This window comes from Scatophagus argus, chromosome 11 (genome assembly GCF_020382885.2).
Source record: "Scatophagus argus isolate fScaArg1 chromosome 11, fScaArg1.pri, whole genome shotgun sequence".
NCBI lineage: Eukaryota > Metazoa > Chordata > Actinopteri > Scatophagidae > Scatophagus > Scatophagus argus.
In genome coordinates this window covers 20,311,423-20,599,780 of record NC_058503.1, presented here as the reverse complement: position 1 = coordinate 20,599,780, position 288,358 = coordinate 20,311,423, and the positions used below count along the sequence as shown (strand labels likewise).

At 41.2% G+C, this 288,358-nt stretch overlaps 6 protein-coding genes and 2 long non-coding RNA genes across 21 annotated transcripts; 5 read left to right on the top strand and 3 right to left on the bottom strand.

The window, feature by feature from the left end:
- The first annotated feature begins 53,992 nt into the window (after positions 1-53,992).
- LOC124067190 (insulin-like growth factor-binding protein 5) lies at positions 53,993-67,045 on the top strand. Its single transcript, XM_046404333.1, has 4 exons — positions 53,993-54,711; positions 62,819-63,027; positions 63,240-63,359; positions 63,699-67,045. The coding sequence occupies exons 1-4, from the start codon at positions 54,378-54,380 to the stop codon at positions 63,831-63,833; spliced, it is 798 nt and encodes a 265-aa protein (XP_046260289.1). The 5' UTR covers positions 53,993-54,377; the 3' UTR covers positions 63,834-67,045.
- A 4,783-nt stretch (positions 67,046-71,828) lies between these two features.
- igfbp2b (insulin-like growth factor binding protein 2b) lies at positions 71,829-87,876 on the bottom strand. Of its 2 annotated transcripts, none has more exons than XM_046404689.1 (4): positions 87,440-87,875; positions 79,299-79,450; positions 76,345-76,485; positions 71,829-73,514 (listed from the first exon to the last, which is right to left on the bottom strand). In XM_046404689.1, the coding sequence occupies exons 1-4, from the start codon at positions 87,792-87,794 to the stop codon at positions 73,356-73,358; spliced, it is 807 nt and encodes a 268-aa protein (XP_046260645.1). In that variant the 5' UTR covers positions 87,795-87,875; the 3' UTR covers positions 71,829-73,355. The 2 variants fall into 2 exon arrangements, with proteins under 2 accessions (XP_046260645.1, XP_046260646.1); XM_046404690.1 differs by lacking the exon at positions 71,829-73,514 and adding an exon at positions 74,497-74,647 and having other exon boundaries at positions 87,440-87,876.
- A 944-nt stretch (positions 87,877-88,820) lies between these two features.
- Positions 88,821-90,179, top strand: LOC124067220. The gene is made up of 3 exons (XR_006844704.1): positions 88,821-88,899; positions 89,671-89,728; positions 90,000-90,179. It is a non-coding gene; the product is annotated as an uncharacterized LOC124067220 (long non-coding RNA).
- A 200-nt stretch (positions 90,180-90,379) lies between these two features.
- Positions 90,380-91,829, top strand: LOC124066967. Its single transcript, XR_006844674.1, has 3 exons — positions 90,380-90,491; positions 90,616-90,708; positions 91,322-91,829. It is a non-coding gene; the product is annotated as an uncharacterized LOC124066967 (long non-coding RNA).
- Positions 91,830-94,732: 2,903 nt separating this feature from the next.
- LOC124066965 (receptor activity-modifying protein 1-like) lies at positions 94,733-101,001 on the top strand. 5 transcript variants are annotated; one of them, XR_006844673.1, is made up of 6 exons: positions 96,743-97,132; positions 97,543-97,599; positions 98,029-98,074; positions 98,334-98,472; positions 100,141-100,481; positions 100,660-101,001. XR_006844673.1 is itself a non-coding variant. In XM_046403894.1 (5 exons), the coding sequence occupies exons 2-5, from the start codon at positions 97,567-97,569 to the stop codon at positions 100,397-100,399; spliced, it is 477 nt and encodes a 158-aa protein (XP_046259850.1). In that variant the 5' UTR covers positions 96,743-97,132; positions 97,543-97,566; the 3' UTR covers positions 100,400-101,001. The 5 variants fall into 5 exon arrangements, 4 of the variants coding, with proteins under 4 accessions (XP_046259852.1, XP_046259850.1, XP_046259853.1 ...); XM_046403894.1 differs by having other exon boundaries at positions 100,141-101,001; XM_046403896.1 differs by lacking the exons at positions 96,743-97,132; positions 97,543-97,599 and adding an exon at positions 94,733-94,791 and having other exon boundaries at positions 100,141-101,001.
- Positions 101,002-105,292: 4,291 nt separating this feature from the next.
- On the bottom strand, positions 105,293-150,878 carry slc4a3 (solute carrier family 4 member 3). 3 transcript variants are annotated; one of them, XM_046403891.1, is made up of 24 exons: positions 150,789-150,878; positions 149,080-149,270; positions 138,567-138,972; positions 131,382-131,556; positions 130,066-130,316; positions 129,673-129,875; positions 128,069-128,295; positions 120,808-120,953; positions 120,025-120,205; positions 119,686-119,821; positions 115,783-115,966; positions 114,871-114,976; positions 113,491-113,675; positions 112,704-112,923; positions 111,718-111,933; positions 111,482-111,630; positions 111,161-111,355; positions 110,702-110,890; positions 110,190-110,279; positions 109,929-110,095; positions 109,554-109,807; positions 108,422-108,591; positions 107,352-107,525; positions 105,293-106,243 (listed from the first exon to the last, which is right to left on the bottom strand). In XM_046403891.1, exons 3-24 carry the CDS (start codon positions 138,618-138,620, stop codon positions 106,166-106,168), a joined length of 3,750 nt encoding a protein of 1,249 aa, XP_046259847.1. In that variant the 5' UTR covers positions 138,621-138,972; positions 149,080-149,270; positions 150,789-150,878; the 3' UTR covers positions 105,293-106,165. The 3 variants fall into 3 exon arrangements, with proteins under 3 accessions (XP_046259847.1, XP_046259848.1, XP_046259849.1); XM_046403892.1 differs by having other exon boundaries at positions 149,080-149,246; positions 150,789-150,872; XM_046403893.1 differs by lacking the exons at positions 131,382-131,556; positions 138,567-138,972; positions 149,080-149,270; positions 150,789-150,878 and having other exon boundaries at positions 129,673-129,870; positions 130,066-130,259.
- A 19,122-nt stretch (positions 150,879-170,000) lies between these two features.
- Positions 170,001-208,159, top strand: col5a2a (collagen, type V, alpha 2a). 2 transcript variants are annotated; one of them, XM_046405005.1, is made up of 54 exons: positions 170,001-170,272; positions 189,677-189,910; positions 190,401-190,420; positions 190,523-190,555; positions 190,663-190,695; positions 190,955-191,008; positions 191,796-191,888; positions 192,108-192,179; positions 193,570-193,614; positions 193,749-193,802; positions 193,979-194,032; positions 194,502-194,555; positions 194,684-194,737; positions 194,909-194,962; positions 195,099-195,143; positions 195,385-195,438; positions 195,781-195,825; positions 196,043-196,096; positions 196,238-196,336; positions 196,532-196,576; positions 196,666-196,764; positions 196,862-196,915; positions 197,069-197,176; positions 197,583-197,636; positions 197,844-197,942; positions 198,048-198,101; positions 198,210-198,308; positions 198,406-198,459; positions 198,753-198,806; positions 198,895-198,948; positions 199,117-199,170; positions 199,324-199,368; positions 199,451-199,549; positions 199,764-199,871; positions 200,209-200,262; positions 200,470-200,523; positions 200,795-200,848; positions 200,953-201,006; positions 201,113-201,220; positions 201,487-201,540; positions 201,726-201,779; positions 202,180-202,341; positions 202,745-202,852; positions 203,009-203,116; positions 203,211-203,264; positions 203,348-203,455; positions 203,712-203,765; positions 203,936-204,043; positions 204,252-204,305; positions 204,433-204,540; positions 204,774-205,083; positions 205,445-205,626; positions 205,894-206,136; positions 207,213-208,159. In XM_046405005.1, the coding sequence occupies exons 1-54, from the start codon at positions 170,182-170,184 to the stop codon at positions 207,357-207,359; spliced, it is 4,500 nt and encodes a 1,499-aa protein (XP_046260961.1). In that variant the 5' UTR covers positions 170,001-170,181; the 3' UTR covers positions 207,360-208,159. The 2 variants fall into 2 exon arrangements, with proteins under 2 accessions (XP_046260961.1, XP_046260962.1); XM_046405006.1 differs by lacking the exons at positions 203,712-203,765; positions 203,936-204,043 and having other exon boundaries at positions 203,348-203,411; positions 204,253-204,305.
- A 1,407-nt stretch (positions 208,160-209,566) lies between these two features.
- LOC124067572 (PTB domain-containing engulfment adapter protein 1) lies at positions 209,567-270,257 on the bottom strand. 6 transcript variants are annotated; one of them, XM_046405010.1, is made up of 14 exons: positions 269,986-270,257; positions 245,819-245,904; positions 244,841-244,903; positions 230,465-230,545; positions 220,826-220,887; positions 218,214-218,285; positions 215,798-215,896; positions 215,478-215,615; positions 215,187-215,303; positions 214,512-214,598; positions 213,292-213,522; positions 212,971-213,109; positions 212,682-212,776; positions 209,567-210,387 (listed from the first exon to the last, which is right to left on the bottom strand). In XM_046405010.1, exons 4-14 carry the CDS (start codon positions 230,490-230,492, stop codon positions 210,316-210,318), a joined length of 1,140 nt encoding a protein of 379 aa, XP_046260966.1. In that variant the 5' UTR covers positions 230,493-230,545; positions 244,841-244,903; positions 245,819-245,904; positions 269,986-270,257; the 3' UTR covers positions 209,567-210,315. The 6 variants fall into 6 exon arrangements, with proteins under 6 accessions (XP_046260966.1, XP_046260965.1, XP_046260967.1 ...); XM_046405009.1 differs by lacking the exon at positions 244,841-244,903 and having other exon boundaries at positions 269,986-270,253; XM_046405008.1 differs by lacking the exons at positions 244,841-244,903; positions 245,819-245,904; positions 269,986-270,257 and adding exons at positions 210,770-210,840; positions 234,867-235,439 and having other exon boundaries at positions 210,248-210,387.
- Positions 270,258-288,358: the final 18,101 nt, after the last annotated feature.

Here is a 288,358-nt window from a genome sequence, read left to right as displayed (position 1 = left end):
GAGCTGAAGATTTTGACAGATTAAAAAAAATAAAACAAAAACAAAAAAACAGGCTCTGTGCTGTCTGCACACTGACACCATCTCCTATTTAAGCTAGAGGCTTTGTCATGTGGCCCCTGCTTGTTCTGGTTTATTTTTCTGGAACTGACATTGGAGTCTTGGAAGCTGCTAAGATCCAATGTGCATGTCCCCACCTGTCTCGTGTAAGAGCAAACGCATGTTAGCAGTGCAACTTCATTCCACTTTAGGCGATCACCATTTTCATATCACTGACACTTAACACATTAATGAGATGTTGGAAGCAATTGAGAGATGTGGATGACTGCATGGGTGTTACGCCTCCCCCTAAATCCCTGATGTGGTGCTTGGCGGAGGGTTGAGACAGCGCCTGTCACGTCATTTTGAAAGTCTCCATGTTAGCGGGTGGTCCACAGAGTGTGTATGGGTCAACAAAGATCTGGACTGTCATCTCTCTGCTCACGCTGACATTAACTCTCAAAGACTCAGCTGGACTTTGCTGAGTTTTTTATTTTTTTACACTGAAAAGCCTGAATGCCCAGACTTAAAATGAGCTAACTGTGAAATGACATCTCTGTCGTCCAAATGTAAGCGAGTTCAATATTCACGAGATATTTTTTTTATTTTACTTACTCGTGAAGCATGAAGATCAAGAAGCCACTTTATTTACAGTAGAAAGAGACATTAAAAGACAGACAGACAAAGTGACATAATCACTTAATGAGTCCTGGACGGACTGAATAACTTTCTGACTCCTGAGATCCGAACCAGCACTGAAAGACTGGTGTTCTGGCCAGATGTTGCAAAGGTGTAAATGTATCTGTCTATCCACATGCAATAGTTACTGCTTCCAACTGTAACTACGTCAGTAAGAAGTCTGTGACACTCACAGGGTCTTTCCCTTGTGATATTTACGGTTAAAGTTGCAGAATAGTCCCACAAATGTGAGTCATTGTTTTCCCTGCCTTGTTAAAGCAGCTCCAGCGATTTCAACACTTCTGATCGTACAGAAGCAGATGTAGCGTTTATCTGAACCCAGATCAGTGCAGCCACTGAATGATTGCCTGGGGTGAGAAAGCACTGACTTGTTTGCCTGAGGGAATGGTGTGAATAAGAGCTTCGGAAGACAATAAAACCTTTGTCTCACTTGTAGTTTATAAATATGCTTCATGTACTTGTTAACATAATTGTTATGCATGTAACTGAAGTGCATAAGCTGTTAGTGTGCATATACAGTATGTTGTTAAGTGTTGAGAAATGAAAATGTCTTAACTCTCATTTGCATTTGATATGAGACACTTGAAATGATAAAGTGGCCTGAGAGACGAGACTGGAAATGTGTGGGTGAAGGATTGCTTCACAATATTACGTTAAAAGGCTCAATAAAAAGTACTTCTGGACATGAAGGCTGAGCTTTTCATTAAAAGAGCTGAGAAAGAAACTTCAGCTTGGTATCCTAAAGCGGGAGAGGGTTGCTGTTATCTGTCAGGTTGGCACTCCAGCGCAGACAGCACATATCTCCATATCAGCTGTGGCAGCGTTTGTTTTGGATAGTCTCCGTATTAAATAGGCATGTCCAGCAGCCAACTTCTCTCGACAATTAGTGACATGTAAGAATTTTCTTTGGCACCACGTCAGCTGCTTTGTTTTTGTAGACTCGGAAGAGAAAGCAGACAGATTTTTTTTTTTTTCAGTCCACCCCCGAAAAAGATAGGATGGTGTGATAACAGTGTATGAAGCAGAACAAAGTTTTACCCATTGTGTGAGCTAATCCTTACACCAGCACAGTTGCTCTGTCTCACTGCTACATCAGTCGTAACTCAACACACCCAATAAAAAAACGGCTCTGCTAATGTTTAAAGGCGCTGTCTGGAGACAATGGTAATATAATACCAGCAGTAACATGGATGCTGGCATTGCTGGCAGTGGTGCCAGTGCGGATAAACTGTCTCATAACCACTGGGAAGAGTCATTCAACTCAAGGACTGGCAAAAGGATGTTGCTTTTGACCATAGGGCGGAGGGTGGAAACCATGCAGGAATTTAAGTCAGTAAACTGGCAAGCTGTACAGTGGTATACTATTTAATGGCAGTACCCCTGAGGAATCCAAGGGTGATGGTCAAGTAAAGAATGCAGAGGTTGTGCCAAGGAGCCTCGGTGGCGGCGAGGTTTCCACGCCGCAAAGCTCGCCAGGCATGTACACAGATATGCCTCTTGGGGGTGAGCGTGACCTCTTATCCTTTTGCTTCATCATATATTAAATGGACATCTGAAGTCCATGTCCATCACAAGGTTCTGTTAACATGATTATTATGATAACACCAGCAGGGCAACACAATCACAACGTGCATCTAAGACTTTCACATAATATTACATGCACACACAGCCGCCGTGCAAATGTTTTCATGTTTTCTTTTTGTTGTTTTTTTTGTGTTTGTTTTTTTTCCCCAGTGTGATGGAAATGACTAGGTTACCCTGAAATGACACAGTTTTATTCCAACAGGGGACTTTCCCCTTAAAGCAGCAATAACCAACATTTTTCAATAAAAATCTATGAGATGAGTGAACACAAACATGTGGATAGGGTCACGTGTGTCGAACCTACAGAGAATTCTCATCTGAATCTGCAGCTTCATGGAGCTTTTTAGTGTTTTCAGCTTATTTTTTCACTCTGACGTCACTGTTTTAGTTCACTGTCATCGCTGTGAGCAGCTGCTTTCAGTGAAAAGGCTCTGAAAACTTGCTCAGCACCAAACAGCAGACAGGCAGTTAGCAACTAGCTGGTTAACAAAGAGGACCATTTAGGTGCTAAAGAGCCAGACGTGTCTATCAGAAGTTGGTAGGGACCAAAACCAGAGCTAAAAGAGAGCAAATATCAGACTTGTGTTCAGCAGGTGACCAAAAACTGAACTCCAAATGAAAAGTAATGTTTTCTATAACTGTTGGTGATAAGTTTGTGAAGTTGATGTTGCTGTATCTCCAGTTTTAATGCACTTTGGTGGGGATCATTGGATTATTTCCTGAGGTTCTGTGGTGTGATTGTAAAAAAAACGATATGAAACAACAAAGGTACTCTGAATTTCTGCCTCTTGTTCTGTTCTTGTTCTGATCTGAGATTTTTGCTCTGTGCTTTAGTTGCTACGGAAATTCAGCCGCACACAGCTCTGTCAGCTGATTTCAGAGTCTTGTTCTTGGGTGTTCAGTTGTAACGTGAGGGTGATGTGATGAACTCAGTACTACACCTGTTGCATCCTGCATTGATTTAGCAGTGATGTAAAGCAGTGATGAAAGTATTCAGATACACTCCTACTGTAAATATTTTGCCACATAGCTGCACTGTAAGATGCCATTCCAAAATGAAAAATAACTGAAAGAAGATACAAAAATTTTATACAATTACATTGCGCTAATGTTTAGCATTACAAGGTTAGACTTGCTTTTGGTGAAAGTCTTGTACAAGAGGAGGAATGCTAAAAGTCTAAGTTTCCCACAGATGAAATTTTGGTGAAAATTCCCAGGAAAAATTGGGAATTTCCCATTTCCCAGTAGCTGTGTCATGCCAAATTCTTCTTTCCAATATGCATAGGCTGCTGAGATCACAATAAACCTAAATCTCTACAGTAAGCAGACTTTAAAAGATATTCGAAGAGAGTGCGGGTGGTCTGTTGGTCCTGTCATCCTTTATTTTCTGATTTTGATCTCACTTGGACTTGAGTCATACAGAACAGAAATAATATGGAGTCATACAGAACAGGAATAATATGGCTTTTCTGTCATCCTGTCTCCACAGAGACCTATTGAAAAAATACGTCACAGGATGGGCTGAGCGAGTGTATCCAAACACACCTCCGCCAACACAGGACATCCCTGGGTGAGTCTTATCAAAATAAAGTCAAATGATGAGTTGTTCTGTCACATGTTTAAATGCTGAATGATATCATTGTTTCTTAAAGCCACAGTATTGATAGGAACGTTTTGGGATCCTGCTGGTTTCACTTTTTAACCCTGCGATGGCCAAATGATAGGAATTAATACAAAAGTGTTTGCTCACTTTCTGCGTATAGAAATTAAAGCATACTGTAGCTAATGCGCATATTCTTCCATTTTTCAAAATAGGAGAAAACGTTTTATAAACATGTTTGTGACACCAGTGCACAACACAAACTCTACACAACCTTAGCAAAGCAGCAACAGCAACAAGCTACGAGCCTCATGCTGGGAGATGCAGGGTCAGCTTCTGTTGTCAGCCCGGTTTTACCCATCGGACTTTTTTGTAGTCAAAAGTAATGTCAAAGTATTTTCAGAGAAGTGATTTACAGAGTAGATCTGTATACTATAAAACCAAAGCAGGGCTGTTTAGTTTCAGTGGAAGCTCACTGACACTGATTCCTACTACACACACTCGACAGCTCCTGTTTTATGTTTGTCCTGCACTACAGAAACGGTCGAGCGAGTGTTGATTGTGAATGTCTTTCTGTCATGGATTCAGATGTAGTTATAAACGACCAGAACTCTCTGTCCTCATGTGATATGAGTTAGGACACAGGGAAGCGCACACACATAGAAACCAAATGAGTAGAGAAGTCAAATAAAACCCCATGGATACATGTGGGATTGAATTTCTGTTTGATTTCATCCCTTGTGGCAAGACACAATCTGCTCTTTACTGCTTGTAATATAACAGCAGAAATGCTTATAGCAGAGATGCAGATCATATCTTGAAGTTACCATTTTGTTTTGGCACTCATCTCGCTCCCTCTAACACTGTGGCCTTAACTCACAGTTGCAAAATGCCATATTGCATTACTAAACATCCCCAAAAGGCATAATTACAAGATAATTATATTGCATTACATCAAGACCAACCCTGTGTGTAATTGAAGTCGCACCAGAAAACGAACAGCTAAACAAGCTTTCCAATCCTTATCACAACAATAATCCTCTAATTAGATTTACTGAAACCCAATTCGCTGAGGTATTTTCTTTTCATCTGTTACAGTGGTGCACAACCTTTATGTGCCCCTCACCCTTCCAACCCCTGCTAACACACACACACACACATAGACACACGCCTATCGTGCACATGTGGGCGACTCCTGCACCTCAGTCCTCAAGGTTAGAGTAACAAACTTTTGGTAATGAAAACATCCCGTCCGCACAATCACTTCCTGCTCCTGTCCTATGACTAAATTAACTGGAGATTTGCCTTTGTGATTTCAGCAGTTTCCCAGTGTGGGTGGCAAAAGGACACCCCTATCAACATTATGCTCAGTTTCCTTCACTAAAGAAAACTCTTAAATCTTCTGTGGGCCAAATGTGCAGTTTCTGGTTTTACTTTTTAAATATAAAAATGAAGCAGAACAAGAAAGTAACTGAATCTCAGCTTAACTAGGATTTCTACTGTGGGCTACTTGTGAGAAACTGAGCATGAAAATACACGATGAAACCCAATCCCCTTTAGATACAGATGGTGTGACTAACCACAGGAATCAGACCACTAGATTCTCATCCAAACAGAATGTTTTTGATTTTTAGTGTAGGGAAAAATCTCAGATATATTATGTTCTCTTGTTAACTGAGGCTAACCCACTGTAAAAGAGAGCCTTTTGTACTTGGAAATTAGTATCTCTCTTCCAGGATGAACCAATATAAGATAGATGTCATATGTACAAAGTAGATAGGAGTAACAATAGCAAAATTACATTAATGAGAAAAAGAATGACAATATTAATTTAATTTTAGCTCAAAGTGGCAGTGCTTGGTGTGCTGGGAATAAGACTGGGCTCTTTTATCTTGTGATGCTTGAGTGAAAGACGCAAGTAGCCTGATCTTTGATGGTAAGCAAGGCAATAAGAAGAGAGAGCAGTATCAACCTCATCTAATAATATAATTGTTAAAGATTTGTTGTATTTGTATTCCCACTTTGCAATATTGATGCTGGTGATGTATTTTTGCAATGTTTAAAGCCCTGGAATAGCATATGAGGGCTTTTTATTTTGCAAGAGTTATCTTCATTTCACTTTGTTGCAAGACCAGAGGTGACTGTGAGAGCTGGAAACAAACTGCTGTTACTGACAGACAAGAGGTGAGGAGTGTGGGAGGGTGGAAGAGTGGAAGAGTTTGACTTGTGGGAGGAACAACAACTCAAACAGAGGAAGACACTATTGGAGAGGCCGAGACAGTTAAGGGAAATGATGGGTGAATGGGGATGGTAGAAGAAGAAAGGGTTTGGACTGGGAACACCAGCTTCCCTTCGGATCCCGAGTTTGGCCGCTTCTCTTGAGATGACTTCACATAACGCACCTGAATACACAGATTTACACACAAGCCTGGCTGGAGCTTCTGAGCCGGAATATTCCAAACTGCCTACTGACATCACAACAGCTGGTGTGAATTTAGCAGAACTCAGCCTCAGGCCGCCTCTTAGTAAACCCCCCCCCCCCCCCCCAGCCGCCCCCTTACATTCACACACACACACACACACACACACACACACACACCAACTCCCAGTATGGGTTCCACCTCTCTCTCACACTCTTTTTCACTTTTTTTTGACCCTCGAAAGTTGAGCCGATTAGAACGGCTTCCAGCAGCTTAGTGTAGAGGCTGATCTACTGTCATCTACTTGATGTGAGAAAAGATGTGATTTCATCCCAGTAGTGTCAGCCACACTCTCCACTGTCTAAAGGCAAAAGGTTGTGTATTAAATCTACAACTTTTTGCTGCTCTCATGCAGCTGAAACAAAATGGGCTCTAATTTGTCAACTAATAATGGAGCTGAATTCCACATTTTGTGTCTCCTATGACGTTTCCTTGATTTTTTAAGTGCTTGCACTCATCACAACTAAAAATTCAAAGCCTTTTCTGTTTTCCTAGTGTGTTATACAGCATCCTTCACTTATCACTACTTGGGCATATAAAATACTGAAATCATTCACTAAAAAATATTGGCTGGGCACATGAGCCTCGTTTATAAACAAACTTTATTTTCCCTCCCTCTGTCAGACATTTTCCACTGCAGGGATGGATGGTTATAATGAGAGTTCCAGCGTCCAGCTATTTTTAAGGTTGGAGACAGGCTGTTATTGCGCTGGAGGTAGCAAGGCCTTTGGGGTGGTGGATTATTCCACAGACCTGCACTCCAGACTTTATGGGTCTGAAAATAACTGTCCTACCTAGCCCTCTCAATGCTCCCATGGGTAATCACAAAGTGCAGCCATCCATAAATGAATGTGGTATCTGCTTAAACTGTCATCTCACCAATTTAGGTGAACCCAAGTTCAAGTATCTACGTCAAGAACTGGGAAAACAGATCAGATGTCTAAAAGCCTCATCATTCTCTAAGAATCTCCGAACTGGATTTGTTCATTCATGTCTCACTAATATGTGCTTACAACAGAAACAAGATGTCAAGCATCAGTTTTCCAAGTGTGCCCCATGTGGCTCTTGACCCAAGTTCACCAGGAATCTTCTTCCATGTTCTTCTTCTATCAGGTAGTGCACATATTCACAGCAGGGTAGAAGTTTTTCTTACTTCCCAGCTGTTCATGCAGAGAGGGCCTGAGGGGGATGAGAGAGATGCAAAAGTCCTGTCTACAAGATGTGCCTGCCTCTGAGTACCTGCCATCATGTAGGCTGAATGCAAACATCCACCCTCTGGACTTGCAATCTGAGACCTTGCAGAATTCGTAAATTGATGTGTTCATCACCATCATGTCTGCCATCAAGCCTGCAATGCTGCAAAATTAACTGACTATATATGCTGCTGATGGACAGGCCTAAAGTAGTTGTTTTACACATTCATAATAAGTTCATTTGAGTTTTCTTTCTTTCTTTCTTTTTTTTTTTTTTGGGTGGACAATTAGTGGGTAGTTATCCCAAGCTGACCAAGCTTACCCCAAGCTGACTCTCTGGAAGTCTGCAGAAGGTCTGCCCCTTGGATGGGATGAAATATGTATTTAGGCAGCACTCAAGTAGTCACAGACTGCATGGGTTGGGTTGTGCAGATATTTGGGTTCAGTCAAATTATGCATACTTTCACTACTTTACAAATAAAGGGCTCTACAAGACAAGTGCTTTAAGTAGGATGGAGATAAAACCTTGGTGCATGCATGGGCAGCACCACTCGACCTGTTGTATAATGTTTTATGTGATTCAGGATTAAGTCTTCAGGGTTTTATCTGCTTGGGCTTGAAGAGACAGCCTGTGTTTAAACCTGGAGATGTTTAAATTAAAAGATGTGATGTATCAAAAAGATGGCATTGAGTTGCATTAGTGGAGCATGAACACGACTCCTGGCAGAGATACAGCGTAGGTTTTGCTTTTGAGGTAAGTGTCAAATTTCATTCATTGATAGTACTGATAACGTTGAAATTTATCATACATGACATGGCTGTACTGTGCTTCATATTCCCCGTTTACATTCTTTCATTCACTTTATGATACCAGCAAGTGGAGACGTCTTTGCTAGTTCATCCATTTTGTTCTGCTTATCTGTGGTCGGGTCACGATGTCAGCAGGCAGGGTATTCCAGACATTACTCCCCCTGAAATGTTTCCAGCTGCTTTTAGGGGATCCCAAGGCATTCCCAGGCCAGATGAGATATGTAATTCCTCTAGTGGGTTCTGCATCTACCTTGGGGTCTCCTCCCTGTTGGACGTCCATGGAAAACCTACAAAATGAGGCTGCCAGGAGGTATCATAATCAGAGGCATGAACCACCTCAGCTGGCTCCTTTCAAGCTCCTTCTTTGAGCTCCCTCCAGATGGCCGAGCTCCTCACTCTATTTCTAAAGCTGAGCCCAGCCACCCTACGGATCACATGTATCCATAGTCTTATTCTTTTGGTCACCATCCAGAACTCAGTACCATAGGTGATTGTTGGAACTTAGACTGGCTGGTAGATCAAAGCTTCGCCTTGAGGCTCAGCTTCCTCTTTATCACAAAGATCTCATCCAACACCTGCGTTACTGCTGATGGTGCACTAAATGCACAGTGCATCAGTCAAATGGAAGGAATGGTTTACAAGAGGGCAAAAATAACAGTTAATAGTTAAGTGCATCTGAGTAAGGTAAGCTACGTGAAACACTTGAAAAGGCATTTTATTAAGTACTAAAACCATCTGCCTAATGTGCATTGCTCTCAACTGAGGTGTCAGCTAAAAACTGAAAGTTTGATATAAAGTACATAAATCAGAATGAGCGCTTCAGTAAGGCTGCTAAAGTTTACGACCTCAACAGTCTCTAACAGGCATTGTCAGAACATTCAAAAAGGATGATGGGAGAACATGAAACCAGCAAGGCTGATACAGTCCCTTTGAAATCTGCCCAGCTGCCTTGTTGTGCCGATGGCCATCAGACAGAGTGCAGCCCAGGTCTTGCTTCTGTGTTCCCTTGCAGGAAATAACACCTGCTGTTTCTCATTTTAGATGTCATTCACTTGCAAGATTGAGAGCGAAAGCCACCCCATTATTTCAGCTCATTTTGGGATTGCCTTGGGAGTTTGACCCCAAGTCGCTTAGGTTTAGATTGTTTGGGCCTTTTGTTCGACTGCAGAAAAAGCTTGTCTGGATGCTACTGCAATTTATCTATGACTTAATTTAAACAACTGAGAATATCAGTCAGAGTAATACAATGCTACAGAAGGTTAAAGGTCATGACCTCTGTTTAAAGTTATTTAAGAGGCTTAGAAAGATTTTTAATTTTTTTTCTTTTTTGCATAATCAAAAAACAAAATAAGGACAAAATGTTAAAAGTGAAAGTAGTAGCAGACTGAAAAAAAAATCTCTTCATCCTATGGTTCTTAAGTTTGTTTAAAATCATCATATAAACAACAAAATGGTACATTTACATGTCCTGCTTATTACCTTGAAATGTAATCAACAGCCTGCATTTTCTGTCAGCCATGATGGGAAAGAGATTCCCCCAGTTTGTATACGGAAATGGAAATTTAAACAAACAGTAATTGACTAAAGGCCCATTGGATGTGTTTAACAAAGTTACTTTCAGTGATATTTTCCACCTGCAATCAGCACTGAGTTAGGTGTACAGTACAGTGCTGTACGTACTAGACTTCCATAATAGAGATTCAATTTTATACCTTTTTTGCATGCCGTTTGTTGATTTCAAAAGAGTTAGCATGACACATTTTATCAAAACTTTCCATAAAATTACAAAGGCTGTGGTATGTTAATTTTCTGCTTGCATTTGAAACAGTGCGTGGTACAAATGATGTGGTTTCCAAATGTAGTGTAGGCAGTCTATAATGTTTGACATTTTAAAATAAACAATCAGTCATTAACCAAAAAGAATTTCCTTGCTAATTGTCAAGTTGACATGAGTTACATGCAAACATATGTGCAACAGATCTGCTCTTGTCCCACTTGGGCAGGAAGCTGGAGGAAATTTGATGAGCAGAGGAGAGGGAGGTGCTTACATCACTGGAAAATGAGCTGTGCGAAGCCGTTTAACACTTTCATAATTTCATAAACAGACAAGATAATCCTTTACAGCACAAGGTAATCAGGTCACAAACCAAGCGCACAGTGCATCGTTGAGCAAAAGGAATGTCAGACAAACACAGGTGGTTTCCATTCCAACTTTCCAGCTGAGGAGAATTATTTCTGTCCTTTTAGCAGTGAAACAGATGAAGACACAAATGAATCTGAGATCATAACATACAATTCAATTGAAGAGTTGAGACAATTTCATGTGTAGTTTTTGGATATGTGATGGCATTTGCAGTCACCTGCTATGGTTTGAAGTTTTCATATGAAAGTATGATTCAGTGTTCTAATTAGCAATGCAGAAGGGTTTTTTACAATCTGCCTGGCATTGGAAGTGTTTAAAATATATTGAGCAGGACACACAAGGTCTCTCGATTAAAATGGGAAACAAAACAATGGAGCTCTGAAACAGGAGATAGCTTTGCTTACTGGTTGCTATGGAAGCAGAGGAAGTAGCCTGAGCTAAGCCGAACGCCCCGGTGGCACGAACACAAGTGAAGGAGCCATTGGCCGTTTGTGTTGATAATTGGTTAGCTAATCACAACAAGCTATCAATCTGGCACTGCAATATGTATTTCCTTTTCCACAGTGCATTTTCAAGGGTCGCTGCGTGCCGCGTGCGTAGCCCGTGAATTGCTTTTGCAGAAGCTGAAATATCCTGACAACAACCTGGCTCCTTCCTCTTAAAACATAAAATGAACAAATCTCCAAAGAGTCACATAGCAATTGGTTTGACTTTTCTCTGGCAGATGAACACATCGGAATGAGGAGGTGGAACACTGGTTGATTAAAGCCATATCCAGCGCTTTAGAAGTGATGAAGCCAACAGCTGGGCGATAATATATTGGAAATGAGTCCTTGTGATGAACCTGACTTCAAAGTATATATACTATTTCCTTAAATATCCATCTGATGAAAATTTTAAAGACACTACACATAAAACCACGAGTGTGGATCTAACTAAATTGTTCCCAGTGTGCTCCTTCACAAAGTACTGACATGAAATTTAAATTGCAAAGCGAAGGATTTTTTTTTTGTAACTTTATTTTGACTCCCACACTTTAAACTGCATTTCTGTGGAACAGTCACATACTTTCTGTCTTTTTCTTCTTCTCTTTCTTCCTGTTTGGCTTTAGGATTGTTTGTTCGCTTTTATTTTTCGAGCTCTGATATCTCTTATTGTTCATTATTAATTTTTTAAAATTTATTTCATTTTATTTATTCATTCATTTTTTTCTCAGTTTATGTTATACCCGTCCCCAAACTTGTAGCACAAGCTTCTAATGGAAGAGTAGTATACACTAGAAGAATGTAAGAACCAAATGCTCATAAACTGCTCAAAAATCAGAATCATAAAAACACTTTGTTTAGTGGGGAAAGTTGATGGAAAATGCACCGAAATGCACAATTAATACACCAAACATGACACTTAAATGCCTACTGAAGTTTTGGCTTCACTGAGGAGATTAAAACCTGCCAGCAACATTTTAAATTCAGTATGTAATCAGCAGTCAGTGTCAGTCTACTGCTTTCAACAGTACATTAGTCCAGAGTTGTAACAGACACACGAGATAATCACTTGTCTTGTTTTGAAATTCAGAGGCCTTGGTCAATTTGCCGTGCCCCTCGTAAATATACTTATCAAGGGCCCTCATAGCCACCAGGAAATGGAACATATAAATCAGCTTCGTCTTTAGAGAAGTTTTGCTTCATGGCCAGAATGGATAAGAGCTTTGATTACAATCATTAACTCTTTCAGTGACCATATGGCCCTTTGAATATTCTGATAGGACAGGCTTTTACAAAGGAAAACCTATATATGCAATAAAGGCACATGCCAGTTCATTAAAATGTTGTTTACTTATCAGTCTTTGTAAGCAAACAAACAAACGAATAAATAAAGAGTGAGACAAGCACAAGTTGGGACTTAACTTAATTTAATGAGAATGAAAATAAATATCAGTTTCATAAATAGACCTAATTAGGAGCATCTCTTGCTAAATCAGTAAAATCTCTTGTAATACTCCCCAGCTAGATTACTGCAGCTGGCAGCGTCTCATGGCATTTTAGTTACACAAACCTCTGTTCCTGCTTCAACTTAATTAGAGGGAGTCAGAATTTTCTGATTAAAACAAAGCCTTAGCCAGGATTGTCTGTCTTACATCATGAAAGTAATACTCAGCAGAGCGGTCTTTGGAGGGATTTGTGTGGATTTAAAAGTATGAAATCTAAACTCAGTTTCACATCTTTGGCAAGACATGGATAATTAGTATGAGTTTCTTTATCTTACGTTACGTCTACAGTGAATACACTGACCTGTTCCCATTCTAATCAAGTGGCGTCAACCATAAGCTGTGCTATTAAGAGGCTAGGGGCAACTTAGCTTACCAAAATTATCACTAAAAAAAGTCGCTGTTATGGCACAATGAAGTGAAATACTTGGTAGGATAGTTAGGAAAATGGACAGCAACAGAACAAGGACCACAGAGGACCACAGAGGTTGAGCTACCTGTGCAGGTGAGCACTCAAGCAGATAAATAACATGGGTTGTCCTTCTGCCATGGGGACGAGGATAATGTTGATGGTCCTGTTCTTGCTGGAGTATCTTAAATGTGCTTTCAGTTAACAGACGCATGTGCTTATAGTGGAACGAAGGTTAAGCACAATGGCTGTAATATGCAGCGAGTATGGTTAAGCACAGAAGAAGAAGAACCAAAAGCAAACGGACATTGTTGATGACTTGGTGGTTCACAGGATGATGGTCACTCCTGTGACCTAATATTGCTTGTCGCACCAACCACAACTTCCTGTCCATAGTTTCCTTTATTCTTGGTCATTTGCTTAACGATCTGAATTTTGTCCTCTTCTGTTTTATTGTAGTGAAGCTGTACAAAGGAAGACGTTTCATTCAAAACACAATGTCGACGCTACTATACAACTACTGGAAATGACTCGGATTTAGGTTCATGCACTGAAATAATTTCTGTTGAATGTATGAGCTGGGAACATTTGCTTTCATTTCTACTACCTCTTACACACACACACACACACACAACACAAACTACATTTAATTTGCATGCCATAATGGTTGCATTGCAGCTGGTACCACATTAGCATTTTACCATCATGCGAAAACACAGACATCCTTTCAGCCACACTGACAGCAAGAAATACCTCAAACTGAATGCAGCCAAGTGAGACTAATACAGGAACACAATAGCGCACCATCAACAGTAACAACTTTATAAACGGCAGAGTTGTGATTGGCTGCACTAAACAGTAAACTGTGTTCCCCTATTTCATCATCAGAAATCCCCCGCTGAGCATGGCAACAACATGTTCCATTAAGAAAAACAAAACAAGTCAAAATAAAAGAAGACAAAAAACAAACCCACAAAAACAGTCATTTTTTGGATGGGTTCCCAAAAACTGTTATCAGGCTCCCAGTTTTCACACACTTAAGCCCCAGCCAGCCAGGCCCCGTCACTCGCCATCTTGTCCTGAGTGCTGAGAGGCCCGTGCTTCTGGTTTCCAAAATAAGTCATCAACAGGAGCCTCTCTGTGGGACGAGACAAAAGGAGGCTGATAGGAGCCCAGAGCTCTCACATTATGGCTCCAAAACAGCTGAAGACAACCGAAACAGGCTGAAACTCTGCTGGACTATAGCATTTGAATAGGGATATTGGACTCTTAAAGCGCTTCGAACCATGAAAAAGCCTTTAAATGCTCAGCATCAGGCCAAAACAAGTACAGTACATTTTGTTCCCAAAAATTCACCCATCCCCCCCCAACAACATGCATGCACATCCTCCTGCTACTCATGTCACTGGATGTGAGGTAAACTGGTATTACTGGTACACCCAATCTGAGGTCATTCGTTTATCCATTTATTGTCTGCTTTGTGTGGCTTTCTTTTCCCCAAACACCTGATTTTATAAGTAAAGCTTGTAGCAGCAAATAGTTTAGCGTGCTTTTTGACCTGCAACATATGTAACTTATTTATACCATCAATAGTTCAAAAAGGTCACAGTGTTCAGTTATATGTTGCAATCCCCACTCATCTTACAGTGTTCATCACTGTGATAAACCGTACAACGTGACTACATGACTCATCTGATATCTGATATTCACTGAAGATGAGTAGGTGATGTGCTTAATCTTCTACTTTTAGCTTTCCTGTCACCGGGGGGGTGCAGGAACACATTAGGTTTGAAATTCTTCTCATCATGTGGGGTATCAAACTACACAAAATGGACCAACATGGTCAACACTGAAATTTCAGATACCGGGACAAACCAATTCATGGTTGTAACACATCCACTATTTCAGCGTTTTTAGAGGATCATGGTCATCATCATCATCATCATCACTGATCTTTCTTAATTCCAGCTCATATGGAATCCTTGGTCCAATCCCTTTCATATTGTTTGAAAGAGAACATAGATCAGCCATGGTGAAGATGAATATTTTTGTTCTTACATCAAAAGCATTAACTGATTCTGGGGCATAAGGGCACCATGACTTCTGGTGACAGACAAAATGCAGCTTCGTTATACCAGGCTGCATTAACAATGATTTTACTGTAGCACTACTGTCATTTGTGAAGGCATAGTTTGAGAGCTCCAGCCCTCAATTCTGTGAATAATATACACAAGATCTGAGGCAAGCATGACCAGATGGTTCCCATAGAAAAGCTCAGGGAAGGCATACATTTGCCAAACCATCCAGAAAGCATCACTGACATCTTTTCTCGTTTACCCTTTTGCAGCTTGTTGTCACTCATGTTTCTCATTGTTGCCCCTTTACCCACTGGAAGTGTGATTCTTTCCCCCCCCCCGGCCTCAAGGGGAGGAGATGAGCTCCTTGTGGCTTGGTGTACCACAATGAAGCAAAGAACACAGCAACTACAACTACAGAACTTGCTTGACAAGTAACATAAAGGTGAGATTTGTGCTTTACAGTAAGCGTTTTCAAACAATACTTTTCAGTTTTACAACAGAAAAGACTTTGAGGATGAAGACTAATTGGTAGGTTTGGTAAATATACATCAGACTAGCTTCCTCACCTTAAATAAAGACAAGCTCTATGTTCAAATAGTCTTTTTTGCTTTGCATGGTTCCTAACTGAGTGAGTGAACCTGAAACATCTAAGTGGCTGCCATGATAACAGCTGGTTGAATTTGCTAAATGCTAAGGAAAGGTACTTCAGTGCTTCCTTTATGTCCCTTAACCTAGGACCTGGGTTAGGAAACAGTACATTAGGAAACAGCAAAGGATGTAATTTTTCTATGGGGAACTGTAACTGACTGTTTCTCACGCAGAGGATGAGACTGTTATAGAGTTATTGTAACTGGTGCATTAGATTGTAGAGCAATAAATTCAGCAGCTGATAAGTGAAACTGAAAAGCCTGTAATGACATTTAAACCTCAGACCAGAAATGGCTTGATGAGCCCTTTTGGGAGAATAATTACATTACTTCCACTGTCAGTGCATTTAGTTTGGCAGCTGAAAGCAACAACGCTTGGAAACAAGCAAAGAGAAAGGTCACGATTAGCAGAGTAGAGGCACCTGAAAGAAGAAGAAGAAGGGAGATGCATTCAGATAGAAATGGATGAATGGGATAGTGTGTAGAGTGTGGAAAGAGATGAGGAGGAATGACAAAAACTGAAGAAATCTCAGCACGTCTTCTTGAAGAGAAAGAGCAGCCTCTCTCACCGAGCGCCTATTTGCTCTTGTACAAATCACTGCTAGGCCCGGCAGGCCCAGAGGGGAAAGCACTTTTCTTCACCTCATCTTGAGGCCTTGGAATCCCATTCCACTTTTCCAGATGGCCTCAGCAGCAGCAGCAGTCTGAGCTGGTCCTGCTTCCGTTGACCCGCCCCGTTATCCCATCTGTCCAACCCAAGCAACCCAGTCACAACTGGCTGCAACTGTTTAGGACTGGGAACTTAATCCCAGTCCCTCGCTGGAGACCAATTTGTAAGGTGGTTTGATGGAAATCCCTACCCCCATCTCGGGCCCTGGTTCTCTTGTACCCACCAAATAGCCTAATTGATTTATGGTTAACCACAAAGGGTTGGGGGGGGGGGTGTCATTTTCTCACATCTCTGTCAGTCTGAATGTTGATATAAAGTACATACATTGTAACATAGCCATACCTCTGGCACACGTATTCATGACAGGCAGATATGGCACTCACAATTGAGCACAATGCACAATTCACAGGAAAAACAATCGCATGCAAAGTCATCTTAACAGCATGCACAGGCTCTTTGTACACACAGTTTTATGTTCCAGACAAAGTTGAGATACTTAATTCTGTACAGTCAGTCCATTTGCTGTCTGTGGCAAATAAACATGGCCTCCGTATAGTTTCTCTAAAATTTAATTTCCATCTGAGAAAGCCTGTACTGCTCTCGGTTGGCTGATTTCTGGGCCCATTTGCTACTTTTTGATTTGGTCACATGCGTTAGGGGAAAAATCAATTCTTATACCTGTTATTAGGCATCGGATTTTATCTTCAGGAGTATTTTCATGATCTCACAGATGTCTGCTTTGATAAAATGGTTGCCTGGGGTGAAATCAAAGTTGAACATTTCCACAGACTGTGCCACAACGCTCTGCTATTCTTAGCTGGAACTTAGGTTAAGTCTGCTGTTCGAGTCATGGCAACGGTCGGTGTAGCCTGTGGAAATACTGGATTTAAACAGTGATTTTGCAAACCTCTTTTATCTTTCCAGACAGATGGGAGACACCTTTGAGATCACAAAGCCCTATCAACTGTTTGACTTTTCACCCAAGTTTTGTTTAGGAAACTCTGCGTCACAGATTTAAGACACTGATTCCAGACTTTACTGAAGACCAAACTTAACCCAAACTCCAGGGTTACTGTTTTTTTGTGTGTTTTTGGTGATATGCACCATAGCTAATTTAAAAATGACCTTCATTTTAAGACCAATGCTTTTCTTTGAGATGCCAGGTCTCGACAAATGTGATAATTACCTAAATGACACAGTACACAAGGCGAGTAGTGTGTCACAAATGCTTAATTGAGACATCCCCACTCTGTATGCAGGGATATTTGAGACTATTTATTGAGGCCTTTGGGGCTCTAGAAGCCCTCTCAGTTTCCACCAGCTGAAAAGGACTTTCCAGCGAGATAGGAGCAGGCTGGAAAGCACAGCCAAGTAAGAGCCAGGTTTTGGACTCCAGGCCAAAAATTTCCCCAGCTGCTTCCACCAAGCGATATGCAGACCCAGGTGTTCAGATGAGATTTGAAACCCAAGCCCAGCAATTTAACTGTTCCACAGGCCCCAGTCCCATATCTTCCCTCAGTTTACCCCTGCACAATGCTCCTTACCCCATATCTTTTTTCCTCTGGCTTACCCAGATAAAGCTGTGATTTAATGGCATACAATAGTTACTTATGTCAATACAGTGTGCACTTTCTTTATTTCTTCACATTCATGCACATACATTGTTATCGTGTATGATATAGTATATAGGGGCTATATCAGGCTTTATCATATAATTGGCTTAATGTTACACTACTTATCTCTTCCATTGGTCCTTCCTGTTTAAACAAAGGAAACAGTGATGAAGGTCATGATGATGATGAGGTGTAAATTGTCGAATTAATGAAGTCCATTTCGCTGCCTCAGTTTCAGGGTCCCAGTGTCGTGCATGTTGGCTCACTGTCACAGCTTACTAGGATACTTGAGTGGAATGGAGCCAATAGTAATGTTACGAGTAACACCTGTATTTTTCCTGTCATGTCAAGTGAGAATGTCTTCTGTCAAGAAGTTCTGCTGACTCAAGAGAATCTGGAGAAAATTTCAATGGGCCATTATCCTGTAATTGCCACCTTTCAAATCAGTTATATACAATATAATAATATATTATATACAAAGAACATATTGTGTTCCATGACAGCCAATCATTCATAAAAAATTGTTACCCCAGTGTGAATGCCCAAAGCTCTTGTGGTATTGTATTAAGGGATACATCTGAGTGTGTGTGTGAAGCTCCACACATGTTCTTGGTGCTACAGTTGTCTCTGTGTGGCAAAAGAAGTCTTAAGAAAGCCAGAGAGCAGAACGTCAGAGGACCACGCTGACACCCGGCTGAGAGACCACAGATGTCTGGTGTTCATCGCCATCACGAGTTTGACACCATACACAACGTTTTAACCCTACAACTTTTTTTTTTGCAATGAGTAAAGCTATACCCTGTGGTAAAATACCCAGCCATATAACAATGTCAAATGTCAAAGTCTACTCATGTAACTCCCTCCAAAATCAAAGCAAAAGTAAGTATTGTGCTGAAACAACATTAAATGTAGCCCTTATCACATTCACTACTTTGTCAATGAGACAAGATGTACATGTGACCACTTAATTAAATTCAATAGGAAATTAATTAATTAACTTTGGGACATCTCAAAATTAAAATACAGCTGCTAGCCAACAGTTAACACTGTGTCTAACTGATTCATTCAAAGGAAAACATTAATTAATTTATATTGACAAATTAATATAATACGCTTCACCTAGAATTAGTTGCATGTCATGTGTCATGGGGAGATTTAGGTTAATGAGAAAAGTTCACACAAAGTCCAGCCTCCCTGATTCCATCTTCAGCTTATAACACAAAGACAGGCAGAGTCCACATGCAGTTGCAGGGAAGAAAGACGAGGTGACAGGTTCAAAAGTTCAGGCACTGCTTTGGACTCACTTTGCATGCCACTACCATTCGGCACACTCTGATACTTTGGAAATGTCAGGGGGAACCTCGTTTACTGTTCTGTATTAAGCTCTGGGTGGCGAGAATCTCCACAGGGGAATACCAAAATAAGAGGAGAGGAGGGGCAGTTGGGGGGTGGCCTGTTGTGGAAAAAAAAGGCCTGTCCTCTCCACATCCTCCTTGATGAATTTGTAAAACAGATCCATGATGTCTCACTGAAGACAAGCTGTGGCATGGCCCCCTTTTCAGAGGTGCTAATCTCTGAATGGTTGTTATCGTCACATGAGATACCATGAAATCAATTCCTTCACCTGTGACCTCTGAATGCTATGGGATATTTAAGTGTTGCAACAGGAAGATAAATAAAACGTGAAATTCTCAGAGCAGAGAGGATCCCTCTTCACAATGCTGTGTACTAAAAATAGTTTTAATGTTCACCTTTGTCTGACAAATGTCAAAGAATCTCACAGAAAATCCTCGATAAAGTCGTGCAGTTCACTGATATTTCTGAATCAGGTTAGTAAACAGACCTGCTTTGGAAGAATCTGCTATGTTTCCTTCTGTTCAGTGGGACTTTTGACACTGCTTTTATCTAAAATGCACTTGAGCAATTTAGTATGGCACTAGTGTAAATGTGATGTGCCTTTTTCACAAAATCATATATAAAATCAGTACAGCAGAGGCTAAGATGTCCTTACTTTTTAATCCATGTTGTGTAAGAAGACAGGATCTTATGTTTCAGTTTGCAAACATTTGCAGTCCTAACAGACATTACACAACTGTTTTCGCTGGCTTCATAGCACCATCTGACTTTGACATGTGCATTAAATGCAAATGCAATGCATGTCCAGTGACATGCACGTAAAATGCAGAACCTTTCAACACTTTGTCCTTCCTCAGTATCCAGACTGCATGTCTCAAGTCAATGCAGTCACACATGAGGGAAGATGTGTGATTTAATCCAGGTGTGGACGTGTGAGAACATCTGCATTTGTCTTAGTGTAGCTTTGTGTAAGTCTCTGTGTGGTAGAGAGTTAAGAGAAAACAGCGTGAGGAAGACAAGGTAAGAGACCGGCCTGAGGTTTCCATTTCTGTGTACCTCTTAGCACGGCCAGGCCTTGCCACGTCATGGAGCCGTTGCCGTGTGGACAGTCAGGATCCTTGGCCGGTCTCTGGCCTCCTGACAGTCTGTCTCCATGCCTGCAGTGGCTCCCTGCCCACCAGTTCACTTTTAATTATCTCTAAAGTCAAATCCACTACGAGGAAGTCCAGGAGCACAGTATCAAAACCTTCTGGAGGGTTTTATCCCTTAACCCTCTTCTTCTTCACCTTGAATGAGTCTCACAAAGCTGTCTTCACAACATCCTGCTTTGCTAAAAGTTCAGGATTATGGGACTGTTTTGTATCACATTTTATAAGGTGTGCCTTTCCATCAAGTTTCCATTTTTCAGGCTGCAGAAGAAGACTGTCTCAGCTCCCTCAGGTTGGACGGTTATGTGGCTTTTAAAATAAGAATGTTGGAGTAAAACTTATTTAGATTTATGATGTGATATGTAATTTGACATTTTTACCACAGCGCTACTGTCAGGGAGCCACGGTCATTAGGCAACAAATTCAGTTCAGTCAGTCAGGCTTGTGACACTCCTTAATATCTGTCTACTATCAAACTACGTCAAACAGAAAACTCCATCTGTTGTGTTTTATGTACTCGTGCAAGTTCCAACTTTGTAGAATCTGTAGGTGATTAAAAACATGTCAAGCAAACGAGTCCGACTTGGAGTAAAGTTACGCAGACGCAGCCACACAGGAGAACTGATCTTTACGTGTTTTTGTTTGCCTGTGGCTTCAATTTAGGTGACAGGATACATTTTTAGTAAGGGATTAATTCAACGAAGAAGACATGTCTCTTATGCCGTTTTGATGTAGGGGGACAGGCACAATGTTTTGCTAGTTCTGTTGAAACACTCACGGAACGCAAATAAAGGAAATTAATTGGAGTAAATCCAAAAGACCTCCATTAACGCCTGTTGAGTCATTGATTCTTTGCTGAGCCATTAAGAAATATTTATTTCCACTCACGCCTAGACACACAAGCATGCACAAAAGCACACACACACACACACACACACACACACACACACACACACACACACACACACACACACACACACACACACACACACATTAGCCCAATGATAAAACTAAAAGCAAGCCTTAACATGCAGCAGGGAAAAACAATTTGAAAACCAACAACAGGAGACAAAGAAGCAAAACATTAATAGCCTCCAGAGCAGGTTCTTTTTTTATTGTTAGTACACGCCTACCATTTGAGAGGGAAACACATTATTAATAACTCCTCATATTGTTTTGTTGACAGCAAAGTGCCCTGAGAAACGAATACTATTTTAAGTGCTTTGGTGTGCGGTCAGAGGGCCAATAGGACTGCATGTGTCATATGCTGAAATCAAGCAGCTGCAAAATTACAGTAGCTTGCCCTCACCGCAACCAACTGGAGCTGTGCAATTAATCAGAGGTTAACCCCACAACCCCACAAAACTTGTGCATAATCTCTAATTTACGTACCTTCTCTCTCTACATGCACAAACAGACACACAAAAACAGATTGAGACACGGAGACTTGCAGTACTTCCAAAAACAGAATGTGGGTAAACATGTCCTATAAGTAGAAGTCGTATGTTCTATAAGTGGATGTACGTGCATCAGGAGCAACTGATAAAAACATTTTGGAGTATGTCATGCAGAAAAGAATAACTTTAGGGAAGGGAGAAGTTGTTTTCATACAAGCTTACATTAGATGTTTACTAAAGAATACTTGGGAAAGAGCTCCCAGTCCAGCAATACCTTTTCAAGTGAGGTGCAGAATTATAAAGCATCTTCTCCCTGTTTTGAGTTTGTGCATGTAGGTTTCCTCCTCAGACTCCCCACACTCACATCACACCATTAATCATTCCCAAAAGCTTTATCTTGGTCTCACCTTCCTGTATTCTTAGCCCTCTCACTCTAAGGCAGGAAACTGAAGGACAATACCCCATCACTGCATGCAATGCCTCTTAAATATTAACGTGTCAAAGGTGCTGGGTGGACAGGGTTAAGCAACTGTGATTGCTGAGGGCCAGGGTCGAAAGGTGAACTGGCTGTTCATAAGATAAGGTGATTTAATGGTCCACATGGGGACTGTTACACACATCCAGCATTTGGTACAACGTGCAGAGGTAGCATGTCTTTCATGTAGCAAGCCAGAAAGTGAAGTGTAGAGGTTGGCGTGGTGAATGGGCATTCTGCACGTCCAACTAACATGCAGAAACTCATGGCAGAACTGTTATTTAAAAGTTTCTTTTTCCTGACTCGGTCTGAGCCACTTTTGTTTATTGTTGAGTTTCATTTCAGCGCCTTGGGAATAAAACTCAACAATAAACTTTCTCCAGAATTGCGCACCCCACCTTTAGCCAATGCACACTGGAAGATCTGTGCGAACTTTCACTACACGTTGGGTCAGTTTAGCATACTAAGGCTGAGGCTGATGAGAATAGATTTATTATTTAGATTTTCAGGCATTTGGTCATGAAAAGCACAAAAGTTGTACGTGATGATGGTATTAATAAGAAGTGAAGTGAGAGGTGAAAAGGCCGAGAAAGAGAACTCAAGTGAAGTTGTTGTAGTATCAGTTATTAGCACAGTTACAAATGGTGTGGGGATTTTAAAAGAGGTTTTTTGGAACAGAGCCTGGAAGTTGAGGTTTCACTTTCTCTCTATTAACGTCCATGAATGTTCAAATCCTTTTTATGCATCCAGCAACTGTAGAGAGATTCAGTCTGCATGAAAGATGTGCTCCAACTGATTAATTGATATTGCCATATGTGGAGCCACACTGTCGGGTGTACAGGACCCACCTTTCTATTTAAATTAAACTATCAGACATGTCTGTCCCTGATCTTGGTCTTTTCACAATGATGTAGTGCATTGCTTATGGAAGATAAGATGAATGCACTGTGACCTATATTGTTAAAACAAACTGTGAGTGAGGTGGCTCTGTGGTATGGCTCTGTTTGTATGCATGGAATGCAGTCTTTACTTGTCCTTGGACATACCCTTGTTTGAGTCAGGGATTCCTAAAGCAGTTCATTTCAGTTCATCCTGTGGGGAAGAAAATCTTAATCTCCCTTTTTTTCAAGTTGGTTTCGGTGATGGCCCTTGTTGGTTTCATTCTATTGCAAAGGAAGGAAGAGGGGAAGATCCTTCAACATCCTGGTCATGGATTAGGTTCTTAGGGGATGACATCATTTTCTGGGGCTTTGCCCTGCTATGTAGCATTGTGCTGTCCTTGGAGAAGGGGAAGTTCTGGCAAAGATGCACGCTGTCCACAGACAATATCAGTCTGGAACAGAGAATGCCAACTCTCACATTTTCCTTTAGGCCCACAGCACAGGGGAACTGGCCAGCAGGTTGCAGAAGCAAATTAATTCACTTACCCCAGATGACTTTTTCTCTGAAACTAAAGGAATTTCCTCATGCTTTAATAATGAAGATCATCATTCATGGTGGTGACAACTTGGATGTACCTGGATTTCTGATTTTCTAGAGGATTAGTTTTAACAAGAGACTTGCATTCAAAGACTTTTGAGATGATACTCAAAGTTGAACTGAAGGATAGTTGGGACAAGCCCAAACTAAAACAGGTATTCATGCTTTTGTGACATATGCAAGCCCAAAAAATGAGTCAGACTATGTGGAATTTGGTCATTGATATCATCCCATAAAATTCAGTGTCCTACTTTACATTCACACAAATGCATAATTTTGCTGTTGGCCACTTAACAGCCAAGAGACACAGAGACTTCTGGGAGCTCATGGATATTACCAGAGGAAGAGCAAAAACAGGCAATTGCAGGATTAGTCTTAAGCCGTCACTGAAATCCAGTTGTGCAAAGCTTTGTGTTTCACTGCTAGTGTAGCAAGAAGTAGCTAATGAGATAACGCTCCCTTGTGAAATGAACTTTCAACCTGCAGATGGTACTGAGTCAAGAGTATCTCAGAGAGTTTGAGATGACATCATTTCAGACTTTCATCACACTGTGTGCTGCCACCAAGCTATGGGTGTACAAAGGAATTTTGTCTTGAAATATTTGCTTTATTAAAGAGAAATGAAGAAATGTGTTTAATCTGCTACCTTAAAATTTGAGGCATTTGATATTCAAGTCTTTTTCACTTACTGATGCAAATGCAGTATGTAATCTAGTCACAAAGTAAGTGCTAAATAGAGGAATGAGCAGCCATAAATCATAATTCTTTATCTCCATTGTAAAATTATTCTTGTTCACATGATACAGATGCAAGCAGTGTCTTTTGACCTAAACACGAAGGTAAAATGTATGTTTTACATGAACAGACAGTACGGGAAGATGACATCAGTACCCAGGCCTGCACCTCAGACGGCTTCAAAAATACATCAAATGAGGTTTCTTATCAGGTTTCACAGTTCTAATCAAATCATTTGGTGTTTTGTGGGCGTTTTGCACTACAGGGAACAGTAGCATGCTTGCACAGCTGATGTAATTGTTGACACTGTGGTCACTGCAGATAATCTTAGGATTCATGAAGATTATCAGTAATTCACCATAAAAATCTTATTTAGCTAAGGGAAAAAAGAACAAATCTTAGTCTGAGTGTTGATCACATTTGAGTTGACTGTTGTTGCATGCAGGTAAATAATCCTTGTGGTGAGTAAAAAAGGCAGATCTCTTTAGCCAAAATGCACTCTCTGAGCCCCTCGGTTGTTGTCTGATGATGATTTAGCTTTTTTTTTTCGTGTTTTTTAACATTTATCCGCATTCATATGCAAATATCTGTTTAAAGAGATTCGTCATCTCTCAACTCCAAGTCCATCTGTTCTTGCATCTGAGTTTGATAATCAGACTGTAAATAACGATTGGTCCACGGAAGAGGAAGCCTTGGCCCGGATATCCTTTATCCGGATATCCACTGGCTGCACCAGAAGTCTTGAAACATTGGCTGCTGTCTCTGGAAGTTAAACATCATCAAATGATCACTGATGAGTTCAAGGAAGAGCTTGTAGATCAACATTTGGAGTTCAGAGTTTTATTATTATTCTTTCACAGTCATAAATAAGAAACTCTGCAGTGAGCTGCAAGACGAGACAGGGATGTAGAAAAATGTTGAAAGAAAGAGCATACTGAACAAGGTGATAAAATGGGGTTGGTCACCTGTTGTGTATGCATTTCTCATCAACAGGACTTGAAGGCACAGGTGAAGTCTGAGGTGAACTGCTGTGCCTTCAGCCTTGTTCGCTTGTTGCATTGTTTCGCTGTCGTAATCAGTCTGTTTCTGTTGCTATGTGCAGGCTGCTCTGTTGCTGCTTGAGCTGTGTTGTGGCTCCTTGAACATCCAAGACTTGACGTTTGGCTCATAAACTGCAGCCATGACCTAAATTCACATGAATCTTAATTATATTTCTTTGCTATTTGTTGCTTATTTGATTGGATGTCAGCTTAATGTCCAAAACCTGATAATTCTATTCAGTATTATGCAGATCTCAGTGAAAAGGCGGCACAATTCCTAACAGTAATTGTAACTATTCTTGAATACCGCAAATGTTAAAAGAATGAGGATGTAAAGCACTGTTAATTAAAAATCGATTTGCTATCAAAATTCAAAAGTTGGATGTAGGATATCTAATTAAAGTGGAACTTGCATGCTGAGAAGTGCAATAGGGCAAAATTCAGTGGAGGCAAGTCAGAACTCAATACTTGTGGTTGAAACATCTGCATTTGTTTGCATACGGCTGCTATTTATAACCATTTATTTGATATGCTCCAGTATATTTAAGGATTTATATTTGGTCAATCCTGGATTAATCTCTGTTGTGGAAAACACATTGTGGCTCTGAACCTGATCCAAACAAGGGAGGGGAATTCTGGAATTGTAATTGCATGTACGCTGTGCCTGACCAAACACATAAGAACTCACATAAATTCAAAATTGAAGTCTAACACATGGCAGATGATGAACTTCGCTTCCAAATCTAACTTCATTAACAAATGATCATAATGTTTAATTCCAGGCAGGAACAGGACGACTTGACTTCCTGACTGTTGCTGGAAAGCGGCTCTTGGGCTGGAAAGCAGCCCTCGAGACTCATACGTAACAGGTTCAAGTTGAGACCGCAGAGTGGTAGGGCGGGGGAAGGGAAGACCAAGATTTGAGGTTGAGGAGAGAAGTGTGCATGTGCATCTATGTTTGGTTTACGAGTGTGAGACTCAGAAAAGAGATGTGTGTCTGCATGTGTGCGCATGTTGGTGTGTGTGTGTGTGAGAGAGAGATGGAGATAGAGGCAGCAGACAGCATTCACTGAGGCACAAGAGGTCACAGATGTGAGCAGAGAAAGTGCACATTCAGCTTTTCCCATGGAGGGGGACGAGTGGTTAGACAGTTGGAGAGTTAGGAGATGCAGGTGGTGCAGCTGAACGTGCTGGTAAGCAGCAAACCTGACAAGTCTAATCAGGTCTTATCTGGCGCTGCTACAATTTCATGGCTGTTTGAACCAAGTGGGCCATGTTCCTCAGATCTTTGGTGGAGGATTTTATCAGGCATCTTGAAGCTATGTGGAGAAAAAAGTGTTCTTTGGGATGATGGTAGTGTGTGTGTGTGTGTGTGTGTGTGTGTGTGTGTGAGAGAGAGAGAGAGAGAGAGAGAAAGATATCATTTCTACAATGATGATTCAAGCCCTTTTGAGTGCAGAGCAGTACTTTAAATGAAGCCTAAACATCAGGAACAAAGCTGACAATCTGGTGACACTGTGTGATAAAGTGGCCATAATAAGACATAACATGTAAAGCATGTGATGTGAAATGACATAGAGCACATATTTTTTAAAATTTACTGGTTATTCTATGAGTTAGTTTGAAAATTAAAAAAAAAAAGTAAGCATAAAATCACGATGATTACTCTGACCAACTTACAGGGCCACCAGAAAACACTAGATGATGCATCAGAGGGTAAGGAAGGAAGCTGTCCCTCCTGCATTTCATAGCTACAGCTGTTACTTTTAGTCTAGATCATGTGTTTAACTTCGTCAGGCATGTCTAAATTTTACTTTGCTCTTCATTTGTAAAATACGCTGCTCTGCTGCCAGTAGACTTTTCCCTGCAAACACAGCCTCTTTTATGTGAACGCGTGTCATTGCTTCATTGGGAAAACCTGGGTTAACTTACCGAGTTGATAACCGCCTTCGTATGACCGCTCTGCAAGCTCAGTGAAGTCAGATAAACGATAAACGTATCCTGCTTATGTTGAACTTGCTTTGTAGTACACCTAACAAGTGAACTCCAACTCTGTAACACCAGTAGGAAACCCCTTAAAGACCACCGATGAAGTAACAATCTGACCTGTCTCAACCTTTTCCAAGAAGGACGAAGGACGTGCACGTAGCCCAGTATGTAATTCTGTTATATTTGTTTTTTCAAACCAATTTTAACATCCAAATGACGATTTCTTGGAACAACTTATGTCTGCCCACAGGCAAGGTCTGATTTCTGGTGTAGTACAGTCACCAAGGGGTCATAGCAAAACCCAAGCAACCATCTGCATTGTGTGTTTAAGTAGTACTCGAAAGACGTGAACGATGTGTTCTGCATGTTGGCTTTTTTTTTTTTAAACTTGATTTGACCACTCTGGATTATTGTTGAGGTTTGCATGGTCATTTCTCAAGCAGAGCGTCCACATAAACTGACCCAAACAACATGAACTGGTTGACTTCAACTGTTCAAGGGCCTTTTGTTTTGTCAGACAAACCACATTCATATCTGGAGGTCAGCTCAATAAATATTACACACATTGATATACTCCCTGAACTTCAACAAACCAGACAGGGAATTAATTGTCTGCTTGTGCAACACCAGTCTGGCAATAAAGTATTGTGCGTCTCTGCTGAGTGCGTAAGTGAGTGCATAAGTCCTGTCCTCATGTGTTTGCACTAAAATTTCATGACCTTGCATTCCCCGTGTAATTTTCTGACAACCTTCTGACATCCTCGATAAAAAGTTCATGCAGGAATGCATGTGACCTCCTAGGCCTATTTTCATTGCTGCCTGCTCCAAGTGGGACCCATAACCACACCCAAATCTATACTGCTGTAAATACTACGTTCCTGAAAACCAAGTGGAACAGAAGTAGAAATAAAAGGTTTGTCTCTTGCACAGCACTGGACTCCTTCTTTGGAAAATATGTGAGCAATCTAGCAATATTTCATGACATGTAGAGTAATGATGTGCACAGGACGTAGCTGAGAGCTCACAAGAGGATCATAGAGAAGGTGTGCTGTGTTCTTGGCAAAATTCACATTTGAAAAACAAATGCCTCTCTCCCGGTGCATATTCTGCCAAAGAAAGGTAACATCACAAATCAGGCTTTGAAGAAGAACACTCACTCACTCAACATCACAAAAATCTCGGTTCAAGTATGCAAACTCATAATGCAAAGCGGATTTTTTTGGTCATGAAAAATAAAACATGTGCACAAGTGATATAACAAAGACAGAAATAATTGAACTTTTGTACAGCTTGAATATTTCATATCTGTGGGTATTGAGCATTTCAACATGCTGTGTGGCTACAGATACTGATCCCCCAGGAGCGGTGCCCGGCTGTGGAGCAGTCAGATTATGTGGCGCCATCTTTTAACAGAGTGTCCACACATAAGTGCAACCATGGGTGTTGTACTCATTGGCATTGAGAGCGTCTTCTGCCTACATACATAACTACCCATGTGCAAACACAAAGCTTGTCGGTGTTGCTTTTATTTTACTTTCTTTCAGTGGCTGTTCATTTTTCCTATCCACCTACCTCTGAACTTTGAGCAATTTGATGATATATTTAAAGAGAGAGCTCCATTTCCTTACTGAGCTCATGACTCTTAACTAATTAGCCAACAAAAATATCTGTTATGGGAGAGAAACATGATATAATGCACTGTGTTGGAGGTCTCCCTTCAAGAAAAGCTTGTGTGATCTTTACTTTTTCAAACTTCCAACAACCAGCACTGTTTATGATGGTGACATCATTAAAAAACAAGCTAACGGAAGTAACTTATTAATCCCAGCAAAACCTCATGATATTCCAAAAAGGATAGGACAGAGTTTATGAGGCAACGAAGGAAGGGCTGAAAAGCCTGTTAAAATGGGACTCTTCCAGATAAGTAATTGCTGCTGATTTTGCCAAAGACATAACATCATAAAAACAGCATCCATTTAAAACTGGCTTGGCACACACGCACTACCTCTCTAATGTGAACAATATGAGAAAGTCAAATCTGTGTTTTCCAGCACTTTAATACGTACACCAGGTGGTCTCTGGAGTAAGAATAATAAATAGAAGGGGGCAGTGTGTTTGACACACAAAGGTTGTGAAATCACACTCAGTGCAAGAGCAGACTTGCTCTTCTTCATCATTCAGCATAAATCAAAATATAGCAGTGTCTGAAGACCAATCATGCATTGACTAATTTTATTATGAAAATATTACACATATCAGGATGATGAAGGTTTTTGTTGAGGTTTGATTAGGCATTGTGTCGGTCATATGACTAGACGGCGCAGGTCCAGGATTCAGCACATTTGACAATACTGACAATACTGGCACAAGCAGAGTGCATACAACAGAGTTTCAAATCTCTGATTACAACCTGCATGGAAAAAAGTCAACATATGACTTCTTTTCCATACTTTTTAACAGATGAGTTGGACAAGTAAATCGAAATCACTCTCTGTACACAAGTGTGTAATTACTAAAAAAATTTACACTGTAGATTTAAACACATGTTACAGTTTTTTCACACCAGAATTTTTCGAGCTGTTGTGGACACTCCTACTCCCACAGCTCCAGACCTCTTGGGTCACACTAAGTTTCAGTTTCATAGTGAAAAAATTAGTTTATAGTCACTGGATTAATTGTAACTTCTTTGGGAGTGTGTCCTACAGCATACAGTACAGCATCAGCTGACATGATAGCAACCTTCAGGTGTTGGTTTCATGAGGTGATCTTGTACCAAAATCTAGTTTTAGAGTCAATATTATTTCACTTGATATTGTGTGTAATGTAGGGATATTTGGAGCTCTTTACCGCCCTGTGGAGCATAGCAGGTTAATACGGCCTTACTTAAATAGTCACAATTTGTACAATACAATACAAACAAACAAATCTCACTTCCCAATCTGACAAATTATACTACTCACACATTTTTATTTTCTTTTGCTCCTGCCAGTCTTAGTAGCTGGAGATTGAATACCAGTTCTTGCCTTTGGACAACATTGTAACATAGCATTTAGAGTCAATACAAATAGATGCATTAAGTCATTTGGATCATTCTGAACCTCAAACTGTGGGATGAAAAGTGTCATATGCTTGGCCTGAAGAACAGATTATATTATTTGTCTCTATCTCAATCTTTGGAATCCAGTCTGTTTGCTGCACTTAACAAGATGGATAAAATTGGGTTTTAGGAGTTTAAATTAGTACTGTGACTGTGAGCAGACATCTCCTTACAATAATAATTATTCTTGCAGCTGGTCACAGAGGCATCACAGTAATGACGCTGCTAAGACGTTTCTGCACCAAACGTCTGCTGGAACACAGACACAGTTGTGCCTCCAGCAGAAAGATGATATGCTTAATGAGGCAATACATTACTGCTATAGTTCATACGAAGAGGAATCTTTATTTGGTTTCAGGGAGATTGGAAGAGATTAACTGATTTATTTTGATTTACTCATTTTTCATGGGACATAGTTTTTACTGCTGCCAATATTCTGTCAGTTGCTTTCTTCGTGTTCTGTCACATTCAGTGGTCCTTCCTGAAGGATCCAATGATGGATGGGAGCGACCAGCAGAAACGGATGAAATGCCTCATGTTGCAGTCTGTTTCTAGTAAAAGTTTTATGAGCGTGTCCTCTCCCTCATTGATGTCATGTCAGCTGACTCAACACACAACAAAACGGCAATCCATCATGTGACACCTATGGAAGGAAGTGGCCTGGTGTCCGAACTTGACAAGTCAACACATAAGCAAAAATGGGGAAAAATCACCGTGGCAGTTGTTGCTACGCAGATTAAATTTTACGACTGGTGTGGGAGTTGTTGTTTGGGTTCTTTAATTTTAGGAAAAACAAGCAAAGCATAGAAAGAAACACAATAAACTGAGTCACGTCTGTATTCTGCTACATGAACATTTCAGCGAAAAAGAAAATCTAAGATGAAAGTTGATGATGAAAATAAAATGCTTGTCGCAGTTAAAAAAAAAAACATTTTGAAAATGATCTACATTTGTGAGGGACCACTCCTTTAATACAAGGTCGTTGAATAAAGGGCCACCTTTGATCCGTGTTCAGCTTTTGTTAGTGGCGATTATAAAGTAGTGGTGGCTTTTCCCTGGTTGGTTTGTGCCAGACAAGAATGCCTCATTGGAGGGATTCAAGGAACGTTTCCTGCTTTTCTCAAGCTGGCAAAGTTCAAAAGCTTCTCATGTGTGTCTAAGTCTCATTCCAAATGAGTGGGAAGCTTTATATTAACACAGACGGGTGGATCAGAAGGCCTACGCAGCCATGCTCTCACTACACAGCAATTCAGACTTGTGTAAGAAGACATCAGTGTTTGACTGAAGTCTAAGGGGCGAAAAGCCTTAAGTGTCCAGTGAGTCTTAACTTGGTCCCAAGTTACCAGCGGTCAATGACATGCAGAATATTTGATTTTGTTGCTCCCCTGCTGCCCCTGAGCTTTTTGTCCTCCAGCTCCTCCCTTGCTGAGAGCTTGTTAATTCTCGCAGACTGGTTCCACATTGCCACACCATCAGTTTAACACAAAAACAGTAAGGCATTGTTCGGTCTTAGGGACATTTTGGATGTCTGTGTGTGGGCTAGTTAGCTAACTCAGGCTGGTACACTCTCTTTTTAACAACATTTACAAATTATCAGCAACTATTTACAACCAGGCTTCACTGTGTTCATTAGTCTTTTGTACTTTCTAAAGAAAAGCAATGCGATGACGTGGCTTTAATGGCCAAACTGTAGCCATGGCGTTTGCCAGGTGCTTGGTCGGGCTTTGTTGCCACATTGTGGTTGACATAAGTGTCAAACAATAGCTCTTTTTGAGTCACATCCCCAGAACTGTAAACCTATGAATCACTGTGGCTTCTTTTTTTTTTTTTTTTTTTGGTTCCTCAAGGCGTTGTTTGGGTTCAAAGAATTCGGGCCTTGGCAGCTCATTTTTTTAACAAAAGCTGATGCTTTGGATAAGGTCTGCATTACCATTTGTCCTCATCACAATGCTACCTCCCAGCGTACACACGAACCCTCGTCATTTCTTGACAATGGGAATCTTGTCTCCACCTGTTTATCTTTGCTCCATCACTTGATTTGCTCTCAGTCTGGTATGCACAATGTGTCGTTGTGCATACAGCAAGCCAGGCAATCAAGACGCAGTTTCTTGTGGATGCCAAGACTAATTCACATTCAAAGGTGTCAGCTGTAAATCTTATTTGCTGCTTGTTATTTTAATGACACATGGCTGTGCCTTTTTGGCTTCTTTTCAGGGACTTGCAGCATATGTAAGCAGCCTACTATTAAATGATGCATTGTTCAAGCTTCTTTATAGCCTACATATAAATTATCCAAACTGAAGGCATTTCAAATTGCTATATCCACTGTATAGACAAAAATACTGGGACACATCTCTATACTATTGAACTCAGGAGTGCCAGGAGTGCCATGGGCTGTTCAGGGGTTGGACATTTTGGACAATGCTATGCTTCCAACTTTGTGGCAACGGTTTGGGGAAGGCGCTTTTCTATTCCTGCATGACTGTGCCCCAGTGTCCAGTGCTAAAGACATCAGTGTCTGACCTCACAATTGCTCAATAATTCCCACAGAAACACTCCAACATGTTGTAGAAAGCCCAGAAGAGTGGAAGCTGTTAGAGCTGCAAAGCTGTCTGTATTTAGAATGTATTGTCATTAAAGTCCCAAAAACAAACGTCCCATTGGTGTAATAATGAGGTGTCTCAATACTTTTGCCTGTAGTGTATGTTTTGTGCGTTTTTGCTCAACTGGAGTTGCATCTTCCACTCTTGACACCATCACAGACTTCAGAGAAACCAACAGGACATCATGCAAGTCTTGCATGTGTATCCAAACCATGATATAACTTATTTTCTGTACCACAGAGCTCCATTATTGTTGAAACATCCAAAATGCAATTGCATATTTGTGATCTGGGTTACAGTAATTTACTTGAGGCTGAATGCAACAAAGTGGGTCACACCATTACAGATGACTACACAGGAGCTGCACTGCAGGCTGAGTGGGATAGCGGTAAACCTAAAAGTCTACAAAACTGGCTTGTGATCAAATGTTTGCCGCAGAGAACACCCAAAGCCGTGATCAAAGTGAACTGGAGCAGGGCTGCAGCAGGATGCTGTGGCAGAAAAGTTGGCACTTGAGACCCATGATGTGGTCTGGAATCACAATAAGCAAAATGTAGGAAGCTGTTTATATATTTCTCAAGTACCAAACACACAGTGATTCTCCTCCAGTCCTCTCATAAATTTTCATATTTATGCTTGGACGCACTGGGCTCTGCACAAGGTCAACGGCAGACCTAAGCAGACAATGTAACTATTTCAAGTGCCTGCAAGCATTTGAAAAGTAATAGCTAAGATTAAATGCTTTGACTAGTCCTTTTCAATTTATTGCCAAGATTTATTCATCTAATAGTTGATTTTTTATGATCGCCGCACTGTGAACTAAAACACATTTGATAAATTCCAAAAGCAAAACGATGGGACTTGGCCATATTTCTATCCCCAAGGGGGAAGATGTGAGAATGTCCATCTTGACTTCAGGGAGACACAACATGGTTTCTCGCCTGCTTCATTGGGATGTAGGTGCATGCTCTCCGAAAACAATACCGAGGAGCAGTCAATTTCATTTAGCATGCTGAAGGGGAATTTTCTTCTGAGCTCTGGTGAGTATGTTTCAGAGAATGTTGTAGTATATCCACTCACTGTTTCCATTACTAGTTCAGATGACTAACGTTGGCTTAAGGGTGTCGGTGTCGTCATCTGCTTGGCAGCTACAAAGACAGGGCCTTATCTCCACGCTACTTTGCATCCATGCCGTCCAAATAGCCATTCCTGTCTGTCAACATCTTTCTGTTTTTCACTCTTTCACGATGTTTTCATGTTTGTCTCCCTTTCCCCATCTTCTATAATGTCTGTGCTCGTCATCGTACCCACAGGGAGTATCAGGCTTCTAACCTCATTGAGGTGTAACTTCTCCGCCAGTAGGAAACAAAAGTGTCAGACTCGTAAACAAAAGAGCCATTAGCAGAGCTGTTGTTGTAAAGTTAGCAAGCTCTCAGTCGACGACGCTGTTTTCTCTGCATTCCCACAACTTGCAGTCCAAAAATTGTCACCATCCTCAGAAGTTTTAACTTTGATTTAGAAATCATTCACCTGTCTCTTACATGTTATTGTTAAAGCAAATGTGAACATAATGGTCTGCAACCCCAACTTTTGCAGACCTTCAGATAGCATTGAGCTTGTTTAAACAAATATCTTAAATAAATCTGCTGCATTTTTATTCCCCAACAAATTGAGTATTTGATGCTATTTTGTCCCTAAAAACTACCATGCCTGACTGAGCCTTAAAAAAACATAAAACAATACATTTCACCTTTTAAACCTGCTTTTAGGTCTTTGTGCAAACCAGTTCAATGCTCAAGGACGAGCTTCTCAGACAGGGAAGTTGCAAAATAATTCAAGTGGTTTTAGCTTTGAGTTATCTACACAAGGTTTGGTCTTTCTGTGGGATTTGTTGACAATAACATAAATCGAGAATAGCACCAGTCTTACCGCTTAAGGTTAGCGTAGCAGCACGGCGATGGCCCATGATGTATGTGTGGTGTGTCTGTGTCAGCACAATGTGTCCCTGAACAGCTGGTTTTCAAAGGTTAAACAAAACAAAAAACTATTTAGGGAACTAAGGGTACTTTAGAATTCTCCCCTCTGGACTCCCATTGGTTGTGTGCGTCCCATGTTTCTTAGGCCTTTTCCCCTTCCTGTTTGTGAGAACGACTTGACCACTAATTTGTTAATTAGACTAAAAATAATCAGTTGTTTCAGTAAAAAAATTATCTCTTTGACCCTGAATGCGAAACTAAAAGACTTATGGAAGTGACTTACTGTTTATTTTCCTATATGGAAAATTTATTTTAACTTACTTTTAATAACTTTAAATGCATGGCTGCTTTGATCAAAAACAAGAATAAAAATATTCAACACAGGCTCAGGATACTGAAATATATCCATGCCTGGATGACCGTTTTCTTACCTATTTGAATTATCCATACATTTGGTAATTAATTTTAAAATTAAAAGAAAATGTTAATGAATCTGCCCATGTGTCTGTCAGTCATTATATGAAAACAAAATTGTAATGAGGAAAAGAAACAGAAAATCTTTGCAGCGTTGAGTTCCCCTTGTCTGAATACAGTGTGTATCATGTTCTCTCCTTTTGTGGCATGATTGTGACATTTAGCTCCATACAATGAAAGATGGGTTTGCACAGACACATTTGCTCTCAAGATGCAGAAACACAATACTGGAATGTCTGACCTGCTGAAAGGAACAAGAGACAGAAAATGTACCAAGGTATTGGATTTAGCTGTGCACCCACTGGCTTGTCTGGTTCAACAAATGAAACGTGTCAGTAAAAGTGATCCTCCGTTTGGGGTGTGTTTGTTCATGTATAACAGCAGCTGGCATCTCGGTGAAACTACAGTGTGATGGAGAGCAATGAAACCCTGATATGGAAAAAGGGAGAGGGTCTGTGACATCATGCTTTACCTTTTCATGCTAAAACTACATGAGCATTATCAGATTGAGATTGCCATCCACCCCCAGCTGCTCCCTTTCACACTGGCCTCCACATCCCCTTTACTATCAACTTCACTGCCATCAACCATCCCATTCCTTCCCTTAACTGAGAAGCAAAGAAGCGGAAAGGGCCAATGTTTTCAGCGACGTGTTGGCTTATCGTCATGGCTCTATCACTTCATCCCAACAACAAGCCGAAAAGACTGTATCCAGAGCATGTTTTAGCCTGTTCTTCACATTTTACTCGAAATGAGAGAATTCATGTCAACTGTCGTTCAACTGTCTGACCAGTCGTGGAAAAGTATGACTCCTCGTTGTTATTTGTTTTCATTTGTCCAAAGCCCCTATTATTTACAGCTGAGCCCCCATTACCAAGCACAGACAACACAAAAAGTTGTGTTTTCCAGCCATTTTCTCCTTAAATAACCTCTTTGTATATTATATAGTTTGCCATTTCACACTGAATTGCAGCTCGTTGAGTGTGCAGGATCAGGCAGTTTTCCAGGTGACTAAAGCAGGTGGGATTAAATTTGGCACTTCCACTTCTGAGGCTACGGTCCTTACTTGATTAGGAACAGACTCCTGCTCAAACTGAGGGAGTTCTCTGGGTCTGTGTGGACCCTGTACTGGACTGTCGTAATGCGGAGAGAACCAAGCATGAAGGCAAAGCGTTTGATTGCCTGTTTGATATACAGTACAGTCCAACCCTCATCTATGGTTGTGAGCTTTGGTAGTGAATGAAAGAATGAGATTACAGCTAGTGGTGCAAGCAGGTGAAATGTGCATCCTTTGCAGGATGTTACCCACAGTGAGAGGAGGAAGAGGAGCTTGAATTTAGAGAAGGGTCGTGTAGCAGAACTGTCGCTCCTTTGCACTGAACACAGCCAGTTGAGTTGGTTCATATTTCTAATTAAGAGGCCACTGTGATGCTTCTCTGTGGAAATATTTCAGGCATGTTCAACTATAAGGAGACCCTGGGGTAGGCCCTGAACATGCTAGAGGGATTGTCCATCTGGTCTAGGAACACCTTGGGCTCCTTGGGAGTAGAGGCTGTAGGAAGTAGCTGCAGCGAGGAGAGCTGATGCTGCTTTTTTCAGCTTACTACCATTGCAGCTCAAGAGCAGATGAGCAGCAGAAAATAGACTGATTTATGGATGGAACAATAGATGGTACAACAAGATTACAGGACAGCAAGTTGATAAATGACAGCACAGTATGTAGATTCTGCTGCCAGGGGTCTCTCCACAAAAGATAAACAAAAGACGTAAGTAGTGTGGGATCATGGGAGTTGTTGAAGTTTTGAACAAGATGGCTTGAATCATTATTTCATCCAGTTTTTAACATTCTGTCAACCACTGCTAAAGAAAGAAAAAGCTTAAAGGAAAACATTGCTGAGCTAAGTGAGATCATTAGTGTCTGCTTGGAATTCACAGTTTAGGACAATCAAAGACTGATTAAGGTGATGAGAAGATCATTAATAATTCTCTCCCAGCAATAAATGTTTATTGCATATTGGCTTTTTGGAGTATGACTTGCTGTTGATCTTGAATAAGATGCAGATATTTCAGATCACATCAGATGTGCTGAAAGTTGTTGGGGACTCAAGCCACATGTGCAGAAATAAGGGAACAACAGAGGAATTTTGTAAAAGGGGAGGACCTCATGAGGATAATAGCAGTGAGGTAAATGGATAACACACGCCCCTCTTTAATAACCTCTGGTGAGGTCTGTTAAAAGGCCTTTAACCTCCAGATGCAGCATTGCAACTGCTCAGTGTTAAGAGTTTGTGCACTGCAGTTTTACTGCAAGACTCCCAGGTGTGAATGCATGTAATTGTATCAATGTGAATAAAGCAGGATGTTGCTGGAAAGCACAGCAGTTCATTATTAAAAAAAAAAAAAAAACAACAACAAATTTAATCAGTAGAATTTGGATCAGTCTCATAAAACTTTTCCTGCACGCATCACATCATCCAAAAATGATGCAGTAAGAATGTGGTCTGCATCCAGACAACCATGAAGGTTTTGGTTACTGTGAAAAGGGAAAGAGAAATAAACTACACACTCCTCCCTCCATGTGCAATTATTGCTGATCGAATTCAACCCTAGCGAGATGGAAAACCGATCAAATTATTCATAAGGGAATCTCTGCGTCATCACAGCTTGACTCCCCTCCTCGCAGTTCTATCAGTATGGTTAATCAGACTAGCGTCATTGTGTCACAACCTGTGAGTACCTGTGCATCGTTTTACTCTGCGAAACTCCTGACACATGGAACATCCTATAGACACCCATAAGAAAAACAGTTCAACATGCTTAGCAGGCAAGCAGTACTGATATTAGCTCACATTACGAATCGACAGTCTCACACATGCAAACAAATTTTAACTGCTCCCTTTCATTGTTTTTTCAACATAGCTGTTTCTAGCAGAAAAAAGGTTCTTTATGAAATGAACTTTGTCTGAACTGTTTATTTATAATAAGTCTGAGTTGTTTAACTTGTTGGTCCAGTATTACATTGTTCAATGTTTCTTTCACTGAACTGTTAAAAAAAGACTTAATGAAAGTGATGGAAACACCAAGCAGTAGGATGGTTATGAAGTTTGACAAGAAACTCACTCTCTTAAAATCATTCGTGACATTTCATTAGGCTCCATGTAGCTTGATTTGCCATGGTCTCGAATGCATGGAACGAGAAAGTAAAACTGGTTGAAGATTTTCTTGTTATTCATATCATAACTGCTGAGAAGAAATACATATATTCTTATTTTTCATGCCCTTTGAATCAGCGAGCCGGCCAAGTCCCCATCCATCACTGGATCAATTTAAAAAGAAGGAATCTTCCCTAAAGAAGCCAGCAGCCACAAAAATATGACTGTTTGAGGAATACTAAAAACACAACAAAGTAACTTTGCAGAAAAGGGCTGTTTTATCTTGACTGACGAAGGCGGAGAGAAGTCAGCGTGTCAGCACTTTTTGTTAGAGTGGCTCATCACATCTTGTTGTGGCTTGCCAACACTGCAGCGCCTGAGGTGCTCTGAGCCTGTCACGAGAGGAGCAGATAGTGGCTCACATGTGTAACTGGATCTGCATGGCACAGAGTCTGCAAGCGCTGCTGCTGCTGCTGCTGCTGGGTGAAAACATGCATCTGCAACAGCATGCTTGTCAAGAAAAGTTTAAACAGGTTCAGCAGATCAGCTGGAAGCACAACACACCATGAAAACGACCCTTACCTGATTGTGATAAATGTGTAATTAATTTTAGCATTAACAAGTGTATACATGGTGACAGCAAGTGTGAATGGAATAATGTGATAAGTCTCTGTATTTATGTAAGCATAGTGTGTACTGTCGAAACATCTGGTTCATGTCAAAGAAAAAACAGTAAAGCTTGATTTGTTCACTTTCAGAATTGGTTTACAGATTGCACTGAATGTCATTTCTTGAAATGAAACCCTCACTCTTCTCAAAAAACAAATGTAGAAACTTTATGCCACTTTGCTGCTGTGTATCTTCCGGCCCTCCGTTTCCCAAAGCAGCGGTTTAACGGTGTGTTCCAGCGGTCCTCACTGACTCATAAAGTTAGGAAAACATCGTATGACAAAGTTTAGCACGTGTTCGCGACGAGGTGGTCATCGGTCACTGGTAAATACATCACATTACCCAGACTGGTGAAAATACCACTGCAGGAGATTAATAAGGTATGACAGACCGGTAGCAGGGGTCTGGATATGCTATTAAACAAATAAATGCTACAGACATTAACCTGAAACATTGACAGTTGTCTGTCAAACTCTGGTACCACAGAACTTGTCTTAGGTTTCCACTGATATTTAAAGTCAAGATGGAATAAAAATATGTGTTTTTAACCCTTTTAGATCGCATCCCCAGTTATATTGTGCAACCTTTTATTAATACATGGCAACAAAATACAAAAAATCCGTTTTAGGACTGACAAGTTTCAACCAATAATATCTTGACATCCACCCATGAATCTTCAGCTTTTACCAGCGCAGAGCTGAAGTTCCTTAGTTAGCTAGCTAACAACAGCACAGTACGTCATCATGTCCTCGGGTGTCACCTCAAAGCTTGTTCATGTTCCTTCATCATCCTCCAACCCCTGCAGTTCGGGGGATTAGGACGTAATGAAGGTACTGCAGGAGACGAGTATTCCTCTACGACTGAATGGAGGCTAGCATCCAACTCTGAATCAGTGTAATCCATGTTTCGGTCAGAAATGTCACAATACAGAAACCAGATGCTCAAGCTGCAGTCACACTTATTTAGTTTACAAGAGCCTCCTGAATCCATCATCAGGCTCTGTCTTCCTGGCTCAGGATGATAAACGTGTCTCATCAGAGGTGTCCTGTGGAATTTTCTTGCAAACACACAACGTATATTTTCACATTCAATATTATTCACCATTTTTAAATCATTCTGCAGTCACAAAAAAGGACAATTCATGCCAATGTACACAAATCCTATCAACTAAATTAGGATCAATGTACATTTGTTTCTTCAGTGAGAATTTACCACATCGGGACTGTGTGTGTAAATCACAATAAACCGCAGTGTGTGTGTGTGTGTGTGTGTTCTTTTTGGATACTTTGGAGACCCGCACAATACTGTGTAGTCAGATCAATTCCTTGTTGGTTTTGGTTTCCTCGTGAGGTTCATTGACAATAAAAGTGTCAACAGTCTTACAGTTCAGTTCTCACAGTTCTTCATGTAAATGTGCTCCATGAGCAAAGCTCGTCTTGCTTTCCTTTCAATACAATATCAGTTGGTATTCTACATGAAAAGGGAAAATAGATTCCATATTTTCAGTAAATGACAACAGCCATCATGTGATATATTGTGCTAAGACGAAATTAAAGCCTTTACTTCTCAGTCAGAATCATGAACAGATGGAAAAGTACAAGAAACGTCAATAGTTGAACAAAACTGATTAGCTGGCAACCCAACCACACACACAGAGACACTTAGCTTTCTGTAGTTAGTCAGCAGGTTAAAGCCTTCACAGTTCTCACAAACTTTATGGAAAACAAATAAAATACTGTGTAGAATTCTTAAAATATAAAAATGATGTTGACCTCCATGTGGCTGTGCACAAGCGCTAATGAGCTCAAACATCTTTGTTTATCTGTCTTGTACTGGATCTTTTTCAAATCATAAAAGCACATAAAATGTGTTGTTATAGCAACATCAGTTAGTATTACAAAATAGTGAGAAATTTGATAGAATCTTTCACTTTCAAAGTGGTTTTCAAAGTTGGATTTTGAAAAAATAGCATTTAAACAGATTTCTGAACATCTTGCTCCTTGAAATCTTCTGGCTTTTTGTCAGCTCTCTAAAGCAAACGCTAAAAGTTTCTGATACAGCAGCACCTACACTCGACTCCTTGCCTCGCTGCTGATCTATGGTCTGCTCCAGACCACAGAAACAGATGTTCTACAGGTTGCCCCGCTCTGAATGGGACCTATTGTTGGGGATTAAAACGGAGCAAGTGTCCACACCAGGTCGAGGGTTGGGTTAGGCAAAAGGCACCAGCTTCCACAAGTCTTGACCTTTTAAATGAGTGCAATGTGATACAATGCATGGGTCAGCAGTCACATGCTGAAAGCAGGCCCACATGTTGACAAAGACCCCCTGACCCCAACCGCCCCTACACAGCCCCTGGCCCAGCCATGACGTGTGGCGACTGTGACTCTGCTGCGATAACAGCCCCCTGAGGCTTCTGGGTAATTAGGGGACCCGATCATACAAGCTCGAGGCCTGACCTAAGATGAGGATTGTAAGGAGTCTAATTTAGGCTACTTGTCTGTCTTTGATTTTGATTTACAACGAACATAAGCATGCTTTAGTTTTACTTTAAGTAATGAGGGAGACTAAATACTTTACCAGCTTTAAGCACCGGTCGATATCTCATTTCATTGCTGTAATTTGACAACCAATGAGTGCAAGGAGCGACTTAGCTCTATAACTGCTGTTTTGCAAACAAAGAAACATGTGGATTTGTGCATCATTTCAAACAGGACCTGGTCTGGTTTCACAGCATACCTAATAATTTTTCACAAAAGACATCTATTTGGCTTCCACCATACTGAACTTGCTGTAATGTTTGAATTATGAATTACTCATTATTTGAGAACTGGCCAGTCGCAGTATGGTTGTGTGGTTGGGAGTACAAAACCTCCATTTTCATGTGCATCTATTAAAGTGGAATGATATTTACCACTAATTGAGGACTCCAGGATGACATTCGATAAATGTTTGGTGTCTTGTGACAAATCTATTGCGTTTGTCTTAAGCTGAAGAAGAGCAGATGTACTGCGGAGAGTCCAAAATAGCCCCACCACACTGGAGGCTTTTCTGACTTAATAATGTCAACACCAGAGCCCTCACAAAACCAGATGGAGCCACTTTATTTGTTGGACTGATTGCACCTACTCAAGTTTATCTCCAGCCGCTCACATGGCGGAGAGAGCAGGGAAGGGAGAGATGTCTGGTCCAGTCAAACTCTGGAATTTATGAAGTGCCTTTAAAGCCGTGGCAACCCCGGTTCTGTGTAACAAAGCACATAAGAGCACGATAACAACATCAGAGAACACAGCATAAATTAGAACAAATGAGGCCACTTTCACTCGCTTTTTCTCTGCGGAGTGGAAACACGTGGAAGAATGACCGAAAGGAATATCAGGGAGGGGCTGGCATGTTTCACCATGAGTGCAATTTGTGCCGTACATTTCATATTGTAAAACTGTGTTATCATAAATTACACCTTGTTTCTCTGAAGCAGTGGTGAAAAGTGAACATTTGAGGTATTTAGTTTTGGATGTTTCCCATTTCGTGCTTCTTTACACTTATTCTCCTCGACAGTTACTTTTCACATTAATATCGCACTTTTAAAAAAACATAGAAGCTTAAAAACTCCTTGCAAAAGAGCACTGTCTACTTACAGCCTCATTGTGTCTCAAACGTCTATGAGTTGGTAGTACTTCCACGAGGGAGACATTTTTCTTTTTTCCTCTTCTCATCAATCATCTCACAAACCCTCAGCTTTATCTGCTGACCCATTCAAAGGGCCGTCCCCTCAACTGGTCTAAACTAGGGGACCGTATACAAAGTAAACGAGCTCAGTCTTTACATTGTAGTAGTTTGGGAGAATTTTCCTCCCAGGAGACCAGAGTTTGAGTACCATGTGTGACCAAATGTCAAAACTGACTTGTCTTTAACTTGCATAACATTAATTAAGGATGGGACTGAACATTTTGTCTCTTCTTATTTTAACCCAAAGCAATATCTCAAAATCTAAACAAGTAGTTTGGGGCCTAAACCAAACCAAACCAAACTGCAATAGTTTCACAACGTTAACACTGCATATTTATTATTGATAACTTGCATAGATGCTAACCTGATGCTAGAGGGGTCAGTACAGCGTGACAGTATGAAACTAAGGCTGATGGCGCAAGCTGCTGTATTTGATGAGTTGGGAGTGAGGATATATTGGGTTTTTTTGCTGAAGTAAAGGTTTGGAGTATTTCCTCCACCTCTGCTCAGAATCAGAAACAAGTGTGTATCTCTCACACATTTTGACAGATCTGAGAAATGTGGCCCTCTGAGAGCAACTAACAACTTTTTTTTTCTTTTTTTTATCAGCACTGTTTTCTGTCAAAAGTAAAGATCAATCCAAGCTGACCCAGGTAAAGACCATGGATATACTCAAAACAGCTGTAAAGTGAGACAGGGATATTGTAGGCAGATTGGGACTCATGACAGAAAAGACAGCACTGGATGTAGGACGGTCCGGAGAAGGACTTTGGTTGCTACTGGTAGGGCCAACCTGTCATTTAGCAAACTAGAGGAGCTGTATGCACCAATAATTTTATTTATTTATTATCATGTCAAATACTGTATGTGTTTTATATTGTTTTTTGGGTTTTTTTTTTAACTTAGAGAAAAAAATGGGCAGATATGATTGAGCCACAAACAACCAAACAGCAAAGTCCTGATTGACACAGCTCCAAACCAACAAAACCATATCCAATTAACAACTGAAAATAAACTAAAAAACAGATGCTGAAAAATTACTTGTTATGGGACTCTGAAGTCACACTGTCTGTAGCCCCGAGACAATCATGACAAACAGAAACTCTGCCATGTAACCATGAGTTATTGCTGTAATCATCATCACATGGTCTCCCCAACATTTTTTGCACTCCCCTTTACATTTCAAGGTAATCTGTGCTGCTGCCGCAAAAAGTTTGTATTTGAAAACTGACAGTCGTGACAGTTAGGCTAAGTCTTGCCAAACTGGCAGGAGTCAAGGTTTGGGGAAAGAACATTGTCTTGGTTTAATTCAGTAGAAAACAACTAATTCAAACCACAGACAGGAGTCTGGCTGCGAATCCTGGTCTCTGGTGTCAAAGTTTGATGCTTTGTACAATCGCCGTCACAACATATTTGGGAAAAACAATTTAGTAAAACAAAAAGGTAATTTTGTTGGTGTGTGGAACGCTGTTGGACTTGACCAGGACACCGTCACTCTGCACTTCAGGCCAAGGCAAAATAGAACATATTTACTGAGGGGCCACTCATTTACTCCTCTGCGGTAAACCTGTTAAAGAATATGAGTGTCTGCTTGTATGAGATGGAACAGTACCGGCTCAGTGGGATCCCAACCTCCTGATTATCAGTCCACGTCCAAAACCAAAGAAATACTGCGCCTCACTCTTGGGTATGGTAAACCTAAACTATTATCATTCCACTTGGCCTCAGCATCACCATCAATAATGACAAAGAAAGGCCCGTGAGCCAAAGAAAATTCAGTTTGAATATTAGGAAAGACATGTATTGTCAGTCAAAATCAGTAAGCTTTTTTCCATGGAACAACCGTATTGGGTGTATCCTATGCAAACACCATCTGCTTTATCTGTATCATTTATCTGTGCTTTATTTTATGTCAGATGTTTTGTTAATAAAGAAAAGCAACATAGGGCAGAAAGAAAAACTGAACGGAGCAGAAGAGGCCATCTCAAAAGTCAGCAATCAGAAGTATAACCACAGACCCCGAACTCTCCAATGTGATATCACTGAAGTTTATTTTGCTGGCTTTCAACAACATCTTTAAATGTGTCATATTACCGCAGTGTGGCTTCAAACTCAGCAACTTCATCATGCCTTTATTACTGCGTGAGGAAGAGGATGTTTGCTCATGCAGATGAACTCCGTGCAATTTGAAAAACATGACCATAATTTAAGTTTAAATCATTCAAAAATGAACTAAAGTTGCCATGAGAATTTGAAGAAACAACCGACTGACTTTATTTCAAAGGCGTCTCTGTAAGGTGTTGCAGGGATATCTACTGCAGTTAAAGCATGTTAACCAGCTAACTGTCTTTTCTCGTAATTCCATTTTGTACCACTAGAGGTGATGTACCACGAGTGCGATGGAGCCACTGTTAATCTCTGTCCTGTGCCTTGTACCGTATCCCTGGCCTCTGCTGGTCTCTTAGGCTGCGTCCAGTCCCAGTCTAGTGTCAAGCTGTATTCACTGGGAGACTGTCAATAAGCTGTGCTCTGGTGACTCCACTGTAACCCAAGGTTGTCGTCCAGGCACAATCCAATCAACTGAGCTAACCGTAAAGAGCTAACAGCCAAAGATTGCTACAGCAAACAGTATAGTGAGTCACAGCTGGCAGTTGATGAGGTGATATGCTACCCCCTATATTTTTGCAGCTGACTTAAAATTCTGTTCATATTTTACAAGTTGCTCCTTTAAGAAGCAGGATTCAGTGGATTGTTTTTGCCTGTACAAGCACAGTGGTTGGATCTGCTTACAAAGAATCAAAATCACAGCCAATCCCATCACACTAACATAATATATCTCCCTCTTCCTCTTTCTCGCTTTCTGTCATCACTGGCTTTCTGCTGTCACTTTTATAGCACGCATCTGGCTATTTTGCACCCTCATTTTGACTCCCAAAGCCAAAAGAAGGCTCACTGTTCCCTCCTGGAATTATGTGTTTACGTCGTATTTATTGACAATATCTTACTGAGACCGAGAGAAAAAACAAGAAATGCAAAATTTCATTCTTCCTTACACAAATAATAAACCACTTCCAGGTATTTGGTTCCAACACACGTCGAAAGTCTCCCCCTTTTTTCTTTTCTTTTTTTTTTTTAAACAGTGTCGCTCTATGCTGCCAGAGGCTTCCTTGTAAGCTGGTTTTGAAAATGAATGCCTTTATGTTTTGGTTTGGACCCACTGAATAATTTACTATGTAATTACATACTCTGCAAAAGCCTCTGTGTCCACTCGGGCCCATTTGGGATTCTCTGTAGCATTGCAGTCACAACCAGAGCCTTGACCAAATCAAAACTCAAACCCACTCTCTAATCAAAAAACTGGAAGACTCACATCCAGAGGCAAAGTTTTATGTCTGCAGTTTGCTAAATACCCTCACACCAACAATTGGGTTGTAATTTCAGATTTGCAGCTTAGCCAACCTTTTTTTTTATTTATTTATTTGAGCCACTGCAAAACAGCACTCGGCTGAGACACTGCAGTCTGCGCAGCGCTTTTGCAAAACATGCCCGTCATTACGGTTGGCAGGGATTTGCTGGGAAAATGACAATAAGCTGCAGTAGCGTTATCACTGTGGGTGATGGGGAACACCAGCCAGTTTAGAAGAAACAGGAAAAAACTTCCCTCAACAAGATCTTTCAGATGGATGTGTCTTTGTGTTGTGTTCAAGTATGGCACAAGCTTAAGGTTGTCGAGTCGTCAGTGGTCAACAATGAAACCAAAGTTTCATGCACTCTGTACCCTCTACGTGCCATCTGCACAGATCAGTGGTGAAACACAGCTTGTTTGAATCATACCACCACTGATGCACAAACACGGCAGAAAACTGCTGCTGATTAACACATGTGGTCTGGTGTTTTCTTTTTAATTATAACAGCCTGTTAGATTATCTGAGGTCCACTCACTGAATCACTTGCCTTTAGAAAATTTGCATCTGCAGGTGATTTGCCTGCCTGCTGACTGAGTTATCCACTGTGGATGGCCTGGTGGATCAGTCATGTGATCAAGTAATTAACAGAGAAAAAAAGTTCTGACATTTGGAAAATCATTCAAATGTTCACATGAAACATATGAAATTGATAATAATTATTATGAATGTAATAAAAATAAGATTTTGCCACTGAATGAAGATTTTAATGTGACACATTTTACTGTTGCCTTCATGTCAGGCAGACAAGACAGTCAACATTCAGTAGTAATTGACCCAACCCTCCTGAGCAAAGCTCTGAGCTGCTGTACTGTATGTGCATCCAGCCTGCAGCTCTGTTAAGGTCTGAGCCAAGAACAGTGAATGCTAAAACTCTTAACCAAACTCTTGAATGTTGCACAGCTATTCACTGAAGCTGCTTTGACTGACTATTTGACACTTTGCATGGTTGTGAGCACCCAGAGTTACAGAGGACACAGGACATGACAGCGAAACATTCAGCCCAGTTTTCACCTGCAGAGTTTAGGCATTTGTGACTTCTTACACCTCACTGAGCTGCCGCTGGGTCAATCATTGGGTCAAGTTTGTGTTGCGTAGCCAAACTTTGTTTAAACTCATAGAACATCATTTTCACTTCTTAAGATATCACCTACAGGTACTGTTTAGTGTGGTAAAGTGCAAAACTGTGAGTAAAACAAATGTGCATCTGCTTAAGTTGGTGGACCTGACAACAAAGAACGAGCAGTCTGTGGACATTTGCATGTGGGCAGGAATTAGGCCACATTTACACGCACCTGTTGGCTCTGATTTTTCTGTTGAATCCGTTTGTACAGTCAATCACACAACAGCTCCCATTTCCCATTTTAAATGTGTTCAGGTTGAATGCTAACTTTGCCTTGCTTGGGAATATTTTCTTTTACCCTGTACCATTGACTGTGACTAACATGTTTATATATGTGCATAAATGCAATTTGCTGTTAGCTGTTCTATTAAAATCACTCTGCTACTCAATAGAGTGAACCAGAAGTCACGTCAGGACAGTTTTCATATTTCTTTGTTTAGCTCTGTACTTCTGAAACAATATTTATGAGAATTTTTTGTTTTACTGTGAACATAGCTCCTTTTTTTATTTACTCTATGCTGTCTTGAAAAGTTGCCAGTCGAGAAATTTAGTTTAATTTATAGCTGAGGAATTTTAATGTTGATCTTAGTGTAAGACATTATGGATAAGAGCATGAGCTAAATACCTAACCTGACAAATTGAAGACATTGTTTGGAAGTGTTTAAAGAATACTTGAGGAGTACTTGATGTAAAAATTCAAATATTTGTAAGTATGATTAGTCACTGTGTTATTAGACCCTGTGTGCCGCCTCCAGGCACACACACACACATGCACACATATTCCCATATACACACACATTAAGAAAAAGAAACGTCCTTTGTTGGGTTGATTATATAAAGTGGCCTGTCGCTGACAAGGTGAGGTGCAGTGGTGCCTGGAGAGCTGAGTAATACTCTTAATGTGTGCTTCTTTCACACACACACACACACACACACACACACACACACACGCACACACGTTTTTAAGTGGCCTTACTATATTTCATCCTTGATGTTTATTGTCAAACAGACAATTTAATCTACAATGAGCAGCAGAGTGTCAATGGAAGAAGTGCTGAGATTCTTAAAAGTCATGATACCACACTGTCACCGGTAAAGTCTGCATTAAAAATTCTTCTTAAGTGAAAGTGTGTACGTATTATCAGCAAATTGTTCTTAAAGCATCACAAGTAAAGTAAAGCGCATCTCAATATCACAATATTTGGAGCCACACTTAGTTTATGTCCTATGCTGGAGAAGGTACCACGACAGAAAAGTGTCCTGCGACGCACCACTAAAAGGTGAGAATCAGACGGGATTCAGAAGTGGGTATAAGCGATGTGACGACGTATACCCGCTGTGTGCACTGCACCACTGATTACAAGCCAGAGGAATAAGATATATGGGAAACATGCACAATCAAAACGCAGCATTGGCCATTTCAGTCTAGAGTTTTGGCCAGGCACCAGACCACAAAGTAAAACCATCCCATGGTGCTCGCACATCCCTCGTCTCAGTCTCTCTTTGGCTTTGTGTACCTTTCTGAATGGGCTTTGTTTTGGAAATGCTTTAGGCCAACCATACATTAATAGACTATAAAAAGACTACCACTTGTGTAAGGTTTTACACTTAACAGCCAGCTTATCTTGATCTGCAGAGTTTCCATCACAGCTCTCAGATAAGCCTTCGCACAGTCTCACGTTACAGAATCATGCAGGTCTTGTCATGGTCACATCGCAGCGACTCCATATTAATGGAAACCCGCAGGACACTCATGACCAAGGTTCACCATGCTGTTGACAATGCCTCTATAGCAACACTGTAAACTATAGTGAGCTGCAATCCAAGTGGCAGCACGCTGAATATTTCTCACTATTCAGTGAATTAAAAGCTTTGTGCACGCTTCCAACTGACCAGGAGCGATATGCTGTTTTATAAAAATAAACACATTTGTGAGATGTTTTTGTCCTTTCGGAGGTGAGTTGGGAACGGCTTTCGTTAAGCCAGTGCGCATATGCAGCACAAACCACAACTTTTCTTCCTAGTCATTTACAAAATGAGGTTTTGTCTAGTGATGTGGATTTCAAAACCTTCAAGGCTGATACTGATATGAATGTTTTCATATTGGAGCTGTCATTAGCTCATATTTTGCAAAGATATTCAATACAGTTCATTAAAATTTGACCATAGTAGTGCCCTCAGAAAGTCAATATTTTTATTCTTGACAGCAAATAGACTCTGAAACAGTGTTTATACCATAATTAGATATAACGGTCCAGTGACCTCATACAAATGAAATAATTTTAGGTTCTGTAGCTCCTTGCAGGAGAGAGATCCACTGCTTTCACAACGACTAAAACCAACCTTGTTGGTTATTTCTGGAAATCAAAGCTCTTTGTGAGGTCAGAGTATTGGTCAGATCTCTTTCTTCTTCTTTCCTTTCTCGCTGTCTATCCTGCAAAATTACATTTGCAGATCTTTATGTCTTTCCCACACTTTCGTGCACATTATTGACTTTACAGCGGACTGTTTAATTCCACAGTTTAAATGACAGATTGCAGACTACTAACAGGTTCGTTCCTGGAGCCGTGCTGTCTGGTCTCAACAGATATACACAACAACACCTTTTTGTATGTCCTTGGAAATGGGACTGTTTGTGTGCCCACGAGTGTTTGTGTATCATGCACTCCTCTTGTGTATATGTGGAGTGACGACTTGACAAAGTGGAATGAGAAATATTACAAGCTACACTCTCTAGTGCTTGTTGTTTTCCATCTATGGGAAGAGCAAAGACATAAAACACAAATACACCTGCCCACACACACATATAAATTCAAATGAAAGCTAATTTGAACAAGTAATCTCAATAGTAAACCTATTAGTTTGTCGACATCCTGTTTTTTGGAGCCAGAAATGACCATATTTGGGCAAGAGGGTGGAGCTGGGAGGATATCCTGATAGGAGCTGACTGGGAACCCAAGGTCAATCACAAGGTAGCCGGACCATAGAGAACACCTTGCTTTATCATCTGTTTTACTTTAAATCAGACCATAATAATATGAGCATTGCATTGTGTTGAAGAAGACTTGAAACTAGTGCCTGAAACCATAAACTGATGAGGGAGCTGTTTACTGAGGTCATAAATCAAAGGAGAAGTAGACTCATTTTCTCATAAGCTTAAATACAGTCAGACTTCTTTTTGAAACCAGTCGAGTTGCCCCCTGCTGGCCATTAGAAAGAATGCAGGTTTAAGTCACTTTTGCATCAACCACACTTTTCAGACCCCAAAGTCCTGTCCATATTTCACTCAGCCAGTGAGTACAACTTCTGTGGTGTGAAAACATCCAACACTAGATGGCAGCAAATACATGATTGTCCTTATCATTCAAATGAATCTTGACCTTTACTGACCTCCACTAGCTTCCAGATTTAACGGCAACAGCAGTGCAGAATACCCAACAGAAAGCTTACCATTTTAGAATGAGAGCAGAGCTTTAAGCCTCTGTTTACTGAGATAGTGTGCACTCTTAGACTACAGTTACGCTGTAGAACATGCCGGTTTTTGATTGGAAGAAGTCTGGGAGATTGCCGTGCCAGGTGATGAGCCTTCTGGCATTTAGAAGTAGCTGTCTGTGTTTTAGCACCACCCACAGAAACCATTCAGTCACTAAGAAGGTGCACTTTGGTGCAGTAAAACTATTGTTCCTTTGGGTGGGACAGAGGGAGGAGTGGATGGATTGATGCATGAACTGATCTTTGGGGAACTGAGATTTGCATTGAGCAAAGAACGAGAAGAGAGAAAGGGGAACAAGAACATTGTGTCCCTACTGTGATTATAACATGCATACTTTTGTACATCCTCGACAGGAGCTTGTAGTGGGAACATATTTTCCTTGTAATTTGTCATCATCTCTCTTCATCCATCATCCCATGCCAGGCTGAGATTTGGTGGAAGCATCATTAATCCACCCTGCTTCACTGTCTTAATCCTGTTCATTATCGCTGTTCGGGTTTGGCCAGAGGAACTCAGATTTATGTCTTAGTTTGCTCTTGCTGGGTTCTGCCGCTCCTGTTGGTTTTGGAGGGAACACTGACTCACCACAGTCCCTCGCTGGCTGGTGAGAAATTTAACCATCACAATTCACTCAGAGGCTTTGGGGCTGCTGGATTAATTTCTGACCACCCACTTTTTTTTTTTAGCAGGATTCAGGATTTTCTGTTAAAAGATCTCTGTTCCTTCCGGGTGTTTACTGTTGAATGCAAAAGATGGGAAGTGACAGCATGGATGGATGCATGTAAAAGAAACCAGAGGAAAAACCATGAAAAAAAAAACAAAACAAAAAAAAAACAAAAGTCCAGATATGTAAACAGTGGTTATGGAATACTTCAACATCCTCTGTAAACCACGTTTTATAGAATCATGGCTGAGTTGAAGTAAAGGAAAGACTAAACATGAGCCATATTAATATTATAGCCATATTATATTGTGGTGAAAACAAATCCCATTTATGAGTTTATTCCAAAGAAACTTAGAAATGCTCATGTGAATTCAATTTCACATGAGTGAGATTATGTAATTATCCAGTGAGAACATTTTTAGTCTAACACAAAACTTCAGAAGCTATTTTTTTTTTATTCATAGCAACACTGACTTCAGTACTGTGCTGTGATGTTGCTATAATGTCATATTTATCTATTAGTTAATGTGCTCGTTTCTCTGATCTCTTTAGTATCTGTACAGTGAGCTCCTCTACAGAGCTTATCATTGTTAACAGTGCCTTCTAGTGGTCAACTGGTAAACTAACGTCAGTAAATCTCTGTGGGTCATCAGCCTGCAAATGCAGGGTTAGGTAAAAGAGCCACATTTGGGATATGACTGTGGCCGTTTATCAAGCAGTGAGTGGATGTGGGAAGGACAACCGATACAGCTTCCTGACACTACGGCATTACTTAAGGAAGAAAGATCAGCCCCGAAAGCTGCAGAGATGGAAATAACAGCCCCGGCTGGGCTGATTTAGAGTGCATATGTGGTGCAAACAGAGCACACATTAAACCAACCAGGGATTAGTTTGCATGCAGGTTATAAAATGATAGAGCCCAGTTGCACTTTACTTGGCAGGTCATTGCCTCAAATCTCAGAGTTCATGACATCCATCCCTCCATTTCTCTGTTTCTGTCTTCTCTTCTCTGTGTGTGTGTGTGTGTGTGCATGAGAGAGAGGGACAGAAACACACAAAGATGGTGCATGCTGGTGGATTTTACATTTGTAAGGCAAATGGTGTCCAATGGAAGCAACAGGTGCAGGCTTTAAAGGTGACTTACAGGCTGGAGCAGGCATCCCTGACAGGGCTGTCTTTAAAAAGTTCGGCTGAGAGTACAGAAGCTGTAAAGTGGGGGAAAAAATATTTGGAATCCGTCTTCCTGTTCCGACCTTCATATGATTCAGTGATGAACACGCATGTGGCGGAGAGGACAAACTTTTTTCTGCTCCAAACATGAATGCGCAGCGGCTCCCACACGGTCCTACTTTTCCTGACTAAGGATATTCCATTCAGCTCGTGACAATGAGGCACTTATGACTCAAGTAGGGTGGGGGGGTTACCAATGATTTATTTTTATGGCCACGGAAGAATCATGATGTAAGGAAATGATTTTTCCTTGCGACTTGAATCAAACTTTGAGATGTTTTCAAATCCATGAATCTGACATTCGCACATTATTTTCTCTTCAACAGCTAACTTCGCGCAGTGATCCAGTGAGCTGACACGATTTCAAGACCCCTCTTGAATGAAGTGCTATTTGTGAAGAGCCACAGTGTGTTTCTGTGAATATGCAGGGGAATTATCGCCGCTTAAATAAGCTGGTTTGACAAGTGATGCTGCTGAATATGAGTGTGTGTGTGTGTGTGTGTGTGACATGCGGAAAGCGACACGATCTGAAGCTGCAGATCTACAGGAATGAAACTCTGCTGAAATGTTTTGATGGCGGCTGCGTTGCTCTCTGCCGTTGCCTCTTGCACCTCGGCATCAGTTCAGCCGAAAGAGCGATCCTCCTGCTGCTGAAAAAAAAGAGTGTTTGGCCGCCTGCCAAGCCGTGGAACAAGTGCGCCTCCCTTCCCTGCTGTTTAGCGTATTCATAGTTAGGGGTTTGGGCTCGGCTGTTTTTAAAAAGGCAAGGCAGCTCTCAAGTTGATCAGTCTGCTGAGAAAACTTGTGGTGGAGAAAGTACTGGAGTCCAAACTGAAGGGGAGAGAAGTTAAGATTCTGTGCAAGGAATTGCCTTGCGCTCCTGCAGAGGACAATATCTCGGGAGAAATAGCACATATATTTGAAATTGTTCATTTGAGCTCTTTTGCGCGGTGCACGGCGCAAAGCCTGTAATGAATGTTTTTTAATAGATAGCAACACTCTTGGATAAAGACTGTTGGCTTTAGCTTTAAAAATCGGATTATCTGACTGAGGCATTGTGCTCATTAGACCAGACTACTTTTTCCCCTCATCTTCGCATTTGAGGTTTATGCTATAACTGAAGAGAGCACCAACAATGTTTCTGAGTTTTTGCCTCTTGGTGACATTTATCTTGGGGCTGTCCGGGTGCTTGGGCTCATACGTGCCGTGCGAGCCTTGTGACCAGAAGGCGCTGTCCATGTGCCCTCCGGTCCCGGTCGGCTGCCAGCTGGTCAAGGAGCCGGGCTGCGGCTGCTGCCTAACATGCGCCCTGTCTGAGGGACAGGCGTGCGGCGTTTACACCGGGACGTGCACCCAGGGCCTCCGCTGCCTGCCGAGGAACGGGGAGGAGAAACCCCTGCATGCCCTTCTCCACGGCAGGGGAGTATGCACCAACGAGAAAGGATACAAACCTGCTCACCCACCCATAGGTAAGACGCACATAGGCTGGCTGACTTTATGCATGCTTGGGACCAGGCGATGACTTGAAAATGTGGCTGCAGTTATGAACGCATCCGTGCAAAAGGGACAGCAGGGGCTCCACTCTCCTCTGTGGGTCCGTGTGTGATGGTCCCATGTGGGGATCCACTGTGTGCTGAGGTGATATTGTAATGTCGAGCGGGAACAAACAGAAGACAAACTCTTCCTATCTTTTATGATAAATGGGAGGCCTAAAATAAATCGTATTATTAACCATTTTCCACCTTACTGCCTCCTCGTCCAGGGACCCTGTTGTCCTCACTGAAACACCCGCTTTTACAGTTAAAGCGCAGGAGTAGCCGGCCCCGGTGCGCTCTGACAGACTGTTTGTTTGACAGATGGTTTGAGGTGCCATCTGATTAACTTTTATCCACTGCCTTGATTAAACTGGCTGCAGGAGCTTATTCCTCCTCTCCTCCCAGGTCGCGCTGTGGATTGTCTCCGCATCCGACTGGAATGACAGTGTTGTTTCGCAGTATGAAATCTTCACAGTAGCTGATAACGCGTGTGCGCGGTGCTGGTTCATCTGTTGATCTGGCGGCTCGTCACGCACATGCTGACGATGTGTCCCCGGCTGATTTGATCTCCCGGTGCGGGACAGCGGCTGTCAAGCTGCGGTCCAGCAAGACGGAGGGGTAGCTGACAAAGATCCAGGCAGTCCGCGTTAAGTCAGCGCGATGAGAAGCGTTTCTCCTCAGAATGAAAAACTTGAGGCAACGCGCTCTGTGCACTCGTCTATTTATGTAAGGGATATTAAGAGGGAAATTGTGGGAACCCCTAAAGTGGAGCTTATTTTGCAAATTGCCGCCTGTAGTACCCACCACTGTAACAAGTGTCAGCCAAATCCAGCTATTTCCATCATCATTTCAGGGTTTCAGGTCATTTTTCTCTGTTTTGCGCCTTCCCAATATCATTCTCACCCAGCATGCTGGGTATGAGGAAAAGACACAGTGTGGGCCTATGGATTATATGGGTGAGGTGCCACTCCACAGTTTTCTGATAGATTTAGGTCTGCAGGCTTCCCCTTAGCGTGGTGTTTACAGTTGGATTACCACTAAACCTGCAGTGTGCGTGATAGAGACACGGAGAAAAGAGAGACGGACGTGAACGGCCTTGAACGATTTAAGACATTTCTCGGTGTGGCTGAGAGGTTCACTGTAGCTCAGAGTTTTAGCAGCTTGTCAACAACTAGTTAAGTAGGTGGTAACCACAAAGGTTTTGGCTACAGCCTTCATTCTATAAAATGGGCTACCACTGGGCTCATTTCGGCTGTTGACAGAGTCATTGGGCTGTTTGCACCCAGCCGGCAGCACTCACCTCTCCTCTTAATGATGTTGTTTAAGTGTGGTTTGTCCATGAATGTCATTGTTCCAAAATCTTATGTTGTGCAAAGCATTGATTGCTAACTGAAAAACAAAGTAAACACTGTGTGTGTGTGTGTGTGGTGTGTGTGTGTGTTTGGGCGGGGCTGTGTGGGTGTCTGGGTGTGCATTGTGTGTGATTGTTGTGAGTGATGGCACCTCAGGCAGTTTTGTCTCACTCTGGGTTTAAACACACACACACACACACACACACACTCACTCACTCACACACACACAACCTGTCTTCTTTGTTGGCCCACTGAGGTAATCAGAGCATCTTTTCCAGCCTCTGGCGGTGCATTCATTGCACGAGCACTCAGTCACAAGGCAGTGATTCAGCAGAATGCCTCTGGCTCTCTCTTTCCTCTGAAGCGCCTTCTGTCAAACAGATCTGTGGATGGACACTGGTGAGGTGAGCTTCTGGTTTCCTGTGGTGTGGGGTTGCAGCTGTCTGTGTGCTGCACCAGCTGAGCCAGGCAAACACAAGGAGGAGGAGCTCAAGTGTCCGCGACACTCTGGAGGCCATGAGAGCTGCAGCCTACTAAATATTGACTGGGGCAACCAAACAATGGGAGAGAGGAATCTTTGCTATCCTACAGTCCCCACTCCCCCGCCCCCCTTTTACTGCTCATGTAGGAAAAAGAATCCTGGCCATCACTCTGCGTCAGGGTTCATGTCCCAGCGGTGCATTAATTCACATTTTGCTTCTGCACCATGGTCCCAGGAGTTGTTTGGATTGTAAGGCACAGGAGGTGGTATGTGCTTTGGGGGCACTCAGACTTTGTTAGCCCCCGTACGAGTGAATCAGACCCTGGAAAGCTTGCCAACAGATATGACTTCATAGCAGCAGGCGCCTCGTCCTTCAAGCTTCTGAAAGGACCTTATGTTTTAACAGATTGCTCTTTGCCAAGAAACAAAAGATGATTAGGGAGTGGTTCCAAATCCAGAATACTCACACACACACACACACACACACACACACACACAGAAATACGATTCCTCTTATTAGCATAGCAATAGGAAACCTGGTGCCTTTACTGACAACTTTAATACGTTACATTTGTCTTGGCTCTTTGCATGTGTGTAGATGGCAACGTTATTTCAGCCACAGACATTTTGAATAGTTAGTGGTTTTTCACATGTCACATGTCCTTGTCACTGATATTTACGATCATGGGCAAGTCAAGCGACTGCAGACTTCTGATGCTTAATGTTTGCCAGAGAACTTCACATATGTATGGTCACACTGTAGCCTCCACATTTCTAAGCGCTGTGCAGAGTCACTTGTCATCACATCCTTTTAGAAAGCTACACAGCTTTGAAAAATGACATCTGCTTTTTCCATGTCCACAGCGTCACTGATGCGGCTGGTCATCGGGTCGTAGCAGAGGAAAACTAAAGCAAGCGGTAAAACGTTGATTCTCAGTTGGACTAATGACAACCAGCCACCACACACTGTCTGCAGCGAACGTTGCGTGCTCGTACACACATATCAGGTTAGATATAGCTCGGGTGGTCACGTGTGTTCCCAGCTGCCCGACGGCTTCATGATGGGCTCATGTGAAAGGAAAGACAGCATTTGGCCTTACATCCGTCCCACCTTGAACATCTGAGACAGTGCAGTGAAAGCTTAGCATGCTGCAACTAATCTGTTGCAGGTGCCAGAGAGAATTATTTGAAAGGTCATTTTGCTAAGATATTACATGATGACTTCAAGAAAAAGCATGCGATTCACAGAAAATATGATGCCAAGAACCTGTTTTATTTTTTTAAGATATGAGATTGATATCATTCTGTAGAATTGCTTTTGTCATAGCATTCAGTAGCACAGTGTGATCATGGACAGTCTACAGCACTGGAGCTGTTTCTGGCAAGCACATAACCTCTTTGGCACACTCGCTTGATTTCTCCCTATAAATGTTTACAGTGGTATTTGTACAGCTTATTGGTCACTGACACCTAGCCTGCTGGTGGCAACAGCTGTGAAACAAATCAGCACTCACTGTGGACTTTCCACACCAGCAGCTTGAGACTGAAAAAAAGGCAGGGATGGCCTCATGCTGGCTTTTAAAATGATGTTTACTTCTGACCCGCGTACCGTAATCTCACAGCCAACACCTCGTCACATGCTGATGTGGTGCGAGAAAGGACCAAATTCATCTCATTGTGCACACAGAGGAGTTTGTTTAAATTCACAAGCAGGGCAAAAAGTTGGACTCGTAGCTTTTCTTATAAAACAATAGAAGGTCCAGCGACTTAGCTGCAATGTTGGTGTTGCACAGAACCTTTTATTGTTTCCGGTTTATTGTTCCCTGTCCCGCTAAGGTAACTTGGCCTTAAATGGTGCTTCCTCATAAATATTTCATAATTAATGAAATTGTGTCATTGTTGATTCTTAGTTTTCGATGCAAAAGGAAAAAAAAATCAATATTAACCATTCTTCTGTGTGTATCATGTTACATAAAGGGGCAGTTTGCTCATTCTTAAGTGTTATGCTGCAAACACCGCAAAGAAAAGTGGTGACAAAATTAATGTTGAAGTTAGTTCTTCGCCCGCTGTGATGTTTCTTTTTATGCTGCTTGGGGATCTGCTTTGTACAGTACATCTAGGAGAGCTTCTCTCTCGCCAAAATAGCTCCCTCTGCCACTGGGGAGTTAGAACATCGTCACACCCAGCAATTGTGTTGTGGTGATGGTGACCCAGAAAGAGGTTGCGTCCGTCCATGTGGCTTGTTGAAAACCCAAACCCAGATGTAGGATGAGACCTCAGACCAAAATTAGGAATGTACAGTAGAAGAGACATGCGCCATACTCTGATAATGCACTTCTCACAGGACTTGCTGCAACAGGGATTGGGCATTTATTTGCTGTAAAGTTGCTGTGAAGGAAGCTGTAAACAGGCCACAAAGTTTGCTTACTTACAGTAGCATTTCCCTCTTGGAAATATTTTGCATCCTCTCATAAGTCCTGTTATTGCGATTTATAATCCTTGAATTGTTCTTGTTGCTATTTATACCATGCATTCAGAAAAGCAGGAAACTTTTTGATTGCAATGAACATATTCTGTGTGCACAATACCATGGGAAGAGTTATTTCCTGCATTTTCAGAAGCTGAGAGCCTGAACAGGGTCAAACAACAGAAATTCCATCGAAACAACAGGACATAAGAGTCAAAACATAATTTCTTTACTCTTGGAGGTGGTCAAATAAAATTAAGTCTGTGTTTTCTTCCTGACTAACTGCTTTGAAATGGAACCTTTTCCAGTCATCCGTCTCTCAGTCTTATCATGTAACCGGGCTTTGTGCACTGTTGTCAAGTCATGTGCGAAGGATGCATCCCATTGGATTGGAGTGGATCAGAACTTTCTGAGAATCCAACTGGCTATCCATGCCGTTATGTTTTCTACCAGTGAAACTGACCTTTTCATTTTATCTGCAAATTCTTTTGCACTCTAGCAGTGGTCACTTTGCTACAAGCGTGAAAAGCCTCTGTGACCAACATTCATTTGGTCTCCGGGACCCAACTTTTGTGCTGCTGCACACACATCCTCAGTGAGTTGCACAACTTACTGGTTTGTTCACACCTCCTTTTCTGCTCTAGAAACTGCAGGGTTATCAGGCCGTGGCCTTGCTTTCAAATATTAAGTAGCAGAGGCAGTCTGAGGCTGAAGGATGGTTTACTAACCAGGTGCTTTATATGACACAGGCCCTCAGGCTCATTTATCCCTACATTATCTTGTCCTACCCCCTGTTGAGATTAAACAGCACCTTTATTCACTTCTCGCTTACATCTTGTAAAGATGTAATTTCAGATGCAGTACAGTGACTGACTTAATCAAAGGCAGGACATAACAAATGAGGTTGAATGCTGAGAAATTCAATGAAAGGTGAGAGAATCTATTGTCCGGGCTTCTTTGCTACCTAAATGGTATTTTTATAGTCTTAAAGATCCAGTGGAGAGAAAAATCCAAAGAAAGGGCAGCTTATCTTTCATGCTTGGACTGTTGCCCTCAAGAAACTTGGGATATTCATGAAGCATAATTGTGTGCAGATGTTAATTTTTAAACAGAGAAGTATCAGGTGCACCTCCTTTGGCCACTCTGCTCCTCTCGTCCTAATGAAATCTTTAGCTCGAGCAGAAAGAGAGAGAGAGATAGCAGCACAGCTTTGGGCTCAGCTGAATGGAAGAGCTGCACATGACTTGGCTCAATTGGCTCCCATCCAGCTTCTTGGCAGAGTTTCAGGAGTTAAACACAGACCCTCTAAGCCTCCTTTACAAGCTGGGTACCCTAAGCATGGAAAAACTGAGTTTTTGTGGCTGCCCTGAAGAGCCCACTTCAGAAAAGACGAATTTGGTGATTTTGTGAGTGGAGGGGAAAATAAGCCAGACCCCATTGTCCATACAAAAGATACATCATTTTCAAAATGCAAATAAAAAGCCCTTTCTATCCTGTGTTTCTAGAGAGACATTTTCTCAAAGTGACTGACTTGTAAAGTGAAGATAACTGATGTGCCATGACCCTCCTTAGTCTGGACATTTATGTGGCTCCAATGAGATTACACATGAAACAAGAATGCATGTTGAAAAAAACAGTCCTTATTTTCTACAGCATATTTCTGTGCCAAATATGTGGCATTTTAATCAAACCGCCTGAGAAATGATTGAACTTTACAGCATAAATAAAGAGTTTTTCCAAAGTGTTCACATGCATGGTGTACAGGAATGCTTGTTTGACATATTTATTTATAGCAAGTAATAGCCCCGTAGTCTGAGCAGGGAGACACAAGGACATATCTAAACACAAACCAAGGCCTGCCAAGTCACGAGTTGTGAGATTAATTTCAAAGAGACGGCAGTGCAGCGCAGAAGCCAAAGACCCAATTCTGGTAATCACCCTGCCCCCCCTGCCTCCCCTCCTCTTCCAGAGACTCCAGACACTCATGCTGTGTCAGGCTCTTTGAACATCAGTCTCTAGAAGCTCATGTCCTTGTTACGTCTCAGTGGCTTTCGCTGCAGTGGCTGTGTACTTACACGCCCGTCAGCAAAGTTATGGTGACTTGTTAAATCATGTTTTCCAATGTATTCTCAAGTATGGAAGTTGATTTGCCTTTCAGCAGCAGTTGGGCCGTAGTCGGCGGGCAGCATTCTTTTCTGGTTCAGTGCGTCTGGCCCTCTGCACCATGGCGGGTTTCCTTGTCAGATAAATATAACCAGGGTCATCCACTGGCACCGTCGCTTCGGCCAGTTGGGGCATGGCAAAGTCCCCACAATAACTCTGTACTTATGGTACAGCTAAGCCAAGGGGAGGGCGGGGGGCTGATGGCTTCTTTCTGTGGCCTCAAAGAACCTCTGACTGGGGGTCCAGGCTTAAGAGGCTGAGCCCCAAAGATAGGCGGATGTGGGGGGTTGGGTGATGGCTGGTAGGGGGGTTAGGTAAAGGATAAAGGACCTCAACCTGTGAACATGCCATCAAGAGGGACTTCAAGATCTCCGAGACTACAGTGCCACCTTGGGGAGCTGAACTGGGTCAAAGACAAAGTGCATAAAATGTGACAGAAATGTGCAAGTATTTATACGAGTCCACAGAGCAACTGGATTTTCCTTAGCTTGACATTTGAATCAGTTTTAATGTTGGACTTGTCGCACCAAAGTTACGACACTCAGAGGCCTTAGTCTCTGTCGAAGTTTAGCAGCCCAGATAACGCTTTAGCAAATTTTCCAGGCACAGTGTAGGCAGCCACGCAACATGTGATGCAGTTTCCCCAACTTGTAGAGGTTCACAGGTATGTGCTGCCTGGTAGCTGTGTATCTGTATTTATGTGTAACTTTAAGATCAACTTATGTCACTGGTATGTTAATGACATTAAAAGACAGTGGAGGAGTTTTTGCTTGTAGAATGGATACTTTTCTATAACTGTTATGAGTGGGGAAGACAGGTTGGAGCGTGGGGTTGGAGCGTGGGGTTGGGTGGGAAAAGTTCAAACTGGTGTTTGGTTGTAGGAGTTCATCAGCTGTTGATCAGAGCTCCAGCCACCCCTCCTTTATAAACAAATGGGAAGCAACAGTTGGCGGCACAAACTCTGGGAAAGCACCTGGTATTGTACTTATGTGGGAAAGACTAACAAGCCACAGATCATGTATGTTTTATGCGCATCGCAAATAAAGACACCTGATACTGAATTGTTACCTTTTTATTTTTAGGGTTTATAAAATATTGCAAACATACATCATATCTCTACATTTCAATGACTTGTCACATGATTACAGCTCTATGACTTTTCAGAGACATTTTACATTTTTCAGGAGTTTGAATAATAACATATTGCAGGGCGTAAGTTTTGTCTCCCCTTCCAGCAGGGAGAGTTATTACACAAAGTCTGTTAATGCATGCTAAAAATGTATGCCATTAATGTGTTTTGAGCAGGAGTTGGTGGAGACTAAAACAGAGCTAAAATGACAGCGAATATTTGACTCGCACTGGCTGCAAAGACAGAAACGTGACTCCAAACACAAACATCTTTTAGTTTCCAGCAGATGGCAGGCACAACTTGTCAGCCAGCATGAAAACCTCACATTATCTTTTTTTCTATAATGAATAATCTGCCACACATCGGCAATATCAGTGCACTAATGTGAAACTGCGACTTGGTTTAGAAAAGTGACATTAATTGACCATGTTTTATTTGCTCTGGTTCAGATCGTGAATCTCATGAGGATGCCATAACCACAGAGATTACAGAGGAGCTGCAGCCAGCTAAAGTGCCACTGCTTCCCAAAGACATTGTGAACACTAAAAAAGTCCACGCAATACGCAAGGAGCAGAAGAGGAAGCTCGGCAAGCAGCGCTCCATAGGCTCCCCCATGGACTACTCCCCTCTGCCCATTGACAAGCATGAGCCTGAATTTGTAAGTATTCATTGCTGGCTTAATCCTACATTATTTTTAGATATGTTTGGAATTTAAACATTTCTGACTTTGGTGACTCACGATGCCTGCATCTAAAAGACAGCAACGCAATGACCTAAGTTCTCAATTAAGTCAGGTTGTGACTCAGTTCTTCTGCATGGCCTTCGAACAGCCTCTCAACACAGGATGACCTGTGCTTTATTTGCTCAAAGGGTCCATGCAGGAGAAAACTGGATGGGATCATTCAGGGAATGAAAGACACATCTCGTGTAATGGCTTTGTCTTTGTACCTTCCCAACTGTGACAGAAAAGGATTCTTCAAGCGCAAGCAGGTGAGTTTTTAGGAGACACTTTACACTTTGCATTAACGAAGCCCTTCTGACTTTGCATTGATGTCTTATATTCAGACTTGTTTTCTCTTTTTCACACCATGCCAAGTTTACTGTTGGTCACATCATAATTTGAAAAGGCCACACTTTGGTGGATTCACAATCTGCAAGACTCTTTTGTGTTGAGTTCACCTTTGACATCATTTTTATTTAACTTAAACTTATTTAACCTAAAAATGGCTCCACAAGAAGGAAGAGTAGTTTGCTGATAACCATGAGATGGAGTAGATGATACAAATACGCCTTTTGAATAAACTTAATAAACTCTTTTCTGTCCCGCAGTGCAAGCCATCTCGTGGACGCAAACGGGGCATCTGCTGGTGTGTGGACAAGTATGGAGTTCAGCTTCCTGGCACGGACTACAGCGGAGGGGACATTCAATGCAAAGACCTGGAAAGCAGCAACAACAATGAGTGATAAAGGGGCGGATCACCCTCGACCCCGCACCCCCCACCCCCTAACCACCACGTGACCCAGGGCCCACGCCTCCTCTCTGAATCACACCTGTATGCTCTGCTCTCCGTTCACTTCAAGAGTTTTGTTTTTTCAAATTGAAAACAAAAAACAACAGGCTGATAAAAAAGACACCTGTATATTTTTTTTCTTTTCTGTTGTTGACCAAGCACTCACCTCCGAATGAGGGGAAAACTCCCAGAAGATTTACTCGATCCCTTGACTGTTGCTCATGGGACCCCTTCTATGAGGCAGGTCCACTGGCTGCAGATCCATGAAAATATGTGCACTCAATGGATATATTTTTATAGAAGCTGGGGGTTTCAATGCAACACCTTGTATGATGTAAAATTAACACAAAATCATTGTGAAGAAAAAAAAAGTATCAGGCACATTGATTGAAAACAGATCAGTTTTAGACTGTGGCACATGACACCACTGTGGAACTGATGATTGGCAGTAATTTGGTTTTTTTGTCTGTTTTCCAAAAGAAAAAAAAAAGAAACAATAGATAGGGATATGCTGTAACAGTTGACTCTATCTGGGTATGTGGTTCTGTCAGAGCACTTATGAATAGGGGAACCTGCTAAGATATGTGTAACTTCACAAAATGATGCGTGCATGAATGCGTGTATGTGTACAGTGCAAGCGTGTGGTATGTATCAGAGTGCTTTGGTGTATGATGGAGTGAGCCAATAGCAAAAACAGAATGTCCTTTTTTTCTTCCTCTTTTGTTTGATTTTGTCACATTAAGTTTTGCTAGCGCTTGAAGTGGTCTTGAGACTGGCCTTCTCTATAACTGATGTAATGTCTCGAGACAGCGTCTAGCGTCTGGAAACAAAAGAGTAAGCAGATCGTCACAGATGAACCTATATAAGTGGCTCTTCGACAATGAAGCTAGCCTGATATGCCAACTGTGCCTACTTTAAACAGACACTGCCATGCAGGGCGACACAGAGCTTAGAGAGCGCTGACTCTACCGACGAAATAAAGTGTTTTCAGCTTAAGCGATGGGACTCAAGTTTGACTTTGATCTTTGGAGTTGAGTGCGTAATCAAACTTGCCAGTCAGGCCAGTTGCTCCTCTGATTCAGTTGTGTGAAGTGTAGTTTTGTATGGTTTTGTTTGTGCTGTTTTCTTTGCCTTCAGTGAAGTAAAGACCGCCCACTTTTGAGCCATGTTCTTTTATCAAGTGGTTTCCCCTCAGTACTGCTACTACAGTGTAACCATGGTGTATTACATTACTTTTAAATATAGTTATTGAATGTTGTTTTTTTTTCCTGTAGAAACATAGTATGACAACAATGTAATTGTGCTTGGGAAAAAAAAAAATTTAGCCTGTAAAGAATTTGAATAGGTCCTCGTAGCCTGTCAGGAGAGTGACCCAGAGTCAACTGACGACAGGGCAGTCAAAGAAGCTAAACCTCTGAAACCCTACTGCTCACTTGCCTCCATACAAAGATCATCTATCGACATCTAAAGGGAGCATGATCAAAACAAAAATCTTACAAGGTTATAACAGGGTTGCTTAGTTCTCTCTCTCTCTCTCTCTCTCTCTCTCTTGGTGTGCAAGTCACAGTGCCTTCCTACATGCAAATACATTTAAAAAGTGACATGAAAGTGACACGGGGCTATTTCCTATTGCAAACAGCCCCCTCAGCTGGGCCTGACAATTCATACAATGATCAAGAGGTCTCGGTTTAGTTATTTTTAAGAGAAGAACGGTGAATGGTATGCTCGGTAAATGGCATCAGAAATCCATTTTTAATCTCCGCCTGTACCTCGGGGCAATTCTGGACAAGAATGATGAGTGAGGAGCTGCTGCGTAACTGCAGTTAGTTACAGCTCCCTCCTCTTGTTCTTTGACAACCAATAAGCTACGATTCTTGCTTTTCATGTGAATGCCAATGTATATGATTGCCAGAGAGGGGAAGCCAAAGGATGTTTGGAGGTAAATCAACTATTTCCTTCACTGCAGCAAAAGAGAAACGATATGTGCATCCTAAATGGCTTCCAGTTGTGAATATATTATCAAGGCTCCTTGCCCCACTTCCAACACCAATCCCCCACTACCACTTTTGAAAAAAAGCAGCTTGCACTTATTTCATTTACTTACTATTGATATTGACACACAACGACGTCCTAAGATGTGGTATCATGAAGTTAGTGGAACAAAAAAACAAAAAAACAAAAACAAAACAAAAAACAAACAAAAAAAATAAACAGCCACAAAAGCTAAATGTTGTGTTATCTTGTGCTTACCTTTTAAAGGTGGTGCTTTGAGGTAATATATGTCGACAGGGGCTGTGCAGCCCATGCCTGGGACCTCCAATACAGCAACATCTTTTAGGGAAAGTAGATTGCAAACAGTACGCAGCTAGAGATGTTCTCATGGCCAATAGATGGAGATGAGAGTTGAGATAGAAAGGGGGGAAAAAGAGACGAAGGAGAAAGGAAAGACGAAGAGCGAGCGCCATGGACAGTGGTCACATTAAGGGCCCAGCCACTTCCCCGATATGGGGTCACCAATTGCATGACATTAGATACAGTTAGCAAGACAGTTACCAGGAGACATGGAAATCTGGGGAATGCAATACTGGAACCAGGAGTGTGGAGATGATTTTATACTCATAAGTCAAAAAAAAAACAACAGTATTTTTGACATCTGGGATCATTCACCATCTGGATCAATCAAGTGTGTGAATACTTAAGTGTTCCAAGTTGCAGGACTGCAGGCTTTCTGCTAGTGTGAGCGATGTCCTGTTCCCACACTTGTTTGCGAGTAGTAACTTCCTCAGGTTTCACATCCCCTACTTGGTTTAAACTCATATTCACATTTCATACTTCAGTAGTACAGTAACTACAGTACAGCTTGTTTTCTGAGTACATAACACTTTCTGGATGTAATGAGACAACACAATTGGTTTTCATAATTTGGTGTTCACTAGCTTGTGAAAATAGACCCATCGGTGGCAGGAGGATAGTGGGAAATAAAATGGTCAGTATTTGGAACAACATAAGACGAATTTAAAAAAAAGACAAAAAATCTCAAATTATTAAAGTGAATATCACTGTGTAATATTTATTCAACTTGTAATTTATGTACTCTTTTAACCTTTGTCTTTTTTTTTTGTTATGACAAAGCATTTATTTAAATAAAGTTATGTATTCATTTAAGCACTCTGGTGAGGTTTTCATTTCGCATAAGTAGCCGCTAATTTGGCTCGAAAACTACAGTTTGAAGTGGAATCATCCTGATAAGTAAGCACTGACTAATCTCTGAGGCACGAGCGGATAAACCTCTTAGACATAAGTCTGAGACACTCAGGCTAGCCCACAAGGATCTCAGGCAGCATGCAGGATGTGACTTTATAAAGCCTCGCCCAAGGGCAAGTCACCTGGTTTTCAACACCATAGTCAAAAGAGATTGCACAGGAACAAGGAAGTCATTTAACATGAGTTTGAACTTCAAGGGGGGGATAACATCAAGTGGGACCAGCTTACTATACAAATGACTGGGAAGAAGGGATTTGTAGCCTGGAGGAGCCTTCATGATGTTATGGGAAACCTACCTTTATTACGATTTGAAGGCAGAATGGACTCCCTGGAGACTTGCCAATCCACAAAGATACACACATGCGGCTCAACATAAGTGCATATAAAGACACCAGGTGTGGACAGAAGGTGCAAGGCTAATTCTAATGTGAAGCCGTTCTGAAGTTCACACTCACACAGCCACACATTTGTCCCAGTGCTCCTTATGAGAAACATTATGAAGCGGGATCTGTTGGTCAGGCAAAGATTTAATGCACAAATCAAGGGCAATGATATTAGCAGTTTCTGTGGCATGCACAGACACTCTGATAAGATTAAAATATTAAAACGATCTAAGGATCTGCACACCTCCTCAGAGGGGTGTCTGGTCATTTTTATTTCCTCATGGACTCCAGGACGTGACAGAATGGGATGAAGATTTTTGGGGACCACCAAAATCTTTCCCTGGGGACCTCAAGACTTTGACCAACTCCAGATGTGGGTGACTTGAAGCAGGGCATGAGAGGGTGGAGGGCCCAGCAGTTCCTGTACAGCAAGCAGATCAAGGCAGCCGTGAAGGTTGTTGTGGTGTGTGTGTGTGTGTGTGTGTGTGTGTGTGTGTGTGTGTGTGTGTGCGTGTGCGCGCGTGTGCATGTGCGTGCGTGCATGCATGCATGCATGCATGTAGCGGGGAGGGCACAGACTTTGACTTCAGGGAGGAGGAAACATGTGTAGAAGATTTGATTTGTGAGGCAGTGAACATGACAATTACTATTTGCCTTCAAAGAAACTGACAACTGCACTTAGGACTTCAAAGCGTTTATGCCCCTTTTATTACATAATTAGGCCAACAACATTGGATGGCTACATCTAACATCAACGCACGCACCTCACTCCATTCGAAACCCAGTCGAACTGCTGTGCCAAGCACTTCTGTGCCTCTCAGACCTCTAAGTGCTGCACAAAGGCATTCCTGTGCGTGCATTAATGTGATTAAACAGATGATCAGTGCTATGAAATCACATGCAATCACCCTGGAGATGCTTTCACTTGCTTGGGCTCATATCATTAAATGTGACTTTCAGAAACAATGATGTGGCATTTAAAGACATAAGTGTACAAATGGCATGCAGATGTTTACACTGCATAATTGGGATCTTGGCAAATCACTGCTTGTGCTCTTGTATAATGCTATCTCTTAAAGAGGTAATGGTGGTTCTTTTCATCACCAGGATGGAGATGAAAGGAGATTTGAAAGAATGTACAGCGGTTGGAAGTAAATCACATGACTTAGCGGTGGAATCCTCCAATGCCGGTGGTAGACGACAGCAGACAAGTGTCTGCTAGTTTTCATCCAAGCCCTTTCATCAAAGATGGACTTAGACCCGGAATCCCAAATGGAGGGTTCTTCAGCGTGGATCGGATGTGACTGTGAGAACCACAACTGCATGTTAAGTAAACCAACTTTAAGATTAAGATTTGACATCCTACCAACCATAAAAGGAGCATTTTAAGGCACAGTTATAATGTGACTGCTCCGGCTATGATACGTTTTAGTCTCTCATGCAAGGGAACAGACTGTAGTTCTGTATTTCACCAATGGGCTAGTAAAAAATAACTTAATAACTAAAATAGCTCTGACTGGGCCAGAGACACAAGTGGACAGAGAGGCTGAAAACAAACCCCCAGGTTAAAGCTATTATTTGGAAGAGAATCCAAAGGCAAATGGTAAAATTACAAACCAAATTGTCGTAAGCATCCACCACAGATTACAGACTGACTTCCTGATTCAACTTTGAGCAACCTTTTTTGCCATACTTGTGATGGTTTTTGGCCCATCTGTATTTTTTTATTTTTTTAGTGAGTGCAGTGCGCTCAGAGATCTCCAGCAATCTATCTGGTGAATAAAATGCTATGTAAACTGAGAGAACCGATGGCCAGAGCTGCTACCCAAGCAATAATAAAGTTTTCCCTCTCCGAGATTGAGGTTTTTAGCTTTGAATCTATTTTGAAAATGCCACGGACGTAGGCTGGAAACACATACTGGCTCAAGGATATCAGCTTGTTCAGTATATTCTTCTTTTTGTGCCCTGCTGCATAGTGCAAATATACAAGTATGTCACATCTGTGTAGATTCCCAGCTATGTTGCTCTCTGACAATAAGAGAGCTGAAGTCTTCATCTACCTCTGGGTTTGCTTGTGCTCCACAGGCCTACTTTACACAATAGATTAGCGCCCACGTTTTTTTTTTTCTTTTAAAATCAGTCTTTCGAAAGCTAAAAGATAATACATCCATATTCGAAGATAAATATCTCTACTGTTGCACTTCCTGCTAACATTGGAACACCTTGTCATTTTAACGAAGATAAAACAACAATTATTTTGTTAACATTCAACAAGTACAGCTTCCGTGGATCTTAGACGCAGACCCACCATCAACATATCAAGGGAAGTTGCTGAATGCTAACAAAAGAAATAGTAGCCTGAAAGTAGGGCAGATCTTCGGCTCTCTAGGCCAATACACGCACATGTACTTTTGCACATACACACACAGAGACAATCACGCAAGCACACACATAACCCCCCACCACACACACACACACTCTTATTCCCACTGCTAAACTGCCGTCCTCAGCCCATTGTGCCTGATCTATCAAACTCAAAACAAAAGACACTTGTTTTGATTTGTTTTCAGAAAAGGCCAGCTTCAAACTACCATTTGAAGTGTTGAAGAACCCGAGGACGCCCGGGATCCATGTGTGACACCAAGCCAAGCTGTCAAATTTTGTAAAGCAAGTTCCCTGCCAAATCCCAGCATTAATAAGGCAAAATAAAAAGAAATCAGAAGGACAAAAAACCGAACAAAGCTGTAAAGCTGTAGCTGAAAGAGTGCTTTGGGACAAGCGCTCAGCTAACTGGCACACTGGCACATGTATAAGGTTACAAGGCCAAAGCCAGTCAGGAGTGGTCTCATATGATACACATTTGGCCAGAACTTCAAAGACGTGTTTCTTTACACCCAAGTCTGGAATCATTTTGACCACTAATCAATGGTGACTTTTGTTTGGGGGCTTTTTCAAGTGTTTGCAATATCAGCCATACATAAAATGTACTTAGGGTGTGCAACATATTGAAAGCTTTACATATGTCGTAACTGTTGCATCATTCTAATCAGCCCTCCCTTCTGAATGGGTGAAGTGATCCCCTCCTGGTGCAACTATACAATAAAAGACGGGAAACAAACTCCACAGTCCTTCTGTGCAGCTCAAACTTAAAGGCTTCTTTTTGATAGCCAAACCAAGTGTGTATCTTTGTTCTGTCAGTGTGTCTGCTAAGGTCGCTGCTGTTGTTTCCTTGCAACAAACCTGCATGTGACTACAAAGAAATACTGTCCATGGAAAGACAGAGGGAATCTGGAACTAAGAAGACTTTACATTTGAAACAAATCCACTTGATTTGAGTGACTGCTGAAGTCTTTATGTGTTTTTCTTCACACAACTAAACAGCGTAGTGTTGCTTGGAAGCTCACTGGGATTTATGAGTATGAATGTCAGCATCGCTTTAACTTAACAAGGACCTGTTGACCTGCCAGAAGGTTATGAAACTACTGCTCTCAGTCACAGGCAGCCATTCCAGACACTGTAGCAGCAACAAAAATATGTAACACAACTTTCTGATTATGCTGCTTCTGCTGAATAATCAGTTTACTCTGTGTTTTTACTTAAGTTGGATGGATTACACATACATTTTTGAGAATGTCATCCATCACTCCAAATGATGAGCTCAGCAGTCCAAGGACAGTGACGGGGGATTGCTCATAGCTCATCACATACAGCCTGTAAAAGCGAGACAATACTGTGCAAAGTGAGACTCATTTCCAGAATGGTCCCGTTTTGTCAAGGGCATTCACTGTCATTAATGGCATCCCTTCATCCCTCTGTTAAGGCCTCTCGTCGGTCACCTCTCTTTAGACACAGCAGTCTAAAGACAGCAGCACAAATATGTGTGTGCGTGAATGTGTGTGTGTCCCTGTGTGCACTTGCGTTCTTGGGTCGGTTTATTCATAGACACCTTTACCCACTTAGTATCCCATTTGTCAATGTCAGTCCCCCGTCCTAATCCCTCCTCATGTCAACACTTCATTAGTAACCCCAGCAACACACACACACACACACACACACACACATGCAGAGCTATAGGAATATTGATGCCACACAGCAGCAAAGTGCATTTTTTCTTAGTGACACTTTTTGGAGTTGAAAAGTGTTCATAGGAAAACTGCTGACAAACGACAACAGTTCAAACTGATGGGTGTGGATTCAAAGAAACACTTGGATGGTGCGAGGTTTTCACTTTTAGAGCTGACATGACACTTAATGCCAAGTGTCATAAACAGAACAAACATCAGACTCTTTTTCAGTCACCGTCAGAGCAAAACAGAATTTAATTAATTTACAGCTAACAATGTAGGAAGCAAACTTGGTGCATCTACAGGGAATTTGTACAAGATATAATCGATAATTAGCAGTAAGATGGTGATAAAAATGTTGATTTTGAAGTATTAATTCAGGAAAAGAAGTTGGCACTGAAATGGGTTATAGACTGTGCATACATGTGTTTGATATGTAAAATGATTTCAAGAAGCACCTCAACTCAAATAAAGTTTAAGTATAGAACAGTGGCAGTCCAGCCCCATCATTAGCATAGCATCACATATCATAAAATTACAGAAAATTTTATCTGAAATTGATGCCAGTTTATTTACACGTGATGTGGTATTACAAATTACATTAACAGTTTTTATCTGTTGGTTTATGTAACAGTGGCAGCTCATCGCTCTCATCAGCTTTGCTTCCAGCAGCGGCAGGCAGCTGGTCCAACTGAACAGCTCTGGCACAGCAACTGTATGCTCGCTGCACAGCACCAAACAGCAGACTGGCAGAGTTCAATGAACAAAGCAGGGCATTTAGAACTGAAGAGCCAGATGATTTCTCTCAGGACTTGGTGACGATCTAAAGAGAGCAAATACTGGACTTGTTTTCATCGGAGGGTCAAAAAGACAACTCCAAATGAATGCTAATGTTGCTCCATGCCTGCTGGACTGAGCAGGCGTTGGCTGACGAAGTGGCCACAAGAGGCTTCTCAATTTGTGCCTGCTTGTCCTCCGTCCTCCTTCCTCCTGCCTGTGACAGAAATGCCAGCGTGAAGGATGTCTCAGTTCCTGAAACGCTTCTCGAGGAGCTATGAGCGAGGACGCACAGGTGTGTCGTTAGCTGAAGTCTTTTCAGCACCCATGAGGGGTGACACAACTGAAATACACAAAACATGGCTGGAGTAGAACTTTACAAATATTCCTATTGTATTCACAAGTTATATTGATTATTTAAGATAATCAAATGTGTGATTGAACATTTCACTTTGATGCTACTTATACTACATTATGCCACAATGTGAATTAAATTAAAAGTGAAATAAGAGCTGTCCCAAACACTGACAGACATTCAAAATACAGCAGAAGGCTGTAACAAAACAATGGACAGATGATGCAGCTGTGCCACACGTCGCTTTAAAACGACGGCTTTGAAGCATGGAGGTCTCATTTTGTTAAATCTTTTCTTGACCCCTCTCTCCATGTGTCCACACCATCTCAGGTGGGAGGGACTAAGACGAGGAGCAGAGGCGAGAGGAGGAACCGTGGATGTACAAAGTGGGAAATGAGGGAAATGTGATTCGAACTTCTGCTGCCTCTGAGTGGCCAAACCAATCAGTCACTGCAACTTTAAAGGAGGCTGCCAATATCATATAAAATATATATTTAATTGTAAATTTATAAAATGAAGACAAAGCCTTCAAATACAGACACTTGCTTGCGTGTAGATTGAAAACCTTCATAATGGAAAAATTTTGAATTTTTAGGAAAACTCTGCCCTGCCATAAGGTGTGCTGGGCTGTGCTAGCGAGTCGCTGCTGCAGTGGGCATCACTCTGAGCTCCTCCTGGAACTGGTTACAGTTTGGATCCCCTCTGACTTTAGGAGTCGCTGGAATCTGGACCCCCGTTAAGGGGTTAACGCACCAGCACTCGCCCCGCTGGCCGTGGGTGGACATGTTGCACTGGAGAGAGGGAAGAAAAACACAAACTAGACAAGTTGGAAAACACTGGAAAAGAGAGGGAGGGGTAAAGATGCACAGTGGGAAGTACGGGGTGCGTTAATGAAGCATGGTGTACGGTGGCTTGAGATGTGTGTGTGTGTGTGTGTGTGTGTGTGTGTGTGTGTGTGTGTGTGTGTGTGTGTGTGTGTGCACGCATGTGTACTTGTGGATCAGTGGATTTGGCCATTGGACGAGACTGAGGGCTATGGTCCGGGTGGGACAACACTTACCCAATAACAACCCATCCTCAGGTCATGCCCCCCACTCGCAACTCACAGCTCATCCACAGCTACACGCACACACACACACACAGGCAGCCCCCTGCCCCCCCCCCCCTCCCAACAGCAGAGCCCCCCCCCCCCAACTCAGCTCAGAAATGAGGTCATAATTGAAGTGGACACAGTTTACGCCGAGCACGCGGGGCGGCCGTGGAGGGGACAGCGAAAAGAATGAAGAGCAGGGGGGAAAGAAAAGACTTTCCATTTTCTTCCTCCGATGAGAAAGAACAAAAAAAGTGACAGTTACAGTAATTACCCCGCGACAAGGAGGGACAACTCCAAAAGGGAGCCAAGTGTAGAGGAGGTACAGTGTTCCTCCCTGGGAACCAAGGACTCCAGTCCGAAACAATGCTGTTGTTTGTGACCAGTGATGAAAATTGGCTGAGTGGTTGAGAGCCCTGCTTTAGGAAACTGTGGCACCTATTCAAATCTTCTTTTCTGCTCTACTATTCTCGTACGAAAACACTGGATATGTGACCTTGTTTGTCCTCCTCTGTCTGATTTCTATGGAAGAGCATAATTCAAATTCAAGCCCCCAGTCGGAAGCACAGTTTGACAGTTTAACAAAAGTCTTCCCATGAAGTACGCCAAACAGTTTTATTGCCTTGTAACCTTGAGCTCAGAAGCTGTTGCCTCATTCATGATGACAACATCTCCACGCGCATGTGTGTGTGTGTGTGTGTGTATGTGTTTGTTTGTTTCTGTGTGTGTGTGTAAGAGCAGCATGTTAAGAAGAGGAGGGTGTGTGTGAGGAGAAGATTGTGTGCGTGTGTGTGAGCTTGTAGAACAGACAGGAAATTCAAGGGGGAACTAAAACTGATGTGCATGAGTGTGTGTTAGAGAAGCAGAATAATTTTCAGAATATAAAAGAGGGGAAAAGCATCAAAGAAAAACAGATCAGTTTGCACCAAACTACATGTGACACGTGTTGGCAAAATGATCTTCACTGATCCTATTACTGGACCAGACATCAATATCATGTCAACATTATGATACAAGACAAGCTATTAGCTAGTAAATCTAATTGTGTCAATATATTGATATTTTTATTAATACTGATGACCGCAGAGGCTGCCTGACATGCTGTACCTGGTTTCCATGGAAACTGTGGGATTTTGATTTGCATTTAAAAAAAATACATGTTTGAATGACGCATGATCAACACCGTGCATCTGTAGTCAGGGCAGATGAAGTATAAGCAAGGATTGGCAAAAACAACAGCGCTTTGTTGTTTCTTTGGTGTATTTACGCTAGTCAAGTCAGTTTTATTTATCCGGTGTCAAATAAACAAAAAAATTCCACAAGCCCTAAGAAAAAAAAAATCACGTTTGATTTTTGTTCTCTATTTTAGTACCTGACCCAGTCTGGGAAGTGATATACACAGGACACTGCATGCACACCGTAGCACTTTTTACACAGACTGGATAGCAGATAGCAGAGGATATGAGCGCTCTTTAATTGTAAAAGATAAATGAACAGGCGACATTTTGACCCAAATGGACGTGGCCGATTAGCCATCCAGAAGGCCCTGGGGTTAAACTAAGCTTCTGGAACCCTATTAGTCCCCGTTCTTGCCTTAAAACTAGATTTAAACACAGGGACCTTCTTCAATACAAATACCTCAAGATGTGGTAATAAAGAGTGGAGCTTTTGGCACCCCTGCGGAGTTTGGGATCCTGGAGAAGTTGCCTGGTTTGTGTGCAGGTTTTCATCAGACAAATGACTGAAGGCAAAGCATTTCGGCACAAAACTGTTGACATTTTGTGGACCATGACAGTCCTGTAGCTGCTCATTATGAAAATGCTTGGCATAATGTAAGCGCACTAAACGCTGGTACTGAGGAGGCAGTGGGGATAAATTATGTGAGGTCTGCTCAAACCGGCTTCTGGTCTGGGTTTGTTTCCTGAAGACCACCTTGGTCTCCTGATATTCCCAGTATGGGTTATGATATAAAGTCATTCTTGTAAACCCTTCTTCTTTCAACTCATGTTCCTACGAGACATAAATTGTTTGCTGTTTGCAATATTTTGGATGTTTTTATTTGTTGAAATATTTTCCAGTCTGGTCTGGCTGCACTGCTTACATTTCCTGGATTTTGGGTGATTTTTTTCTTCTTTTATGATCTTGTCTTCCAGTGTGCTTTGTCTGCTGATTCTTACAGCTGCATCTTGTTTGATATTTAAAACATATTTAAATATTTGTTTTAATCATGACATCTACAACAATTTATTCTGAAAGGTTTTACCTAAAATGTGTTGCTGGATTTACTGGAAATTATTTGGTATGTTATGCACCTTTGCCATGTTTAAAATGTGTTCCTGATGAAGCTGTCATGTTCAGTCTAATAAAGGTTGTTCACATGGAGATTAATTAGCGTATGTGTGTCACAGATGGGGTCACTATGAATTCAACCAGCCACAATGTTCTCACTCGGTGAACACAGTGTATGTTAAAGGTAAAACGGTGAGACGTGATGCGACGTTGTGATGCGATGCGTCGCGCCCGTGGCTCACCTGTTTCAGGTTGTACAGTCCATGTCTGTCACAGTTTGGAAATTTGAGCCCGTACAGGTTCTCCAACGGGCCTCTGTTGTCGTCGGAGGTCATTTTTGAGATCTCCTCCAAGACCTTGTCCAGTTCCTGCTGACAGGGGCTCTGAGAGGACAAAGAGGGAGATCATCATTAAGCACCAGTAATAATGATGACAATAACTCTGTGGCACTTATCAAAGCACACATGCAAATACATTTGCAGAAAAAAAAACTAGAAAAAATGATCAGAAGACAAGTTTGGTGCACAGAAATGTGTTCTGTTCAGGAAAATAATGGAGAAATGAAATACCTCTGTTTGTCTTGTAAAAATGTCAGAAACGCACACATTTATGGCTAACATGTTTATGAGGTGCAGTTAGGCAAGCAGAAAGTTCAGCCAATATTATTGATGTGACTCTGGTGGAGTGGAACATGAGTGGCTAGACTGTTTAAGTCAGCAGGTGGCCATGGCCACACACACAGACACACACACACACACACACACACACACACACACACTCACTTTAACATGACACACACACAGTGAGTGTATCGGGCTGCCAGAGGGATCAAAGGGGTCCAGTCTTATGATTAGTTGGCTGAAGATGAGAGGGAAGGGCAGGCGGAGGCACAGTCTGCCACAAACCTTATCAGACATCTGAACATATGGATGAAAAGTACTCTTTTTTCGCTCTCTGGCTCTCGCTTTTGCACTTGCTCTTTCAGTCTTTGACCTCTCTCTCGCTCTTTCTCATGATGAAGACACACATAACCCACACCTGAGGGCCTGTAGATGACCCTCATACCACCGATATGCTGTAGGAGATTTAAGACAGATGAAGAGCAGAACAGAGAAATCCAGATTATAATGAAGTGTGCCCTTTCAGCGCCGCAGGCTTTACCTTGGATTTATCATTTCCAAAAAATTCATAAAATTAATCTTTAAGGTTAAGGTTGTGGGATTGAAGGCCCCCAGGTACAGAAAATGGATGGATGTATGGATGGGTTGATGGGTCAGGGATTCGGGTGTTGTGTTATTAGTGGCTAACTTAGCATCGAGCTGCTAGCCTCAATCAGAGATAAGAAACGCGCAACAAGTCCGCTAAGATCACTTTTTTTCTAACTCCACCCTTTAATTTCTTTTCATTTTTCACGTTTTATTAACTTACACTTTATTAATATGAAAATATTTTCTCTACAATTTGCTTCCCATGCAACTGAAAATGTTTCCGTTTGTCACGTCTTTAAATTTATCAACAAATTTACTATCAAAAAGTTTCTAATGACGCCAAACATGGAGAAAAAAAAAAAACATAAGGGAACATCAAGACAACTGGATTCACCTGAAAACAATAATATGAATGTGACACAAAAGGGACTTTAACTGAGTATATATCAGTGGCATAAAGGTAACAAATCTGACAGCGAAGGATTGATTATGAATTATTTGACCTCATATGACCACCCACAACGAAGTGCGTCCATGCTTGACACCAGCTGTCTGAAGTGCCCCCACTCCTCCCAGCTGCACAACTTCTTTTACGGCATTCTCTCTTTTGTTCCTCCTAATGATCTTGACAGTTGTGTTGTACCCTCCCGCTTATAATTTTTTGTTTTATTTTGTTTTTCGACAGGCCAGTGCGTTAAGTGAGGGAGAAAATGAGCAAATAATCGTTTGGTGAGACACACATGTGCCTCCACATGCGTAGCCCAGGGCCCAAGCTCATTTGCATGAAACAGAAAGAATATCTGTGTTTGTACGCCACCCCATTAAGGGTTTTCCAGGAACCGTCTTTATTCGCGGAGCTGCATCTGAGACTGTGAAACGTTGAGTGAGTGTTAAAGAATAGTGGGCGGTGAGGGATTGTAATCTATAGACTGCTTTAAACTGCCAACACGCATTCCACTGTGCAGAGCAAAACAATATCACTTTTCATTGTGAAGATGCTCATTATGAGCAATTATTGAAGCTGAGACAACTCTGTCTGAATGAAGCTTATGTTGCTTCTAGAATGTTATGCATAATTGGAAATGCATCAGTAAATCCACAGACGTGGTGCTAAAAATCTTCTCAAAGTAGAAAGATAGTTAGTCTAAGACAGTTTAAAAAATTTCAAACATAAGGCTCTGCAGATATGCAAAATGTATCTGTGAGCTGACCATCACAGCACATAAATGTATATTTGCATCGATCATGTTTAGCAGTCAAAAATCTCTTCGTACACGTCACGTTACAAAGACCCCTGCATGTTCCTGCATGGGGTCAAAATATGAAATCTGGTTTTGTGTTGAAGGTTTACGTCACGGTAAGAGTTGAGATTAGGCATATGGCAGTTATGATCAAGTCCACGTGATGTCAGTGACAAGAAGTGTGAGTCTGCACGTGATGTGTGTGTGTGTGTGTACACACGTGCGTGTGTCAGAGTGTAAGAGTGCCCAGAGGAGGGCACTACTGTACCACAGCACACAGCAGCCTGCTGACCTTTAGTCACTGCTTGCTTTTGATAGGCAGACATTTGACTGCCAAAATAAGCTGGGATGCCGCAGTGTGCAGAAATAAACCCCTTTTACTGCAGCTTTTAATTCCAGTTAGGGTTAGGGTCAGGGTGTCAGTTATGGCACAACACAAACAAATACTGGTGTTGTAAATGTATTTATTTTTACGGGAGCAGACCAGTTAATTCCAGGACCCGTAGATCAATGTTGTAAGATACTGCATTTTTAAATAAATGAATTTACCTCCACGTCCGTTGTGGCCTTTTAAATGCTTTGAAAAAAGGCCAACGTGACTGTGAAAAGAACTTTTGATCAAAGAAGTGGAATCCCGCACATTTTAAAACTTTGCTCCACAGCAATTAATACGTTGATTCTTAATACGTTGTAAGGAAATGAGTCCTTGAATTGTCGCTCAACAATAGTAGGGGGTTTAGCTCAGACCTGAGGGGCTCTCTGGGTTCGAGGGTCCTCTAGCTGATTCGTCTTCATCTTGGTTTTGCGTTCGTTCAGGTGATGCTTAATGGCCGACTCCTGCCAAAACCAAGCATCAATGGCAGGTCTTTTGGTGAGTGGATTCTCAGTCCCGTGCACCTCTGGAATCAGACAAGGACAAAAAACCTACTTAGAAATATGCTTAATCTGCAGAATCTGATTCTGGGCCTCCAGAGTCAGAACAAGCTCTGTTGGCCAAGTGTGTGCTCACATACGAGGAATCTGACTTCATTATTTTCATTGCTCTCAATGTACTTAACACAGGAATGAACAAAACAGTTAAGAACAGGGACAACAAAACTGAATATAATATAACACACATATGCACACACACACACACAATCACAAAACTGCCTCACCAGCTCTGCTGCTCACACTTATTCATCTGTCTAATCTTTAATCACAAGCTGCTATTAAAAGCAAATGTTTTTCTAATAACAGACCCTTTTACAAGTCATCTTAATCCTGGAATTAGAAGACAAAGTCATTCTGTGTCCTCCAGGCATCCTGTGTCCCTCATACCTCATGTCACTAATTCTATGCTGGACAGTCAGGCCTTGCTATGGCTGTAATTACTCCGGCGACAGTGTAACAGACCTGCTAAGATCTGTTCTGTAAAATAGCAAAGTGCAACATCCAGTCCACTGATGTTTACAAAGCGGGGATTATGACGCACTTTACACAGGTCTCCTCTGAGCTGCGGGGTCACTGTTAGCGTGTTTCCTGCTGCTTGATATACCACACGAGGTTCGCCATTTGTTCAAGACAGGAAAGACAAAAACACAAACAACAAGCTAATAAGTTAATTCAGAACAGACATTGTATGAACGGCATTCCTTAAAATGAGACCTACTCTGTGCTGCTAATAACTGTGACTGTAAAACACAAATGTTTTGGTTTACCTTGATAAAACACAGTCGTAGTCATCACAGACATAATGACCTGAGACACATTTCAACAGGAAAAATGAGACAAAAGTGGGGACTGAATTAAAGAGCCGAGCTCGACTGCTAGTCACTGGTGGTGAGTCCAGACTCGTGAGAAAGCACCTCTGATGAAGGCTTTTTATGCTGAGTAAGGATTTTTTTTCCCCCTTTTTTTTTTTTGGATACCTAACGTACCTGCCAGAGGCTGTGTGTGTGTGTGTGTGTGTGTGTCTATAATTAGTGCTGTAAAAAGAGAAGTAGGAGTCTGAGGTTGTAAATCACACCTGAGAGGGAAATGCCCCCCCCTCCCCACCTCCCCACCTCCCGTGAATCCTCAGTAGCTCCTACCACATGCTGTGGCACTGCCTGAAATGTTTGTGTGCGTGTTCATGTGTGTCTGTGGCTGTGAATTTCAGTGCATACTCTCTGGCCTTGGATAAAGCACCAAGGGACGTGCCAAAAGGGCGGTATTTGACGCCCTGGGAATGAGAGGGTTCTGTTATCTTGCTCTGGACCGGAGTGATTGATTGTGCTGACGTTGCCATCCCCACAGCTCAAACTCAAGTTCAGAGCAGATTTTAACATCCTTGTATCTTTATGAAGTTCCTAATCCTCCAGCTAGAAAGGCAACATAAGCACATGAGCTTAGAAGTTTGGTCTGAGTTGTGTTAAGATATTCACAGACAGTGGAAAAATATCTCACGTGTAGGGAGAGCTTCTGCAGAACGCATTAAACACGTTCAAGAGAGACTTGCGTTGGCCTCGGCGTTGACCATTTCATTTCAAACGGTGACACTCGGTGGGGCAGGATTGTTAAAAAGCCAACTAAAGGGCGACTATAGGCAGGTAAAAGTATCAAAATCCCAGTTCATATCTGTAGTTGTGTTCAAGAGCTGGTTTTCTGTAGACATGTAGTGTATGGGAATTTATGACAGCACGTTCCAGGGAGGAAAAGAAAACAGCAGGTCTTTAGCCAGCAGCTGTCATCTAAATACTGTGTTGTTGATTCTGTATTCAGTGCCATAGAAACTACCTGTCTCGAACTGTTGGGAGCGTTGGCTTCATATATTGCCTTTAAGCAATGCTTTCACAATTCTCTCATAGCACAGAATGAGTAATGTCTTTCCAGAGTTGCTTAGCGTTAATGTATTTGCTCTGTTATTGTATACCAGTGAAGCTGTGCCTCAAAAACTTCACTGTGCCTCCGCTGCCAAGAAAGTGGCCTTACAGTACTTCAAACCATTGTCAGTGTAAATGGTTCCTCTCAAGGCTCGGCCACTTCAAACACTTTACAGCTGGAAAACGGACAAGAAGAAATTGAATAATGAAGAAGGTTTGCCTGGCCAGAAGTCCTTTTCAAACCTTTTAGGGTTAGCATGTTCTTTCAACTCTGGATGTTGCTGTGCTTCCATGTGGCCATGTGTGTCATCCTAACCAAATCAACTTGCCTTTGTAGTTTAAAGGGAAAACTTTGGTCAATTGGTGCCCCTGCAGACTTTGTCACTTGAAAGACAATAAGTGCGGTCGAAGGTCAAGACGATTTTCACTTTCAAAATGTATGCTTTTCCCATCAACATATTTGCTCAAGGTTGGACAATATGACAAGTCTGTGGCATAGTTAGTATGCTTTGTGGAGAAATGTCTTTTGATGTTGTGTCCCTTGAACACCACAATACGACTGCCTTTGAACAGAAACTAATGACACAATATTTAGATATTCATTCTTGGTTAAAAACCATCAAAACCGCTCTTTTTTTTAAAGCATTCGTACTTTTCACGTCTGTGTCTTCACAACTGCTAACGAAACTTGTCACTGGAGATGACTGAGTGATCGTCAACTCGAGGCCTTTTGTCCAATCTAAATGCAGACAGCGCCCTCTGTTGGAACCAAGTGAAAAATAGTAATAAAGACACGATGTAGTCATTCACCTCGAGATTCATTAACATACTCCCGCCTTTTATTGAATGTTGGCTGCGACTGTTTGATTTCTTTTTGAGGATGTCGAGGCTGGATTGAGATGGTCCATGGTGTGGTTCCAGCTGAGGCGGCCATACTTTGTCCATGTGGGCTACATGCTGAAACAAATTCCCATTGGCTAGCCAGTGAACAAATGTCCATATGCAGTACATTATTCTATGTTTTGTTGCATGTGTTTCCTCATGGATTTTTTTTTTTATTTGGAGTCAGTGATAAATTATTGCTCAAAATGATAACAAACTTGCAACCAATACATATAAATCCTTTTGCACAGCAGTATCTTCTCCTTAAAAATACCCCACAAAGTTCATTGTTCATGCCTTTTGTCAGTGGTGCAAAAAATAATCACATATTTCACTTTAATCTGCACAAATGAATGTATCTAACAACTTTTTAACTTTGAAAGAAATCCCTGTTTTATGTTAAGGACGCCATAATGTAGAAACAGATCCACAGAGAATTATCACCCAGCTCTGCAGCTAATTGTTTTGGTTTTATGGCCCTCAAATTTACTGTTCTGGTTCACTCTCTCCACTCTCATTAACCCTGTTTCCAGGCAGCTGTTTTCAGTGAAACTCTGATAAACCCACATTATGCTATGTGCCCAGGAGAAATAAGCTGGCAGACAACAGTCAAAAGCTGAACGAGGAGACACATATTTTGCATGGATTGGTAGAGAAGAAGAAAAAAAAGCTAACAGGACAGCAAATAAACTGAATAATATTTGGGCTGGTGGCCAGAAGTACATGTCCAAACAAACGCTTTTATTGCTGTGTGCGTGTTGGGATGTGATAATACATTAATACCATAATACAGTACAGCTGTGATCATAAATTCTTGCTCATTAATGTTGTAATCATATTAAGCAACATCAAACTTATCAGCATGAGCTTTTTTTAAGATCAGCACGGGGGTGGGGGGGCTTTCTAGTTATCCCTCAGGGGGGAGTTTTCGAAAAAACTGCAGGCACCAACATGCAGCTCCCACCCCAGGTGATGTCTTATGGCTTCACCTTCTCCTGTGGCTCACACACCTTGTGCAGCACACATCTACATAGAGTAATTAAAGAGCTGAGAGGGCGAGTGAAGGGGAAGGAGCATGTCTCAGCAGCAGCTCACCTGCAGGGCAACAAGGGCAGCCTTGGACCACCGACAACACGAGAAAAGAAAGGAGGAAGACAAAGAAATAGAAAGTGTAGAAAGTACTACACAGGACAGTGGTTTCCTATTGGCTGAAGAAGGGGGTTTGCCTGTGGGTGATTGGTGGCTTGCGTAGTTTAAACAGTAAGAAATACACACATGCCCTTATTATCATATAGTAGTGTGCTGGACTTCTTGGAAGTTAGTCAAGTTCAGGTTAGTCCAATATATTTGTAATTCCTAGATATACTGGGCAGAGTTGTAGATAAGATATGAGAAAAGAGAGAAATACATTCACATAAAGTGCCGCAGTGGTTTTGGAGTGTGCACTTTGCACATTAACACAGCTGCTGTTTCTTTATTCCACAGTGACAGTACATGATCAACATAAATGAAAAATCAAATGAGTAAAGCAAAACTTAGTGAGTGTGTTAGAAAGGTATTTTCAATGTAAATCTGCCTCCCTTCCACAGCAGCAGACATGTCGACATGTCACAGTAGGAAATCACAGGTAATTCATAATGACAAATGAATTCCATTTAGCTGTTTCACTGCCATGGTCCTGGTCTTGTGCATGCTGGCTCAAAAAAGGATAATAAACCCTGAAAAAAGGGTTTATTATTATTATTAAGTTTTGTTATAGGAAGGTCATGTAGGCCTGGCTGGTGGGGATTGCTACTGATATAATGAAAAGACAAAGGCTACGTACTGAACAGACCCTCCCTGCATATATACAACACATGTTGAAATGTTGCTGTTGTAATGCATCCATGTCACTGACAGCTGCTCCACTCCTGCCATGAACTTCATTACCTCGTAAGAGACCACAAATGAATTTCCTTTGTCCCGGATTCAAACGAAGACACTTGTTTTTGATTCGTCTGGAGACTGAAGCTCAAACACACATTCATCACCAGGCTGAATCCTTGGTGGACTGTGACTCGGAGAACATTTCAGAGTCAACTCCCACTGCAAAAACAGTTCAAGTGGAAACACTGAAGATGTTATGCCTTTTCTAATATTACACACTTTTCAGATGCAAAGAATTAAATCCATGGATTTAAAATATTAGTGTTTTGTTTTTCCTTCAACTTTGCAACATGGAAATTTGCAAAAGTCCTTTTGCTGCAAATTGTGGAGGAGTAGGAGGAGCAGAGTGATGCCACGTTAATGACAGTTGCAGAAAAGTAATCGGAGATCAAATGTTCTCACTTCAGGCAAAACTGGAGTGCTTTATTTGAATTCTGGACCATTTATGCAGGCTGTTATGCTGTTTACTTTGATTTACTTAAAGTGAGTGCAAGTGATAAGAATTCCATTTTAACTCAGGATCACACCAAATGACCACAAATAAATGCCTCAAGTCTCTGTTCTCTTTCAAGTGAACAGCAGTGTGGTTATTTAGGATGGAGAATCTCAACCAGCTACAGGAAATAACCTCAAAATGTGTATTTTAGCGGGTGCAAAGGAGACAGATGTTGACATCTGATAGCATGCAGTCTGCATCTCATGCCTGAAAAGCCAAGCATAACACAGTGAACCGCAGTCTGATCTGATGCTCATTTTCAGCTCTGCCTTTGTGTGTTCTAACTGGTTTGAGCACTGATGGTAAATCACAGCGGAGAGAGTGCAGACAAGTCCATCACGCTGAGCTAAAGTTACAGGGTCTGGATATGGGTTTGTTTTTACTACCCTCTCCCAACCAAACCTTAAAGAGTCTTCAAGAATCTTGGACAAAAATGAAAAAAGAAATGACCTCTGCTGAGATTTCTTGTGAGATTGTCTGAAAATAACTCAGTCCAAGAACTTATCAAAGGCATCACTCAGAATGAGTTCACATGTATTTATACTAAAGCTTGGTTGAGAAATCGGGTTGCACCTGTCCCCTACACCACCCTGAAGGGCATCTGCAGTGTGTTTCACTTATGTTTACAGCATGTTAAAGGTCCACAATTCCATCTTCCTCTATTTTCTTTTTCATTTTTAAATGTGTATCGAATCGATTCCCTCAAGTGCTACAAACAGAAGTCTGCATCAAAATAAGACACTCGCAATAGGAGAGCTTTGAAGATATGTGGGTTACAGACATGTTACGGGTTCACTGGAGGGATAGCGCTTGTTTGTGCTCACAGATGTTGGCCTGCCACTGCCTGCTAAACGCATTGCATATGTCAAAATTCATTTTCAGGAATCAAAAGTGACCCTTTGTCCCTAATAACTGCAGTGTTGGGGAGAAAAAGCTTGAGATTTCTCTGTCCCCGCAGGATTTCTGAGTTATTTATTTTGGGTCATTATTGTGACCAAATACGTTTGATGTAGATGTGGTTTTTTAACACAGAAAGAGTCCCGCAGTGAGAATCTTGCTTTGATTCAACTTCTCCATAAAACTCCTTTACTTGAAGCTAGTTATTTTAATATCATCCCCAGGTATGATGACAGGTCAGCACTAGCTGGCTGGGCGATGCTGTCAGAGTATTAATATATTAAACTCCCCTATGAATACTGGAATGGTTTGTATTACATTTCAGTATGCAGAGGATCAGTACTGCAATCCACAAGAATGGTTTACACAGACTCTTTACATGTCACTTCAAGCTGCTATAGACTACCATGATGTATCATGATAGTCTATAAAGAAAGCTCCAGATAGTTTAAGTTTAAACATTAACCAGCAAAAAAAGGGATAAATTCACAAGGATGTATGTAATTTTTACACTGACAGAAAATGTTGTATAGTTAGCTTTTGGAGTAGGCATTTGGTTTACATCATTAACAAGTGCACTGAAAGCAGTAACAATGTCTCATATGGTCAATAAATTGTTTTGTGTCCTACCGAATCTGCTACTTCCTCATCTACTTCTGTAAGACCTCCATTTTGTCTTAATGTTCAGTTAACTGTACGTAACTTCCCATTAAGACAAAGATACTTTCACACAGTGATGTGACTCTGACAGTAAAAGAAGAATTTGGTCTTGGGACAATGGGGAAACACTAAAATTTAACAATGGTTGCCTTTGTTCAAATAAATATGGAAAGAGTGAAAGCAGTCTGTATTCTGTTATTCTGACTAATATAAGAAACTATAATGATACAATTAAAAACGGTTTAATGTAAATAGCATCCATTGAGAGTGAGCCTTTGGTGTGCCTGATTTCAACATTTAATTCACATTACTCAAGATAAATCTTAGGTAATGAAGAACAGCTCTTTTTCATCTGTTTTGCTGCTAAAAATCCATATATTACCCAGCTGAGCTTATCAGCGAGTAGTGATATGTGACACTGCTGATATTCTTTCCAATGTGATGTTAAAACCCCTGGCTGGCATTGCACATACCAATGCAATACCCGTACTTTGTACAAAAGCTCAATAAACTAGTTAGGACACCAGGGAACATGCACACAGACTGAAGCGTACACAGATGATAGATGATGAAACACTGATGATAAACATTGCTAATAGCTACACACTGTCTCTCTGTTGTTGGATAATTCCTGCCAGTGCCAGAGGACTCGCTGACTGAAGCCTCTATAGCAGCACCTTTCTTCTCTTTTTCTTCAGACTGCAACTCCTAACCTCATCATATTCTGAATTGTGATTAAACCTCAATGCTCAAGTGAACTACAGAAAAAGTTCTACAAATGACTGCCATGACCAAAGTTAACTCCCTGTCAGTGGGATCTTATACACTGCTGTAGTTCATATATGACAGTGACAGGTCGAAGGAGAAATAGTTCCTATCAACCGGGAATTATTTAGGCCCTTAGTGGAGACTACTGGGACGCTGCTGAACATAAAATGCACATTTACTGCAAAGAGTTTTGACCCACATTGCTGCTAGTTGTTGCTGCAAACAATGTTGATGAGAGCAGTAAGAGTGACCCAGCAGTAAAGCTGTGGGCTGTGAAACCTAAACAATAAGCAGAAGGGGGCTAAAATGTCAGTAGAGCTGTGGGGGCTGTGGAGTCTCATAAAACTCACACTGAGTGACTCTTTTTGCCTGGTTTTATCCATTGTTAGAATAAACATGCTGCAGCGTTTACTTACCATTTGTAGCCTGGTTGTCCAGGCTTGTGACATCCAGTTCCACTTTTTGTCCACATCGTCCCAAACCCTGGATGAGCTGCTGCAAAGGCAACTCAGCCTCTGTGCTCGGGTAGCACCTCAGGCCACTGGAGCACCTCGGCGTGTAGACCCCACAAAGCTCCCCTTCCTGCCTTGCACACACTGGACAGCAGCCGCAGCCCAGCTCCCTCACTATTTCTGGACATGCTGTGACTTTGGGACACGCAGCTAGACGATCCGCAGTACAACTTGGACATCGGAAAGCCAAATCTCCCAGTAAGATTCCAGGCAAAGCTAAGTATGCAACCAGCAGCCCGTAGGTAAAATATATGACCATTCTTAAGGTTTCCTAGGTTTATTAGTGACTACTAAAAGTCAGAATGACCCTTGGACGATAGCAACATGAACCCAAGGATCCTGAAAGTCAGCTGTGTGTGGGTAAACATTGTGATGCCACTGACAGGGTCCTATCTGCTCTCATATTACCGCCTGACTGTGTGTCAGAAGCAACAGAGAGTACACAAACTGACTGAACATATGGAACTTTAAACAGTGCATAAATAATAAGTTGAAATCCCAAAAGGCCCACAAAGGGTTTAGTACACCCAAATATGCTTCCATCTCCGTCATTGCTGGGCCATCCCAAACTCTCAAAATACCTGACAAACACGAGGATAACATGCCCGGACCAGGAGTCCAGCACAAGGTGACCTTGCTCATTACTGAGCCACCGAGTTTGTCATTTCTGCAACTGTGAACAAGGTCCTTAGCAATTCAGTTTAATAAGGTGTGAGTTGAAACAGTTCTGTTTGTACTTATTGCACAGGGGCAACAACTTAACTATCTTTTGGTACAATTAAATGTGCCTCCATTATTACTCTCACTTACATTCATTATTTGTAATTTACCTTTTTGAAAAGAAACTTTCACACTGTAAATTTTCACTGTTCCTCATTTGCATTTGCACTATTCCTCATTTGCACAATTCTGCAATACTGCTGTAAATATTGTAGCCATCTGGTCCCTGTTCACTGGTTATATCTTTTAATCTGGTTGTTTTTATATTTATATAGTGTTGTTTTTATATTTATAGCATTAGTATTGATGTTATTGGGCTTATACCAGGACCAGGGAAACTAATTTCGTTCCACCTCATGTTTCTACTTGTGTGAAATGACAATAAAGCTCCTTGAATCCTTGAAATGCAAACAATGTCCTCACTTAAGATGAAATTGTGCATTTAACTTAATTCATACTAGTTTTTTAAGTTTACTTTATCTCTGATATGACACAAGTTACAGAGCTGTGCACCCTAGTGCGCATGTCCATTTCCGGTTAGCGAGCATCTACCGATACCGCCAAACTCATTCAAACGCAAGAGGTCAAAGTCGTGCGCCTGGCCCCAGTCCTCTCTCCGAAGGCCGACTCCAACATTGATTTCGGTAAATTTAAAGCTTTTGTTTGTAATCTTGTCAATATAATTTAATGTTTGGAATGAGAGTTGTTCGAAGAAAGCCGACATCTCTGACTTTCCGACTTTCCGTTGGCATGTTAGCTTGTGTGTGTCTGTGCGGGTTCACAGAGCTAACGTTAGCAGCAGTTCAACATGAGCGAATCCGATTAAAAGTGCTCTGACTCTGTCTGGACCGAGCCCCAGTGTAGTGTTCATATTTATCATGTCTCCACCGGTTCCTGTCTGTTAGCTGCTGGACTACGACGAGCTGCTAATTTAGCTGTATGAGTTAGCTTAACAGGCTATGGGCTCCGTGCTTCAGTTCCAGGCAGCAGAACTTATACGTGTGTCAGGGTGCAGTCCTGCTCGTGCTGGGACGTAAACATTAGCTAAGGTCAGTTAAGGTTTGTCGGTCGCAGTTTATAGACACAACATTCAAACTGAGCGCTTCTTCTCGGGCTCAGTACACGTCCGCTGCTCCAGACAGCGGTCATAACTGACCCAGTAGAGAAAGGGAAATGCAGGCCGAGTGAAGCGCTGGAGCAGCGGGCCGATCCACGGCCGTCGCCGGCAACTGGAGCCGCGATGAGCACGGAAGTCGAGCGCTGCCGTCATACTTTTCTACAATATCATGTTATCATAGCAATCACAACCGTACATCACACTCAATAATTTTTACACTTATTTATAACTACAGTATTTTGATGCTGGCGCCTGGCACAGACTAGTGACTTTACCCAGTTTGGTTTATTTCATGCAGGTGGTATGAGACCATAAATAATAAAACCAACAAACCAACACAGAAGAAAGGAGACAAGGTGGGTACTGCTTTCATTTAGACTTCAAAAAATGCAGGTCAGATTAATTAGTGATGCTTATCCTTAAGTAATACATTTTGTCTGAGTAAGGAGGTTTTCATAGGCACTGCTGTCTGTTTTAATACGCTAATCTGGAAACATTGAAACAGTATTGACCAGGTCATCATTTCATCTTGCTTAGATATGAAGGACATGATAATGTGGTAACACGTGACTGTTAAAATTGTACTGATTTAATACTTTTTTTGTTTTGATTTTTTTCTCCATATAGCCTACCTTAGGTGGTGTCTGTGACAGTGAAGTTGGCGGCAGTTGGAAAAGAGGTACACTCGGTCACCAAGACTGTATTGACCACCAGGGCACCAGATAACGGTCTTACCCAGCCAGACCAACTCAGCAGCAGCGGCAGCTTTTCGTCCCACTGCACCTCCTCCATCAGTGCTGCTGGATAAGAAGCTTTCTCAGTAGACCGGACCAAAATCCGACGGTATTGTCACTCTGAGTAATTTTTATTTCATGTTTATTTTTGGGTCTTAGTTTGATTCACCATTGCAAATTTATTACATTAAAAACCTTTGAAAAAAAATGATGATAAATGTGACAAATTTTGGTTTTGTCTTATTGAATATAGACAACTGTTTGGTGCCAGTCGCTCGATCGCCCTCTCACAAGTACATGTTGTTTCAGATTCTTCATCATTCCCACCTTATGGTAGTGTGCTTGCAAACCTCAGCTAGGCCTACAACTGCTACTACAGTAATTAGTAAGTAATTCTTTAGAATTCAACTTTGTAACTTGAGCACACATATCCACTGATTTTTTTTTTTCAAATAAGTTTGCTTTCATATAGTCTTCTGCTTATTCTTTTTTGTCATCTTTTCCATGAGGCCAATGACATCACCACAGCACGCACTGGTGTCCTGCAATGTCTGCTCCTGTACCTTGGAGATAATTCCAGCGAATTCTTCCTCAGCTGCTCAGTAAGTACATTTATGATGACAATGACTGACCATCACACAGTGCACATTTTGGGACATCATCAGACCTCAGGTTTAGCCAATAGTACAGTTCCCAAAAACTGAGGTCAAGTTAGTAATTATAGCCTGTATTCACACTTTGCAAACCAAACATATTTAAGTGAGGTTGTCACAACATTAAACAAGTGACATATTTTTAATCAGTTGGGAGTTACAAATTTGATGCCTCACATGTGATGCTGAAGGAAAGTAATTTTCCATTTAGTCTATGGTGAAAATGTTTCATTTCAATTTCTGCCCGATATAGAATTGCGTTTAGAAGGTTATATCACTAGATTGCAACAACACGTCTATGTTTTACATGATTTTCAATACATTCCTAGTTTGAGCCAAATCTGAGCTTCCCAGATGAAGCTGTGTAGCCTTTTTTATTTTTTTTATTCTTTTTGTTAAGACTTGGTGCTGAAATGCAGCCATTTCTGCCTGCTCATAATCTAAAGAGCTCTCTAAGACAGTATTCCAGAGTGCTTGTTTCTTCTATGTGATGTTGTGCATCATAAGAGTGAACACGCTATAACAACCTTAATTTATTTGTGTTCTTTTATTTTTAATGCAGGATTCAGACTCTGCATGTGACTTCACACAGGTGCGTGTTGATGTTCTTACAATCATGACTGAGGAGACGCCACCTTTGATTAACAGCACTGCAATCATCCTTGAAGGCAACATTGTCACGGATGAGATTCCCACAACCTCTTAAGCACTTTGTCTTCTGTTCGGCTTAATGTGTGCACACCATCTGGATTACCCCAAAGGTATGAAGAACACATTTGACTTCATCCAGAAGATGTTGTTGAACCTCAGACGACATTATATGATGTTTAGTATTAGAGTGTAGTGTGCTTCTGCAACAAATGTTGAATATATCAAAGTTGTTAAAGAGCTGACTTACATTTTGCTGCTTTGAAGGTGTATGTACAAGTACAGTTGTATGTAATAATCCAGTTTTAATTATCAGGTTTAATTCAGATTTTACATTTTTACAGACTAAATGTTGCCAAGTCTGTTTGTTGCTGTGAGACATTCAGAAAAGTGTCCATTGTGAATCCTGGGCCTTGTGTTAGCTTCTACCCAGACCAGTCGACACACCTCATGCTCATTATCACTTTTAAGTCTCACTCATACATCACTTACTGATTTTCACTCATACTCACTGACATACACTTTCTGTCACTCATATGCACGCTCATACACTCAGTCTCTCTCACAAACACATAATATTGAGGGAATAATTTAGAAGGCATAATTTAGCAGGAATCTGAAGCAATCGGCAAGTTACAAGGAAGGATTTGCCTCTAATTGGCGTTAGCATCATTTATTCCTCCTGTTTTCTCTCCTCTGGTCACTGACTGGCCTGGTTCTCTGCTAACAGAAGGGTTTGGGCTGAACAATTAATAGCAACATTAGCAAAAATCGCCATATGGCCAAGTACTATTATTCAAATTACAGTATATGTATTATTATTATTATTATTTTTTGATAGAGGTCAAATTTGGTAAACTCCATTAAAAACTGAGTGTATGTGGTGCTAAAGAGATATTCTGACCTTTTATTCATCTATCTCCCCAACTGTTGAGCCAAACTCGACCTTTGATGATCCAGACAAGTTTACAAATGAACAGCGTGTTGATTATTATTGTTGTTTACAGATACTGGAATAATAAAACATGTTTGTAATGCCGTTTTGTGAATTCTTATTTATAAGTTAGCTAAACTAAGGTATGTTAAGTGCCTTTATTTAAAATTAAGTACTGCTCACTCACTTTGGCACAGTTTATTAAGTTACTGTGACTTATCTTTATTGAGTTTCTGTCAACTTTATTGAAGTGGATTACAATAAGATACCTCAAGTGAAGTATATTACACATTTCAAGTGATGTCCGCTTGTTTTGGCAGAATATATTAAATAAAATAAAGTTAAAGTGACACACTATTTGAGTTGTAACAACTTGATGTGAATTTAACGGTACTGAGATACAGTAAGTTCTTACAACTTTAAAAACAAGTAAAGCTTGCTTAAATATAATAATTTCACACTCAGCTTCCTAAATTTCTTTAAGTAAACTCAACTTGTTAGAATTTACATTGCATAAAAAATGTACTATATAACATGACAAAAAAGAAGAAAAATAAACTGGCCTGTACACATGTGTTCTGTCATATTCCTCTCAGCAAAACACTTAGGCACATGTCCAAGTCGTAGCGTGATGATACTCAAACGTAACTGATTGTAGAAATTATGCATTTTAATTTGATGTTTGTTATTTATGTGAAAAAACAATAGTAATCTAACCCTTTGTCAGTACCGCTGCCTCCACAGCCCCCTCAGCCACAGCCCAGAAGATGCTCCGAGGTCTGTCGGTGGGCCTGGTTGGTTAGGTTTAGGCATGAGGAGTGATGAATGGTTGGGGTTAGGGTGACAATGTCCGAGTAGGCCCATCAGAGGCAGAGCAGGCAGGTCATTCATTCATCATTAAAAAGAAATGTCGAGTGCCTGGGCCAGACTGGGAGCCCGGGGAGAGCTGGGGTTTATACAGCTAGAAGGTGAGCTTTGGACTGGTTCAGGAGGAGGTTTTCAGGTCCAGACAGTAGGAATGTGTGCAGGGAGCAGAAAGGAAACAGAACAGGGCTCACTGAACATCATGTGAGATGGGTCAGCCTTCCATATTGCATTAATTGAACTGCTCCTAGCAACTTCAGAACCTCCTACAAACAAATAGTCCCGTAAAAGCTACTACCCTGTTTTTGTATTTAAAATATTAAAAGTTAGAATTTGACTGTTGGTGCCGATCAGGAGCTTAAGAACATTAATAAAGATTATGTAGTTGTGTATGATGTAATGATGGACTAACACACAGCCATATGATGTGTGTGTGTTGAACTTCCTGGACATTGTGCACTAACAGGAAGTTTCTCGCCCATTACGTGAGGAAGATATTTCCTCATCTTTGACTGACCTCAGGATGCAGGCGAAGGTTTTCGGCTCTGCAGTGCAGCTAAAGTGTGATGTCAGCGTAGCTCACGGTTTAACACGCTTCAGCTTAGCTGGTCTGGGTATGAAGTAATGTCTGTCAGGTCCATCTATCCTCACTTTGCCTGATTCTGCCACTTCATAAGGTTTCTGGACTGGGGGAAAAAAGCTTTTCTACAGAACCAGTGGGTGGATGAAAGTCTCTGAAGGCTACGTTTCATTGCTTTTCAGCTGAATGAGCTGTACACAAGACTAAATTCTAATCTTCATATTCAAGAGAGAAGTTACTGAAAAATAATCACTGTTCAACTAAAATCATTGTTGGCATAAAGGTAGGGCACATTATGAGTTAGATGTTTGGTTATTCAGGGATTCAGTGTATAAAAGAAAAGTTTTGGTCAAAAGCACTGTGTGAGCATGTAAAATTGAAAGATTTCTTACTTTGGTGCCCCCTAGTGGTCGTGTAAAAATAGCTGTGGCAGACAGTAACTTTGTGTTTCCATCTTTCTAGCTCAAACTCCAATAAATTCCAACCCATTGACATTTCAAGGCACTTACAGTTTCCTTCCCACCCACATGGTGTATGCAGCTGCGTGATGATGGAACACTTATTCCACCGAACAATTGGCATGTTGCAAGACACATTTCATTCTCAGACCTCTCAAAGCGGGTAAGGCATTTTGATTCTTACACACATTTATGGATCACCATTTAAATGAACCTGTTTACTTTTTAATGTTGTGAAAATGTTACCTTAATATTATCAATTACAGGTCACCATGCCTGCAAGTGAAGAGAAGGGCATGGGAGGGTGAGTAAATCCGATCCCAGCATCCCAGTTACAGCATTCCTAAGAAATACAGCTTGTTGTTTGGTATTTTTCTTTATTCTAAGGGAATGAAGCATATTTCCAAAAATATTTTTTTATCTGCTGATCCTGCTGATACATCCTGTCCTCCTGCCAACAGCCAAACTTCACCATAAACTCCCTCGGCCCTTCAAAAATCTTTTCTCATCTTTTCTACAAAATGACACTGAGCTGTTTGAAGCCCTCTGTGTCTGAGTGCTGTTTTATGTCCAGAACAACAGAGACTGTCTTTAAGGCTGCATTTTACAGTGTATTCATCCTTCTGTTCCTCCAGCCATACTTCCTAATAATCTTTAGTTAAGTCTCCTCTCGTGCAACTTTCTGAGTAACACAAATGCCAGGTGATTACAGAACCTTACAGTTCTATACAAGACTGGTGGTTATGCACATAGTAAATGTGTGGAAAAAGCGTTAAGTAGTTTTTGTAGCCTCTTGTTCCCACCTGAGAAAATATTTTCCATTACTCTAAACAAGAGACGCTGTCCAAACAGCACGTGCATGCGGCGGGCCGTGTCTATCTGCTGTGGACTCTGTTTGCTCTGTCGCTTGCAGCGTTATGCCTTCAATTTAGGGAAATGGAAATGTTTTTTTTTTTTTTGTTTTTATGACCATTCCACAGCATTTCTCCACTCACAAATCCATTAAGGTTGTATTATGTGTACCTGCTGCTTAGCAACTCCAAATGAATGGGCAATAGCTGAACGATGTCGGAACGTTTAATTTTACACCTACAGCAGAACAACCTGATAGTGCAGCGCTGAGAGATATTTTAACTGGCCTCCTGAAAGATCCATCTTTCAAAGAGTCATTTAGTCGAGACAAATGGAATACCACAGAGAGGTGGTCACATTTTCCACAGTTAGTCATTTTCCTCAGTCATGGGTATAATTCAAAGGAGAGGAGTGAAAAGGAGGCCTTTATTTGGGAGCATTCTGATACCCAGCTCTAAACAAGAGACTGATGAGGTCGTGATAAAGAAAAAAAAAGTCTTGGAATGAATTTTAATAGAATGGCTTAAGGTCAAATTGTTTTCAGGCGTGTGTGTGAGGGAGAGAATGCAAGACAGTGGGAGGGAGAGGAAACATACAGTAGATGGTGTGTTGAATCTCACACTTGTAGACCACACAATTAAATAGTTTGCCTTCACGCGAGTGAAGATCTCACTGTTAACACGACTGTAAGATGTTTTTTCAGCAGAAAAATACTTAACAAAAGCAGTAGTATTTAATATTCAACACAAGAAATGTTTCTTTCTAATATGACAAGTTTAAAAATGTCACCACACTGTGTTTTGGCTGCAGGCTCAGCAGAAGATCTGTGGAAGCAGATTATTGTGTAATCACTCCGTCCAGCCTCATTTTTATCCAACAGTGGCTGTACATGAAGAGCTACTGAATTTGATCAAGTATCCAGGAGTTAACCTTAACCAATAAGAGGTTTGACACCTCAGTCGTCTCTGACTTTGTGCACTCAGATAACAGAATTATTGTTCTGCTCTTTTAAAGCAGAATTTCTGTCTTCTGCTGTAACTTGTATGGTCTGAAACGCAACTTAGAGCCACAGCAAAAATCAGGTGTGTAAATACAGAGATATTTTTTTAAAGCTTCACCAGTCAGTATTTTTATGCCCCTGGCAAGTGAAAAGAGGATTTTCACCTGAATCTACAATTCACAAGACCTACAGACCTGACGTTTCCACTCGCAGCAGGCTGCTGCTTTGATTGTAAAAGTTTTAAAAACCAACTGTGTGCTACCAGCCCAGCACCTAACAGCAGTCACACAAAGTTGGCAACTAACTGCTGAACTTAGCAGAACATTTAGCCACAAACCCCCCCAAAAAAACACATATTCCCCTCAGGAGTTGCCTGAGACCAAAACAGAACCAAGAATTGTTGTGTTGATCCTCATGTCAGATTTGGTACCTCCCAATATTCACAAATTTTTCTTAATTTTTTTTTTACCCCAAGTAAAACAAAGTTTGTGTGTGTGTGTGTGTGTGTCAGGTGTCTCAGGTAAACTGGAAACTGCAAAGGTTTGCCAAATATTTGACTTTCTGTTTGCGTGTCTGCCAGCCTGGCAACCTGTTCAAGGTGTTTCTCCACCTTTTGCTCCGTGGATCAGCAGCATACTGCACAGTCCGCCCTCCGATCGCTAACCCCCAGCTCTACGACCCTGAACAGGAATAAGAATTAACACGAGATGTAAACAGTGACCTTAAATATGTCTGTGAGCCATACGGGCTTGCTGACACTGAGGTCCCACGGCCTCGGGGGGCTGTGTCTGTGGAACATGTCTTTGGGAAGCATGGGAACGTTCTGGCTCAGTCTGGGAAAGGAAGCAGGCTGTCCTTTGCTGTTGCACAATCCAATTAGCTTTGAGTTGCACCGATAAGAAACTGGACCAGATCACACAGAGGCTTTTTGTGGCAAGTTGTGCATCTGTTAGTTGGCTGGTATCTTCAGCACAGGTTTGAATTGAGGCTTTTTTTTCCTGGAGATCCAAGAGGAGAAAAGCTCTGCTTTAAAAGAAGTAAGAGTATGTGCTTATACTGCATTTTCTGTCTGCGGATCAGTTTGTGCTTTTAAGATTTTAAACCTGCTTTATTTAATTGGCACAGAGTTACAGAGTACAATGCTTTGTTGTTTTTTTAATCATACAAAGGAGTTGAAATCTATTTATTTCAAACACTTTCATCAATCTTAATTTTAGATCCACCTGTGCCAGTTTGAGAATTCACAGTATTTAAAGTGTATTTGTTTCATAGAAGTACAGACGTTAGATGTGTGCATATTAAAAACAACTGTTCCTACATTCCCGGGTAACATCTGCTCACAGTGTCCGCCTCCCACGAGATGAATTCATTCATTTGTGGGAACGTCCAGGAAGCAGATGTCAATCCCTTCTGTTTCATACACATCTTAACATTTTTGTCTTTGCAGAGTGTGTAGCTGGACTTGAGTTGAATGGCAGTCAAAAGTAACAGAGCTTCCTACAAGGTAAGGGAAGATTTGAATTTTCAGCAGCGCCAGTGAATATTTTAAAAAGGATATTTTTTTTTCTCTGACTCTCTAATTTTCATAAAATCATGCATCACCTCTGTAGGAAGAAGAGGAAGTCATGACTGACTGTTTGATTTGGTTAACAATAATTGAACATATAATTACAATAATTAAAACACGGTCTGCACATTATCACTGGTGTGTGGGGGAGGAAGTGGAGGAAATTGATTTCCCAGCTGGAGAAAACGCGTCTGCGCACCTCGACATGACAGAAACCACAAACCGAGACAGCGAAAATGTTCAAAAATGAGTTTGCTCTTTGTCTATCATCTATATTATGTTTGCTTGTAAAATCGTTCACTTTCTGCATCAAGAATCCTGTGATGGTGTAACTTGAGTAGTAGTAATTTTTTTTGGTTTATTTAGATGGTGTTGACTGCATTCTTGCTGGTACTCATGTTCATCTGGACTGGTAAGCCACAGTTTAAATACAGAGAGGTACTCACACCAAAAGTGAGATATTAACAAGTGGATTAGAAGATTAAACGATCATCATCATAATGATATAATGGTTAAACAATAGATACAAATATGTAACACACCATTCAAAAAATGTTGTTTACTGGCAACAAATCAGATAGACAGTAAACAACAATGTCTGCCTCATGAGGTTAACTGTTTTCATTGAGCTGTGTGGAGGATTTGAACTTCTATGTGTCTGCCTTCTGCAGGAATGGCTGCAAGATTTGTCGTTCCACCATGTGACCAGGACACGTTTGATAGAAATGTTGACAAATGCCTGTCGGACTTCAACAGCAGCTTGGAGACAAGTGGCTATCAGTACAGGTGCCCGTGGCCAGCTGCGAAAAGGTAAAAGTTAGTAGTTTAATTACTTTACAGTTTCCATTTTGACATTATTGGGCAAATGTAGGGTTCAGTTCAAAACTGGAAACACTCCTGTTGTTGTTGTCTGTCTCAGCAGTGTGTTTCTGTAATGCATTATTTTTGTCATGAAAATGCTGTGTTCTTTATTTGCATTGTTGTTTTTGTATGTATTTTCTTAAGCTGCAGTACATTTAGCTTCCTTGGCCACAATGGTAAAAAAGATTTTTGCAACATATTTACATTTTTTTTTAATCAGGAAATTGATAGTGAGGATAAAATTGAGTGGATGGAAATCCATATAATGAATTAGTATCAGGCACAAAGTACTAATCTGCAATACATAAAGTCAATTAATGCACCAAACCAGTTAATTTCAGGGTTGATGTGGACATACTTTAAAGGACTGGTTTTGGCTAAATTAAAGCAGATCAAATTCAGATCATTTTCTTAAAAATTAAACTTCACTGTATTTTCAGATTAGGTAGGTTACTGCGGTTACTGCAGTGTGTCTGATACATATTCCATCAACAACAACAGGGCTCACGCTGTACCGTCAGTCCGTGAAAACACAGGAGGGTTAGATAAAGTGGCACATTACACACTTTTATGGCCTTTTCAGTAAGGATATATGACCTTTAGTCATGGGAAAGTCAGATAATTTCCTGTTTCCTGGCTACATTTGGCGCTGGTCAGAGTTTCAGCTAATGACTCAACTTTTGATGAAAAAATGTTAAACTGTTGCTCCTAAGCTCATATTTCCAGACAGCAGTTGTTTGTGGAGACTTTCACTCTACCTCTACCCTACCAACAGTAGACTTTACTTATGGCTGCAATAATCCATATTTTACTGTTAATATGGTTTGGGGCTAAGCTCTCATAGTGCTCAAATGGTGTTAGGGCGGTGTGTCCATCATCACAAGAGGCCTAACTTGTTGATCAGGCTTCCAGCTGTCAGGCTCAGTTCAGTCTCTGGAGATGTTTTCCACTCTAAAGCCTCGCAGTGACAACTGTTTGCATGATTTGTGCTGGTGTAGTGAGGCTATGGCCGCCTCTCCACCCGAAGGATGTGACATAACAGACTTAATAGTGCAATGTGAGCTACCTCCTAAACATCAGTGGTTGGTTTCTCCATTTATAAAAAGCTTGGGGATGGATGTTTTTGGCTAACCTCAAAATGAGTTTAAATATCAAATTTGCTTTAGTGAGCCATGCCAGCCCCTTTTTTTAGCCAGTTAACTTTAAATCACATTAGTACATTGAAGTTCCAAGCTTTTTTTAAAAAAAAAAAAAAACCAGGGCACCCCTTCATAGAGGTTCTTCTCCCTAATTCATTTGCTCTGACATGCCGTTTCAGACTGCTGGGCACCTGGAAAACCCTCATGTCGAAAAGAGTGTGAAACGTGTGTTGCTTTTTGTAGATGTGACATGTCTTAGCTGTGGCACATTTAACAGGGTTTTTAACATGGAGGTTTGATGAAATTGTCTAAATTATTTTGATTTAAATGGTTTTCTACCTGTAGATAATTGCCTTTCATTCATTTCCATAAGTCAATATGCAGAGACTTTAAACACGTTTTTGGTAAAACAAGACAATGAACACGCATTTACTGGATTTATTTACTGTGTCCTCTGCTTTGCTCTTTTCTTCTGCAGCATCTACAACAAACTGAAGCATTGTGTGGATGACTGGGCGAACATGTCTTGGTGCAGGGGGCACAGATTTCTGCTAGACGAGGTCTTCTTGAAGGTCCACAACACGTACTTTTCAGTCTGTGGACAGGTCCACGACCCCCCCCTCGGCACCCTCATTATGTTAATAGCACCTGTTGTCGTAAGCACACTGCTCCTGCCAATACTCTGTGTCAGTCTCACCACATGGAACTCAGAGAAGCCCAGCAGTTTGGGGCTCTGATGTGCTGAGCTGACAAAATGCTGAGCATTTTGGAATGTCAGTCCTGCAAATAAGTAGCTGGTTTAGTTAGCTGGCAAGTTAGATCCCTTGGGAACAATAGATAATCCAGGGAGCTAATTTCCGTGTTTACCTTTGGTCAGACATCCTTTGAATCGATTTATGTAAAACTACAAAGTGTCCTAAATAGTCTTTAAACAATCAAATATACTTTTTTACCTGCTGTGGATATATTTTTAACATGAAGCTGTTTCAGTTCAAACATGTTAGTATGTGGGATTTATCTTGCCAAATGGCGGCACTGCGTCAGTGTCACTGCCTCAGTCCAAGACAAAAGACCACACTCACTCCAGCCTCTCATTTCAGACATGTCTGGTGATATTATATGTTTATTTTTCAGTTAAAAAATATAAAATGAAGGGGCCATGTGACGTCCAAAAACATGGTTTGTTGCCCGAGGGCAAAACCACACCACATAGGGTTAGATTGCATGATATCAAAGGGCTGATGTCTCTGCCAAAGCAAATGTCAAGACACTTATTGTTGTAGTCATTTTTTTCTCCGCAAATGTCAGATGTTCTACATATCTCAATAGCTGGGAAGAGGTTCTGTAAATGGGCATGCATGAAGCATATTACACGTTGTGTACAAAGATATTCATGCTTGACTGTTTGAATTCTTTGCTGTGAATTTCTCAGCTTTCTGGAACTCATTATTTTGTCATATACAGTGAACCCTGCCCAGCTGGCACCAGTCGTAAGCAGAGGAAGACAAAACGTTAACAATACTTGACTGCACTGTTTCCCACCAACTTCATTCAAGAGGGCTTTGTGGAAAATCTGCATTGTACTGTCTAACTTCATAAGACACAAAAAGGAATGATTCTGTTTGTATTTGAAACACATAATAAATATTTATTTCAGACAAAAAAATAATGTTTTACAGTTGTTTGAAAACCTCTTTACAGCAATACACATGACCTAAGAGTCAGTCTGTGTTACGAATGCAAACAAACTGCACTTCATCATTTCTCTTCAGATTAGTATACATCAAAGAATTGTGTGGACCTCGTGAAGACCATCTGTGTGTCATCAGAACAATGTATAGCTCCATTTATCAATGTTTCCATTTATCAAGTTTGAATATAATTACCACCTATAATGTGAAACTGATGCTAGAACTGCCAATCTCAGTGAGACTCAACACCCAAATCCAAATTGCTGTGCTGCGCTGAGTGATAGATAAATTGTACAGTACTGAAATGAAGGGTATACCCATCGCCAGCAAGGCAGTTTCATTGCTAATACATTAACCCTTGAGGAAATAACTTTTTAATGCAATCGCGGCTTTAAACTTGGAGTGGTATGGTTGTAGAAATCGTAGTTCCTGAATGAACATTCCTGTTACAACACTAAAATAAAACCATTTATGATAAAAATAGCATTCTGTCAAATTAAAAAAAAAAAGACTATCCACAAAGAATTAGCATATAATTTACAACATAGGAGATCGACAAAATTGGGAAACTAATCCTGCTAATCTAATCCTGTGGTATGCAGTGCAATTAAAGAAAAATGAATTGTGCTCCTGTAGTATCCAAAAGATACTATCCACTTCAGTCTGTGGCTCTTGAGGGAATATCAGCGTGACCAGCCTACCTTAATAGCTGATCTAGTTTCATACAAGTCAGATTTTATAGTTATATAATGATCAAACCTAATACACTATTCCATATGCTGGAATTCCAAGATCCCCAGAAGTCTTTCCTCAAAGCAATGATGTTGAATTAAAAGAGGTTCAAAAATAACAGCCAAGTCTCAGATTTGGGTGGGTGGTCTGCCCTGCTACCATGGTGGTAGAAGGCGACGAATTGTGGTGAACTCAGAACATCGGCATGGTGGAACTTTTCGAGGGTCTCAAAAAAAAAACAATTTTTGTTTCATCTTGCATGTTTCAACATATAACGCCCAGACAGGACATAGGGGCAGCGCCACACCTTTTATTATCTTAAATAATACCCACAATTCCACTTCTTCTCTTGTGTAAACACTGAAAAGGGTCTTTTGCCAAGGATAAGGCTTGCCGGCGGCCAGACACACCAGTTCTTGTCATAACAAGAACACGTGGACTTGTTGAAAAGTCTCACAGACTTGTATTCTCAGACAACAAAGGACATCGACCCTTTTTATTCTTTTACCACTTTGGGTCAACCAGCACAGCAAACACATACTTCCACTGGATTCAGAGGGCAGATGCCAACTACTTGGGCTGATGTAAACACGCCCATTAGGTATTAGTTAAAAAAATACAACCTGCACAATGATTCTAATCTCACTTTCAACAGATGCTCTGTCCCCAACTTGATCTTCATCACGTGAAAATGTTTTTGACCTGAAGATCACATTCAGCGTCAGTCTAATCTTTGTTTCTAACAGCATTGCACTTGCACATTTAGGTGTTGTGCATATAATCAACTGAATATTGTGCTTATGCATGAAAGCGAATTGCTTACATTTTTTTGTGAAGCACAAAACAAATTCATGCTTTAACGGAGCCGACAGTTGAGAAGTCCAAGGTCTTGAGAATGTCAAACTGTTTGCCAACTATTTTTGTCCTCAACAAGAAGCCAGCACGTCCAGCTATGAAGGTCACAATTAAAATCTTCTAACTGGATGACAGTCCATGTCACTTCCAATGGACTCTTCCAATTTAAGTTGGACTTTACATGAAAGAAAATGTCAGAACACGGCACATGTGATTTTAAAGACCGAGAGCAGAGGAGACCTTACTCCTCCTTACTGCTGTGGCTACTCTACAGCTCATCTCCTCTGCATTTTTGTTGTGAGAATTTATGCACTTACTTTTCAAATTTTAAAGTGTCATTTTAGAGGCTCAAACCAATATTTCTTTAGACTTTGGGTTCTTTTAAATTTGATTAATTTTATGCCAAAGGAAAATTGACTAAACATGTCACAGTAAGGATAATCTGTGACATGTAATTGTTTTAAATTAAAAAAACAAAAGAATTAAACTTCCAGATACAACATTTTACAACTTGTTTTTCCTGTTCTTTTTAAAATTATCTCCCATCAAACACATCCTACTTGTGCGCTCAAAGCATCTTTAACCCTCAACCCCAACACTCAATAGATTAGTCGTCAATTAACCTCCATAAACCGGAATCAGCTTTGCTAAAATCATGTGCCTGAAAACACATGCAGCCAAACATTTACATTCAATAATGTCATGAAAACAGCGGGGCCAAGCAGGTTAGAGAAATCGTATCATATCGTTGCCCTCAGTTTGCCATTCCAGTCCCTGAAACACAAGCATGTGGTTGCAAAAAGGTCCATTAAAAGCGCAGCCCATCTCAAATGAAACTGCTATGGCGTACAAATGTAAAGCACATTCAGTGACTCATTAACTGCAGATTGCAGCAGATGTGTGCTTCACATCAAGCTGGAGCTTCAGATGTAAAGAGAACAATGGAGAGGGGAAAACGACTGATTTACAGTTAAAATTCCATGTCACTTCACTGCAGCAAACACATTATTCTCTTCGCTTGACCGCCTTTTCTACATTGTATAACACAAAAGCCTGGACTGTAAGCCATATATTTTTACATTGCAAGTGTTGGATTGCCTTGACCGCTTTATGTACACAAAAGAGACAACAAACTAAACGCTGGGCAGCAATATTTACAGATCGAAGGTCAGTTTCCCCTGAGACAGAATTCTTGCATGGCTCGTAATGTGGGTCATGGTTATATGAAATTCTCCTTTGTGTGGTTACCATACAAAAACTATATACTACACTGCTGACACTTAAGTTATTTTATGTACTTTTATACTGTCATAATATGTGCTTCATTTTTTAGCACATTTATTAAGTGAATACAAGAAAACTTTTTCCTAGTTTGTCATATTTAATAGCTATTTACATAACTCCCCTCAACTGCCACACAGTGTGTCTTTACTGATTCCACATTAAATTTCTTTATCTGTCGCAGCAGATACAGTGCAGAGGTTAAAAAAGGAAAGACGTACGGATAGAACGTGGAAGGTTTCTGCATACTCTGGTGCGTCCTTTGCATCTAGCACCTTTCAGCCTGCCGTCACTGAATATGATCTGTGAGCTCAGACACTGTCAGAGGAACAGCGGACTGTTTCATCTTTCAAGTCACAGCACAAAACCATAACGTTTGAGAAAACTGACAAGAACATCCTAGAATCGTCGGACTAAAATCTGATGCCCACACCATATGTGAAGAATGCTCCAAAGCCACGTCTTTTGAGTGGATTATTTCTCACTGGCCTTCCTCGTTTTTCTTAAATAAGAGTGTCACACAAATCTGTGCACAACTTGTTAGTGAATAATTAAGTCTCTTGGTGTCAACAACTGGTGGTTCTGCGTGACAGAAGAAAGGTTTCTGAAAAGTGTCGTGACTGAACGGTAATTAAAAGTCTATAGTGGGCTCAAAATATAGGAGGTGTAAACTAAATCTCTGGGTAACGACTCTGAACACAGATGGTACATTATAATTCCAAGTTCTTACTGTACAATGCATCATTCATACATTCTGCCAACACTCAACTGCTCCCCAGCGTTTTCAGTACTTGTGTGTTTGCTTAGTGTCTATGCTTTTCCAGTCAAGTGTGTTATTATATTATTCACGACATGTGTGAAAAATGTACCAACACTATGGAAATATTGCAGAGAAGATGAAAGATGACTTCTTTTCTTGTTCTGAACGTGACAACCTACACAATGTTCTTTTGATTCTATACCATGATAGCAGTTTAAGCTAGTTGGAATCAAAACGTCACTGGGAATCTGGCATTGCATTAAATCCAAAGGTCACAAAATGAATAGTTACAATAAAGTAGAAAAATAAGGTTGAGATCACGTGAGCTATTTATTGGTACATCCAAGGTCATAATAATGGGGTCAGTGGACTGGTATGTTGGGCATTAAACACCTAACAAAGTACAGTAACACCTCTTCAAGAGGCTTGCTCAGTCTCTGTAGAGATTTTGGCTTCAAGGGGAGACCACATTAACAAGGAGATTGTGCCAGTGAGCTTGGTTGGCAGCGACAAAAGCTTTTGCCCAGTCAAAGTGCTCATTACTAAAAGTCTGTACAGAAAGGTAAAGTCCTTCTCAACTCCTTGTTTGCATCGTAGCAACCTATAGGCAAAGGCAGTAGTATAAAGGAAAAGGGCAGCTAAACTAGACAGGCAGTGGAATTCAGGGCTTTGAGACTGAGGGTCAATTCACCTCAACAAATATGACTCTTGATGAAGATGAAATGAGACGACAGCAAATTGACCCTCTTTCCCGCTTTCAAGACAAAATTAAGTCATCAGCCCGCTGCATTCCCAGAGGTCACCATCATCATTGCACTTATGCCCAGAACCTGCAGAGTAATTAAAGGGATACATAGGACAAAAAGGCTTTTTTTTGCTAGATTTGCATCCTCCTTCGGGTAGGGTGCTTAGAGCTATTTTCAGGCCTCTGGCACAATAACATCTTCTGGGAGTTTAACACAGCACAACCACCACAGAGATCTAACATTATGTGTGCTCTTTTAAAAAACTGGAATTGACAAAGGTAAGAAGTGATTATGCGGCTAGAGTTTTGGAATATTTTACAAACACCATTAAGGTAGCGCCACTCCCTTTGTCACTGCTACCCAGAGACACTGAGGCTTGCTCTGATTGGACAGAGCTGGAGCGTGAATGAAGTCATATTGGCTGAGTAAAATTTGGGTTTATACAAGCATGTGGATCTCGTTGTACTCATCTCGTCCATCTTCATCAAAGTTGGGAGAATCCTCGTCGGAATCCAGCTGTGGAAAGACAAATTATATTTAATAATTTTCATTCAGGGTTTGCTCAAAGGTCAAAATAAGGTAACTTGGGACATTTTCACACTTAACACTGTTCAAACAAACTCTCTCTGATCCACTTTTTCACACGGTATCAGTCCACTTGATTTTAGCACTACTTCAACAGCCATAGTACTTTGTTAGGTTTTTGAAAAATACACCTATTCCCTCTGATGCAGAGAGTTAGATGAGAAAATTGATATTAATCAGACGTTATGTGCGTCTGATTAATATCTATATATATAAAACTACAGTTAGTCCCACTGTGTCAAAATGTTTACTAGCACCACTTAGGGTCACTAAACAAGCTAACAGCTTAATTTACATTTAACACATATTGCACTTCATGCTTACAGCTCTTGGTTCATTTGTAAAAGAACACTGTTAACATGAAGTGGACCAGAACTAAAAACCCCTTGGTGCGTGGTCCAGACGAACTGAAGAACCTGTAGGTACTAAATATTTCTGATCGATAAAAAGATAGATTAGAAATGCTTAGTGCCCATACAGATCATACAGAGTATAATCGAGTACATTTCAGGGTGAAAGTTCGAGGGCTGAGGGACTTCACATCATAGAAGCCCTAATAGAGTAACTTTAAAGTTTTAACTTCATTGCAAGGTCAAGGAAATTCTACAGTGCCTTGGGTTCATAAGACCTTTGGATGAACACAACATGAATGGTGGTCAACTTAAGAACAAAGCCGTTGTTTCTAGCTTCCGAAAACGTGGACATTCTGGAGATGGAAGGATTTTTTCTGACAGTGATGACATGTATGGGTTTGGGGGATCTAACCATGAAAACATGAAGCCCTGCTTCAGGATGGACTGTGAATCTTTTACTGGTCAGAACGCAGAGCAAAAATATTTGGATGAGAAAGCTGTCCAAGAAGAGAAAATCATTCATAGCTCATTTCAGCTCTCTTTATGAGATGTTAGTGTTAGACAGATAGAAAAACATGCCAACATCCATCTAACGTTAAATTTGCTGTAAAGTAAGTATCTCAAGGCTATGTGGGATCAGATTATTGTGGCAAACATTCCTGGAATATCTCTGCTGCCCAACCTACCGCCTGGAGCTCACGTTCCTCGAAAATCCTGGAGAGGATGAGGCGGCGCAGCGGCACCGTCATGATGAGGACGAAGGGGAACGCCAGAGAGGCCACGGTGGACTTCACCACCCACAGAGCCACAATGCACGCCAGCTGCGTCAAAGTGAACATGTTCATGCGCCATGTCTTCACCTGAAACAACACGCGCGTGGTTGTTCATGTGTAGAAAATCGGTCAATCATGGACCACAGCATAGACACATAAAGACACATTAAACATACTGAATCGTAAACTGTCTAACAAACTCATACATGTTTTTGGCTCCATCTAGTGGAAAATCCTACATCTAATGATTTGAGTTAAATGTGCGAGAGAGAGTGAAAAGTGAAAGGATCTCATGTCCTTTGCCTGCGTTTTTATGAACCGCAATATTTGCAAATTGCTTTCTTAAAACCCAAAACCATGTAATAGCAGTACAAAAACAACCAGTTCTGATACAGACACCGTTAATGTCCAGTTACACAACCACATGGGGGACAGGCATGTGTCATGATTTGCTAGATGAAAGCGTCAGAGGGAAAACGCCTTTTTTCAGTTTCTGATCATTCTTTACAACAAAATAAATAAATAAATGACAAACAATTCAAGCCTGACCCCAGTAATGCCAAGGATACATTCCAACATCACAAATGATCAGATGGAGAAGCTAAATCCAGCAGTGACCCGTTGGCTAGAAACCAAACTTTATCCTCAGCTCCATTTGGGGTCGAATATCCAGCAACATTTTCCTTTGCATCTGAAATCCCTACTGTGCTTGCAACTCGCTCATGATAATGAAATGACACTTTTCTGGATATGGAGGAGTCCAAAATTTGCACGACTGTAAAATCCTGAATAATGGTAATGTATCCTGTATGCATGGATCTGAACAATCTGGTTACTCGATTAAACCGAGCTAAAAACCCAAAGAGCAGAAAAACAGCTGCCTGGACTCGGCTGCAGTTACCACTCTGCTGGGTTTGGCTTGTCCATCTTACCACTAATAATACAAGACGAGGGCATGTAAACATTGTTTTTGTGTGTGTTACCTTGGTGACGTAGATGTGGTCGGGGTGATGCTTGGCGGGCGTCACCATGAGAGTGATTCGTTCATACAGTTGGATGCCTGTCAGAGAAGTGACCCCCATGTACAGGAAGATGCCAAAGAGCACAGCCAGAGGGATGAGGCGGAGCACGTCTGTCATCACTATGGACATACCTGATGGGCAAAAGTCAGAGGCCATGTTTTCAAATCATCACACCGCACACATGTACAAGAACTGTGGAGAGAATTATTTGTTCAACAACCTCCATGGGAAACACCCTGTCACTTGTTGTCATTTATTTGAAACATACTCTCTGTTAAGCTGCCTTGGTTGAAACACTATTTGGGTTAATCCAAAAAGTCTTATTCGCAAGACTTTTTGGCATCCAATTAAACAAAAACTCAACAATCACGATGAGTCACTATGGTTGTGTAGCCAAGCTATACTTAAGACTACTTTGGGAACTCCACCTTAATTGAAACAAGATATTCTGCTGGCAAAATAGTACTAGTGACTGAATAAAAACAATGTTGCACACGTTGCATTTTATGTTGCGCATTTTTCAACTGGAAATATGAGCATCTCAGTTAATTCTGAAGACAATTTGCTAAAAATATAAAATCATTTAAGCCTATTGCAAAGGCTGATTCATACTTCATGAACGTCTAGACCTGCAGGAGCTGTGCCACACTCTACCTTTGAGCTCAGGTCTTCTTTCAAGACAAATAATTGGCTGGAAATTCCAGCACTGTAATAATGCTGTAGAAAAATAACCCCCCTAGCCAGATAATAAAATAAAAATAATTGGTCTGGAATTTGGTTGGTGGTTCAGATTCCTCTTTTTCTCCAGCTCATTCCAGAAACACTGGAACTGTTATGCGCATAGATGTGATTTATTTATTATGAAGGGAATTTAAAGTTAAACAGAGCTAAACAAAGACACCACCCATCAGAGTTTTTGAGATTGTGAGTATCACTCTTATTACAGCTCCATACACCCCTTTTCCAGCATATGTAGAAATCCAAAAGGCCCAACTACAGCTGCTATGTTATGACTGGACAACGGCAGCTTGGGTTGGGTTTTAGTGAACGTTTAGCTGACACCCCACGCTCCCATCCTTCCTTTGTCTCTTACCAACAAGAACAGCCACAAGAAGCCCAGTCAGCCTCTGTTCTTTCACCTCCTGGATCATGGGCTTTTCACCGGGCGCCGTGGCTTTGCTCATGACGGTGAGGGCGTTGACATGAGTGACGGAGCGCACAGTGGCTGCGGTGAGCCACGGCAGTCCGAAGAGGGGGCAGATGGCGCCCAGAATGACGATGAGCAGGAGATCCAGGTGGAAGCCTGAGCCTTTAACCAAGCGACGCTCCTTCTTACTGACTATCAATCTGACGGATTAGACAAAAAATGAGAAATCATTTAAAACGTTGAAATTTATGTTGAAAACTGTCATACACACAATTTCTCCATCCAGACTTTTACCACTGTGGATAATCATACTGTACGTACGAAGTGATCTGAGTTTCCATGAAAATGAGGATGAAGACAAGAAGGGCAGGAACAATGGATGCTCCCATCATCCATGTGGGAAAGGGCTGCTTGTCACCAAAGGGGTTGATGAACCAACCTCTCTTGTCAGGGGAAGTGACTGAGAAGCCCGACGGCACATTGAGTTTCTAAAAGTAAATAAAAGCACGTTGCATGTACAATAAATCATATAATATATAATCCATCTTCACCAGTTACTGTGACTAAAGACATTGGAGTTACCTGAGTGTAAGTGTCAGTAATACTGTAATCCACCCATACTGAAACTAAAATTGAGATTGGGATGCCAAAGTCACCAATGATTCTTCTGGCCTGGGGATATTGAGAAGCCAAAAAAGCCAAATTAACATTCAGTTGGAAGAAAAAGAAAATATCGAATTATTGTAAGAATACTACAAGTATGTACAACATCACATTAAAGTTTATATAAAGTTCCCTTTACAAAAAGCTAAAGAATATGTCAAACTGAGTCTGTCTAGTAATGCTGGATGCATTACTATTTTGGATTTAAGCACAATCTTCAAGTTCTTTTAAGATAAAGTGTGAATTACATTATCGACGTGCCCACGTTCCCTCAAACTACCATCCAAAGCAGGTTGTTAACCTTGACAATACACACAATAGTGTTTGTGTCAGGTACACACAATGTCAACACGAAAAGCTTCACATGTTGAGAAGCCTGGTGCCCACTGTATGAAGTGAACACTTTTAAGAGATTCACTAAAGTCGGGTACCTTGCCACCTAAAAAACGACTGTTTCTTAATTTCCTGAGGAAGAAAGCAAGAAAGAATGTGCCCATCATGAGAACGAGGGACAGAAGAGCAGTGTTGGGCTGGTTTAAGACTTGGTCATCCTCTTGAAGCTGAGTAGCTGGGGTGGAGTCACTGGGGTACATCGCCATGAGTGGATGCTCCCGAAACACCTGGAAACAAGAGGAGAGTCTCACTTTATCCTCTGTTGATTTGATTGTAGTGTTTTTTAACTCTTTGCGTTTTTTTTTTCCAGGTACGGCAAAGGAATGATTAAATGTGATTACTGGATGCTACCAACTTCACTAATGAGAAAAGTACGCTAATAATAATAACAAACGAATAATTTAGAAAATATTCTGTTATCCTGGTATAAAAAGGTGTCTGTAGCTGTCCAGAATCTTATCAAGTTCAGTGTGCTGAGTAATATCTGAAGGGATTACCTTGATGAGCTTAGAAAAAGTCTCATAGATGAAGATAAGGGAGATGAGGAAAGCAAAAATCTCCTGGGTAAAGGGTGAGATGTAACGAACAAGGAAGCTCCCCTCTGCTGCCACAATCACCAGCACGATGAAGATGAGCCAGAAACCAATCCATACTCGACCAGTCAGGTACTCATAGTCGTGGGCCTGGCAGAACTGAGCGACACAGACATGTTAGCTAACAAAATGACACCCACATGACACAAAAACTGGAGTATGTGACATAGTTTGTCGTAGTTACTGTGTGAACTCAGATGATTTCTATGTTTTCAGATGAAGTACCTTGTAGTAGGCTTCTTCAAACACCAGTAAGGGTCCCGAGAAGCCTATGATGAGGAGGGGCTGACCAGCCAGCAGAGAGAATATGACTCCAAGAGTTGCAGTTGACACAATAAGCTCAGTCACTCCCATCATGCCCTCAGTTTTTTCACCTGTATGTGAGAACAGGCAAAACACATCTTCAGAGCACGTGCGTCAAAATGACATGGAATCTAAATATCTTGGTTCTTGTAGTTTACCCAGCAGGCCTCCAAAGGTAATAGTGGGCGACAGTGCAGCAAAATAGATGAAGATGACGGCGGCGATGCACTGCGTGTCCAGGGCGTCTTTTAAGTCACTGACATAGTGTGGGTAGCGGCGGCGAATGTCGTGGATCAGGCCTCCGAAAGGGATCCCTGAGCGCTTCAGTGGGTCCACCTCCTGGTCCCCCTCCTCCTCCTCCTCTGGACTTGCATCTAGAGGGGTTTGTTAAATACAACTTAGTAAATTACCCACAAGTCAACAATAGACATTAAAGGCACAACCTGTAATGCAAAGATAAACACGACCACCAAAATGTAAATCTAAAACTCACTGGACACTGGAAACACTACCAACTACCAATCACCGGTCTGTCCATCTGGGGTCAAATGTTCCTTCATTACCATTAACTAGGGCTTTGCAATCAATCAGGGATACACATGTATGAATCCACAGCTGAAAATATTCCTCGGCAAACACGCCATTTACTCCTGTTTTGAGTAATGCTTCCTACAAACTACAGCACTCAGCTGTTAGGAAATTACTGAGTACTTTTAAAAAACATACAAATACATTTGCGACTGGCTTTTAGTGTGACACATTAGGGAATCAGGAAAGCACTGAAAGACGGACTAATGAATTGTTTGGTTTGTTCTTTTTATGAGACTGTTGACAATAAGGAAAATATAAAATAATGTCATCTTTTTCTCCATAAGCCACTTTGTGCAGTATTTGAACATGTCTTTGGTGCCCTCCGGTGGTAGTATTAAAAAAAGACTACGGCAACCCAAGTCTTGAGGAACACAAAATGTGAACTGCAGGGAATATTCTGCACAAGATTTCTAAGCAGTACGACTTACGAGTTTGAACTGTTTTTTGCATTGCTGACTAACCTTGATTCTTCTGAATCAGATGTGCCACCTTCAAACCTGCTCCCTGAGGATTTTGCTTGGAAAAGAGGCCTGTTAGAGACTTGACAGGATACCTTTGTTGTTCTGCTCCATGCCAGCTATGGAGTGGTGCCTCTTGAGCTCTCTTTCCTTCCTCTTGCGCAGCATCTGCTTCTGGAAGTCTGCCACTGTCTTCAGGAGGTCTTTACCCTCCACATCTGAGGGTGGAATGACGATGCTGCAGTCTAAGAATTCATTGATACCATTCAGGAGGTCCTGTCGGTCGTCAGCAAAGTAAGCCACCTCATGGAAACTCTACAACAAAAAGCACAACTGAATGTAATCCCAAGAATGCAAAACAAAGGCTGTTCAAGCTCAAAGGGTTACTCATCTTATTATTGATTAAACAATAAGCAATTCAAGTTCTCAGATGTCTTTGAAGGCTGACACAGCAGACAACCATAAAGTCACTAAGATTTGGCCCTGGAAAATAAATAATTGTTTCATGCGACACAAACATGTTAAAAGGGCAAAATCATTTTAAGGTCTTTCTGGTTTATTGAAAATAGATTAAAAAGTAAAAAGCTTCTGCATCCACTACATCACTGAATTACAGCACATACAGTCCTGTTGCTGGGACCAACATAATCACTTTCTTAAGGCTACTTATGTCAAAACCACAAAATAACATAATTTTATTCATTTTAAATCTAATTCTAAATTCTTAGCAATTCTATCTACTTCTAAATCTAATGTTCAAGTTCAAAGTGAATAAATGGTATCATTGATCTGTTTTCTTTCTTCTTTTTGTGACTCAGTCCTTTAATAATAATAACTAAATAACTAAAATGTGATTTAACATCTTCTCAGATTCATACCTACCTTGTCAGACATGAGAGTGGAGAAGGAGCGTCCAATCTCATGATAGTCCACGTTGGACTGACTGGGACCAAGCAGGACAAAAAGAAAGCGAACAGGGACAGGGACCTCGAGCACCGACTCCAGAAGGACGGCCTCACTCAACCTGACAAAGGCCATGGCTGGCTGCTCCAGGAATTCAACACAACCTGGTAGGAGAAAGCAACAAAACACAACAAATTTAGACCTCTGAGATTTTTCACATCCTGGCATGAGGGACAGCATTTGTGGTGAGTCAATCTGTGATTGCATTTCGGCTATTAACTCCCTCACCACCTGTTTAGTGAAAAGTATCTCACAGAAATTGATGTGAAAAATGAATCTTCTCCTCACAGACATCTGTAGTAGTTTTAGCGCCAGTCTGCGTTTGCTTTTCAGGATATTCCGTAGCTTAACAGTAAAACTTTCCTCAGGAGGCAGAACAAAACAGCTGCACTGTTATTAACACTATAAACTTAAAACATGATATTACCCCCACAGCCAAAGTCAAGATAAACAGAGATTTTACTGATCACATAAAACCAGACAGATCGACTCAGGTTTGCCTTCTTACACCACCCATTTTTGCGCTTTACATAGAACCTGTTGCACAAACAATAAGAGAAGATGGTAACAAACAGGCCTGGGCCTGTACTGTGATAATATGTAACTGTAATACTGTAATAATTAAAAGTATTCTCTGGTCTCTAATAGGAACACAAAATGGCATTGTACCCTGATGTTTCTCTGTATATATCTGTATACATCCTTTTAGATTTCCTTGATATGTCTGGGAAATATTCAGGCTAAAAGTCCAATAAACAAAAGCATACAAGCAAATTTCACCATTTATTTGGAATGGAAGGAAACAAAAGAAAAGGGTCAAATACAGAACATTTGGTAAAGAGAGAGGGGGTACGTCTCTCCCTAATCTCAGGGATTATTACCATTCTACCCCATTACAAACTATAAATCTATGGTGTGACAGTAAATACATGGCACAATGGAAGGAGGTGGAGAGCCAATGCAAAGGTATGCCAGTGTAAACAGGTGAGTAATGTTAGCCACATCATGACCACCTGGACCCCCCAGCCACATTCTAAATTAAGGAGAGATGAGAGAAAGAATCAGATGATAAAATAATCAAATAATCAAGAATGTGAAACTGTTGTGTTCTTGTTAGTGGCGAACATGACATGACTATGCTGTCATTTGTCCTGATGCAAGTTAATTCCTTGATTTTTGTATTTGAGTCCTAATGGAGAATTTACAACAAGCAAATTCATCTTTTAGCAGTTTGTAAAAACAGAAGAAAAGACATAGCTGCAGTAAATAATCTACTCTGTCAAAACTCCCAGAGCTTACCGACTAAAACAATGACAGCTTCAGCATCCTTGGGAATCTTGGCGAGGAGTTTCATCGATCTGGCTGCAGCTGGATGGCTCTCAGGAGGCAGCGGGTGGAGAGATTTCTTGGAGGAGCAACAGAACAAAAAATATCCTCAGTGTTGTTCCAACCAACGTGATGTGACACCATAACATCGCATGGGACCAATAACGCGAATATATTGTGGGAATTGCAATGTATATGAACAATAATCAAATATCCCTGTGCAGCTCATTTTAAACCTCACAACTGGAAGACTGGTCCTTTAAGTTTTAACAGAATCATTTTAATAGGCTGTTTCAAATTTGCCAACATTTGAAGCCATGGGGAACATTCAGTTTTCACAGTTAATGCATCAAGAGGCTTTAACTAGAAGCACCTGTAAGCTGACTAAGAGCATAATTCAACACATGTGCAGCAGGGAGGCTTGCTTTCTCCAACTTCAAGAACTACCTACACGACTTCTGACCTCTGAAGGGTTGTGTTTCAAAGAACAATGCGAGAGCAACGAGAAGTTAGCGTAATCATGCTTAAATCTATGCTTACTGCTGATCTTTAGAGCTTAATGCAAACCGTAAACTAGAACAAGACAGCCCAATGTCCCTTTCATCTCTCTTTTAGATAGCTGAGTTCAATTATTCTTGTGGAGTCTTGTCAAAACTAGTTAATCACTTACTTTGGCTTTGGAAAATCATATTTACCATGTTGCTGGCCTGCACTGTTTCAACTATGTCACAGTCTATCTTCACTCAGATCTCATATCTCGCAGATCTGGCGTCAGCCTCTCACACTGATGCAAAGAGTAAAGAAAGTGCAAAGAATCTGCATTGCCGTAGAGTTAGGGACAAACAAAAGTCAAATAAAAACAAGAAACTTTAAAAGGAAACTTACAAACAGGCTGACAAACACGTCTTGTTTTGGATCATAGACCGGCCCTTTGTTGTCGTGGTTCTCGTCGCGCTCTTCAACCACCAGGGGCAGGCTGGTGTCCTGGACGTGGTTGTGATTGAATGGGCCATGAAGACTGCCGGATGATTGGTGGCGGTGAAAGCGATGTTTCAGATCGCTCGGATGGCTGTGGACAAACAAAAAATCAAACTGTATGTAGACACAGGTTCGCTCACAGTGGCACTGTTAACAAGCTGATATTTAGCCAGTAATGTTTACCAGGGTTGCAATCTTAGCTTACTGCCATCAATATTTACCTGCCAGCACTAAGCACAAAGTACAGCTGAGGCTGATGGGAATGGCAGTAATTTTAAAGCTCCTGCACCAAAGTAAGATTAGTACAAGTTAAAATGTTAATCTAAAGATTCCATTAGATGAAATCTCAGTAATCAACAAATTATTACAATTCATCCTGTGGAGGGCACAAATAACACTTTTCCTGGACATCCATCTATTAGCTTTTGAAACAAGCAACAAACAACAAAGCTGAAAAATGGATTTATTCACTGTGACACACTGTGTCACAAATGCCTGTTGCAAATTTCTTGGCAAAATTATGAAAACTTGCTAAGATATTTAATTGTGAACAATTTATAAAGCCCCACTGCTGGTCTGGCTAAAAAGCAGTTTGGGAAAGACTGCTCTATATTATTCTCTATTAACACCTTGATCTCATAGAGATTGCTCACTGCAGATTTGGTCATTTCAAGCCAAACACAACTCATCCTATCTGCATGGTCTCAGCCTAACAGGAGCTTCAGCATCAGATAGACAAGGGGCAGTGCTATAATGCCAAAATTTATTTTCTTTCACAGATACATTAGTCTGCTCCTCCTACTTATTATCTCTTCAGCCCGAGGGCGAATTAAACTGTCATTATAAGATGACAATAGCACAGTTTTCATTTGTAAGCCAAGGTCATTTGGATTCTCGCACAGCTTATCTATCTTCTGTTCATTTGAAATTTTATCTTACAATCTTGCACTTTCCATTGAAACTAATTAGAAAACTCTAATGACAAAGTCACATTTTTTAAAATGTGATATTTGCTTTAGAACATCCATAAAACAGCCAACCTGTGCAGACTTATTAGCTATGCCCTTGTGCATGTAAAGTATTTGTATGTCACACCAGCCATTTGCACACCAGCCTCATTACATCACCGGCCAGTGCAATGGTGACATCACCTCACTCATTAGGCCCACAAGGCCCAATAAGACGACGCCAGAAATTGGACACGACGGCGGCGTGAGACAAAAGAACGAGGTGTGACACTGAGATGAACTGTGCTCAAGTAGTTTCCAGAGGATCTTTAACGTGTTCCGAGTAGGCAATGAGCTAAATTTTAGCAGCACCTCAATGTGCTTTTTCTCCACGTCGTAAATCTGATATCTCAGACCGGTGATGACTCTAATGACATGAGTGTTTCTCTCCCTGTGGACGCAGCCAGTGACATGCTGGGAATTTATGTGGAAAGGCGGTAAAAGATGGAATGAATGCATGCTGGCCTGTTGCTAAGAATGTGTGCTGGCCAGCCTATTTTGTGCTCATATGTTGTGTCACTTTGTGTGTGCAAAATCCATCCTCTCCAACACGTGACAAGTGGGCACTGACAGTATGCATGACAGCTCATGTTAACAACATCGAAAGTCTACAGCCTTGCAGCAGGTATGTTGTTTACCTTATTAACACAGTTTAACAGTTTGTAACTGCACTAAATGCAAGGTACAGATGGGAACTGATAGGAATATTATTAGTTTTGAAGATATTTGGTCATAAAAAATGTATTGGATAATCTAATCTCATGATGGCACAAGAAGAAAAGCCAGAGGATCACTAATCATCACAATTAATCCTGACATTTATGTTCCCTATAAACCAAATTTAATGGCAATGCACGCAATCTCAAACTGTGGTTGGCGCTCATGGAAAAGGAAGAAGATCACCATAATCATCAGAATTCACTTTCTGTTCATCATGGATTTAAATGTACTGATTTACTCCCTCTCATGGTAATCCATACTTGCAGAGGCTTGAAAACAGGCAAAATAGCATTTTAAGTGACACAAAATACAAAAGCAGCAGCTTAATGGCAACACCCACATTTGACAGGCATGGCTTATTTTTCCTTTGATTAATTCTATCTGACAGCTGACATTTAGTAAACTTTGTTACGTAACAGTGAAGAATCCATAATTCACTATGTGCAGTGCACTCTTCCATTGACCATGTGTGTCAGGTCACTTTAGCTGGCATGTCAGTACAAGTGCCAATCAATGAGCGGGGACCATTTGAGAGAGCTAGAGACAGCGCTGAGATGACATGTCACATGCATTACATCCACATGTCCTGCAGCGTGCAGGAACTGACATAACTCTACCCTCTGGTGTTCTGTAAACACAAAGCTGAGACAATCTGTGTCCTTGAGGTTTTTCTGCAAGGCGAGTTCTGGTTGAGCTCTTAACACCTGAAAGCAAGTTGTGGTCTCCCATTACAAGCCTATTCCCTCTCAAAGTCTCCTCACCTACACTTCCACCAGTTTAACAACATCACACCCAATAATTTCCATCAATACCATCGAACTTGAAACCACCAGTGTCTGACTGCAGCTGACTAGCTCGAAAAATCCTGTCAAAACAAAAACTACAAAGCACCAAAAAACTCAAAAATGTGTTCTCACCCAAAGTACCCCGAGCATTTAGTCCCAGGAACTACTGTTCAAAGAACTAAAAGTTTTCTTCAGCCTGTTGATGAGCCCTCCCACCACAGCCTAAAGACCTATGAAAAGCAATGGCTGTTTTACATGTCATTTTTACAACAATAATCACCAGTCCATCCTTCACACGTTTTCTTTTGTTAATAAATGCTGAAATGTCAAACCTAAAAACAACACACAGATTTTTAACTAGAATGGCAGTTTACATCCTTGTCTGTCCAGACTCATATAATATCTGTGGTGACTGATACAGAGCTTTGTCATACGGGGACAATCAACTGCGGGTCAATTTCAACAAAACCAACGAGCTTTTAGAGGACTACAATGCCTCAAAGACGGATGTTGCTACAGATTCTGAAACGTGGGTGCTTCACACACATGTTCAATCCAGCTGGACAGAAAAAGTCATCACTTCATCAATTTATCTTATTAGACCTTTGTGCGAAATTTTGCCAAAGTTAGAGTGTGAATTCTTGAGTTATGGCTTAAACTGTGTGTTGTGAAGTCACAGTGACCCTTGACCACCAAAATCTAATCAGTTCATCCAAGTGGATGTTTGTGCCAAGTCTGAAAAATTCCCTAAAGGCGTTCCTGAGATATTGCAATCATGAGAATGGGGCAGACAGAACACAATATAATGAGCCTGGATTTATGAAAAGTAACAAAATAGCTGGAAAGGTTGGTTTCAAGATAAAAAGTTTATGTGTTTCAAAAAAGCCCAGAACATTTTTCTGTGGGTAATTATAAGCCTCAGCCTGAAACACTCACTGTTCACTTTAGAAGAGAGAAGTAAGTCTGACACAGGATAGGACTGACATAAGGACTGAAAAGGCAAAAATCTTCACAAAAACAGAGATCAAACGGCATCACGGCTCACACAATGAAGAATCAAACTTTTAATCTGACTGTCGAGGCCATGAGACAATCTTGACATTTGAAACTTAGTCAATCCTGGTGAAATACAGCAGATGATGAGTGTGAAACTCAAACTGAAGTGAAAACAAAGCAACACCCACACTGACAGGTCTGTCAATACATGAATAAAGAAACAGCTGAAGTGGATAGGATAACACTGTTTTGGTCTCCGGTTACCTAACTTACATTAGACTGGATTAGAATTGGTGACTGACCTATGTTTGAGAAGCAGGGCCCGGAGAACACTGGGTCTGTCTTCAGCTCTGATCTGATCAGAGATGATCATTGTCTCCACCACCAGATGGGCGATGCCAGGTAGCGAGTTCTGTTCGAGGTCCAGGAGGATGGCACCTGTGGAACAAACAGGGAGTCACAATGGTTGCTAATCTCAGATGGTTTGAGAGGTTTCCATAACCAGTTTGGCCAAACGCTAACAAAGAGAAAATGTCTACATATTGCTATTTTGACAAAACAGATTTTCTGCTCATTTCAGCTGCACGTGCAAACAGATAAACCTTGAGACTGGTGCTGGGAGCATCTACTTTGCCCTTTACCGTGTGTGATGGTGCGGCGAAGCTCCAGCAAGCTGCGGAAGGAGAGCGAAGCCACATGAGGTTTGCCCCAGCGATCCGTTTCCTCGTCCACATCCTCTTCAAACTTGATCCAGCGAGCTCGCTCCTTCCAGCGCATTTCATGGTCCCTCTCCACAATCAGCTCGTTCAGCTCCACAAACAGCTGAAGATGAAGTACAGCAGACAAACATGAAAAGGGTAACTGTCAAAAATCACTCTTGGAATATGTTTAAGAGTATCACTAAAATAAGAAAAACTATCAAGACTCAGTGGTTAATACTATAAGATGCTGCACACATACCACAATATACTGAAATCAAGGAGCTTTTATTGTCATACCAGCTCACATTTACATGCTTATGGTACGAAATTAGGACTCAGGTCCCGGGAGTAATAGGTAGGGTATAAAAAAAATACGAAATTAAAAGTTGAATAAAAACATAGAAATATAAACTAAGTAAAAATAGAATGTAAAGGCTGAGGACAAATACAAGATAAAAAAAATTAGTCTCACTTCTGAGAAAAAGAAATAAATAAGATGAACTAATGGTTTGGTCATTTTGTCAAATTTCAACATAGAATTCCTTCTTGGCCAAGTGTTCTCAAAACAACACAAAATAATATTCGTATGATTTATGTTTCTGTCACACTTCTGATTTAAAACATCAGGAGCAATTTTGTGCTCGAGTCTCATCAGGTTGATGTGTTTAAACCAAGAAAAGCTTGGATTTAAGGGGGGGGAATTAAAAAAAATGAACCGCAAACCTCATGAGTTTTCTTATCTGCTGCTCTCTTCTTCTTCTTCAGGCTGCTCAGTGGTGTGGAACTGTTGCTGGCCCGGGTCATCTGACATCGTGACGACTTCTTCACTAGGTGGCGCCTCACCCCGGGGTTGTCTTCAAATCGGTGACCTGAGCAGCCACAAGTATAGCAAGCACAAGTAAGTCAAAATGCAAAAGTTAACAAGCCTTTTTGGGATTATGAACAAACAAAACATCCTGTCTAAGTCACAAAATGTCCTCTATGCTGGAAATCAAATTTGTATGTCTGTTTAAGTTTCCACTGACAGAGCACCATCCAATAACAGGGAAAAGGCACCACGGGTGAGTAAGAATCCGTGTATGCCATGGGAAACTGTTACAAAAGAGGTGGTCTTTCCTCCAGTTCAAAACTAATTTTATTTTCGATTTCTTGAAACCACAAATCATTTTTATTGAATTTAGCATAATGACCGGCTCTTTTCATTACAGTGAGAATCTGGCCATCATTTCCTAAAGAGTGGGGAGCTTGGGAAGTCACTTAATTTGGATAAAGGAAATGAGCAATGAAAAGAAAAAGGTTAACCACCAGAATGAATATGTGTTGAGAGAGTAGTAAAGGATGTTTACACAATTTGAAGTAACGATTATAATTTGGCAAAATCATGCCTAATGTATTACTTTCAGCCACAGTACGTGTTTTTCAGAAGTGGTCAAATGTAGGTACATTTTATATGTTTAAAGAAAAATGTTTTCCATGTTTTTTTCAGTCTGGAACTGCTGTTGACCAGCCAGACTGAACAACAGCTGAATATTATTTTTTACTAAATAAACAGCCAGAGGCAACTAAAGCAGAGGTGAGAGAGACTGCATGCGGGTGTGTGTGTGTATGTGTGTGCACTCACTCACTCACTCACACACACACACACACACACACACACACATAAACAACAGTGAGGGTTCCATTCTGCTGAGTCACGCCTTCCTTGGGGAAACAGATGGAAACGGAACTCAACATGAAGTTAGGTTGTGTTTCATTTTGAAGAGTCTCCCAAAGGACAGGCTCTAAATGCTGCCCTTGTATGAACTGCTCCACCTGACCTAGATGAAGTGATATTTCCCACCTAAAGTAGGGCATGAACAAAGCAAATAACCTGGGAGTGAGGAGTCAGTTTTGCTCGTCTTCCTGCTCTTGAACTAGCATCTGACCTGGTCTGAGGTCTTTCATCTTCCTGATTCCTGAATACTGAATCCTCCTGATTCCATGCTTAAAATAAAACACTTGACCCATCTGCAAGCAAGCATGAGTGTTATTATTTTTACTGTTTTAATCCAACAATACCACAAATAATTTTTGAATCTCTGGGGAGTTTCCTATCCTATCAACAGCTCTGAACATTTTCGATCAGCCTTAAGTAACTTGCATGACAATTTCCACGCCTCCGTGTCTAACGTGCAATTGATACAAAATCCACACCTAAATAAATGCCAATACAAATACACCATACAAACTTTGTAAAGGGGAAACTCATGGACTGTTGATTATTTTTTCTTTTGAGCTAATAGACAAAGGCTTTTGCTTTTCTGTGACAGGGTTTCGCAGGAGCAGCCTCATAGCTGCTCTTGACTGTTCACACACATTTTAGATTATATCAACTCTGAGGAAAACAACTCAGCTAAACTATCCTTCACTGGAGGAAAAAAAAAGGAAAAGGAAAACATAAGGTAAACTTTTTGTTGTACAAATCATATTTGTGAAAATAACCTAAAATATAGTTTCATTTTAGTCCAAACCAAAAGGGACCCAACCTCGTTTATATCCAAGTGTAGAGTGGAATTTCCCTTTACTGCTGTTACTGTAATCTGTAAGGCCCTAAGCAGACATTATTGTTCAATGAAATTCATTTTTTGAGATCTGGCTAGCATAACACAGATGTGTTATAGTGGTAGTTATGTACAGCCTGACAATCCACAGAGCTCTGGCAGTGGAGTTAACTCCACGAGGAGTTAAAAAGATACATATTTTTTTCTAATTTTCAAACTTGCAGTCTTCAGCCACAAAAAGCTATACTTATGCAAAGCAGTGCTTGGAGCTAAATGCTAACATGCTCATAAGCCAATGTTAACATGTTGATCTTAGTTTAGCATGCTAGGTTGCTGATGTTTGCTTACAAGCACAAATACAAACTGCAGCCAATGCTGATGATATTCAGTTTTTAAAGGGAGGCTATTTCTTCGTTATGCAAAGTGTGACAAAAACAAAATCAGAATCAGAATTCCTTTATTTATCCCCAAATGGAAATTCTACGCCAGCATAAAATAGAAACGGTGAGAGGAAAAGTCACATATAACTAAAGCCATCAGGAGTCATTAATTTTACAGGACTTCTAGGATGTGCCATGATTCTAAGTGTGAAAAGTGATAAAAATAGCAGAACAACACATTGGTGGTCAATGAAATGTCTTTCCGCTCTAGCTGTGGCTGACCCCCAAAACAAATGGGTGCCACTGGATCGATGGGAAAGCAGGAAACAGCAGCAGTGGAGAACTGTGTCAATTCGCTCAATACCGTGGACAACTTTGTTCCATCTGTGGCATGAGTGAGTCTTACGTTACCATTAATTACACAAGCAGCAAACTACATAATCAATGGAAACAAGTGCACTCCCACCCATTGATCATGCACGTAAAAACAGGACAACATACTCGTCCATTATGAAATTCCCATTGTGTTATGATCTCATCAGAACTTCCCTTATCAGAACCTTTCAATACCATCAGAGCTTGTACTGAAAGGAGAGAAATGCAATGCTACCCAACAACAACAACACAAGCGAATCTCTACAGAAAGACAACTTCATACAACTTACGGACAGGCTCGAGTGGTGACCCCAGTTGAGTGTGGATTGACTCAAGCAAGTCATAGTCGTCAAAATCCAAAACAAACTCTTCAAAGTCCTCAAACCCCTCCACGTTGGCCGTTGAGCCATGACGCTCAAGTAGGTGCTGCTTTGAGGTACTGAAGCCTCTTTGGACACTGCATCGGCGTTCAGGACCGTGGTGCTCAGTGCAAAGCTTCTTATCAGAGCTCCCTTGCCCCTGATTCTCCTGTCCCTCAATGTCTGTCATCTCCACGGATGGTACCTCCTGCTATCCTCCTCTGTCCAAGGGGATGCACTGCTCATCCAGGGCTTCCAATTCTCGAACGCCGTTGCTCACCGTGGATCACTGTTCTGATGAGACAGGGTCTTTGCAGGGACCACTAGCCGACCTCTGTTATATTACTCCAGCTGCGCAAAACAACCAGCTTGTTGACTTTGGAAATCAGCTTCAAAATCAGGCGCTTCTAAAAGAGTTTCACCTCAGGCAACCAAGAAAAAAATAGCTTGTGTTCAGAGAGTCCAGCTTCGGAAAAAGAAGTTATATGAAGCAAGAGACAGGAAAAAGAAAATTTCTTTGAAGAATGTGTCAGAATGTGTCAATAATCACCTCTCAGCACAAAAATACAAACTGCACGTATAGACACAATGTCTATACTTAAATGTCTTCAATGTCAGGAAACATTGCATTAAATCCAAATAAAATGCAAAGTTGGACCTATACCTTCAGGCAGAAGTCCCCCCTGCTAGATCCACAATCAGCAAGATGCATGAATGGTAGCAACTTTCACATTAGCTGCAACTCCAAAAGGAAGTATTGATAAGGAATGGTCTGCTTTGTAGTGCCGCCCTTTTTTAATGATGTATCCCGCCCATTGATCTTTGCGGCTGGTGGAAAACCAACATAAAGCGGATCGGAGCAGAAGCGGCGATGCCTATCGTTTCCATAGAGCCACTGTCACTTCCAGGCATGTGATGTGTAGGAGGGTAAAGGTCAAGTTCCAAATGTTTGCGTCTCTACATATATTACACTAAACTAAAAAAAACAAAACACACGCTCAGCGCTCTAAGTACAAAAACTATACGGGTAGAATATCAGAATAACACCTCTAAAGGACCAGCTCCAGCGCTCTGTTTAGTGAGATATCATGGTGCTAATTATCAGAGCGAGCTGCACCACTCCTGTCCCTGTGTCTCCATGGAAACCATGCGTCCCCTGAAGTGTCGTGGTCTGACTCGTCTACAACAGGTGCACCAGTGTGAGCTCAGCAGGACCATCTCTGAAATGTGCTCAGCATGCTTGAGTTGTGTGTCTGCATTTGCATGTGAGTCTACATGAGTCTGATTAGCCTTAACACTTTAAATTATGTGATGCCGTCCTGCTTTCGAAGATCTTTTACCCATGAGAATCACCACTCTACAGGCTTAGCTAAAAGCCAAATCACACACTCAAACCTATCTTTGACTGAGACAGATTAAAACATCAACCGTTATGATTTCTGCAGGAGAGAAAGTTGGTCAAGAGCTGAAAGTCTTCTTTTACTTTTTGTCTTGAAATTTTACCTCATGTGAGTTTGATGAGCTTGGAATGAATCATCCAAAATTCATAATAACACTTAAAACAACCAGATCACAGATTACCATATGGGAACAGAGGGGCATGCAGTGGTGATATACATGGCTTGCCAATGTCAAGCACCACTCTCTACAAATCCGATGAGTGACTCTGGGTGCCCTGTTCTCTGTTTCCAGATGGTTCCTAAACAGTCAATGATTACTCCGCTCTGTTAAAGCAGGAAAGGCCAGAGGCAGGGTTTCTGCTGAAGGGGAATCGACTGCAGCCTGTTAATTAATGCCCCTGTTTGCTGTGCGAGTTTTTTTCTGGAAACACGACCTCTTGACTCGCCATACCTTTCTCCTCTACTCTTCTTTAATCATTTTTTTCTTGCAATCTTCAGCTGTTTGTTTGGGAACGTATTTTCAGCTCAGCTATATTCTTGAATAAATTCTGCGTAAATGCACTTGTGGATGTGCAGAAAACACAGAAACGGAATATACTGTAAGTCAAAGTACATTGTTTTATACAAACACACAGCCATGTAACTTCTGCCTGTAGGGGCCTCTCAATCAAAACAATTAAAACAAAAGATTTGGTGATGATGTAGTGATGCAGCAAGGGGTGATGGGAGTTGTTGTCTTCATTGTTCAACAACCGCCATCGTCAACGAAATGTATCTGATATGACTCAGACAGAAACGTTCACAGACAAGGTAATATTTTTAAATTATACTGAGGTTACGTTTAATCATGTTCACCAAATTCCCTTCCTCCTAACTAACGCAGATATAAATATTAAATATAAATATCTTTGGAACCTTTGTGAAGGGGGTCTTATTATATTATTATTTATTATTTTTTTATTATATTATTTATACTTATTTTGATGGGGCCAGTTACGTTCTGTGACTCCTCTGAAGTTTGAAGAGTGAAAGCAAGCAGTCATGTCAGGTTATTAGGTAGGCAGAAACCAGATATATGATATGCTTTTAACTGTTTCCTTTCTGTTCCTCTGGCAGATACTTTGGACAGCCATTTGGTAGGATAAAGCTTGGAAAATTATATAGAGAGCAGATGAGTATGTGAGCTGTTATTTTCTACCCTAATTGCTAATTTCCTCATTAACATTCTTGACTGTAGTGTGCTGACTGCAGGACTGAAATGTGTGGCATTGAGTTGTTTCGATGCATGTGAGTAGTTCCTATCATCTTTCTGTCCTCCATCCTTTGTGTGAAGTAACTGGAAGCTTATCTTAACAGTGTATGTGGGGGCTAGAAACTGTGAGGGTTGGTTTCACAAGACAGAATGTGTGGGAGGCCCATAAGGGAGCCAAATCATTGGCAGCCAAGGCAGTTAAGAAAACTTGTCAATGGTCAGTGGCCATAAGGGTGACCAATACTCTATATTCCAAATAAAGTATGATTTATAGGGAATTGGACAAGACAGAGTAAAGGATTTGCTCTGTCAAATGTAACAGATAACAAACAGTATTCATGTAAATACAAGCCACACTTAAAGGTCAATACAAATGTTTAAGATTTGCAGTCAATACAAATGTTTAAGATTTGTAAGTTATTTCCTTCTGTTAGAGGAAACGTCAATCTTTTTTTCAGGTCATCTGGTTGCCTTTTCACTATTGATTAAGAGTAACTCTTCTTTTTATACAGTTATGGACTGGTATTTAAAAAGTTAAAATGCTCAAAAGAAGTCATGATTTGTTAATGTATTCATGTGATTTACAGGCAGATTTTGCAGTAATATTTTTTACTGCCAGTAGAGGGTGCTGCAATTACTAATCCAGCTTTAAATTCAAAATTCAGGTCTAAGTAAAGTCTGATATCTAAAAATATATTATTTTTGAACTTATATTGCTGCTTAAAGCTGATATTCTGACCTTGTCATTGACATGTCACTACAGTAAAACTGGCCTTTAACGACACATTTACACTGTAATCAAAGCAGCAGGGAGAGTATGTCTCCACACAACAGAATGGTGTCAAGCTCTCCGTCGGCTAGAATAGGTGCTAACAATGTGTTTCCGTTATTATCTGCTGGTCTCAGCGGGAAGGTGCTCCGAGCCAAGAGTCTGAAGTCATGTCCAAGATTGGAGTGCTGATCTGCTTTCCTTATTGTAATTTAAGAATTTCATCAAATACCTTTAATGTTACAAACATTTGGCATATGATCAAAGCAGGATTACATTACTGGTGGGTAATAAACTGAAACCTTTGAAATTTGGGAAGATTAGTCACCAGCCTGAACAACATGAAAACATGTTTCATGCATGACTACATCAACTGCTGCTGCTTATAGACATACAAAGTGCTATAGTTATGTCCCAAATATCCTAGCAACCACACTGTGCGCTATCATGGAGGTCTGATGGAGAAATGGAGGAGAACAGTCATTGGCTGATACATAACAACACTAGAAAAAGAAACCTCATAAAGAAGCCCCCACCATGTTGTTGTGGTGTGGGTGAAAAGTAAAGCTGATTCATCTCAGAAGATACATTTAGCAACATCCTCCTGCTCCAAGGCTTTCATTTCTCAGTGCATACTGTATGTAAAGCATCCAAGCAAGGTCGTTTTTCACTCTGTTGATAATTATAAAGTGGGCCAGCTATGTCATCACTGTCTGGGACAAAACATGCCAGAAAATAGCAGCTGATCCTTATTTAAACCACTATTACTTTTGCAGATAGGAAAAAAACTACTACAAATAATTTAAAATAACATCTTTGTTTTACACTAAACCAATTTTTCCACAATTCTTTCCACACCTAATTTCTAATGACTTGAAAAGTGTCTGTCTGTCAGAAGCCCTCCCTTACTTTTCATGTCATCTAGGTCAGCACTGGCCAACATCTGAGCCTCAGCCTCGTCAGTGGGCACCTGCTGGTAGACGGCCGTCTCCAGAGCCGTCATGCTGCCGATGCAGATCCGTTCCTTCAGGTCATAGTTGCTCCGTTGGGCGCCCGCCAGACGATGGTGGACGGGCTTCCTGCGGAACCAGCCGCGGGTCGTGGTTGAACTTGAGGGATCTGAACCTGAGGGAACACTGACAAAAAGGAATTTAAAGCTCCACATCATAGGAAATTAGAAAATAATGACACATAATGTGTTAAAAGTTCGATGTTAAAAATGTTAAATGTCACAATACAGATAAGAGATTTAAACGAGATTCAAATGCTGCTGCTGAGTTAAAACTCTGTGCTGTGCCTCTTGGTTGCACTGCTATCTCTTCACCACTAGAGGGCTTCACAACACAGCAACAGACCAGGATCTCCTCAGCAACCCTCTGAGTCATCCTCGGCTATGTTTAAACACAGCTGCACAATAATGCATAACGCAGGCATGACAGTGTTTCTGTGATTTTACTCAACGGTTAGCATCAGCAGTATGCTTGAATCACCAGTGGGTCCCTGACCTCCCAGTAGGAGGTTATACATACAACCACTTCTAATCCTAAAAAAAGAAGAAACAGCTTAACTATATTCTGATGCTCATGCATGTTTGCTAGCCAGATGGGTTCAGCTGGAGAACCTGAGGAACTGTAAGTCTAAGGTTGTTAGTCATGATTTGTATGACATTCACATTCCTGCTGAAACACTGAAGCCTAAAATGCACGTTTGTGTCCCTGCATGCAATTAAAGCAGGCACGACTCAGTGCTCTTGCCTGCTCTGTTTGCACCTGCCTTGTTCAAACTATTCAATGGATAAAATCTGATGCAGGGCGTCAGTTCCAAATTTAGAAAGCAGAATAAAGCTCTGAATATGAATCAAATTGTCTTTAATTCAGCTTTGTAATTCCTCTCTTATACCATCGGCCAACAAAAAACTCAATTCAGACCAGCTGGCAGGAGGTGAAAACAATACACCACAAACATTGTTCCTGTGTGGAGCACAAAGTGGATGAGGACAGTACAATACAGCCACACGTGTAGGCTACAGAAATAGCTCTCTCAAGACATTTGCCCTGCTATAGCATCAAAAGCACCAATGTTCCTGATAAAATGCTTTTTGTCTTTTTTCTGCCCACATTTGGGCAGCATAACAAGCTACTCATCCAGCTCACATGTTGAAAGCTTGACTCACGTTGTGAGCGGCCTGAAAAGTTAAGTCCAATAATTTTTCTCCGGATCTTAAGGGAAATCTATTTGTCTCTTAGCTGCTGAATACTAAAGAGCTAAATGTTTCACTCTGGTTGTTATTGCTCACTGTGCGCTGTGATGAGCATGTGGTGTGCGGATGGCCCGGAAATCAAGGAGATGAAAGATGCTTGAAATGGATGGACGGCTCAGTAGGGTTCATCACCACAAACCACGTTTCACTTTACACATAGGAATTTTATTGCTTTATCATTGTCACAGATTATAAAACCAATGCAACTAACTTCAGTACATGCAGATCAATTGGTCATGTGGTAATTGCCTACCTTCTGCAAGCAGGTTCCTCTCCATCCACCCCCTCCTCATCCACCTCCTCCTGCTGTCCGTGAGTGGTAAGTCCCCCATCATGAGTCTCCCCCTTTATCAGCGTGGGTGCATCTCTCCTCGACAATGGATGTTCTTCGTTTTCCGTGTGGAAGGTAGCGAGCTGGGGAGCTTCCTCCAAGTCCTCCTGGCTCCCCAAACTAAACTGAGAAGAAGAGGAAGGTCAGTGAGAGAGGAGGAATGTGTTAAACCTAGCAGCTTGTCAAAACCGGACAGCGAATCTGCAGTGCAGTAATGGCGTTCACGCCTTGGCCATCTCAACAGCAGGCCTGCTTCAATCGCATGAATTTACCTTAACACTGTAAAGGCCCCACGGTTCTTCTGTCTTATTTTACCTGTGGTTGGATGTCAGGTAGCTCTGTGGGTGTGGCGGCCGTCCCCTGTCCATCTGTCTCAGACTCGGCCTCTTCCTCGTCTACCTCGTGGATGGTTGGTGTGACGTCAGAGGGGGGCAGGGAGGTCTTTTTTTTCTTCCGTTTCTTCTTGCGCCTCCTGTCCGTGCTGTGCACCCTCTTGCGTAGACGCTGGGGCAGGGGCAGGTGGGTGGATAACGGGTGGTGCGTATGATGAAACGTGTGCCTGTGGTCTGTGTTTAACAAACACAAGAATTAAAACTGACTGCGTAGACAGCGTCATGCAGTGTCATGCTTTGTCCCTTTGTCTCGGGGCTGGCGGCACAACATAGGAGGGAAGTCTCATGGTGAAATTTCTGTGAGGAGAAACCGTCGTTCTTTTGATACACAACTAAAGTGACGCTGCAAATGGTCAAAGGTCAGCTCTCCTCAGGGTGACAGCAGCATCACAAGGGGAGGTTATCATTCTGAGACAGTTTATGTCCTTCAGCTCGCCTGAAATGCTCCTGAAGCTCTTACTGATTTATCCCCAAACTGTGCAAAGAACTGCTCCATCCTGGGATTTAATCTTTGTCCTGTAACACAGAAGCTTTCACGTCACTATGGGCATTAAAGCCAAGACAAACAGTAGCAATGAGTTTTCAATATGCTCTGCTTTACAGAAACACACACTCTTCTTAGCTGCAGGCTTTTGAAATCATTAAATAAAATATGCAGAGAAAAAAATGATGCTATTATCAGAGGAGATGCTTCCTCTCCCCATAATTCTCTATTAAACACTTGAAAGACACAACACAAACAAAAGCTTTAGATTTTAATTAACAGGCAATAATGGAGAAATGCACTGTCGAATAAACATCAAAATAAAGTAGCTCTGGCTCATCTTAGTCACTTTTATCTTCTGCCAGACCACGCAGTATTCATGTGCTAATCTGTAATACCGATCCACCAAAATACTTACATACATGGAGTCTGGGGCCCTGTTCTAAATCTAATCTATAAAGATAACACAGTTAACTCAAACTACGATAGACAAGGTCAGGGTCAGATTTTATACATGCTTATTTATACACACATAAGCACATTTATTATCGTTAAATGGATTATAACATTACAAAATGCTACAAACACACAAAATAAATGTTTATGGAACAAGACTGATTTGCTTGTTTACAGTAATACTAACATGCAGATGCTTTACAGTAGCCATGTTCATCATGTCGTATTGTGCACAGCTGAGGTCTCCACTGTGAATGCCACTAGTTTCATAATTGTATTTATTTGCAAGCTCTGCTTACATTCAAAGTCTTTCTCAGTGTAGTTCCGGCCCATTCTGTCTCCACTGGTGGAAGCAGAGTCGCCGATGATGTCTCCAAAGCGCTCCACAGACAGCGCTTTCTCCCAGTTCCCCTCCTCCTCTTCTTCCTCCTGTTCCTCTGCTGAGCCTTCCACATCTTCCTCCTCCACCTTCACCTGGAGCAGGAGACAAAGAAGAACGAACACTCACTTGAAAACACTGGAAAAGAAGCACAGGGAGAAAAGAGTCAACAAGGTGAAGGCAAGAGGGAAGAGGAGAGGAGAGAGCATCAGTGGACAGATAAAAAAAATGTTTTTCTCTTCATATATGGGCAGTCCTGTCACCGTCATTACAGTTCAGCATGAATCATGTTCCCTGTGATGAATAAGGGCATCTGTGCATGCAGAAAGCAGGTACCGTTGCTGATTGCATGATGACACAAATTGTGCTACTCTGATTACTATATTATATAGCCAGGAGGGTAATGCAGTCAGACATTTTTTTAGCCTAACACAGTTTGGCTGTGACAATATGCACACACAGACACACAGGGACCAGATTTGTGCTAAATGAAAGTAAAAACCAAATCCGTGGTGAACATAGAGCAACAAATGTCACCAGTTTTATATTGTTGTGTCTCAAGTAAGTAATTAACAAAACAACACTACAGCTGGCAATAAACCTTCTATTTTTCCTTTGTATTTTCTGTATGAGAAACCTCCCGTTAGTCTGTTTCAGTACAACGGCTGTGCCTGTACATCCTCTGCTTCATGTGTAGAGGACATCAAATCGATACAACAAAGTGCTAAGCAGTGAAGTGCTAATGCACTAGACAGCCCCTGGAGACAGTGGAGGCTGAAGGGAGTGTCCTGCCAGAGCCATTTAGTGCCTCTGATAGGTCATATCACTGGGACAGGCCGCTTCCTGTGCCTCAGATTGGTGCTGGCACAGTGAGCTCACTGGCTACTGTTGTGTGGTCTCAGATTTCTCTGTGCCAAGGATCCATTACGTCCTAATTACCAGTGGGATGAAGGGACAGGGCACGTTTAAACAGAGCTACCTACCTACACAAGGCCGAGGCAGATGAAGCCAGGCTGAATATAAAAGGAGAATTTTAAACTGAGTGAGGAGTAAAACCTGCGTTGACACTGGATGGACGACTCAATTTTGTGCCTTACTTCAGGTGCTCTATATTCCTGCAAACCAGATCTAGTTTAATTTAAGCCTCTGCTCCATCACTCTCCCCTCTTTTCCTTGCTCTGGGAAGCACTGTTAATCAGTGGAAGAGCCTGAATAAGGGACTAACACTCTCAGCTGAGCCAGTTATTACAGCAAAGGCACTTTTTCTAAATCTGCTCTCGGTTTGCTCAAGCTCCATTGGTGCAAATGACTCAAACTCTTTCATGTCAGCTTTGAAGTCAGTTGGGGTGGAGGGACATAGGAGGAGGGCAACCCCAGCCCAGGTGGTGGAGGGTGGAGGTCCTGTGTGAACAGGATTTGGATGACAAACAGTGGAGCACACTGATTTCAAATGCTGCACATTTTATGAAGAGCCCCAGTGGCAAACACAGATATTATGTTAAGAACAGACCCCCTATAATTAAAGTGCGCTCATCCGGGCAGACAGGTGGAGCATTTATTTTGTCTGATGAGATATTCTGGTGTGAGACAGAAAAATCTGATGGATGCAACAGCACAAAAACAACATAATCAGAGCGAAAGAGAAGTTCGAGCTCCTTCGGCTGCTGTAGCTCTGAGTAAAAAGCAATATGTGAGTGCAGTTATTTACAAGAGGACCAAATTTAAGTCTGATTTGAGTGGTTCACTTTCCTCTCTTGCTCTGTCAGATCAAGAGGAGGAGGTTATGAAAGGAGTAAAGACATGAGCACATAATGAAACTCTTTCAGAAACGAAGGGTTTGCCATTCAGACACACACCTCTTATCATGATACTGCCATGCTAGTGACCCTTCAGCAGGCAGTCAAGAGCAATTTTACAACGTGGGCGGGGTTATCTAGTGTGTCCACCCCAGAAGAGATGAGTCATCAGAAGCATTTTAACTGTTTCCAGGAAGAGAGAACACAGAGAGACACATTTTGCTTTTAAAATACACAACATGTGCATCAGGTAACCTGCATTTGTCAAAAACGAATTGGATCCCACTGAAATACGAGTATAAACTGTCAGCTGAACCAGCTGAACGCCTGTCAGTTTTAGACTATTGGCTGGATAAAAAAGGCATTGGATGCCTCCTGGTGATGGACATTCTTCATCATTTTGTGACTTTACTGTTTACAGTTAATTGAGCTGCTATGTGAACCCACTGGAGAACAAAAGATTTATATAATCCATTTTCAGTCAGCTGTGCTGCCAACATGGAGATGGAAATCTGCTAATACTAATAATATTGTTCTAATGAATGCTGGATAAGAGCTTTCATGTCATCTCAGCCTGTTGGCAGTGAGTGCTAACACTCAAACGCAATAGTGTTTCATGCATGAAAATTCAAACACTTCGTGGCTGATTTGACCGCGTCCATTCAACTATGAGGAGAAGGGCTTTCCATTAATCATCGAGACGAGCCACTGTTCAGTCAAAAAGATGAGGCCTAACCTTTTATCGTGAACCGCCCAACTTCTACTGCAACATGAATATTTCATATTTAATGGAATGCCGAGCCAGAGAGATGCATTAAAATATTTATCAGCTGCTGAGTAATATGGAGGACGAGGTGTGCGTCTGTGTTATGTGTTTGTCAGGATCAAATGCTCAGGAAAACCCTCTGGAGTGAGGGCATACACAAAGTTAAAGGTGAATTAGGATTGTTGTGATTAGGACTACCATCAAGGTTCGGGATTGCTGGGTTCGGGTCAATTAAAGTCATCTGGTGATGGCGGTGAAATTTTAGCAAGAAAAATGCTTACCGACTGAAACGGAGAAATTCACCAATAATTTATCCACCAGTTGACTATGGAACCTGAACAGCTGAACACAGTTGAGAACAAGCCCATAAACCTGCAGAACATTTGACATTTGACTCCTCCATCATTAAGAAACACAACAGACACAGAACTTCATGTCTTACGCCGTAGAAAAACAGCCTGCATGTTCAGTGTTCTGGTTCACTTTCTCATATAACATTTGTTTTCCTCTCAGCAAGAAAAGCTTTCCAAAGCCAAAGCCAAAGGAGTGTGAACATATGATTCATCTGGTGGCCAGAGACACAACTACAACTCCGGCATGCGTAACAGGCAGCTGCCTCTTAACGTGTTAGCCATGTCGGCTTTAAAGATAATTTATCAGATATATTAGGAGCTGCTTTGCACTGCCAACAAGAGTCCATAAAAATCAGTAAACACAGGTTAAACATGTGACACGCGTACAGGGGAAACGGCTCAAGGATGAATTGTGTAGGACATTAAACACAAATATATGTCACTGTATGTTATTTTTCAGACAGATGCTGTGGACTTTACAATCGGTCTCACAGTTGGGTCCACGGTGCCAGGCAGTCAATTTCAAAAGCAAAACACATTCTTTCCTGAGTCTCTCACTTATTAATATTCAGGCTGATAAAAATATGCAGTCGGTTTGTTTTCCTCTGCGGATCACTCTGCTTTCCGTTGCTTGCTGCTCGTTTTCATTTAGCAGTGTTTAAAACCGCTTCCCACTGCCTTCATCCCTTCATCTCGGCCTCTTTGATTGAAGGAGCTGGCACGCTTCCCAGAGAAACAAATCACAACTAACATAAATATGAGCATCAGTGTTTTGCTTTTCTTTTCACTGAGCAGCTGATGTTTATGAGCAATCGTTTAAAAATCACTGAATGTAATTGCTGAAATTTTTTTTCAAATCAAAGATAAGTTTTGCTTAAACACGGTCCAATCATTTACATCCACTGAAATGTCTCCCAAACACAGTTATTTCTGTTAAATCCTACATTCCCATTCTGCCAATATCAAGCAGCAGCAGCAATAATGATCAGTGAGACTCTGCCGAACCCTGAAGATAGAAACATTTAACGTAATCTATTCTAAACCAAGGCAAGTAAACTCCCAAAGACGTACAGTTTATTCTATTCTCTGCCACTTGAGCCACTGTAACTGCATTTACCAAATGAAAAGACAGTAAAAAATACATTTCTTAAGACAGTAAGAAAGTGCTACTCACAGAGGGACAATATTTAACAAACCATCTAGCAAAACCAGGAGAAAATAACCGTCATTTTCTCATAGTAAACCCACTAATGTACAGTTTTACTAACTTGTCGCCCACTAGCTTTAATGTTACTGAAACCTAAATCCAGTTTGTCTGACTGCACTGTATGTTCATTCATGTTTTGTGATGCCCACACTCAACATGTGAACATGGTTTTTATGGCTGTAAGACTCAATCATCCCCAACATAACACATGGGTTTGAACAGTGTTTATCTGACCAACAGGAGTTTGCAACAACTGGCCCACTACAGGATTCATGAGGGTTTACTCCAGTGGTCTTTGGTGCTTAAAGAAACACAGGTTGTGGAAAAAAAGGAAAACAAACTGATTGCATATTTTTATCAACCTGAATTATTATTTGATAATCGACTTGGTAGGCAGCATTTGGAAATACATGCATTACCACCACCCAAGATCTGCAGAACAGAATGAACCCACTGACAGCGACTGCTCACTCATGTGCCTGTGCGTCATCATGTAAGTGATCCATGACGCGACTAGTGGTCAAAAGCTCCACAGCGTACCTCCGCAGTGCACTGAGCACTGTAGTTTATGGTCAAAGCCTTGCATCATGGAACATCTTCATCGAAAGACACACATGAGATGACTAAAACCACTGGCGCCCATAGGAGGATCTCTTCAAAAACTGCATCTGTCGTAAGCTGGCAGCAGCTGGTGATGTTTCTGTGGCAACCAAGAATCAGCTGGGCCAAAGGAGGTTGCATTCACATCCTCCACACACCACATGCCCTCACACAAAACCAACCAGAACCAAAAACAACAACAACAACAAAAAAACCAATATGTTGATCATAGTTCAGAGCAGCATCAATCAGCTGTAGGAGTTAATGGCACATCTCTATGGATGCTGTCTGTGTATGTATGTATGCATGTATGTGTGTGTGTGTCTTATGTACAGAGTGTACAAGCAATTGAGGGTAGGAAATTGAAGGGTCTGCTTATGTAGCCAAGCATTCAGCCTATTATTTCCTTCAAATCAGTGTCACAATATGCTACGCACACTGTGGATGACATGGTCCCCACTGCGCACAGTAACACATCACCTACGTCGTTGGCAGAGATGTTTCTTTCCTGAGAACACAGGCTAATCTCTTACACTTGAATAACAGCTAGAAAACATTCTGCTATGAAGGACATGAGTGTTTTCCAAAGAGCCGCCTGTGACTCATCTCTGTGTTAAGGCGCTGGAGGGAACAATTCTGTCTCAAAGATGAGTTCAGTGCTCCTTTCATTACATTATGCTGCTGTGAGAGGATTCCAGGGTACCTGGTCATAGTGACATTTAAAACAGTAACATAGCAACATTTTTTTGTAAAATAAATACATGTTAATGTAATCTCTGTAATAAAAGAATTGCTTGTGGGGAAATCTTTTAGGCTGCATTTAACTTCAAGATATATTAAAAAAGTATTTCACCTTAAAAGAAAGAAAAAAGAAGAAAAAATATACTTTTGATGGTACACTGATTCAGTGCCTCTATATATGTTGCACTATATGTTGCTTGGCTGAGCGGATATAATCTGTCATTAGAAGCATACAATTCTTCATGGAAGTAAGTCACACGCCACCATGTTGGTGAAACTGGATAATATTTTACAGAGAAAATGTCTTCTGTTTTTCCCCCTCATATCCTGGCTGCTCTGGGACTCTGTGATTTACTGAGTTCCGTAATGGAGGCACACCTTTACTTGTTGCTAAAGTAACAGCTAACTGCTCTTCATTGTAGCTGCCATTAGTTAGTTAGCTTAGTTAGCTGTGGAGCTAGCTGACTCTGCCATGACCAGACCAGGAGCTCAGGGCACTGGGAAATTGTCCATTATTTATGCTGCTAAATTCATGAAGATCGTCAAAAACAAAAGTTATTGTAAAACTAATTCTGGCCTCTTCATGAAAAATGATATTCATTTCTTTGCCAAAAATGGCAAAATTGTGGCCATTGACCAATTGTGACATTAGCCATTTATGAAACTGTTAAGCAATACCTGGAAATTCTGAATTTCTTATTCTCAACAAATGCCAAACCGTTGTTACCCGAGTTCACCTCTCAACTCAACTGTCTTTTGTACTGCAAGAATTAAAAGAAATGAAACTCTCTGAAAACAAGCTGTTTCCTAAGGACAGTGAGGGCCTGAGGCTTTTAGTTAAGGCAAAATGCTTCTTTTTGAAGTACCACATCCAGCTGAGGAAATATACCGAAATGGAAAACACCAGATGCAGTAAATATTTTGTGCTTCAGCATATATATTTTACCTGATCTAATAAACAAGCTATTTGGCAACTGAGTGGTGTGAAAATGTAAAATGGGTGTTTGAGACTGTGCAGTTACGAAATTATTAACACAGACACAAAGCATTTTTCTGTCAGACAATCTTATCAGGTATTTTATCTCACCTCTAAAGCTGACTAACTGGTATGTTGTTGCACTGCAGTGTAAAAAGAACAGCAGTTGCTGTCTCTGTTTCTTGACAAACAGCTCCACTGTTTATTAAGAAACAGCTGCAGCACATAGCTGAAGCACAGTATGTCTGTGCTGTATGGCTGTATGTCTCAACAACAAATGAGACATACAGTGTTAATTTGTAATGTTTGGAACGGTTGGCTGGTATTTTTGTTTCCAGTCTTTATTTTAAACAAAGCTAATGGCCTCCTGGGTTTAAATCTATAATTAACACACACACGGCATGAATCGTCTCATATAACTCTCAGCAAGAAAGCAAATAAACACATAACAATAAAAGAGTTCTTTTTAAAATGTGCAAATCTTCATGAATTTTATGAATTTATGAGAAATGGGCAACTAAACAAGGAATATACTCCCATTTAGTGTACTCCTCAAAACAGCCTTTACACTACATATCACCACACACCAAAGTAACGTCTGGTTTTATTTTGAGATTTTTCCAAAGCTGTGTTTTCATGTTTATGTATCTTCCTTATAATTCTTACCTGTTGTAGGTTGATCAACACATCTATCTCTGGGGCATGACCTCCTGTAGCCATGGGGGCTGGACGAGCAGCCAGCGGGTGAGGAAGAGCTCTATGATGAGGACAAGGGCCAGCACAAAGGATGGCTCGTGTGGCTGGAACAAAACTAAACACAGCGGCTGGGTATGGATGGAGTTGCTGTGGAGAAGGATTTGCGGGGGAAAGACGTGACCAGATGAACCCAGAGGTAACGGACGACAGGGATGGCAAGGTCAGGTGTGGGGTTTGTGCAGCTGGGAGAGGAGAAAAAACTGGAATGGGAATGAGGGTAAGATGGGGTGCAGAGCAGCAGGAACCTGGGGGAGGACTGGGATCAGCCTTTCTCTTTCACGGTTGGGGACCCAGGAAGCCGTTGGGGTGGCATAACCTGCAGGAGAGTGGACAGGAGGAGCCAAGTTACTGGTCTGATCTGAGGAAAATACATCAGGCAGCTGCTGGACAGCATCCAAGCACATCTGATGTACTGCAAACACTAATCATGATCACTGCATGCTGGTGAACACACACACCAGACACACACAATTTGAGTAAATTCAGCTTCAAAGGGAATCATTTTATTTTTTAAAAAAATTATTCTTCATTAAAAAAAAATTTTCAAAATTTCAAATTTGTGACATTTTGACAAAACATTAAATCAGTGCGGCACCATTGTGCTAATAATCGTGTGCCTAAACCTGAACAAAATCGCGGCACCTCACTGCTGCTTCCCATCCAAATGATTGTATTTGTAAATTTTAAATTTAATTCCCCTCTTACGATCCACGTGTTCCCTGTGGCGTCTCTGAGACATGGTGACTAACCTCCCGTTCAGAGTCGGACTGTTGTGGTCACACCCGTGTCACCCCTGCTCTTTTTATATCTTCTTGTAACTAAGTGGAGTTGAGGGGAGCACTGAGCACTCTGCACTGATTAAATGTCACATTATCATTATTAATTGGACACATTATACTCCCAACAGTATTACTCTAAGAATATGTGACATGTCCCTTTATGCAAACCTTTGCCTCTGACATTACACCCAAATGCTGTTGATAAGTACAGTTTTAAACTGGATGTTTGACTCCCGTGAAGAATTTTAGTCTGTCAAATAGCAATTAGCATCTCTTTCTCTTACAAAATTCCATGTTTTTCAGTCCTGCGACACATGTGACTAAAATATCCTTAATTCTCACTTATCAGTCTAACTTGAACACCAGTGTGGAACACACGCACATAAGCAAACAAGAAAAGGCACCTTCAGACCCAGTGATGCCAAAATAGCCACCACTGGTTATTTTGGCCTCAACGTGGAAGGAAACAGGTGCCTCTCATCCATGTAAACATACCACGATTGCTGGTCTGTAAGTATTCTGGGCAATGTGAGTCAGGGTAAGCCAGACAATTACTGTTCAAAGGAGCCATTTACTCCAGTAAAAATCTAAGTCAGAGTTAGCCTCCAGAATTTTAGCCATGTTTCCACTCTGCTGTGTCTCATCAACAGAACAGGACATGTGAGAATGTGCTGCTGCTGTCATCCCTTTCTGAAGAGCAGGCATTACTTTATCTGTGCACCATTCATAGTGTTGTACTGTTCCTTTATTTCTATCACTTTGGTTAAGTAAACAGTTAAAACAGTGCATGCAATGAGGTGACAAAAGGAAAAACTGTTGGACTGAATTAAGCATACATTATGTGAATATTTTAAGATTTGGGAATGTAGGGAATACAGCTGATGAATCTGAAAAGCCTGTTTGGAGCTGCTGTCACAGTAACAGGCTGTACATCTGCCTCAGTTTTATTCAGCTGACTCACTCGCTCCCTCTGAGACATTTACAGCTGGCTCATAGCTCACATTATGCACAAGGCACTGCACAAATAAAAGAACAGTTGATATGTGATGTGTGAACTGAATAAACAGTCTGTCTTTGTACCTCACCCCGCATGGCTACAGATAAATCCATCCCATCCAACTCCCACCACCTCACACCTTTCCGGTACCTACAGTAGTATTTGTGCTGTTAAAATGTGAAGTGTAAAATTATACCTTCCCCCACACAGGTTGCTTCCTACCTTCCATTGTGTCTGAGGGGCCCGTGTGTCATCCTGACTGGCCACCAGTGGTGTGTGTGTGTGTGTGTGTGTGTGTGTGTGTGTGTGTGTGTGTGTGCGTGTGCGTGCGTGGTCACCTTGACCAAAGCTGACCCAGCTCCTGCCCAGCCCACCACCACTTAACTCACTGCTACAGTAATATCAAATGTCCCACCCCCTTCATACCAGCCGTGTAATCAGAGAGCTCTGAATGGCTCACTCTTTGAATGTGTGAAGGGGACAGTGACATACATAAGTGACCGAGGCTAACAGGGTTGTGGTTGGGTGGTGGGAGCAGGAATGCCAACAGGCGTCGAAAATAAAAAAGGAAAAACAAACCTTCTGGTGAATCATGGGGCTACAGTGACTCAGGACAGACCTCCCTAAAATATTGGACCACATGTTTCATTACACACAAAAAAACACATATCACCATAAAGGCAAAGTTACACCAGAAAAATATAAATAACAACCAAAACTGAACTTGTACTTGAGTGAGCATTAACATAAAGCAATAACTATTACACATGACGACATAGTGATTACATAACTATAAGACATAAAAATGCATTTATGGTCAGACTTTGATTTAATTAGTGGGTGAACTGCATGAAAAAAGCAGCTGTTTTCATAAGCACCCTCGTTCATGGTTTTTCCTGCATGTCGAATTTAAAGGCGACTGCCTTGTTCACGTCACATGCTGTCTTCACACTGTCAGCAAGGGTTTAACAGGTGAAGAGGAAACACGCACCTGTGCATTAGTGCAATTAGTGCGGAAACATTGAGCCACTTAGCAGGGAATTATTTTTACATAACATTTTGTCATAGTTTTGCTACCAGCCTTTTAGCTTATTTTCACTAATTTTACTGCTTTACTCAAACACTATCAATGGTTTGGTCGACACAATATTGGACAAAATGAAAGACTATTATAATTTCTCAAACTTCATGGTAATCTGACCATCAGTCATCAGTCAGTCAATGTTATTCAGCTTATTATCAAATAAGACAACAGCAGCAACTTCTATCAGTGGAAAAAAGTTACATCTTGACCTCCTCAGTGAAATTATGTTTCTGCAGTCATGGTTTTGTTGTGTCACATTCTATCAGAGGCCAAAATGCATTAACAGTTAAATGGACATTTTGGCGAGACACGTTGAAAAGAGAGTCAAGAGCCCTGAGAGAGACAGAAAGAAAGAAAGAAAGAAGTGTAAACGAGAGAAAGAAGGGTGAACCTTTAATTGGCACAAACCAAGACAGCACACAGTTAAAACTCAGCAGTTTTAATGTGCACACATGCACAGATGAGTGTGTGGTTACTTTTCAGCAGTCTGGTGTTGGTTGCACATCATTTAATCAAGGTAACCACAGTGGATGATTGAGTCTAATGGAGCTGTGATGCAGCACTTCACAAATTGGCCTACAGATGCCAAACTCATATCTGCCCTGTGGCCTGCAGAAGCCTGAAGGGATTCAATCAGCTGAGGGGGATTTCCAAACAGTTTAAAAGTACTGTATTTTCCGCACTATAAGGCGCACCGGATTATAAGGCGCACCTTCAATGAATGGCCTATTTTAAAACTGTTTTCATATATAAGGCGCACCGCATTATAAGGCGCATAGGATAGAAGCTACAGCAGTGGATCGGGTTCCGTTTTGCGTCCACTAGATGGAGCTGCGCTACAGGGAATGTCAACACAACAGTCAGATAAGTCAGTCAAACTTTATGAATAGAATACAAACCAGCGTTCTGACAACTCCGTTCACTCCCAAAATGAATAAACAGCTGTGTTATTATTTTTCCCGAGGTAATGTCAGCGACGCAGTATTTTCGCAACACAGTTTATCTTTTAACAACAGCAAGGTATAACAGGTAGTGCAACATTTTTAACACGTAGTGGATGGGAACTTTTCCTCGATTCAATAAACACGTAAAAGAAACAGTCCGATACCGTTACGGTAACTCAAACGTAAGTGCAATAACAATATAGTAACTCTCGATATAGTGCAAAGTAATAACAATATAACAACCCCGTACACTGCATTAATGGGTAATAGAAATAATCTTCCGTTGCAGCACTACAGTGAGCTATTGTCACTGAAAAATAAACACATTTGAAGGCTGGAAATAATGCTTGATGTTTTTAGATGCTTGCCTTCACATGCAACTCTCACGATATTAATTATCATGAAAACATACAAACTGAGAACTGAAAACACAACTGGCACTGAACTGTTTTATCTGGTTGCTGCACAGCTCGCTCCACTGTTGCGAGAATGTCACTCGGTCGCCCAGCTTTCTTCTGAGCACACAGGCGACAGAAACGCATCGAATCGCATACAGTTATACAGAGTTCTGAGCTGTGACAAGTGGCCAACAACTGCCATTAAACTCTGTTTAATTTGTATGAGATAATTTCATTTTTGAGCCTAATGGACATTTTTGGGCATCCAACACCACACTGTACATGCTGTGGTTCAAGAGGACAAGACCTGCATTGAAATGTTACTTCAGTTAAAGCATGTGTGTAGTCAGGAAAATATACTTCGCTGTGCAGATGATTCTGACTCCTACATTAATGTAATGTCAAAGCAGGAATTTGCTGTTGAAGTTTGTCGAGCTGGAGCTCATTTTTAACTTTTTTGTACAGGACTGCAGTTAATGTTTATTTTTATTCAGGAATTGCCTGCTGATTATTCTCCAATAACTGACTGATTGGTTGGTTTTAAAAATGCAGAAAACTGTCACAATTACCCTGAGCCCAAAGTGACACCAATTAACAGTCCAAACTTCAGTATTTTTACGAATAGATTCTGCTGATTCAAATCATTCAGAGGAAAAGCAGCAAAACGTCACCTCCGAGAAGCTGCAGCCGACATGTTTTCATGTTGAAAACTGCCAAAACATCATCACTATAGTTGACATTTCATTTCAATCGTTATTTCAGCTACACAAAACATTTTATAAACTCATTTTTGTACAAATGTTTTTTTTGGTTTTTTTTTTCGCAAAGAACTGACCAGTGCAAATTTTAGGAAAAAAAAAAAAAGTGTTTAGGTGCGCTTAGCTACGGTTGCTAGGCTGCTTGTTTCCAGGCTGGTCCTTTGTTGTTTCTTTCCTTTTAAGTGGTTGGAATGTGATGACATCAAAGGAGTCAAAGTTCTTTTGATACACGTGAACACTGGATCTACTCCATAAATAGGACGTAGATTCCGTTTAATTTCATATCTGAATTTGCAGAACACGTTAGCAGCACTTTAAATCTAAGATGACGTGCAGGAGCATCGATAAAGTGACTCAAAGTGAAACAGCATCAGATAAGATGGAGGATTCGATTACTCTTGTGGAAGTTTATTCCAAAGAAAGCGTCATCTCTACGGTCACAGAAACTATCAAGAACATCCTGGAGGAACAGGCGAATAGTATAAGCGTCATCAATAAAGACGACTTCTCAGAACAAGAATACGAACAGCTTGTGTCCAGCACCTCCCAGGATACTAACGAGGCAACATCGGCGATTGTAAAAGACATAATGGAAGAGCTTGAGTCAGAGAGAGAGTCTGAACCAGAGGCCGAAACATCCTGCTGGAAGAAGGTGGGAAATAAAGTAAAGGCCCTGTTTGCTCTCCGATATGCCAGAGAGTCGATCATTGGGGTCATGGCCAAACTGAAGAAGAGATATGATTGCTGGACACCCGATGAACAGGCATCCCTGCAGCAGATACTTGATGTGGGGGGAGAGCTGGTCCGAGACATGATGTCGTCCACGGAAGATGACGAGATAAGAAAGGAGACAGCAGACACCTCAAGCAGCCAGAAGGAGATCTGTAATCAGCTGGTTGCTGCACTGTTCTGCCACCTCGGACCAAGGCGATTCTACGCAAATTATCTCATGGTGATCCGAGCCGAAGTGGACACATTTTTCAAGCTGATGTGGAACCGGCTCAACCAGGAGACACAAGAACAAGAGGAAAAGAGGAGGATGACTCTAAGCTTAATCAGGAGAGAGGTGGCAGATCTTTCAGCAAACACAGAAGGCCCGTCAGAAGAGAAAAGAGACGCAACAACAGCCACCACTGCTGTCACTGACGAACCAGCTGTCGGTGATGAAGCAGCTGCTTCTGCTATTGAGGAAGCAGCGGAGAGTGAGGAAATGCCTGCTTCTGTTGAACCAGCTATCTGTGAAGAAGCTGATGAAGAGCGGGAACAACTCTGCGATCTGATGGTGATGGCGCTTGTTAACCGGATTCTCAAAGATGACTGGATTCATGTGTCTGTAGATGAACTCAGGAACATCATCACAACACTCAAACAGATGCTCTTGAGGGAGATCGCAGACTCTGACATTATTGTCAAGCCAAGTGGCCGCCGTATCACAAAGATCACCAAGGCGGTAAAGAGAGACTTGAAAAAGAAGATGGTCGACTCAGGGACAGTCCGACTGAACCTGATAATAAAGAACGAAGATCTCTTCAGAGACATAACTGAGGGACTGAAAAAACATCTTACACCAAAGCAGAGCAGGGTTAAGAAGTTTTTCACAAGGTTTATTGAGAGCGTGGTCCAGCCTTTCACTGACTGCTGCATAACTTGCGCCAGAGGAAGGACCATGGCATTCTCAGGTTGGGCGGTATAGAGAGCTGAGGTCCCCCCTCATGTCCAACTGAACACTCTGTGCTACCAGGCTGGTAGCACAGTGTTAAACATGGATATGACACAGGACTTCAGGTTTCAGAGGAGCACAGATGCCTCAGTGTTAAACACTGTGGCCTCACAGCATCAAGGTGACGGTTCAATGCCAGGGCTTCATCTTCTTGCTGTGACGAGCCCACTGTGTTCCTCTGTGGAGTTTACTCCGAGTGCTTCGGTTTTCTCCCACTCTTAAATAATAATAATACTAATAAAAAATGAATATTATATATTATTGAGAGCGTGGTCCAGCCTTTCACCGACTGCTCCCTAACTTGTGCCAGAGGAAGACCATGGCATTCTCAGGTTGGGCGGTGTGAACCTTTTCCACATCAGATTATGTCCAAAAAAATATGTTCAAAAAAAAAAAACCCCAAACAAACAAAAAAGCTTAAATTGAGCAATATTATATGTATATATATGTATATATGTGTGTGTGTGAAAATTTGTCTTCTGGTTTTCAGCATAGACGTGCATGCAAATCAGATTAAGTTGTGCTGGTTGAAAGATCAGATTATTCTAACTGGGCTCATCATGATGAGTTGTTCTAAATGAACAAAGCAGATGGTGGCCAGTGCCGTACTGACGTGTCTTTGAAAGACAACATAAAATAAAGTTTTAGGCATGAAATGCTCACAGTGTGTTGGCAGTATCTGCAGCAGTTAACTCATGCTGTCCTGAACCTTTCAAAGCCACATGGCAAGATGTAAAAGGGCAGATTGGAGAACTTGGGAATACGGTCATCCCAATGGACTCTGTGCTGTATTTACTTTGTGTGCCACCCCACAATGTGAGGGAAAACATAAAGATAAAAACTCCACCGATTGCTTGAAAAACACTATCTCAAGTCTGCAGCATGTTTTATTTTGTACGTTACTCACATTCAGTCAACTTCAATAAAAAAATGCAGAGGACAGCACTTGCGGTCCGTTTGCGGTACTCCCTGGCCCACAGACCAGAGGAGAAATGAAAACATCACGAATGGGAAAAATATTGGGTGAGTGAAGAGCCCACATAGAGTTGCTTGGGGTGATGAATGGGTCAAATGAAGAGAGGACTTTCTCCCAGGACTTATTAAACTTTTTCTTTTTTTAAAAATCTAAATCTGACCAAAGTGTGACATGGATGAGGGTCCCCTGCCCTTTCCTGCATGTCTGAAATGCATAAAACGAAGATGCGTTAAATGATAAATGAAAAGTTTAAACGAGAGAAATAATGCAAGAAGTCTCCTTTAAGATGGTGTGTTACAATACACCTCTCAACCACCCACATCTGTATGGGATTTCACTCTTTTTAATTGGATGACTAAATCTTCCAGAAATTGTTATGGCATGGAAGAATCCAGAAAACGATTAGCTTAGCTCAAAACTGAACAAACGTGAGTCTTGGCATCAGAGCAGAGACATCTTGCAGAGTTTCACAGTTCATACTGACCGTCATGGACACGACTTCACATGCAGTGCAGTGGGAGAGTAAGATCACAGAGCCACTGCAAACCACAGATAACCTGCTAAACCACATGTATCATGTATGCAATAATATTACTACCTTCATGTATTTGTACTGCTTTAACAAACTAACAGGCAGCATTGCCAAAACATAATTTCTACAGGATCCTTTACAAACACAATGCAGTCAAAGTATTCTGTTCTCCTGCTGGCCAGAAAGTCTGAATGTTGGGCACCAGCAGAGTCATCACACACACACACACACACACACTCCAGACTCCATCTATATGTGGTCAGCAAACTCAGAAGCAGAGCAGCACAAAGTTCTACAAAGGCACTTAAACGCTATGATTTCACTCAGTATTGGTTTTGCACCCCTTTGGATTTTTATTCTAGTATTGCTTTTAATTCTCTCCATATTCTATATTTCAGTACTTGATACTTTAAATACTTTATTGCCTTTTCACTGTTGCCATTGGATACTGAACTTCCCTCAGGATCAATAAAGTATCTATCCGATTTTGCCAGGCCTCACAGCCAAAGTACACAGACGACCAGCATCTCATGGCTGTAAACTCGTCTTCTTGCTTTAAATGACAAATTTGAATGCTGTAACATAAACATAAACTCAAAATTTGAACAATTAAAAATTACTGTTTGATGAGAGACAGCCAGAGGTGTGAGAAAATCTGTTTTTAATGTACTATGCATTGTGTGTTATGAGGCTGACATCTTTAATCACTCTGGGTCAGTCATTTAGCCTCTGAGGTGCTGTGAGCGCAGGACTTATAGACAGACCGAGTAAACGTTCTCACTTTTGCATATGGGAAGATACAGCTAACACAAGATCCTCTAAAAAAAAACAAACAAAAAAAAAAAAAAAACCCCAAAAAAAAACAAAATTTAAAAAAAGGCACCTCTGGATGCTTCACTGGCTATTGCTCAGGGTCCACTTTGTGACACCTGAAATTCCTCATTATCCACAAGGATCCGCATTTTATAATAGACAGACAGATAGATATACTTTATTGATCCCAGGCTGGGAAATTGCAGTGCAGCAGCAGCAATACACACAACAAGCTAAACAGAATGTTAAAAATAGCTAAATAAAAAGTGGCATATATAAAATATATATACAAAGCAATATAAAAAGTATCTATACAACAGTACACATCAAAATCTGCATGTACCAGAAATACTGTTAGCATAATTTGTATGTTGTGCTGCTTCAGTTGGTCTTTCCTGTACACACTACATCTATTACTTGCCCTCGCAGAGGGACCCCCCCCCCCCTCTCAAGTGTCTTCCATTTCTATTTTCCTGGGAGTTTCCCAAATCAAGAGTGAAAGCACAAAAGCTCACATGTAGTGCAGACCTGACTTGGCCTGAATGGAACATTTTGTGAGAGCGGTATGTATGTAAAATGTGAAACAAACATGGGCTCAAATCTCTTCAAAGGTGCTATAGCCTCAGCATTTCATTTTACCCTTCATTGTGTTGGAATGGTAACCCAGCCGGAGGACACGCTGTTAGTTCACAGCCTCTGAGATTCCACTCTGCCTCCTCTTCTTCAGACCCAAGTGCTGGGCAGCATCAATCAATACTTGCTCTCAATTCTGAAATTCCTTATTTGTACAACACTGAAACCGAGAAGCGTCAGGTTACCTCAGCCATCTGGTTTCCAAATGAACTCAGCAGCAAGATGCTTCATCCCTTCAGTTTTAGGTAAACCCCGTGAAGCCCCATCAGCTCACGCTCCTCCGCAGACGATTGTTGCTGAGTCATTACTATGTGACCTTATCCACCTCCAGCTTCTGCTCGAGCTTGAATCTCAGACTGTTTCACGCGGATCACAGATGACATATGCAGGTCGTGAATGTATTTTTTGTGTTTTAAATGCTCTTCCTGTCGTACAGGCGAAGCACACCAAACACTCAACATAGTAGAATGAGTGAGGCACCGCCTGCGGAGCGCTGCTGCTCCACCTGCACACAATGAAGACGTCTGTGCCTCACGGTGCAGCCCGACACCGAAACGCTACACCTGCAATGCCGGACTCTGTAGCAGCGATTTACAGGATTGCACATGTGAATCTGAACAAAAGCCTCAGTGCTGCAGTTCCTTTGCTCGGGCACATGCACGTCTTTGTTGCATAGCAAGTACCCAAACGGCGACTCGGCATCGTTTTGATGCCAGTGCGCAACTGCCCACTGAAAGCCGAGGCTTCATTTCACATTTCAGTGTGTAATCGCCGTGTTCGACGTCTTACCTGTGATTTCGGGGGACAATCCAGCGGTGGAAGAACTAGAAGCAAGAGATGCTGCGACTACACACGGCGGCGGCAGCAGGACTGGTCCACAACCCAGTGAAGACACGCCACGCAGCCTGCTGGATCTGCGAAGGATGCTCAGAGCAGCTCAGACGACCACGTGACTCCTGAGGACAACCTGCCTCAAGTCACTGATGGACAACAACAACAACAACAACAATCTGTGGGCACGGTGTGTGTTCTGTCTGAAGGAGGAAGGCAGGCTTCAGTGTTCGCCTTATTATTATTATTGTATGTTGGCTTTTGTCAGTAACAGCAGTAGTAATGGAAGAAAACACGAGTACGTGACAGTATCATGTGCAACAACAGAAACAACGGGTTGCCGCGTGAGCTGCACGTTTATTCAACAGGAAAAGTAGCTGGTTGAACCTCCAGTGTGAACACATTAAACACATGTGCACAGACCGCATACATTAAATTTTAAAGAGAAAAATTAGTTCATCTCACAGTAGTATAACTTTATTATTGAAGCTTGACTGCCACTGTGTGGTGCTAAGGCTTCAAATTCAGACCACAGCAGACATGAAAGACCAGATTACCAACCAGGCAAAGAAAGAAACTGCCTTGAGGCCACAGACCCCCCAGGACCCCCTAAAGTCCCAAGTTCTCCAGCTGTCACATTTTTTTACGTGCAATTTAAACGTTTGGATTGTGGGTCACCTTCATTATTAACTATTTGTGTGTCAAACCCGGATTTAAAAAGCTGGGACGTGCTCTCATGACCAACATGTCAGTCATCTCTGTCCACCTTTTAACAAAGAAAACGACTCCATTCATACTGTTCTTCCACAATACTCATTCTGAGATAAATGAGTGACTAATGAAATCCCACATGGAAAGAAAATATATGAACGCATGTTTTTTTTTTTTTATCTATGCCACATATATTTTCCAACATATGTGCACATATTTGAAATTGGCCCTTACATATATGTCTTTCAACTATATGTACATATATGCTGTTGCATCATGTGCATCTATCCATCCAGCCTGATAAGCTGGAAAACTAAGTCTTCATTTTCAGGGGACTGAATAAGATAGAGACATTATGTTGTTTGATTATTTAATCTTATTCCACTTCCTGTTACACGTATGAGATGTAGTTGAAAGCTCCAAAAAAGTAGTAATTGTACCTTTAAATCTGTTATGTTATGCATAGTGCAAACATCAATCTGCATTGAATCACAATAAGAACAATCAAATACATTTTGTTTGTTATATGCACATTACATCATTTCAAATAAAGTGATAGAGGCATTATGTATAAAATATATGCACCTGACTGTGGCATATATGTGGATATATACAAGTCATATATGACACATTTGCTATATATCCACATACATGCACATATATGACCTTAAATATGGCATACATGCAACATATTCTGCATGTATTTGGATATATGTTCATATATTTCCTTTCCGTGTGGGATTACTCTGTGAACCTGGGGTGGACAGGAGTGGTTGGCTGCTGGGGGTCCAAGGCCATTTTTGAAAGGATCAAACATTGCAGTGAAAACCTCAGTTAGGCCTACTTGTTTTTATTTCTCTCTCTTGAGCTGTCACACAGAGTTGCAAAACAGAGGAGCAACAGCACTGATGTGGGGGAGAAAGCTGATCAAAAGAAACTTTAATTGATAAACTTACTTAAAAAAGGAACAGAAGCAAACAAAAGGCAGCCGGGAATCCAGGTAAAAAGAGTCCAAACAAGAATAATCCACAGACCACAAGAAAGGCAGCAAACAGACAAACGGAAAACACACACAAGCAGAGCGCAGGTATATATAGGCACAGGTGAAGCCAATCAGGGCGGGGCAAGCAATCAAAAAAGGAGGGAAAACAGACAAAGACAGGAAATGAAAAGCTAAACAGGACATAAGGGGAGACAAAATACAAAATAAAACAGGAAACTACAGAAACTTCAAACCATGACATGAACCAGACACTGGGACATCACACAATCTGACCCCTTTGGCTCTCCATCACATGGAGACTCAGACTGCTGTACATGTAAATACTGCACATTTTCACATTTTTAATTTTATTATTTTTATAAGGTTTCTATTTTACAATATTTAATTTTACTTACCTATTTTTTGGTAGCAGGGACAAAAAGAATTTCACTGCACATTGCACCGTGTATGATTGTCCATCCATCCATCCATTTTCTATACCGCTTATCTGTCAGGGTCGCGGGGGGAGCTGGAGCCTATCCCAGCTGACTACGGGTGAGAGGCGGGGTACACCCTGGACTGGTCGCCAGTCAATCACAGGGCCAACACACAAAGACAGACAACCACACACTCTCACACTCACACCTAGGAGCAATTTAGAGTAGCCAATTAACCTAATGTGCATGTTTTTGGTATTGTGGGAGGAAGCCGGAGAACCCGGAGAAAACCCACGCAGGCACAGGGAGAACATGCAAACTCCACATAGAAGGGCCCAGACCGGGATTCGAACCTGGAACCCTCTTGCTATGAGGCGACAGTGCTAACCACTGCACCACCGTGCCGCACCGTGTATGATTGTGTGTGTGACAAATAAAACTATCTTGTATCTTGTATCTTATCGGACTGTGCCCTGCCTCCCGTGTCTCTGAGACTGTTGCTAGCACAAACTGTACCATTAAAGTTCCAGTGTGCATGATTTAGTGCCATTATAGCTGTGTGGTTGCCTGTCACAACCGACTGAACACCCCTCATCTCACCCTTTCCTCTGGTGGCTGCCAAAACCACTAGAGTCTACTACATTTACTGCTACTTTTAATGAAGCACAACACCTGAGTAATTCTTCAATGGTTGGTTATCAAAGTTCTCCCCAAACTGTGTGAATTACGATACATTGGGAGTAAATATTCTGTGAAATAGATAGTGGTTCACTGAATGTCTGCTTGCTAAAACTTAAGCTGATCTTTAGATCTCCTCCCTCCTTGTATAAATACAAGTCATATTCCATATTACAGTGAAACATGTTCAACTTTGTTTTCTTTCATGTCATGTCTGGCTGAATTTTGCGAGTTCTCTCTCTCAGGACATGGCCGACACAATCACATTGTGCCAGCTGACATACACAGCTGCCCACAGTCGTTATCCTCAAGTCCCAATGCATTTTGATTGTAATCAGGTGGCATAAACTTACCTCATCTCTGTTATTTCTCAGAGGAGATGCATTGCTTGTGAAACTTATACAACGGAAACCCACAACAGCTGTTCAGTTATAATAAACTGTGTAAGTTATACAAATACAGCTGGCAGCGGAGAGAACCCTGGAGAACTATGGAGAACATCCTGGCAGATCATCAATAATGTGTCAGTTTAGTGTCAGCATGAACTGCAAAGTTTAAGAAGAGGAACATAAATACAAACAGCCTCCAACAGGTTTAAAGCGATGTTTCAATCTCTGATCAGTCTTTTTCCTTTCTGCAATTCCTGATTGTCACATTTACCATCCTAATGCATCAAGGATACAATTTTTCATTAAAGATTGTGAGGCATAGTTAACTAAGTTAAAGTTAACCCAGAGGGAAGACAATCTGTTTGCTGTGCACGCAACGACAGATGTGTCAATATGCAGTATGGGTTTGCTCCACTAGAGGGAGTCCTAGCTTCAAATATCAAAAAGACAATATACATATTGTAAGTCACTTGTGTATGATGCACAGTATCTCAGCATAATTAGTAAAAAGTTGCTTAAAAGCTTATGATGGTATAGAAATAAATGAAGGGGTCAGAGGGATCTCCTTTGGAACAGGAAGATTTCATGATAACCTCACATTTTTTTTGCATTATTTTTCTGATCAGTTAATGGAAGGCGGCTTCCACACAATATCCAGTCAAAACAGGAAGACGGATCATATGGCAGACTTTAAAATGGTCCCAGGAGACCCCGTTAATGTTTAAAGATGTTTAAGACAGACGCGTCACAGCTGGAGGATCATCCAAATGGAACATTTTCCACTGTCATTAAAGATCACTTATTGTGATCGGACTTCCTGCTGTGAATTCCTTTCAGTTTAATGATGATTATTTCACCCTCGCCCTGCTGCAACAAAAAAGATGAAAGCCTTCTGAATATTGTCACACACAAACACAGAAGCAAAGGCAAGATTTAAAGCCAAAGAAGGAAAAGAGTCAAAAGCGGAGATCAGTTGTTGGTCAGGAGTCAGCTGGGCAAAAATCTGAACACGTATAGCAGGAACAGAGAAACTTCCCACAGCAGGTTTGATGAGCTTACAGGGTATGTGCTCACCTGCCTCGAGCTTGTTCCTTAATGTGACCTCAGACTGACCTCCTCAGGTGCTCTTGCAGGATGTTTGCCTCTGCGGGTACCTGAGGCTCCGATCTCGAGGCCCATCAGCAAGGCTGTTTGTCAAGTGATTACAGGAGAAATAACATCACTGCAAAACCAGAAAACGTGTGGGAAGCTGGTGCTTTGTTCAAGCACCTTTCTTCTTCTGATCAATTCAGTGACAACTCAGTTCTCATGTTGTACTCTGACATTTTCAGTGGAGTGGAAATGCTGAAAATTTGCCCCTTTAATTTTCTCGTCTTGCTTTGCTGGGGCGGCACGGTGGTGCAGTGGTTAGCACTGTCGCCTCATAGCAAGAGGGTTCCAGGTTCGAATCCCAGTCTGGGTCCTTCTATGTGGAGTTTGCATGTTCTCCCTGTGCCTGCGTGGGTTTTCTCCAGGTACTCCGGCTTCCTCCCACAATACCAAAAACATGCACATCAGGTTAGTTGGCTACTCTGCATTTCCCCTAGGTGTGAGTGTGAGAGTGTGTGGTTGCTGCGATTGACTGACGGCCATTCCAGGGTGAACCCGTAGTCTGCTGGGATAATCTCCAGCTCCTCGCGACCCTGACAGATAAGTGGTATAGAAAATGAATGAATGAATCTTGCTTTGCCTTCTTCTTCTTCTTCTTCTCCTTCAGTGGTTTAGTGATGCTGAAGAATTAGTGCCAGCCAGCTGTTTATTTCAAAGAACCTGTGGATGAAAATGTGTAGTAATTTACTTCATTAACTAAAGTGACAAAGCAGTAAATAATGAAGTCAACTCCCCACAGCTTTGCAGCCATCTTCAGATGGTTGTTTTGGTTTTGTGGCCCACAGTTTGGCTCTGATCAGCTTTGTTTCCAGATGTATTTGGCAGGTTTCCAGTGAAAAATCTCAATAATCAGTCCACTGTATGCAGTCACATTCCCCCTCTGAGAAATGCAACATGTACTTATTGAGAATAAACTGGAAAAAATTATACTCTTTGGCAGATAAAAACAACAGAATCAAAGTGCTGCGCGTGTCAATGTGTCATGAGAGGGGAATCGTCAAAAAACAAGTCTGTCAGTGAAAAAAAGATCTTTAGATAGCAATGTAATTAAACATTAAACATTAATTAAACATTATCTCCTATAAAATCAGTTAGTTGCTCCCTGTCATACTTCCCTGCTTCTATTGGAATTTGATGGAGTCTTTTAATTTATTTTGGGTACAGATTTCCTGTCTGACGAGCAAGTCACAGCTCGCTCCTTCAGTCCTCTCTGGATCAGCTCCCAAAATGCGTGTTGTTGCATCTCATCTGGTGTTTTGGGCAGAGAAACCAGAACTGCTGTGTGTTACCAAGCAAATGTGTTCAATCAGCAGGGAAATTGTTCATTAGCACGGTTAGCAAGCTAAATATTGCCAGATCAGAAGGTATAAAAATATTGAGTTTTTTTGAGGTTTTAAGGTAGCTCTCTACTGTTATGATGAGTTGATGAGTTCGGTTTGAGGTTTGTTTTACTGCTAACACTAATTAAAACATATTGCTGTCCTCTTGTAAATTATGCCATTAACATGTTTCAGGTCGTTAGTTAAAATTCAGACTGGAATCATTCTCAGTGTAATTCTTAATTAACTAAAAATAAACCATAGCATATCAGAGCACAGCACTCTCTGCCATTTAAATGAGTTATGAGTGATGGTTTGTTGAGAGTAATGCCAGTGCATGCCTGTGCGAGAAAGTGGTGAAGCCAAAGCAGACATTTTGAAAGGAAGTTGGCAGGATCGGGCCTGTAAATGTGCAGATGATGAAAAGCATACCCCTTGGGAGTCTGCTTCAACAGAACTGAACATCTTAAAGGAACAGTCCAGCAGTGAAGATGAATTGTGATCTGGAGAATCATGACAGAAAGGAAGACTTCAGGTCGTCAATTCGAAAGAACAACGGTCTAAGTGAGCAAAAATAAATATCATTAAGCAAACCAAAGCAATGAAAAAAAGCGAAGAAGAAGCTCAGTGATGATGAGCCAAAACAGGACGAGCTCCCCGTGAGAAGTTAAAGAGTGGCGAGCCACACAATGCAGGGGTGAAGAACAGCGAAAGAGCTGTAATAAGACTTACGACTTAGCAAACAACATCTGTGTTGCCTCAGCTTCCTCGAAAACACAAAGGGATTGATGAGTCTAACAAGAGAACAACTGAGTGCTTTGTTGAGTCGTGTACCAACGTTATTAGCAAAACTAGACGGAGATCACGTGACCCCGCAGAGGGTTGCCCCAAAGTCATAAAACAAAGCATATAGGCTGGTCTGTTGCAACAGAAACATTCTCCCACGCCGAGCTGCAGAGCGAAAGAACAAACTGTTTTAGGAATACGCCTTGTTAGTGCAAAGAGGGGCCCAGATCACCAACACAAATAGCTGAAGTCCCCTGTGCAACTGAACGCTTCATTTGACACCACCACTACTGAACGCACTCAACACAGGACAGGGGAACATGACTTTAGCATGTGTTATGAAGTTATAATGTGAAATACTGTGAAAATAAAAATAATAGTTGTTAAAAATGAATCGGCCCGTCTGACCCAATCACAAGCAGCACTCAGCTGTCAATCATTCACTTTTATAACAAATAACAATCCAAACTTATCAGTAAGATGAGCAAATATCAGCTTGATAAAAGCTGCTTAAAAGAGAGTAAAATAAATGAATTTCAGCTGATTTTTGATTACATTTTTACACAGTGTTGTTATTAAATTTCAGAAAATGAATTACACCCAAAGTGTATATACTCCCCTAAAGCACTCATTGTATCCTTAAAGTATCCACTTATGTCGCTTATGCCAGGCTTAACAAGAAACATTTGTTGACCTCAGTGTATTTTATGAGTGAACCCAAATTGTTGACAAACGCTGAATGCTGCTTTTAAACTGCAACTTTTCCCCCCACATGTGAGCCATACATCAAGGCATCTGCTGAATTTTGACAGTTATTGGGACGGCAGTAAAAAGGCCCAACTCCTGCGTAAACACAAACCCCAGACACATCTTCATGGACGAAAACATGGCCCGCTGCCAGAGAGGAGCCGTGTAAACAGTGTCAAGCTAACCCACATCCAAATGATGTTGTGCACAGTGTGGCGCAGCCTCCTCTATCAGCTCTGACTAAACAAGGCTAAACAAGGAGTTGAATTACCAGCCTGTCTTAGAACGACCCGTGTTGTTATGTCAATGTTAGGAAGTGCTAGTTGTGGAAAAGAATAATAAATGTAACATATGAAGCTGCTTATGGGTTACATTCAAACCAAGTAAGTGCTGCTATGCCCCTAAAATGGACGTTATACAACATCCTTCACACGCAGCCCACGCCAACCTCAAACACTCCAGCGGCACATGGTGTAGTATTACTGCTACATTTTTGCCCACATTTTCTTTGTACTATCACCCACTTCAGGGAATGTGACTCAGCAGTTAAACTCTACTTTATAGGGGGTAAACTGATTCAGCCTTCAGCGGACTGAGGGAGTCCCAGTCCTGTGATCCTGCACCTCCAGGAAACAGGGATCATTAGCTCAGCCCCTCCAGTCTAATGTGGTGAACAGATCAGAGGTCATTCATCTTGAGAGGGCTTCCTTATTCGCTTTTCTCTCTCGGTCCCTGCACATGAGGATTCTCAGTATCGTTTCAAAGGTTTTCACTGCGCAAACTCAAAGCACATTAAAAAAAACAGAAGTTGAAATATGATCTGCATTCACTGTCATAGGATAACGCAATCCAGCTCCTGTACTGTAAAGGGAGAGGCACAGAAAAACACGTCAGGGTGTTTAAAAGCGGACGACATGTCCAGGGGATAAAAGAAAAAAAAATGTGGAAAAAACTGTAAGCGTACTTTTTGAAAGCATGGAAATATGTATTACTTTCAGGGCCAGGCCCAAAAGTGGCACATTATGGCGACAGTGGACATGCAAAAGTAAGGACGAGGTGTGTGTATCAAACAAATCTGAAGAAGCAAGAAGGATTTTTCCAGTGCGATAGCCAATGGACCAGTTGTTGGCCTCGTAAAACACAAGTGATTCCTTCTTCTTCTGAAACCAGAATCCAAAGTAACACTGAGTGTTCAAGCTGTGCTGTTCTGTTTCATGCAAACTTATTGCCATAAACAGCATCCAGAACAGAGAAAGCTGCAAATATTAATCACAAGTTTGTCCTGATTTGTGCAAATTAAAGTCTGCAGGAGAAAAGTCTTCTGCGTGCAATCTGATTATTAGATTAGACTGATTAGATATTTTGTCTCTAACCTCCCGTTCACCTAACATGCTCATGTTTTTGGCGAATGATGAGCTGAAAGTCGCCGCTGCAGACAAACTTAGGAAAGTGAACTTTGCAGTGAACATCATCCTTCGTACTTTATATTTTTATATTTTATATTTTTATATTTTACAGTCCACTTATTGCTCCCGGGACCTGAGTCGAGTCCTAATTTCGTACCATAAACATGTGAATGTGAGCTGGTATGACAATAAAGTTCCTTGAATCCTTGAATCCTTGAATCCTTCTCCTGCACTGCTTTCTGGCACCTGGCTTTACAGGGTAAAGTTTAGCAACAACAGCAACTCTTTTCCTTTCTTTTCTTTTCAGCACGGAAATAACAGTCAAAACAAGTCACCAACACTGAATGCTAACGCAACCAAACATAACAGTTTGCTCTCACAGGTCGTCACTCTGATGAAGAGTTAAATCAGTCACACAGTGTGTTATTGTGTACCTTTGGTGAATCCAAGCTAATCATTGAAAACACAACAATACACAAACAGTTAGAGAAACAAACTGGTCTCTGAGGTAACATTAGTGTCAATGGAGTGTGGTGGATTTAAAGAGTGCTAGTTGGATATAATGACTGTCTGAAGGTTATGTAAAACAGAAAACATTCTAAATATAACTTACACTTAAAATGACGATGATTATTATTGTTATTATTTTAGGTGAGCCCTTTTTAGGTTGCTGAAACATGTCGAGCTTCCCACCGCGGTTCTTCTGCTGCATCTCCAAACGGGGAGCATGTTGACTGCCTTCTGCTCTGAGCAACACACTGACTGTGGATAAGTATCTCACACCACCTCACTTCACTTAGCTATTAATTTAATTTATCGGCATACAAGGTAAAACAACTTGCTGAGCTTCTCTGTCTGTGCAGGTCAGCACAAGACGAAGAAAGAGTACTTCATGAATTATTAGTAAGAAAAAAAACCTAACACAGAGACAGGGCAGGCAAACGCTCTTTACCTGCACCAACTACAACCTGACATGGTTGAATAAATAACTTTTTGAAGAGCTGTCATTACTCACCTACCAGCTATTTGTAACACTACCTGCCTGAGGTTAGCTCTTCCCTCTCCATCACTCAGCTCAATAGCAGAAGCAGACTCCTGCATACATTAAAGGATGTCTGCACAGGCATGCAGCAGGCATGTTACAAAGAATATTCTTGGCAAACAGATACTGTTGTCGTAGGAGTCAAGGGAGGCTGAGGTGATACCTTTCGTACTGCTGCTCCGCTGAGCAGTTTGCTATGTTTTGTGCAGCCATGGTTTACTAGCAGGCTGAGACTCAGAGGTTTCAAGTTCCCATTTTATTGTTTTCTGTTGATAGCAAATATGTCAGCTAGGTTTCCTCCTTGCACTGATGGTATTTTTGGTGTACAAAAGTGACTGTGTGAGGTTTTCATTGTAAAATGCCTCACACATATGTCTTCCTAAACCGTGGCTCTTTTTTTCCAAGGGGAATTATACATCTTTCCTCTTGACTCATAGACCTCTGAGTGATAAATTACTCTGTTGCATTCCAGTTTGGGGCTGAAGGAGACCCCCACTCACCAGTCACACAGGGGTGGTTTACCCATCTGTAGAAGCAACTGGAATATGTGGGCCATTAATTTTTTTTCCCCCTCGGCTGTGGAAAGAAAAGGCTCACATCCCAATAAAAGTGTGACATCATCAGAGTGCATGCATTTGTTTTATACCTAGTGATTATCCCTGTGCTGCCAACTATAACTTTCTTATAAGAAAAAAGGCTCCAGTTTCTTTCCTTTCCTTTCACTTCATTTTCTTTCTTTCAGTTAAAAAATCACAGATCACTGCCATGATTGGGAGACTGTCTAATTTTTATCAGAGCTGCATATATTTTGATAAAAACTGCAGGATTAATAAAGGACTCTCCTACACTCCTATACAGCAACATATCTCATAGCTCATACAGCCAATAAAGTGATGAAGGAAGGGTTGTAGTCATTTACAAAGTTGGAGCCCAAGCTTCAAGAGTATTTCCCATATTCACATTCCCGGAGACTATGGAGTTGGTTTGACCCCATCCTCAGTGCATTGTAAGAAGAGAAGGCTTTATTACCGAGCTCCACGAGGCCTGGACATTTTCTGCCTCCGTGTGCAGAATTACCCCGCAGCTTGTGGTCACAGGGGCTTGGATGAAACCTACTTCTGCTATTACACCAAATACTCTAAACTAATTGGACCAGAGCTCTGCATAAAGGACTGTTTAAAATGGAAGTAAAATGTTCAAAAGGCTCATATTGCTGAGATGAAATGGAATGTATTGTCATGTAAAACCAATTCTGGCGGTTTAGAGGGTGGGTCCTCCTGTTTAATTTGAGTCGGTTGGTCTCATACAGTGTGTGGGTGGATTAAGTTTGTCTTTTCTTCTTTTTATTACCTGATTATAAACTTTTCTGGCTATATTCTGTCAGATGCAAGAGTCACCAAAGGGGGCTTATCTCCAGGATTCAAGAGTCTTACATATGGCACCAAAGTGAATTACCAGCGTGGTCTCGGAAAAGGTTAAAACTATCAAAGCACAAAAGTGAGCAGGAATATGGAGAACAAAGATGCAGAGTATCAGATCTATGGAAAAGAGACAACAAACTGGCTTGCAGTTAAAGGGTTAAAATTCACTGGATACTCGTGCTGATTAGCTTATTTTAGAGGCTTGAGGACACATGAAATCATGCGATGAACACTGCTTAAATACCAAAGTAACTATCTTAGGATAATATGAGTGCCGTTACCGTGATTTGAAGAAGTGCTTTGTTGTGACATGAGGTCACAGACTTTTCTGGTGCTGGTACATTGACATCAGTCATTGTTTGTGGCAGTCGTGGATCAGCGGTTAGGGTGTCGGACCCGTAACCGGTGGATCGCTGGTTCGATTCCCCGTACTGGTGTCCATGGCTGAGGTACCCTTGAGCAAGGTACCTAACCCTCACTGCTCCCCGGGCGCTGCACGCGGTCGCCCACTGCCCCGGGTTTGCTGTGTGTGTGTGCACGTCACTTGGGTGGGTTAAATGCAGAGAACAAATTTCGTTGGAGTGAGTTCCCTCCAATGACAAAATACGTCACTTTCATTAACTCTTCATGCATGGCTAAAGCCGCTATAATTGTAGGACAGTCTGTGTCAGATTAAGCTGAAAAGTATGAACTCAAGTATTTCTTCATCTCTTCAAATCAAGTCTGAGCCCCCATCAAACCTGAGCACACAATACAGCAAGTTGCCTGCCAGTTTCCAATCAGTTTGACAGCCGTGCTGCAGGCCCGAGGACATGCAAAGTGCTTTAAGCCTATATAAAGCCTCCGCTGCACTCACAAACATGCAAGTTCTGTCCTGCTCCATGTGAAAGCCTTCCAGTATGATACTTTGGCTGGAAACGTTAAGGCGAAGTTAGCTTTTCATATTTCTTAAGCTCAAGTGGAATTTTTGCAAAAGGAATTACTTTGAGATAATGAAAATGCTCATCCAACTTTGTAGAAATCACAAGGATCAAAGAAAATTGAAGTCAATGAGAGTCTATTCGAGTGTTGGGTCTGTTGGTCTTCCATCTGTTGGTGCCCTTACAAGTACTGAGTCTGATACCCAACCCTAATCTTCAGAGAGTGAAGCATCACCTACAGTCCGACAGTAAAAAGAATCCACACTGGAACAAAGACAGGGAAGGCTTTGGTGGAGCTGAGGAGGGTCACATAAGCAGCAACACCAAGAGATGATGCTGATGGGCTGAGACACAAATCACAATCCTCCTGAAAAGTCAGGCCCACTACTCTTTGGACAGTTTTAATGAATGGCCAGAAAAGTGCACATTTGCCATTTGCTGAGATGCATGTGAAGTTGTCTGATGGCTGTGAGCAATCATCACATCTCACTTAAGAGTTGGATGAACTCCTGAGAGGTCATCATAATCCCCCAGTCTGTTGCATCTTGTTTCTCTCTTTCAGACCCCCCATGATCTCGTGGGAACTACGTCTATCAAGGCAAACCACAAAAAAGAAAGGAAGAATGACCACTGAGACCTGCCCATGTCATAACTTTTTTATAAATTAAAATACATGAGAAGTCATTTTAATACAATATCCTTCTTCTTTTGTTTCATAAAAATGTTTTATTTTACATTTATTTGTATCATTTAATATTATTTATTTGGGAAACACCTGCGTGTTGTAATCGCTGTGCTAAAAACTCTAACTGTCCCAGATGTTGAGGTGGGGCCAGTCAGAGCAGACAATTATCAAGATCTGTTGTTGTACTCCGATTTAAAGCCACAACAGTTGAAAGGAATTTCAATGCAGAGTGCAGTGTGCAAACTCAGCTTTGTGAGAGTCCAGCGTGGTTGCTTCAAGGCTTGGTGTGCTAACGCTCTTCATACGAAAACAATGTCTTGAGTCAGTGCAAAGCTATCCTGCCAGTGATCGCGTACACACAGCCAATAGACGTTGGCTTCTTTTCACACAGTGTGCAAATTTAAAAGAAATTCTTAAAGGAAACCTCCAAACATCATTTCAGTAACCATTTTAATAGTGAGAATATTCAATCAGAACCGTTGCTTCAAATGCTGAAATGTGTTAAGTCACATGTCTGCCCACCATTTTCCCCTCTTTGTGCCTCTCAGCTCTTCTGTCTGGAAAGTAAACAAATGTCTGAGTCCGGCACTCAAAGGCAGGACTTCCATCCCCCTCAAAGATAGCTAGCCAATGACTCATGCTCACTGGCCTCAGCTCTCCTCACATTTTCCACAAGGTGCAAATCATTTCCCCACAACCATGTAAACCCAAATGTACATGTGGTTAAGCATTAGGCCTCTCTAAAAACCTTTATACTGCTTATTTGCTCTGGTTGTTCCAGTTCTCTGGCTGTTCCTGCTAGTTTTAAGAAGCTGAAAACTGAATAGCCGAATCTATTCGGTGCTACAGGCAAACTGACATCCTATTTGAGGCTAGCTCTAGCAAAATAAGTATTCATTACATTTGTAAGTACAGATGATTGATTGTAATACTTAAAACAAACTAAAAATATATGTATGTACAATCATTCTGTTTAAAGGCATTCTGCCAGAATCACCTTCTTTCACATTTATGTATATTTTTCAACATCAAAAAGTATTCATAGAAGGCAGAGCACATGCCGTGATATACACCCAGATACTGACACACACTGGGATGGATGGATTCCTATTTCCAACTACTCTCTGCTGAAGTGAATTTATTTTTTGGCATAAATGAAGATCCTCTCCTTACTTCCTACTTTAGTGCTCCCACATTACTGAGGAAATCCCTTCTCCAGATTTCTCGCTGTTTGCTCAAAGAAGCTTGTCTGAGACTGTGACTGATGACTGCTCTGTTATGGCTTCGTTTACTCATTTGTTACCAGACATTCCTGTTTGTTGGTCTGTTTGAGAAGTGTGTCAGGACTTGTTCTGATCGCTGCTCGACAATCTATTTGAGAGCATCCATCAGTACCACTCTTGTCAGAGGAAACGGCAGAGAGGACATGAAAATAGAGGTTAAATTCAGAGGTCCACTCGCCTTAAACGTGACCAGTCGAGTTGTCATATCAACACACAAAGTTATGTTTATTGTCCAGCGATACTCACAAACTCACTTTGTATTTCCTTCCTGCTCAATCATTTACAAAGCTTTTTTCTAGCCTTTTGAAACTTGCATTGTTTATATCCATGTTTACTTCCCAGCAGTTTACTCTTTGCTGATTGATTGCTGCACTTCTTGGCACGTTACTGCTACCTGTAGATCAGTGGAGAAGTCCAGCACTGTTGGCAGTAAAGTGTATCACATCACCCATATGCACAAGGCAAGCAAAACAGGGACCCACTGATGTTAAAACTGCTCCATAGCACTACTAGTGGCCAAAGAATAAACAGGGTACCTTTAAAGCTGCGCTAATGAAAATGTTTGGATTATCAGTGGATCAAGAGTCCGTTGTGTGATGCATAATATGGACGATATCACGTCTTGTAGCATAAGCACAAGGAATTATTGTTTGATCCTCTTCTCATTTGCAGTGCTGCCAGACTTTATTATCCATTCATTACTCACTCTTTTCATTTTCAAAAATGAAAGTTTCCAGCTACAGCAGACAACTTATTCCAGTGTGAAAAGCACTGATAAATCCACTGTACCAACAAATGGTCACCAAAGTGAGCCACTAGCTGCTTAACTTAGGAGCACCTAGCAAGCTAAAGTCATTTATTAGGAGTTGGGAGATACCACCAAAACTAAAGTTAAAATAAGAGTGAATATTGAAATAGTGACCAGGAACACAGGACACACGCTCAAGTCAACTGATATTCCGTCACTGCTTTGTTGTAAGCAATGGACATGCAAAGTTGGTGACTAGCTGGTGGACAAAGTGGAGCAGGTAGCTGCTATATGTTTCTCAGGATTTGGTGGAGACCAGAGCTAAAGGAAGAGTGAATAATCTGAAATGGAGTCACGTTTTTTTGTGCCGGCAGGATGTGTGAAAATACAAGTGTTTGTCCTAGCACGTTCACCATGTAGTCGTAATGATGTGATTATTCCACTTCCCTCAAGGGGCTGAAAAAGATGTGTTAATGTGCCACTTTCTATGAAGCTGGGATAAGCTAATTTGAAATAAATCACCCCCTCTTTATTGTGAACATAATTTATATCCACATTGTATTAAGTGACAGTGAAGTTGAAACAGTAATTGTGGTGATTCACTCATTGCCAAACATCCTTTTGGCCTGTTTTCTTCAGGATACTGTGCCCTCGTGTCAAGAGTTCAGCAGGAAGACCGAGGAAGCAATTCATTTCTCTTTGGGGCAGGGGAAGTCGCTGCAGCATGCGGCGTTCATATGTGGGCACTGAGCAGGGCCCCTGGTGTAGGTTACAAGGGTTTCCTCACACATGCTTGAAGGAAATGTGCTTTATGCTAAAACCAACAGGCCCCAGATGTCCAGATGAGTTTTGAGTTACGTGATCAAAGAAGCTGATTGGATGAGACAGTTTCATCTTCAGTGTCCATAACAAAGTGATGTTCAGTTTTCGAACAGTGACGTGTGACACTCAAAGGATTGATACTAAACGACACACTGCAAACATTGTTTGGAAATGAAAGCAGCAATGCAGCTTTGGTAATATAATATTTATTGAGCACTAGTGGTTCATTAATCCACCATGAAAACAGAGGATAAGGATCATGAATCAGGAGGACAAATCTGTCCTAATCTGGCTGATTGATATTACGAGATATTATATACGTTTCAGTGACAGACACACGGCTGTCGTGTGTCTGACCACATGACAGATATACAACATGTATAGTTTAAAAAAAATTGGCTTAATATAGTGAGTTCTTGTTGGTGTTGGACATTTTGTACTTTGTTCTTTCTGTTAAGGAAATCAGTTTTTCTTGTTTCAAGTTGTCTCCTGTTGTCTCTATTTTATTGGCTTCAAATGTCTTCTGGGTTTTGGGGGGGGGGAAGATGACTTTAGCAGATGAGCCAAGCTGCATGAGCGAAGCTGCATGTTGGGATAGAAGGGAAAGTCATCACAGCCTTGGCAGCTGGAGGCTGATGCTCACTTCTGGGAGGGAGGGAGGACCATCGAAGTACAAGAAGGAGATAGCACAGGGGAGATTTTTCCGCTGTAGGAAGTTCGCTCACCGCTTACATTGTCTGGGAGAATTCTGTCAAGACTTCCTGCCGATGCAGTCAGCTCTTTCAGGAGTTTCACTTTCAGTGCAACAAAGGGGCAGGTTTTGTGTGATTTTATCAAAGACAGGCTTCATCTGGATCAAGTTTAACAAGGCAAAACTCAAAGTCAAAATACAAACACACATCCTCAATAATATATCCACAACAAAATCATTTTATCTTTTACAAATTCACGACACCAGCTTTGTTTACCCTGGCATTAGCTGGTAAAAGCTCCTGTGTTCAACTGGCTTACAGCACAGCAGCCGGGCTCTTCACAAAAGCTGCATACAAACTGAACTCAGATTCATTCTGTGAGATTTTACTGATCACATATATAGTGGTTAATGGCTTGGCTCCAACCTACAGTACACTCTGGAATTTACCCTCAGGTCTGCCAATAAGTTTTCCCTTGAACATCCCAAACATTCAAAGGGTAATCAGAGCGTCCAAACCTTGGAACAGTCTGCCTGAAGCCATAAGAAAGCATTTTACTATTTTTTGTATAACAATTATTTGGGAATTTGATGGCTTTATTAGACAGAAACAACAGTAGAGAGATGACAGGAAATGAGAAGAGGCAGAGACGGGGGAGGACATGCAAAGAAGGGGTGTTGCAGTTTTTCATTGCAGCTCAGACTCACATAGAATTTGTAATGTGCAATGACATAAAACGTCTCTGGCAGTGGAAATGACCAGGAGCCTTCCAGAGCCATCAAATATTGTCTTTTTACTGTCTCAGCACGCAGTGCTTACTTTCAAACCCCCATTAAAAGCTGACTTAAAAAAATGTTCTAAAATGACATAAATGTTTTATGTCCTCTAATTCTTATTGATACTCTTTGATTCCCTGAAACATGTTTTATTATGGTCTGAAAAGTGATACTTGAAGATACAGCTGTGTCAAATATCTTCAAAAATGTCGCTCATCCAGAGGTTTCTTTTATCTTTGATGGCTGACAGCATCATACAGTACAGTCTAATGTAATATATGGAGATATGCATTTTTTCCACAGGCTCCATGTGCATTTCATCTGCTCCTACATTCTTCCTGGCCAATGCAGTAGTTTAGTTTGCGAGAAAGTAAGAGGAGTAAAAGGAATTCTTCCTTCCAGATTAAAATACGTGTAATCTTTGAAAAACAGTGGAAACAGTGTTAGTTTATGGTTATGGGTGGCCACTTCGGCTGAGGAATGGTGAGCTTGCTGATGGTGCCTGAGCTCTGCCTGCAGGTTCTGTTTATTTCAGTATTTTGGCAGGCGTAGCCTTGGAGACTTAAGCACTGCTAATTATTTCCATTTTCTGTTTCAGTCCAAATCTAAGGTTATTTGGTATCGCATCAAAGAGGCGCCGTGGTGTCTGTCAATACCATCAGATCCATGTGAACCGAGGATGCCTGAGAAAGGAGCGCAGAATGTTCAGCTGCTGACTGGGGGCGTTTTTGCTGAACAAAACATGCATCAGTAAGACCAAACAAGATAAATGATAATAAAATGATAAACCTCCTATTTTTTAAGGGTGATGAAAATGTATCCAACATCAGAGCAGCTGCTGCAGTCGCCTGTGTGAACTACAGAGACATTTTAGATGGAGGAGTGACACACAGGATGATGCCAGTTGTACCATAGCAGAGTTTTTCTTAACTACTTCCTTCTACAGCAGCCTTATCAAGATAAAGTGATCACAAACAAACTCTGCCTTTTGAAACTCTACACACCCTCAGAGTTGAGCTTGCAGACGTGAACTCAACCCTGCAGACGCTTAATACAAAATATCAGTACAAGCAACTGAATTTATTCATCACACGTGTATGAAAGCAACTAGATGGCATGAAGCTGCATTACATGCAAAAGGAATTTCATGTTTCTGTGTGTTGGTTGCCTGGTCCGTTTGTGTGTTTCACTGCCATATAAAGTATGTTCATGATGTGTGCGATTAAGCTTAGAAAGGAAAGATATTAAGCATGTGTTGATTCAAAATTGTACAAAAGAACAAAATTAGTAGTAGAAAATGGCGCTCTGACGTCAGTGCAGCTGTAGGTTATGCTCTTTCATTTGCTGAGGTAAAACAGTAAGTCGGTACTTCTTTCTGACCGTGCTCTGCAGAAGCACAGTACCAATGTACCTCAGTCTCCATCTTTGTTTCCATCATTTATGGATAACCTTGACTTGATGCTCACACATATCTGACCTGTACCATTTCATTCAGTCTCAACAAAAGAGAGTTTTATTTCACAGTCCAGTTAAAGAAGCTAACAACATTTTTGTGATTGTGATTTTTGTAATAAAGCAGGAAGCAGAGCTGGATTATTATCACCAAACCCCCTGAAATCTAATTCTCATCCCTTTTTTAAAATTACTCTTCGTGATGACAGCATAATGTTTTAATTGTACCTTTATGTAAAATGAAACCAGAAGTTGTAGATTGATTGATTGCTGCCTATCAGATCACCCAAGAAGTAAAGGTATACTGTAAAACCTCTGTATTGTGAACAACATGTCATTGATTTAATTTAACCTCTTAATGTACCTTGAATTTCCCTCCAGATCAATAAAGTATCTATCTGCAGTAACGATGCCATTAATACTTAACAGAATTCCTGAAATCATGCATAGCGACAAAGCGACTGCAGTAGCCTCTGAAAACATTTAAAATCGCTCATTCATTTATTTAACCATGGAGGCACAAAGAGAACAAATCTTTCTGGTTGATACACACATTTTCAAGAGGTCTTTCTCAACCCAAGCCCTAATATCATGTTCTTTGGTTATGCAACGGTCAAACAAGTGAGGACGTGACCAGAATGCAGCTGACTGTAACAGACAATAGACCTTTTTTAGCTGAGAAGACCACATCTCTGCTAATGTAGCAGAGATGTGGGAGATGTAATATGTACTACAGTACATATCATACTATGTTCAGAGTCAAACTATGAGGGTCACCTTAAGGTCATTAATTCAGGTGAAATATGAAATATTACATATTGTCTCTTTGACCAATAAGATAAACACGGCAGAGTGTAGAACTGATGTGGAACTGATGCTTCTTGCGAGTCCTGTTGCAGGGGGGCTCTGAAGAGGCTGACCTGGATTGTGGGCGGGGCCAACAAGAAACCAGCTGTCTTTCTCTTTAGCTCTGCTCCAGTCTCTTGAACCCACCCCCACGTCCCACCCCTCTGTACACACACACACACACACACGCGGAGAGACAAACACACACACTTACACCCTGTCTGATGGAAAGCCAATCACCTGATGCTTTTAGCACCTTGTGAACATGGCACACAGCTGTTTCCTGTCACACACTTCAGGGTTAGTTGTGTGTGGCAAAGCCTGGATCATTTTAATGAGTTTAAATCGAAATAAAACTTCATTGTTCAAATAGATCCAAAGGTGTATTGAAGGTTATATATTTAAACACGTGTGTGGGAGTTTGTTGAACTGTAATCACTAGCAGTAAGATGTATTTGTTTTATGGTCTCTCTCGAGATGTTAGATGTTGTTCTAAATTCGGTAAGCGTTAACTGATGGTACAATTGAGTCACACCAGCTGTAACTTTACCGAACATGAATCAAAGGCTTTTTAAAGAGTCATTTCAGTGACTTGGAAAACTAAACTACAGCAGATTCCTTCATGTCCTTTGGGGAGGGGAGAAGGAAAGGCTCAGCCTTCCCAGTAGTCTGATTTGATAGAGACAATGTCAAATTAGGACTTTAATCCATCAACTTTATTTGTCTGTTATTGTAAATCTTGCATCATGATGGATTTATAGGAGCACATGTTCTGTGTCAACGATAACAGTAATATATTAGATTTTGCTGAATTAAGTCCAGAGGAAGAACTTAATATTCTCACTGATCTCTGATCAATTTTGAAAATTGCTGTCCTATCAGATGTGAAACTGGTATTTGCACTGTAGGTGGATTCTGTGTTCTCGCCATAAGTCAAGAGGTCCTGACCTCAGATTTCTCTCTAAATTTACACCCTGGATTCCCTATCATGACCACCTACAACCATGACCACCCACAGTGACTGTCATGCACCGTTTGCTTTTTATTCCACTTTGTACACCTTTGATTTGGGACAGTGCAACTAAAGAGGTGCCACCGATGTCATAACTAATATTGGGACAAATGATTAGAATTACTTAGCGAGAAGTAATATTGTGAGCTGCAATGTCTCGACTACAGTGTTTATTCAGAAAACAATAGAATTGTAAAGTCTATTCTTACTTTTAATTGCTCAGTAAAAAGGGATTCTCAGCTTACTGTGTGTCTTGTTTGGTGCCCCAGAGACAGCAATAAAACAGCAGTTTTATGATCTTGCTTAGCAACCACTTCTGAAGAGAGACAGAAATCAGCGACACCTTCAAACAAGCAAAGTCATTTTTCCTTATCTGTTCCCTGGCATCTTTTACTGTTAAGACCGTCTGAGAGGATCACACTGTGAGACAGCTCGACAGACAGAGAGAATCACTGGAAAGTATGAGAAGTTGTGAACATGGGTGTAGTTCTCCCACAGCCTGTGAGAGGATGGTTATGGGAGAGGGCTGACAAAAGGGGGAGGAAAATTAGGCTCGCCAGCATTCTTCTCATTTAAAGCTGTAACTACACAAAAAAGCACTCACGCAGTCTGGGCTGGGTCTGCTTGCTGCTTACAAGGAGGGGTACTCTTGACTTCATGGTGGTGCAGTGATAACCTGAGCATTTTTTTCTTCATTTTCATCCTTTTTTTCCCCTTTGCTTTGTGCACAAGGAAGGCTCATGTCTTTCTTATAGACATGATGAGCTTTGTGCATTTAAGGACTTTCCTTTTTCTCGTAGTCTCCGTAGCCCAGGTTTTGATTGTTACATGTCAAGACGGGACCAGTGGTAAGTGAACCCCTCTGTTGTTTATTTTAACAACTGATTGCTGATGGGTATGATGTGGGAAGCAGCTGATGGACATTTGTTTGGACTTTTTTGTTTGTGCTTGTAACTAGCAGTTGGGTTTAGTGGTACAAATTCCCTCTTTGCATCAGAATCTCCTTTAAGTGAGCTCTTGATAAAAGCAGATTTGAAGGCAGATTTGTCAGATATTCCTAATTTCTTGTGTCCTGTTTTGGATTTTGTCATGCCACAGTGAATCCTCCTTGGACATGACAACTTCATTTGCTCTGTTTCCTTGTTAAGAAAGCCTGCTTTCTGTTCGATAGCAGTGGGAAACGTGCATGGAACATGTGAGTTAGTTAGGGGAGTTAGGGGATGACTGAGACAAACCTGAAGTGGTTATTAGAGACCTCGTCTAGCTTTGGAAAGGTTTAAAAGAGATCAGAGTAACTACAGCGAGGATTATCTGCAATGGGCAAACTAGCCCTGCATGTCAGGAAACAGTCCTGTGGACATCTGTCAGTGATTGTATGTGATGTCACCCTCAGGCACTGAAAATGTGCAGATGAGGGAAATGAGCACCTTTGTGGTTTTGCATTGCTCCTGCACAGCTCCACCACTTTGGAACATTCATTAAGTGTTACCACAGCCATTCTCTCTTCCCCTTTGGACTACATTGTACATCTGCAAAAAGAATTTCAGCACCAGAGCTCATGCACCTCTGAGGGAACACAGACTGCATGTAAATTCAGAGCAGATGTGAGGAGGCAGGAGGAGATGCTGTCGGATTGTTTGAGTCACTTGGTGAACTTTGGGGCTGTTGATGTCTTCAGCTGGCAACACCACGAGCTGGAACACCTGAGTGCTCTTGTTTTACTTGAACTTTTCAGCTGGAGAGTTTGATTTCCCGTGTCGTCACAGGGACCGTGTTGTTGTTTCTGCACATGATGTCATGGGCCACACTGAGCACTGGAAAGTTCATTTGATGGACCCCTGACTGAGTGTGGAGTTCAGCAGTGCAGGCAGTCCTGTTTATTTTTGTAAAGCTCTCACTCCTGCTGGATAATTTAAGAATTTCTTTCATTGTATCATTAACTAAAATGAGTTGGCTTTACTTTTTCAGTTCAGTTTCACATAGGGCAGATCAGTGTGACACTGTGGCACCAAATAGAGCGCCACCCTGTGGCGAATGCAGCAAAAAACATGTGACATATGTCGACGCACACAAAAAAAAACTAATTTAGCTGTAATAACAGCTCGACAGTTGAATTCATTTTTACAGAACTATGTGGACAGTGGCCAGGATTTAACAGGACGCTTTATCTGGCTGAAAAAACTCCAGAGCTCCCTGCTGTTCCAGGGAAAACATTTTGTGTATGTTTGTCTTAAGTGGTTCAGAAGCTCTTACAGTCTCTGTTTTAATCAGCTTCTTCATCCTTGTTGACAAACTGTCTCTTCCCTGCTGCTTTCCATGGAATAGTGGTGGGTGAGGCGCTTGCATGTCGACCAGTTAAAAACAGTGGAAAGTTTATGGTTTCTGCAGGGAAAATGTGGTTCACCAGCATTTTGAGCCAATGTACTTGTATATATGCTTTATAAACAAAATACAGCTGAATATACATATATGTGTGTGTGTGTGTGTGTGCAGGGTTTTTGAAAACAAAGGGCAGATCATATTGTATGGAATGTTTTTTAATTTGCACATTTGCATTTTACATTCCACCTGAAGTATGATTGGATTGAAAATATGCTAAACAACAATCTTAATGGCACCAATTCTTTTCAAAATCAGCATTTAGCAGCATTGGATATTGCATGACCACGGCTACAGTTACAAGTGTTGTTCAATTTAATTGGGACTTTTATATGGAAAATTGCAACTTCAAATTGCGTGCGGTTGAATGTTGATGAAACTTCATAATTGCAAGCAGACTCTTTTTCTCAGCAAATTATAAACGTGATTTGTCCTTTCTGAAAAATAAAAAAAGAAGTCAGCTCTCTTGTTTAGGACACTGAGGTTAATGGAAAGATTTCTAAGGAGCCAGAATTTGGTTGAATTTACAAAATGGCTCTTTGAAGACTGAAGACTGAAAATTTAAAGCAAATGTTGAACATTTTAGAACAGCTCTACTGCACTAGATGAAAGTCATATGGCTGCACATGTGTGGAAGGTTTACTTGCAAAAGAAGATAAGTTGGCAAATGAGATCAAGGAGAAGACTTTAAGCTCACAATTGGAAATGGCGACGCCAACATAGATTAGCAGGATAAAAATATAGCCCATCCCTCATACAAATCCTACAACCTGTACTGGAAGAGGCAGAAGTGTTCAAATAATATTTGGAGTCAGGTTTATGGATGTGAACATGGAAAAGGAAACAAAAAAACACCAATACATCACTGACTCCAAAAACAAAAAAACATGAGTCTGTGCCCACAGCTTTGGCCTGACATACACCCATGCCTCTGTGTGTGTGTGTGTGTGTGTTGGGTTTGAACATCACTCCTCCCAGATGCTGACATAGCCGTAAAACATCTTCAAAGATGCCACTTAGCGCCTTACATCAAAGACACTCAACACTCAGACTCTGTGAAACCAGTGGGTTTAATTTGCCAGCAGAATTACATTTCTCTCATCACCACCAGGTTTTCGAGGTTCAGCACAGCCAAAACGCAAGTCAACTCAAAACGTTTGAGAGAGAGACACTTTAGTAGAAGCAAAAAAAAAAATCTGCTATTCCAAATCAACAAACCAACATGAGGTCACTCTGTCTTCCAAATTGGTTCCAGTTGCTGTTGCCACATCACTGACATTGCAACAAATGGGCTGTTTTCTACCAAAGCTGAAACGTCCAAACATGTGAATCCAACCAGGTCCACAGAAGGCTTTGATTAGAAACACATGCTGCATTTTTGAGCTATGACTTGATTACACGCCTCTTTTCTTCCACAGTTAAGGGGGTCGGGCTCTCCACAATGTACATTGTCTTGAGTTACACTTTTTCATGAAAGACAAAGTTTTATCAGGGGCCTGGTGTGTCGTGCCTGGCAGTGAACCTGGGATGTCTTAGTGCCACAGACGATGGAGATGATAGATTTTTAATGCAGCTTCTGTCTGGGAGAGCTTCTCCATGAGAACTACTTATAAACCAAATTATTGCAGTCAGCAAATGGAGGCTTGGGGTGGGGGATGGCTTCCAGATGTCAAAAGAGTTGCTTTGGCAGCATTTGGAATTTCTTCTTTTTTTTCTCAAGTTTTAGACTCAGAGATAGTTGGAAGGGTGGGATATTCAACAGCTGATATAAACCATAATGTGCCTGTTCCTTTAGGTTGACTTGGTCATGGGTAAGTGTGGGACTTCCTGGCTCATTATTTGCCTAAACAGTGTCAGGGGGACGTCATTTCTCCTGAACCTTTACACTGAACACCTCTGCAGGTTCAAGTTAAAGTAACTATCTGTTCAAAGGCCATGCAATTAGGGCTCCCCCTGCGACTGGTCTCCCGGTCCCTGATTGGCACTTACGCTCCAATCTGCCCTGTGATCCTGGGATGACAGGACAAAACGTAAACGGAGAACTGGTTGGGTTTCCCCAAGTGCTATAATTTCATTCTAATTAAGAATGTGCCAGAACTGCTGCTCGTTCTGGAAGACCTTGGCCACTAAACTCATGTGACATATTGTAATTAAACAAAAAATAATCAGGTTGACAAAAAGTTTAAACAATCCACCATTTTAACCCATAAGGTTCAGCTTGTACTTCAAAAGTAAAGTTTTTTTTTAGTGGCCCAGTATGACAAACCAGACATTTCTCCGAGGGGCTTTATGGTCTGTACAGTATACTCTATCCTCCAGACCGTGGATTTGGATGAGGAAAAAAATCCCTCCCTCCCAAAAAAAACCTTTAAGGGGGGAAAAATGTAAGAAACCTCAGGAGAAGACTGTGAAAGCACTTGAATAACATTGCTGCGGTTCTGTGGGGAGGTATCCAAAGTTTGAGAAAATAACCCATTTTTAATGAAAAGTCTATATGAAAAGAAGAGTACCTATAGGAGGCAGGGAGGGTCTTGTTGCATTGTGGGAAATCTAGCAGTGTGACCCACACTAAAGACGAAGAGGACATGTCAGCTTCTGCTACTTCAGTTGCTGGAAACCTTTTTAATTATTCGTAAAAAGTTGTCACTTGCCATCCATTTAAGGCACCCTTTGTCTTTCTCAACAACAGAAAAGGTTGCTCATCCCCAAATGCCAGGAAAACAAACCAAAGAGTCGTGTTAATGCCTTTGAGAAAGCCAGCCATTACTGGTGCACAGCGCAGTCTGCCTGTACAGTGAGTGTTGATACAGCTGGTTGTAGTTTCTCCAGGAGATCAGGAGGACTTTTGGCCTTTGCAGCGTATCCTCTGTAGGTTGGCAGGTCTTAATGTAATATAGCACTCTCCCTGAACATGTCCTCTGTCTCCCCCCTAGTGACTTTTTCAAAGGGCTGCCGTAATTGCTTTAAATCTTCCAATTTCATGAGATGTTATGTCCCATCTGGGAACCTTTCTCTCTGTGGTGAAGTGCTTTGGGCCAGGTAATGATTCAGCAAAATCAGATTGGAGCCTTCTTAATTAAATTTTCTAATTAAGCAAAGACGAATCACTTTGTCAGTAATGAAAAAAAAAAAGATTGTATATGCGCACACTCCATGGAGACCTTAATAGCGTACTATGATTTAAGTTTGATGGAGTTTTAATTAAAAGTGTCAAATATATTTTCGTAACTTTTCCCTCATAAATTCTTAAAAATGTGATGATGTTGTCTGTCAGATTCTCAAGCACTACGCTTACTTGCTTAAATGCCACAAAATGGCGACTGTCAGCCATAATTACAGGTTGTGGTCCAACCTAAATTCTAAGTTGTAGCTGGATTGTGTATATTACAACTGCAGAGGGTGAACAAGTGGATCTTACATGGGTGTTGGTGGGTGACAAGGTTTAGCAGTGTGGCCTAAGTTATGTTCAGGTTCTTAACAACTTGTTGGACAGCTGATTGACTTTATGGTGAGATGCCTTGAGGTCACTTTTAAGATGCAGGTGGTCTTCTTGTAGTGGAGCTCAAGCAATGAGGATTACATTGCTGCAGTCTGTTAAAAGCAATAAATTGTATGTCTTGCCAGTGATGAATTTCTCATTTGGAGGTGAACCACTGTGCTGTGTGCGAGTGAAGCTAGAGGAGTTGCATCACTATCAGCACGCTTGGACATGCAGTATCAAGGTTTTTCTCCGAGACGAGCAGAAACAGTAGATTTTCTCTGTGTTGATTGTGATGGATGCCTTGACCGAGTTTGGAATTCCTATTCGTTGTCAAGACTTGTTTGATGTGTCTTTTGTAGTCCATATTCCTGTACCAGATCAATGGAATACAGTGTCAGCATTGCCAGATTGGAATACGTTATCCTTCAGAGTTTTCTGCCAGAGAGCCTTCATGGAGTCAAATCACTTAGTATAAAGAGTGACTGAATCTGCAAAGCCAGGAAGGTTGTTGTAGGTGAGTGGGTCACGCACTCTCACCTTGAAGGCTTTCTTTTTCTTAATTTTGTAATTCAACTTTTTTTTCATAACTTAATTTTTCAGTCACACTTTGGTTAGGTTTATGCACCAAAACTAATTGGATAGGTTTAGAAAAAATCATGGTTTGGATTATAAACAGACACTTCTACGACATCAAACACAGGTCACAAAGAGCTTTCTGACAGAAAGACCTGAGAACTTCTCCCATGTGCACCAGAGGCTTAAAATTACGGTATTTTGAGGAACGTTTCCATATGCAAGAGGTGTAAATGTGTTATTTTACAGAACACGTATTTAATCGATTGTTTGGTTTATTAGGTTTTTTCAGAGCAAACTGACGTAGCTTTGACGGATGGAACTTGGTCATCAGCGTGGCAATTTTGTGGCGCCTGCTCTTACAAAATAAAATTAGAAGACAACAGTGCTCGGTCTGTGTGTAAAAACAGTTAAGGCTACATTAAAAAAACAAGATTTGAATACAACATATTTAAGGGAGAAAGTTAAAGCTCCACCTCCAAGTTGCTTCTAATGAGTGACTGACAGCTGTGCCACCGAGCTGTCAGAGCCTTCAGAAAGCACGATTGGCTGGAAGGAGATCACATGAGGCAAGATATGTAAAGACAGATGTAGCATCCATACGTTGCTATCCTAGCAGTGGAAGTAAGCAAAGTGGCCAAATGATTGTACATCATGGCATTACATGTACATCATGCAGAAGGCAAAATCTTTGTACAAATATGTACAAATACTGTCAGTGCTGTAGAGTCTTGAAGTAGCATGGATCTGTGGCAAAATGAGTCTTTATAATGAATGTAGACTGGTCTTCAGTCGTACAAATGTGTTTTCCAGCAGGCTCATGTTTAAGAGGAAAAAAATATGAGGTTTAGTTGAGTTCCAACACACATAGCGTTGGAGTCTTACTGTGCAACGCTGCCAGATCTCAGCAGAGGGTATGATGTTTCTTGAAATGTCAACTGCTATTAAACTCATCATTTTGTGCAAGGCAGATACACGTATTAGCTGGAAACATCATCTGTTCTGTGAAGCACAAAAATAAGACTAAGGAGATTTTTTTTTTCACTGCATCATGCTCTGTCGCATCAAAATGGGCCCTGACTCATAAACATGTCCAGTAAGGAAGTAAGTTATTCAGTCAAGAGAAGGGTGCATTCTTCGCACACAATGTGAGTCTGTGCTGCCCTTTGCTCACTGGCCGGCCGCAATCTCCAGTCAGTGTTCCCGGACAAGCACTTCTCACACAGAGTCAGACCATTGAGATGTGGAAAAGTCTGCATGTAGTCGGTGACTCATGGCTACCATTTAACCCAGATGATTTCACCAAATGGGTGAAGATGTGGTTGAAAGAGTCAGAGTTTGTGAGAGTGCGTTGAAGTGGTAAAGCTAACATTAAATGTTAGATGATTTAATTTGCATTCATGTGTTCAACTAGCAGGCTTCAAACGTCCTCGCTGCCTTATCTTTTAACTGTTTACAGCACATTATGGAAAGTTAGAAACAGGAAACCCAAACCCTGGCATGGTAATTTACAGTCTGCCAGCTTTAAAATGATATCCATACGAATTACATCAAATGCTTGCACTTTGTGCTTCTGTAAATATACTTCAGAATTAAAGTGAAGCCGCATGATTTCTCTTAAAGAAACACTATCCTGACGAATAACCTTGTAATTGCGGTGGTGTACAGACATTTTGGCTCAGGCTTCCCTTCATCAGCCACAACAGCTCCACACCAACAAATACCTCAGGTTTACAGAGATAGAACTGCAATGTGCACCACATGACTCTTTATTTACCTGGACAAAATCAGGGCTCCGAGTTCAGGCTTTGGATCCAGATTTCTATTTAATCTCATGCTCTCTAAGCTTTTCATTGATGTTGTCTGGTATTTAGGGGGATAAGCTTTAAACATGGCATAAGACCAAAGAGGAGGAAACTTAAGTTCATTATATTTCATATCTATTTGGAGAGAGGGGAGCACAGAGAAGGAACAGAGAGCTGAAAGAGAGGGGAGGAGGAGGAAGGCGGAGAGGAGTCAAGGCAGGGAAAGAGGATAAGAGGAGGAATCTATGATGAGAACAAGAGTGAGAATGTGCTGCAGTGGAAGAGGCAATGAGGGAAGCCCAGAGGATTGTTTATTGTTTAATACCTCTCTCCAGTCTCATTCTCTGGCCCCTGTACTGTACATTGCAATTGAACTGGTCCAGCACAAGCACAGGAAGTCATATCAAACTGGAATTTCCTCTGGAGAAGCAAGTGTTGCAGCTCTGGCTGTTGTCATTCATGACCTGTGCGAGATCAAAAAACTGATTTAGGAAATGTTATGGACAAAAGTAAATGAAATACACACTGTTGTTGGTAGCAGTTGAAACACATTCACTTTGTGAAAGGTCCTTTATTTTTGTATCGAAATTAGGACAGCTGGCAATTTGCTAGCTCTTTAGAATTGAACACAGCTCCGATCATCGCATTTCTGTGGTTGGATTCTGCCTTTTGGGAAGACATTTCTCACACAGCTGTTGATGACATGTTGAATAAAGTATGCAGCTGTTACTGATAGAAGGGAGGAGTTTCAGCAAACAAACTGCTGCAAGAAATAATCCTCAGCTTGGCACTGAGGACACTGCTGAAAGCACTCAGGATGCTGGTAAAATAGTGCTGGGGGTGCTTGATGCAGTTTGGTGTTTTGCCATGTCACAAGGACCTGGGTGGGAATATTGCCCTCAGACTTCTCTCATTAGAGAAATACATGTCACTCTGTGTGTGTGTGTGTGTGAGTATTTACTTAACACAAATTTAACTATGGATTTAATTCCCTTCACAAGACAAAATTGTGATATGAAATTTTATCAGCAGCTCTTCATGTAATTCTTTCATGCATGGAAAGTTGCTTAGTCTGGAGTAATTTTGGAAAGTTTTAGAGCTTAACAATACCGGATTTTATAGATACTAATCAGCACTTGAAGTTATTCATAAGCACATAGTTTTCACTTTACTTTTCAAGAACTGTGACAAAGACGTGTTTAGCAGCACAAGCTGTGAATAGTCTCTGGCGGTCAAAGCATGTAACTCAGACGCCGCTTCTGCTGCAGATGAAACCTTTTCAAAAGAGATCCACATGACAGCTACTTTGCCAGGCCTCGGTGACCTCGCTAAAATAAAATGCATCATGGCGGTGACCTTCTGACCTCATCCCCTTTCTCTGTCTCCGTCTGTCTCCAGCATTTACAAAAATGCAGGCTGCAGTAAACTTCAAGGGCTCCATTTAGCAATAAAGAGAAAGTGATAAATTCTGTGTGTTCCCCCTGGGGCTTCACTGATGTCACCACAGCGAGGAGCCTCACAGCGTCGACCTCCTCGCACGTTCTTCTCCGTTCTCGGTTATCGAGCCGATAATAACCACAGCTAACGCTGGCTATTGGCCAGCGGAGCCACTGCATGAGTCTTCTACAACAGTGACAGGTCAGGTGGTTTGTACCTGTAGGGAGGCGATTACTGGAAACTCCACAAGCTGTTTATCCCTCTGTATTTCTAGTTAAGCTCAGGAGACTTTAATGGTTACCATTAGAATAAGCAAAGTAATAATAGATACACTCTGCCTGAATAAACTGGGACAACAGTTGATGTATTTCACCTGGAATTAAGTCACAGTTTCCATTTCAGAGATGATACTGGACCAGCGCCAAATCAAGCATATCTCAAAATGTTTTGGGGATTTTTTGGGCCTACAAACAATCTGCTCAGACATTGTTTTCATTACAGACTCAGCCCGTGCTTCCAAAAGCCTCTCCATAACATTGGCTTCATGTTTGAGTTTCAGGACTGCAATCCATTTGTAAAATTGCAACGCTCTGAACACACTGAGGACACATAACTCTCAAACAATGATCTGATGCAATTTTCTGCTTTGAAAAAATCTTGCTGTGGCATTCAGTCCCATAACTACTTCCATTTACATGATAAAAAAAGTTAAGGCTTGGTGTGGGTGGACACCTTAACAGATGATTGATGCTTTTCTTCGTCTTGTGTGAGAGGAGTTGTTCCCATTGTGGTAATAATTGCTTATAATTTAGTCAGTCTTGGAATTTTAACTTATTATGTTTGACTCAGTGATATAAATCTAAAAAATGTAAAGCTTGTGACCTCACACAATGCAGACCAGCTGAGAATGTAAATATTTATGGTAAACATCCCTTGCACAGATTATGAGCGTATGCTGGCGTCAGGGCCCAGCGGTTGCATCATTTTTCTGAGCTTTTATACTCATAAACTGGAGACAGACAAAAACTGCAAGAAAGTATAACAGAGACGAGCACACTTAAAAATAGGCACAGTAGGAAAAGAAAAGGAACAGAGCAGAAAATGGGGGGAAAAAACAGTGTTTGGGGGAAAAGTCCAAAAGGAGGCGGTGTGTTTTTATAGGGATAAGGAGAAAGAAAAGGAGATTGGAGAGATTGACTGGGATATGGGAAAACACAGGGTAATCAGAGTGAAAAAAAGTGGGATTTAGAAAGGAGCCTGCGGCAGCCATTTGGGTTTGAGGAGAGGATGCGGCGTCCTTGAACTGCTGTAGCACTGAGGTCAGACAAAATGTGGAGGCAATAAGTCTCTCTTGCCTTTAGGGTTGCTCCTTGCCACTAATATAGGACACCTCATAAAACAACTCACAATCCTCCCCCCAACTTAAAGAAAGACAATGGCTGAACATGTGCGTTCCATCATTTGGCTTTTACAAGTCAGCATTTAGAGCTTTAGAAAAGTCTCTGTTACCAATTAGGGCGTGACCATCTGCTGAGCCCACTGTATATTTTCTGTACGGATTTTTGCGGGCTGAACTGCGACTTTGTGGATGATAGTGTTGTCTCAGGAGTGTGATGTTGCTCCTGTGTCGATTTAGGGACTCAGATCAGGAAAATTAAATTAACAAGATGTTGTGTTGATGCATCCACCTTTGCTCCTGTACTGACATATTCAAAGTGAAACACAGAAAGAGAAGGAGACAGAAGGGGGCTTCCAGCGCCTTGAGCTGCACTCGAAAAGCAAACAGATGCGTTTAGCACTGATGTGAGCTGCAGGCAGATGGTGTTGTTAACAGTGCAGGGTGTTTTTGTGCTTTAAACTGTTGGTTAATCCTCAAAAAACACGCCCCAAAAAACATATTTCCTTGTTTAGCACTTTAAAGATCCATCCATGCACATCATTTCAGCACTGGGTTTGAGGTTATGAGAAAATCAGTCTCCAAGATTTCGGCCACCAGCTTGGGAAAATTATGGCAAACTGAATTATGTTTGTGAGCAAAACTTGAAAAAAAATTGTGGTGAAAAGTGAAGTGAAAATTCCACCCATCCATCCATTTTCTATGCCGCTTATCCATCAGGGTCGCAGGAGTCTATCCCAGCTAACTACAGGCAAGGGGTGGGGTACTGGTCACCAGCCAGTTGCAGGGTCGACACATAAAGACAGACAACCACACACTCTCAGAACACTCCACTCCATTAGTGAGGATAATAAAAAAAAGCTATGGACAGTGAGGCTTGTGGATTACCATCCTGTGGACATTTTTCAATACTTTGGATGCTACATTTGTTGCACTGTTTAATTCACTGCCACTTTAATGGGATGGTGACCAGATTTTAAAGGTGAAAACTGCCATGAGGTATCACACTACAGCGCCAGCATCTCAGACAAAAACAACAAAAAAGGAAAGATCAGCCTCTGAACACAACTGCAATATCAGGCGGCGCTGATCAAATAAGATCAAGATTCTGTTACTGTTTAGCCTGTTTTCAGTTTAAAATGTTTTCAGAAACATTTAGTGCACAGCGAGATCTCAGACAGGCAGCCATGTTCCAAACAGATGCCGGAGAAGGTCTGACAGGAACCAACATGCACACGCAGCCAACACAATGAGCAGAGAAGCTCAGAACTCAATTCTGCCTTCATTACTCCACATACATGTTCACATAGCAAATAGCTGTTTTTCTGCTATAGTAATAGTCAGAATGTCAGGTATGCAACCTTTGAAGGCCGATACCTTCAAACCTCATGAGCTCGTTTGAAGTGATTTTCAAGACAAATGCCTCTAACATGACTATGTGAGAAAAAAAGGATTTTTCTTTTCTTTTTTATGTGATTTGGCTAAATTGACCAGCACCAAGAAATAAGATGATTTGTGGCATTAGCATAACATTGTCAAAAATGGCCGTCTTGGCTAACGCAGAAAAGGCTGAACCCCAATGCAGAGTCTAAAAAGGGCAGGCAGGCGAGGCAGAGGTCCGAGCAAAAGTCTTTATTTCCAAAAATAAAATAAATAAACTTCACAAAACAGGCTCACGCTTACTGTGAATTGAAATCAAAGAAAACTGTAGCAAAAAACTCCTGGCGATACATGACATGGCAAGACAAGACAAGACAAGACAAATGGTTTCCTGGCATGATCACTAAAGACATTGTAAAAGTAACACCCAGCCACAGGTGACTGGGAACACGAGGACTAAATAGACAAGACAATGAGACACAGGTGACACACATTAGGAGGGAGAAAGCAATCAAGAAAACCAAAAGCAAAGCTACATGACAACAGGGCACACAGGGGAAGAGACACTTTCAGAATAAAACAGGACATGACATAACCCTTGAACATAAAACATGGAAACACATGACAAGACAAACATGAAACATGGCACATGGGCTGAAATCAAAAGACAAAGCATAACAAAAAACACCAGGCATGACAAACATGAGCTTTATAACCTCACAACCTCTGTGTCAACTTAGTGCAGCGTGTTGCAGTGCCAAGGTATCAGTGTTGACCAGTGCAAAACATTTGCAAACATTTTGACCATCAGACATTTCTTTGCTCCACATTTGGTTTTGAATGAATTCCAAGCTGTGATAGACGCCTCAGTCTGTCAGCCAGACAAAGCTAAGAATGAAAATGGTGTGTCACAATAGTGACTGTACCATTTGTCTCTATATTGTCTCTCTTCAAATCTCAACGTGCTATATGACTTCTTACTTATATTTCTCTTCCATTTGTTTTGGACTGAAACACTAGCCCTCCTTGTATTTCAGTCACGCAGTGAGTGCTGGAGACAACTTTCCTTCGAGTTCCACCATTTGCAGAATCCACCGTTTATTCTTTCACATCTGGCTGTGTGCTCAGTTGATGTAAAACACCAGGGTGCTCTGACCCCTTGTATATGTTAACACTCTGCTCTGGTAAACTGGAATGTTTGACGTCACCCATTTTCCTTTGTTGCATACCTGCTTTCACATAGACCAGGTAAATGCAGCATTGTTATCTGACATTAACACATTTAAAAGGTTTATTGGATCTTCACAAACACGTCAGTGGAGATGAGATAATGATTGTGTATGCTGTGCTGATTATGTGCTCCAGCACCAAATTCCTGTCACAGTATTTTGTGTATAGAGGTGCAGACTTGAGTCACATGACCTGGACTGGAGTTGGAATTTGAAAAAATAAATTTTATGACTCTACAAGATCAAAAAAGAAAAATAAAGACTGCAGCTCAGCTTGGGCTTTAACACCAATAACCCTTTTGACTTTAGACAGACTTTGACTTTGTGAGCAAAGACGTCAAACTTACTCTGAGCCCGCTTTTGGTTTTATATGCTCGATTTTATGATCAGACCATATTGCCAAGTTAGTTTAATACACATTATAGCAAACACATGAACTATTTTTTTGTCTGTTAGCTACACTTTTTCATGAAGTGAAGGTTAGACAGCAGTGTGTGCAGCTATGTGTCATTGTGTGTTCTTTAACTTGATCAGGTTACCTGGACTTTGTGTAAGATCTGGTTTCCACCACATTTTGGTGCTTTGTTCTGCACTCAGAGGCAATTTCACATTAACATTCAAGCAAAAAAACCTTTCGACAGTGATGTACTGTGGCTCTTCGAATACCGTGAGGTTGGCCAGGCTATTGTATTGTACTGTTGTGTGAATCAGCTTTCATATGTTTTTACTTAAATGTAAAGTTATTGTGCTGTTGTGGCAGGACAAGTCACAAGACTTCACCGCTGAAAGTCATCACACCACCAAGTGAACTACTTTGCTGTAGCTCTTTACAGTTTAAGAACTAGAACATAAAGAGGGGTCATGAGGTTCAGACATCAGTGTTCCAGTCCCAGCCTGTTATGATAAAGTACTGCAAACATGACATGACATTTACTAAATAATACTGCCTTCTGGATTCACATGACTGCAGCATATTTGATGCAGAAAAGCATGGAAAGCAAACATGAAGAACTGGCCACAGAGAACCTAAAGAACAGAAAGATGGACCAAATTGAGAATCCACATGATCTGTGTATGGACCTTGTCTTCAGTTCACAGCTTTTCCCATTAAGTTTAGTCTGAGTGTATTTGATGCCTGAGCAGAAAACAAGCGCCCCGGTTTTGAACTTTGACCCTGTCCTCGGTGAGAGCCTCCAGACAAGCCCAAAGATGGTCCAGCCTTTGTTTCTCAAAGTGAAGAACATTCACTGTTTAGTAGCTTGCATATTCATTTCAACTGCTTGTGTTTTCTAATTCTGTAATTACAGCAAGTTATTCATTTCAGAGCACGCCATCTGTCGCACAGCATATTCAGTTCATAATGAGTACACACACATGCTGTACAATGCATTTTCCATATGGCGTGAAGACACGGAACCTGTTTGATTAGTAAGGATCTCTCTTACAGTTACTGCTGTCAATGTATTTTTTATGACATTGGCAGGATGGTTGAGAATGTGTGGCTACAAGCGTAATTCATCTTTTAAATGCTTGTTTTTGCCTCTTAGGGATGAGTTCATTGAAATCAGGACTTGTGTAGGTTTAATATTGAAATGTATGTTCAGTGTTTAATACTCACTTCTACTCTAAAACATACAGTTAGAAGTTGGACGTGAATCAAATCCAAGGGAGCAGTCAAGTCAGTCTGCCAAACAGACAAAGGGGGCAAGGAGAGGGGGTGGGGGTGGGGGAGGGATGTAATTTAGCACAACCACAGTCCTCCAGGGCTGAACCTGGGATGGGAACAACTCGTAACTGTGGTTGCCTCTTTCAAGGAAGAGCCATTGGAGATGGGGGCTTGTTGATGGAAAAGCCTAGACATGTAATCAGCAAGCTACTTATTCATTTCAACTTTCCTGGCCCGAGCTTCCTACCCCTCCCTCGAGATAGCGAGCTTTGTTTGTAGAAGCCAAGGTAAAGAGCATGTTCAAACTAGAGCATTATTTCACATTTCAAGCACTAACAGCATAACACGGCAAATTCTCCTTGCTTCAGAATATAAAACAGGCAGAGATTTTTTGGGACATATTAAAATCTTTGTGCTGGTCACTGAAGAAAGTTTGAGGGATAATCACAGGGTGTTGATTCACAGCAAAACACTGCTTTGACATGTTTTTGACCCGTTACAGCTGAGGCTTTGGGCTAATAGGGCAAACATCTTGTCTGATGTTTAAGGAACGGCTGCTTTTATGGACAAACTTCGGCAGACCAATCACATGTTGAGCTAAAGGTCCTTTACAGAGGGAAGATTTACGTTTGGCCATGACACCGAGGGTTTTAGAGCAGGAAAGTGCAGCTGCTGCAGAGCCACCCCTCAGCAGCTGTAACTCATCTGAATCTGGACCAGGAATCAGGCTGTACTCCTCGTGGTATTAACCGTGTCAGTCAAGTCAGGCAAGTTACTCTCACTGTAACAAAGAACTTGTTCAGTATGGAAAGAAACATCAGAAATGGTCTGCAACTTTATCATCACTATCCATCCGAAGACATGGTGGTTGTCAGTTCGGACCCACTCGTCTTTTTTCTTCTAAAAGGAAATGAGAATTCCATTTTTATGTGACTCATTGTTTCCATCAGGTCATTTTCTAACCCCTCGACTTGTGGCTGCAATAGACTCTCCCTGAAGACAGTGTGTTATGAGTATTTCCACATGAGCCAAGGAAAATCCATAAACTACTTTTTTTTGGTCCCCTCACATTTGCCAGCTACATCGCATTTTGAGGCAAGGTAGAAGCAGATTGTCCCAGGTTTCTCCTCATATTTGGGATGTGTTAAAATGACTTAAACGAGGGGCTGTCATGTTCCCTGTTATCTGGCCGATGTCTGGTGAAATGATAGGTGCAGAGTATGAGTCATGTTGAAGAGCTCCAGACTCTGTGTTTTAAACCAGGACAGGAAACTGTCTGCCCTCTTCGCTGACTAGTGGAAAATCCAGATCAAGCAGTCACCCTCAGAGGAGAGCGTGCCTTTTCGCCGTTGTCACGATTATGCTTTTACGGCGTCTGTGGAAAAGTGTGGAACCTGCAATGAATTAGCTGAGCTGAGAGGAAGGGAAAAAGTGAACGTCGCTCCCCCCCCCTCCCCCCCACTCTCCTCCTTATGGTGGGTTTTTTTAAGACCGCTCTGAAAACCACACTTCTTTCCCAGTGAATTTCAAACTCTTCCAACACACACTGTTTGAAAGCTCTCAAAGCTCAACAGGAAAAATGGCTCTCCAGCCATGTGGCGGCCAACAGCTCCACCAGACATCTTTTGTGTGATGTTTTTACGTCTTGGCCGTGAAAGGGACTCACATCAGACACAGTTTATCTCCTGCAAAGATAATACTTACCTGAATGAGATTCCAAGAAGAGATAACATAGCCTGCTTTAGGATATATTAACAAGAATTCCAATCCAGTTGATCATAAATGCGAAAGTATTTCTAAGGGAACAGCCAAGCTTGTTCTTGAGATTGTTATAGTAAAAAAAAAAAGAGTTTGTTTTCCAAAATTTAAGATTCTTGGCTATGGTGATTCCAAGTGTCACCAGAGAAGAAGAGAAGAAATGCCTTCTTGTGCTGGTTTTCATTTTGAAAGGCCACAACTTACAGTGGTATGTCACTGGCTGTCAAAAGTCAGGAAGTGATGTCACTGAAATATGTTGTGTGTTTAATGTCTTTACATACTTTGAGTCTGACAGAATAAGGAAGGCTGAGAAGGTGTACCTGCACGGTTGTATGAAAAGCTGTAGCTCTCAGCCAATGAGTCTGGTTGGGGGATGCGTGGAGATGACCAGTCTACGTTCACGTCTGACTGCTGTTGGAGGTCCAAGCGTCTTTTACAGCTGTGGCCTAATGCGCAGATGAATTTGACTGTTAATATGCACAGTTCCTTAATGTTACCTGAGAATGCTATGATCGCTTCTAAGGAGTGCAGGTTGTGTAAGAAGTCGCAGTGATTTTAAGTGATTTATTAGCATTTTGCACAATGATTTGGTTCGTTGGTCTACACTTGCTTGCAGGACACCTACAATGTTGATATAATTAATATGAGAGGAAAGGAAAAATCAAAGTCAAAATTGGTAGGAAAGAGGAAAAAATAAAGGAGAAATGAACCACCACATGCATAAAAATTTGGATTCTGTACTTTTGGGTCTGTGTGTGAGTGTGTCTTCCATGCAATTGTCTTGAGGTATTACCCAAATCACAGCATCTCATACTTGTGAAATTAGATGTAATGAGTTTAAGAGTGTCTGATTACATGGTGCATTTGTGCAGCATCCAAGCGTCGCGTTTCCTTTAATCCAAGGTATTTCAGAGGTCTTGGTGAGGTCTTGTTAAGGCAGGTTTAAATCTAATTTATCTCCCATCATCATTTATCACTAAAATAGCTTTCTTTGATCTCGTACGAAGAGTCTCTTAAGACTATCTGTTTTATCAGTTTTCACTTGCAGTAGGGCCCCTCCCCTTCATCACTCAATAAAAGGTCTATCACCAGTGTGGTCCAGGTGGCTAAAATAGAAATGACTTAAAGATGCTTAAAGCTTATGATAATCAGCAATCATAATCACTCAATAAATAAATTGAAAGATTCAGCAGGGTGGCCAAGCTGTCGCTGTCTGGTAATTTTTGCTTCTCAAGTTGGGGCGCCATAGTTAAAAATCTTGATGAAGTTACTCTGAACTGATTATCTGCTTATAAAATACAGCACTGATCAGGCTTTAACCTGCCCCAGAGGTGATACTATAGGTGATACAGCCACAGTACACTGACTCAGAACTCAGTTGTGTAAAAAGATTTATACAACAAGTACAAAAACACCTCATTCTGTACATGATAACCTTCTGTATTTCATACGAGTGTTTGTTCATGTTACCACTTGTCCATATTTCTTAGTTTAGTTTCATTGTATATTTTTGTTGCATTCATATCTTGTGCACTTGTTCTGTACAGGTGAAGGTAACCGTATTCCTTATTTGTGTCAACTTATCACTGCTGAAACATTTTAAAGTCAGCTCTCAGCTGACTGATTTGACAACTTTGATATCTTGCAATCAGCTTGTTTAATCACTCTCCCAAATGACATGTAAACAGCTGCCAAGTGGTATTTATAGCTACATGCTGTCTCAGCCTGTGATGAAGCCATGTTAAAACATGTTGTCTTGTAGCCTTGTGCACTTTTACCTGACTGTTGCTGCTCTTTGACCTTTCTCGTGATGTTTCTGGAGCAGGTTTGACATAACGTTCTCCCTCCCTAGTTCTCCTGGAATATACAAAACTGTAGGAACCGTCTTCAGTAGTTAGGACTCCTTTCTTTCTTTTTTCCCCCTGTAGCTAACCTGACTCACCTGCAGTCTGAAGCTCAGAGCTGCCACCTGCTGTTTACTGTAGGAACAGGTGACGCCAGAGAGACCTGAGAGAGGTGGGCTCAGATTACAGAGTTCTTACATGCAGGATTCGTCCTGAAGGCAGACACAGCAGGCCTGAGGCCTCCCTCTACATTCTGTCATAATTCATGATAGTATATCTTGGAAAAGGATGAATTTTGAGATTTATATTTATTTCCCGAGTTGTCGTGAACAGAATTGGGTGTGTGAGGATAATTTTTCTAAGGCGGCGCAGGCACTGTTGGCCACGTTATTTTATGTTGGCAAGTTCGCCTTTAGAAAGTAAAGTCAACAGCTGCTTCGCAGGTGGCTCCAGGTTTTCTCTTTTGCAAAAGAGTCAAGTTTTTGAGACGTTGCCTCAGGAGGAAATGACCTCATGTCTAACAGCTGGAGACTATGCGACAACAAACGTGTTTTCCAGACCTTTTTTCTCTGACGGTGTGTGCAGAATATGGTGGAAAACTTTGTTTCACATTACACTGTAAAACAAACTAAATGTTTGCGTTGGAGTGTACTGTACACAGCATGTTTGTCTTTCTCCAGTGCAACTTTTTTAGATTGTTGGTTGGGATTAATTATTTCCTGAGGGTGGGAGCAGCTGTTGAATACTAAAACCTGTTAGATTATGGTTTCATTAGCATTTAAAATGTATCATGATTTCTTTAGCAATTATAACACCCTGCAGTGTTATCGAACAGGGTTGTAACCCTTCCCACTATTCCCCCTGAGGCAGCTGCTCCAAGGAGGAGCCAATGAATTTTCAAGCAGCGGGTGGCTTAGTGGTTCATCATGTTGCCTCATACAGACAAAGGAGTCTCTGGCTTTTTGTAAAACTGTTAAGGTGAACCACACAGCCTTTACTTTTTGCGCAGTGCATTCTGGGATTTGCTTTAGCGTCCCAGTGAGCCTCAACAGAAGATGGAAGAATGAATGTTTATGCTCAGCTTACCAGGTTTGCGTGTTCAGGAACATATTAACAAAAGGCAAATGTTGTCATGTTTTGTCTGCAGTTTTGCTAAATGTTTCATGACGATCATAATAAAGAACAGTTGTGTTTGGCAAACCTTCAGCGGGTAAAACAAAGGTTTAGAAACTCACAGGGCACTAGTTGCTTTTCTTTTAATTGACGCAAGCTGCTAAATTGTCCTGCACCTCCATGTGTTCTAGGAGATGACCTGAGCTGCACGGCAGATGGCCAGGTGTACACTAACAGGGACATCTGGAAGCCAGAGCCATGCCGGATCTGCGTTTGTGACAACGGCCAGGTCCTCTGTGATGAAATCCAGTGCGATGAGCTGAGCAACTGTGAGAAGATGTACATCCCTGACGGCGAGTGCTGCCCTGTTTGTCAGACCGATTCATCCAGCAGCAACAACGGCGGGCAGGGGCAGGGCACTTATGGTGAGCGAGCAGCCGCTTTCTGTGGTTATTTGTGTCGTTCAGAGGTGAAATAAGTGTCAGTGCTTGGAAATGTGTTTAATTTGCTACTTTATATTGAAGGTGGAAGCACAATCATTTGATCAACGGGCTTTGCACAAAATATATACAAAAATAAAGAAGAAATAAAGTTCTTATGTGTGATCAATATTATTAATTCAGCTTTGTCAGGTTTTTTTGATCACAGTGGAAAATCAATTTATGTGTCAGCAACAATAAACTAAAAACTAATTAGGCTGCTGCACCTCAATAGACTCTAAGAATGAGTCACATCAGGGTGATTGTGGTAACTGACTGTTTTGCTTTTGTTTACCTTGACTGACCTGCATAAAGATCACAATCTCTTTGCTTTGCCAACTACTCAACATTCTCAGCTTTTGTATCTACTCCTGACTCACTTTATGGTAGGATGAACAATTAACAATTTATTCCTTATGCTGTTTCCTCAATGTAGGTGGGGGCAGGATCTATAAGGTAGGCCACACTTTTGTGATGTTGCTACTTTAAACATTATCTGACATTCTCATCATCGTGAACTATGAGTTTGAAAGCTTTGTTATTCATCTGTTTATTCAGGGTCAGAAGGGAGAACCTGGGGATGTCCCACTTGTGAGTGTCTGTTAAACATAAAGCTTTTGAACATGCAGACAGTATGAATCAACACAGGCAGAGTCTAAATGCAGATCATAATTATGTGTTTGATGATAATCCTGCAGGTGACTGGTATCAGAGGCCGCCCTGGACCAACGGTAAGCATTTACCAGCACACAGTTAAAAATCTTTTTTTAGCATCTTCTTAAAGGAGAAAAAGGAGTTTCTTGGAAGCTTGGGGTGTGCGAATGTTGAGCTACCTGAACTGACACTAGATGGCATAAGAGTACAGTTACCTCCTGCATAACTTCACCTTAAAAGGGCTTGTGCACAAAGCAGTAGGCTTCTGAGCGCCTCTTTGACGTGTCTGTGTGATTGCAATATCATAACTCTGGTTTGTTTTGTTCGTCATGACAGGGTCCTCCCGGCTCTCCAGGAGAAAGAGGAGCTCGTGGACACAAAGGAAGACCTGTATGTCCCATCCACAAGTCCTCACTGACAAGCCGAACTTAAACATGAAACTGAAAGTGTCTGTAGATTATGTTACCTTATCAGAAATATTAACAATACCAAACATACCAGTTGTAGAGGATATGACAGCACACAGTGTGATAAACCATAGCAACATTGAATTCCAGTATACATTAATGTGAGCTCTTTGCTCTTAAGAATAGCATTCACATGACATCTTGACTTGACTTTTTTATGGGGTCATGAGAAAGAGTTCACATTACTCACTTAGCTGTCAAACTGCCAGGCTGGTCAAAACAACAGAAAATCCTACAGTATACATGTGCATATACCATATACTTGGTTCAAGGGCAACAGACTAACAGTCAAAGTGTAATGTAATGTGGCAAGCTGATGTATAACGTGCTTTGCAAGCACAAATGTAGCAGGTTGATGAATGAATGTGATCCTCTTGGTGAAGTAACAATCCAGTCGAGGGCAGCATTTGAAGGTGATTTATTAGTATATAACCAATAGTTTTCCTACTGCACTTTACGGCTAATGCTTCATAGACAAACAAAAATCAAGCTGCATTATTTCAAAAGGGAGCAATAAGTTCCACCGGACATCTTGCCAAAAAGTAAAATATCTCAGCTACACTGATCGATCAATCTGTATTTTAGTCTTTAAATACCTAATTGAAAATGTTTCACACCAAGTGTTTTCACAGTCACAGAAAAAGACCGAGTGTATTTATAAAACGGTCTCCAAACCAGTGAATCAGCATCTCGCTCTCTCTGCTCTTCAGGGACTGCGGGGCTCTGCGGGTTATGATGGAGAGCCCGGTGTACCAGGTCAGCCCGGTGAACCAGGACCTCCAGGACATCCAACGCACCCAGGAGTGAGTCATGCATCGAGCCACATTCATGTAGAAGCCCAATAATAGTGTCTCACCTTGAAAAACTAAATTGTTTTCATGTTTGTACGTGCTCAATTCATTTTCCACAATTCTTCCTGTCCTGGGTATTATTTGTATCTGCTATTCATTTGTAATCATTTGTCATACTGATGGATGGCAAACACATACTGATCGAACACACCGAACCTGCTTCACCTGCAGGGCCTGGGGTCCCATATGGCTGGAGTCGTTGATGGAAAAACAGGACCTCAGGGCATGTTAAGCGGCTCAAGGGTAAGACCGAAATATGAACATGAACTGTTTATAAAACCCTGATGACATCACTAGGGTTATTTTTTTCAGCTTTCCCTTCATGTTCAAAACGAAAAACCAAAACAAAAACAACAACCAAAGTACCCTCTTGAATGCCTCTGTGGTAGATTAAACATGATGAAGTGCCATCTAGGGTGCCTGACTAATGAAGAAAATATGGCGTCCTCCCAGTGGATAAAACATGGTGAAGTGGTAAAGGACTTCCTGTGTGCTGGTGCCCCTTTTTATGCCCCTCAGAGCGCCTCAGTCCACCACTGCTTGATGTATTAATCCACTCACATGTTCACCGTGGAATTTTCTAATAGCCTTGACAGCCAACTGAACTTATCAATGGAAACTGTTCAAATTGGTCAAAAATGAGGTGACAGTTTTGACATTTTTTTCTTAACATTCATGTGAATATTAAAGCCAATTTTTGTCTTTGTCTACCAATTAATGAATGCTAGGCCTCCAAACTCAGTAAGTGGGATGTTTGAAAGTTTCTGTAAACCCATGTTCGCCTTTAATCATGAATATTGTGCACATTTGGAATAAACACGTCCTCTCAGCAGACTTTTGAAATCAAAGGGAGCAACATATAAAAACAGTCTTTGAATATTGCTATAAAAAGGTAAAAGACTGAAGATCAGGAAATATGAAACTGAGCACTAATGAAATATGTACTGTAACTTGTGGTTTGGAACCACAAATGAAAAAGAAAAAAACTGAAGCCTAAATGTTTTTCGGGTTGTGATGATTGAAAGGCTCATTTTTCTAAAGGTTGGAAAGTATTTTTGTTATAGTGCTTACCCCTAACACAAACCATCTTGTTTGAAGTTTTGGAGCTTGTCGGCTGCTGATTTCAGATTAAGATGGGTTTACTCTTGTTTCAGTTAGAAAGTACATGGAGCATTATAATTAGCGAGTGCACAACCGCAGCGCTTTGGCAGACGTTTGAAATCTACCCATCCATAATTTCATTAGGATGATGCGGACTAATGGACATATCGACAAGAGGAGATGAACAACCTGATTTTTCTTGTTTTATTGTTTCTGGGACCCCATGTGGTTACTTCCATGATGCCTTACAGTTAGCACATTTAACTCTTGCTAAAATAGACTTTTATAGCCTACGCTTGTATTCACAACACATCTGCTTGAGTGGAATGTTTTGGTGTGCTTGGGTTAGTCAGGCGGTGAATGGATCAGTAATTAAATCCATCCTACTGCCACTCAACATCTTAGAGACAATAAAAGAGTTCTTCCCTCAGTCGTTGTCACGTTGTTGCTCTAACATCAGTGAGCACATGTGATTATTTCTGACCTTTTAAATGGATTAGGCTGAATTCAGTTCGTTCTGTCTGTTTTTTAGGGAGAGGCTGGAACAAGAGGACCTCCTGGGCCGTCTGGCTCACCTGTAAGTCCTCGACAAGCTTTGTGCAGTAAACAATGACAATATTTCAAAGATGTTATATTATTTTCTTTAGATCCGCGTTTATCTTGTAAATTAGTTTTTGGGTTTTTTATCTTTTTCTCCCTCACACCTCTTAGGGTCAATCTGGACCACAAGGACCTCCTGGAGATGTCGGTGATCCAGGGCAAATGGTATATCATCATTTTTCTGCGTGTTTTGTTTAATTTGCATGATTTTGATGCACACATACACACACACACACACACACACAGAGAGTCGAGTTAGCTCGATTACATTTGAATTCATCTGCAACGGATCTCAGAAGGATGCGCTGATGTTGATGTATAGTCTAATTGTGTTTTTTCAGGGTTCACCTGGCCAAAGGGGACCCGAGGGCCCTTCAGGGAAACCGGGTGAAGATGTAAGTCATCACTGGGACAGAATCATAATTTGAAAACTTTTATGCCCAAGCTGAAGTAAAAGGCCACCACACCAATATTTAGTCTTACACATCTGTTCAGTAGTTTACTTTGTATTCAGTTACAGTAAGCCTGTAATCAGCAGGAAAGTTTGAAAAAGATTAGGCGTAAATATGTAATCATAAATGAGTATTTTCACTTCAACAAGCCTGGCTGCATTCATAACATTGTGAAGTAGAGTCTCCAGGAGATGCTTGATGATTACAAGGGAAAAGATACCTGCAAACACTTAACACTGTAACAGGCTCTGGCTCCGCCCCTTAGTACAGTATGTGATTAGAGGCTCCTCATGAAATACAGAAACTTAGAGAAAAGTTATGTGTGTTTTGCCAGCATTTAATTTATTTTACTTCAACTACACGGCTAAGCCAAAATAAGTTCATAACATGTATATGTCGCTTCATCACACAGGGAGAACCAGGCAAAGGAGGAAATAGTGGAGAAGTAGGATTCCCTGGATCACCAGTAAGTTTCCCGACTGACCATCACGCGGCCCACGCTGCATCTCCTTCCTCATTCAGATTACACAGACCCCACAGTGAGCACCTTCAATACACTTAACACACACTGCTGTTCACTGTCACATATTTCAGGGATCCAGAGGATTTCCAGGTACACCCGGGCCTCCTGGACTGAAGGGTCACAGGGTGAGTGTAAATCCTCTGAATTTATAGACATGTTATTGAGGCTTAACATGCTTTCCCCTTTTTGTTCTCTCTATATTCACTTTAACTTTTTGAATAAAAGTGAAATGACTTTAGTGTTCACTTTCACTGAGTCAATTAAGTCAATGTTGCTTTTATTGGTTTTGTCAACAGGGCCACGGCGGACCAATTGGCCAAAAAGGTGAAACTGGAGCTGTTGGATCCAAGGTATAAGTGAAGTAAAATAAAGCATATATATATATATTAGTTTTCAGTTGTTGAATAGTTGAATTTCAGTGACACATTTGACTACAAGCAGTGTTATCTTGTTACAAGTAAACACTACTTTTCTGTGGTTTTCTAGGGGGCTACAGGCCCCTCTGGTCCAATGGGAGCCCCTGGACCCATGGTAAGTTATGTTCTCAAAATTCTCAAACATTTATTCTCTTTTAAGGCCTCCATAAAGGTAGTGAATTATGTTCATGAGTGTACACTGACTGCAGTACACATGCAGTTCTGATTTGGATTCTGCTCTTGTCTTGAAAGAGGCTAAATCCAGTATGCTGTATATAACCCCCTGAACTTCCTCACTTTAAACTTTTGAATTGAATGGAGGACAGCTGCAATTTATTACTGGCTGTGTGTAACAGGGTCCTGCTGGGATGCCAGGAGAGAGGGGACGCTCTGGACCCAGCGGCATACCGGTAAGGATAATAAAACATCTGCTGCCATGACTATGTTTCTCTCTCTATGTCAGATTTTAAAAATAATTGGCGGTTGTGTCTTACTAATATGTGTACTAATTGTTTCTTCATTCTCAACTATTCAATTTTTCTTATACCATTTTAAGACTTAGGTGTAGTACACTACACAAGCTCTTTTGGGCACCACATTAGCCAAATTAATGTAAAATTTTCTTGGGAGGATCCCCCAAAACTGAAGTGTAAGTGTAAAAACTGGGCATTTCCAAGGAAAGCACCTAACATCAGTGTTTAACTGTATAACTTTGTAACTTTATAAGACCGTTAATCAATTTTGTCTTTTAGGGTAAGCGTGGTACACCTGGTAACCCCGGAAAACACGGTCCAATGGTAAGTCAGTATTCACAGTCATTTATCCTTGTGGATTTATTGCATCAGTGACTGGATTACATAGTTTTGAATAGATACCCATGCAAATATGGGTTTGAGTGGAAAAGGGATGCTTAAGCTGTGCATATTTCCTTCAAAATGTTTGCACATTTGTCATGTGAATATGTGTTTCCAGAATTTCTTGCTAATAATTGCTGATGTTTTTTGGTTTAACAAGGGCCCCTTGGGTCTCAGCGGCCCGCCAGGATATCCAGGAACCCCAGGAATGAAGGTACAGTAAAACACCTAACAAGAAGGCACTCGTCCTTCAGCTGGATGTATCTGTTGATGGGCTCTTTTTATTGAAAAGAAATAACAATTGTCTTACTTGCCATTACTGTTTTGTATTGACTTTTCTTGTCTTCTTCCATAGGGACAACCTGGCCCCACAGGAGTCCGGGGTCCAGAGGGCCCCCAGGGACAGAGAGGAGAGACTGGTCACATGGGCAGATCTGGACCTGTTGGCCTCAGGGTTAATTTCTCATTTTACCTACACATCACATATGGCATTTCAACAGGAAATTATTAATGAGGTTACTTTCTGATCACCCGTGAAAACATCCTCATGGATGTTTCTCAGGGTAGGAGGATAACAAGATTGTGCTCAACATGCCAACATGCTCTTCACTGCTTTGATGATCTAACTGGAGAAATTTTGTGTTCAAAGGGACCCTTGGGAACAGATGGTGGCCCAGGGACCAAAGGACCAGTGGTGTGTACAGTTATCTAATTTAAACCACTAATTCAGTATTTATTACCAGAATACATAGAGGTCACAATGTAACTGGCTCTTCTTCACAGGGTCACCTTGGCCCACAAGGTCCCAGCGGCCATGTTGGACCCCCTGGCCCACCAGGACCTCAGGGAAGCACTGGTCAGCCCGGTATCAAAGGACAACTGGTAAAGTTTAGGAAATTATGCCTTTTTATCACTGCATTGTTTTTTTTACAATATTTGATGTGCAGGAGAGAAACATTTTGGCATTTTTGTGTCACAGGGAGATGTTGGTGTTGCAGGATTTAAAGGAGAGGCTGGACCCAAAGGAGAACCTGTAAGTTTCAGTTACATCTATAGAAATGACTTGGTTTTAATTATACTCCATGAGACATGAAGTTTGCATGTTGGATTAAATCTACATTCATGCCTGAAGTTTGGTTAAACTTAGCATTCATTGCATTCACTGTCTTGTCTGTCAACTTTCTAGGGTCCATCAGGCTCCCAGGGAGTGATTGGACCTCAGGGTGAAGAAGGAAAGCGAGGACAACGTGGAGACCCTGGCTCTGTCGGTCCTCCTGGTCCTGTTGGTGAGAGAGTAAGTCAGCACTGAGTCACAGATGTGCACTTTAAGGACAGAAGACATCTAAGTAAGAGGCAGCTGTGGCCTTTCTGCAAGGGATCTGCATGTTCTTCTCACGTCTTTGCGTTCTTCCTCCTGGTGCTCTTGTTTCCTGCCACAGTCCGAAAGTTAGGTGAACTAGAGAATCCAAATTGGCATAGACTAAGCGCTGCCCATTGACACTGCACAAAATAAAGACTACATACAAGATGGATGAACAGTGGTTTTCCCAACTGCGCCTGGTATAAACATCCAGATGCAACCTTTCTTATTGATTAGACATTTATAATCTTTTGACTCCATTCATCTGATTATATATGGATGTTACTCATCATTTGTGTAAGAACATGATGTAGAATCTAAATCATGATCTGTTTTTCAGGGAACTCCTGGTAACAGAGGATTCCCTGGTGCTGATGGGTTGCCGGGACCTAAGGTACAGTATATTTTATTCATATAATTTCTGCAAATTGGTCTACTGTATATATCATAGTAAAGATTCAAATAATCTGGGCAAGATAAACTTAGATTATATTGTGATTGTGACTTATTGACGGGTGTTACCAGACTTTATGCTGTGGTGTTTCGTTTGATTTTCTCATGTTTCAGTCAGTAAACTGAAATAGGATTTTTCTTCCTAAAGGGTGCTCAAGGAGATCGTGGAATAACTGGCTCATCGGGACCAAAGGGCTCTCTGGGAGACCCTGGACGTACAGGAGAACCTGGTCTACCAGGTGCAAGGGTAACACTGAAGAGCTTGGCATTCCATTTTTGATCTACTATATCACTGCTATGTTTATGTTTGTACTTGCATTTTCTTTGCTTATATTTTTATGTCTTTATCAAGGGTCTTACTGGTACTCCTGGAGTGCAGGGAGCGGAGGGCAAGCCAGGTCCACTGGTAGGTTACAGTGCTGAATCACATTAACAGTTAGAGTTACATTGGCTTTAAGGTTATGATAAATCGTAAGAAACAACTGAGTCAAAGTATGGTTTTTCTTTTTTCAAGGGTGCCCCAGGTGAAGACGGTCGTCCAGGTCCTGCAGGGCCCATTGGAAACAGAGGCCCAGCAGGAATCATGGGAACATCAGGCCCCAAGGGTTTCAATGTAAGGCTGCAGAGTCACATGGGACTTTGCATTAATACTCTGTCGGCTTATCTGCTTCTCTATTTGTAATTCAAAACATGTTCTTTTACACTCAAAGGGTGACCCAGGAAAGACGGGTGAACAAGGATCTTCAGGTGTGCCTGGTCAAAGAGTGAGTGTTGTTCATGAATAAAAAATTGTGTGGTGGAGTTGGGATGCAGGGATCTGATACAGATAAAAAAAAATGTGCAGGTGATTCATAGATCTGTCAAAAGAGAGCAAAGCAAGAACACAGAATATATTAGAATAATAAAGACCCTGCATACATCAGCAGCATGTTTAGTGTTTTATACTGCCTACATTTCTGCGTTGTTTGCCTGTAATCTTTTTCCATTTCTTTGTTTGCACAGAAGTCAGTAGTTAGTAAAACATTTTCAGGTTTGTTAATTGTCACTTTGTCTTCAGGGTCCTCCTGGAAAAGATGGAGAAGTTGGCCCTGCTGGCCCCCCTGGCCCTCCTGTAAGTGTTTGATTTATTTTTGGCTGCATTAATTTATCTTTTGTACTGCCATCACAGATGACTGAGGTGTTACTGTCTCCTCTCAAAGGGTGTCGCAGGAGACAGAGGAGAGCAGGGACCTCCAGGTGTAAATGGATTCCAGGTGTGTAATTGTTTTGGGTTGGTAGTAAGACATGAGAGCGTTTCAAAAAAAGTGAATGAACACTGACTTTGGTTCAATAGATGCAAGGTGAAAAATAAAAATGATTAGTCCTCAGTCTATGTGAAAGACATGCTCTGATGTTCATGTTTAATTGTCTTGTGCTCTTAGGGTTTGCCTGGAAATCAAGGCCCTCCTGGAGAACCTGGAAAACCAGGTGATCAGGTGAGTTGCTTTGGTGTAAATTGCCCTGGAATAAAGCACTTTCTTTCAAATTATAACCTGCAGTGTTGATCTCTGTCTGTAAATCATTTTAATTGCGATATTAGGAGTATGATTCTGTTTTGACTAAATAATACCACTGTTTCCTTCTCTCAGGGTATTCCTGGAGAGCTTGGTGCTGTGGGACAAATCGGACCGAGGGTATGCGAATTTGACTTAATTCTTTATGTGGTTGGTAAAATTGAAAATCTCAAACTTAAGCTGATGTTTTTTTCTTGCCCAGGGAGAGCGTGGAATTCCTGGGGAGAGAGGAGAGCTGGGTCCCACTGGTCTGCAGGGACCTAAGGGTATCCCTGGTGCACCTGGTCCGGATGGGCCAAAGGTACTGTACAGAAGTATTTTGATGTATCGCTGAGTGCAGAACCTTTCAAAACACCAGCATTAGTGGATACATTTAGCAAAACATGAGAAGAAAAAGATGGTAGATTTTAGTGGTCAGTTGCACAACAAAGCATGTTTGGTCTCACTGAATAGTTCAAAATATGGTTAATACTTGTGAGAAACAAACCTGCTAACCTTGGTATTTGTCCCTGAAGGGTAACCCTGGTCCCCCTGGTGCACTTGGTGATGTGGGTCCTCCAGGTCTTCAGGGAATGCCAGGAGAGAGGGGCATCTCTGGCCCTCCTGGGCCTAAAGGTGACAGGGTGTGTTCATCAGTATCTTCCTTTATATTCTATTAATTCTTACATATATCTTGTGTTTTATTATCACACATAAAACATAGTAATAATAAATGTACTGGACTACAAAATGGTGTATTTATGTGGCTGCAAAAACCAAAATTTGTTTCAGTGGATATGTGCTCCACTAATCTTTGGAAGATGGAACTCGTTCTTAATATGCAATCAGTCTAAGTTGTCAGTGAAGTCCCCATCTGAGTTCGAACTGAATGTACAGACTGTGCTGCCAACTTCAGTGCTGACGCTTGCCAAAAACAGTAAATATGGGAGCCTTACACCCTTTTTGCTGTCTTTTGTAAAGGGCACAGTTGGTGAGAAGGGATCAGAAGGTACACCCGGAAATGATGGTGCAAGAGTAAGTAAAAAATCTCACTGTTCAGTATTTTTACAGTATGTACAAAAAAATCTTCAGTCTCAGTGAAACAATCAATGAGAAAGTTAACGTGACAATTGTAAGACAACAAAACAAAACAAAACTGATGTATTAGTGCTAATTCAAGATTTGCCACAGCTTGTTCAAAGAAAAGTGTGAGCCCCCATCAAATTTGTTGCCTGTCAACAGGGAGCACCAGGTCCTGTTGGGCCACTAGGACCTGCTGGACCCAGTGGTGAAAAGGTACAGTCTTTGTTTTTTCCTTTCAACACACATTCTGAATCTGCTTTTCACATCACGATGATTCCAGTTTACAACGGGGATGCCCACTATGCTGTCAGTCCTTCTGCTTCTTATTTTCTTGGCTGAATCTGATAGCCTTTTCCAGCTTGTGAAGGAGAGTTTTTGGCTTACATTGACTTTGCAAACATAAAAATACTGGATTTATGGACAGCTCAGGCCCAATGAATTGGATGTAGAAATTATTGTCAGCAAATGTATGACATCTTTTCAGGGAGAACCTGGACCTAAAGGACCACATGGACCACCAGGATCCAGAGGAATGCCAGTGAGTAGACCTGTTCAGTCTGTTTTGATCATTTTTATAGTGGCAATACAGAATGGGTGTACATTATTAGCATGCTTGAATATAATAATTTATGTCTTTGACAGGGATCAAGAGGTGACCCTGGCCCAATCGGTGCTGTTGGATTTGCTGGACCTCCTGTAAGAAGTCTTTCATTGTCACATTTCCAAAAAATTATTTATGACTTTGTTACGCTCCAGGAGGTGACCTGAAAGGGATGAATATCATGTTATCAACATTTTACAGGGTCCCGATGGCCAACCTGGAGTCAAGGGAGAAGTTGGAGAACCAGGCCAGAAAGGAGACGCAGGATCACCAGGACCTCAAGGCTTGGCCGGTGCTCACGGACCTCCTGTGAGTTACGCTCATTAAGATGCAAGATGAAAAACGCTCTTGAGCAAGTTTGGACACATATTTATGCAGGCTACTGTTTGATATTCTATATGTCTCATCAGTCATCTCTGTACTTTTTTCAATCCAGTTAGGAAGTTGCAGTGCGATAAGGCCTTCAAAAGCATTTATCATTGGTGTACTGTAAAAAATTCAAAGATATGTTGACTTTCAAATCTTGTGAATATGCAGCTGATAAATACTTTCCAAATAAAATTTTGCTTTTGTAGGGTCCGATTGGTGTTGCTGGACTGAAAGGTGGAAGAGGAACGCAGGGTGCACCAGTAAGTTCAGTTCTCATATCAAGTTAAAATGAGTAGAGTGATTTCATTAGAATAAGAAGGTACATCACTTGTGACTCACCAAATCACAACAAGTGTTGTCTCATGACACTCATGATGCAGTGGACATTGTTTTCTCTTTTAACACTTACTGAAGCTGAATCTGAGGAAATCGTATCTGCTTTCAGGGCCCCACTGGTTTCCCTGGATCTGCAGGAAGAGTTGGTCCACCAGGCCCGCCTGTAAGTACACCCCAAAACTTCTATGAAAACACAGTTAGTGTAACAGAAAGTTTAAAATAGTTTAAAATGATTACAAAATAATAATATTAACTCTATTTAACTATAATGTTAAAATCTAAACGTCTGTCTTCATGGTAAAATGGTGACTGTCCAAATGACTTTTGAATATCAAGGTGTCTGTGAACAACAGCTGCTGTAAACACTGTCTTCACAATCCTTCAGAAGACAACACTGTTCAGTATTTTTACAGTATGTACAATATTTGTACTTAGAAGCTTTAAAATGTCAAAAGTGCTTCATCAGGTACACGCGCTACACTACAGTTCATTTGAAACATGCGGAAACCTTAATGTTATACAACTGTATGCATCTATCTCATGACTGCCTCCATTCCTGCCAGGGTCCAGTTGGAGAACCTGGACCCCTTGGACTTCCTGGGAAAGAGGGTCCTCCTGGTCTTCGTGGAGACCATGGACCCCCTGGAAAACAAGGAGAGCGAGGACCACCGGGACCACCAGGCAGCCCAGGTGATAAAGGGGACTCTGGAGAAGACGGACCCACGGTAAACTGATCTAATCGTTATGACATTACATTTTAGCCACACCTGAGCTACAAGTTAAATGTTTTAAAATGTAGGACATCAGTTTTTGTTGCAGCTTTGGTTACATGGCATTTTGATTTGCAGTAACAATATTTGAATCTAACTGTATTGTAGGGAAACGAAATAAAACAACAAAGTTATAATACAAAAATGGGAAATTTCTTTAATTAAACTTAAGTCTTTATTATTATAATTTAGGTGTCTGATCACAACTATGTGGTATATTTACTCTTCCTAACCTAAACATAACTGATTTGAAAGTAGCGGTGTGGTTGTGGGCCAGTGTGGTACCATTGCCAGCCAGACATATTGTATGACGTTGGGATACACAGTATTTAATTTAATATGCCTACATTGGCTTTAGGGTCCCGATGGTCCTCCTGGTCCAGCTGGAACTACAGGACAGAGAGGCATTGTGGGTCTTCCTGGTCAGAGAGGAGAGCGGGGGATGCCAGGCCTTCCAGGCCCTGCGGTCTGTGTCAATTAAGTCCTAAGCCTACAAATTTCTAACCAGTAAAGAGTATTTCAGTGCCTCTACAGTGTATAAGTGATTTAAATCTGTTAGTGTGTTTGATGTGGAATGGCCACTTTGATGCTGCATTATGAGTTGCTCGTTTCTTTTGTTTAGGGTCCACCAGGAAAACCAGGATCTGCAGGACAACCTGGAGAGAAAGGGCCCCCAGGTCCAGTTGGTGTTCCCGGTGCTAATGGGCCTCGTGGTGATCCTGGTCCTGATGTAAGTACAAGTTCTCAATTGGTTCTCAAATGATATCACCCAAATGTGTCTCTTGTGTTTCCAGTTGTTTAAATATGTTCTGTCTGGTCTCCAGGGTCCTGCAGGATCTGATGGCCCACCAGGCAAAGAAGGTGTTCTTGGACAGAGGGTAAGAGACAAAGAGAATAAAAATGTGACTGGTGTGGTGGTTTACATCTTGTTTATGTTGACTGACAGATGTCACCTTTCTAGGGAGACAGAGGAGATCCTGGTTCAGAAGGTTTGATCGGTCCTCAGGGACTTCCTGGACCTCCAGGTCCTGTTGGTGCACCAGGTGGTGCTGGAAGGAGAGGAGATGCTGTAAGAGAAAATTTTTCACTTTATTTCTTCAAGAAGTTTGTGTTGTCTGTATCAGTCTGTCTGTCAGTCCATCAGCAGGAAACAGGCTTCAGTAACAACAGAGAACATAAGATTTGATTTAAACGCTGAGCGCATGTTGAAGCATGAATGAAGTTGCATGATAGGAATGTAGTGTTTGGGTATCACAAAGAGTTTTTCAGTGCTGGCAGTGGTCTTTGTTCCTCGAGAGCCTTCTGACAATTTGAACTATTTTCAGGGCTCAAGAGGACCTGTTGGTCCACCTGGCTCAGCTGGAAAGAGAGGATTAGTGGTGAGTCTCCAACTGAGAATATTGTGGTCACCAGTACACTAACAACCTCCAAATGCATTTGTAAATTACTTTATTCTGATAACCTTTGTCAACATTACGGTTTGTAAAGGCCCTGAACCACAATGTAAACTTCCCCATTTCATGAAATGTGTTAATTTTTCCTAATTTAGGGACCTCAAGGACCCAGGGGAGATAAGGGTGACCTTGGTGATCATGGAGAGAGGGGGCAGAAGGGACATCGAGGCTTCACTGGGTTGCAGGGTCTTCCTGGACCTCCAGTAAGTTGAAGTGGTGCTCAGTAATCAAATCACTACTCCAAACTTACCCTGTGTGTGTATCCAGTTTTACTCCACTGTTCAGTTTTCTTTTTACAAATGCAGTGGAGCAGTGATTCTGGTAATAAAAAAAACAACAACTTTGAATTTAATGGGTGAATTCAGCATATAAAGTAATAAAAAGTAATGAATATTTACCTCTTTGTTATAGGGTACCACAGGCGAGCAGGGAGCTCCAGGAATCTTTGGACCAAGCGGGCAGAGGGTAAATGCTACAGTTCCATTTGCAGGAGGAAAACATGATATCCTGAATTTTCGTGCCAGAATGCAATTTGGAATCAAACTCACTTTTAAGACTTAAGGCTAATTGTCTTCCCTGTAATGTGATTCAGGGGTCTCAAGGACCTATTGGGCCTCACGGAAAAGAAGGACACATGGGACAGCCAGGACCGATGGGACCTCCTGGAACACGTGGAATCAGTGGAGAAATTGGACCAGAGGTATTGTTGCAGTATACAGAAAGGAGATGCACAATCAAAAGACTGTAGCATATTTAGTTAGAAACAGCTAACTGTTTATTCAATTAAATTAAACATCTTTTTGACAGATGTTTGTTGTGAGGGACTGTAATAAGTGTCTTACTGTCTGTGCAGAATTTTGACCGGTAAATATAAATGTAATAAAACTACACATAAAAATAAAATAAAGTACCCAACTATTCCTAAATCCACAGGGCCCACCAGGAGAGCCTGGACCCCCAGGCCCCCCTGGTCCCCCAGGACCTCCCATGGCCGCAATGGATGACCTCTTTGGCGGTCCCCAGGATTACGACTCTGGCCCACCTCCTCCTCCTGAGTTCAGTGAGGATGAGGCTCAGCCGAACAGCAACTCCTCCACCATAGTGCCCGTGGACCCTGGCGTCCTGGCCACCCTGAAGGCCCTCAGCAGCCAGATCGACAGCATGAAGAGCCCTGACGGCAGCAAGAAACATCCTGCCAGGACCTGTGATGACCTGAAGAGATGCTACCCCATGAAAAAGAGTGGTGAGTGTTTGCAAAGATCTTGTGTCTAAAGGAAATTTGTGTTTTACACTTGTACAAGCCAAGAGCCAAAATATACAATTAGGTGATATGAGTCTTGTACGGGATGTGCAGTATGAATTTTAATAGCATCCTTCTTCCCCATATTCATCCTCTAGTTCATTATACTCTTAGCACTTACTTTTTCTGTTCATCTTCCCAGTGCTTCTCTTCAACATGATAAATTTAGAAATATTGTCAGGGCATGGTGCCTCTGAACTGTGACCTAAATCCACTTGCATGTAATATAACTGATTTATTTTACTGCTGCTGTCATAGCAACTGTGGCATAAATCAATCTCATCCTGATGATTTTGTTGTGCAGGGGAGTACTGGGTAGATCCAAACCAAGGCAGTGTGGAGGACGCCATTAAAGTACACTGTAACATGGACACCGGAGAGACCTGCATCTCTGCCAACCCGCCCAGCATACCACGTAAAGTGTGGTGGACCTCTTCCAGGAACAAACCTGTGTGGTTCGGAGCCGACATCAACAGAGGAACACATGTGAGCAGTTACATTTTTGATGATGGGAGAGAGGAAAGCAGGCACTGCGAGCTTTTTAAAAGGAGAAGAATCTAGAAAAAAAATATGTTATTTAAATCAGAACATACAAACTGAGTGTGAAAGGTGTGTCCAGCAAGGGTGCAGTGCAAACAAATATGGAGGAAAAAACTGAAAAACTGTTATTGCATTTTCAGTAGTGCATCTTGGCTTTCTGATGGAGTTTTCTGAGGTTCTGTAATGACTGTTTTTTTTTTTTCATTTCTCTAGTTTGCTTATGGCAATAAAGATCAGCCAGCAAACTCTGTGACAGTTCAGATGACTTTCATCCGCCTGCTCTCCAAAGAGGCCTCTCAGACTATCACTTACCACTGCAAGAACACTGTGGGCTATAAAGACGAGAAGATGGGCAACTTCAAGAAAGCTGTAATCCTCAAGGGCTCCAACGATTTGGAACTCAAAGCAGAGGGAAACAACCGATTCAGATACACGGTGTTGGAGGACTCCTGCTCAGTAAGTTTCCAGATTTCAACAGGGGCTTAGCTGCTTTTACATATTTATGAATTACAGATTGTATCAAATGACACTGTAAGGCTCACATTATTTTACATTTTTCTCATTCTCAACAAATCCCATGAAATAACCAAAACCAGCAATGAGTTAGTTCTTCTCTCAGTCTCTCATGAGACATCATCTTCTTTGAGAAACAAAGCTGCTCTAGTCAATGTTTTTTATAATAACAGTGGATTAAATGACTCAGTTATCTCTTGACTCCAGTTCTCCTCAGCTTCATAATACACTTAGCATCTTAGCGTAGCTCTTTGTTTGTTTCTCTTCATTCTTAATGCATAATTTTCAGCAGCAAGCAGCTGTTTTTAACAAAAAGTGACTGGACGTGACCTGCCCCTGCAACTTAGAGACAAAGTTAAGCATTTAGTAGCTAAAGAGCCAGACGCTTTCTTCAGGAACTGGTGGAGACCAAAAGCAGAGCTAAAAGGAGAGTGAATATTGCGTTTACATTCAATACAAACACATGGATGTTTAAATAGTAAAGTTTTTACACAGTGACAATACAGTACATCTGTGATGGGTTGTGCTGCTGCCAAGTGGCTGAAAAAGCAGTGCAGATCTCAGTAGATGTAAAAAGTGAATGTGTAAGGGACTATTATCTGGTGAGCGTTTTTTTGTAGGATGGTATATGTGGCGTTGAGTAAAGAACACTACAGTGTGTATTAATATAGTAAAGCAGAAACTTGTCACCCAGTTCAATATTGTCGCTCACTGATCTGTTTTAAATAGCTTTTGGACAACAATGAAACCCAGAGAAACAAGTTTTGGTTTAGGTTATTTCATGGGATTTGTTGAAAAATATAAAACAAATGTTGAATGTCTAAAACTAATGGGCATAGAAAATTAATTTCTGACGTCAATGTCCAGAATCTTACGTACTGCAAAGCAGCATCCTACTGCCTCTCAGTGAACGAAATAATTAACATATTCTTTTCCCTGAGATGCGTTGCTTCTTAATTGTGGAGGAAAAACTAGGTTATGGTTAGGTTGCTGAACTTCTACTTGTCCGTCTTTTACAGCAACCAAACGGCAACTGGGGCAAGACAGTGTTTGAGTACAGGACACAGAAAACAGCAAGGCTTCCTATTGTGGATATTGCCCCTGTGGACATTGGTGGCCCAGATCAAGAGTTCGGCATCGATATCGGGCCAGTGTGCTTCTTGTAAAATCGTCAGCAGGGATGCGTCCTGAGACTATTGAACTGACAGCTGACACGATCAGCCACATTGTACATATGAGTACTGAGGACTATTCTGGCCCTGTGGCGAGATATTTATTGTGGCTTTCAACCCAGTTCAAGACATTGAAGATCTGTAAGGTAGAATGTTGGGAATTTGCATAAAAAATTGGTAAAAATCAGAAATCACTCCTCCTGTCTTGTGTGTGTTTGACTTCAAGGTTGATGCATTTTGAGGCTCACTACGGTGTAGTTTGATCCTAAGATCTTACCCTTTAATTTTATTTTACAAAACATTTCCGAAGATTTATGAATATGAAAGCTTTAAAATTATAACTGCTGTTTATAGGCCCAGAAAAATCCCACTGAATCAAATGTTGTCCTTCCACTATTTCTCAAAGATTTGTCTATTCGTTTTTTGTTTTAAATGTTTAAATATAGAACAACATTGTGGTGCTATTGAGGAAAAAAGTACAGCCAATGATGTGTTCGCTGGCGCAGGTATTTTCTCATGACAGTTTTGATGAACCATTGCTTGTATCCAGTTATTTTAAACTCTGTACCAACCACGTACAACATTAAAGACACATTAAGACTGTCGATTCCTCAGTGTTAGCTACCTCGTCACCGAAACTGAGAAATGATGACACTACATGTAAATCTTTTTTTTTTACAGGTGCTGTTTTGTAAGTAGTGTGATCCTTGTGCACTTCTCCCGGCTGCGTGGTAGGGCAGGGTTTGGGGATACCAATAAAGATCTTTCTGTCAACGATGGAGAGATGAATGAGGTGTCATGTGAGTGGTGTGTGGTGATTTGTAACATTTTTTTTTTGTCCTTCTATTATCAAACAGTAAAAGGTAGCAGAAAATATTCTATTTTTATGCATGTCCGTTCCCCCTTTTCAGTATCCTGGACTTTTATGCTCTTGAAATCCTTTTTATAATAAGTCTTATAGAATAAGGTGGCTGTGAGTGCCTGTTTGCTTTGTATTTCTTGCTATGAAACAAATTAAACAAAATGCTTGTTTATCCCCCCAAGCTCCTGTCATATTAATTCAGGTTCAGTTAGGTCGTTTATGTTTTTCTTCCCCTACACAGACTCTTTATTAGATGTATTTTATATTTAGAAAACCATTCATATGTTTAACATTCTCACTTGTTTCAAATTTAAACTGTTTGTTTTAAATTTTCATGAATGTGCCTTTAAGTAATTCTACTGTGAGCATTTGGCTCATATCTGGGTATATTTATTATAGATTTGTAACTTTTGGGACACCCCAGAGGCAGGGAGGAGACGGAGGACGGGGCTTTCCACACTGGAAAGTAAGATGCATTTCATCCTTTGAAAATAAATATTGAAATTATTTCTCTCGGCCTTTTCTTGCTTCAGAGGAGTTCATTTGGTCCCTTAGTATAACAGAATACATTCAGCTTCAAGAATATAATCAGCTTAAGTTCTACAGCAAAAACAGAGAAAAATAAGAGACGCCAGGCCAGAAATTTGACATGGACGTAACAAGAAGTAGGACGACGACGGAGTGAGCTGCTCCTGAAACTTCAACATGACAAATCACACATATATGCACAGCAAGACCACAAGTCCAGCAGTTCTATAGCTAAGCTGGTGCTTCAGTAAGGCAGTACTTATAGGCACAACAAAGCTTTGAATAAAATATTAATGTCAGAATGCTAACATGTTGATGGTTAGCTGATAATATGAGCCTGGTTCACCATCTCAGTTTAGCATTTTAGCATGCTAACATTAGCTAATTAACACTTAATACAAAGTACAGCTGAAACTGATAGAAAACCATTGCTTTTTTTTTTTGCAGGTATTTACTCCCAAAACAAAATAGTGTTCCAATGAAAATTTGACCTGATGATGGCATTAGAGGAGAAGCCAGGGGATGATCAAACTTAATTCGTCCTGAAGGGGGGGGTGTTAGCTATGTGTACCAAAGAGGATTCCTTGTTTGGTAATCATTTGTCTGTACAAAACTTCCAGGCACTGAGATATTTCAGTCTGTGGAGGAGCGATCAAGCAACACTGCCATCCACAGAGCTATTATGAGCGTGGCTCATGATAAAATCTTGCATTTAATAAGAAAAGATTTCAAGTACAAAAAAACTATATGAAAAACTAAGCGAAAAAAAATCAACCAAATCAATATTAAATGATAGAATCAGTAAGTGGCATTTTTGGAAGTTAAATTTTCTTTAATAACTGCAACAGCAAAGTCAAATAATGGGAATAGTACTGTTTATGGACAGAGGCTGTCCAAACAAAGTGCCCTCTGGTGCAAGAAAAGCAGGCTAAAATTAAGACAGTAAAGTAAAATTGTGACAAGCAAACACTGAGGTGGCAACTCATAAAATGCAAAAAACAAAAACAAAAACAAAAAACAAATGAACAACAATAACAATTCGATGTCAAAAATAAACAGTAGACATGTCAGTAAACAAAAAAATATATATCAGGCTGGATTAATTAATACCGAGTAAAATAAGCTATATGATATTATGGCCAAGCTGTGTTAAAGATACAGATTCCATTTATTCCATTTATTTTCATCGCCAGCGTGTGTTTGGAATACAAACAGGAATGTGTTAGCAATACAGAATTGAAATGGCGCATACACACAAACGATCTTATATGAAAATTCTGTGTACCATTGGACATATTGGACTATTTACATCTCTCATTGCCTGTGCAAGCAAAGGTACTCAAAACTACTCCTTCCATAAGTTTTTTTTCTTTTACAAAAATAGCTCTTTTCTATAATGGATCTGAGTTTACCTTGAAATATCGAAAAACCAATCTAAATGCAAATGCATATAAACCTCAAGATGAAAACTGTGACATCTTGACTCGACCGTGGAGTGGATTTTGGCACTTCTTCATACAAACGAGTTAAAAGTACACGACAAAGAGCGTCTTCTTGGCATCAGCAGCGGCTGTCTAGCGGATCCAGGGAGAAGACGGTGCCCTCTAAGGTTAGTCCCATTTTGAACCCCTCCTGGAAGACAAGCCAAGAGAACAGCAGTGTTGTTCAGTGACAACACACTCTCAAACTCTGAGAGATTACATGCTGTTGGATAAACAGGAGGTTTGAGCAATGTTTAGATTAGAGGCAATGGGAAAAAGTCTATAAACCTCTGTGGGTAAAGCAGGATGAAATGCTACAGAAAGCATGTAGCTCCAACATGCATGAAACAAGCCATGCACCAAAACTGACACGCATTGGTGAAACTGATTATTATCAAAAGTCAAGAGGAATTTTGTTTTTCATATGGATCCTCAAATTTACGTGAAATTGGTTCCAAAAACTAATTTACGTGGGAGTAATTACTGCCTTAAGAATCAACATCTTAGACTATAAAAAGTGACTGTTTGCTCACATGAATTCATTTCAGAGATGATGGAAGAGGTAAATTTGCATCACACAGGACTCCTGAGAGCAGGCAACATGCTGCAAACATGCAAACCAAAGACACAAGCACAGTCACAACACAGACATTAAAGCTAGCACAGAGCAAAGAGTACAAACCATCTCTGCCGCTACAAGTGGAGAGCACAAGAGATGAATTCAGTTGTTAATTATTAAGAAGCGGAGGAGACTAAAGGGAAAAAAAAGTTTAAATACACGAAAAGCAAGTCTGTCAGTGCAACATCGCCTCCTACTGGCAAATGCCTGCTAAAACTCAGCAGGTATTGTGCAGAATAGAACCACAAAGCTGATTTTCCGTTCCAGAAGTCATTATTTTCTATTCACACTATAATTCAAAACCTTGTAGTTTACTGCTTTACACAGAGCCACAGTTAATGACTTCGCTGTGGTTACTCCTTCTCATAGCCCACCTTAATAGCAAACCAACTTAATTGCTGTAAACGATTAAGAATATTTGAGAATTAGTATGTTTTAATTTCAATTATTAGACTATTTTAAAACATAAAGTCTGACTTCTATTACAGGACTTCACTCGTTAAACAGAGTTTTTAAATGATGACACACTTTATACTTGCATTTGAAGTAAACAGACATCATCCTGCTGTCGTCAATACATTAACAGGAACAGCCACAGCTAGCTTTTGTGGCAAAGCAAAACTCTTAAAATGTAAATGGGGAATATATTTAAATGTATGTAACAGTTGACTGAATAAGTTCTCTCTTTAGTTTCAGTTTACACGTTTCTTTTGCTTTATAAAAAGCCGCCGTAGAGCTGCAGCTTTTAAGCTGAACCTGAACAGTCATGTCATTTATATAATATTACCAAGAATGTGATCTGCCTAATTCTGTTCACCTTAATGGGTTTCTGTTGGATTAATTAGGCCGCCCAAGCATCTTACATGCATACATGTCATCTTATGTCTTAATAAATCTTAACAGAAATCTTAACAGCCTCACTCAGGAACCCGTGTTTGTTCCAGTCACAGTAATTAGATTAGCCGCTGTCCTTTATCACCATTTTCCCCCAGCCCCAATGCAAAGTTTTTGCGTCCTCCCAGGAAGACCCGCCCTACAGATTGCGATCCACTAAGCCACAGTGATAGCAAAATTATCTGATGCTTCTAAAGAAAGCAACACAATATGAACGAGTCCCTGGTGAAATACAATTGATCAACTTTGTATTCATACTTCCAGACAGGAGAGTCTAATTATGTGTTGTTTCTGAAAAGCTTAAATCATCAGTTTTCTTTATTTCTGCACACCAAATAAAACTGCTTTCATCAGAGTATAAATACAGTTACATAAAACTGGTTCTCTGTAACAGTAAGGCAATTTTACTGAATGCTGAGATCATTTCCACTTGTTTTCACTTCATTGAAATGCATGAAGGAGCACAAAAGACGTTTTATTAAGGGATTTCTAAATTAAACTGGTTTCGTGTCCCTGGTGAATCTAAATAACGATGTGTCAGCTGAGGATTTCATTAAATTCCTTATTCGCTCAGCTCTTTCACAAAGAACATAAAAAGGAAGCTAAACTAAAGTAACCTCTGCTTGTTTTACTTCTCTGAGCACAACAGTGTGGGAAAACATTTGAACATTAATAATGTTAATAAAGAAGGGAACTGGAGCTCCCTTGCAGGCCAATTAGGACCAAACTTTCCAGATGTGATTCAGCACTGCTGCCCACCTCGGAGACGTCGCCCATGATGCACAAAGCCTCAACAAGAACAAATTTTATTCTTCAAAGTGATGGTGCTGACGATAAGGCAGACGAGAGTGCTGGGCAGCACAGTTTAACCCAGCCTCCCCGCCGTTCTTTAAATCACAAAGTGGGTGAATCAGATGCAGACAGGCGCTCACCTGCATCTCATCCAGCTTTGACTGAATATCTGGAGGGAAGTCAGCTGCCCCACAGGTGAACGGATCAAATGGCTCAGCACCAAACAGGTCTTTACCTACAAACACAGGCCGCAGACAAACATCACACTGACTGGAAAGGAAAACAATGACTTTAACGGGAACTGAAATAACTTCTTCTAAGAACAATGCTGTAAATATTTACACACAGTGTTTAATTCCATCTATCAAAACCTGGAGAACTTATTAAAACCCATAAATCTGATCAGAGAGCCATGAAGGAGATGCTCACTGATATCTGGTGGTAATGTGGTCGGCGGTGGTGGTGGGCAGCCGTTGCTGGCCAATGTGGGCTCCAGTGGCGTCACAGGAGAGAAGGGAACCATGTCGAAAATGTCTGTGGACTGCGGTTTCATGGAGATGCTTCCTGCCTGTACATGAAGTCGGGGAAAGGGTTTAGCCAAGGAAAGACTTTTGTAAACTTGCACAAACTACAAAGCTACGTTTCCACAAAGGCAAGACAAGAAACAGAAAAGGCAGAAGACAGAAAAGCAGGAGACATTACAGCCTCAGGGGCAGCAACAGAAAGAAGGAAAAAGCATAGAGTGTTTACGCGAGGCCGCGGGATGCTGCATCCCTCGGTAGGCTTAGGAGGAAGAAGAGCAGGTTTGGCAGGCGGAGGAGTTAGTAGCCCCGCAGACAGGTTGGACTCCGGCGAGCTCATGGGAGTGAGCGTGACAGAGGAGATTTCCAGACAGGAGAGCGACTTGATGCTGTGACACCAGAAGAGAGAGGAGGGCCTCTGCAGCATGTACGTTTCATTAGCTGCGTTTATGTGCAGCGGCTGAGAAAAGATGGCAGACAGAAAACGACCAGAGAGAGACAATATTATTCAGCGAAGTAGAGGGGGAAAGGTGTGGGCAACTGCATTCACACGAGGCTGACGCAGGTACTGGCATTTGGCCCAATCAGAAGGCGGATGTATCACATTCCTCATCAGACCAATCAGGTGTGTAATTGCTTTGCTTCAGACACAACGTAGACTCCCATGACTCCCGCCAGATACGTCTGTCATTCCGAACTTGGGCTGAGGATGTCTGATTTGATTTAACGGCAGAAGCAAACTCACCTGTCCTTACAAAAAAACGTTGAAAAGTTTAAAGGGGCTGTTCACCTCAAAATGACAAATACTTCTTTTTCTTCTTATCTGTAGTGCCATTTATCTATCTGGACTTTTTAGGTATGCAGTGCAGAGTTCTGGAGATATCATTTGTCAAGATGTCTGCAGGACGAGAGCCCCGCACGTTCGTCTTGCAATTATTTTCTTCCTACCAAACTTCACTTTGCAGAAGGAAACGTGCATCTACTCAAGTTCCAAGTTCTGTTGTTTTTGAGAGAAAGCAGACGCATCTCTACAGCTGACAAAACTTTCAAAAACAATCTAGAAGGGCAAATAGCTCTACAGGTAGGAGAGAAAAATCTTTATTTTTTAACTCTGCGGTGAACTGTTGCTTTAAACTTTCCGAATTTAAAAGTGGTCATGGAGATCACTTGACTTTCAAACGATTTGAGAGCCATGTTACATAGGCAAGGTGTGCTAATTTGTGTGGAGACATAGCAGTTACGGTGAGACTGCTGTGCCTCGTTCAGTCGAGCACACGTCGGGTTTAGATTAGTTAGTTTGAGATTTAGATTAGTTTAGATAGACTTTGATCACACATTTAAGCATGTAACACTGTCCCTCCGTTGTGGTCAGACCGGCTGCCATTCAGAAAGACGTTACACAGTCTTGCTTTAATATGTAGAATCTAAAGTTTTTGTGTTTGTCCTTACTGGTGGCACGTGAGCAATCATCAGCTGTTCTTCAAGATCTTGAAGTTGTTGCTTCAGCTCAGCATTTTCTGTTTCCAGTTCTTGAATCTGCACAAAAACAATAACAGTTCAGTAATTTTAGGAGCTGCAGTAAAACTTAATGTGAGATTGTTTTTCTCAAAGTACTGTTTAAACATACAATATCACCTCAGACTGTGTAAAATCTGCATGTATATTAATGAAACTTTACGTTACTATTTATGTATTGTAAGTGTTTTAAACTTCTTCCAAGAAGCTAAAACATCAACCAGAACTTTTAAAACTGTTTTAGAAATAATGCAAATGAATCTTTTGCAACCACATCCCATCAGCCATTTAATCAAGTTTACACTGATGTTTTAATAAATCACAATTTACAAACAAAATCGCCAGGGAAGCTCCCCAGCTTCACCAGGGTGCACAACAATTCCATTCCAGACTAAGTCAGCAACAGCAGAGTTTACCATCATTGATATTCATTACTGACATTTTTCATCAACACAGCTTAATTGTCCATGCTGGATCAGTTAAAACAATCGATATAAACAAGCCTTGCATTAATTAATAGGAATATCAATGTGTCAGCATGGGGGTACAAGTTTTCAAATTAATTAACGTCCGCGTGAGAGCAGACAACCAGCTGGACGTGAGACGTACTCTTTTCTGTAGGCTCCCGATCTGTTTCCTGGTTTCCACGTCTTTGCCTCCAGACTCCAGAAACTTCTTGTAGGCCAAGTCGAAGGCCTGACCAATAGTTAGAGTTATCTCCTCAGCCTGCAGCAAGGGAGCAATGACTCGATCATGATATTCACCCGAAACGCCACTACAGCTTATTTTCAGCTGAAATGCACAGCATCAAAATATAAAACATCTGCAGAGATTCCAAATTCTGCTAAACGTGTTATACATTTGTTCCAGTGAAGAGAAAAGGAAGCAGGAGACACTTACACACTTTTCACTGTCAAACACGTAGCAGAGGTGTTTGTTTGATTCGGAGTCTTTGCAGATAAAAGTGAATATCCTTTTATCTGTTTTGTCATCCGCACAAAAGGATATCCGGTGCAACTGACAGTTATGCTGCACTTCCTGGAAAACAAACACCATGCCTTCATTATTTACTGACAAAAATTCCCTCTTTCACCGACTCTCTTGTCATTATAAGTATATGTTGTCACTTGTCAGCTTCAGGTGTCAGGTACAGTGTCAACATACCTGGAAAACAAGACAATAAATATAGAGTTACTATATAAACAAATATTTGGACTTACTTTAGTCTTGGGATCCAATATCTTCACGCCATAAATGGAGATCTGCAATTCCACTTTGGGGATCTTTTGTCCCTCTGACTTCTTGATGTGTCTCTGAAACTGTGAATGAGGGGAAAAATCACAAATAGAAAAATCTGAGTCGCAAATATTTTTAGGAAAAACAGCACATGCTAATGACATATAGCAGCACAAATCTAGTCAAAGTCCATAAGCAATGGAAATGCTTTTAACATTACTGATTTCTTTGGACACTGGAGGCAAGCAGAAAAACCTGAAGGAAGAATTGCCTGTTTGCACGTTTGGCAGACACGGGAATGCGTCACTTGAAGTCATTTTTCTGGCCATCTGACACCTAAGTCCAATATCCTCTCTCCATGTGGCCCTGCTTTGGTCCTCACCATCTCCTGAGAAAAAATATCTGGCTCTTTAGGTGCTAAATGAGCCACTATGTTCACCAGCTAGCTGCTACATTAGTCTGTCCACGTTTGCTGGCTGGTAGTGTACAATGGGGTTTATCCAGACATTTTTTCATAGCAAACTGCTACCTGCTCATATATGTCATGGGTCTATACAAGAAGTTCCTTGAAGGTTCAGTGTTTTACAGAAGATTAACAAGGAAATTAAACAAAGCTGTAACTGGTCGAACGCATCGCTCTTTTAAGGACAGCCAAAAAACATGCAGTTTTTCACAGTACTTGACAGTGATTTTGCCAGCTGACATGAATAGGAACAGAGCTGGGCAGTCTTTTGCAGGTCTGTTAAAAGGCGAGTCGACACTGTCAGCTGAGGAGACACTACCATTACAGGAAAGGACACTAGAAGGAAGTTGATAATACCCTACAATTACCCCACAGTTTCAATATCTGTAGACAAAGTATAGACTACAGCCATAGGAATGAGAGAAGACCCAATGTGCAGCTCTGACATTTGCCTGATTTCACTTTCGAACATCAAACCTCTTGATGATAGAGTGTGTGTTTGTGTAGGTCAATGAGATACTGCCATATATTTACAGCCCCTAAAACTGCAGCATTTCAAGGCTTAAAATAAAATGACGAATTCAGCTGTAATCGAGCCGTTGTATGACCTTCAGTTTAGCTGCTGTGATTTAAGATGTCGACTCCTCAGACACAAACATGAACAGCAGAGACAAGCTACAGGGAGATTCATCTTGCTTGAGCAAATACACACACTCGCATAAAACTACAGCTTTTGACCTGGATCTCAATTCTCATTGTTACACCACCAACAATTTCTTTCCTTCACATGACCTTTGGAAGGATAAGTCTGTTAACAACTGCCAGTGTCTCTGAGAGAGTAACCATGGAGCCTTTGGTCTCCAGACAGGCTTTCAAAGATCAAATGTAATGTAACAATAGAGGTATGGGTTTGGGAAAGCAGTCCTCCCCCTACAAGTGGCCTCACAGATTCAACTCTTGGCAGGAGAAGACACAGGAGAGGCCAGCAGGCAGCGAGCACAGCCACATTACCAAGGCGCTGGGAGAAAGGAGACGTTCTCTGGGTTGTGTTCCCATGCATAAAGGCTAGCACTGCTAGTTTAGTTAACCCTGATGAATGTTCAGGTGTTTGAAAGGAACTCGGGTTAAGCGTCATTCACACGGCAATTTCTAATTAAACTGTGCCTGATTACATCAGAAAAGCAAAACCCTTAAGTATGGCTGCAGCACAGCAGTGAGTCGGAACCAGGCATTTAGAGGGAGAAGGAGGAGGAAGACAAATGAAAAATACAGGAGGGCATTGTGCTGCATGAATACAGATATAAGGTGACCACTCTGCAGAGTCTTGAACTCACCCCCTTCACCACCAAAGCCACACTGAGCTGCCCAAGTGCTGAGCGTGGCAGGGATTATGAGGTGGCTTCACACATAGTTATGACAGTCACATAAGAGTCCATCAGCAGAACAGCATGGACCATAATTATTTCAAAGTTATTTATGTAATAATATTATTGAAAATATTAGACCATACTCCTCACGGGGGAGCCAGTGGTGGAGAACATTAATTGCCAAGGGGTTTTGTGTCGCTAAGTTCTGCTCTGATGTACTAAAGCACTTGTATTTAAATAAAGTGACTTATTGAGCAAAGATGACAGGTTGTTAAGGTTGGAGGATTCAAGCACGGGGTAAGAAAACAACAGGTTTCATTTTATTGAGTTCTACATCTGCCCGGGGAAGGTTGACGGGGCAAACGGCTGTGCTTATCCAGCACTTACAGGCATCCACACTCAGGAGCTAAAAAACTCCAAGGGCACCTTGCTGCTAACTGATGAGGGAGGGAAGCATTTGTCACTCAGCTTCCCCCTCCCCTTCCTCTCCTGCTCTGAGTCTCCAATGTGGTCACTCAAAAACACTCATCTATCCTTTAGGCTACAGCTCTCTCCGAGGACTGGCTTTACCTTTAGCTTCCTGACTGCATCCTTTACAACTTCTGTGCCTTTGGGGGCTTCAACCTCCGTGTTTCCAAGGAACTGGAGAGAGAAAACATAAAAGTTCAAATTAATGTAGATGACATTTGGACCAAATTATTCACACTCACTCAAAATGAGGACCGCATGGATCAAACATGTACGCCTAACCACGCAGTCGGACATGCGCAGCACTTCTGCTGATCTCCAACAGATGGAGCCATTAACCTTTGAGCGTGAACGTCACGTTTTCCACCTGGCAGCAGCAGCAGTGATTGTTCCAGTCACATTCACTGCTTCAGTGCCTTCTGAGCTTAATGTGTGTAACCTGCTCCAGTATCAGACCTCATAAAAACGGGTGTCAGCTCCTTAAAGGTTGGGAAAACAAAATAACAACATCTCCCACTGGAACACAGCACACAGCTCAGAAAGACAAGGACTGTGTGAAATCTGTGCAAAGCTTTCCATGACTTTTGCTCATGTCCACTCTTGTCCTTGCATATGCTTTATATGGACTGACGCTTTACTCCACAAGTGATTGTCTTGCTTCTTCACTTGTTTTGTTTAGGATATTTCATGAGCTTGGTAATTGGTACGATTATTCTGACTGCAGCGTTTTCATGCTGATATTCAAAAAAAAAAAAAATCACTTTAATTACGTTTAACAGAAATATAAAACAAAACGCTAAAGAATAGAATAATTTTAAATAACGTAATTACATAAACAGTCTTTTCTAAATTATTTTTAGAAACAACAGTCAGTTGTGGAAATACCAAAATGGCGCTTCTCAATAGAGCCAGAAAACAGATTGAGGCTTCATGAGAAATTGTCAGCAGTCTGCGCCGGTGTGACAAATGTACTCCACACACTTAAGGGCATGTCCAAGAGCGTCGCTGACAGGTGCCCAGAATAGAATGGAGAAGCTCTCGTTCCTGACCGGTGCATTCTGGGCTACGACTGGGGAGGTTTCACAAGGCAGACCAAGCCTGGAGGCTCATCCATCAACTGGTGCATGCAGCTGAAAAAAAAACAAAAAAGAAAACAAAAAACGGACCACGCCTGCCCCTCAGGATTCACACACGAGCTTAAAGGGACTGTGCACCCTCAAATGCAAAAATCGAACAGAATATGCACAGAGAGAGCACACATATATTTCAACCTCCTCACAGCTCTGCATAGTTCACGGAGATGACCAGTGAAAGCCTCACACACGAGCTCCACCTCATCCTCTATGCACTCCTGACTGAAAGGTTCGCACACATCCAGAAAGGGCACGATCTGTGTCATGTGCAATTTAAGTTACTTCTGAATACGATGTGATTGCTGATGATCACAGACGCTGCTCCCATTCATCTCTCGTGTAATTTCCTCCTGAGGTCAACGACTACTGTTGATTACAAAGGTCAGAAGAGACAAAAGCCAAGTGCATGTTGACATCTTAGAGCAAAGAAGCGGCTGCGCTGTGGAATGAATGGGCGACCAAAGTAGGCGACTGTCTCAATCGTCAGGTAACAAGGACATGACGCAACCTGAGTATAAGGCTGTGTGGTCAATTTATTACAGGGGTCAGTCTATAATGTGAAATCCAGGATATTAAAGTGTTCATGTGTGCTGAAGTAGCAGATCACATGTCATGCTTCCTTCACAATACTTCATCTTAGGTTTAGTTCCAGAAAGCCTTGAGGAAAACATTTGGGGTCAAGAGCAGAGGAGAATATTGTTTAGTCCTGCCACCAAATCAATTCACTCCAGACATGAACGATTTTTATGATCTCAATGAATCGATGGATCAGAAAACCCCAAAAATCCTTGTTGTTCTTGAGAAAAATGGTAGATCTTTCTCTAATCTAACTGCAAAATTGTAAACTGAGCTTATGTTCAACAATTCATAGTGCTTTAAACTGGAGAGAATAAGCCAAGAACAGTCTCAGCACTTAGGCTGTCTCATTCCCTCCAATTCCTTCAGTGATGAGTGGTGTACTCAGATCTCAGCAAACTCAGCCAGACAGGCAACTCATCAGTTAAAGCAGACATTACACTTTGATTTCAGAGATGGGGCGCTTCAGCAGTGTGGGGGATGTGCGGGGTGCAGTTTTTGGAGATGCACCTCAGTTGCATCATAACGTTTCAACACGATGTGGGCTGACAGATTCAGCGCCTTGTAGGGGAGAAACTCTTTGTCCAAATGAAGCAGAAAACCGGCGTGACAGGGAGGTGCTCGCCGAGTGAGGCGGTCCTCCTGAAAGATGTGTGTGTTGGACCTCGTTTCCAGCTAAGACTGAGAATGTCATCTCATTTCAAGATAATCTCACGTCAGGAACAAACAAACAAACAAATCAGGCAGGCTGAAACACATTGAAACGTTCAAATTAAAGTTTGACTGTGATAATTTTCCCAGCATCCCAACACACCATCTACACTGTAGCATCCTGTAATATACACAGTTTAGACAGACGGTTTATACTAAAACTGTGGTGGCATCCGAGTAAATCATACACCATTAAACATCCAGATTACAACACTTAGGTGTTGGGCAATACAGGGGGTTCCTTCAGGTGCAAATGGGAAAAACACAATGCAACAGTCTGACGGTGAAACATACCTTGGCGTTGTAGGGTATGTAATGCTTGGCCAGTGCGTCCGGGGTGTGCATCCATGTTTTATCTGAAATGATACAAACCACTCACTCAGTAAAGGGGTCAACGTTCTCTTCAATATGGTATGGCACAAACCTCAACACACAACAAAGCACAAAACGTAAAAACATTACATAACTGCATCATTCTGTGATACTTGAGTGAGCAGGTACAATCTCAAGAGAGACAGAAGGTTTTACAGCATCAAATCACACACCACCAGCTATGTTGGTGAAACTGAATCATATTTTATGGAGCCTTGTTTTCCCTCTCACGTCCTCCATCTGCTCTGCCTCAACTCTCAGTGATTTAGCTTCCTGACTGGCGGACAGATTTACTTATCACTGGTGCTGATAAGCTGCCGTTACCTAGTTCAGTTAGCAGTTAGTCCTAACACAAAACTTTAGGAGGAGGGAGTTTTCAGCCCTGGAGCAGGGAATAGTAAGGGGACTGAATCCAGAATGAACACCAGATCCAGAATCAGGCGAGTGGGCAACAGAAAAAGGCTCAGCAGCCTCCAATCATGACAGAAGTGAAGACACTGAAGAGGAAATGCCTTTTGATTTCCAACAATTCTGCAATATTAAAGGCTGCAAGACAGAGATGCTGATTTGGAATTCATTCCATTGGACTTTTTGGGATCATTAGCCGCTTTGCTTTGTCTTTTTGTTGCACTGTTTGCAGAGAGAAACCTGAAACCGTGGGGGCGGCCCCGCCCACTAAAAACAGACCAGAAATATGTGTTCGAAAAAGTAAAAGATCACAGTTGGGTTTCATGTACTTTATTTTTTCAATCTTTATTTTAACAGGCGAGTTTCACTGAGAGAAAATCTTTCATCACTCACACATTCACACCAGGAAGTTGCTCAGTACACGCACGGTCTGATTTGTTACGGGTTCACACTTGCTGGCACAAAAAAGTGGCCATTAGCCAAGAGTAAAATGATGCTTTTCACTTTCCCACCTTATTTGTCCTGAAGCTCCCATAACTGAACGTGTGACCTTGTGGACATCAGGACAAATCTCTGAAAGTGTTTTCAGAGTGAGTGCAGGACACATTTTAGAAGGGGATGGATTGAACACGCACAATCACACAGGTAACACAATACACCTGCTGATTCCATGCTGTTCCACTGACTGACTGAGTGGCAGTTACATGCAAAGGAGAATAACAACGACCCACCGACGGCGATGAAAGAGAAGACTGCGACAGACTGAAATAGGCTCAACGTGTATTTTTTGGGTGAGAAACACTGAATGTAAAACACAAAGTTTGTTTGTTTACAAGAAAAAACTTCAGAGAGAAACTTTAAGGTGAAGATTCCTCAAAATGTCTTAAATTTGTGCTTGTAACTAAGGCTGACAAAGTAAAAAGAATAGACACTGGGACGAAGAAAGGCTGCACTGGGGTTTCTAGAAAGCTTCGAGATAAGTGAGAGTCTTGAGATACAAACATCCAGAGAGGCGGCCGCGTGCTCATCTTCTGCTCTGTGAGGGTCGAATAAAACTTTTTGGGAGCTACAATCCAGGAGATACTTTTCCTTGTCACAAAAACATACAGAAACACTCCACACACACCTGCTCAGAGCGTGTGCTGCGAGCTGATTACTGCACTTTTATTTGAGTCCACTAACTCTGTGTGAAACTGGCTTGTCGATCTTGATGGGAGACCTGAGAAGTTATGTCCCTCAGTATGGACAGATCCAACAGCCCACACAGCAGAAATAAACACGTCAGCAGCCAGTCAGTCTGCTGCTTCCTGTACTGTACTCTTCAAACTGACAAATTATTATATATTGTGATGAAAATCAATATTGATCAATAAGGAAAATACCTGTCAAAGATGTAATTTATTGAACTGGCTCATCTAGGCCTATCAGATTGAGAGTTAAAAGACCAGCCGATGGTCTTATAGCTGACTCGCATTAGTTTTACTTGGATTGGACTCCTAAAACTGATAGAATAACTAAGTCAATGAACAAAGTTGTGTCTTCAAGATAAACATCACTTGTATTTTGAGTATAATGTTTGACACAATGTCACACATCACGATATGAGCATTTAATAGCTTACTTAAAAAATAACAGACACTCTTTGAAGAGACGAGGACAAAACGAGCAGCAGACCAGAGATCATAACGTCGTCGCTGATGGCTTTCAGTATTTTCTTAATCACCCATTGATTAAGGATCCTTTTCTTCCTCCGTTTCGCATTCATAAACAGCTTATCGCTCTGTTAATGAATCTTGCGACAAAGACGCATGACTGTGACCTGGGGAGCCACTCAACTTCTGAGGGCTGATTGTGTTAATCAGGATTTGCAAGGTGCAAATGATGTGAATCACCTTTGCCATGTCCTCTGCACAAGTATGCTAATGACTTTGTTTACATTGATGTTGTTGGCTAAGTGGCTTGATGAATTCAAAGTCCGTTTTAATTAGTGTTAATGTGTTGCTCCACATTTGCTTAATTGTGACTGCTTATGTTTGCTAATCTGCCGTGTTACTTACAAGCAAACCAATTGACAAATTCTCGACATGCAAAGGAAGTCATGTTTTATTCTTGTGGAAATTAGGCTGATGGCAGCAAATAAATGATGCAGGGAGACAACTGTAGACACGCAGAGATGCTAACTTTGTTTCACTTTTCAGACACTTCATGGTAAATGGGGAGACTTTTTCTCAACTTAAACTGTCCTGCTTTTAAGTATACCTAACAGTTGTACAATGTGATTATCCCCTGCCTGCACCTGGCGACACTCTCCTCCAAGGTGCAATCAATTTCCTAGTGGGACTCTTGAATGAAAGCTGACAGAAGGACACAGCATCTCCTCCTTTCTTGTACAGCTAAGGAGGCTAGGAAACTGTAAATTAGAAGGAAAAAGGAAAGTGGATAGTAGGAGGAGAATGCTGAGGGCTGACACAGCGACAGGGTGGGTAGCTGACACCTTTTTCAAGGCATCAGTACACACTGTTCTGATTAAAAGGGGAAACGGGGGAGGGGGTACATGTCTTTCTCTGCGCTGCATAACATAGAAACTATGTGAGCTCACCAAAAGTGGCAAAAGTTACAAGTGCTCTCCGGGTCACCAAAAGTGAGGATTAACTGCTGGGGCGTAAGGATGAGTCGTGTCATCTGAAGGTCTCTCTGTGGGGTCTGGTTGTCAGGTGTTGGATGAAGATTTGAGGCGATGGCAGCTTGGGAAGTGGCAATGGATCTCACACACTGTCACACTACAGGGTGCTGAGTACACGTCTCTGGAGACTGGGACTGCATTGCCTCTGAGTGGTTCTCAGCAGAACCAGTTAGCACATGTGAAAGCAGAAAGGTCACGAGTCCTTCATGCATGTCTCACTCCGGCAACTACTGTCACCAGCAATAACTGCCTCGTGTTTCCCCTGTCACATCACGGGGCTGGATCTTTCTGAAAACTGGTACTTTATCGTTTTCCAGCTCCTGCCAATTAGAAAGCAGTGAGGTTATGACTGTAAGAGGAATACACGATGGAAAAAATGGTTTACAAAAGTACAAAGAAATAAGTAATAAATAATAGTTTTAATAATAAATGTACTTTTTTTTTTGGATCACCTTGACCCAGAAGGCGTTACACATCACCCTGATGTGGTGTGACAGATATAAATGGTTAATCAGTGCATGGGACAAAACCAAAAAGTGTGTACCTTTAGTTAACAATAAAGACTAATTCCTTAGCATCATGAACAAATAAAGTCTCTGGTGTAGTGATGGCTCTTATCTGCCTCAGCTGTGGGTTACAGAAGTGCTGTTACATGTTACTGTGTGCACGTCATGAGGCGAGCAGTTCACATTAGCAGACCAATATAAAACTAAGTGTATCTGCATTAAAACTCAGATTACACTGGCCATGCCGCCTTCAATACTAATCATTTTACATTAACAATAAATCTTATTGTGCAGAAAAACTTCAGGCTTAAGCAAACATTTGTATTGCACAGGAAAGCCCAGCACACTGTGGTAATTTGTGGATTTATTGAGCGTTTGATCTACTAGACTGTTCTCAGGTATATCTCCTTATCTACAAGCTAACAGCTGTATTTCATTTACCACACTCTTCTTTATCTCATTTACGCCTGTGAATCCAGGCAATCAGGTGATAAAGGGTCCTCACAGTCCCTGATGTCAATGAAATGTGCATCCAAACAACCAAGTACTTGGTTCTTCTGAAGGTTCTCGGTTCTTCTACATATCCTTCTTCAACTTTGGAAATACAGTAAATACAATCGAGTAGAATATTTCACAGAAAAAAGAAAAAATGACAAAATATGCAAGCTGTGCCAAATCGACCTTAAATTGAAGAAGCTTTCAAAGACTCTCGGAGCAGCCGCATTTTGTAACTATTTTCCTAAAGAAATATGTTTGTCCTCCTCCAAATTAACCATCAAATTAACCAAACAAAATGGCACTTTTTGTCTACTGGCTTCTGTTGCTCATTTATGTGGTTGATTTCTTTGCAGAATTTGCAATTTTTCACCTCACCATGTACAGCACTTGTAAAAAACAGGTAGAATACAAATGATGTTATTATTATTCATAGTGACATTGAATCATTTCATTAACAGCCATATGTAAAACACTGTTTTCTCACTAGTGTTGTGGTCATCCCTCCTTAATATTCTCCAAGCTTTGCTCTTACACTGAGAGCTTGAGTGCTGCGCTGTGAGTGCACAATTTTTCTATAGGGCCACGAGCAGCAGGCAGGCAATAGCCTAATTCACTGCAGTGCTCAATCAATGACACACAATGAATTTGCTGGGTATGCACAGTTTTCCATCGTGCAAAAGACATCTTCAAATGGACTCTAAGCAGGACCTAAACCACACTTCCACTGAGGCCCAGTGGAACAGAGCTCCTTTGAGATAAAGCATTTTAAACGGAGCGACTGTCTGGGCACAAAAATCCATCTGGTCCATATGTCAACTGCTGTGTGACGGCAGCGTGAAAGGCAGAAAAGGCTGTGCAAAGTGTTGCAGTGACAGAGAAAGAGTGACAGTGTGTCCTGAGAGAGAGTCTCACTTGAGGTTTTGTCTCCACCACATGCATACTGAGGATACGGACAAAAAACATCACAATCTCCCTTCACAATACACACATACAGCCTGACAAACTGAACCACTCTGAGAGCAAAAACTTTACATTATCGCCAGGTTCCCGTATTGGATTAAATTTTATTGTGCAAGTCTTCATGCTTTTGAATGAAGGCCCTGTAACTTTACTTAAAGTCATTCCTCACTAAAAAAGCTCTTGAAATTGTTTGCTCAAGTGAAGATCAAATTCAGAAAGTATTGCTAGCAGGAAGAAATTCAGGGTCCTTTCAGGACTGATACGGATTACACTGAGCCAGGATCACAGACATGGACGCATGCAAACCATCACGGTCACAGCAGACATTCAGGCAGTCACACATACTGTAAAGCTCTGGAATCTCCTTATACATCACAGTCCTTCTGGCACAAGAGATCACAAATGCACCAATCACATTTATTTGTTTTCTGATCATAGTAACAACGAAGGCTCGAGTAATTGTTCCACCACTTAGGCTGGTATTTATATTGATCGGCAAATTCAGCTAACGTGGCCATGAGGAAGTTAAAAAAGCTTGTGTATCCTCAGCATATAATTTTCTGTGTGAGTGCTTTATGCTGGTTTGATCATAATGATGGATCGAGGACATCTGACCTTAATTATAATAATTTTAAAAACAGTTTAAAAACAGCTCTGAATCCCACTGCTGTAAGTAAATCTAGGACATACGTTACACTGACAGTCCACTGGACCTTTATATTTAAGCTGCTCTTCTACATTAACTTGACTAATCTTCAGCCACCATCTGTTGGTACGGCAGAATTGCAATTTATTTATTACTGCAGTCACTGAGCTCTGATATGATGCAGAACATTAGACTGACCTGCCATGAAATTAACCCAGATTCCTGCAGTTAGATACCAAATTCACACTGTGGAGTCAGCGTGTCTTTCCAATAACCAACAGAATTAAGTTAATTAAGTCTGTGAGTTTGTTAACACCAGGACATTGTGACATTGCATCTGGACTGTATGAGTCTACAGCTACTTTGTAACCCTATTATGTTGGGGCAGGCACAGCCTCCATGTCACAGTACTGCAAAAAATGACAATATCCCATATTGGATTATTGATATCATTAACCTTCACACACTTTGCATCCTGTGTCCACCCTCGAATGTTTGGCCTTCACCGTGCTGAGAGACGCATGTGCAGACACTATAGGGCCATTCGTCTACAGTGTCCCCATTTGCATCATTAAGTTGAAATAAAAATTTCTTATTGTCATTTCATATAATTCAACAGCACCACAAAGTACATTAAGCTGAATCAACATATTTCTGGAACAATTTCAACAAAATGTGAACATTATAACCTTCATGAAGGATGTTTTATTCCATGAGTGTTGTACTAGATTGCCTTTGTTTTAGCTTGGTGTACCTAATAAACTGGCAAATGAGTATAAATACTGTAAAGTACTCACAAGGCCACGGACTGCAAGTCAAGACATGGCTTTATGAAGACTGAGCAGGTTCCATTACTGGTACACAGCATGTTACATGAATTATGTTTTCCAACCTGCTGCTCTGTGGCTCACCAAAAAGGTGCACATGAATCCTGCACAGTCCAACTATTCAGTGCTGGTCACGTCCAAGAGCATGGGGCAATAAACAGAGGAGATAAAAATGATCAAGATCCCCGCTGGCATTAGCTGCTAGAAGTGATCGAGTCCAGAAAACACAGCCAGCCCCAGAGATAAAGGGGGAGGTAAATCAGCGGAGTGGGCTGGTTCCAGTCTGCACTCTGACAGCCAAAGGAAGCAGAGGCAGTCATTACAGGTTCAAAACACAAAAACAAAAAAGAAGTTCAGCTTTCACAAATGTTGGACTTAATGTGTTCTTTATGGATGTTTTTTTTAACTATCACTAATTAAGAAGTGAAAGAAAACCAAGCGAGACGAGCTGCAGCCCTCGTCCTGTAGCCCTCGTGCAGACCACCCTCGTGTGTGAATAAATAAAAAGTTTGAAAAAGATAATGAAACAGAGCGGTGTTAACGGCATCAACAACACCAGCTAATCATCTTCTTTTAGACGCATTACGAGTCCAGCAGAGACTGAGTAATTTACTCTGATGTGAAATCAGTGGCAAGTAAACCTTTATTGAACCCATGTGGGAGGCTGTCAGCTGCATATTGGATTATATTTCCAACTGATGGGAACTTCATCCACAGCTGAAAGAAACTGAAAAAGTCTTGCTTTCAAAAGGAATCAAATTATCTCATTATGGAACAACAAAGAATGCACCAGGTAGGTCTAAGACTGTTGCAACACGGTTCAAAGTCTTACCCAGAGGAGCAATTACACTCATCATAGCATTTTCATTGACTGATCAATATCCGATTAATTCAAAACTCATATAAAGGCTAAAGGCCTTTATTCAGCTATTTGTATTAAAACCTCTGGGGGGTAAACACAGTAAGGGACATTTAATCTGATTATCAACATTTGCTTTGTTTTGCGTCAGGAAACGTGGTATATTAAGGTCTGTTGATATTTTTCTATATTATGGTTCATGCTCTCAAATAAAAGAGTTCTATCTTTTTGGCAGGGAAAAGCTTTAATTATGCTCTCTGATGTGGACCTTCTGGCAGCATTTGTCATAGTCCGACTGTAACAAGTGTTGCAGAAATTAAATTTAGATAGAAGCCTAAGGGTCAGCCATCTGTTGGTGTTTAGATGTATCCGTGACTGGTGGATTTCAGGAAAGTGTTGTCCTTCCCTTAGTGAAAAGGCTCTAACGCTGTCTTATGGATGAACCCGTCACCTATCTGCCTGGCACCATGTGTGCTCGCCTGCCTGGGATCTTTGCTTATTGTATGCTTAACTGTCCTTTTAGCAGGGGACCTCATTATGTGTCTGCTGCCAAAGCCAGCTTTGAGAAGGTGCCTTGTTTCAGCTATAATTTGCTTTTTCCAACATAGCCCCCACAGTTTAGACACAAGCATGTTCAAATGTACAGCTGGAATTCACAGAAATGAAAGGGACGGAGCTGCATTTCCATTACGTGCATTCAAAGGCAAATTGAATGTGAGGTGCTGCCCTCTGTGATTACCATCTTTTGATCCTAAAACAGAGGACCTAATGGGAAAAAGTGAATTATAACACCAAAATATCATTAAAGCCTGATGCACCACCTGGGCTGCAGACCCCTCCCCACCCCCCAACCCTGTCCAAGGCTTCTCCAGGTCTGCTGATTCAAACCAGAGGGAGTGGGACAGATGGTGCTAAACACATCAAGCTGTTTTGCAAACTGCAGTTCCAAATATCCCTTCCTCTGCATTGGAGCAGGGTCACCTCGACACTCTGTCTGCACAACCACAGTAACTGTCTAACACTTACTCAAATGCATGTCAGTATGTATATATTGTTAGTGCTGTTGTCCATTAAATGGTAATGCCTGTTTTGTATTCTGCTTGTATTTTCGTTGCACTTCACAGCTTTATGGAAATTTCATATTTGAGTTTTTTAATTGCAACAAGCGTCAGTCAAACAGCCTTTGAAGGTGCACCAGTAGAGGATTTTTATCTCAAAATAAATAATTTCATCAGCCAAAATAATAAACATAAACATCACACAGTTTTTTGTAGCTTTCAAGTGTTTAGACTGTATAGTCCTGCCAAATGAGTGATTTATATGGAGCTAAAGCCAGTCCAATCCTCCTGGCCAGTGTTTGTCAAAGGACAAAGGAGACAAGGACCTGCAAATTTGTCCAGGAAAGTTTTTGTCCCAGGGTCCACAATCTTCTAAGAATTTCGCTGTTTATGAGTGTATGAAACTTGCAACCAAAACAGTCACACTGTGGATGTATTTCTAGTGAAAATAAATAATCCCCTTTCTTCTGGGGCCCCTTTGGAAGCCATAGATTTATATAAAAATTCACAGAATTGTTGTCATAATCAGGGACCAAAACAGCTTTTGTACCGGGCTGTAAATGCGTTTATTTATGCTGTGAAGTTGGGCATTTTAATATGTGGCTCTATGAGGATTGACTCACTTTTGAAGCCAGCCTCAAGTGGCCATTCAAGGAACTGCAGTTTTTGGCTTTTGATCCTACATTTCTCACAAGGCGACTGGACAACGTCTTTCATTAGACACCACTGCCACTAAGTTCCCATTTCTTTTCAACAGCTTGTAAGACAAAAATTGTCTTCAAAATTTTAAGGGACAAGAAAATAAACCTGAACATGTTAAATTAGTAGAATGCCCCCTTATATTGTACAATGTCCAGTAACACCAAACTACAGCAGTGTTCAGTGAGTGTTCAGTGTTCTCCAGGCCCAGCAAAGAGCAGCCTCAGTGAGAAAATAACTTCATATCATTGTTGTGTTGGAACTTAGAAAAATGTCCCATGACACAGAGATATCTGAGTTTTTCCAGCACAACAGTGTTCCTGTCTCGCGCCCAAGCGAGGCCTGTGGCACTGTTGTACCTAAATCAGGCTTTGCTCAAGTCCATAAGCTAAATGAGGATGAGCTATTTCTGCTCACCTTTTTTCCTGTTGAAGGCGCGGTTCATAGTGGAAAATGTGCGTCTCCGAGGTCCCTCCTGAGCTTCTGACAATATTCCACCTGGAAAAGCAGCAGGGAGAAGCGAGTTAAAAACAGCTTTGACCTCAAGCCTCCACTACAAGGCAGAAAGGCTAAAAACAAACAGTCTGAAGTTTTTGGGGTTTTTTTCTGCAAAATACCCCCACCCACGGCGATGTTTAACTGTCAGAATGTGCTCAAATTAGAGTCCCAGTCCAACTGCATTACGTTCGTTTACCACCGCACCACATCATACTCATCACATGTGGTGGCTGTAATTCTAATGTTGTGGTGTTGATAATAGCATACCGACTGTCCTTACTGTTGTACAGCACCAAACGTGTCTAAGAACTGTGATTTGTACCAAGGCTAAGTAACAGTGCTGCACAGTGAAATGTAGCTTTGTTTACTATGATCCCCTGCTGCAGTCGGAGGCATTATTTCCCAATCTTTCCAACAGAACTAGGGCAGTTTTTTCTGTCTGCATGCTATGTGTTCCAGTGTATCACCAATACACATTCAGCTACACACACCTCAAACTAAATCCATCACAAGAAATGCCAGCGTTTTTGTCGACGAGTCATTGTCACCTTTATCAGCTGGCACCAGAAATGCTAGGATAGTGTTTGATTAATGTTAATGTAGGAGCCATTTCAAGCGAACACGTCAGTTAGCCCGTCTGTGCAGCCCTCAGCCCTGCCCTGCCTTTAGGTTTAGGCTTAGCTGCTACAGATTAAATGCTCACTTTTGACTCAAGTTTTCTCAGAGTTTTCTGACTTTTAGAGTAGTCGTAGTATAAGTTTAAACTTTTTGATTAAACGTAAAGGAAGATTAGTCGCCAGGGATGTCCCTAGTCACAGCAGTCCAGCTTGGTTGTGCCCTAACCCACCAACTGGTACAGTACTTTGACACTGTGCTACATTACAGAAAAAGAAGTCATTTGTTTTACAAATGCCAAACATCCAGCGTGTCTAAAGTCTGACACTTTCCCTTGACGGCTTTCAGACCTTTGCATCAATTTACCACAAGCGCTCAGCAATCTGCAGGACTGCAAGGACAAGCTGTCCAGGAATAGGTAGCTGTCAGCCTGCTCCACAATCAATAGTCTACTCTTTTACTGTGGGAAAATATGCAAGGCCTGCCCCATAACAGCTATTTCATTCTTGCCTTTGCAAACAAATTAACTTGTGCTCAAGCGATTCAGAAAATGAAATGAATTTTTCCATTTCTGGCATTTTCCATTTATGAAGGGAAACCTGAGCTATTGTAAGGTTTTAGTGGATGGAAAAAATAAAACCTGCTCTTGCCTTGGAACTTCCACCGTACTGTGTACTACGACAAATTGCTACCATTTTAGAATCAAGTTCTGATGTATGAAAACAACATGCAAATTATCAGCCAGGTTTAAACTCTAAAGTTTCAGAGAGACAACTCATGCATTTGATATTTATCGAAATAATTACAGCATTAAAGTAATACATGGATTACAAGTCTTCACTGGTCCAAAGCTTGGGACCTGATCTCAAACACAGAAAACCTACCCAAACTTTACGTGCATGAATTCATTTTCAAAAACAGTGAGCCCAGTCCGATCTAATGCAAACAAACCATACAGGATCAGACAGAGAGCACCAGCACTTACAGCATCTTAATGTGACACAAGTTAACACGCAGCCAGAGCTACCTGATCAGATTTAACCCAGTATAATCTGGACCCAGTCCAACTCGAGCACCGGGTCAGGTCTCACTCACTAGGAAGACCTGTGGCACGGATTACCTTTGTGCTCCAATGTGTACTGTACATATTACCTCATATAAACACTTCAAAGTAAAATGATTTAAAATATAAGGTCATATTTCAGATGTTTCGCACTGTTGCCTTCCTCTCCTCACACTAAATTCTAGCTTGTCTGCTGTTTATTATTTTGTATGATGCACAAACACATTATCAGCGTGACAAAAGCAATGCCATTCGGAAAATGAGCTTTTATGCAAAATGCACCATCAACCAATAGTCTTCAGGGGTGAAAACTAAGATAAAAATTGAATTATGCGAATACAAATTGATAACTGTAACAGTTGAGGTTAATGGCTCATTATCTTTGACTGAATAGCGGTGCCACTGCAAAGTGATGGCGTTAGGTGAGACAGATATCTTTATTGCTGTTGGAGGAGCTGTTAACAAACAAACAAACAAACACACCATCCTTAAAAAACACAAATCTATGACAGAGCTCCAGTTATTACTGAATTTTGCTCTACAGTGATCAGCAACTGTCCACTGAATTAATTGAAGGAAATGTAGCTTGCGGAGACAAACACAAAGTATATGGGTTCTCACAGTAAGGGGATATTTTACTGCAACAGAGAGGGAAAGGGCTGGAGAAATTTTAAATGGAACAAGCTTCAGGGTGGGGACTGGGACATTCCTCAGTCTGCCAAAACAGAATATCTCCGCGGCTGAAAAAGACAACTTGTGTTCCTTATTTACAGGTCCAGATGTTGAAAACATCACATGGGCAGATGACCGAGGACACGACTATTGTTTACATTTCACCAAAGATGAGCAGAGTGGATTCTGCAGATCTCAGCACCAAACTGCTCTGCAGTATCTGCACTGATGAATCAGGACCTTGGCAGCGGTGGCCTTGGTACTTCACCATAGAATTTCAGAGAACCAGCGTTTTGGATTAAAGTGCGCTGATGCTGTCCTCCTCAAAGCAACTTAGGTATGTTTTGGTATGAAAAGAGACTCCATTAAGAAAAAAGTTTCCACTGGTGGTTCTGTTGTCTAATTATTTTTTTCTTAAATAAAATCAGGGAAGAAAGAAGTGTCATTTCAGAGTGTAGAGGGGATCTGAAAAGCCTTCATCACAAATTTCATCATATACATACTTTTAACTAAAATCAGAAGGTTTAGTGGTACACCTGAGAAATAAAACCAGACCTAGTTTCAAAAAACTAAATGGAGCTAAATTCATAAATGCTGTTGTGAGGAAAAGGTCTGGCAGCGGACAAGGCCTGGCTACCTCTTTGTTTGTTTGTGTCAAGCCAAGGTGTAACATGGCACCTCGCCTGACACCTGACTGTGATGTCATTCATTTTGATTGACAGTTGCAGTGTTCGGCCTGTTTTAATGGCTTCCCGTCTGGTGATTCAACAGAACCCCCTTGGGAGAACTATCGACCTCAAAACACCCACACACACACCCACACACACACACACACACACACACACAGACTTAACACTGAGCTGCAAACTTCCTCTGTCTCCCTTCGATGTTTACCAGCTGCAGTGGAAACAGCAGGTTAGATCCGCTCAATTCTACAGGCACACACGCCAGAAAAGTGTCCACACATACCACAGACATGACATGTCCATAACTGTCCATCATATTTATGCTCCATTAATATGAAAGCTGTGACATTATTAGGCTTAAAAGAATATATAACTGATAAGAACTAACACGATGCTAAAACATAAGCATGAGAATAATAATAATAAAAAAAAACTAAACTCTGAAAAAATCAACACACTTACACAACTTAAACATGTAACATTTAGGTATATAACAATGTGTTTCTTACAAAAATAGTGGAAAATATGAGCCAACAGTCCACTTACTTAGAATATCATTGTCCAAAACGCACAGCAAAAACCATGTCCAGACTCTAACAATCCACGTTCAGTGACTCAAACATTTGGAATTTAGCTCGAGAAAAGACTCGCTCTGGAAATGACCGCGACACACTCTGACCCTGTGGAACCCTCTCTGGAGCCACAACAACAATCTAAAAAATGAAAATGAAGCCACAAACACAAGTCTGATAAAAGTTTAAGTTTAAAAAAGGCTCACTTGAACCGAAGAAAGCCAGAAAACAAGTGAAGTTGACGTTCCATTTAGAAATGCCTCTCAGCCAGTCACTAATCTGACCCATATGCACTAAAAAGGCAGCAGGCTTTTAACATTGAATAGAAGCAGAGCATGCACTGTGGTCCCAACATAATGCCCCAGAAAAGAAAATCAACAAAGATCCTTTGTTTTCTTCACTTTGCTCTCACCCCAGCTCTGGAATCTTGCTGGCTAAGCGCAGCACGTAAGACATCAGAACTACAATCTGTTTATGAATTTAGTCCCAGAATTCCTCGGTTGAATCAAACGTGGTGTCTTGGTGTCTAATCTAAAATCCAGGCTTGCTCTCTCACGGCCTGACACTTAAACTCCTGTGGAACAAATGCAGCACCCTGACAGGCTTTATGAAGGAAAAGCACCGTTACCATTTACAGGGAGAAGGAAAATAAAAGATCTACGGAGAGAAACATGCAAACAACAACAGAACTGAGATAAAAGCTACTTACTTGCCTTCAAACTGGGGAGGAATAGTGAAGAGGGAGTTCCAGCGGATCTTAATAGTTTTCAGCTGTGGGCCAGATGGTGGTACACTGAGTACTGCAGTAAGGAGAGATGATGGGGTTTGCAAACTCATCAAGAAGCTTTTGCCTTGACACACGATACTTGACATTCAAACCAAACTTCCTCCGCCCACAGTTTGTCCAAAAGAATTCTTTTGGAGGTTTACATGAGGAAAAAAAGGGTCCCCTTTCGACAGGAACTTTTTCACTGAGATGCACTGTGGCATACCAGAGATGACCTATAAAAGCCAACATGCAAGGGGTTGCAGTCTGACCCTTTTGCTACAGCATGTGATTCATCGTCACACTATGTACACTGGCAGCGGCCTGAGGTCAACATCTTGGCATCAGCCTGACAGCAGTATGGCCAAAACATTTTGAAGGGAAAAGTCAGTATCTTTCCAACACAAAGCCCTAAAAGCCTCCCTGGGAGCTTATGACAACTTAATAGCACCATCTTTTCTTTCCTGCTGCACTCCAGAAACATTTGAGGCTAAAAGGTGTGAATCCCGCCAGATTAAGTTGTGTTTAAAATATGACACCTGATTGTTCTTTTTATCACATAAAGAGGAACTGTCTGGAACACCTTCACTTTGAGGGTGTCCCAGACAGTTCCTCTTTATGTGATAAAAAAAAGGAACTGTCTGGGACACCCTCAAAGTGAAGGGTAGAGACCAAAAGGAACTCAAAAAGCACAATTTTGGAACTGAAAACCCAACATGACTTCATGGGGTGGCGTATGATGAGCGCAAGTTTTAAGGACATTTCACGAGTCATGTCAAGCACTTTTGGGTTAAAATAACTTAACTTATGTAATTGGTGTAACTTGTGTTGTGATGCTGTTTAAAAATGTTCTGTATGTTAAGTGATGAATGCAGGTTAAAACAGGTCAACTCTGAGATTTGGTTTCACAAAGGATACACACACTTGAATTTCCCTCGGGATCAATAAAGTATCTATCTATCTATCTATCTATCTATCTATCTATCTATCTATCTATCTATCACACAGTAATCAGTGACACAGTGACAGTCCATTTTTTTATTCTCTGTGACAATTGCACCTAAAATGACATGAAGAAAAGCACAACATGTGCTGTGATAACATGCAAAGTGATGTCAGTCATTGGCGTGTCATTCATACACCATTTGGTGAAACCAGGCTTTTAGGCAAACACCTAAAAGTGAAGCCCAATTACTCTGTTCAAAACACGGCAAAGAGCTGTGCTTTCTATTTCTATTTTTTTTTTTTTATCTCCACATCTAAAGCTTTGTTTAAATGTTATCTCCCTGAGGTCTAATCAGGAACCTCTGCCTGCCTGCCTGCCTGTCTGTCTGCCTGTCTGTCTGTCTGTCTGTCTGTCTGTCTGTGTGACGTTGAAGCAGTCACAGCACTTTTAGTGTTTCAACAGAGTACAACAACTAAAAGAAGGAAAACTGCTCACCTTTGAAGAGTAAAACACTGTGATAGCCAGTGTATGTACATATTAAACAACAAATAAAAAAAGAATGAAATTTCATTCTGAACAGATAAAAAGGAAGTTAATACAAACTCCAACAAATAAATGGATCTTTCTGAAAAAATCGCTGGAGATGCACAGCTGGCTGTGGTCAAAAACAAAATGGAATGGAAAAAATGGAATTTTAAATATTGGGCTTTAGCTGCCTTCACAATGGAGACATTCATCCAAATATAATGAGCGTACTTTGGACCCAGATGAATTCATGTCTCTATTAGCACTGATGCGAATGCATAAGAGCTGTACATGGACTTCAAAGAGCTGCTGTAAAATTTAGTGTATGTGGCACGCAGCAGCTTTAGAGCACAAGTGGCTTCAGAGTGTCTATGTTTTGGGAAACAATCAGCACTTTTTAAAAGACAAATGCAAAAAAAGGTCACAAACACTTGCCAGCCAATTTACAAAGGTCGTTCAAATCAACGCAAGGCATTTCTGGTTCTTTTAATGGCATCTGGTTAGAGACTCAGCTCAGTTGGGGCCTTGGGTGCTGCTGTGTTTTTGCTGGCCGGCAGACCTTTGGTTTCTGCCTGAGAGAGCAGTTGAAACAGGGAGGGTCTCAGGACTTGGGCTGCTCTGTTCACACTTTATTTTTCTAGGGTTTTTCTTTGCTCAGCCCTGTATCATTTCATGTTTGCATCTTGTATGAACAGCTGTGGTGGGGTAAGGGAAGTGGCTGGCCCAGACACTTTCCGGGAAAGTGGGGCCCTTCACGCTACACGGTCACGGATAAAACTGGGTGAAGAAAGTGAAGGGAAAAAGCGCTCCATTAAACAGATGAAGTGGAAAAGTTGAAGCTATAACTGAAGATATTTTCACTTATTTCAGTGTCTACATGTATGGCTGCCTCTACTACAGTGCAAGTACAGGTTTCAAAAGACAAATACAATGATACAACAACGCATATCATTTTGACGAGAAGCAGAAGAGTTCAGTACAGACTCAACAACTGAAATGCATCTAGGTCAGCGATTGAAAACACTATCAGTGAATCATCTTTTCAGATTTTCTTCAGTAACTAGGCTACAGCATCGTACCTTTCATCATATTGTGTGTTCTGCAGCAAAATGTACAAAGGAGAGAAATCCAATTAGTATTAAGTAATAGTACAAAAATAACAACTAAATACATTTTCTGCTTGCTTCCAAAGTTCTTTAAAGTCGGTTTTGATATTTACGCAAGTTCAGAGTCTAATTATTTCACTTCTTGCTTGGAATGTGTGTGTGTGTGTGTGTGTGTGTTTGTGTGTGTGTGTTTGTGGGAGTGGGGAGTGGGTGGAGAAGCAGGAATGTGCATCTCAATGAGGAGTATCTCAGTGGATTTTCATTGAGATTTGCAGCCTCCACATGATTTGTGTTCCACCGAGGCAGCAATGCAAAGCAGGGATGTGTGATACGAGCGCGTTTTCAGTTGACATGGCTAGCGAACGTCTGCACACCACTCACCGCACCGAAAATAATGATGACTACAGCCAAGAGTGAAAGCAATCATTTCCATCCACTACGAAAACACACTGCACAACCCCAACAACATTAAGGCGAGCAAACGTTGAAATGATTTATGCCCCACCTGTCCTTGATTTGAAGCCTAATGTAGCAGGCAAGAAATGAGTTTCTGGATAGACTAAAATTAAAAAAGATGATCTTTTAATTGGCAAAACAGCATAAACAGCAGCTCCTGAGATTATTTTATTTATTTTGAGATTAAGTTTGTGAAACCAGCCTTGACAGCTTCAGAAGCACAATCCTCAAACATGAATTGATGTAAATATAGGCTGTATATTTTTGTAATAAATCAGCATTATAAAAAATACAATCAACAAGCAGTCAATCAAGACTGTTGTAAAATGGGCTGCAACAGCCAATCGCACGACTATCAAGCCTAAAAAAAGAAGTAGACCACGCTGAGGTGCTGCGAGTTAAGGACAGAAGAGTAAATGTGTGACTACAGCTTTAACATTTTCTCATTTCTGGATATGGGCAGAAATATTACATTTTACTCATTATACAGGCTATAACATGCTTATAATGCTTTCATTCAGCATACTGGCATAACTGAGTCTACAGGGGTAACAGTGCCACCTGTTGGCTGTTTACTGCAGGTGTCAAAAAGACCTGCTGAACCAACACAAAACGGTACAAGTTAAATTACATTCAAAGGACAATGTCGCTGTAGAGAGTCAGGCAAAAATGTAGGCTAGCTTTGTGTCTTTCATTTTGGTAGATACCAGATTAATTATGGATACCTGGTGTTTCGTTAGCATTCAGGCAGGATAGCTAACACTCATCCTACCGTTAATCAACTCCAATCGTGTCATAAAACGTTCTTTACTAAATTCCACATCATTTCACTAAACGTTAGTCACAGATGACAGTGAAGGAAACCTGATGATATCGACATAGTCATTTCAGATTCATCCTAAGGGGACCATGATTGTCGTGTGTTGAAATATTTCGCAACTGGTGTTAAAATGTAAACAGCGATGCTTTAGCCAGATATGGTAAATGTCTAAATAAATAATAAGTTTATAACTGCTGTATCATTAGCTTCAATTTCCTGCTCCATGGTTCATCCATATGCCTCTGAGCAACAGTAACAGGAAAATACCGTAAGTGCAATCTCCTGTAACAATCACCCTCTGACTCTATGGAAGCACTTAAGTGCACTAAATTTACAGCAGTAAATTACATTCATTATTCATCATTACAGTCACCTAACAACAGCTGCCTGCTGTTTAAACTTGTATGGGCAAATGACAAAGCACTGACATTTAATCTCTGTATTCATAATTTAATTTCTCAAATTATTTTTACATGGAACAGTTTAATAACAGATGGAAACAACTGCTGTGAATGTTACAACTAACAGTTATTTTCATTGTCAATTAATCTGCTTGTTTTTTTGACTTGATTAATATATAATAGTTTGGTCATAAATTCAAACAAACATCAAACAACAGTCAACAAACAAAACCAAAAAAAAAAAAAAAAAAATTGAATGTTTGGTATTTTTGAGAAATGAAAAAATTAACTTGTATAGCACGCAGCAATTTCCTAAAAAAAGAAAAGGAAAATACTCAGCAGTCAGCTAACCCAAAGTTCTCTGTTTGAGAGCCTGGCAATGAAACAATCAACTATCCTTCTGCATATTTAAAAGGTGAGCTTACAAACAGCAAATCCTGCATTCTATAGTTCTGAAAAGATTCTACCTGACATTTCACTTGCTACATGACTTCAACAACTAGACTATTCCATCGGGCTGGATCTTAACTGTTTTGGCCACTTAAAGAAGCCAAAAGCTATTTTGTTCGGTTAGACACCAGATACAACAGCTGCAAATTCAAGCTCCTTACACAAACATTTTTATTTTTATTCAATCATGCATGAAGACGGGTTCACCTTTTCTGTATAGCTGTTTATCATTCCTGTTTGGTGAGAGTGGGAGGTACACATTAAGAGGTATATCTCAGTTATCTAAATGCAGTGTTCTGTTTTGTATTTTTTTGAAGAATTATGTGAATTATTATTCCATAAACATTAATAAATTACATCAATATAAAGATCACACTGCACACTGATACTATTTTTTTACTGTAGTATCTACAACTAAATCAAAAGTACTTGGTAGGCTATTGCAAGCCTCAGAGTGCATTAACATCCATTTAAAATCAAATCTATCAATTTACCTCCAAGCTATACAACAGGAAACTCAATAAGGTCATAAGCCGACCTTTTTGTTGTTGTTATTACATTTTACTATACTAGGAAGTTAATACAATATCAGGTGGTACACGGTAAAAGCAGGAAGGTCTTTAATGCTAATGGACCTCTTGTCACTGCAGAGCCAGCCTACACACTCGCTCTGCACAGCCCAAAAGGTCATGTAATGTCTGCTGTTATGTTTTCATTCAGCTGCACTCATATTCCACATTTAGTCTCCACGGCAGGAATCTGAGAGCTGGCAACTTTTAGGAAAGGTTTCTTACAGAAATACAGAGACTTTTTGTTAAGGGTAAAATCCCTTTCTGTTAAACCAAAACCACAAGGTCTCAATCAAGAAGAAGTCTCACTCTGAAATCTCGTGAGAGGCGAGAGGTTTACCTGGAGGAACTGCCAGCAAGAATTAATTTCCAAAGTCACGGCTGAATATTTAGCTGAATTCAACAATCCAGATGAGGCAACAACTGCAACGACTCACCTCAATTTCAGAGTGAGACGTCTCCCTGCGTGAGACTTGTAATTCTGGTCAAACAAAAAGGTCTTTGTAGCAGTCCCTTCTGTAATGCTGTAACAGGCTCAGTCTGTAGTCTGGGGTAAAACAAGCACATTTAGTAGACATAATTTTGATGGTCTCTGTTGCACCAAAGGATTACGCTGCAGCCATTGCAGCCATGTTGCAACTGCCAGCTGAGGGGATCTCCTGGAGCATTTCCAAAATTATAGGGTCTAGGTTTAAAAATACCAGGATTCCCCTTAGCTACAGCAGAAAAAAGCCTCGGGCAACAATTATCATTTCAGCGGACAAAACTGATGGTGGCAAGCTCGAATGTGAGTCATTCACCTTGTTTCTGAGGTATTTACACCAGACAGAGCCCTAATTTAAATTACAAAGTAATATGAATAATGTAGTACAGTAATTATTCCTAAATTTTGTCAAATTCCCTGTAATTCAGACATCAGAAACCTATCACAATGGTGTGAAAAGCAAACCTGCACTTTGGACATTTAAAAAATAACTGACTGCAAAGATGAGGCTAATTATGAGAGCCTACTATCACCATGTTTTTGGTCTCGGTACAGTGAATGAACGCTAACAACATCATGCTCACTGCATTGTTTAGAGGCTAAAAAGCCATCTGTAGGTTAATGAACTGGGAAGAAATATGCACGTCATCCCAAACCCCATTCTCAGTTTTGTGCAATAGCATTAAACCTTCAATGACAATCAGCGTCATGTTCTGCAGGCCAGCAGAGAACTGACACTGACTATCCCGTCGAATTACATTAAAATTGGATAAGTTATGATACACAGTGTCTTAGTTACAAGGTGCCTTATTAAGCCGATTAGCTTATCTTTTGAAATGAGGACCAAAGTTCAAATATGAAAAAAGCTGGATGGACGGACAGCCACAGTTGAGGTCCATGCATTGAAAATATGGCTCGTGTTATACCACACCTGCAGGAGGAGGAGGAGGAGGATGAGGAAGAGGAGGAGGGTCTAACTTGCTAACTTGTATGGCCATCAGTAATTTTAAAATATTTCAGAAAATTAGCCAGTTAGTACAACTCATTCAATTACTGTATTTCACTTGAATATTTCAACTTTCTGCTTCTACATACTTTCACTCCACTAGATTTTGGGGGCATTTATTGTAGTTTTTATCCCATTACATTTACGAAAAAATTTTAGTCACTATTTTCTGTTGCGGATTCAGATTATTCAGCTAGTGTTGAAGGCTGCACTACAGACACAGAGGATGCTGCAAAGTATCAAATTATCATGCTCCAAAGTAGCACATTATTAAATCTTTAAAATCTAAAAAAGTTTTTTTTTCTTCTTTTTTTTGGCAATCAGACAAAAACAACACCAATACCGATAATCAGAAAAATGCTGAATATGATATATATATATTTCCACTTTCATGCTGCTGTCAGGACACATTTGAAACGTCCTGGTCCCACTGAGAGGTCACAAGTCAAAACATATTGCTTGAGAAGTGTGTGCTGCATTCATCATAAAGTTGTGACCTATATGGCTGTTGCTTGCAGATACAGTAAGTGGAAAGTCTTTTTCACAGATCTGCGGTGGTATCATATTTTTCTCTCAAACGTTTGTGACTGCAGCTCCCTGATATTCGCCGGTAAATGACAGAACTCTTCAGGATATGTGATGCAAGTCTGAACATTTCAAAGGCAGCAGCACTTTAGCGGTTCTCCAGATGGGAACCGGAGGGGCAGAAACATCTTCTAAATGGCACAAATGAAATATGTTTCAGCCTTTTCTTACTCTGACATGTTTACCCATCTGTGACTCACTTGTTTTTTTAACTACTTAAGTGTTTTTTATGGTAGTCTATGGGCATGCGTTGCACCTCAGGCTGTTTGTCCATGGTGCCTAATTGATTCCCTTTCACAGTCTGTAACATGAAAAAATCATATGAAGCCAAACCATGAACAACACATTTAAGGATTGGGTTGCATCTAACTTCTCTTAACCGAGACTAAAATCCCCCACAGCAAGCATTGCGTCATGTTTTTCAACCAGAGAGAACATCTTATTTTGTTTTCTATTCTTGTGAGGTATAACACAATAGCCCTGAGAGACTGTGCTCAAGGTTGTGCACTGAGACTAAAAATAGATCCCTGTTAGTCCACAAACTAAAAACATGGAAACTTCTGCTTCAAGAGTATGTGGTCACTGAAATTTATGTTGTCCTGCAATGTGAAATCATCTTTTCTCATTAAGGATTCAGTCGGTGACAAGGCTGCATCTTGATAACAGACTTTTTTAAAAATGAAAATCAGACATTTACATTATGGTTTAAGTTTATTTATCTTTCTCCTAATCACATCCATGGGCTAAAATGGCCACGCAATGCTTGAACTATGAGAAGAAACATGTCCCCAGCTGGAGAGTCTCCAGAGACTCTGCCACCAAAACCTAATTAAGATAAGTACCAAAATCAAGTTAAAAAAAATAAAATAAAGAAAATAAGATTACTGAGACAAAGAGGAGGAATACCTGAAGGGGGCTTCAGAAAGAGAAATCCCAGTACAAATACTGCAATAAGGACCTTTTCAGTGGTTTGGTTTCCATGTTCAGAGCATTCCCAACCTAATGAGTAAAATTTTAACCACTGTGCTAAACCTTAAAGAGACAGTTCACTCCAAAAGTCAAAAACACATATTTTACCCTCCACCTATACTGCTTTTAATCCATCTGGATTGCTTTGATGAGAGTTATGTCATTAATATCTTCTCATCCCAGTCTCAAAGCAATACAAATCAGTGTTTAAAAAACAGGCAAATGTCTAAGATTCTAAATATATGGCAGCATACCGTAAACAGTGTTTTTTAAAATGAAGCTCTGATGGAGGAGACAGAATAAGACTGAACCATCTGAATTCCTGGCGAGTGGAAGCAGCACGTATGAAAGGGCATGACAGCCTCTGCAAAGTGTTTAGATAAAGATTTTTGAGTCATATCAAGCAATGGTGAAAGGATGTTTATGCTGCATCCCAGACAACAACAAGCATGCCAGCCGCCTTCTCAAAGCCAACACTTATTTTGTTTTTCTAAAGTATTTCTTCTTTACTCCCTCAAGAATAACCTCTACAAGATTGTTCTGATAAAACACAAGTTGTAAACAGAGTAGTTTCTAAAAAAAAAAGAGAAATCAAAAGCTTCATTATCAGTAAGACAGAAACCAACACTGGGTAACAGTGCATCGTGCTACGTACTCATTACATTTACAACAGCCTCGGGATTGCAGATACGTTTCATGGGGAATGAGAATGCAGCTACAACTACAGTGACGCCGTCGTAAATCTTAGAGAAAGATTTCAATAGCCCATTCAGGGCTCAAATCTACTTCAATAATTTACTTCATATCTGTGGTCCTGTTTTTGCATGATAAGACATTCCCCAGCTCCAACATAAAATCTGGCCAAAGCCATTTACACAAGGCCTTATTTTACTGTCAGCGACTGTTTTCAAGTACAGTACTGACTGCACTGGGAGAGCCCGGCGAGGTCTGTTTTCAAACTAGATATAAAAAGACTTTTCAGGTCATGTTTACTCTTACTGACACTCAATTATACGAGAAGCGCATGAGAAGCAGACAAGGCTCTCAGCGCAAGACCAAAAGGTCCACAGAAGCTCAGATGGGACTTGCATGATAAAAGACCTCCAGAAACCACACAAACTGTCCTCTTTTAAATGGTAAGCAAGGTGCTGCTGCGGAGGCACACCTTGCTATGTGAAGTCCAGCCAAAAGAAAAAAAAAAAAGAAGAAAACTTTGATCACATTTTCTACGACGCTGCCATTCTCAATGCGAGAAAACATCAAAGCTTCAGCTTTATAGCACACAGCTCTCCTTCTCGCTGCCTCTTTATCACCGTCTGTCCTGACACTGCCTCCGAAATAATGCCTCAAACTGAAGAAGACACACAGTATTATAATGTTTGGACTCTTAACCTGGCAAAAGTATATCTCTGTGAACTAAGCCAAAGAGAAAAAGGAAGTTTGGCGCGTGATATGCAACATTTTTCTCTTTATCACTCAGCTAATAATTGATATTCAGTGACAATACATTAACACACCATGCAGCGCACTGTTCGACTGGCATGTGCAAATGCCTGTACGTACATTTTAACATGACTGCTATGCAAGTGCATCAAATCCAATATCTCTTCAGCTTATCTATTCCTACAGGATGAAACCTTGAGCAGTGGCTCCCAAAGCTGTGGCCCCTGGATATTAAAAAGAAACCAATGATGGCAATAATTGAAGAAAAGTAATGTATTTTTACTGTATACATTAATAAAATGCCAACATTTCATTTTCAATATTTTTATTTTTCATTTGAACACATCAAAATGAAAGAAAGCTCAAACAAACGAAGATACGTCTCAGCGCTTGGTCTTAAACAGCCAGACATGAAAGCTATTCATGGCTTTATGCTGCGATGCGAAGCTAGTTAGCTGCCCAACACAAGATCACCTCATCTGCAGGGGAAAGCGATCCAATGTGGAAATGATGCCAAAAAAGCTCAAGAGACATCTTAAGACAAAACACTTCTTTAGCCTGAAGAGATACTGAATATTTCAAGTTACTTTAGTAAATGAAAAACTGTTAATGCATAAAGTCATCTGTATTTTTTTCCTGAAAACCAGAAATCTGAGCTAGTTTTAAACAGAACAAAAACACTGTATAAGTTGGCATACATACTTTCCTTATCCAGTGTTAATCTCAGGTTGGGTATTTCATGATTGGTTTAATGGTGGCGTGATGATCAGTGACTGTGGGCAGATGGACAACATGTCTCTTTCATGTTTCCCAGTACTGTCTGAATTTCAATAGAGATGTCACTGCCAAGCACAAAAGCATGCTGTTGGAAAATAAATAGGACGTCATCAAAATGTCACTGCACTCCTGTCAGCATCACATCACAAAGGAAAGCGACCCTGACAGGAATACACACAGCTGAACCCGGTGTGAGAGCAGTGAGCCAACAGCCGTTAGACGCTTTCAGAGCGACGAGCAGGTTCACGAACACGGCGAAGTTCTTGGCCAAGGAGGATTTGAAACAGGACAGGTATACTGTGGCTACATAACAATAATGATATCTGTCTGGAGTGTGTAAAATACAAGATATGGGGTCTTACTGTTACTGTGGACCGTTGATGTTCAGGTTTCTTTGTTGTGCCTCACTCATCTACAGGCTGCTGGGAGCTCATTAGTGCTGCATGTTCTGTAGGCAGGAAGAGACAAGACAAAAACATTTAAGATTCAAGCTTTTAGAGACCAACTCGGTACTGATTACATTAAGCAAACTTCTACAGTCTGCACTGCTAGTTATCTGTCTGAAATCTGTTTATTCATTTCATTTCAGTGAGAGAAAATGTTTGTTGTTTCAGTTGTCATTAAGGCAGTAGCTGTAGCATAATTCAAAAGCAGATTCCTGTTTGTCTGAGTTAAAGTGATCCGGTGGTTTCTCATAATGTCGACCTCTGACTGACAAGCGGAAGAAGTGGAAACTTTCAAGGTGAGACACAGCCTCCGTCAGTCCTGTCGACACTTCTAAAGAGTAAAGCAAAGTGTGTGGATCAGATGACAGCACGTACAAATGAACATCTGGGACAGGCACATCTGTGTGAAACAGCTAAATAAATAAATATTACAATAAAATAATGAATTCAATCATAGTTATGGCGTTAGTGTGTTCTCATTCAAGCACCATCGACTGTGCCTTCTGTGCAGTGCTATGAAGCATTTTTATTCATGTAAGCTGTCAGATTTATGGCAGAGTGTCATCTGTTTAGATTTCTTAATAGCTTGAAGAAAGCAAACAAACACATTGATCAATCAAAATACACTGCTGAAAAAAATAACATTAAATAAATGTTTCACTGGAACATTACATCTGTTTAGTTTTTATTCAACCTTCAGTTTCTTCCCACATGAATCCTGGTTTAACCCCCTTGTTGTATTTTGGCTTGAATATCTGAAAAGTTTATGTACTTTAATAAAAGAACTTTCCAGATTGAAGTGGTTGTACTCATTTCATAAATGAGGGCCAGAGTTATCTATTATATAGCACCCTGTAGTGCTGCGCAGTTATCACGAGTACCTGAGGAATAAGTGGGAAGTGACATTCAGAGATATGTGTAAAAGGCAAAGAGTGTGCTTAAATAAGAGCTGAGTGAGCACTGTTTTCAAGAGGCTGTTGATATACACTACTGAAAATCCACTGTGCACACTCAAATGTCAATACATGAAGTGCTGGAGACAACAAAAGTGGTAATACATACAGTGTATAGTGTAATATGTACAGTGTTCACTGAGTTGATAATATTCATCACTTTGCCCTGCAGGTTCCTGGTGCCAGCACTGCAACAGAGCACTGAAATATCAACTACATCAAATGTATCAGCAAGAATCTGACACTGACATCCACAGAAGTGAAGAGAAGATCACCAGCAACAGCAGAAAGTTGCAGCTGTTAAGCACCTGCACAGAAAAGGAGGAGGGATTTTATTAAAAAGTGACAGTGCGTTGAATGAGACCGGACCTACTTTTCATTATAAGAATAAATATCCTCCAAATCTCAAATCCTTCCCCTCTCTGTGACATAATTTCCATCTCAGCAAAAACAAAGCTGATATGATAGAATTTCTCCCATCTATCTCCAGCTGAGAAACAATGTAGAATGGATTTTCTCTCCGGGTTAGATGTGTTCAAGTGGGTGCCTTTTGGCATCCGACAGTATATATTATACTGAATAATGCAGGAGAACAGATAAACAAGCAACTGTCATTTTAATCTGCCCTCAAGCAGTAAGTGTAGGGGTTTTAATGGTTTTACATAATATTTAGCTGAATCTGAATGGAAAAACTTGTGTTTGGGATGCTACACAGATGGACAAGAATGCATTTATTAAACAATTAAGTTGTTAACAATTTCATTATATTAAATTTGTAGTAGTAGTATCGACGCCGTGGAAGTAAATCAGCTCAGTCTGGAGGAGGGAAAACCAACCCTCCTGTAAAAAGTCTTTAGCTCATGGCACATAACTTGTCCCTGTAATGACTGCATGTTGGAAAAACACATGCAAGAAAATGGCAGAGGATCACAGCACCATTCAGATGAAATTAATTTATCCTGTTCCTCCTCATTAGTGGAAGCCAATCACCCAAAAATCATAATTAAGAGGCGCTGGCAGTGAGGAGCTTGAAGTCCCGAGGACAGGGGTGGGTGACTCCTCATGAAGGAAGGGGGGTCTACTAGATTAATCTTCTTAGGCAAGTTCTGACAGCTCGGCAAAAAGTCGACTTCAAAACAAACTCAAAGGAGCAGGCCTTGAAAAACTATTCCAAGTCAAGTCAGGTTTATTTGCATGGTCTGATATCAAATACGACTCTAAGGGATTTACAGGACCTGAAACATATACAGCAGCTCAGGATCCCCAAGACAAAACAAAGCTTGCAAAAAAACTCCAAGTACAAAGTGCTCTGACTGCTGGGCCTGCAGGAAACAAAAAAGAGAAAAGTGTTTCTGCTATTATTAGTAAAAGAAGATTTTAATTGTCACAGAAAATGCAGTTATAATAAGTCTAATTCTATGCATTAAATCCAATAGAAGCCATCTGAGTCCAACCAACGGAGCGATTACCAGTTGCACACTGAAATCGGGTTTCCACATTGCTCCAGGTCCTTGTAGGAGGGGTCGGAGGTTAGTATCACAGGATGGAGCTTAATGAATGAGGTCAGCACCTTCCACCACGCACTCTCAAATCATAATCCTCATTAAAAAACAAAGTTTTCCGAAGATCCCGAACCTTTTCCTTCCCTCCGGGCACTAAAGCACGAGTTTCCTGATAACGAAACACCATCATGTGGGCAGCTGCACGGATGCAGGATACAACATGCTGAAGGGGGCAGATAAGAGACAGAGGACGAGCAGATAGCACCAGACTGGCTCCGACCCATCGTGCTTCCCGAGGCGGAGGACTGTGCCTGCACCGGGCAGATGTCAGGTCTTGTACACAGAAGGTTGGCAGTTTAACCCCTGCAATGTCCTGACCTACACAGACAAAGTGCACACATTCATAATCAGCTGCATTGACTTATAAAGTGTGAGAAAAGACTTTGTGACTCCTATGCTTTTTAAATAGCTCATCCTTCATGGTACATTAGTGGTCTTACAGCATTAAATGACAATGTTAAAAGATTATGTGTGCTTTAAATAACACCATCTTAAGGAATCTTGTACTGGAGATTAAAACCTAATAATAATTTTAAAACATTAACTACTAAATCACTGATAATCCTGATAATGGAAAAGTATTTTTTACATCCTGCATCTCTCTTTTGTTTTTGTTTTTTTTAACTTGTCATCATTCATGCTGGTTATTTTATTCACTGGCTTTAGCTGACGTTTGGAGATACAACGACTCAACTGGATTGATGTTTTACCACAAGAAGTGGTCGGACAAGGTCGAGGTAAAAAGCACCTCATATGAAAACAACTGCGACAAGTACAACAAGCTTAAATTTTTCTAGGAATTAAAGTTTATTAGAATTTGTACACGATCACAATGAGGCCCATTTAGTGCTCGTGCTGGAGCTTTAGGACACAGGCAGCACAGATAAAATGTCCCTGAGGTGCTCAATTAATTTAATCCAAATCTGCATCTAATGCGGAGGATTCTGCGATACGACTGAAGGCTTATGAAAAGCCACCACACCGACCTTATGGATATGATCAAAAGCTCCAAAACAGCTAATGAAGTTTATTCCGTGCACTTTAAAATTAGACATTTTACATGTACAATAACGATCTGCATGTGAACATCTGTATAAGAGATGCACTGCATCACATAAAAGCCTAAAGACACACATCGCAAACAGGCTTCCAGTCCAGTATGTGCTCTGAGAGATGAGTCCTGCATCAGAAACACACTGTTTATGTTGACTGGAACTTTTCCTTTTGTATCTCCATGATGTGGTTTCAAATCATTCTTGTTGACTTTTGTTATTCCTTCACATCCTCCAATCCTGACACTACAGCTTTTGAGTAAAATGTTCCCAGAAAGATTGTAAAAACTTCAAAAATAAAATCCAGGGGATTGAAAAAAGCCTGCATTATCATCACTTGGGTTTGGAGTAGAGAGGAAAGCGTCCTTCAAGCACGCAGGGAGGAGAAAACTGAGTTTGACATCTGATGAATAAAATAAGATCTGAATAAGTCTGTTCAGACGCTGAGAAATATGTAAAGGTGCAAACAGGGTTTATACTCATGTCATAAACCACATCTTAAAAGACTAGAAATCTTGCCAACACACACACACACACACACACAGACACACACAACACAGAGAATGTAATGCATCAAAAGCCTACTGCATCTCCTTTGCTGTGCTTTAGAAGAAAATGGAACTTTAATGCAGCTTTAATGGACAACCTGACCTAGTTTAAACACTAACTGATATTCCATGTCAACGTCAGTCAGGCAAGGTTGAACTGTAATTCCACGCGAGGCAGAATTAATCAGGTTCTCCCCCAGCGTGCACACAGCAAGACCGTCGGCTGACAAGCAAGTGCAACAGGGGGATTTGTATTATTGATGAAACATTACCAGCACACCTCCTCCGTTTCTGGAAGAAATACAGAAACACTTCACATTTCTGGTTCTGCTGAGGCTAACCACGTACAATAAACACTGTGACTTCAAAAGTGTGTAAATGAATTCTAGCGTGTTCTCGTGTGGGTTGAGGGGTTTCGACAGACAACAAATACCCCCAACTGAGCATAACATTCAAAGCTGAAAGCAGTTTTTCTACCTTTTGTCATACTAGTGTTGACACTTACACAATCAGCTACCTGAGCAAGTCAAACCAACAGGTGAGGCTTTTTGATCAGTACCTCTGGTGTTCAGTCATATACACCTGGATAATGAATACAGATTTGAGATATATGCCATCCCTATTTTTTCATCATTTTAAAAACGCATCTTCATCATAGTTCACAAGTCTGCGGAACAAGTCTGATCCATTCTGGTGCCAGAGACAACAGGAAAACCCCAGTGGGCACAGCCCATAGCAAGCATGACCAATTAATCACCAATTAATCAAATATGAGCAATATTAGTGCTGCAACCGCTTATAACTACAAAACAAAAGACCAAGAGGATGGACAAGGAATTGCTGTAGTTGTGAACGATTTTTGGAGTGTGAACACACAGTGTACACTGTCCTGCTGGGAGGGGACCACTGCCATCTGGGAAGGCCACTGCCATGGTTGAGTGTATAAACTCGAATTACTGTAGGTGTAACGACAAAAACTTGTTTACGCAGACACATTGTGATGAGCCACCTTGCTTATGGTGGCAAATCCAGACCCCCACAATCATTAAATATTAGGGTGAAGACATGCTTTAAGGTTGAGGTCAGAGTTAGGATTAGGCAAGTAATGGTTATTGTTAGGTAGTGTTGTTAGTCTACAGGAAATGAATGTGAGTTTATGCAATGTCACCAAAAGTGACATAGACAAGTGTATTGGGGTACTTCGCCATTACACCAACAAGGACTTTAATGACATCTCACTCTAAACACACAGACGAGTTTGCAGCTCTAACAGCTTCCACTCTTCTGTGAAGGCTTTCCACAACATGTTGGAGTGTTTCTGTGGGAATTTGTGCCCATTCATGCAGTAGAGCATTTGTGAGGTCACACACTGATGTTGGACCAAAAGGCCTGGCTCACAATCTCCGTTCCAGTTCATCCCAAAGGTGTTGGATGGGGTTGAGGTCAGGGCTCTGTGTGGGCCAGTCAAGTTTTTCCACACCAAACTCATCCAACCATGTCTTTATGGTGCTTTGCTTTGTGCACTGGGGCACAGTCATGCTGGAATAGAAAAGGGGCCTTCAACAAACTGTTACCATAAAGCTGGAAGCATAGCATTGTCCAAAATGTCTTGGTATGCTGAAGCATTAAGATTTCCCTTCAGTGGAAGTCAGGGGCCGAGCCCAAACCCTGAAAAACAGTCCCGTAAACGGGTGTGTCTGGATACTTCTGTCTATATACTGTATATTGTGAGATAATAATGGCCACAAACACAGCAACAGGTATGAATGAGGCTGACACAGCTATGCTATACAGCAATAACAACTCTTAAACTGGCTTATTCCTTCAACGATGATTGTTCCTCGCCATCACTTCCACTAACTGCTTATATCGACAGGATGGTTATTTGAGTCACTGCTGATTGGCTATTCAGAGTAACACTGAAGAAAATAATCCATCCAACTGCTCGTGATGCAATTGTCCATGTAGGCAACTAAAGGCTCAATCTTTCCATTGAACATCGGCAAGATTCTGAGACACATTTCTGAGCTTGGCAAATTACTTCTGAACTGGCTCAGAGAATTTCAGCCCAGAAAAAAACATGTACATATATCCATCTCTAATAGAATAGTTCTCCCCACTGCTCTCTCTCAAACGTCTGGCAGACAATTTCATTCACAATGCCACGGCCAGACAAGATTCACCAGAGGATGTCAAACCTGGCCTAAGATCACTGCACTGGCTGCCAGGTAATTTTAGAATTGATTAAAAAATTGGACTTATTGTCCAAAATGAACTGTATGGCCTTACATCACAGCATCTCTGACAGTCTCAGAAATGAGTCAGACCTCTTCCATGTTCTGCTGCAGGATTTTTGGATGATCAGAAGGTTTCGTTTTGGTGAAGGTGCTTTTAGTTTTAATGATCCTAACTGTTGGTTTGTTCTGCTACATTAGCTAAATTAGATGTGCATTATGTTCCTTAGACCTGCTCTAATGCTGACATAATTTAAAAGCAAAACTAAACTTCAGACTTTCTTTTTTCTCCTGCTCATTTTATTGACTTTGTTTTGTGGTGGATTTGTTTTTATTACATTCGGTTGTTTTAATTAGCACTTTACTTTTCTGTGAAGCCTCGGTCCATTGAAACAAAATGCGCCTTTTACATTACATTACATTACATTACATATAGCTTTGCTTTGCCTGCTTGTGGTCATGCTCACGTAACTGCTGTCTGTAAGTTGCAACACCCTCTTTTCTACCGAATGGGCTGAAAAATGGTGCACTTGGGCTGCTGTTAGACTTTGGCAGCCTTCAAGTCAAAATCTCTGTTTCCCCAGAGGTCTCCTGGGACTCGGCTGCCAGCACCACAGGGGTTCTACTTTGGTCATCCCTGCTTCCTGAAAATCCTCTCATCTTGACTATGAACATTCCTTTGCTGCACTCTTCTGTAACAAACTTCCAGCCTCACAACTGAGTTTTTAACACTTGTTTCAAAAAAGATTGTAAAATTATTATTTAATGGCATTTATGGCATGAGAACAGTATGGACTGCCTACCAGCCTCAATTCTAAATATATACATATATATGAGACTATGAAGGTTGAATTTAAGTATCAATACTAATATGAAAACATTATTTTATGACTTTTCAGTAACAAACTGCACACAGTGCTGGTCAACAAAAAGTCACTAACCACATGACTTTTCATAGGCTTTTCATACTATCAAATGTGAATTCTGTATTGTTTCAAACATAAGGCCTTGAAAAAGTAACAGTAATTCAGCATTTCTGACAATCTTAACTGGTATTTAATAATATTTATACATAAATGTTCATATTGTAAGCCATTTAATTGAGTGGCATGTTAGTAAAAAAGCTGCCCCCTGGTAAGCAGTTACACAGTGTACCCTGCTGCAACAGACATGTGAGCGGAATAAAAGTTCACAGTCTTGGCTTGGCTCAAATTACACAGAGCGCCGTGTTATTGTTTTACTTGCAGCAGGTCCACTAATGGCTGCTGCCTTCTAGGAGAAACTGAGGGAAAAATAGGACCATTTCTTAAAACAGCCTAAATCTTGATGTGGTCATATTCTCTCTTCCCTAAACCAAACACGAGTGCCTTGACTCAATTCAGTGCTATGAACTCGTCCAAGAAAAAAAAGTTCACTTCAGTCAGTTGAATAAGCATGGTGTCACAGAGAGGGTAAGCTGCATTTTTAACACCCGTGCATTATTCACTCAGAAGAGTTTGACTTTTACACTTACTGGTTCCCCTTGAGCCTTAACTGCCTTTTACTCCGAATGTTCCAAATTTATTATGGGAAAAGTGACCTTTTCATTTGTTGACCTTTCCAAGTGTCACAGCGGCAGCAGTAATGTGTTGACAACAGACTTCAGTTTTGGTTTTAATTTTGACAGGGACGTTTTAGACAACAGGTCGACGCCACTGTGACTGGGCATCATCGCCCTGCAGGAGGGTGCGGGACAGTGTAAAGTGTGCCACGACAACGAGAAAGTGTTCTCTAGCAACTCTAATGCTGTAAAACACAGACGAAACACAAGTGTGTGGACAGAAGCGGGTCAGAGAGAGGTGATAACATGGATTACAGTATTTTAGGCAAATCGCTTGCGATATTTATATTTGGCTGAATGTTAATTTTAGACATGGCACCAGCTCTTCTTCATCTGCACCGTCAAACCCACCTCCATTCATTTTCCCTGTTCAAGTTGGACTGGGCACTAAAGGCTAATTACACATTGACTGACAGTGATAGTAGTTTACACTCAGGATTAGATGTGACTGGTTGCTGTAAATTCAGGTGCATAAAAAGGATTACCTACAATTAGCCTAACGCGGTTTAGATTATGTGATCGAGGCGCTTACATTATCAGTTTGAGTCTATTTCTGCACAACATGGAGGACTAACAAGCTGAACTTCAGTGGAGTGGATTCCACTCACACACAAAGAGCGACAGACCTTGCGCCAGCTTTAAAGTTCAATGCATGTACGGGCCAGTGGCCAAAACAATGTGCCAGGAGGATCTTTCTCTATCAGTGTACAGAGTAGCTGTGACAGGAAATAGCCTTGAGGATAACTAAGCAAGCAAAGCACATCTTCAGACTTCTTCCAGCTCATCTTGATTTAGCAGTCCAGCTCAGAGGTCAGGATTCCTCAGTTCTTACACAGGGCTCAACGCCCCTGTGGGGACGAGTCAGAGCATCTAAACCAAGAGAAAAGGAATTCTGTCACTGCTGAATGAGTATGAAGCTGTCTTCCCCATATACTGTATGCAAGCAAGCGTGAAACATATTGTAGGAGGATCATATGCATTACGATACACAGTATCCATCACACACCACATGACCTTGCCACAGTCTGTAAAGGGTAGCTTCCTGACTAACAGCATACAGTATTTGTGATCAGAAAACTGAAGAACTATTAACAGATCTTTTGCCCTCACACTCTGCGTAACCTCCCCGCAGGGCCTTTCAGGTGAGCAGCTATTTAAATGTGCTTCTCGATCAATGTCACGGCAGAACACTCAACAATAAAAGCAGAGACATGTTCCTGTTATTGCACAACATTTGGTGGCGTGAGGAGAGAAATATTTCACCCTTCTCATAAAGGAGGTCTGCATTTCATTATGCGAGATGCTTAAAAGTCAACGTGACTTCTTATTGCTACGTTGGCTGTGGGTATGTGGTAGGCGATACAGATAATTTAATGTGTTTGCATGCTGTGTACAACAATGCATCACTTTGATGCAGCATCTCTGTTTAATAAAAAGGAGAATAATTTGTTTTCTCTATAAACTACCTTCTTTTTAAAAATGTGTACGTCAAACTTATCGTATCATGTCTTTGTTAGTCTACTGCAGCAATATGACTCATTACATTTCTTAGAGCAGTTTACATATTAAAAAATGGACAATGCTGTGCTCTTTGACAGACAATTCATGTCACTTGTCATTTGCAAGGCCAAAATGAATCATCCTTCAGCAAAAAGAAGTGACAAGTAATGGTGGCACTTTTCCACACAGATGGCGCCCACTGAATTAATGTGAAGCTCTGGTGCAAAATAAGTTTCAGGTCAATTCACTTCACTGCCTTCACTGTAAACCTGCTTACCAGCAGACTCATTGAGCTCCAGATTTGCCAGCTGCAGAAAGACAAGACACAAGCCCCAATTCATGGACAGGATCCTGTACATTTGTGCACTAAATATGTCATAACTGACCTGAACTCCAAGTAAGTGGCCTTCATTTGTCCAGATGTGTGTGACATTAACTGTATACCTCACACACTCAGGTGCCATAATCCACTGTTGGCAGGTCATTTGTTTAAGGAGATGTTCAGGAAACTGTTCAAAGACAAACTGCGCAACAATCATACAGTTTTTTCACTTTTTTACCATTTCTGCCCAATTATTAGAAAAAAAGACTTATTTCTTTAGTTTTAAACAATCCAATTGATTAATCGATAATGAAAACAATCATTACTTGCAGTCATACATTTTGCATGCTAGCTCCCATGCTAGACAAACTCAAAACTCCAAAAGGCAAAGTTTAAGGAGCTCACCACCACTCAGGAGATTTATTTCATCATCTGTAAAACCAAGAACATTAAGTTGCCTCAGTTTTAATTTTAACCAAGTTTCTGGCAAGCAGTCATCAGTTTGAAAGGGTTGATGTTCTCCTTCAAATACTGCCATGTGGGTGATTTTCATCAATATTTAATTTCTTGAAATATTTCCTGACAAAAAAATTCAGCAGCTCATTACTGAAAATGGATTTTTGAATTTCAGACAAGCACTTATCAAACACAATATGTTGTGTCGGAATGTGAAACAAGCTTCTATTCTGAATTTTACCAGAATTTATGTAAATGATGTTAACTTTCAGAAGTGCATTTCCATGTCCTTTCACCAAACAATCCGAAGTGAATATCACCGAAGGCCGTTGAAGGCTGAATTATAATCAGCTGCTCAGAAACATTCCAAGTCATTACCATCAGCAACAAGCCACAGCAATAAGGACAACAAAGCCATCTGTGCAAACAAACACGACATGAGGCCTGCAACGATCAAAGTGGTTATTTTGAGGTAGCTTTTTGAGGTAGCTTTACAGAGAGACTTCTCCCAGCCAGCACCTCTGGGCGAGGAAAGAAAAACTGTCACAGGCCACAAAAACATCAATAGTGGATATTTCTGACTGAGTGTGACTCAGTAAAATGTTTCATTTCCTCCACTATATTAACAATTTATGAACAGCAGAGCAGAGGCCAAAGTTCATTCATATATTTCACATCAGAGGGATACAGAATGAAAACAGGGTTTTTAAGATGTGGTTTAGTTTGAGGAATTTGTGATTATGACTTAGAAAATGCAGAGATACACTTTAGTTTGCTTCACACCTGTTAGTCTGTATGTTGAGTACAATGAATACTGTATCCACCTGAGATCAACAGTCATGGGGGTACAGTGACAATGGCCTTAGAAATGAGGAGAGCTGCTCATTTATTCACAGGTTAGAAGGAGGGGAGGAAGCCTGAGGCTGAGCTTGTTGACTAGGTGGTGGGTGGACGGGCACACAGGCAAAGTGATTAGCATCCATCACTGTCAGATCCTCTCAGACAGCGAGAGGGCTGTGCCAGATGAAGGAGACACAATCAGGAGTGAAACAGCAAAGCATGTCAGGGGAAAGAAGCATGGGAGGGAAGGGGACATGAGCCTGGTCCACTGAGAAGAAGACAAAGCTGGGACAACAGCTTTAAAAGGTCAAGATGAGGATGGAAAAAAATGTGGGCTTTGTGAATGTGACAGAAGCCTGAACAGCCATTGTTGGCTTGTGTGTGAAAGCTAGAAAGAAAAAGAAAAAGAGGGTGCATTCGTAAAACCCGGACATTAATATGCTACAGGTAGACCTTAATGTGGGCCTATCATGAGAAACTAGACTAACCTATCATGAGTGCTACGATGCAACTTGAACTGACAGTGGAAAAACAGCAAAAATATCAAAAATATGCCAACGCAAATGCAGTGTATCCACACTTACGGCACGGCTGCAGCACTGTTGCCTTATATTTTATCCCCCATCTGGAGAAGTGGCTCGCCTTGAGTCACATTAGTGTGACTGAAGACCTCGGCTAAGTGTCTGGAGTTTCTGATTTCTAATTTTCCTTATGACAGGCAAAATTTCAAAGCGATGTTTTGGGTTTCTAAAGTGATTAAGGAATGGGCTCTTTCTGGTAAATGATGTCCTCTATAAAGAGAGAAAAAGCTGTGAGAGCTCAATTTGTTACTGTTGGCTTTTTTTTCCACTCTCTGAAACACACAGCTCTGCCAGTAGTAACCAAAAATTCAGTCAAAGTAACAGTGAATCAATGCATGTCAGACACAGATATAAAAATATTACAGCATGTTTGTGCTGGCCAATGATGTCAAATGATACTTTCATTCCTATTCTCTTACTGAAGTTTAATATACAGTCAGTTTAAATCTAATTATCTTCGTACTTTGTACTGTCCTGTTTGATATGAGACAAAGTTCGGTCGTCCCTGTTCCTGTCTGCTGGCTGACATTTGCTTCTCTGCCTTGTGCCATCATTTGTATTCACGGACATGCCAATGTGTCCAGTCCACAGTGTGTGTGGTTTAGCTTCACAATGTTATGTTCACACATGACAGTAAGTCATATGATACAAATAAACAGCACCTACAGCACACTAATTCACAATACAAAGCTTTACAAAGTACCGGTAGTAAGAGTAAAGGCTGGCATGTGCTGGCAGGGAACTGGCTTATACATGTGGTCCAAGTCGTAGCTCTTTAGGAGGGGAACAACACCTGATAATTGTAGAAAAATGGGGGATAATGGAGCACACTTTCAGTCGGTCCTTCTTCAAAGGTTCAGTGTTTTAAACACCAAATGTGGAGTACATTATCATTTGAATAATGAAAAAGAGAGAGCTTGAAATCTCCTCACACCTGGCCAGTAGCTTATGCTGGATTTTGGTGAGTTTTGTAAAGTTAGGGGAGTTGGCGGACGCAGCCCTAACTTTAGCCAAATCTGGATGTCATGAGGATGTGTGAGGAGGAGGTTTCGGACGCTGTTTAACCACATGACAAGTGATTCATTTGGAGCATGCTGATGATTTAAACAATTCTAAAGACATCAGGTTTTGTTTATTCATACGGATCACTTATGAAGACTGACTGTACCTCTTTTCTTGCAAAACATCTTTGAACAGAATTTATGATTTGAGTGTGAAACTGTCCAGGCAACTCTTCACGGTGCTGTGGATTTTGTCCTGTGCTAATTGTGCAGAAGGTAATGATGTACAATGATTTGGCATGTACATAAAAATCATTTCATACAGTAACTATTGTGTTAATGAGCCAAGAACAACATGAATAATAAGCTTCCCTATACTTCTGCTATTTGTCACCTAAACCACCTGTATTTTTTTTATTTTCACACTATCAGCTGCTTACAGAGGACCTATATCACTCGCAGCTGTGCACAGGGCAGTCTGGAAGTTTGATCTGACATGCTTCCATGGAAGATGTGGTTATGGCTGATCCACGGTTTGCAACACAATCTCTTCCCTCAGAAAAAATAACAGAAAGGTTGAATTCGGTGATTCCTGCTGGAGATGGAGCCAGAATCAAACACGGGAGCAGTAATTATATCTTGAGTCCTGAGTATGAGGGAGGTACAGCACATAACTTAGCCACAAATTTCATTTTATAATTCTCTCTGGTCTTAGCAGCTGTGGCTGTGGGCCATAGAGACTCTATCCATCCAAGCCTGCATCAACAGCCTCAGAGGAATCACCCTCCAGGTCTGTATCTCAGCTCCTGCACAAAGAGCTAACCCAGACTGCTGTTAGTGTGGCAATTACACACTAGATTTCCTCACTGGCTTCATTTGTGGCCATACTGTCAAGAGAAGCTTTCCAAGCAACCCCCTGACCGAGCTGGTGAGCGAGATACAGAGAGAGAAGAGACTGAAAACAATCTCTGTTTAAATCAGGAGATGGTGTCTCTGAAAGGAATTGAAATGGGCCTCCTGACACACTGCCACAAAATGTGCCTTTCATTCCCAATTATCCTAAAAAGAAGACTCAGAACTGACTCGTGAAAATTTAGATGTTATGTGTCCCTCTGGACTGATGTGCTGTATTGTTGAAACTGGTTAAGAGAGCTAAGACTGGATTTGGATTTGGACAGATGATCCTATTTGTAATCAAAATATATTTTCTAAATATTTATAGTTTCATTCTTATAAGAATATGTATTGATTGCATTTGTGACTGTGAAGCTAAACTGCAAGGTACTGAGAAGTAATGCTGTTGTGCTCTTTCACAGGGTCTAAAGTTTAGACTGTAAACTGAGTCTTCCACTGACATATTAATGCAGTATGTACTGTTTTTCTTTTAAACCCAATACGGTAGCTTGCCGTGACAGTACACAAAACTTTCAGAACAGAACCTTTTCTATGTGTAGCGTCAAAGGTGTCACAAACAGAAATATCATCAGACTCTGCAGTTTCCGTCAGCTCGATGGAGCTTTGGAACTTTGTTTTGTCCGGTCCGCAACTTAACTGTTTTTGGGCTAACTCTCTTTACACTCGTCGGTGTCTTTTGCAGTCACAGCAGACAGCTGTTTTGAATGAAAAAGCTCTCAGACAGCATAATCCACTGCCTGCCTGGAACCAAACAGCAGAAAGACAAAGTTAGCGAGCAGCTGGTGAATGTAGCAAAACATTTAGCAGGCAAACTGACAGATATCCCTCAGGAGTTGCTTGAGACAACAACACAGCTAAAAGAAGAATGAAAATTGGACCAAGAGACCAAATGAATGCCAGTGTTGCTTTGCGTCTGTGAGACGTGTAGACACCGAAAAAAAAAAATCGCACAAAAAAAAAATCAGTGTTGCGTTTGCACTGCTGCCACCAAGTGGTCAAAAAACCTGTTGCTGCAGGTTTAAACACACACTCCATAACAGCGTATCATCGTTTCTGCATGTTGTCAAGTGATGTTCAAGTAAACAAAACATTAAAAAAAAAAAAAAAATTAGAAAAAGGACGAAATAACATGATGCACTCTGAGTGAAAAAAACACAGACTGTACATCTCAGGTTTAACCAGTAGTTCTGGTCATGCATGTCAATGATTCACATCAATTGGAGGACAAAAGTCAAACTGGTGGCCAGCAGTCAGTTCAGCATTCCTGATCAGGAGTTTCATTCAAAGGTTTGAATTCAGAGTACATACGATCTCAGCCAATTTTTAACTTATTGAATTTAAACAAATCCAAATTTAAGGATTAGAGATGTAAGAAATACCTGGTTAAAGTTCTGCTGAAGACTGTGTGGATTCTGTGTCTAACCAAAGTGACCAAACTGAAACAGGCCAGTATACGTTAAAAGTGATTAAAAAAGAAAAGGTTTATGCTGTAGTTAACTCAGAGCACAAACAACAACAGAACACTGAAATCCTGACTGTTTGCACGGGGAGGCGGCATTTTAATGAGCCCAAATAAATCTAATTAGTTTTAATGTGAATGATCTTTATGGAGGAAGCTTCCAGGCTGATAGTGTAGAAGGAAATAAATAATGTACTTGAGAAGGATAAGTATTTACTTCAGACTGCAGCCTTGGCAAAAACCTCTACCACACATAAATAGCCATTCAGGCCTGCGAGAATGAGATATGCTGTATACTCAGAGAATGAACGGAGAAAACAGCCTTCCAACTAAAGAGCTAAACAATACCAATAAAACACTAGTAACTCCTGCCAATTCATTACCAGACAGAGGATAATGCACTCATGTTGTCTCAAGCGGATAAAAAAAAAATGCCAGCTGTAAAGCACCGAGGCCTGCCCATTGAAATTAATGGTACTCATGAAGAAATAAAAGAGCCATAAAAAGCGGTCTGTTTTCTCCCACGACGGATGACTTCTTGAATTAACTGGGGACGCCTTGGACAGGCGTATGCCAGCCATTTCTTTGGAGGTGTTGGATCAAGCAGACATGCGTCCTAAAGTCTCAGCCGAATCAGAACACCAATAGCGACAGTGTTAGTCTGTCTCCCTGTCCGATTTGCTCAGAGCCATCAGCTCTAAACGCCGTTTGTCAGCTCCACAAATGCTGAACACAATCCGTGATGGTGGGATGAAATGCCAATATCTGAAGCCTCCATCTGCACTGTGCTTTTCACTGATGTGACTAAACAAGAGATGCAGAGCAGCACAGAGGGGCTTGATGTGCCAGATTTCTGTATGGTTGGCATCCCCAGGCTTTGTGCCCAAGAGCTCCTTAATAAAACAGAAATGTCACACTATAATGTTTGCATAAAATACATTATATGAGCCTGTCAGCTGCATCTATTCAGTTCACCGTGGCACCATTTGCTTTTACATTCAAAAACTAAGTGCAGAGAAAAAGTACATGTTCTGATGTAAATCACAATTCAGCCAGCAGCCAAAATGTGCACATAAACAGTATGCGCACACAGAAGCTATTTCCAACATATAAAACCGGTATTTATAAAAGAAGAATGTGGGCACCTCACAAGTGCTTCAGCCCAGGTGTACATACGTTTGTCTCAAGATATGTGTGGGAGATAATGATGAGGTGAGCATAAAATGAACACAACAACTGACAGGCAATGGAAAAGGAAAGACAAAGGAAAAGAGAGACCAGGGAAGTTGCTGTCTATTAGATGGGGGCGAGAACAGAGGCACAGCGGTGAAAGAAAACTTTAAAGCACAGAAACTCTTTGGTTAAACTTCTGAAAGCTCAACAGTCTTGTGCTTTTTCTCTGGTTTTTCTCTTTTTCTCTGATTATCACACATTGAGCCAATCAAAGTGAGGGCACAGATCGGTTAGTGGTAAAGACTGTCTTGGCTCGACACAGCTCCCATGTAAGATGGCAATTTTGGGAGTGAGCAACCCCCCCACCCCCACCCCCACCCATTCTACAGTTACAAACCTACAGCGCCAACCTGAAGTCAGCTGAGAAAAAACTAGAATTACTACCTAATGATTGTACACTGTGCACCAGCTAAGTTCCACTTTACAGCCATGTCTGTCCAGACTCATAACAGATGTAGTGACTGACACACTATATGGACAAAAGTATTTGGACACCTGACCATTGCATACACAGACAGCTTTGCCGCCATAACAGCTTCCACTCTTCTGAAGGCTTTTCACAAGGTTTTTGAGGATTTCTGTGTTTCTGTTTCTTTTTACCCATTCATGCAGCAGAGCATTTGTGAGGTCACACACTGATGTTGGACCAAAAGGCCTGGCTCACAATCTCCGTTCCAGTTCATCCCAAAGGTGTTGGATGGGGTTGAGGTCAGGACTCTGTGTGGGCCAGTCAAGTTCTTCCACACCAAACTCATCCAACCACATCTTTATAGAGCTTTGCTTTGTGCACTGGGGCACAGTCATGCTGGAATAGAAAAGGGCCTTCAACAAACTGTTGCCACAAAGTTGGAAGCATAGCATTGTCCAAAATGTCTTGGTATGCTGAAGCATTAAGATTTCCCTTCACCTTCACAGTCAGGGGCCGAGCCCAAACCCTGAGGAACAGCCTCATACGACACCTGAATTCACTAACAAAAAGAACTGTCCCAATACTTTTGTCCACATGGTGTGAAGACAATCACCTACAGCTCAATATCATCCAAAGCGATGAGTTTGTGGTCGACTACAAAGCTTCAAATATGGATCTCGCTTCAAATAAGCTACAGATTGTAAAATGTGCATCACTCACACACATCAGCACAGTAGATGTATACAAACAGCACAGTCTCAAGGTGGACACCAAAGGTTAGGGTCACCAGCTCAGTATACGACCACATGTGAAATAAGGTCATAATCTGCCCTTCTGTCCCAGTTGTTGTCCTCTTTGTGATATTTTTTAGCAGCCCTTTCCTTTTACTTGTTTTCAAAGACTTACTAAACAAAACATTTCTCTTTTAGCAACTGTTTTCATGAAGTGTTTGAGCAAAGAGTGAGGTTAGGCTTTCTTGTCTGAGTGGAAATCTGCACTACAGTATGAGTAAGCCATGAGTCAAATAAGCTGCCACAAGGTCTTGATCCCGCACAGAGCTGCAGGAATACAAATTTACGCCTAAGCCTGCAATATGCATCACCCTGTGGTAAGTTTAACAACTTCAATTTTCACAACAAATTAAAGGTCACGTCCTGCAAACGTGCGGGAGCTCGCTGTCAAGATAAAGACGAAGGTGTGAGGAACTGCAAAACTGTGAACCGATTTAGCATTCGGTCCACGCGTGTGCCGCGTTGAGCTACCGTCACTATCAAATTTTGACAGCTATGAGCGTTAATTGTGAGAGGCGAGGTTTCTCATCCCATTAGCTTATCTCTTACAAAGACATAAGCACATTCATCAGGAAATTACATTGCAGAGAGACTTTCATTAATCAAAATGTGCTATGACAAGCAGTCCTCATTGACATTCAGCTGTGACCCACCCCTCAATGACACAAAAACAGGATCACATGTTGATCTCCCTAAATTTAGACACTGCACTGTGTAAACACAAACATTAAAAAATAATAAGCAGTTCAGTGACACGCTGTGAGAATAAAGGTAAACATCTGCAAACGTATGATTAATTCCATTTCTTCAGGAACTTTTAGCTTTCTAAATGCCGAGAACAGGATTCAGACAAAAAGGGTGAGAAAGTCTAAGAGAGAGAGACAGAAACAGCACACAGCATGCAGCGCCACACACAGAGCCGGAGATGTAGACCACATTAAATCAAATCAGCGCCTGAGATTTGCCTCAAATCAGAGGAAGCCTAAAGTCACAAAGCAATAATAAAATGAGGCTGATGGGAGATTTCTTCTCATCAGCTCGCCTGCTCACTTCCTTCCGGCATCAGCTTTCCTCCTCTCAGTTGTAATTCACTTACAATCTGACCTATCCTAGAGACAGTGGAAGACATTTTCTCCAAATGTCAGTGGACAACAAATGGTGATGAATACAAAAACACCTTTTTGTATTGGTTCACCTTTTCTTGTCTGTTTTAGCATCTAATGTTTAAAAGGCTGCATTAGGAGATTAGTGTGAAGTGCACATAAATCTGGAATATGCTGCAAAGTACTTTCAAATGCCAGTTTGAAATGTCTAAGCAGCAGCACTTTTTTTAGGTCAGTCAGGTACCAAATGTCACTTTTGAACTGATACTGGTGCCATTTCCAGCACCTGGAATTTGATACCAGTACACAAAGGTATCTTTCTTCATCCTTTACTCTCTCTATAATTACAAAAATGTAATTTAAATTCAAAATAAGGAGCCACCAAATATATGCTGCCATCCCCGCACTGCTGAATAACATCTGAATATGTGTAACAGTTTTGTTAAAATCCAGAGAAACAAATGACAAAGAGAGGATGTTTTTTTAAATCAAGCTTATGTGAAGGCTCGGACACCTGAATTATGGCAAAACAGACCCACACTCACTGACTGTGGTCCACTTCTGCTGCCTACCTCGGTGCCAGCAACACTCGTGACAATTCTGTTTACCATCCGCCATACTTCAACTCTGACCACATCTGCAGCTGACCTTTTAAAGTACTACCAACGAGACTGGCACTCTGCACTGTAAAGCATAAGCAGGCACTGTGAAGAAATCAATCAGGATCATAGCTCTAAAAAAATGTGGGAACCACTGGTGGAAAAAGACTGCATTACTGAGGTAGTAAATGCTGATGGCGCCTATGGGGAGTATTTTACACAGAGGCCATTTTCATTCTGGTCTGTAATGTGACATCTTAGCACCAAGGCCAATAAGATGGTTCGTTTATCACCCTGAGAGTTTTCATTAGGACCGGCGCCTTGTTCCTTTCACTTATATGGCAGATTTATTTAACTTTTACTCATTTGGCTTTTAAACTGCTGTAAAGCCTGCCAAGACAAGAAAATGTCCATTATACAAGTTTGTTTAATTTTGTCTTTCTTTAGGTATATTTCCTATATTCCCATTTTCGACTAGTGGACATTTATCACCTCAGCCTCCACAAAGCTTGTACTCATTTACCAGGTAGTGGTGTGACCAGATCAACCCAGATGTGCTTAGAATCCATGTAATGGTTCAGAGTACTTCACAACTTATTCAGCATCAGATTTTAATAGACTAACTAATTTCGACTAACTTTTATAGAGCTGCTGTTGAGCAGCTGCTGAAAGTTAAGCATTTTTATTCCATTATCAAAAGACTAATTATTTTATGTTAATCAACGTTTGATTTGAATCAGCCCAGATCCTGACATTACTAAGCACATCAGGTATTGCTCTTTGTAAGTATTATTTCATAATTCAGTGTTAATTCTGTTACTGTGCATTCAATCATACACTTTGGGCTGCCAGCTGCCACACAAGGGGGGCAAAAACTAGAGCACTAATAAGTACTTGTTGTGAGTAGCTACCTTGAGTCCATGTACTAGAATCAGCACATCACCAAGAATAGATTAAAGGGGTTTAAATTAATTTTAATTAAAGTCCATTTGCACGACTCTCTTTATTTTGCAAGGAAGCAGGACTGGCGAGATCACGCAAAAACCCGGTCTTGATGTGCCTTCCCCAAATACACAGAAGAGACACTATGGAACAGCTTATGTAGTGCAAGCAGTACTAAGAACTTTAATAAGTATACATGGGTAGTGAGCTGAGGGAGTTCCAAAGTATAAGAGCTACTACCTCAAGTCTCGTGTATTTTGCTCACATCACCCGAATCCACTGACTCTGATGTTTCAGGTTTGTCTTTGGTCAATGACTCAGACCAAATTAAACATGAGGTCAATAATCAAATGTATTCAGATCCACTTCTGCAGCTGTTCCTGCACACTGCATAGCACATTTTATAAAAAATAGAACTGAAACAACTGCCCACTAATGTTTCCTGTAAATTTTTCAAACATCATATGGTATTAAGAGCACCTTTTTGGCTTACCGTGTGGTTCTCTAAAATGATTTCTGATGGGGAAAGTGTTATTTTCAGCTCAAACTTCAAAGCACTAAATGTAAAAAAAAAGCTTTATTAAGTGCCTGGGACTTCAGCTAGATTCATTTATTTCTTCTCTTTGTGCATCTTAACATACTTCCAGAATGTCACATCATATGAACAACAAAGAGGATCCATTAGTGCTGGAAAGGAGGCTCTCATTTTGCAAGATAATAGCAGTCCCCTCCAAGAAAAAGCAAGACAAAAGAAATGGGACACGTGTATGGAAAACATGCACAGACCCAAGGCTCGCTCAGCTGTCTCATTTGCAAAAGCCCATGATTAATTGAGATGTATTATAAATGCTGAGAGGATTAATTCAATCACAGAGATGGCGAGACACAAGGCTCTGACATTTGTGGGAGTCAACACCTTGGCCCAGCAAGACAAAAATATCAATTATCTTGACTTAGTCAAGTCACTGGTGTGGTATTAGCCTTTAAGAAGGATCCTGTTTTGACACAGAGTGATGACGATAAGAAAATTGAGCCAGTAATAAGCAGCCGTGTAATCTCCCTGCTCAATTTTGATTCCAGGGGTACGGCTGCAATAGTCACAGTGGATGAAAAGCTGTTTGATGTTTCCGACTGAGCATGAGGCTGAAGTCACTTCAGCTTTCCGGCGATCTGACAACGCACAGCTCTGAGTGGAAAGATGAACTTGTTGTAATAGAGTTTTTGGTGACAGTGACGAACGGGGGGGAGCAGGGGCTGCTAGTAATGATGTTATCAGTCACTGTGTGATCTCGCACTGATAGATGAAGTGTCTGCTGAATCTTCTGAAAGCAGCCAGTGAGTGGTAAACATGAGCGCTGTCAACATTACAGGAGCCAAACTCTTCGAAAAGCAGACTGCGCTGTATTCAGCACACATGGGAGACGGCGTCATGCTTGAGCGGAAAACTTCATAACGTCTCGATGAATTACTGACCGAACAAATTAAAGGTGTAACGCAACACATTCGTCACGATTCGATCTAAACTCCCGCACAAAAGTGAGAGGATGAGCCCCGTGCTCGTCTTCCGGTGACAACCATCAGATGTGCGTATTCTCTGAATTCATGACTGTCCTGCGGTCTGGATGAGGCCCGTGGGCCACCAGTTGACAGTCACTGATTTAAACCATCATCCCACACCTTACATTGGTAGCAAGACATGTTATCTGATTTGGCTCTGCAGGTGACTGATTGTGTTCAGCGCCTCCAATAACCAGCTTCCTGCATGGCGGAATCACATGCGTCTCTTAAATGTGCTGAAACACTGAATGCCTCCTCTCCTCAGGGTCGAACTTCGGTCAAATCTGAACTCACACACACACACACACACACACACACACACACACACACACACACACACACAAGCTACTGGACTGACTTTGCAGTACAAGCACTGATGTCCACTGAGGTTGATCTCCACAAATCTGCAGAGGACACAATACAAATGAGCATCAGATAATGCAGCATGACCATAACGTAATATGGACCAAAAAAAACCAAACTTAATTGTACTTCCTGTTTACATCCCCCATAAATACATAAAGTATATGAATTTAACAAAAACAGGTGACAGAGAAGAAAATGTGTGTGTGTGTGTGCGCACTGCAACAACATCCCATCAACCCTGACTTCCTCCATCCACTCCTATACAGACTAACCACATGTTGAGCCAAAACATTTCAAACTGTCAATAATCCACGACAAGCCACACTGTCGGCCGAATTCAATGGGCTAACAATCATTTGACACCGGCAGACTAAACATGTTCCTTTCCACCTGCGTGTCCACAACTCACTGTCTTGTTTTTTGTTCATTATAATGTCAAACAACAGGAGGCTACAAGGCTTTTGTTAAGCTTCATGTTCATTCCCACCTTTAATGTGCTGCCAGCGATTCCCAACTATAGAATCTGGTGCACCGTTCAGCTCTAAAAGGAATCCTGAATTGCATTATATTTCAAATGCACCTGGACTGATGGAGTCTGGGCATGACAGCAGACTTGTTTACAAAAGTCAATATCACACTGCTGATATATTTGGACCACACTCTGATGCTCGGTGCAGCGCAGAAGACTCATCAAACATGGCTAAAAGGCAAGGAGGTGGCCAAGAGTGTTTAAGCCTAACAAGGCTGCCACAATTCACAGAACCGTTATTTAACTCTGCAGGAAATCAAAGCTCCACGACCACCCTGTTAGAGTTTCAACAGACTGCTGGCAATATTAAACAAACTGCTGTCCTGAATCGCAATTTGTGAAGGCTTCAAGGCTAATTCATGCTGATTTTCACAGCCTACCATATGAGCCACTAGGAGAGAAGCCAATCATTTACTGCCACCAGTGGCTGAGAAACATCCAGAGCTTGTTGAAGGAAGATCAACCTGGCAGAGAAGGCAGACGGAGGACTAAAAATGTACATTTGTGAAACAGTCATTAAGTGCTGACTTCAACAAGTCTGCAAAAGCCCTCGTATTTCACAAGCACAGAAACGGCCGTGAAAAAGAAGTGTGACACAGAAACCAGAAGTACTAGACGGAGGTCGTAATTGGTGTATGCATTAATTGAGTGATTAATGTCTCACAGTGGAAAACAATAACGTGGGCAGAATTTCCGACAAGTGGGGAAGAAAGGTAAATGTCATTTAATAGATCCTTACTCAAACTGAAGGCTGAGTGTCACTCATCTCAGTCCGCCTCTGCTGTCTGAGAAAATAATGTAAGCGACACACAAGGCGTGCACACTCCAAATAAAGGCCACACACACACACACACACACACACACACACACACACACACACACAAAGAGCTAAACTCTGAAATAGTGCATCAGAAGATATTTCATATTTGGTCACTTCCTAAAAACAGGTTTGCTTTGTAGTTTAGGCTCCAGACGATGTGAGAAGCACATCTTCCTTTTATAGTCCCATGATTAACTACAACTATTAATTTTTTAAACGTCAAAACAAATGGCAATGACAGCGCCAGTGGTCATGTATTTATTTATTTAGTGATTGTTTGTTTATTTGTTTGCTTCCTTTTCGCCTGGCAAAGCGCGCAGCCGAACGACAACAAACAGGCTCAAAATGAAGAGATGTCACGCAGACGTTCAGCGTGTCTTCCTTTAACTTTAAAACTGAAAAGCGACTCAAGATTTTCCACCAAGAAAAAGCCTCCGACTCGACGCCGGCGAGGAGTCCACCTTGCACGGACTTGCGCAACAAAGTTTCCCGTTAGGTCAGGGGTGCGTTCAAACACACGACGCAGCGAGTTCCGCGACTAAACACAACATGAAAACATTGTGCCGAGTCCTCCACGGAGGACACCGACAACTCGGGCAAACACGGCTGCGCCAGCACACACAAAAGACCGAGAAACTCGGCAGTTAACTCCAAACAGCAGGGAGGGAAGCTCCGTCCTCAGAGACGGGAAAGAAAAGCGCTTGTACTTACACCGGAGGAAGAAGGAGGAGAAGAAGACGCACAAGTCCGAACAGTCCCGTAAGAAGAAAATCAGCAGCCCCCGGTCCTCAGTGCTCCACAGCCAGAGATCCACATCCAGCAGTGTTCATTCCCTCTCCTCCTCCTCCTCCTCCTCCTCCTCAGCTCGCCTCCTCTACAGCTGCTGGATAAGTTTGCTGACGTCAGGCACTCGGTCTCAGCCGGCGGAGCTCTTTGGTCGCAGCCTGAATAATACATGGAAAAGGAGGAGAAAGACGCGACCGGAAAGAATCGGGGAGGCAGGCACCACATTAGAGGCAATACCCTCTCACGACAACGGCTATATTCATTAAAAAAAGAAAAAAGAAAAAAGAGGCCCTCTGTCTGTTGAGGGACAAGTGCTTTGAGTTCTTGCATTAGAGTTTGGATTTCAAAATAGAAAAAAGTGGTCACCTCAGCATTCATAAGACAGTCAGCAACCTTAATATAAAGTAACTGAAATCAGTGGTGCACCCAGGCTGACTGAGGGACAGGGGCGAAAATATATAAAGGACCCCTGCAGTATATGGTGGGCATCAACATGTTGTCAACACAGTGATTTAGTGTAGTGTACATGCTATTCCATCAGCTAAATTTAAAGAAGTAGTTTTCTTCCCTCAGTTAGGTAGCTCTTAGCCTATGTAGCATATGTTATGCACGTACAGTATAAGCTGAAAATTTTTTAATCAGTTAATCAAATTTTTCGAAATTTGATTAACTGACTAATATTAACAGATAAATTGGTTAAATATTCAATCTAAAAATATAAAATATAAAAATACTTGTTTGTTTTGGGGGTGTTTCCAGAATGTATGAAAAGTTTTATGAAAAGAGCTTATACTTAAGCATCTAATTGTCACAAGGTGTTCAGCGGGTTGCACCCTAAATCCAACCTTCAAAGCTGAGAGCAGAAAGCTTATCACCACAGGGAGTGACAGATTTCTGTAAAAGGGCTGTGAGTAATTGATGGGCTAAAATTAAGCATGTGTTCCCATTTTCCATTGGCTCTTTTGGTGTTCCACTTCCTCTTTTACACACAAAACTTAAAATGAACATGCCCAAATGAAGAGATTAAAGAAGTTGTGTAGAATAATCCATCTGGTATGGGCCAAGTCCCAGGAGACTGTCCAAGTGAAGTTCAAGGGGAAGATTAGAAAGGTGAACGAACTGATTTGTTTAATCTTTTAAATGAAACAGGTGTATTTTAGACAGCCCGAACTGATTAAAACGTTCAGTAAATAACAAATATATTCCCTGACTATCAAGGTCATTCATGGAAACACAAAGGAGGGTCAGTTAGTGAGGGTGCAAATAAGTTGAAACCACATTTTGAGAAATTGAGAAACTACAGGGCGTGTGCGAACGTTGGCACATTATGAAAAACATTTCTGATTTCTGTTCCATATTGATGATTCTCTTGTGACAGAAGTCCCATCAGTTACATCAGCTCAAACAATTTGAAAAACTTCATCCTATCGAGAGACATGTTTTACTGCATTTTAAATTGTTACAGTATTAAAACACAGGTCGCCTGAAAGCATGTCTGTGTCCATACAGTCTGGGTTAAGGGATCAATGTAGTTGCCTCAGTCATGGCCTCTGTAGTTACCCACCTGTGTGGGCAGAATACCTGGTGCATAATTTGCAACTCTAAAATCACTACAGCTAACCTATTTATTAGTTTGCTAGAAAGGCAGCAGTACAGTAGAGCTATTTCTCCATGTCTTGTATCATCTGAAAGGAATGAGGCACAGCTTCTGCAACTGTGCGCTTTTGAACGTCTCAGCCTCAAAGTAAGAAAGCAGTCGCCGACTGTTTTGTCTGTAAAGTTATTTTGAAAGAAGCATGACTTCTATCTGATGTTACTGCCAAAAAATGCGGATGAGAAATAACATTAACTCTGGGAGAACTCGCGATGGCCTGTAAATGTGATATCCAAGCTGTACCTCCTGCTTTATGTGTTTTAATACCAGAGATGGGACCAAGTCATTGTCATGCAAGTCACAAGTCTTTGCACTCAAGTCCCAGTCATGGGCTATATGGGCACATTTATGGCAAACCTGCCTGAAATGGCCAGAAGCAGCTCTGTATACACAGATGTCGTATCTGTATGTATCAGTAGTGGTATACAACTGAAACAACCCGAACTGCTATTCACTGCAGTTGTACATGAACAATATTTTAAAAATGTCAGAATAATAGGTTGAATACTAAATCATAACTGATAGCTCCAGGCCTTAAGGAAAGCAGAAAGACAAATTCCCATGAGGATCAGTGGCACATCACAATACATTAAAATATAAATCCATTTCAGAAGGATTCAAAAGAGAGTAATTCTCCAAACAAAACCCAAATAGGTCAGCCGCTACATCCGTGAGGACAGAGAGATTGGCTCCGCACTTCCAAATGTAGGCTCTTGTTTAAAGCATTTAGAAGAAAATTAAGTTTATTTCATGGCAGCCTGAGTCTGGCTTAGATGTTTCACAGAGGATTATAGAGCCTGATCTCAAAGGAGCTGGCAGACAGTCGGATTCAAATAACTTTACCTCATCGGCACTTTGCTAAAAATGAATCGACATCACAGGAGAATCACTCCAGGTGCTGTCACAGTATTTACAGTCTCTTCCTCTCTGGCCAACTTCAGAGACTCTCCTGATGCCTTTGCAGATACAGTATGTGCCTTGGCTTCCAGGTTTCAGGTGTATGTTTTCCAACAGTGACTGATCAAACTGTCCAGCATGATAAATAATGTGAATATATATGTATGTATATTATAGAAAAACATTCCTTTAATTAGTATTCTTGTCTTGTTGCATATGTTGCTATACTACTAATTTGTTGTAGTCATGAAGTCATGTTCATTAAACCTTCCCTCTTGATGTTATTCCATGTTATAATTTCAAAATAATGTAATTCAGGCGGCGTTGCTTTTGTCTCATGATGTACTTGCAAATTAGTAAAAAGGAAATTTCCGGGAGCCTGGGTTGAATAACAAGCTTTAGTTGTTCTTTGTGCTTTTGATGAGGACACATAATCCATTTTTTCTTTGGAGATCAAAGGGTAATCATCTATCTAACTATCAAACAACAAGGTCATTGTTTTGTTTTTTGTTTTTGTTTTTTAGATTACCACAGTAAAACAATCTTTGTCTGATTGGGAGAGCAGCACATGAGGCCACCTGCCAGCTCAAATCTCAGACCTCCTTTTCCTCCCACAGTACGTCCATGGAACAAACCCCCGAGGCAGGAAAATACACACATCACATATTTGATGCACATTAGGAATGTAGATTAAATATCCATCTGATTTATAAGTAATAAAGGCCAGTGGCAGTTGCAGTCATGTAATATACTGCTGTGGACAGAGTGGTGCAGAAAAAACCAGCTGATTTGTGAGGCAAAGCTACAAACAGCATCATCCACTTTCTCCCAGTTTCTCTTTGTCAGCTCGCTACCCTGTGCGAAGCAGAAAATACGCTTTTTCAAGAAGAGCTCCCAACATTAGAGATGCCATCTCCTCTGTATAATGTCAGAGCTTGCTGATTTTCACTGCACGCCGAACCCCACCAGCTGATTGTTTTTGACGTGATTTGGTGTAGTCAGCAGTGAAGCTATTTCCAGGCAAATTTTAGAATCTCACACCACCTCCTGCTCGCTGCACATTCATTCTTATAGAGGAACAGATATGAAAGTTGGATTTTTCCAGCTGCCCTGAAGGCCTTACTATAAAGCAGGAGCACCATGTTCCAAGCACCAAGTTTTTTCATAATGATTTTTTTGCAGTGCTATTCCCAGTCCATAACAGCGCTTTTTTTAAAAAAACACAAAATGCGCTTCATCATCACACCTCAGATCCATCCATTTCCATCGGCGGAGACGAGGCAGCACACGAAGAGCAGAGTTTAAAGACACATCTACAAATCCATCATCGTTGCAGCTCATCAGCATGGTTGCGTGCAAATGATTAATGTGAAAAGCTACACAAGCATAGAATTTCCATGCTTTCTTTTCATTACTCCTTGAACAGGAATATTAACAAAAACAATTTTTGAAATTGAACTGAGAAAATGAGAGTCATAACTGCCAGCATCCTCAGTGGTATTTTCTGTCGTTATCTCATATGCAGGTTCTGTCTCACATTTCTGCCTCTCTGTAGAATGAACATGTTTTGTTTACTATCTTTCCATATTGCTTGGATCCTTGAACGTAAATGATTTTGAGAGCTTCAGATGGCTTCGAAGTGCTTAAATCCTTCAAAGTGTTTTTGTTCCATTATAATATGAGGGAAGGTTGGCTTTCAATACCAAAGATATTCATACACACAGAGTGTAGAAAAGTGTGGTGTTAGCCCTTTAAATTCATTAAAAAGGATGAAAAAACAGTAGATTTTCTTCTAAGGTGCATTACGTCAAAAGTCAGCTATACATGGTATGCACAGGTTATTTCAAATTCAGCTGTCCTGTGATCTGCTGCTGCAGTGACTGGTGCTGAAATCCATGCAGCAGCATTAGTGTTGTTTGAAAAGCACTACACTCCGTACATTCGATCTCATGAGAAAATGAGAGTATCGTGTCACATAAAGCAGCCATTAGGGAACTGATGATATTGGCTAAAAATTCCACCATGATTGCCAGCATTGTCATACCTTACTCACATCAATTCCTCTTTTCTCCTTGGCTGGGTGTGCGGAGCACAAACAGAAGTCTGAGAGCAAATCCGACCTTAATGTAGAAGTGAGGTCTATTCTCATTCATTTCCTTATGCATTTCTAAACAGTCACAGCATGGCAGCTGTTAAAAAAAAACAAAAAACGCCTCTAAATATAAATGGATGTCAGTGCAAAAATGAAATCCCATTATGATTGGAATTTATCTCATGCTGTCTACATCCTGTGCCGTCTGGAGCAGGCTGCAGGTTAGACTTCACCCTGAGTTGTAAATTTGCTGATCGGAGTTATTAAAATTAGAGCTAGCACCATGAGTGTCTTCACAGACAGCAAGACAAGTGCACAGCTACATTCCCAGCCCTGCTAAATCCTAATAGCTTCACGAGGCGAAGAAATGGCCTCTCATGAATCATTGAAGAGTTACAACACAGTGGCAGCAGCAAAACAGGCGACTGAGGGGGCCGGCGGCTAGCGGGCCTCTTACATTTGTGTCATAATCGGTCTCATTGCATGAACTTGCAGTTTTGTGATGCAACGCTATCATGTGGTTAAGTCATCATAATTTTCAGCTATTTTCAGTTCTGCTTTTCTGTAATGGTTTAGCTGAATCTAACTGAAATTGTCATGTTTTTCAGACTATTAAGAGAATAAAATAGACAATTTGTCAAAGGTAAGGTGAGGAAAGCGGGAAGTGAGGTGGTGGAAGAATTATTTAGATCCTTAACTTAAACTGGCGATGGTTTTCTGCTTTAACCAAGCACCCACACAATGTAATGGCTGTACGTTTAGATTGGTTCACCGTAAACCTCACATTCACTATGCAATTTTGTCTCCCACCAGGCACAAAATGTCCCAGGAAAATGAAAGCTGATTGGTGACCCAGTCAGGCTGGCAACCATCTATCTGCTTTCATGTCTCCATTTTAGACGAAATGAATAATCAAACTGATGTGTTTGTCTGGTGTTGTTTGTTTCTACTCTGAGGAAAACAGCAAGTGATGCAGTTGTCTTTGTAATAGCAGTGCCAGCAATAATACCAGCTGAAAACAGTGGGGGGCCAAGGAGTTGTTTGCTTCTCCTTGGACGCAACAGTAAAAAGTATCAATAATATTAGCATCAGAATAGACTTAAACTTGAAGTGTGGAACTTTTGTCTCCCCCTGCTGGCAGTAAGAGAACTGACACAAACAGGGTCGACATGCCTTGAAGCCATACAGACAGATGGCGGTGATTGGTTTAACAACATTCTAGCTTTAAAGTACCAAAAAGTGGTCACTGCTCAGAACGCCTCATTTCAAAAGTATGTGTATTATATTACTGAAATAGAATTAACATGATGTGTGCATCACTTTAAGCTGCAGCTGGTAAGAATGAATTGTAATAACTATGCAAACTGCTGCTGAGCTCAGTCTCTAGTATTCTGTAATAATCATCATCAATCACAAAGATGAAGACAAAGCTGACAACAGCGATGTTGTCAACAACAACTAAAAGGTGGTGGAGTAAAAATATAAAGTAGCGCAACAAGGAAATATCCAAGTTATGTACCTCAGAATTGCTCTAAAGTGCTCTAAATGCACTTAGTTTTTCCAAACCTGGTGCTGTTCGAACTGCTCTCCTCGAAGTTCTTATTCTAAACTTATTTGTAACTGCAAATAAGTTGTGGAGAAAACATAATGCCAATCGGCTTATGATTTCTGTCAGCAAGGAAGTTACATAACATAATACCATGACAAGAAGGAAAATGCTGATACTGAATGCATTTGTGAAATGTTTACTGACAGCTTATGTCATTTGTTTTCCCCTAAAATATTTGATTTTGCAAATCAGTATCCAACTGTAGCGACTGCTGCATCATTAGACCTCGATATGGTCTCGTCTAGTCACTCGCAGCACTTGGCTGGTGATGGTTTAAGACAGAAAAAGTCCATAGTGACCTGAGACACAACATGTTTAACAAAAACCATGATTTTCCCTAAAACTTAATCAAAGTGTTTTTGTTGCCTGACATTAACCACAAACAGGAGTCTGGCTCCCGGTCCTGGTCTGCGGTACGTAAATGTTTCTCACTCTGAATTTAATCCAGGCAGCAATTACTTGGTTGTCACCGCAAACATAATTTGGAAAACAATTTAGCTCTTTATAAACATTATTTGTGGGAGACAGAGTTGTTCACACAAGTCCTGCAAATGATCAATTTCAAAAACTTCAGCTTCAAACTTTATTTGTCAGTATATTTTTTACATACACCAAAATTCTTTTCTGCATTTAACCCATCGCTGATTGAACCCACACATGCAACATGCAGTGAAACACACAGGAGCAGTGGGCTCCCACGTCAGGCGCCCAGCGAGCAGGTGGAGGGTTAGGTGCCTTGCTCAATGGCATGTCAGCCTAATGGAGGAGGGGAGAGCGACCCTCCACTTCTCCAACCCAGTTTTAAACTGAGCAAACGCAAATGAGTTGCTGATGAGTGATTTGGGTTAACATGAGGATTTGGTTACGTTTTGGGGAACTTTTGGTATTAAAAAGTGGATTTATCTTCACTGCCCTTTCTCAACATCTCTGCATTTTGGGTAATATACTGTACCTGCCAGTGTCTGGGAAAGGATAACACTTTTATTTTCTTTCACTTTCTTTGACCGTAAAATGCAATCTGTTGGCCTATCATTAGTGAACTGTTGTACACCACAAAACTGAATCGTTTCAGGGAGTTCTCTTTTTCTCTCAGTCATAATAACCAAAGATGGGAGGACACAGTTTCCACGGTTTATTATTTATATTCTGTTCATGGTCAGCGAGAACCCTCATGAAAACGAGCACAGTCAAACCAAGCAGGTGTTGTGGCTGATCAGCAAAAGCTTAAGACTGCAGTCTGCATAAGAAATAAGAAATTAGCATTTTTTCCCACTGCAGCCAAAAGGTTTACTGAGTTTTAACTCTGACACATGACCACAGATATTATTGTCTAATCTGTCTGAGCAGTCAGAACTGCAGGGGGTCATAAATTCAAGTCTGATGTTCAGTTCATCTCATCACATCTCATCACAGGAGGTTCATCGCCTCCTCTTATTGACAGGTCCCATCAATAAACAGTACCTTTCCCTTCACAGTCATGTGCAAAGGGAAACACACGTTATATCAACACGGTGAAACACAAAAAGAGATTTGAGAAGCCATTTGGAGCTGAGCATGAAAGCTGTGAGCGTGATTGCAGCCTCAGGCTACTCAGACCCAGAGGGCAGATCCAAGTAAATCATATCTCCATTACCGAGTCGAAGAGTCCATGTGCTGCAGATGTTACACCCTCATTATTGTGCTCCTTGGTGGAACACAAAAGGGACTGAGTCGTAGCTTGTGAGGCTTATTTTCTGTCTGACAAAGACTGTAGCGGTATTAAACCTATTTAAATGATACAGAGAAAATTACCAGCATTAGAGCATCTCACAGCCAAAACGGGCAGGTACGAAAAGAAAATAGATTTTAATTTTTTAAAAGGCAAAGGCCTCATCTCACCATTATAGTTTAGCCTCACCACTTCAAGTTTTGTTTTAGAAGATACCAGTCATGCAGATGGGTTTATGCTTATCTTCTGTTATTTCTCCAAATTTCCTTTTTTTATAAAGTAAGAGATCATCTGTTTTAGCTTTCTTTAGCAAGGATCTGCTTTGTTACACTTTATATGACCCATTAGGTCCGCAAAATTGAGACATCATTATACATTCAGGAACAGTCATCAATCATATTGTCAGCCACGTCTCCCAGGGCAACAACACCCTTACCTTAAATTTTAATTGATTCTGCTCAAAGACGTTGCCAATTTGTGTTCTTCATATCAGAGGCTTGCAGGCCGGAGACTTTGCCTCCACACAGTGAAACCATCCTCCATCAGTCAGCAGGATAATCCTGGGAATGAAATCCTGCAATAAGTAAATCTAAGATCATCCCAAACATACAACACGTTTAGAGCAGAGCTTACAGATTTACTCTCCACCTGTGATGGAGGATGTAGTGCAGTGATGCCGAGTGGGAAAAGGAGGAGGCACATTGAAAAAACAGGTTATGAGGCGTATTTTATTAGCTTATGCCTTCACATAAAAACATAGAATGCATTTTGTGACCTGTATATTATTACAGAAAGCCTTTATGGTGCTGTAGTGAAGACTGAAAACATAAACATTTGTTTTATTAAGTTTTCATTACCGCAGAGAGAGTTCAATAGAAAATGCCAGAGATATTATAAAGGGTTTAATGCTACTAAAAATGGTTCACAAAGCCGTCACTGAATACACTGCATGTCTTCCCATTCCTGGAGCAGGTTCCTTTCGTTTATTATCACATTATGATAATAGGATGTTCTCCAAATTGTATTCTGTAGATTTCAGCCATTTGGCTGATGTGCCTGCTGAATCAGGTGTTCTGGCGAGCGATGCACCTCTGCTAAAAGCGGGCAAGTTGCCTTTAGTAGAGGTGGATTAGAGCAGAGGATTAGAGGAGCTCACTGTCATTTTGCTTCAGTGCATGTACCAGGTTGTGTTCTTGATCCCAGCAGCTCTGTGTGGCCACGTGATGCCGTTCTAGTGTAGAACTAAAGCATCCCAGCTGTGACTGAAAACTTAAGGACTACGGAGAAACTCCTTTTTCTATTCTCTGGCGCGATATGGTGAAAAAATGAGCTAATTGCTGGGGTTTGGAATTAAAAAGATAGAAGCCAGGAAATCTGTTGATAATTGAGAAACTTGGCCTGTCAAATCAAATCCATAAAATCCCTGTGGTGAGGACACTTGGCTCCATCGTCTTCTAAGTCAGCCCCCAATTTGATGTTGTGTCTCTTGATCTTTCCATGTCTGACATGCTTTTACCAATGTCAGATAAAACTAATTCAGCGTTACTAATAACTCAGCATGACCCCATCAATTTAAGACTGTTCCTATAATAAACTTGAACAATGGATGGATATGAGATGCAGCAAAATGACTTGTGGTTTTTGTGCAGAAAGTTGTTTTTGTGGTGCCAGCTTAGTACACTTCATAAAATCAGCTCTAACTTGCCAGGAGTTAAATGAGAGGATCAATATCACTCCCATGTAGCTATGGAGCCAGGAGTCAATTAGCTTAGTTTAGCAAAACACTGGAATAAAATGGAAACAGCTGGCCTGGAGGATGTTCAGTAATACACCCAGCACTTAAGCTCACTTTTGTCTTATTTGTTGAAACTTTACCCATTCATAGCCTCTGATCTGCATATCCGTGACTAAGCGGTCAAATTAGCACTATATATAGTATATATTCAGCATCTGGTGAGACTGTCAAAATAAAGCTTGCTGAGAAACATTTCACATGATATTTTTTTTGTATGTAAACATTGTGAAACAGTCGGAGAATAAAAGAAGATAAAATCTTTATCTGTTAGACAACAGTGTGTGTGTGTGTGTGGGTGGGTGAGTGGATGGGTGGGTGCAGTGACGTGTGTTCGCTGACGCAGGTCTTGATTTCCTTATCAGCTGCGACTTGTTGGCTGCTCGTTAGCCTGTCTCATGTGACGTTCAGCAGCAGCGAACTGTGTTTCCTTTGATTCTCAGAGTGGGAGTTAATCTCAGGACTCAGGAATAATAATTGGCTCGGTCACTTTCACAGGTTGAAGGTGGCTTCAAGTCCTGGCTTTTGTTACAGCACACAGCCTACCTGGAGATTAATGCATTGTGTTAATCTTGTGTAAGTGAGTTGCTCATAAACATCAGTGAAAGCATCTTGAATGGGCTGTGGGAGGACTTCCAGTCTCACCTCTTCTTGCTCTTATATGAAAAATGTATATAGAGGTAAAACCTTTAATGTTGTTCTGCCTCTGTAGCACATTCCCACACTATAGTACACTTCACAGTATTATGCTGCTTCCCTATGGTCCAGTGCCCCTTCTTGACAGTGAAGACCCCCGCTGGGATCCCCCTGACGGGCATCACGGCTGGTTGCCGGTGACAGCCTATGAGCTACCCCTGCACTGCTCAGTGTTGCTCTGTCCACTTCATGAAGTCAATAGCACCACACTCACAGATATTTTAACGCCGCAGTGACCGTGAGTAAACTGAATGATCTCAACCCTAATGTATGAAATGTGTGTCTGCTTGGCTTGTTTCTGCTAACAAGGTCAAATGTGGAGCCCAGCAGTGATTGATTTAGTAACACACACACACACACAGTCACAGATGCATCTCTAAAGTCCGGCTTGTTTCAGCTCAGACTCTCACAGCTGGTTGCTTTTATGACAAAATCAAGACCTTGCTTTGAAATAAAGTTATTGAATCCATGCAGAGATACGTTATGCCAGAGTGTTGTCACTGATTCATTATCCAGCTCTGTGCACCAACAGGATGTGGAGAACAGAAGATCAAAGGCCACATAGAGATGACTTTTCATCGTGGTAATGCTGAGTGGCTGCTACACGTTCAGTGTGTGTGTGTGTGTGTGCACACATTGCTGACTCCTGCATGGTTTTTCTTTCCCAGGAAAGCCTTATATAAATAAAATATAAGAGTGAGAAGCTCATAGATGTTGGCAAATATACAATCAATGATTTAAGAAGCTACATTTCGCATTCAGTTTTAGGACAGGCTTGGATCACAGAGGAGAGGTTTACATGTGAGTGGGTGGGCTTGTGTTTGTGTATGTGTGATTATTACATTTGTAACTTTTACTAAATTTAGTGGGGTTTTTTTTGTTATTCAAATTAACAGACACGCAGATTTAGAAATGATTGTTCTGACAAACCAAACTTGAGCTTTTGCTGCAACATAACATCATCTGGCAAGATGCTCGCCAATCAAATAATGTTAAACAGAAAACAGTTTTGCATAGAAAATAAGATCAGGTCTAACATAAGCAAGCCAACAAGAGTTTGGTTTAGTATTGATTTTATATCACAGTAAAGTTAGTTTGACAGAACAGAGTTGTACACACAGCCTTTATAAAATAGAAGACTGAAATGCAAACGCGCTGTACACAATCTGACGCAGGATAAAAACACTACACGTGACCATAATTTGTTCCACTGCGGTTCATGACAACAAAATATCCAGCACCAAAAACTTTGAGGATAAAGCTGGAATCATTTAAGGCATTCATTTTAAAAACACTTTGAGTGTCACCGTGAAAATGGCCAGTTTAGTTACTCCGAAACAACTCCATGACAGCATTTCAGATCTTTAGAGAGGACTGCAGCTCCTTGTAGGCCACACACACCAGTCAAGATGCTCATGGATGCAGTTCGTTATTAATACTGTGTAGTTTTTTGAGCTTCAAGCGGTACCTGACACTGGTCATGCTAATTATAATGATAAAATATGTCACACTGGGATAATTAGGATTGTTGTTACTTTAAAAAAAAAAAGAAAAAACTGCTTGTAAATCCTGTAAACTGAAGTTATGACATGCAAATTTGCTATCTGTGTCTTCTGACTGTTAAGGGGAATGAATATCCGTACCTCAGTATCTGTGTTTGTGGTTTTTGCTTGTTGTTTAATGTAAATGAATGTGTACAGTATGTGTTGATGGCGAGGTGTTGCTAGCCTTAAATCTCTCTCTCTCTCTCTCTTAGTGGGCGATGACTGAATGTGTTCACCACACAGGATGGCACCCATGAGCACAGAACACGTGGAATTGGAAATCGCATTCAAAATGGGTCAGCTGATAAGGGAGATGAGCACATAGCGCTTCAAGTGATTCCCAATTTCACACCTCAACATGTTCCTCCTTTCGGGGCAGGACCGGGCTGCAGCTGCAAAGTGAGGAGGGCTGCATCTGCACCCCAACAAATCCTATTTAGTTTGAAAACAAACAGTGCGTGGTGGAACTCTGCAGAAAATTTTGCACCAAAATAGTAACGCTGCCAAGATTTGCTCTTCTACCTCCTAGCTGCTGTTTCGGGTCAACAAGCTGCAGAGTGGGAGAAGACTGCAGATGGTTAGTGCCTCCATCTCCATCATCACTGTTGACCACAAAATATCCCAAACCCACAGCCACAGATCTAGTTAGTAGAAAAAGTGAGACAAGTTCAGGTCGCTGGAGTCTTCAGGTGGGTCACCAGATTCGCCCTGTGTGTGACCAAATGTCAAAAACCTATGATGTAGTTATGTAACATAAGTTACGTGACTAAACATCATTTCCAAAACTAAACTCATAATACGTCAAAATAAGCGAGCAAGCTTTATTTTGAAAGTCTAACCTGACGTTGAATCTTTATTATTGCTAAGTTGAACTCAGTCCTGAGCAGTGGCCTGGAATTGATGTGGCTTTGCTACAAAGAGCCACAGATTGGATTCTCGCCTTGAAGAATTTTATATTCCTCAAGGCGAGATACAAAAATCTATGCTGAAGATTTTCAGTCAGACAAAGACAACAGGAGTGTAGCTGAGAATGCATCTGAGAAAAGAGTGTGGTCCCTTTGTCAGCTGTGAAACTTTTTGCAAAGAAATGATGAATTGTGCTGGAAGAAAATTAATTTGTCCAGAGCCAAATCAGGAAGCACAGTAGCCAGGGGGAGCATGCTGTATTGATAAGGGTGTCGTGGTGACAGCAGTCTTTAAGGGCTGAATTATGGCTCATCTGTGAGAAGTGAAATTGTTTTCCAGCACATTATTGGAAGTCTCTGTGTGGAGATGCTCACTCCCCAGGATGCACAGCTGGCAGTGCCAGTGCACTCGCTGCTGCAGGCCAGTAGGAATTCATTACTTAGCTTAGCCATTGATTTTCCTCCTGCCTACAAAAAAACATGAACAGCTTTCAAGATAGATTGCCAGTATTCTGAGGCAGCTTGAAGGACGTTTTATCATGACAATACCTTGTGCACGGAGGCAAATAGAGTCAGCTCTCTCAAACACTGCTGGCCTTAATATGCTGCACTTTTGGTGTTTCAAGTTTTCAAAGAACCCAGAAGCAAATTTTGAATATTTTTTGCCAAGACTGCAACAAATGCAATAAATATCAGGCTGTTTCTTTAGATATTAAAGGTCACATATCATGTGCAGTTCTGCTCTTTAGGAATTTATCCTCTTCTTACCATAACTGTGAAATTTCAAAAGCGTAATCAGTCAAAACCCGAACTTTACAGAATTCAGAGGAGCCATATCATCAGTCAGATCCTATCAGGGCCCCAGCAGGAGCCCTTATAATTTGATGTAGTCTCTTATTAGGTGAGAAGCAATGTGGTCCACATTAGCTCGCATTAACACCATCATGAGCAAGATTTTACAGCAGGGTGCCGGCAGATTGGCTCATTAAAAGGAACCGCACCATATATGACTTCATCAAAACCAAATTTGCACTCAGACCGTTAAGATTCCCTCAGTGTGGGTGGGTGGGGTGGCTGAAAACAAAACATAAAGCGGATTTTCTATGAACACTGTTTACACTCGCCATTAGATGTGCGATAGAACCATCATAAGAAAATCACATTATATTCCCCACCTGTTACCCAGTTTATGTGGTGTGACGAAGCAATCAGAATGTTTAGTTGATGCATAGTAATTCAGGTCAATGAGCATGTAAGGGGTGTGTGTGTGTGTGTGTGTGTGCAGTAATTAATTTACACACAAAGCACTGTCAGCAGAAAGAGGAAGGCAGTGGAACAGAGGATATTTTCTTCGCTGAATGCTGTGTGGAGAACACAACACGCCAGCCACTTCAAGCTCCACGATGATGACAACTCCATGACAGCTCAACAGACTGTTGGGAAGCCAACCCAAGATGTTCATTGTGTTTGGGAATGGCCTGCAGCAGTATCACACTGGCCAGCAGAACGTCATCGTTTGGTGAAATGAAATGACAATACAGTTTATAGGGAATGCGTCTGGAGATATTTTTCAGCATATTTCCTCACTGAGGGTTTGTCATCCTGTGGCTTTGTCAGCTAAAAATGGAAAAATGGGTAAACAAACACAAACACATGCACACACACACACACAAACCACTTATCACATCTGTCATTCATTCTTTCAGAGTCCTTCTGGATTTGGCCTTCTGCTTACCCACTATTTAAACCCCGAGTCCTAATGCGTTTAGATTTTTTTTTTTTTTATCAGAAGGCAGAGGCTGAGGCCGGTCGGGTGCCCGAAGGGGAACGGTCGATACCTGCCCAGTGTGGTAAGCCGCTAAGTGGAGGTTCTGTGGCAGCTGTGGAGGCACATCACCATGGCTACCTAATTTCACAGCTTCACTTAAGGGACCAACAAGGGCAATTTTCTGCTCTATCAACACTTCCTTCATTTTTCAATGTGCTGAGACCACATCCTTTGGCCTAGGTGTCACAGAGCGTGTTAGCAGCAAAGAGAGACAGATAGAAAGAGCCTGAGAAAAAGACTGAGAGTGAAGTCTGAGAGGAAGATAAAAGAGAGAGGAAAAAAACAAATGTACTAAACAAAAACAAAGTTGCTAATGTCTAACGAATGTCTAACGAATTGGAGCAAGGCTTTAATGAATCTTGGAAGTCCACCAGTTGAGAATGTCCTCGGTGGAATGACCCACTAACAAAACAAAAGAGTGGTGATCTGTCTGTTTCCCTCTCTCCAAAGCCAAGCCGTCCGGTGCAGGTCCAGTTTTGAGGCCAACACGGTCCGGGTGAATGAGACATTCAGGGCTTTAGTGTGGTCCAGCAAACAGGCCCCTCTCCACGCCTCATGTGAAAAGCACAGCGCTTATTATCAGTGTGCACTGCTGGAAATGATACACCAAGCACCAAGCAAGCATTCTGAGTGAGGCCACAGTGGCGAGCTACTCATTAGCGGTTCTGCGTGGAGCTGAGATGCATCTCATCTCTTTACAGGATATGATTAATGAGATTCAAAATCCACATTCCATAATCCTTTCATTCTCAACCTGCATGATTAAATCTGTGATTGCTCTTCAGTTCCGTCAAATAAGATGAATTTATATTGGATTCTTTTGCAATTAAGGCTGAAAAACTATTTCATGTTCGGGACAAGTCTGGTGATGTCGGTGTTTCTCTTAATGTGAACAAATCCCTTGTAAACACCCAAACTAATGGAACTGATGCCACTAACAGGTATTGTGTGTGTGTTCATATCCAACATCTCATATATCTTCTTCCTCTGTGCCACAGAGCTCCACTGTTGTCCAAAAACTGTGACAAACACATTAGCTTGCCACAGTGCTTCATTCCTTCATTTCCCTGAACGAACACACACTGTAGTTTACTCCGACTCGACCTCACGTTCACAGTCCTGCTGCTGTAAACACTCCTGTTTGAGTGACTGAGGACCACAGACGGACAGCACTGAAAGACAGACTGAAGAGTGTCACGTTAGCGCAGGATTCCAGGGTCAGTGAAGCTGAATTCTGTGGACCCTCCTCAACTGTGACACAGCAGCCAAAACTCTGAAGTACATTTCATTCATTGGCTCATCCATGCAAGATAAAAGAGGCAACGAGTTAATCTGTCACTTGCCAGGCCTCGAGACAACTTGTCCAGGCTCCTGGCACAAATCAAGGATTTATATGTGGTGCCCTTCAAATCTCCCACATTATAATGTAATGTAATCCCCCCTCTTTCTGCAAGCTTTATGTACAATTTCCATTTAACAAAAAGAAATCTTTTACAGCTAGAGGTGAGCATCGTAATACGCCTTCAAGTGGAAATACTCTTTTTACTCTCATTCCTCTTACAACTGCCATACTTAGTCACACTAATAATTGAAAATAATAATATTGTAATTGCATATCTAATTCTATATTTATATTTTGTATTTGCACCTGATGCCAAGAGTAAACATATGTTGCAGTAAAACTGATTCTGATTCTAAAAAAACCTTTATGTTCATTTAACTTTGGGCACATTAGAGAATCAACCAATCAGTGTGATGCATGAAAAGATATATTCTACAATGCATCCTGTGCTGCTTTCTGGCATATTCATGGGGGTATTTTTGCATGGTAACAAAACTCATCTTTTCCTATGGGTGATATAAAGTAGACATTAGTCCAATGCACCTGATGTCCTCATGTATACCTCCCTGCAGCCCACATGCAGAGCCCACTGACACTCGCACACTGTGCCAGAGCATCTGGTAAGATTTCCAAGCCAACCCCCCCTCCCCCCCTGCATCTCTATCTTGCCTTGGGCAGCAGGTATGTTGGCATACTGTACTAAACACAGTGACTCTATGCTGTGACACCTTCTATTGTTCGTCACTTTGACAAGAGTGCATTGCATCCTGAGCTGACGTGCAGGCATTGAAACTGTAGTCAGAAGCCACTCGGGGCTCAGCCTGGTTCCAAACTGATTCTTGAGGGAATAAGGTCTACTTTGTTGTTGCTGGGAAGCCTGAGACAGCAAAGGCTGTGCAGTGTTTTTACTTGATGAATAAATGAAACAAGACAAATAAACATACTTGAGGAAACCCTTCAGCTTTACTGTTTGGGACTTCAAAGACAAAACATGTGAGGTGTGATGCAAAGTCACACACAATCAACTGTATTTTGTGCATTTTAAAAGACAAATTTGTATATTTTTTTTAACCGATCCACAGTACAACACAAAGTCAAGCTAACTGACACACACAGTAACTGAGAAGAGACTGAGAGAAACTGGCCTGATTGTGGTCTGAAACAGGATTTAATAATTGAACTAAGAGACTCTGCTGGCTGCATCAAGTGAGTTGTGATGGTCTGTGCAGACTGACACACACACCACTACTGACACAACAACATCAAACCAAAAAACACAACAAAAACCACCCTGAGGTTGACAGGGGAGGCCACTATGGTGTGCTGCTGTGCTAGATGATTGATGGACTGAACCTGACAGGATATGGGATTCAAGCTTTATAAATAATGAGCAAAACAAACTAAAGGGTTGCCACAAAAGTGTAGATGAAAGCTGATGTGGTTTTAAATGGATATATGGCTTGAATAAATGCTGCATCTGCATTGTTACAGGGGAAAAAAAGTCCAAAGTCCAACTTTCCTTCATATACTGCACAAAGTTAGTAATGCTGCTGTCTCTCTGTAAAAGAGCCGCTGGCCTGTGTATGAAGTGCACGAAACCTGTCAACAAAACTGTCATACATTCATTGTGTTACTTGTCATATTATAACATTATTAAATGATATAATTGGTTCTCTTTTTGCTGGATCCCCTTGAATCCCCCTCAAGGACACCTGAAGGTCCGCGGACCCCACTTTTAGAACCTCTGATCCATGTTACAGTGCACAAGCCCCCCAAAAGTCATGAATGACCTCCACTGTGTTCTGTCAGAGTCTCATTTTCTGCTGTTACTTTTACATTCTGCGAGCGCTGTCTGTCAGCACGCCAGTTATTGATGAGTCTGAGTCGTGCCAGACATCCACCAAAAGCTCTGAGGACAGGACAACTTGAGCCGCACTCACTAAAATGCTTTTAAATAAACTGCAAAAGTGGCATATTGTAAAATGAAACCAACTGCTATTCAGCCTATTGGAAACTTGGATTGTGCAGAGGAAAGATTCATGACAACACAAAGGAAGATCATCAGCCAGCAGATGAGAATATCGACACACCCGTCACGTCCTGTCGAATGTTGGGAAAGTTTTAAAATTTAATTAACTATTCATTTAATATTAGTGAACACATAACTGCATTATTAAACAACAGAGCTAGGATAGTTTGCCTCTCAGGTCCAGATCCATCCTCTCAGCTAA

What these genes read in the sequence shown, in the direction of transcription:
- LOC124067190 (XM_046404333.1), top strand. Translation starts at nt 54,378, where the DNA reads ATGTTTCTGAGTTTTTGCCTCTTGGTGACATTTATCTTGGGGCTGTCC. An exon ending in ACCTGCTCACCCACCCATAG is followed by an intron (nt 54,712 to 62,818) that starts GTAAGACGCACA and finishes GCTCTGGTTCAG; the next exon opens with ATCGTGAATCTCATGAGGAT. An exon ending in ACAAGCATGAGCCTGAATTT is followed by an intron (nt 63,028 to 63,239) that starts GTAAGTATTCAT and finishes ATTTGCTCAAAG; the next exon opens with GGTCCATGCAGGAGAAAACT.
- igfbp2b (XM_046404689.1), bottom strand. Translation starts at nt 87,794, where the DNA reads ATGGTCATATATTTTACCTACGGGCTGCTGGTTGCATACTTAGCTTTG. An exon ending in GAACCCAGAGAGCCCCTCAG is followed by an intron (nt 76,486 to 79,298) that starts GTCTGAGCTAAA and finishes TTGTCCTCTCAG; the next exon opens with AGCCCCTGTCAGCAGGAACT. An exon ending in GACTGTACAACCTGAAACAG is followed by an intron (nt 73,515 to 76,344) that starts GTGAGCCACGGG and finishes CCCTCTCTCCAG; the next exon opens with TGCAACATGTCCACCCACGG.
- LOC124066965 (XM_046403894.1), top strand. Translation starts at nt 97,567, where the DNA reads ATGGCAGTCAAAAGTAACAGAGCTTCCTACAAG. An exon ending in ACTCATGTTCATCTGGACTG is followed by an intron (nt 98,075 to 98,333) that starts GTAAGCCACAGT and finishes TGCCTTCTGCAG; the next exon opens with GAATGGCTGCAAGATTTGTC. An exon ending in CCGTGGCCAGCTGCGAAAAG is followed by an intron (nt 98,473 to 100,140) that starts GTAAAAGTTAGT and finishes TTTCTTCTGCAG; the next exon opens with CATCTACAACAAACTGAAGC.
- slc4a3 (XM_046403891.1), bottom strand. Translation starts at nt 138,620, where the DNA reads ATGGCTACAGGAGGTCATGCCCCAGAGATAGATGTGTTGATCAACCTA. An exon ending in ATGGAAACTCAGATCACTTC is followed by an intron (nt 109,808 to 109,928) that starts GTACGTACAGTA and finishes CTAATCCGTCAG; the next exon opens with ATTGATAGTCAGTAAGAAGG. An exon ending in TCTTGTGGCTGTTCTTGTTG is followed by an intron (nt 108,592 to 109,553) that starts GTAAGAGACAAA and finishes TTTGCCCATCAG; the next exon opens with GTATGTCCATAGTGATGACA.
- col5a2a (XM_046405005.1), top strand. Translation starts at nt 170,182, where the DNA reads ATGATGAGCTTTGTGCATTTAAGGACTTTCCTTTTTCTCGTAGTCTCC. An exon ending in CTGGACCCAGCGGCATACCG is followed by an intron (nt 195,439 to 195,780) that starts GTAAGGATAATA and finishes TTTGTCTTTTAG; the next exon opens with GGTAAGCGTGGTACACCTGG. An exon ending in CTGGAGAAGACGGACCCACG is followed by an intron (nt 202,342 to 202,744) that starts GTAAACTGATCT and finishes CATTGGCTTTAG; the next exon opens with GGTCCCGATGGTCCTCCTGG.
- LOC124067572 (XM_046405007.1), bottom strand. Translation starts at nt 235,026, where the DNA reads ATGTCAAGTATCGTGTGTCAAGGCAAAAGCTTCTTGATGAGTTTGCAA. An exon ending in ACATACCCTACAACGCCAAG is followed by an intron (nt 218,286 to 220,825) that starts GTATGTTTCACC and finishes TTCTCTCTCCAG; the next exon opens with TTCCTTGGAAACACGGAGGT. An exon ending in ATGCAGTCAGGAAGCTAAAG is followed by an intron (nt 215,897 to 218,213) that starts GTAAAGCCAGTC and finishes CCTCATTCACAG; the next exon opens with TTTCAGAGACACATCAAGAA.